This window comes from Staurois parvus, unplaced genomic scaffold, assembly GCF_062004578.1.
Source record: "Staurois parvus isolate SC_StPar_1 unplaced genomic scaffold, SC_StPar_1.0 ptg001090l, whole genome shotgun sequence".
NCBI classification, from domain to species: Eukaryota; Metazoa; Chordata; class Amphibia; order Anura; family Ranidae; genus Staurois; species Staurois parvus.
The window spans coordinates 5,145,427-5,433,784 of NW_028318886.1; the positions used below are offsets into that span (position 1 = coordinate 5,145,427).

Consider the following 288,358-nt stretch of genomic DNA (forward strand, 5'->3'; position numbering starts at 1 on the left):
TAATATGTCAACAAAAGTTAGATTTTATTTCCATCATTTACACTTTCAAAATAACAGAAAACAAAAAAATGGCGTCTGCAAAAGTTTGGGCACCCTGCAGAGTTAATATCTTGTACTGCCCCCTTTGGCAAGTATCACAGCTTGTAAACACTTTTTGTAGCCAGCCAAGAGTCTTTCAATTCTTGTTTGAGGTATCTTTGCCCATTCTTCCTTACAAAAGTCTGCCAGTTCTTTGAGATCTCTGGGCTGTCTGTCACGCACTGCTCTTTTAAGGTCTATCCATAAATTTTCAATTATGTTGAGGTCAGGAGATTGTGAAGGCCATGGCAAAACCTTCAGTTTACGCCTCTTGATGTAATCCCCCGTGGATTTCGAGGTGTGTTTAGGATCATTATCCATTTGTAGAAGCCATCCTCTCTTTAACTTCAGCTTTTTCACAGATGGCATCAAGTTACCATCCAAAATTTGCTGAAATTTTATTGAATCCATTTTTCCTTCTACTCATGAGATGTTCCCTGTGCCACTGGCTGCAACACAACCCCAAAGCATGATTGATCCAACCCCATGCTTAACAGTTGGACAGAGGTTCTTTTCATTAAATTCTGTGCCCCTTCTTCTCCAAACGTACCTTTGCTCATTCTGGCCAAAAAGTTCAATTTTAACCTCATCGGTCCACAGAACTTGTTTCCAAAATGCATCAGGCTTGTCTATATGTTCATTTGCAAAGTTCAAACGATGATTTTTGTGGTGAGGACGTAGAAGAGGTTTTCTTCTGATGACTCTTCCATGAAGACCATATTTGTACAAGTATCTCTTTATAGTGGAATAGTGTACCACAACTCCAGTGTCTGCCAGATCTTTCTGGAGAGATCGTACAGTCAAACGTGGGTTTTGAATTGTTTTTCTCCCAATCCTGCGAGCTGTTCTGTCTGATATTTTTCTTGGTCTTCCAGATCTTGCTTTAACTTCCACTGTTCCTGATGACTGCCATTTCTTAATTACATTCCGAACAGAGGATATTGACATCTGAAAACACTTTGCTATCTTCTTATAGCCCTCTCCAGCTTTGTGAGCGTCAACTATTTTCAGTTTCAGTTTTCTAGACAACTGCTTAGAAGAACCCATGGTGCTGATTGTTGGGGCAAGGTCAGATGAGTCTGGGCATTTAAAACCTTTGAGATTGACATCACCTGGTCTTCCCAGACGATGATTGAGAACAATCCATGACACTGGCAGGTCTCAGCTTTGCAAAGGGGGCAGTGCATTCTATAAATTCTGCAGGGTGCCCAAACTTTTGCAGACGCCATTTTTTTGTTTTCTGTTATTTTGAAAGTGTAAATGATGGAAATAAAATCTAACTTTTGTTGACATATTATAAGAATGTCTAATCTGTAATTTGATGCCTTTTGGAGATTTTTCCATCTTTCCTTGGCTTCTTTATGCACATTAATACAAATTTTTAGCTGGGGTGCCCAAACTTTCGATCCCCACTGTATATATATATATATATATATATAAAATGAGAAAAAAAATCCAGACAATCACATTGGCTGATTTGGAAAGAATTTATTTGCAAATTATGGTGGAAAATAAGTATTTGGTCGCCTACAAACAAGCAAGATTTCTGGCTCTCACAGACCTGTATCTTCTTCTTTAAGAGGCTCCTCTGTCCTGCACTCATTACTTGTATCAATGGCACCTGTTTTGAACTTGTTATCAGTAAAAAAGACACCTGTCCACAACCTCAAACAGTCACACTCCAAACTCCACTATGGTGAAGACCAAAGAGCTGTCGAAGGACACCAGAAACAAAATTGTAGACCTGCACCAGGCTGGGAAGACTGAATCTGCAATAGGCAAGCAGCTTGGTGTGAACAAATCAACTGTGTGAGCAATAATTAGAAAATGGAAGACATACAAGACCACTGATAATCTCCCTCGATCTGGGGCTCCACGCAAGATCTCACCCCGTGGGGTCAAAATGATCACAAGAACGGTGAGCAAAAATCCCAGGACCACACGGGGGGACCTAGTGAATGACCTGCAGAGAGCTGGGACCAACGTAACAAAGGCTACCATCAGTAACACACTACGCCGCCATGGACTCAGATCCAGTAGTGCCAGACATGTCTCCCTGCTTAAGCCAGTACATGTCCGGGCCCGTCTGAAGTTTGCTAGAGAACATTTGGATGATCCAGAAGAGGATTGGGAGAATGTCATATGGTAAAATGAAACCAAAATAGAACTGTTTGGTAGAAACACAACTCGTCGTGTTTGGAGGAGAGAGAATGCTGAGTTGCATCCAAAGAACACCATACCTACTCTGAAGCATGGGGGTGGGAACATCATGCTTTGGGGCTGTTTCTCCGCAAAGGGACCAGGACGACTGATCCATGTACAGGACAGAATGAATGGGGCCAAGTATCGTGAGATTTTGAGTGCAAACTTCCTTCCGTCAGCAAGGGCATTGAAGATGAAACGTGGCTGGGTCTTCCAACATGACAATGATCCCAAACATACCGCCCGGGCAATGGAGGAGTGGCTTTGTAAGAAGCATTTCAAGGTCATGGAGTGGCCTAGCCAGTCTCCAGATCTCAACCCCATAGAAAACCTTTGGAGGGAGTTGAAAGTCCGTGTTGCCCAGCGACAGCCCCAAAACATCACTGCTCTAGAGGAGATCTGCATGGAGGAATGGGCCAACATACCAGCAACGGTGTGTGCCAACCTTGTGAAGACTTACAGGAAACGTTTGACCTCTGTCATTACCAACAAAGGATATATAACAAAGTATTGAGATGAACTTTTGATATTAACCAAATACTTATTTTCCACCATAATTTGCAAATAAATTCTTTCCAAATCAGCCAATGTGATTGTCTGGATTTTTTTTCTCATTTTGTCTCTCATAGTTGAGGTCTACCTATGATGCCAATTACAGGCCTCTCTCATCTTTTTAAGTGAGAGAACTTGCAGAATTGGTGGCTGACTAAATACTTTTTTGCCCCACTGTATATATATAGGGTTTAGCGTCCAGGAACAACCCAGAAGTCATAGGGCTTGTTCCCACCAAAACAAGCACAAAAAAAACACATTAGAAAAACACGTGTCTCTCTGCATTTTACTGCACATTGAACTGAGTTTTGATTTTTTTCAGTACAGGCCACATCAAGGGTCAGAATTCAAACTCTTTATCAATGTTATGATAGGCACGTTATATTGACGACAATTGATTTTCAGTTATTGATTCTGTTATGATTTGGCCTTCACTGCAGGTTCACACCATGTTAATGCCCTCCACTATGTGCATTGTATTGCAGTGCCCCAGACACACACATACAGTACTGGTAAAATGCCTATCTTACATACCATGCGTCTTAATGCGCTGTGTTGGTAAAAATTCAGCAAGCACTTTTTGCCAAGTGTTAAAGTGCGCTGCCAGCCGATTCAAAAGAAGTGGGCTGACCCAGGGGTGGACTGACCATTTGGAAACTCGGGCTCTGCCTGAGGGCCCGGGGTCAGTAGGGGGCCTCATGAGATGCCCCTGGTACCTTTTTCATAGGCTTTTTTGAGTTTGGGCAAGGACACAGGGGCTCCATGATCCCCTATTGCCCGGGGGCCCCATGAGTTGTCAGTCCGCCCCTGGGCTGGCCTAAATGCAGTGTGACTCAATGCATTAAAATGTGGTTGATTACACACTGCGCTTTTTCAAGATTGGTGTAGGTCCTTACTGCAGACGACACACATCAGGGCTCCATTTCTTCCATTAGGGCTAGGTATATGCTTGTGGTTGGGGGTGTGGTAAAAAAAAATATCATGCAGTTGAGCCATGTTTTTACCACCCCCAACTGCTCCCCCTTAAGCTGCAAAGGCTGAGGCACAGGGGGTTTACACAAAAAATAGAATTCCATTGTGCTTAGTGGGCAGTACCTTTCAGCAGCTGCAATTCATTCAGCTGAATGGAACTGTGCCACAGCCACCCCACAGCACACAGTTGCAATGCTGTGGTTAATGTTGGCAGTAAGGAGGTGACAAAATGCCTCCTCACCACCTTTCAAACACTCTTTGAAAAGCAATACAACACAGAGAATTGTGTAGTAAAGTGTATCTAAAGCCAAAACATTTTCTTAGTTTTGGATGGAGGAGGGAATGGTTAAAACCCCATCAGTTTATTTACTGTCTGTGTTCCATTGGGTTGATGACCCTTCACCACCTGTCCTGACAACACAACATAAAGTCAGGGAGATCCTTTCTGAGACAGTTGTCACTGAAACTAATGCCTCTATTGGGAGATATGCCATCTATTCCTGTTCTAGTGACAACTGCAAAATGCTGAACTTCCCATCACTTTATGTCCCAGGTGTGGATTGCCACCTCACTCTCTGTTCTGCTACTTACTCAAAGGGTGACTCCGCTCCCTGAAGGCAGTGGTGGCTGTTACTATACGGTTTATTGTTTATTAATAAACCAAATTCCTTGAATACGTCTTATCTGTTTCCTTTAAATTACTGAAAACAAAAAAGGCCACAAATACTGCAACAAGGGCAAAACTCAGTCTCTTAAACCAGGAGTCTCCAAACTTTTCAAACAAAGGACCGGTTTACTGTCCTTTAGACTTTAGAGAGGCCGGATTGGATGGATGGATGGACGGATGGATCGGATTCATCCTGTGGGGATCGTCGGCTTGCTTTACAACTTACCTTTTTGTGGAGCAGGTCCAGTGTAACCCCTTGTGGTCGGTGTCACCCGGTCCGGACCGCACCCCCCGCACCTGCCTCGGGACGCCACTGGTAGAACCTATTCTTATCGGTTTTCGGGACAGTTTGTGGAAAGCTAGAGCTCTGGCATCATTTGACTGGACTGTAGTGGACTAAAAAAAATGTAAGTAGACAGATATTTTGTAATCTAGGGTAGTCAGGGAAAGCAAGTTTGTGTAGCACTCTCCTAGTATACACTACGCTGCTAGGAAAATTTAGCTTTGCTCCCCTGTAATCAGAGGAGCAGGGGTTGAATAGGGCTGCTCAGTGTTTCACAGGTTGCTTCTCTATGACATCCCCCTGTCTTCTAGAGCAGTCTTTTTCAACCAGGGTGCCTTTAGGTTTCTTCAGGGGTGTCCTGGAAAAATGCTTAAAAATTGCCCAAAATTGGTATACAAGCCAGCGGGTAGATCAAGCCTGCCTTTCAGTTCCACAAAGCCACAGGTTTTCATTCTGCACCATTACAACCTTTTAGCTGCTGGTGTCGTAACAACCATTGATGTCTTTGGTTGATAAGAAGAACTTCGGGTGCCTGCACAGCATCCTTATTTGCCCCTCTCCTGCCCCCTGTCAGCTCTGGGGTAACATTAGCAGAGTGAGGGAGAGAAACTTAGGGAGAAGAGAAACATTGGAATATTAGTATCAGAACACAAAGGTGTATTTGCTTTGTAAGAGTAAATACTCTCTAACATTGGGTGCCCTACATGTGTGGATGTTGCTGCATTATGTAAAACTATTAGTTTAGATTTTTTACATTCTAGAACAGAGTACCTTGAGATTGTGCAGGATTTTAAAGGGTGCTGTGAAAAAAAAATAGAAACACTGTTCTAGAGGATTCCAGAAACACAGTGGAAAGGAGAACAGAGTGGGCAGCCTGAATATGTATGGGACTCTAGCCAATCCCTTGGGAGGTGTGCCCAAAAGGTGGAGAGAGAGCCCATAAATAGTCTGATGCCTAGGCAGCAGGGTGCATTGCTCCTGGGTTCAGTCCTGCAAGAGGAGACCCCTGTACAGGGGCTCTGCTCCTGGTGCAGGATTTTCAGGAGAGCTTTGAGGAAGACACTGAGGTTCCAGCTAGACTTAGCTGGGGGAGGGGGGGGCTATTAACAGAACTGCACCCTTGCCTCCCTGTGCGCACCTACGTACCGGTATGTAAACAGTGGTTGCACCATACATGTGAGGTATCGCCACGAACATCAGATCGAGGGCAGTAATTCTAGCAATAAAACTCCTGTGTGAATATAAATTGGTAACCTGTAAAGGCTTTTAAAGCGTCACCTATCGATAATAAAAATGTATGTACTTTGTTGCCATTGCATGGGCATGCGCAATTTTAAAGCATGTCATGTTTGGTATCTATTTACAGTGTAACATCATCTTTTATATTTTATCAAACAATTAAGCAATATATTGTGCATTTGTGCTTTAAAATTCTAAAAAATTTATTTTTCCCAAAAGATTTGTGTTTGAATAATTGCTGTGCAAATACTGTGTGACGTAAAAAATTTCAACACCCACTTTTTTATTCTCTAGGGCCTCTGCTTTAAAAAAAATATATAATATTTGAGGGTTCAAAGTAATTTTCTAGCAAAAAAACTGTTTTTTCCTGTGAACGAAAAGTGTCAGAAAAGGCTTGGTCTTCAAGAGTGGGTGATGTGTGTCATAAGCTTCTAATGTTGGCCCTGAAATGCCAGGATAGTAGAAGCAACCCCGCCAAATGAACCCTTTTTGGAAAGTAGACACTCCAAGGTATTTGCTAAGAGGCATGGTGAGTATTTTGCAGATTTCATTTGTTGCCACATGTTTTTGGAAAATGAAGAAAGAAAACAAAAAATGTGATAGGTAGTGGGGAAGTGATATGAGGAAATATGCCCTTTGAAAGCTTGGAGGTGGTCATTGGATTTTGGGGGCCTGTATGTAGCTAGGCTGCCAAAAAGTCTCCCACATGTGAGACTTACTAAGTATCCCCTTACTTAGGAGAAGTAGAAGAATGTGTTTTGGGGTGTTATTCCACGTATACCCATGAGCAATATATCATTAAAGTGACAACTTTGTGTAAAAAAACAAACAAAAAAATTTGTGGCAAAAAAGAAAATGTTCCATGGACTCAACATGCCTCTCTGCAAAATCCTTGGGGTGTCTACTTTCCAAAAAGGGGTCACTTGGGGGGGGGGGGGGTTGTACTGCCCTGGCATTTTAGCACCTCAAGAAATAAAGTAAAAGCTTTGTAAATTCCAATATATATACCATAATTTGTAAACACTATAACTTTCACACAAACCAATTAATATACATGTATTGAGATTTTTTTACCAAAGACATATAGCAGAGTACATTTTAGCCTACATTTATGACTAACTTTGAGTTTATTGGATATATTTTATAACCAAAAGTGAAAAATATCTTTTTTTTTCAAAATTTTCGGTCTTTTTTTGTTTATAGCGCAAAAAAATAAAAACCTCAGAGGTGATCAGATACCACCAAAAGAAAGCTCCATTTATGTGAAAAAAGGACATAAATTTGTTTGGGTACAGCATTGCACGACCATGCAATTACCATTTGAAATAGTGCAGTGCCGAACAGCAAAAAATGGCCTGGTCAAGAAGAATCCTCAGGAGGGCAAGTGGTTAAAGTGGGTGTAAAGGCTCAAGGTTTTTTACCTTTATGCATTGTATGCATGAAGGTAAAAAACCTTCTGTGTGTAGCAGCTCCCCCGCCCAGCTCCCCCAACAGTCATCTGAGCCCCATCCTGATCCAGTGATGTCAACGGGAGCCTCGGTTCTCCAGGTACTCTTACTCCTGATTGGCAGAGGCAGCAGCGGGAGCCATTGGCAAGCTACTTGCTATGGGGGCACATGATAGGAGGGAGGGGCTAGGAGCTCAAGCAGGGGACCCGAGAAGAGGAGGATTCAGGCTGCTCTGTGCAAAACCCTTGCACAGAGCAGGTGAGTATAGACATGTGTTATTTAAAAAAAAACAAGACTTTAGTATCACTTTAATGTATGCCATGTGGGCACAGCCCCACTGCATGGGGAAAAATTTCCTGGAATTCTTCTTCTTCCACTTGTAGCCATATGAAATTTGTATAATTTTTTTGACACAAATAGAACTATCTTTTGGTGGTATTTATTCATCACTGGGGTTTTTATTTATTGCACTATAAATGAAAAAAGTGCAAACATTTTGAAAAAAAAAAGTTTTCTTTGTTTCTGTTATAACATTTTGCAAACAGGCAATTGTTCTCCTTCACTGATGTGCATTGATAAAGCTGCACTGATGGGCACTGATGGGCAGAACTGATGGGCACTGATAGGCTACATTGATGAGGTGGCATTGGTAAGCATTAATAAGAAGGTACTGATGATGCTGCACTGATATGCGGCACTGATGACCACTGATGGGATATCCCCCATGGCGAGAAAGAAAGACACTCACCTTCACAGCTCCGGTCATCCCCAAGAACAAGAGTCGGGCTGTGTATACACCGTCATGAAACCCACAGCATCTCTTGGAACCCACTAGGTCCTCATGCCGCTTGTGTCCCTTCTTCCATCCCTTTTTTCAAGGGGCAGTGCTGCCCCCTCTAAAAAATGCCGCCCTAGGCAAATGCCTTGTTTGCCTTGTGGTAAATACACCCCTGCCCTGCAGGAGTGGGTGTTCTAAGGCAGATTGCATTTCCATGCTCTAGGTAATACCCACATGTGATGCTGAGCCTTATAGAAAGAACTGAAATCCAATAAATGAAAAGAGCAGACCATGGACTGTCAGACGGGGGAGGTAAGTATGAGATGATGCTGGACACCTCCCAGCTTGGAAATAAGGCAGGCTCTGTCTTACTTGCTGCAGCTTCTAATGCAGTCTGTGAGAAGCTCACAGTGTGCAGTAAAATCAGAGAGGAGCCGGTACAACTGTGCAAGGTTAGCAGTAAGGCTGGAGTTCAGTATTAAGCTAATGATAAAACAGAGTTTAGTATTCCTTGTGACAGCAGAGTAAAGCATCCATAAAGTAACTCCCAGTGATTATGACTCTTGGAAAGCAACCAGAATTGATAGTGCTGGCCAAAAATGTTTCCAGTATGCTGAAAAATCTCTGTACGAATCAGTGAGGGAAATGATTTGAGCTGGGAATTGAGCGTAGCCTTGGCAGCTGATTATATGATGGACTTTGCTGTAGTTTAATACTATTTGAATGATGTTGTTAAATAAAGCCGTGCGTAGTATGAATACAATTATGGAGGACTTGCTGACAGAATCTCTTTAAACAAAAGGCTCACAGCTGTGTTATCACTAATGTGTGCCGTGGTGAAGTCACCAGTTCCTAATGAGTTGATACAAGCAATTCTCAGGAGCCTTGGCTCCGTCCAAAAATTTCTGCCTCCACCTCCAGAGCCTCAGTGATGTCATTGATAGTGGCTGTGTTCTGAGTACCGGTCCAGCCTGTAAAATCCACATCTCCTTAGAGTGTAAGGTGTACCTCAGATTTATTTTAAGGCTCATATTTATTTCTATTGACTGGGTAATGTATGGGTGAGTCTTCAAGATTTCGTCCTGAGCTTCCCTGCCAGTAAAGTCATTAAAATATCTAGAGTATGAGAGCAAAGCAAGATAAGCTGATCCCAATTTAAAGTGTATGTAAACTTTAAAAATACACTTTTCTTATTTGCTCATTGTTGGTTGGTAAATATATGACTGAAAGCATCTTGTACAGAGATGATCCTCCTGGGCTACCTCCCTACCCCCAATGACCCCCAAAACACAAAAACAAAGTGGCTGCAAGACACCTAACTATATTCCAAAATAGTGAAAAACAATTAAAGGCGTGAAAAGATGCAGCTACTTGGTGAATGGTCAGTGGAAACATAAATGACATAAACTGAATGTAAATATGTCCCTCATCCAAGTGTAAACATAACATATAGAAACATATGAATGGGTACGAAAAGATGCCAAGTGACAGTAACATCCGCAAAAAAGGCTATAAAGTGCTGGTGACACAGGCAGGGGCGGACTGACAACTCATGGGGCTCCCGGGCAATAGGGGATCATGGGGCCCCTGTGTCCTTGCCCAAACTCAAAAAAGCCTATGAAAAAGGTACCAGGGGCATCTCATGGGGCCCCCTACTGACCCCAGGCCGAGTTTTCAAATGGTCAGTCTGCCCCTGGACACAGGTGAATAAATCAATAATGCTGATGTATAATAAAAGGTGACTCAGTCCCAAAAATTCAATTAAAAAATAAGCGACTAAATCCCAACAAAAACAATAAATCAATATGTGACTCAGTCCCACGGAATATATATATATACACAGTGGTATATTTAAGTTTCGTACTGCCCTAGGCGCAACACAAAATTCAGCTTCCCCCCCACCCCGTGGAGAGACCCTTACACTGACCAACACCCCCCTCCCCCACGAAGAGAGCCTGACATTGACCAACAAAACCTCAGCTCTCCCACCCCACCCGAGAGAGCCTTCCACTACCACTGGCCCCCATACACTGGCAACCCCCTACCCCTGAGAGAGAGAAGACACTCACTTGCACAGCACTGGACATCCCCAGGAACAAGAGTCAGGTTCTGCATACACCATCAAGCAGCCCGCAGCCTCTCTCAGATCCCACCTGGTCCCCATGCTGTGTGTGTCCCTTCTTCCATCACTTATTTTGGGGGCTGCGCTGCCCCCTTGAAAAATGCTGCTTCCCCCATGAAAGATGCTGCTGCCCCCTGAAAAGTGCCACCCTAGGCAAATGCCTTGTTTGCCTTGTGGTAAATACACTCATATATATATATATATATATATATATATATATATATATATATATGACAGTCCCAAAAACTCAGGAAAAAACACAGTAAATCTTTAGTGCATGCCGTGAAACATCCAGTGCTGCAAACATATGCGAAAAAATCCTCCACCGGCACACCTTCAAAATGCGACCCATAAGGAGGCACAGAGCATAGAAAACCTCAAATGATGATTCCAAGAAATTGGTCCTTGATTCAATCAGAGAGCAAAAGGTCATCTCCAATGGCGCCGATAAACACTCACAAGCATGCTCCAGAAATGGCCGCAGACCTCTATTATCTCCAGTGCCTCACATAGAATATGCAAGCAAGAAGACTCCCATAGTGTAATATGTCACAAAGTTCATTTTGAATAACATCTAAAAACCACTACTCACATTTGAAATAGGTCCGCAGACCAAAACAGGCAAAATTCTTGCAGTAAAAAAACTGCAGGGAAGGTGTATGGGATTGGGAGTACCAAGATGCCGTATGTACTGGATATGACGTCACCCATCCTACGTGTTGGGTTACGTGACTTCCTCAGGGCTCGAGCATCTTGTAATATCTGTACCGTAATCCTGCCAACAGTCCAGTGAGTTTGCAAGTTCCTGTGTACTACTCAGTCTTCTAGAGATCTGCTAAGGATTTACAGAGGTCTGGCTGGGCTGATTTCTTGTTTGATGGCAATTTTAAAGATGAAGATAATGTAAGCACATAAATAAAGTATATTCTGTTTAAATTTTTACGGAATTACGCTATTGTGGTTTCAATTATGGTGGGCATCGTTTGGAGACTGATGTGAAGAGGAGTATAAAACTGCGGCTGTGAAGATCCCTCTGGAGCAGTGTTTCTCAACTCCAGTCCTCATGGACCCTCAACAGGTCATGTTTTCAGGATTTCCATTATTTTGCACAGGTGATTTGATCAGTTTCACTGCCTTAGTAATTACCACAGCTGTTTCATCTGAGGGAAATCCTGAAAACATGACCTGTTGGGGGTCCATGAGGACTGGAGTTGAGAAACACTGCTCTGGAGGAACGTATTATTATATATCAGTACCCTGCCTGGAAGATTACTAAGCTTGTGTTTATAATTTTTTTTTTTTTCAGAAATCCCTTTGGAGGCTGTCTTCACCTGGAGGTTGATTTTGAGATTTTGAATGACTTTGATATTTTGAAGGACTATTTTATTATTTTGGGACTTGTGTGGTTTTTGTTTTTGTTCAGAGCACCTTTTATATTTGTATTTATACTTGGGATACTAAGCATACTTTGGGGAAGTTTGTTAATAAGGGAAGGGTACACTGTATTTGATTGTCATTATTTTGCACTAGGGGGGTTTATTTGTATTTATATACTTGGGATACTAAGCATACTTCATAAGATTATCACACTTTTTGGGGTTTAAAGTGTTTATATGCGTTTTGGGGAAGTTTGTGAATAAGGGAAGGGAACACCGTATTTAATTGTCGTTACTACTCAGTCTTATCTTAAAGCGGTATTAAACTCCAAACCAAAAATGCCATATATTAAAACTTACCAATCATTAGATGTGGCGACTGCATTAGTTTCCTTTTTTTAGTCTTTTTTTCCCCTCTGTTTTCACCTGCTGATCTGGCCAATAACACATCTTCTGTATTACAGTGCTTACACTCTGGATGAAGGAGCACAGAGGGCACCTTTGGACAGCAGTATTGTCAGTCTGGGTGGAGTGTTAGCTGTACCAGAAGATTTAGATATACTAAGGCCCCTTTCACATGGGTGGTCCGTATGCCCATTTTTCATCTGTCCGTTTACAAATGAAAAACAGACACCCATGTATTTCTATGGACAAGCGGATGTAATCAGATGATCATCTGTTTACATCTGTTAATGTCTGCATCTGTTAACATCTGTTTTTTTGAACGGAAGAAAACCCTATTTTTCTTCCATTAAAAAAACTGAAACATATGAAAAACGGATGTAAATGGACGAAAACAGATGTAAACTGATGACAAGGGATGAAAAATGGATGAAAAACGGATTTAAACTGATGAAAAACAGATGTGAACTGCTGAAGAATGGATGTAAACTGATGTGAATGGATAAAAAACTGATGGGAACTAATGCAAACTGATGAAAAACTGATGTGAACTGATCCGTTTTTTCTTGGAAAAAATGTGACTCAACTGATGAAAAAAACGGTATGCCTGTGTGAAAGGACCCTAACAAATTGAAGCAAAACTCCAGCATTCACTTTATAAGCAGTTACAGCAAACAATTTTTTCCTTTTGAGATAAAGATTATACATGAATAAATAAAAGCTGATCATTGTAAGCACCCCTGTCAGTGTTAAATGGTTTATCTCATCCTTGTAAAATGATACATCTAGACAAGTGCTTGTTTTTTTTTTTTAAACAACAGACTTACTGGCAGGCTCACCAGATGAAATCAGAAGAAAGCCTAAAAAAAGAAAACTAATGCAGTCACCACATCTATGAACTGATAAGCTGCAATATAATAAATGTTTTTGAGAGCCAGTGGTTTTTAGTCCTTCTATTTCCCTGCATGGCCAGGCAACACGCTCTTTCCAACATCCAGAATCAGTAAACAGTCCATGGGCTTGTTTTTGTTGTTTTACATAGGGGTAAACAACTTGGATAGGGTCTGGAGGTAAATGGGATACTCAACTTGACCTAAAACATTAATTCAGTAATTCTGAGGACAACGTCCTAAATTCTGTACAAAAATTAAGGATTCTGAGTGGCTTCAGTCTCTTAACGGGTTAGTAACACAATCTTTGTGAGGAGCACCTGGTCCCTTTTAAGTGAAGCTCTTCAGACTTTAGTTAGAAACTGCCCATCCACCTTCTAGAATAGACTTGTAGCACTGTCCCATGGAGAAGTGGTTGGGTATAGCACCCAGCAGCCCTCTCTCCTGTAGGCCCTGGGGGTGTAGAGGTACTCCCACTGTCCTTGTGTCCTGTAGCTTTGAATAAACTGCTTTTAGGCTTTTTACTGGGCTGGTTTCCTTCCAGGCTAACAGGGTGTCCTTCCTCAGTGGACTGTAGGGCAGTGGAGCTACCTCTGTCAACAACCTACTCCCATCCTTCCCACCTCCAGCCTGGGCAGAACCCCCCCTCCTCCGGTTTTAAATTTTAAATTGTCATACAAACATATATGTGAAATCAAATATTTACTATTTGTTGTCAATAACATGGTGTGGACTGATTTCTTCCAGTCACAGGCTGTGTCAGGCCCCTCCAGCCTGTGTCTTGGAATAACAGGGAGGTGATTCTTCCATCTATCAAGATATAATATCCCACTGACATTGAGTTTAACTGGTCAGTGGGCATGGAGGAGAAGGGAGGGAGTGGCTATCATTTACTGCTGTGTATACACCCACATGTGTAACTCTATAGTCACATGAACTGCTCAGATGTGATAGGGAGGAAACGCTCAGCATAGAAATACACTGAAAACTGAGCGTGTGCAGTAGTTGCCAACACTGCTATGCAAAATCCCCAACTACAGTGGGGACATGGCCAGAAGGGAGAGATAGAAAAGAGCAGGATTAACCAGGTTTTTTACGCAGAATACAGAAAACGAATCCCATGGGGGGTTATTTACTAAAGCTGGAGAATGCAAAATCTAGTGAAATTCTTCATGTAAACCAATCAGCTTTCAGATTTTATTGCCAAACCAAATTGAACAAGCTGACCTTAGAAGCTGATTGGCTAATATGTACAGCTGTACCAGATTCCGGCTGCACCAGTTTTAGTAAATCTCCCCTTTAGTGAGTATGAACAGCATGTAATACAACGTTTATCGATAGTTTTTAATTATGTGGATTTAATGAAACTTTAAGTCCAACGCAGGACCAACAGCTGACCATTTTGGAAGGAGCAATCTATCAAGCTATTGTTATTAATAATGTTCCTTCCTGTCATAAGTGGTGTATCAGTGCCACTGCTTTCTTCCTCCCCTCTTTGTTTACTTTAACCACAAGTTGAAAATTCATGCTTAGGAGCAGCTCTCAGGAGTACTTTAGTTGGTGGACATCAGACTCTTTCAAATATGTGGGCAGTTTTGAATCTTTCTAATTCCAACCAGGGGCATATTTACCACAAGGCAAACAAGGCATTTGCCCTTGCCTTTTTCAGGGGGGCAGTGCCGCCCCCTGGAAGAAGGGCTGGAAGAAGGGACACACGCAGCATGGGGACCAGGTGGGATCCGAGAGAGGCTGAGGGCTGCTTCATGGTGTATGCAGAGCCCGACTTTTGTTCCCAGGGATGTCCTGAGCTGTGAAGGTGAGTGTCTTCTCTCTCTTGCCGGGGTGGGGGGGGGTGGCCAGTGTATGGGGGGGGTGGTAGTAGAAGGCTCTCTTGGGTGGGGTGTTGTTGGTCAATGTCAGGCTCTCTTCATGGGGGAGGGGTGGGTTGGTCAGTGTCAGGGTCTCTCCATGGGGGGGAGCGGATTTATGAGTTGCCTATGGCAGCACGAAACCTAAATACACCACTGGCTAGTGTATGGGGGCAGTGGTAGTTGAAGACTCTCTCGGGTGGGGGTGAGGGAAGGGCTGGGGTGTTGTTGGTCAATGTCAGGCTCTCTTCATGGGGGAGGGGTGGGTTGGTCGGTGTCAGGGTCTCTCCATGGGGGCGAGCGGATTTTTGAGTTGCCTATGGCAGCACGAAACCTAAATAAACCACTGGCTAGTGTATGGGGGCAGTGGTAGTGGAAGACTCTCTCGGGTGGGGGTGAGGGAGGGGCTGGGGTGTTGTTGGTCAATGTCAGGCTCTCTTCATGGGGGACGGGGTGTTGGGCGGTGTCAGGGTCTCTCTGTGGGGGGGAGCCAAATTTTGTGTTCCCTAGGGCAGCACGAAACCTAACTACACCACTGATTCCAACACATACACAATATGGCCCTCCAAGGTGCCCAGAGACAAAAGACTATCCTTGCCCTAAATGGCCAGTTACGTTAAGATAAGAAAATGATCATATGTTTGTGAGCATTTCTCATCCTCTCCACTCATCTCTTGTCTAGCACTTATAGAGAAGGAATTAATGGGCTAGGTTAGATGCCTGCGATGTGTTTCTGTAACACACCTTCCTCTACAGGCAAAAACAATCATGCTCAACTGACCTGTGCATGAAGGTTCATGGAAAAGAATCATTGGATCACCATGATCTAATATCTGTGTATATATCTGTTGAACTGTTATGTCCAAACATTGGGGCTGCATGAAGACCCATCTTGTGCAGTATAAAAATCTGAATTTTGACCCCTTGTCAGCTCAAAAAAGGTAATGTGGAGGAGAAAGAGGAAGCACCCATTAGCTCATAATATTTCCTACTGCATGCCCCTTTCTCCAGACTTTTAAATTTCAGATTATTAGCACAACTATCGTCCCCTCTCATTTTAGCCCTACATGCAATCCCTGTCCAAATCTTGCCGCCTTTACTTCTGTTATATTTCCAAAATATGCCCCTTCCTAACCAACAACATTACCAAGCTACTAATTCACTCCCTAGTTATCTCTCGCCTTGACTATTGCATCTCCCCCCTCCTCATTGGCGAACCTTTCTATAGGCTGGCATCCCTTCAATCCATCATGAATGCTGCTGCCAGACTCATCCACCTTACCAACCATTTAGTGCCTGCTACCCCTCTCTGCCAAGCTCTCTACTAGCTTCTACGTAACCAACAATTAAAATTCAAAACACTAACAACTTACAAAACCATTCACAACTAGGCCCCCAGCTACATCACTAACCTAGTCTAAAATTACCAACCAAATTGCTCAATTCCTTCCTCCCAAGACCTCCTGCTCGCTAGCTGCCTTGTCACCTCCTCCAACCTCAAAGACTTCCCCAGAACTTCTCTCATTCTCTGCAACTCTTTACGCCAATCTGTCTGCTATTGCGTAGTCTGTCTGTTTTTAGGTGATCCCAGAAAACTCACCTCTTCAGGCAAACCTATCCTGCTTCTAGCTAACAACTAAGTATAACTTTCTCAAACAACTCATCCCCACTCAGTGGGGATCCCCACACTTTTGTATTACTTGCCCTTCCCTTCAGCTCTCCTGAGTAGGGCCCTTCTAATCCTCTTGTCTTGAATTTTCTTGAAACTGTACTGTCTGCCTTTATTTTGTAAAGTGCTGTGCAAACTGTTGGTGCTATATAAATCCTATGCAGGCGTACCTAGGTTTATGAATGCCTTGGTTAACTTGTCCCTGTCCCTGTACAGTATTTATGCCTTTAAAGTGCACTTTATAAAGAGTTTTGAATTAATTGGTTTTCAATGCATTCCTATGGGAAATGCGTTTCGGTTTACAAATTTTTCGCAATATGAAACATCCTGCAGAATGCATTAAATTCGTAAAACAAGGTACGCCTGTATATTAATTATAATAATTGTGATACAGTGAGTGGAAAGACACAAACATTTTCAAGGCAACTTACATTTACTGCTCTCTCCTTGGAAGAGTGGTAATTATTATATTTAGTAACTTCAACAGCTCCTCGTTTTACAATATCCCGTTTTTTGGTTAGTATTTACTACTTAGTTGTTTTAGGTATCATGGTCACTTTAGGTAGTCTAGTTTTCTGTCTGTACTCTGCAATTTTTTCCTTACAGGAAAAGAACTTGAACAAGGTGCCAGCAATGAGAAGCTGTTTCTGAGCACAAGCCAAAAAGCGATAGTGTTTTGTAATATCACTAATTATGCAACAGAGTTAACAATGCCTTTGTGTTCAGGGTCAATTTATCAAACTCTGAAGTCAGCTGTGTAGGGTTTCTGCTGAGCTATATTCTCTAAAGAACCTTCTACCCTATGCTTATTTACCAATTAAAGGGTATAAACACTGTATACATTTCATATAAAAATTACGCAAAAATGTTACTATAATATGTAATATATTTACACAGGGTGAGCCAAACATATACTTAGGTCCATATATATTTGGACCAGGGGAGGACTGACAACTCATGGGGCCCTCAGGCAATAGGAGATCATGGGGCCCCTGTGTCCTCGCCCACACTCAAATCACACCCAAAAAAGCCTATGAAAGGTACCAGGGACATCTCATGGGGCCCCCTACTGACCCCGGGCCCTCGGGCAGTGCCCGAGTTCCCCAATGGTCAGTCCGCCCCTGATTTCGACACAGACACAATTTTAGTTTTTTTCAGGTATTTACCAAAACATATTCAAGCTATAGTTATATAATGATATGGGCTGAAAGTGCACACTCTCCGTTTAATTTGAGGGTATGTACATCCAAATTGGAAAAAGGGTTTAGGAATTACAGCTCTTAAGAGTAGCTATCCCCCTTTTTTCAAAGGACCAAAAGTAATTGGACGATTGAATCAAAAGCTGTGCACTTGCAGCCCATATCCATTATATAACTACAGGTATAGCTTGAATATGTTTTGGAAAAAACTAAAATTGTGCCTGTGTCCAAATATATATGGACCTACCTATAGGTATACATTAATTCTACAGTACACATTTTTGTACATTATGTACAACATCCCTCCTCATTTTGCTTTATTGATATGGAGGTACCTTGACAACACCTTCCCACAGCATTGCATCGGACTTTTTTTTTTTTTTGGAGCATAGTAAAGGATAAGGCTTTTGAGAGGAAGCCCCACACAGTGGACCAATCGTCATATAGTGGCATAGTGTTGGGGTTTAGGGTCTATTTCTGCTGCACCTCAGAGAATAAATACGGCCTGATCAGTACTCTATACCTACTTTTGGCTGTATCATTCTCAATACTGTAAATTTAAAGAAATATTGACCAAATGAGAATAAAAAGATAAATAAAAAACATTACTTCACGTTCGAACACTTTCACCCCCTTCCAGTCTAGTCCAATTTTCAACACTATCACACTTTGAGTGACAATTACTCAGTCATACAACACTGACATTTTTTATCCTTTTTTTGAGACAGATACAGCTTTCTTTTGGTAGTATTTGATCACCACTGGGTTTTTTATGCTATATAAATGAAAAAATACCGAAAATGTTGGAAAAAAGCATTTTTTTGCTTAGTTTTTGTTATAAAATTTTGCAAATAAATAATTTTTCTTCATACATTTAGACCAAAATGTATTCTGTTACATTTTGGGGGTAAAAAAATAAAACAAAACAGTGCATATTATTTAGCCTGTGTGAAAGCTATAGAGTCTACAAAATATGGGATATATACTTTTCAGAGGTCCGATATTGTTCTATGTACAATCCTTGTTTTATTGATTGCATGTAATATTCTAATTTTCTGAGATTGTGGATTTGGGGTTTTCATGAGCTGTAAGCCACAATCATCACAATTATGACAAATCACGGCTTGAACTATCTTGCTTTGCATGTAATGAGTCTATCTCATATATTAGTTTCACCTTTTAAGTTGCATTACTGAAATAAATGAACTTTTGCACGATATTCTAATTTTGCGAGTTTCACCTGTATGCTATGTCCCATAGGGGACACAAATAAAACGTAGGACAATAAAAATTTTTAACAATAGATCTTTAATCATTTTGGATATTAGGTAGACTCAGGGATTGCACAATAACCAATAATTAATTGTTTGTTGTGTATAGGGTGGGCATAGCAAGGATTAATGGATCACCTTAATCCTTGTTATGTCCAACCTTCACTCAGCAATTAACCCTAGGTTCACACCTTTGCAGGTTGCGTTTGAGCCATTTCTGCACTGTGTTTTGCATTTTTGCACTTGTGTTTTTGATGCGTTTTGCGGGTTTTTTTTTCTTTTTCTTGTTGCTAGGCAGATTTAAAATGCAAAACACATCAAAAATGCAATACATGCTTTTCTGCAGCTTTTCCATTGAAGTCTATAGAAACAAAAATGCAACTTTTTGCTTTAAAAAAAGTCCCTGACCTTTTACAAAAAATGCACGGGGTGAAAACGCACAGGTGTGAACATCTCCCATAGGAAATCATGTTAAATGGACTGTACTGCGTTTCTGCAAAATGCAAAACGCTGAACAAAAAAGTTAAGAACCTAGGGCTAAAGTGTATCTAAACCTAGGAACAAAAACTGATAGCATTGTAGCCTACTGGTCTTTAGATTTGGTGGCCTCATTAGTTTACTTTTTTCACACTCTTTTTTCCTTCATTTTACCTGGTAATTCTGCCACAAACATATTTCCTGTCCTGAAGTGACAACTGTACGGAGTAGCACTGTCACCCTAGGAAAGGGGGTGTGTTAGGAATACATAACATTGTGTTAGGACTAGGGGCGGACTGACAACTCATGGGGCCCCCGGGCAATAGGGGGTCATGGGGCCCCTGTGTCCTTGCCCAAACTCAAAAAAGCCCATGAAATGGGTACCAGGGGCATCTCATGGGGCCCCTACTGACCCCGGGCCTTCGGAAGCACCCGAGTTTCCAAATGGTCAGTCCACCCCTGCCAGGAGCATTTCATGGGGCCCCCTACTGACCCCGGGCCCTCGGGCAGTGCCTGAGTGCTCAAATAGTCAGTCTGCCCCTGGTTAGGACTATGTAATACCTATCTCTTTATACAAAAAATCACCAGTGGCAAAAAATATATTGTGAAATAATTCCCATATAAATGCTCCTGCTCACTTTATTAGTGACAACACTAATAAAATAACAAAAACACAAAAACCATCAAAACAGTGCAAATAAATAAACATACATTTTTTTTTTAAAATAATAAAAAAAATACAGAAAAATATATAATAATTAGATAATTAAATAGACCCACTCCAAAAAATGGAATATGGTGAGTAGAATGAAATTGAAAGTCCTTAATCCAAGACCCTTGACCAGTGTTCACACCTGTAAGATCACATACCGCACTCACCAGATATTGGTGAAAAGAACGCCTTATGTATGTGCAGTGCTCTCAGGGGCCATCTTGCTAGAGGGTGGATTCTACCATGCTGTCATCTATCACTGACTGGGAGATCTTTACCCTGGTGATGTGGCGTTTTGGCTCCAGATAATTAATAAATGCTGATTATATTCTTTTAAGATGTGAGTGGTTTGGTATTTGTATTCATCCTATTTGAGTCTTGCAGTATTACACTATATACAATTTTCTCTGTATTAATCATCTTCCTATGGCGAGTGATCTCTGGTGGTCCTGGAGGTTTGGAGGCTGATTAATACTACGGTTTGGAGTTCTGAGGCATATATCTTTACCTGCATTGGGGGATCTCCATCTTGACCTGGTGACTAGAGGCTGAGTTGAGGGGATCTAGGATTCCTGGGCCCATACATAAGGCGTTCTTTTCAACAATAGCTGGTGAGTGCGGTATATAATTTTAGCACAAATGGGTGTGAACACTGGTCAAGAGTCTTGGATTAAGAACTTTCAATTTCATTCTTCGCACAATATTCTATTTTTTGGAGTAGGACTATTTAATTATTATATTTTTTCTGTATTTTTTGTATTATTTAAAAAACTTTTTTTTTGCCTGTTTATTTATTTGCTCTGTTTTGATTTTTTTTGTGTTTTTGTTATTTTAATACCTTTCTCTTGTCTACATAATAGAGGGAAGTGTTTCTCTAGTCCATAGAGATAGCAGGGAACAATGGTAACTGGTAACAGTCCAGAGTAATGGTAAGTTCAGATCAAAAGCCTTCTGGTTGGATAAACAGCTTTTTTTTTTGGTTTGTTTTGCACTTGTTGAACAGATATAATAAAAAATGTAGAATTATATATTTAAAAGACCAAAAGGAAGCAAGTAAGAGAAAGCTATTGTTAGGGTTTGCATACACTTTAATTTCCCGGTCGCTTAAACCCTGAAGTACTTAAGCAAAATGTGATGGCTGTTCTGTTATTTTTGTAAACCAATATCATTATTAAAAGTTCTTGAACTCTCAAACCTTTTGTTTGGCACTCTCGTAGAGTCTGTACAAATTACATTTGCTCACATCTGCCAACATCTGTTCTTCAACTGGAAATGGAGTTTACTGTACTGTTCACCTTGATTCTAATGCATCAGGCTTCACATCCAATGTACATTTATTGCACATTCAATGGGCAGATTAATTTGGGCTGAATGTGCACACCATGACATTTTACATAAACATGCAATAATCCCACACAGGGCCAGGACAAGGTGTAGGCAGGAGAGGCGGCTGCCCTGGGTGCGGCGGTATCATGTGAGATGGGGGGGGGGCACTGCACAGAGAGTTTCTACCTACAAGCTGACAGGAGTAGTGATTCCAGCTTCACTACTCCTGTCAGCGTAGCACTGGAGAAGACAAGCCAGATCTGGAGAGGAGGAGAGAGCCAGGAGGAGGGAATGGTTGTGCTCTCTCTCCCCTCCAGCTCCTCCTTCTGCCACTGCAGCTCTCCTGTCAGGACTGCCGGATTGCCGCTGCGCAGTGTTTGTTTATCTTCCCCCATCTCCTTCCAGCAATGAACATGGGTAGCGGGCAGGTAAGCAAACACTGCAAAGTGGCAATCTGACAGCCAGTGGCATTTCTAGTGTGGGGCCCCGATGCAGTGATCCCTTAGCCCTCTATAGCCCCCTATAGTGATTGAATTTTTGGGGGGCAGGAGGAAGGAGGGTATTTTTGCTGACATATAATGCTCATACATTGGGGGAAGGCGCTATTTGGCATCTTCGCCCTGGGTGCTGGATGACCTTGTCCTGGCACTGATCCCATATAGAATTCTGCTGCATTTGGAGGGTTCATTTATTAATTAAGTAGAAGTTGAGCTTAATATTATCAAAGCTTAAACCTACTCCCACCCTCATTTTAAGCCCTTCTACTTAATTAACCAGTAAAGGAAAGATATCTATACTTACCTATTGTGAAGGCACTTCAGTCCGGTCACATGATCGTCTATTCAGCTGATTTCAGTGAAGAGGAGAGATTGCCGACAATGGCTGCAATGCTTTGCAGTGATGTCATCCATAGGCTTACTCTGGGGCATGCATTGTTGGCTGTTCCTACTATACACTGAAGCCTGCGCTGGGAGCAAATCATGTGACCAGAGCATAGCGACCTCAGAATAGGTAAGTACAAAAGAATAGGGTTTAGAATGGGCGTGGGATTAGATTTAAGCCTAGATAGTATTTGACTGGACTTCCACACTATTTCTCCATCTGCTTAAAAAAATGTTCTCCCCCTCCTGACCCAAACTAGATGTTGAATGTGCATCCTCCTGCTTTGATGGTACCAGCCTTTATACTCTTCAACATGGGGGGGGGGGGGTTTTGAAAAATATTGAACACTTCTTAGTGAATCGCTCCCCAGTAATTTGCCACAATACAAAAATCAATAAAATCGCCAGTAAGCAAATCTTAAAGGAGAAGTACAGCCAAAGCTCTTTTGGCTGTACTTCTGTGGATCACAGGAATGCAGTTTGTTCTGCACTCCTGTGACCCGTTTTCAGCTGATAGTCGGCCATCACTCAGCTGGCCCCTGCTGGGGAAAGATCTTGACTTTAAAGTCGGGACCCACCCCAGAGTCTGGAGCTGCACCTGGCTCAGCCAATCTGCTGAGAGTCTGAGCCAGCTGCTCCCTCCTGCTGCATTCACCTAAGTAATTATAATTTGGGGGAAAAAACCCATACTTTTGATGAAAGTTTTGGCAAATTGATTTAGGCTTGTATAAATCAGCCACTGGACTTCATAAGAACTCTATACAGTTTGGACCTGGATATAACAGATAATTATTGGTTGATTGTGCCTGTAGTAAACTCAGTGTTACATTGTAACGCTGTTTTAAAGCAATCTTTAGATCATATACAAATCCCGCCCCCATCCCCTCTCCTAGCACAAATCCCCCGAATCCCCTCTCCTCGCAGAACCACCCCAAATTCCCCCTCCTTACAGAAATCTCCCCTCCCAGCACCAATCCTCTTCCTTTAATCACCCCACCTAAGACAAATTTTCCGAAATCCCTCCTCTACCTAAAACCTCTTACCCAAATCTTCCCCCCCACACACACATTTCAGCACAAATTCCTCCCAATCCCCCCTTTCACCCAAACCTCCCTCTTACTCCTAGCACATATCCCCACATTCCATCTCCTGGCACAACTAGCCCCCACCCAGGGGCGGACTGACCATTTGGAAACTCGGGCTCTGCCCGAGGGCCCAGGGTCAGTAGGGGGCCCCATGAGATGCCCCTGGTACCTTTTTCATAGGCTTTTTTGAGTTTGGGCAAGGACACAGGGGCCCCATGATCCCCTATTGACTGGGGGCCCCATGAGTTGTCAGATACTTCAGACTGAACTGGAATCCAGACAATGCTGCCAGCCATCAATGTCCAGTAGCATTCAGCTTGTCCAAGAACAACAGGTAAGTCAAAGGATTATTTTCTGTTTTCACTACGAATGAAGTCTCATACAGATAATCTTTTAACATGTCTACTACTGCCCACTTCAGGGCAAGGAACTCCAGCTTGTGTACTGGATAATTCTTCTCAGATGGGGTAAAACTTCGACTCACATAGGCTGTGGGGCCAAGTGCACCATCCTGTTCCTGGTACAGAACTCGACCAACCCTTCTCGGCTGGCATCCATATGAAGCTTGTATGGCTTTGCTGTGTCTGCGTAGGCCAGTACCGGTGCTTCTGTAAGGCTTCTCTTGAGGTGGTGGAAGGCTCTCTCGCACTGAGGGGTCCATTGGTCTTGTAGAGACTCCTTCATCTTCTGAGCCCCCAATATCACTTGCTGTATCTTATAGTCTTCGTCCTCTACTTCATTCTTGAGCAGTTTATTAAGCGACCGACCTATGTTTGCAAAGTTCACCACGAATCTCCGTTAATAAGAGCAGAACCCTACTAAAGACCTGAATTCTATCACAGTTCTTGGTTGGGGTCAGGTGGTCACTGCTTCCAATTTCTTCAGATCTGTAGCAATGCCTTTGGTGGAAAGGACATGTCGTAGATCGGTGACAGAAGTTTGGTAAAATTGGCATTCCTCCATTGACAGCTTCAACCTCTCTTCATGCGGCCTCTCAAAGACTTTCTCGATCCTTGTTTCATGCTCCTCCAAAGTCCTTCCAAAGACAATGATGTCATCCAGATACATCAGTACCTCAGTCAGGTTCATGTCACCAACTATATGTTCCATCAGCCACTGGAACATAGCTGGAGCCCCCAACAGTCCTTGGGGCATCCTTTTGAACTCAAAGAACCGCAATGGGGAAATGAACACTGTCTTTTCCCTAACATCTGGATGCATGGGGATTTGGTAATTTCCGCTCTTCAGGTCCAACACGCTAAACCACTTCACCCCAGACAAACACTGAAAGGCATCTACGATACAAGGGGTGGTGTACTGGTCAAGAATAGTCCTCCTGTTCAAGGCTCTGTAGTCGATGCACATTCGCGGCATTCTGTTCTTCTTCCTTACTACCATTATAGGAGAGGCATAAGAACTTCTGGATTCTAGAATGACCCTCAGCAAGTTGTTCCCTGAAATCCTCCAGGTCACATACCCGCCTCGCTCTGTCTTGGAAAGGTTTGTCCTCCTGCAACCAAATCCGGTGCTGAGTACTTTTGACACAACCTACATCAAAGTTGTTCCTGGAGAACATCTTCTCCCACCTGGACAACTGATCTCGGACTCCATCCTGCCATTTAGGAGACAACAACTCAGATGAGAACAGGAGCTCCTCCTCCATTTACTCCTTGACCCCTTTCTCAGCCATTTCTGCCAGGGTCACCGGGGTGGCTGAACTCACTTGCCCAAACAGCATGCAAGCATTCAAAGTAATTGGATAATCCGTGACATTCCGAAGGCTGACTGGCATCTTCCCTTCATTTTAGGACAGAGCCTTGGTGGGTAGTATTGGTGGGCACTATTTCTGGTACCAGCTCCACCCCTGCTTCACTTGGTTGTGAGTCAGTTTTCAAGGCAGCAAATGGACCTGGCTGATTCCAGGTCAACTTGACAGTAGCCTTCATCCAGCTGCAGCACCTTTTCTCTTGCTCCCAGCCTCCATAGTCTCCCCACCCCTTTAGCTGGGGTGCTCTGTTCTTGGACCACTTCCTTAAAGGCTTGATGTAATTCAGGATGTATTCTCCAAAGCACAGAATCTTCCCTTTCAGCCAGTGGAGTCAGCAAGTTCCTCACCAGTCCCCCAAGACTTTCCTGTGTCAAACCTCTCCCTTAAAGTCTTGATGTCATGGGTCCAAAAGAACAGATCAACACAGTTTATAATAAATCAGTATGTAAGTATTGCAGTAAACTATTTCTGAACGAGAATTCCCCCTAATACACACAGAAGTGAAGCAAAGAGTCCTTTAAGTGAAAGTGGGAAGACGAGAGGAAAGTCTTGACAATGGAATGTGTCCAAAATCTTCTGCTAGCTCAATCAAGATCCAAAGGGATTGCTGTGCAATGGTAACCAGCAATAATGAATTGCATATGAAAGTCTTTCCTGTAAGAAGCCTTTTGGTCTAAGGAACTAAAGTAAAGGTGTCTGCATGCAGTGTCTTTAGGAAGAGTGTAGTCAGTGTGGGCTTCTGTCGCTCACCAATCCTGAAGATACCAACACTCAAGGGAAGGAGATGTCCCAGAACAGGCTCTTGAAGAATCCATGTCCAGTGAGAAGCGCCTGAACCGTGCACCTAGTGATGCAGGGTTTTACCTGGGCCTGTCACAGGGACAATGGGAATGACCCTGGACAGCTGAAAGCAGGTGGTCTGCCTGCAGGTATTAGGCTCACCCGCTGAAGATTTCCCATGCTGTCTAAGCCACAAGGTCTGCTCTACCTCTCCAGAGCGGCTGGGCCCCTCCTTTCAACCTCTGGCAGTGGTCCCAAGAGAGTGAGCTTTTCCCAGGCTGGACTATGTATGTCCTCTCCCAGAAAGAAAAAAAATGTTTTCTTTAATAAGACATTCGGGATCTAAAACACCCTGGATGTCTCTCCTGTGCTTCACTGAATGTAATGCAGTGAAGATCGTATTGCATTACATTCTTTCCCAACCTTGCTGGCCAGCTACACAGACAGGGGGACCTGAAAGTGATGTCAAACATGTCACTTCCCAGTCACCAACAAGAAGAGTGTCTTCTCAGCTCCCTCTCCCTACACAGCAGATCCCGCTTTGCCAGACCTGGGCTCGCAGGTGGGCAAGCAGAGACCGGGATACATGTCGGGGGTGCGTGAGTTGGGTGTCGCCATCGGCGGGGGTGTAGAAGCAAACCGACACCGCCAGATGCGCTGGACTGCTTTCATCTGACAGGCAGCAGTCTGCTTTTCTGATTTACACAGTGGGGTTTAATTGCTTGTCCAATTAAGCTTCAGCAATAAAACCTGGAAGCTGATTGGTTTCTATGCAGAAGTGAGCCTGATTTTGCACTCTCCAGCTTTAGTAAATAAACCCCAGTGTGTGTAAAACCCCTTGCTGTCAGGTCCATACGAACCTGGCAGCGAAAGGGTTAAAGCTGAACTCCATGCACAATTTTTATATATATATATATATATATATATATATATATATATATATTCCCCAATAGCCACACAAGATCTAAATCCACTTATTAAAATCTGCTTATTTTTAAGCTGCTAGCTGCTGCTTATGAGCGATTTTTGTTCTGCTCGTAGAAGCTAACTAGTGTTTTCCTATGTGTCCATGCACACTATTGTAGGCTAGAAGCGCTTTTCAAGCTTCAGCCTCTAGGAGCAGATTTTGGAAGTTATTTGCCAGCAGAAAAAAAAATGCTGAACACTCCTAAATGCCAGTTCCAGCATTTCTTTTTGTTCCTTTTTTTTTTTTAACTGTCACCGGGGTTTCCCGCTGACAGCTTAGTGTAAACAAAAAAAAATTGAGAAACAAAACAGTGTGTAATAACTTAGATTACAAAATCTTCCGTTTTACTCAAATTAGTTGATGCCAAAATGAATACATCCCAAAACAAAAACTACTCCATCTAGTATTTTGTATGACCTCCATGATTTGTAAGGACAGCACCAAGTCTTCTAGGCATGGAATGAACAGGTTGGTGACATATTGCAACATCTATCTTTTTCTATACTTCAAGAATGACCTCTTTTAGAGCTTGGATGCTGGATGGAGAGTGATGTTCAAAACACTCCAAAGACATGCTGGTAGGTTAATTGGCTCCTGTCTAAACTGGCCCTAGTATGTGTATGTATGAATGTAAGTTAGGGGCCTTAGATTATACGCCCCTTGAGGGTTAGGGAAAGATGTGAATGTACAATACATATGTAAAGTGCTGCGTAAATTGACGGTGCTATATAAGTACCTGTAATAAATAATAAATAAATGACTTGTCTCTTCAGAATTCCCCATAGGTGTTTGATTGGGTTCAGATCAGGGGACATACTTGGCCACTGGGTCACTTTCACCCTGTTCTTCTTCAGAAATGCAATAGTGGCCTTTTGTGTGTTTTGGATCATTGTCGTGTTGGAAAAGTGCACAACGAGAAAGGGCATGGAGTGATGGCAGCATCTTCTCCTTCAATATAGAGCAGTACATCTATGAATTCATGATAGGAAAAATACTTTTTTGTATGCGCAAATTAGCAAATGTTGTTTGCAACTGATTAGGAATATTTTGTAGTATAGTGTCCCATAGAAAATGTTTATTCTGATAGAAAAGTAAAGGTTTTCTGACAAATCTGTTGTGGTGTACTCATTTATTCTGATATATCTATATATATCTATATCTATCTATCTATCTATCTATCTATATATATATATATATATATATATATATATATACATTTTGTTATGATGCATCCACACCTATGCTGTGTGCCTCTTTACCCGTAATGCTGTTCTGCATGCATAAGCAGATATTGGTGTTCATGATTTTTTAATGTGCCCTTCCATGTCTTAGGGGCCCCCAACACATATCCACTCATCAGAAAATGCACAAATCTTACATCTCTTTTTTTTATGTCCATTGCATTTTTGCATAGTTGCATTGTGGTTCGAAGTATAAAATAAAAGGGTAACGTGTATTTTTTAATGCATAGATGAGCATTGATGTCCATAGGGAATGAATGGGTGCACATATATGTACAACATAGATAGTAGTATTTGCCACGTTCAGCTAGATTTGTTCTGTAATATTGAAGACATTTTGCAGTTTCTCCAAGTCACTTTTTCAATTTCTCAGTGGCTTGGAGAAGCTATGAAATGTTCTCAACAGATTATGTAAACCCAACATTTCATATTCCTGATATGTGCCTGCTGTACCATGTACTTGTATGGAAAAGTATTCTGTTCTCTTTGTATTGCTTCCTTTGTGTGAAATGAATGATGTTCCTGACAGTCCCTCTATTTTCCTATCAAAAACTGACCACACTAGGCATGAGAGCACAGCATGGTCAGTTCTCTAGCTGTGCTGGGAACTCAGTCTGCTCTCCTATTATGATCAGACTTGTCTTGCAACATCCCCCCTGTCCAGAATTCACTGGGAAGATCAGTGTACTGCTGTTTCTCCTCCACAGCTTAGAACAGTGATCACTTAATAAAAGGGGGAATATTTTATTTATAATTTTGTTTATATCTATACACAGCTGTTTTGCCTTTCATCTCTTGTTTAAACTTAATAGGTTGTTTTACAAGGTGAGGGTTTACAAGTCCAGTGGGAATGGGACTAACTACTACGAGATACACCATGACCTGGATAGATGAGAACCTTCACAGACACATGTACAATGTGTGTGAGTAAGGTGTGTTGAGAATGTGCAATTTAACATGCATTCCCACATGCAATCACACATTAAGAACAGAGCCTAATGTTTACACTAACATACTATAGAAGTCAGTACTAAAACAAGCCTGTCTCAGTAGTTAATTAAGTCAATACTAGAGGAGTTCACATTGCACATGACCTTTGTCAGCCCATGCTATAAGGGGACATTCTTTTATGCAGAGATTTTGTCATTTGTTTGCATTCCACTTCCACCCAAGTCCCTTGTCACTGTTAATAAGTGGGTCACTTTCTAAAGGATTAAGCTTTATTCTATCATAGCAAGACTGTTTTCAAAGCTACAATTTTTTTTTGTAATTATTTTAGCATCCTTACACTATACCAATATCATTATAAAATTATTTTGTATATCATTATACTTTATTATAATATAATTTAAATGGTCGCGTTTTGAAAATCAATAACACTAATATATTTGAATCCGGCAACATATTTAATAATAATTTAATTGATTCTGATAACATATTAAATGATAATATATTTGATTTTGACAATAATGAATAAAGATTCTTGCAATTCTTAGGCAGAATAGCCACATGCAGATTTGTCTAATCTTAGGAGATTTATGCAATTCATAAATCCAGGTAATTAGGATTAAAGTAGATGCAAATCCTGACCAGATGATGCTTAGTTTGCTTAACCCCTTCCCGCCGGCGCCTCCCGGCCCTTTAAGAGTTTCAGACGGCGGGAGGTGGGGCTGGTGGGGCGTGGTTTAGGGATCATGTGACCGTGAAAGGTCCCAATCGAAAGAGCGGAGCGGGACCTTTCCGTGAGTACCGCACATGTGTGCTGGGAGCGTGCTCTCAGCACATATGTTTTTTGTTACATGAATGCAAATGTGCAGCCGCTCGGCGTCTAGGCCCAGGCGCCGGGAGGCCGCACATTTGTGTGCGGCCGGCGTAAAGGGGTTAAGCACTATGTATCATAAACAATTATAACTTTCTGTCACTAAAAATTCTTTTTGTATTTCAGTGCTACATCAGCCTCTTTTATCTACTTCCTGTCTACATGCACATACTCCAGCAATATCTGCACATTGCTCTGGATCGGTATCCTGATAGTGACAAAGGTGGACCAGGCCTGCAAAATGTGTGTAAGCACAGCCACTTGTACTCTTGTACACTTGTGCATATGAAAGGGTGACAACACTGGTGCACAATTGAGGGGAAGTTGTCACGGCATAACGTGAAGTGCCTGAACGTGGACCTTAATGGCAGGATCACTATTAATATTTTAATTAATATTATTATTTGATCACTATTAATATTTGAATTACTATTATTATTAATTATTCATATTTGATCCCTATTAATATTTGAATTACTATTATTATTAATTATTATTATTTGATCACTATTATCATTTGAATTACTATTATTATTATTATTATTATTATTAATTATAATTATTATTTGAATTATTATTTGATCACTACTATTTTAATTATTTTTATCATTGCTATTATTTCAATGGAACCTAAATATTAAAAAAAAATCAATTTTGGAATTATAAGATTTGTACAAGAATTTAGTGATTGGTTTTCGATCTACTTTATAGAAGAACGGCAGCCAATTTTTGGCACTTCTTTTGCCACTGCCATTATGGCACGTGCGCAGATTTACCAAAGAGCTATGGCTTGCCGTTGGGTCCTGGCAGAGCCCTTTGGCACATTCAAGCACTAGAAGGATATTTCCTGCACATGTGGAAAGATGGCAAACTTTTGGGACTACTCATAATTGAACATATGCAGGGGGGAAGTACTGTGGGCACAGATTTGAGGGGGGGGGGGGGGGGGAATGGTGCCATAAATCTAAAAAAAATAAATAAATAACATTCTATATCCAATTGGAAGAGAGCGAGCGGGTAGGAGGCAGGGTAATATGAGATTAGGTTTAGGGAAATGGTCTGCCTTAAGAAATCGCATAATTCTATAGAAATTAGAATAATCTGTTTTCACATTCTCAGACATTTCAAAAATGTTACATTTGCCATGTTCACATATCACTTTATTCATCTGTAATCATAGCATGTAGTATGTGTGACTGTATACACCGTGTGGGCGATGACCTGTGTCCTAGTTATAAAGTCATTGTCATTTAGCATATGGTGTGTTTTATTATATAAGCGTAACATGATTGATCAAGTAATAGAACAACCAGAAGTATCCGATCATCCAAGCAAGATCCATCTTATATCATTAGTGTTTAATATAATCCTGCTTTCTTACTTCTTCCAAGACAATTTTTAAGTATTGAAAAATGAAATCAGCTGGAGAACAAGTGTCATATGTTATATGAATTTCTTGTTCATCTAGAACATATGTAATCATTTTTCTATAGTGTGATAACCAGATGCTTATTATTAATCCATTCCACTTATGCCCTTGATAAATGCTGCACAGTTTTTATTAGCAGGACAAGTTGAGCTGCAGACAATAGGCTCTATTTATCAATGTTGTTGGTTGTTAAATGGCCCAAATCACAACAGCAGATTTACACGGGATATCTCCGGAATTAATACATTCAGCAGTATTGTATGTTCTCCACTCATTTTGCAAATCAGGAAACTCTAATAACCATCCCTCTTGCCCTCTAAATTTAAGATTTGCCCCTTAGTGCTTAAGCCCCGAGGCACTGCAGGGTTGGGTTACGGACAGATTAACCCCTTTAAGGGGAGGGGGTATTGGGGGAAAGGTCTTCTCAAAGCAGGAATCCCCGTGTCACAAAGAGAAAAGATGTCACGAGGAGAGAATGGGTTAAAGGGGCCAGCTGATTCCACTAATGGCAGATGGTGTTTCAGAACAGATTTACATTAATTGTCTTCAAATCTGCTCTGAGGCTGAGGTTATAGATCTATACAAAGGGCTGCAAAAGAGAGAAGGCTTCTTAAGAGGCAGAGATAGACAGATAGACAGATAGATAGATAGATAGATAGATAGATAGATAGATAGATAGATAGATAGATAGATAGATAGATAGATAGAGAGATAGATAGATAGATCTATACCATCTATTAATGATAAATTAATAGCATTATAATTGATGTAATATACATTACCTATGGAAACCTAATACATATATATGCACATACATTGTAGATAAATAGTTTATAATTTGATATATTCTATATTCTTTACATTATTCTGTTCTAATATCCCTTACACTTATGCAATATATAACTGTAAAAAGTCTATATACAAATATTGAAGAAAGAAAGAAAGAAAGAAAGAAAGAAAGAAAGAATATTATTATAATAATAGCATTATACTTTATGTGATATATAATACATATGAAAATCTAATACACATATTTGCACACATGTTGTAGATAAATACAGTTTATATTTATTAATATATATACTTACAATAATATATTGCAATATTCCTATACACTTATGCTCTGAGGCTGAGGTTATAGATCTATACAAAGGGCTGTAAAAGAGAGAAGGCTTCTGAAGAATCAGAGATAGATAGATAGATAGATAGATAGATAGATAGATATAAATGTTTTGCCAGGCGTGTCCCATTTTATGTAGCTCATTCACACAGCACAGAGCCCTGCACAATGTGAAAAGCTTTTTCATTTTTCTTTTTGGACAAGAGTGGAGCTGCATGCAGGCAGCCTATATATGTGAATGGAGATGCATTGGCTATATGGACTTACCCACACAGCCAAGTCTGACAGGTATGCATGGACAGGCACCCAACTCATAGACTGTGCATACAGGAATGTGCACCTGTTCCTGCATACCTGTCAGACTGGGTTATGTAGGTGAGTTTATACAGCCACCACTTCTCTAGACTGCCTGCACACAGCTCCACACTAGAACTGCCTCTTCATGTGTGAATGAGCCCTAAGATCTGAGCAGGTCCCCACTGTAAGGATAAAAAAAGGGTGAGGGGGGTCAGATTCAGAGGTCCATTGGTCTTTTTATACAGTTTTACACTCTGCTATGTTCCTATTATTAGTATTGTGTACAGTTAATATTTGAACATTATCTTCATTATTGCATTTGGAAGATAAATAGATGAAAGATAGATAGATAGATAGATAGATAGATAGATAGATAGATAGATAGACAGACAGATAGATAGATAGATAGATAGATAGATAGATAGATAGATAGAAATAGAGATATAGATAGATTATTGATAGAGATGAAATAAACATGGAAAGAGGTAGCGCTATGAGCATTGGATAGATAGATAGATAGATAGATAGATAGATTCAATTATAGATAGATGGATGTCTATCTATTGTAATATATAATATATAGTACCTGTGAAAGTCTACTAACCCAACATAGACTTTCACAGAGATTCACTGGACATTTGAAATGACCGCAGATTTGTTATGACAATGTAAAAATGACTCCTTAGTCCCTTATTCACACATAGCATAAGCATAGCCAGGCAATATAGAGCCTTTTTGTTGCATGCTTATATGTGTGGCTTGTAGTACAGGAGTACAATCATGCCCCTTAGACATTTAAATAGGAGCTCCTGCAAAATGGATTTTTCAAGAGTTTTTTAGGTGCTCTCATTAAAGAGGTATTAAAGTGGAATTCTAGATCTTACGAAGCCTTAAACGGCTCCCACCCCCCCTCTAATCACCTATACTAACTAGCCTGTAGAAGGAAGATGCTTATACTTACCTATTGTCAAGGGGCTCTGGTCCAGTCATTTTCAGGGGATTGATGAGAGATCACTGACAACAGATGGAATGCCTTGATGGTGGTGTCACCCATAGGCTTACTATGGTGCATTCACTGTTGGGTGTCCCTCCTCTCCCCTGAAGCTGGCCACTGAGAGCTGATCATGTGACCGGACCAGAGTATCCTGAGAATAGGTAAGTATAAGCACCTTCCTTCTACAGGGTAGTTAGTATAGTAGGTGCTAGGAGGAGGGTTGGAGCCGTTATATAGTTGGTAAGGTTGAATAAAGACACCAGTTCATCCAGTTCAACCTGTTGGTGTGTGTGTGTTCATGTCAAAAACATTGCCTGTATCCCTGTATATTGTGTTCGTAAAGATACATGTGAAAACGTTTTTTAAAACTATCAATGCTTCCTGCTGACACTGCCAATTGTGGAAGTGAGTTCCATATCCTTACCGCCCTGATAGTGAAAAACCCCTTATGCAGTGTAAGGTTAAACTGTTTTTCTTCCAATCTCATTGAGTGACTCCGTGTCTTCTTACACTCCCTGAGACTGAATAGTTTATTCCCTATACTCGAATCATCATTAAGATACTTGTATATTGCTATCATCTCTTAAATTGTAAGCTTCAAGGAGCAGGGCCCTCCTAACCCTCTGTTATATTGTAAAGCGCTGAGCAACCTGTTGGCGCTATATACTGTACATCCAGTACAATAATAATAATAATCTCAAGCTTCTCTTCTCCATGGAGAATAAGTTCAGTGTTTCTAATCATTTCTCATAACTGAGGTCCAACAATCCCCATATTAACTTAGTTGCCCTTCTCTGGACTCTCTCCAGGTCCTGCACCTCCCTCCTGAGGATTGGTGACCAGAACTGGACAGCATACTCCAGATTGGTGACCAGAGTTTTATAAAGTGGCAGGATTATAGTTTTATCTCTTGAGTAAATTCCCTTTTTAATGCACGCTAATATTTTGTTAGCTTTGCTTGCTGCAGTTTGACATTGCATACGATTGGTGAGTCTGTCATCTACTAGGTCCCAAAGTTCTTTTTCCATCCTGGATTCCCTCAGAGGTCCTCCCCCTAGTGAGTAATTTGGTTTCATATTTTTAGCCCCCAAGTGGATTACTTTACATTTGTCAACATTAGACTTCATTTGTCATTTGTTTGCCTACCGTATTATTTTATTGAGGTCTTTTTGTAAAGTTTCTATATCGTGTTGTGAAATTATTGGTGAAGAAGGGAGTACGTCTCTCGAAACGCATCAGCCTACTTCATCAAGGGACTCCTGTCATTTGGGACCGTCACCACTGACTCTTTGTCTCTGTTTGATCTCCTTTTGGTTTGTGAGTATGCACTTATATGCATTCTAATAAACTCATGATTCACCACGGTAATGCACGAAGAGAGTGTGCCCTGTTTTTGCTTTTCTTCACCAGTACCAAGTTTTCCCGAATTTCCAAGGGCCGCGCCCCAGTGAATGACAATCACAGTACCCCTAGTTAGCATGAAGATTTGAGCGCTGGTTTCGTTTTTTGGATTGTGAAATTATTGCACTACTTAGCTTTGTATGATCAGCAAATACTGAGATTTGGCTCTTTATACCAACCTCTATATTATTTCTGAAAAAGTTAAACAGAATTAGCCCCAGGATGGAGCCTTGTGGTACCCCACTTACCACTTCAGTCCAAGTACTCGCTATTTATCACCACCTGTTGGACGAGTCTCTGTAACCAGTTTTCTATCCATGAACAAACCCTGTTGTCCATGCCTATAGATCCTAGTTTGTAAATTAAACATTTATGTGGAACTGTATTTAATGCTTTTGCAAAATCCAGGTACATCACATCCACCACCCTTCCTTTATCTGGATCAGACTTTTTCAACCAGGGTGCCCAGGCACCCTGGGGTGCCTTCTGTTTCTTCATGGTGCCTTGGCTAAATGCCTAAAAAGTGCCAGAAAATTGTATACAAGCCAACAGGTGGATCAAGCCTGCCTTTTAGTTACACAAAGTCACAGGTTTTCATTGTGCACCATTACCACCTTCCATTGGTTGATAAGGAGGATGTCAGGGGCCTGACAGCATACTTGTTTGCACCTCCTCTGCCCCTCTCCATTAGCACTGGGGTCACACTAGCTGAGTGAGGGAGAGAAACATTGCAATTGCTAGTCAGTACCAGTGAGTAAAGGTATATTTGCTTTGGAAGAATAAATTACGTTGGGTGCCCTATATGTCTTACTAAACTATCAGTTTAGTTTTTACATTTTATAATGGGGTGCCTCGAAATTGTGCAGAATTTTAAAGAGTGCCTTGACTGAAAAAAGGTTGAGAAACACTGATCTAGATGGCTGCTCACTTCCTCATAGAATGTTACCAGGTTGGTTTGGCAAGAACGACCTTTCGTAAATCCATGCTGATTACTACTAATTATATTGTTTTTTTCAGTGAATTCTTGGATATAGTCCCTTATCATCCCCTCAATTAGTTTACATATTATTGATGTTAGACTGACTGGTCTGTAGTTCCCAGGTATATGTCTCTGCCCTTTTTTGAATAGTAGTACCACGTTGGCCCTTCTCCAATCAGTCGGTACTATTCCGGTCAGTATGCTGTCCATAAAAATTGGGTATAGTGGTCTGGCTATAACCTGACTGAGCTCTTTTAGGATTTTTAGGTGTAAACCATCTGATCCTGGTGATTTATTTGTTTTAAAGCGGAGTTCCACTCAAAAGGGGAAGTTCCGCTTTAAAGATTGATCCCTTGATCCCTATTAAGGATTGGCACCTTTGAGGAGCGGGGGGGGGGAGGGGGAACGGGTACCCAAATTTGACAGGTACCTGCTCCCACTTCTGCTGCGATCGCCTAGGCGATCAGAAACGGAAGTTGTCCTCCTACCCTCCTTCCCCGACATCTTGTGGGACACGTGGTCCCAGAAGACAACGGGGCCATTCATGCGTAGTAGGCACCCGGCTGTGAAGTCACAAGCTGTCACAGCCGGATGCCCACACTGAAGATGCCGGCGCCTGGAATACAGGATGGCTGGTGAAACGGGCTGCGACAGGGGCAACGCGGGATTGTGGGACAGGTGAGTGGCTGTTTTTTAAAAGTCTAATAAATAATTTTACTTACTTCCTATGGTGCCTGTTCACATAATGTATGTCCTGTGCGCTGGCTGTGTGGATTCAGTACGGGATGGAAAAGAGTCCCGTCTGATTTCTGAGCAATACGGTCCAGCTCAGGTATGGATTACAGGCTATTGACTTCTATGGGAATCATTTCTAAACCCCATATCTGTGAACAGGATAAAATCCCTACCTGATCCTGTCCTGAACCTGATGTAAAATCAATATGAACCGCTGAACAACTACTATGTCAATTAGCTGTGAAACCTGAGCTTCAATCCGCACCGCACATGTGTTAATCGGCTCTAATTGAACAAGCTGAAGTTAGAAGCTGATTGGCCACCATGCACAGCTGCAACAGATTCTGAGTACTCCAGTTTTAGCAAATCTACCACTATAAGTACTTGTTAAGGCTGTTCAGACACTGCAAGTACTTGTTAGGGCTGTTTTGATGCTGTAAGTATTTGTTAGGACTGTTTTGCAACTTCAAGTACTTGTTAAGACTGTTTGGACCCTATGAGTACCTTTTAGGACTGTTTGGTCACTGAGAGTACTTGTTAAGACTGTTTTGATGCGGCAAGTACTTGTTAGGGCTGTTTGGTCACCAAGAGTACTTGTTAGGGCTGTTTTGATGCAGCAAGTACTTGTTAGGCCTGTTTGGTCACTATGAGTACTTGTCAGGTTTGTTTTCACACTGAAAAAACATGTGAGGACAGTTTGGAAACCGCAAGTACCAATTAGGATTGTTGGGACATTTTGAGTACTTTTTATAACTGTTTTCATGCTGCGAGTACTTGTTAGGACTGTTTGATCACTGAGAGTACTTGTTAGGACTGTTTTGATGCGGCAAGTACTTGTTAGGACTGTTTGGTCACTGGGAGTACCTGTTAGGACTGTTTTGATGCTACAAGTACTTGTTAGGACTGTTTGGTCACTGGGAGTACTTGATAGGACTGTTTTGACACTGCAAAAACATATGAGGACTGTTTGGACACCGCAAGTACCAATTAAGACTGTTGGGACATTTTGAGTACTTGTTAGAACTGTTTTGATGCTGCAAGTACTTGAAAGGACTGATTGATCACTAGGAGTACTTGTTAGGATGGTTTTGATGCGGCAATTACTTGTTATGACTATTTGGTCACTGGGAGTACCTGTTAGGACTGTTTTGATGCTACAAGTACTTGTTAGGACTGTTTGGTCACTGGGAGTACTTGTTAGGACTGTTTTGACACTGCAAAAACATATGAGGACTGTTTGGACACTGCAAGTACCAATTAGGACTGTTGGGACATTTTGAGTACTTGTTAGAACTGTTTTGATGCTGCAAGTACTCGAAAGGACTGATTGATCACTAGGAGTACTTGTTAGGATGGTTTTGATGCGGCAAGTACTTGTTATGACTATTTGGTCACTGGGAGTACCTGTTAGGATTGTTTTGTTGCTACAAGTATTTGTTAGGACTGTTTGATCACTGGGAGTATTTGTTAGGACTGTTTTGACACTGCAAAAACATATGAGGACTGTTTGGACACTGCAAGTACCAATTAGGACTGTTGGGACATTTTGAGTACTTGTTAGAACTGTTTTGATGCTGCAAGTACTCGAAAGGACTGATTGATCACTAGGAGTACTTGTTAGGATGGTTTTGATGCGGCAAGTACTTGTTATGACTATTTGGTCACTGGGAGTACCTGTTAGGATTGTTTTGTTGCTACAAGTATTTGTTAGGACTGTTTGATCACTGGGAGTATTTGTTAGGACTGTTTTGACAGTGCAAAAACATGTCAGGACTGTTTGGACACCACAAGTACCAATTAGGTTTGTTGGGACATTTTGAGTACTTGTTAGAACTATTTTGATTCTGCAAAAACTTGTTGTTTTGATGCTGGAAGTACTGCAAAAACATGTGAGGACAGTTTGAACGCTGTGAGTACCTTTTAGGACTGTTAGGACCCTACAAGTACTTGTTAGAACACAGGCCGTGATAAGCTGCCATGGATCTGATATGCCCACTACCTCTGCATTCCTGGCACACACAAGACATAAGGGTCCTCCGAAGCTGGCTCCTCCCATCCCTCTGTCAGATGACTCGGAGATCACCTGCTGTGCTCATTCTAGAGGTGTGATAAGTCCTTGTAACTCTGCAGATCAGAGCTCAGAAGTGAAAGTAATTCTCTTCAATCCGCCTGGCTGAATGATGCAAATCTGACATTCATCTGCTGTGGAGCTCACACTGGATTAACATTTCACCATTAGGGAGGGATGAGGAAACACTAATAGGAGCATCCTAGAAATGACTGCCAGATGAAGATAAATCAACCAGGCGGGACGAAGAGGGATCTGAGAATCAAAATTTAATTTGGTCAATAATGGGCCCATGTGAGGGTGGAACTGAAAACCTTCTGCACATGATGAAGATGTGGATGTGCGGCTTGTTCCTTGTCCTGCAAGGAGTTCACCTTTAGGAAAAAATAAAAAATACACATCATTTTGCAGGAAAAAATGTGCATTCATGTTTTTTTTTTCACAGGAGCCTGCAAATCATAGCACCTGTGGTCAGAGGATAGGGTGGGAGGGTGTGTAGCACTACCCCCTTAGGGATTGCTGGTGAATTTGGGTCCCGCTATAGTCCTGCACAGCCAGTCAGTTAGCATTTTCATCCACAGAGAGAAATCAGGCCTTGAAAGTTGGTTTTGTTGTTTTATTGAGGGGATTAAACTTGGATAGGGGTATAGGGATGTATAGGATGCCCAAGGGAACTGAAGTCTGAGGACAATTTCCTGAACTATACAAAGCTTTTTTTCTCTGACACAGTCTCTGTTGGAGAGCTAGCCAGCATCTCCAGTTGTACTACCCCAGTCTCTAGATGAACTCCTCTTCACCCAGCAATCTGAAGGTGTTCTTCCTGAGCAGGGGATCTGGCTCCTGTTCCCTTAAGTAAGGTGCTCAGTCACTAGCACAGGGCTAATCTGGTTTCCCACCCTATCCGCCCACAAGGTGCAGGTGTACTCACTCAGATCCTCTCCTGTACTGCTTGTGGAATGGCTGCTGCTACCAGGCCGATCAGCTGGACTGCTCCTTTCTTGCCACACAGTTGGTCCTTTCTCAGGGGATCAGTGAGTCCTGAGATTTCTTCCTTTCCAGCTCCAGGCTCACAAGCAAGCCCTATCTCAGCAGACCTCCTGGCAGCCTTCTTCCTCCAACCCCACATCTTCATGACTCACACTCCTCTCCTACCACCACACTCCAACTTCTGCTATTGACCAGACTCTAACACCTCTTAAGAGAGTCCAGCCCTTTGCCAAGCATCCTGTTGGGGATTGGCTGAGGTCCCTCAAAGGTGCAGCCAACCACTCCTCAGGTCCACCCACTACCTCCAAGGCCCTCCTCCGAAAGCCTCAGAGCAGGGGTAAATTCCACAAGAGCTGACTTGGAGAGTCTCTCAGCCCTGACCCGAATTTGATCCTTCTGGCGATTGCACCTGAGCTGCTATTCAGCTCCTGTCTAACCATTAGGGATCTAGCTCCACCTAGTGTAACTAGAAGGGTGCTACAGGTGGAGGGGGGTTTATTTGCACCGTGTTACACCCTAAATACAGGTGTAACATGTAACATGGTGCAAAAGATCAAATTCGCTTTTAAATTCCAGGGATGTTGGATTCCTATCATCCGATGCTCGGGACATGTAGTTCTGGGCGCCGGGCAGGTAGTTTCTTTCTACCTTTAGCCCTGCTGCGGGCAACCAGCAGGGCTCACCTGTCAGGTGAAGCAATCGGTGGCAGCGCTGCCCCTGCTTCACACAGTGCCAGCCTCTCCATGCCCCAGCGTGAGGTCTCCCGGGCTCCGCTTGCCCATCTGCGGACCCGGCTAGCTGTTGGCTAGAGGGGAGGGAGAAGAGCGGACAAGTCCGCTCCCCTTCTTGCGCTGACCTAGAAGTGACGTTACGATGTCACTTCCGGGTTCCCATTGAGAGATTGTAATACAAACCCCGGGAAAGAACGTAATATGGTGCGATGTGCACCACATTACAATCAGCGGAGCAGAGGGGAGACATGCAGGGTCTTTTAGACGTTGGATGTCTAAAAGAGAACTTGTCACCAAAAATCATTACATAGGGGACTTTGTCCCCTATGTGATGAAAACAAAAAGTAAAAAAAAAATGTTTTTTGTTTTTATTGTAAAAAATTAAAGTTACACCCAAGCACATACCATCATCCCCCCCCAAAAAAAATATTGAGGCCCCCACCCCCACATATACGCATGTACAAACGTAAAAGCACATGCTGGGGAGCCTACGCATGAAACCGTTGATTGCAATACATGTTACATATGGCCGTGCACGCCAGAATGAGAACAATAATTCTAGCACCAGACCTCCTCCCTAACACTAAACTGGTGACTTATAAGGAGTTTTAAAAGTGTCAACCTATAGAAGATATAGGGTACTGAAGTTCGTTGCCATTTCACGAGCGCGCACAAATTTAAGGTTTCACATGTTGGATATCTATTTACTCGATGCAACCTCATCTTTTATATTTTACAAAAAAAATAAGGCAATTTATTGCTTTTCTGTGCCCTGAAATTAACTTACTTGTGTTTTTACTGACATTTTGCTGTAATATAATGCGACATAAAAAATTGGAACTACCATTATTTTATTCTGTAGGGTCTCTGCTTTCAGAAAATATATAATATTTGGGGGTTTTATGTAATCTTCAGGCCTAAAATGATTTTTTAAACTTGTGCAAAAAATTCATAAACAGCTCTGGCAGCGAAAGGGATAAAGGATAAGCCCTGATCCAACCTTTCCTGACGAGCACCCAATCGGGGCTCATTGCACTGCAAGGTCTCTCCCCTCCCTGCCAGTCCCTGGGTGCTGTGCTGGAGAGAGGCAGGGAGGGGAGGAGAAGATAAACAGTGCAATGTTAAAAATATTACATACTTAAGTTGCCATAAAGACATTCCTAAAGTCACCTCTGATTTAAATACGGTTTTGGTAAAAAAAAAAAAAATTTTTATCTGGACATGTAGATTGTCATAAAGGACAAGTAGATTGGGGCCCCGATTTTGTCCCTGGACAAGTAGTTTTTGTTTTTAAATTTCCACACCCCTGAATTGGTTCTAAACGCTCAAGGTTTTTTACCTTAATGCATTAAAGTAAAAAACCTTTTGAGTGCAGCTCCCCCCCCCTTAAACTTACTTGAAGCCAGGGGCGGACTGACCATTTGGAAACTCGGGCACTGCCCAAGAGCCCGGGGTCAGTAGGGGGCCCCATGAGGTGCCCCTGGTACCTTTTTCATAGGCTTTTTTGAGTTTGGGAAGGACACAGGGGCCCCATGATCCCCTATTGCCCGGGGGCCCCATGAGTTGTCAGTCCGCCCCTGTTTGAAGCCCATCTCAATCCAGTGATGTGCATCAGAGCACCAGCTCTCCAGGGTCTCTCTCTCCTCACACAACTGCGCAAGAAATTGGCTCCTGCTGCTATCAATCACAGCCAGTGCAGAGAGCGGGGGGGGGCCAAGCCGTGATCCATGTGTGAATGGACACCAGAGTACAGCTCAGGAGCAAGCCTGTTTGAGTGCCCCCATAGCAAAAGGCTTGCTATTAGGAGCACTCAACGGGGTGGGGGGGACCCAAAAAGAAGAGGATCGGGGCTGCTCTGTGCAAAACCATTACACAGAGCAGGTAATTATAACATGTTGCAGGCGGGAGGAATCATTTCCTCAGTCTTCTCCCTTTCTGTCATCAGACTACAACATTGTAAAAGATCTTCCACACGGGCAGCGAGAGGTAATGAAAACAGGCAGCTGAGCCACAGTTTTACTGTCCCCCTTCCGTCCCCCCACTGCCCACCTAAAACTGTAACAACTCAACTGGACAGGGTTGTACACATGCCTTGGCCACAATGCTTTGTTTCGTGGGCGCTGCATTTTTTATTTCGACTGCAGGGTTTGACAGGCAGTACCTCCTGTCAAATTTTCCCATTGAGGTAAATGGGACTGCAGGCAAAACCCAAACGCCTGGCCCACAATAATGGTGTAGTCCCACAATGTGCTGTTCAGAAAATTAAAAAAACAAACAAACAAAAAGGTATTCAGTAGGCAGCAGTAGTATGTAACAGGGATGGAGAACTGGGTGAGGGGTTTAGTCCCAATAAGAAAAGCAGCCTAGGATAAAAAGGTTGCTGCTCCGTAGATATAGTACGTTGAGTGAGTGTTTTCATCCTCAAACAGGGAGTGTGTTACTGGCTGGATCACCAGATGAAAAATAAAGGTAAAAACCCTTCAAAAAAGAAAACTAAAGCTGGCTCTACACTAGTAGATTTTCAAATGAATGCTCATCTGAACATTTGTATGATAATTCTCAGTACATTTACCAGCTTGATGAATGTCAATTCCTTTTAACATTCAATTTTGTAACAAATGGGATTTACTGAATGAAAACCACATAAATTGTTACAATTTTGTGCATTTGAGAAAAAATGCTCATCTTGCTCTTTTGAATTTTCTTGTCACTGCAGTCAAAAACGAATGTCGATTTGACCCCACTAATCATTAAAAAAATCAAATGAACGTTTTTAAAGCTTAAAATTTCTAATTCAATTCTATTAGGTCTACGGGGACAGATTTTCATCACTAGAGCCTCTAGGCACACTAGCTTTAGCCTTCTCTTTTCCTTGGGTCTACTATGACTAATGGTAAATCTGGCCCTAGTCACCTAACCTCACATGGGACAAAAATCACTAAAAGCTGGAACTGAAAAAAAATTTCTTCTAAAAAAATGTTTAAAAGAAGTAGAGGTTTGCTGATATTAAATGCGTCTTAAGGGTAAACTATTGTGATTTGGGGTTAATTTAATATTTTTTGAAAAGACCCAGTCACCAGACCATTTATTTGAAGAAAAATATATATGCGTTTTTTTTGTTTTTTTTGCATTGTATGCATGTTGTTAACCTGTAAAAGCCTCCCTTGTGTAGACATCCAAATCCATGAGACTGCTGTTGGATGCCGCCATCTTGATTGTGATGTAATTAATTGTTATATAGGAGAGGTGAAGGGAGGGGTGAGTAGCTGGGCCAGCACAGATGGTAATTAGACACTACTAGCAGAGGAAAGGGCTAGGATGTTCAAGGAGAAAGTGGGCGGTGCTAGGGAATTGATTTGAGTTGTCAATTTTTCCAGCAAGTTCAGAGACAAGTAAATAAAAAATAATGTATGAAAAGGAAAAACAATGGCTTTAAAATACTTGATTTTTTTCTGCTTTTATCTGCAATGTTTTAAGTTGGTAACAGGTTCTCTTTAAGTTTATAAATGTTTAAATGTATATTTGTTGTTTGCTATTTCTGTAAAATCTTTGTTTTGCAAATGAACATTTGATACACAATGCACATATACTGTAAAATCCAGTTTGCAGAGCATTGTAAACTGTCTAAAGTGAGAGAACAACAGAGGTTGCTTGCTTTCAGATTAGATTGTCTTTCTTTGATAGAAATTTTGGATGAAGCCTTCAGAACTGGTAGAGAGATGTAGTGAGGGGGAGCCCACATGAAAGAAAAATATATTTGAAATATATTTTAAAAATATTCTTCCCTAATATATTGCCATTTATTTGAAATGCTACAATTTTGGCCATATTCAGTATATTTAAAAATATATTTCAATAAATATATATACTGCATGTTGAAATGCATTTTTATTACAAATATTTTGTAATAAAAACACATTTCAACATGCAATATATATATATATTGAAATATATTTTTAAATATATGACTAAAAGTGTAGCATTTTAAATATATGGCTATATATTTGGGAAGAATATTTTTAAAATATATTTCAAATATATTTTTCTTCCATATGGGAGGAGTTACATCATTGACTTATTTAGCATTCTGTGTAAATTTCTACTTGAACTATGGAGTTCTGTAAACAACATTTTTAAGCTAAGGATAAGCTACTTGGTGTGTGAAAAGAAGCCAAGAGCTCACCCGCTGGCTGGATATTAGAATACAATATAGGAACAAGTCAGAGAGAAATTAGTACAATTAAAAGAACAATTTTTGCATGGTGTGCTGATTCAGCAACAATACAGCAAAATTGTGAGTGTTTAAAGTAGAACTAAAGGCAAAACTGTTTTTCATGGAGTAAGGAAAGGTTATAAGCCCTGTGCCATCTGTGTCCCATCGGGGATTTCCCTTCACTTCCTGTCCTATTGCCAAACCAGGTGGTAAAAAGAGGGAATCCGTGGTTGTCCCCAGAACTGGTGTCCCCTTCTATTCTTGTTCTGGTGAAAATGCATAATGTGGAATTTTCTCCCACTTTCAGTGATGACAGTAACAAATAGAAAGGGTGAATATCCCTAACAGGGGCATAGACAGCAATACTTGAATGCATTCTAATAACCACAACAACAGTTGTTGTGCAAGGGATATAGTGTTCATTCATTCATCAAGTAGAGGCTTGACTCAAGGTTGCATATTCCCTGATGGCAACCTCAGCCTTGTCCCAGGTGAAAACTGCACAGAGTAAAGGTACCCCATTTGTGTGAAGTAGAGTGTTCCTGTCTCAGGTGCCTAGCGGAGCCCAGAAGAGCTCACTCCAGGGTAGGCCTCGCATGTGTTCCAGACTTGGCGCCCAAGGAGTTAATTGGGAAACAAGGAGGACATGACGACCACCAAGATATCTTGACCTCTACTACCATTTTGGGGTTGCCATGTTTGGGGTTCACTATGGTGAGAACCCTAACCCCCTGTGGCCAGAAAACACCTTGACAATGCTCACTAATAGGCAACTGCTCATGCCTAGCAGCAGCTAAAGTGGTTGCCAAATAAGTTTGACCATTTTGATCTTAGAGTAGCACCCTCCTAGTTAGCTACGGGGAGCTAGCTGATTATTTTTTAGTCAGAAGGGCTAAGTAGCAGCCTGGGCAATAGTCAGCTAGGTCAAATTGGGTCCGGGCTGAGAGGCTCTGCAGATCGGTTCCTTGATACCTTCTCCTGCTCTGGAATCTTGGGGAAGTTCTGCACACTCTGGGGACTCTGGCCAATCCTCAGGCAGGAGGCTTCACATGGGGCCATATCAGCCCTTAACCTCTTGCCGACCGCGCATAGCCAAAAGACGGCTTCACCGCGGCCGGCCAGTTCTGAGTGGACGTCATATGACGTCCTCCCAGAACGCGCTCTCCTGCGCGCCCCAGGGGGCGCGCACCCGGCGATCTCCGTGATCGCTGTGTCCTACGGACACAGCTGATCACGTGATGCGGTGAAAGGCCGATCCCACCGGCCTTTTACCATGTGATCAGCGGTGTCCAATGACACGCTGATCACAGGGAAATGCAAGTGCCGGTTCTCGGCTGCACTTTCCTCACGCTGTCAGATCGTGAGGAAAGTACTGCCGAGAACCGGCAGTTGTCAGAGTGGGGATCGGCACCGATCATCAGGGCACTGATGATCAGTGCCCTGATGATCGGTGCCCAGCAGTGACACCCGCAAGTTCCGCCCAGCAGTGCGCCCACTAGCCCCGCCCACCCATTCCCAGCAGTGCCCCCACCTGTGCCCAGCAGTGCCCCCACCTGTGCCCAGCAGTGCACCCACCTGTGCCACTCTGCAGTGCCACCTACCTGTGCCCAGAAGTGCCACCTACATGTGCCCAGCAGTGCCACCCACCTGTGCCCACCCACTTGTGCCCACCAGTGCCACCCACCTGTGCCCACCAGTGCCACCCACCTGTGCCCACCCACCAGTGCAGCCCAGCAGTGCTGCCAGTCAGTGCCACCAGTCAGTGCCCAGGGGTTGTGCCAGTCAGTGCCGCCAGTCAGTGCCCAGAAGTGATGCCAGTCAGTGCCGTCTATCAGTACCCATCATCAGTGTCACCTATCAGTGCCGCCTATCAGTGCTGCATATCAGTGCCGCCTATCCGTGACCCCTAATTAGTGCTGTCTATCAGTGCCGCCTATCCGTGCCACCTCATTAGTACTGCCTATCAGTGCCCTTTAGTGCTGCCTATCAGTGCCCATCAGTGCCGCCTATCAGTGCCCATCAGTGCCGCCTCATCAACGCAAATCAGTGAAGGAGAAAAAATACCTGTTTGAAAAATTTTATAAAAGAAACAAATAAACTTTTTTTTTTTTTTCAAATTTTTTGCACTTTTTTTAATTTATAGCGCAAAAAGTAAAGCGCCCAGTGGCAATTAAATACCACCAAAAGAAAGCTCTATTTGTGAGAAAAAAATGATCAAAATTTCATATGGGTACAATGTTGCATGACCGCGCAATTGTCAATCAAAGTGCGGCAGCGCTGAAAGCTGAAAATTGGCCTGGTAAGGAAGGGGGTATAAGTGCCTGGTAGGCAAGTGGTTAAATATGACTGAGCCTGCTCAGCAGCAGGAGAGTTCGGGTGGAAGATGTGAAGAAGCTGAGATGCCAGAGCCTGGGAGGGGGCCCAGTGGTAAGGGGCCTACCTACAGGCAGGAAGCTGGAAAGGAGGGTTGCTCATCCTCACCGGCCCCCAGAGTGAGGACCACCTGTAGAGCCAGCCACCTACCTAAATTAGCTTGCAGGACTGATACTGAGTGAGTAGTTCTACACCCCCTGTGCCAGTTAAGGGAAAAGAGCACTCTGGTGGGAAACCTGATTACCCAGGACTGTTCCATTTAAAGTGGCAGGCACTAGATGTCCTTGCCCAGGGATTCCCTCAGGCAGCTGGATAAGAAGGGGATTATCTGGGATCTGGGGTGGTACACCAGGAGAGACTGGAGAGCTCTCCAAGAAAAGTTTCTGGTGTGTAAAGACTTGTACATAGTTGCTAAGGAGTTTGCCCGCAGTTTGCAGTTCCAGTGAGAATCCCATACGCCCCTTACCCCATCCAAGTTCAACACCCCTTAATAAAACATAAAACCAAGCTCAAGGACTGTTTACTGACTCTGTGGAAAATGCGTGTTTCCTGGCTGTGCAAAACTATAGGGGGACCCAAATCTTCAGCAACTTGTACAAGGGTAGTGCTACGTTAGTGTAGGGAAGGGAGGTTCTAACCCTACCCTACCCTACCCTACCCTACCCATCAATAGGAAAGCTTCTGCTGTTTCAGAGAGAGTATTTATTTAAATATATTGAGGCAACACTGCTCATGAAGGGCTTTGGAAACATGCACACAAAAGGAGACATCATAAAAATGTTAGCAGCTTTACTGATTTCCTTTACAGACCTAAACATCCAACTGGAGAGAAAATCTCGGACAAAATTGAAAATGATTTGCCTTAGTAGTCTCATGTGGGGCAGTTCTTGTGAAAAAGGATTAGTAAAACAGCATAGCTAAATACTTAGCAACATGGGCTCTGTGCCAGTCAAGGAAGCAATCCTTACATTGTGGAAAAAGAAGGCAGAGCAAAGAAATCTTTTTACACAATTAGTAGAATAGTCATCTGTGTAGACAAAATGGCAGAGCCATTGCAGGGATTCAACGCAGCTTCTTGTGAGGCATTAGATACCCCTTTTAAGCTTTTTATTGCCAGGTCTTGTGCTTAACTTTTAAACTCAAGTGGTCAGGCCATTTTTGCAAATTTTTCCATTGCTTTTTTTATTTTTCCCTTACAGCTTGCAGAGTTTGTGAAAAACTCCCCAAACTATACATTTTCAGAAAGCATAGGACCAGTAGAATAAAAGGAAGGTGCTACTGAGTTTTTAGGCCCTGTAATATTGCCCAAATGTTTATCAAAACAATATTTTCGCTAAAAATACACTAAAATCATTATCAGTGGATACATACAGTACATGTACAATATTCCTGCTACATTCCTATTAAAAATAAAAGTTAAAACTGTATTGAGTTAATAAATAAAAATAAAAGTTAAAACTGTATTGAGTTAATAAATAACAAATATTTGTACATTTTAAATTCTGCCTTTTTGTGAAATGGTGAAAACGGAAGGTGCACAAAACAGTAAATAAAAACAATTTACTCTAAAAAAAACTGGAGGGTACCATTTTTCACTTACAGCTTTCATGATTTCTAAAAGACCCCCCAAACCATACATTTTCTGAAAGTACATGACCTGTAGAATAAAAGGAAGGTGCTACTGATTTTTTAGGCCCTGTAATTTTGTGCAAATGTTTATCAAAACAATATTTTCGCTAAAAATACACTAAAATCATTATCAGTGGATACATACAATACATTTACAATATTCCTACTACATTCCTACTAAAAATAAAAGTTAAAACTGTATTAAGTTAATAAATAACAAATCTTTGTACATTTTAAATTGCGGCTCTTTGGGAAATGGTGAAAACGGAAGGTACGCAAAACAGTAAATAAAAACAATTTACTCTAAAAAAAACTGGAGGGTACCATTTTTCACTTACAGCTTTCATGATTTATAAAAGACCCCCCAAACCATACATTTTCTGAAAGTACATGACCTGTAGAATAAAAAAAAGTGCTACTGATTTTTTAGGCCCCGCAATAGTTGCGCAAATGTTCATCAAATTGTTATTTTCACTAAAAATACACTAAAATTATTATTAGTGCACTCAAACACAACATAACTTACAAAATTCCTACTAAATTGCAACTAATGTCTCGTTCACATGGGGCATACTAAAGTGTATGCCCATGGAAGGCCGTGTTTACCTGCACAGGGATGCTCAGGTGTTCCATGAATCCCCATGTAGGCAGTCCTATTCATGTCCACTGGCATGCAATGACTGTACAGGCACAGCCGCTGCTCCCAATCTGATATCAGTGTGGGTGCACGACCCCGAAGGCAGACAGTGTGGGCTCAGGGACATGCACATGGACCCACATGGATGTCAACTGGAAGTAATGTTTTTGCAGTTGCTACATCCCAAATGACATCAATGGGACTGTCTGTACATGGATTCACTGAACACCTGTGCATCCCTGTACAGGTAAACACGGTCTTGCAGGGGCGTATGTTGTAGTAATCCCTGTGTGAACAAGACCTTACTACGTTTTTTCTTTTTAAATTTTTTTACAATTTAATTTTTAATGTTTTTTTTTAGGTTGGGCTGGCTAAACAGACCCCTGATGTCTCTTTTTGAGACAGAGAAAGGGATGGAAGACAGTCCCCTTCTCTGCAGCCTGAACTGCCCTGTACATGAATGAACAGGAACTACCATGAATTACTATTCTTCAGTGATGAATGGACACAAGAGAGATCAGTAATGATTGACCACTGTGCTCATTCAAGGAAAAGATGGAGGCTGATGAACAGATGCTGGCAGCTGCAGGGTAGCCACATGGGGTCTGGGTTGCAGGGGGGATCAGTGCGGAGGGGGGGAATTAGTCCTGGGAGGGGTGCATCGGCAGGGTAGGCAGCAAAAGAGTTGGGGGGGGGGAATAGAACAGCGGTGGGAGGTGGAGAGGCTGGAGAAACTGGGAAGCAGGCACCAGTTTGGGGGGTGTCATATTTTAGGTGAATAGCTCTGATCAGCAAATTGTCATCCGCTGATCAGAGCTATTGGTTTGTTCAGCAGAGTCTGCTGAACAGTCTTCTGTAAGTTAATGGTCACTGAAGTGAGCACAGGGCCCACTAGAGGACGCCTGTCTCCTGGGATCTCCTCCATGCTCTTGAGACTGTGCTGTGAGACACAGCAAACCTTCTGGTAATGGCATGTATCGATGTGCCATCCTGGAGGAGTTGGACTGGTATCGCCTCATGCTACCAGTAGTGACCAGGGGCGGACTGACCATTTGAAAACTCGGGCACTGCCCGAGGGCCCGGATTCAGTAGGGGACCCCATGAGATGCCCCTGGTACCTTTTTCATAGGCTTTTTTTGAGTTTGGGCAAGGACACAGGGACCCCATGATCCCCTATTGCCCAGGGGGCCCCATAAGTTGTCAGTCCGCCCCTGGTAGTGACAGTGACCTTAGCCAAATGCAAAATTAGTGAAAAACAGTCAGAAAAGATGATTAGGGAAAGAAAAATGTCAGTGGCCTCCACCTGTAAAACCATTCCTGTTATGGGGGTCATCTCATTGTTGCCCATCTAGTGCACATGTTGTTAATTTCATTAACACCAAAGCAGCTGAAACTGATTAACAACCCCCTCTGCTACTTAACTGATCAGATCCATATCCCAGGAGTTTCATTGACTTGATGCTATACTCTGATTAAAAAGTGTTTCTTTATTTTTTTGAGCAGCATATAATACATGTATGCACAACTCCCAAAATTAGACGTGCTATAGCATCTTCCAACCACTCCCAATGATTACAGCCAAATAACACAGTTATTGAGTATATAGCAGTTACTGAGTATATAGGAGAGATGCTAGTAACTGGCTGGATCCCTGCACAGGGGTAAAAATTACTCATTAAAGAAGAACTTACATTTTTTTAAGTCAAATAATGTAGCTGCTGACTTTTAAAAATTGGACACTTACAAGTGCCTGGGGACCAGCACTGTTTTCCCACAGCCAGTTCTTACTGCTGTGGGTCCTGGCCACTGCCATCTTAGATATGGGAGCTAGCCATGGTTTCCTGATGAACCACAGCTGGATCCCCCACAGCTCCCATGGCACTTTGTGAATGATTCTGCAGCCCCCCAAGAGGCTGTGGGAAGGTAGGTAAGGGGCAGGGCAAATGACACCATCCTTTCCTAAGCGAGGATTACAGCAGTGGGTGCAAGTACCAAAAACAATTGGTACTCAGTCCCCCCCCCACAAAAAAAAAACCCTGTAACTTAATTGCAAGCTGGGGAGGATGGAGTGAACCAGCGGGACTTCACTTTTTGAGTGAAGTTTTGCTTTAACCACTTGCCTACCAAGCACTTATACCCCCTAGTGTGCAGGCCAATTTTCAGCTTTCAGTGCTGTCACACTTTGAATGACAATTGCACAGACATGCAACACTGTACCCATATGAAATGTATATCATTTTTTTTCAAACAAATAGAGCTTTCTTTTGGTGGTATGTACTCACTGCTGGGTGTTTTATTTTTTGCGCTATAAGCAAAAAATAGCAAAAATTTGAAAAAAGAAATGTTTTTCTTTGTTTCTATTATAAAATTTAGCAAACAGGTAATTTTTCTCCTTCATTGATGTGCGTTGATGAGGCTGCACTGATGGGCACTGAAAGGCGGCACTTAAGAGATGGCACTGATAGGAAGCACTGATAGGCGGCACTGATGAGCTGGCACTGATGAGGCTGCACTGATGATGCTGCACTGATATGCAACAATGATAAGCACTGATAGGTGGCACTGATGGGCACTGACTGGCGGCACTGATAGGTGGCACTGCTGGGCAGCACTAATGGATGGCATTGGCGGGTGGCACTGCTGAGCACAGGTGGGTGGCTCTACTAGGCACTGATGGGCACAGGTGGGTGGCACTGATGGGCACAGGTGATTGGCACTGATGGGCACAGGTGGGCAACACTGGTGGGTGGCACTGCTGGGCTCTGATCATCAGTGCCCTGATGATCGGTGCTGATCAGTCCTCTGACAATTGCTGGTTATCTGCAGTACTTTCTTCGCGCTGTGACAGTGTAAGGAATGTGCAGCCGATAACCGGCAACTGCATTTACCGGTGATCTACTGTGTCATTGGACACTGCTAATCACGTGGTAAAAGGCTGCTGTGATTGGCCTTTTTACCACATCACGTGATCAGCTGTGTCCATAGGACACAGAGATCACGGAGATCGCCGGGGTGCACGCCCTCGGGGGCCGGCCATGGTGAAGCCGTCATTCGGTTATCTGCAGTCGGCAAGTAATTAAGGGTCATTCTCCCTGACAGCACTGCTGTGCATTTTGCACCATTTTTCTATTTTGGCAAAATAGGAACAAAATAGCAACTATTTCAATCACAACCTTTGTTCCAGTGCCACAGAAAGTCCAGTTCCCAGCATTTTTATGCCCCGTTAATAGCTGATTTACACATGTGCAGTGTGGACTGAAGCCATACCTCCCAACCTTTGGAGATGGGAAAGAGGGACACCTATTAGCAAACTTATGTAGGCATAGGACACGCCCCCTGCCACTCCCCCCTTAAAGGAGAATTCTACAAAAAAAAGTATAGTTAAACCCACAAGTGATTTTTTTTACCACTACTATTGCTTTATGCTGGCTTCTGACATTTACAAATGCAGCAATTTAGAAATTGGATGAAAGGTTTAGCACTGGGAAATACTTTTCGAAAGATAAAAAGTGCATTTTATATACAACTATAATGATCAGACCAAAATGAGGGATAAATGAGGAGGAAAGTGGGACATGGGGGACTTTGTTCCAAATCAGGTACAGTCCTTCGAAATCAGGGACGGTCCTTCGAAATCAGGGACAGTCCTTCGAAATCAGGGACAGTTGGAAGCTATGCTGAAGCTCAGGTTTCACAGTTAATTGGCACAGTAGTTGTTCAGCGGTTCAGATCAGGTTTACATCAGGTTCAGGACAGGATTAGGTCAGGATCTTATCCTGTTCACACATATGCTGTTTAGAAACGGTTCCGCAGAAGTCAATAGCCAGTGGTGCCCGTAGCGAAAAAGAAAAGAGAAGAATAGCAGAGGGCAGACATGACTAGGTGAAGAGGGGAAAGAAAGACAGGAAGGGGTTAAGTTAAAGGGGATGGTCTAAAACAGGAAGCTCCATGAGGACGTCAGGTGACATAACGCGTAGGGCGGAGCTTGTGGATGTGACGTCACAACATTCCATGATCTGTCGGTGTCTGTGGATGCCGGAGGAGGCTGTCTTTCATTGCTGAGAACTTGGTCTTGTGCTGGTGTCGGCTTAGACACCACTTATTGTGAGTGCGATGATATATTTTAAATAAAATATTCTTTTTAACGTTACTGCACTATGAGCTTCTCTTCTCTTACTTCCAGAGTACCATTCTGAATTTATGAAGAAGCGGGTGCCATACTGAAACATTCCATATATGCTGAAATTCTCCTGCAGAGTATTGCTCCCAGAGCACAAAGCGCTTATGCTGATTTATAATATGATCAGCATATTGCTCTGGTGAGTTCATTCAATTATTCAGTGGTGGATTGATGCACAGTGATTTTGCTTTTTGCACAGAAAAATAATTTTTGAATTGAAGATTGTTTATTGAACACAGAAAAAAAACTTTTTTTTGGTGTTGGACTTTTATTAATAGTTGGACACTATTAATAATTTACTGTGATAAGATTTATATAGTTATATATGTGATTATATTTGTAATAAGTTGGGTGAGATTATTAGCGCAAACCTGTTTTTTTCATTTATGCACACACCTTATAGGTTAGGTTTTGCAGCTTTATATAATTTTGTTTCACTACATTATTTTGTTGTTTTTTGTAGCACTGTCCATATTTTTGATTTAAAACAGGAAGGTTACCTGATTGGTGATGGTAGTACGGGGTTGGATCTTTGATGATTTTGGGGAGTGCTGGGGGGTCGGACAATCCAGTGCTGCTATAGCAGCTGAAGAGGAAACTTCCCTCCTGCTCTCCCCTGGGGTGTTTTTTTTTTTTCCATGCTTGCTTTGTTTCATTTTGGGGGCAGTTGTTGGTCTTTGGAGGTGACAAATTGTTTTAAGCAAAAGTTTATGGTTGGGAACCATCTGCAGTATGGTGTGCCCTGGTACATTCCGGTTAACCGAGGTTTAAGTGGAAGGTGGAGGTTCTACACTGCGGAAGGTGTGTCCTTGTCTCCGAGTCAGTGCGTTGCAGCTGGAGGCCTAGTATGACTTTTATGGTTAAGGTTCTGCAGGAGGATATCAATATTGTTTGGTGCCTTCGTAGATGTATGTTTCTATATGTTTTTTTTTAAATGTTTTTGTGATTTAATTTGAATTGTTTAATAAAAGGCCGTGATGGCCATTTTACTCCAACGGTGTTTGGTCTCCTTCAGGGGTGGACTGACAACTCATGGGGCCCCCGGGCAATAAGGGATCATGGGGCCCCTGTGTCCTTGCCCAAACTCATTAAAGCCTATGAAAAAGGTACCAGGGGCATCTCATGGTGCCCCCTACTGACCCTAGGCCCTCGGGCAGTGCCCGAGTTTCCAAATGGTCAGTCCGCCCCTGGTCTCCTTTATTGGTAGAGGGAGAGTTGGGGGGAAGGGGTATTTCGAGATAGTCGGGTTGGTATGGTTTTAGTTGCTTTGGTCTTAGCCAACACATCTCTTCTACACTAGTCATCTAATCCGCACCTGAACCGGACCGCATTGCTCAGAAATCGTATATGACCCATTTTAAAACCTCACTGAATCCACACCAGCAGTGCACCAGATATATGTGAACAGGCATCATAGGTAGCAATGTTATTTCACATGTCCTGAGGATTGGATGCGGTTGCATCCATTTCACACATATGTGAACCGGCACTAAAGAGTTACTTCACCTTTATCAAAAAGCTGCCTATGCAGATAAGGGGTGCCTGTTGATATACACAAACTGTGCAGCATTCACTAAAATTGCATAATACCCTTGCTATATGTGTAGGCCATTTACGTACCTCATGAAGCCTGACTGGAATACTCACAGGACATTGCTAAGTGAAGCCTAGTCATTACTCATACCTCCTTACTGTCCCTGATTTCAAGACACTGTCCCTGATTTGGAACAAAGTCCCTCTGTCCCTCTTTCCTCCTCATTTTTTCCTTCTTTTTGGTCTGATCTATATAAGTGTATATAAAATGCACTATTCATCTTTCAAAAAGTGTTTTACAGTGCTAAACCTTCAAAATTGCTAAAATTCTAAATTGTTGCATTTGTAAACTTCAAAAACTAGCATAAAAACATAGTAGTAGGAAAAAAAAGCACTTGTAGGTTTAACAACTTTTTTTGTCTGATTCACCTTAAAGAGGGCATGATGGGGGGAATGTCCTATGCCTGCATACATTTGCTGATAGGTGTCCCTTGTTCCCATCCAGGGGCGGACTGACAACATTTGGGGCCCCCGGGCAATAGGGGATCATGGGGCCCCTGTGTCCTTGCCCAAACTCAAAAAAGCCTAAGAAAAAGGTACCAGGGGCATCTCATGGGGCCCCCTACTGACCCCGGGCCCTCGGGCAGTGCTTGAGTTTCCAAATGGTCAGTCCGCCCGTGTTCCCATCTCAAAAAGTTGGGAGGTGTGTAATTACTGCTCACTTTAACCATCACAGGAGTCAGCTCTCAGATGCTGAGCTCATAGCTACTACATTGGGAGAGAGAAAGAGCATGTGAAGGGGTCTGAATCAGGGACAAAGCTCACTCCTGTGATGGAGGGGTGAGCAGTAATGACTAGGCATCACTTAGCAACATCCTAGCAACGTCCTGGGAGTATTCCAGTCGGGCTTCATGAGGTACGTAAATGGCCTACAACTATAGAAAGAGCATTATTCAACTTTAGTCGGAGACACACAGTTTGTTTTTAACCACAGAGGCCCCTTACCTGCATAGGCAGTTCTTTGGTGAAGGTGAACTTTCCCTTTCACCACTTGCCCTCCAGAGGATTTACTCCCCTTCCTGACCAGGCCATTTTATGTGATACGGCGCTGCGTTAGTTTAACTGACAATTACGCGGTCATGCAACGCTGTCCATAAATGAAATTTATGTTTTTTTCCCACAAGTAGAGCTTTCTTTCAGTGGTATTTGATCACCTCTGCGGTTTTTATTTTTTGCGATATAAACAGAAACTGACAATTTAAAAAAATATATATATTTTTGACTTTTTGCTATACAACATATCCAATAGGAGAAAAAAAATCAAATTTCTTCATACATTTAGGCCAAGATGTGTTCTGCTACATGTCTTTGCTAAAAAAAATCGCAATATGTGTAAATTAATTGGTTTACGTGAAAGTTATAGCGTCTACAAATGGTGGTATATATACTGGAATTTGTATTTTTATATACTAGTAATGGCGGCGATCAGCAACCTATAGTGAGACTGTAGGACTGCGGCGGGTATTCTGACACTGGGTGGGAACTAACTGCCATTGACATCCCCAGTGACACTAATACAGTGATCGGGGCTAATAAAAAGCACTGGCACTGTACTAATGACACTGGGCAAGAAGGGGTAAACATTTGGGACAATCAAAGGGTTAATCGTGTGTTGTGTGTGTTTTACTGTGTGCACTGTGTTGTGTTTTACTAGGGAGACATGCTGCTTTGTATTTCTCTGCTGTGCAATGAGATACAAGACAACATGTCCATGCTGACAGGAGAAAGACCTGTGTTGTTTATGCATATATACATGATTTTGTGCAGCCCTGCTGCCCTGTAGCAGCACTTCTGCTATAGGGCGGAGGGCAAGTGGTTAAAGTCAATATAAAAAAATGTACAATGGCAGGTTTGGACATGTCGCATGGTCTTACAACATATAAAAATGCTCACAATTAATATTTAAAAAGAAATATAGAAGGAGATGGAATGTTGCATGGTGCAAAAACATGCGCAATGCAACGCAACATAGAATACAGACCAACTCTATTGCACACCACTGCATTATGGTAAGACTTTGCCCATTAAATGTCCAACCATTAGGAACAGTGGACTGGAATGATTTACTTACTACGTAGGGTCAGCAACCTGGTGGATGGTTAAACATCTATCTGATATGTACGATTTTTTTTTTTTGTTACTTACGTTGGTTGCAATAAGCACAGATTCAGTGTATAAAGGAAAAACCAATATCCGCTCCTACGTACGGTGTTACCTAAGTACATGGTGGAGTGGAGTAAAGAAGAGTGAGTGTTCTTTTCTTCTTCAAGTCCCACTCCTGGAGTGTCTAATTTATTTATTGTTATTCTTCTAATGGCAGTGGAAACACACAATGCTCCACTGAAGTGATAAAATAAACACAGCTTCACAGCAATGCTGAGAGCCCTCCAGTAAGTGCTCAGCAAGCGCTAACACAATGCTCCCTGACCTATGGGGGACTCATGAATATACAATACTGGCAGATTGTTACCAAGAGATGCTAGATTTAGACTGTCACTCTATGGTATACATGTCTCCTTGTGTAGTTTATTTATACAGAGCCGCAATATAAAACAACGGAAAAGGGCCAGACTACACGGGCAATTTTTGATCACAGTATTACACAATAGAAAATTCCCATATTTAAAGACAAATCTAGTTGATGTGACTGATGCTGACACCTGAATGACTGCGTGGGATCCTGTGAGTCTCGTAGATTTTATTCTTGTTGGACTCCACCAATGATTAAGTCAATGTTTGGTCTATTTTTATGACTTTAAAGTAAATGATATCCTTTATTGAATGACAATTTGTTTGGCAAAGCATTATATAATGTAAATAGGGATGGGTGGGCTACCTGGATCCAATTTGTGGGTTCCAATCCTTTGAAAAATCTACAAAAAACAAATTAACATCAAACCTCATTGAAGTCCTGAAATTAAATTCTCCATATTCATTTTCAAGTCTAATAGGCAAGCTATGGTCAAAATTGGGGGCACGGGGAGCTGGGCACTGCCATGGGAGATATTTACCCCTTTCCACCAACCCCTGGCATCCCTTGAAGTTGGTATACATCCTCTAGGGGTTAAACATACGTTCAGATCACGTGACCACTGTGATTGGCTAACAGGGTGGTCACATGATCGAGAAACTATCCAGCTTGCGCCCAAAGAGAGCCTAAGACCTGTCTATGACATTTTGGTCACTGTGCTCAGGGCACGCCGTGAGCATGCTCTAAAACCTAGTCCATCCATGACTGCATATGTGGGCATTAAAGTCCACCCTTTTTGCTGCCTTACATGGGTGGCAAGATTTTAACAAAGCAGAAAATGTTTTTTTCCAAACCCTGTATTCGAGGGAGAGGATCCTTTTCATGGGACTTCAGGGGCTGTATGGGGAAAACACTAATGTTTTAAATAGCATGTTTTGGAGATGCCTTTAATATGTATGTCATGTTACTGAGCAGTACAATTTTCATGGACAGCGTCAGCAGCACTCTATTCTGGCATCAGATATTTTAAAGGTACCCACATGGAAGAAAAATATATTTGAAATATATTTTAAAAATATTCTTCCCAAATATATTGGCATATATTTGAAATGCTTCAATTTTGGCCATTTTCAATATATTTCAATATATATATATATATATATTATATAGTATTTATATAGTGCCAAAAGGTTTGCTCAGCACTGTACAAAATAGTGGGGGACAGTACATGAGACAATACAGTAACAAAACAATATACGAGGGGTTCGAGGGCCCTGCTCTTTCGAGCTTACAATCTAGGAGATATAGATAGATATATATATATATATATATATATATATATACTGCATGTTGAAATGTATTTTTATTACAAAATATATGAAATTTTTTTTTAAAAATACATTTCAAATATACTGTGTGTCTTTAAAAATACAAATCTACATTTTGGGAATGCATTTACAAATTTATGTAAAAGTATAAGATAAAATGACTTTTTTATATGATGAAAAATATCTGAAGAATATATTTAACAAAAATATATTTTTCAAAAACCTGCTGGAATAGCTGCGCCACATGTCAAAACCGCAACCCCACATTCCCCGAACCGCCTCCCATCCTTGCATCCCTAATTATTCCCAAGATATTTACTAAGTAGACTTCAGGTACGTGTTTGGTAGAAATTGATTAGCATAAAGACAGCACTAGGGCTAAGAGAAATCCATAGATTCCTATATCCACACTAAACAGCATGGATGAAATAATCTCCACTGCTGGTTATTGCATTCTGACCGCTGGCACTGTAGCTGTCAGAATACCCAAACAGTGATTGCATCTGAATAGATGCAATCACTGTTTGGCTGACAAGGTTCTCCCCCCAACAACTTTGACCAAAGGTAGCCTTCTATGGCCATCTTCCTGCACTGGCTGTCATCTTTCAAAAAGGGACCCACCCTTTTATGTGAGGAGATTGGCACGTAACAAAGTACCCTATACTGTCCAGGGGCGGACTGACCATCTGGAAACTCGGGCACTGCCCGAGGGCCCGGGGTCAGTAGGGGCCCCACGAGATGCCCCTGGTACCTTTTTCATAGGCTTTTTTGAGTTTGGACAAGGACACAGGGGCCCCTTGATCCCCTATTGCCCGGGGACCCCATGAGTTGTCAGTCCGCCCCTGTTACTGTCCTATCCAAGCCAATTGATCTAAGTTCAAAGATCATGCATTGCATTATGGATACAAAAAATTCATCCCTGTGATAATAACCATACATTCACCAGGACCTCACACCTATGACATGCAGGATTTGCCTTGAACCTATAGTGGCAGTGAACACGAACCTCGTCCCTAATTATAAACTATTGTCATCTTTTTTTTAATGAAATCTCTTTTTTCACTTTATTTGTCCTTTGACACATCTGCTGATATCCTTCTGTTCTTTGCAGACATTTTTTGTTTACATGCGCTCCAGCAATGGCTGCATAGTACTTCTCAGGTTTTTTGATGTTGACAAAAATGGACTATGCCTGAGCAATGTCTGTCAAAATAGCCGCTAGCAGTCTCCTTAAAGTGGGATTTCACTTTAAAAAATAAGATCCGCATTTCTATCTGGAGCTGCTGAGTCTTGATATTTAAAAAACTCTTTAACCCCTTAGTGTCGGCAAGGCCAGGAGGCAGGGTGGGGTTTAGGGTCATGTGACCACCATGATTGGCTGTCATGTTGGTCACATGATTAGAAAGTTCCCAACCAAATTAGCGATCGGGATCCTTCCGTGAGGAACTGGTAAATGTAGCGGGACCGCTCAGGGCGTGCACATCCATTGTTTACACTGGGTATGCAAATATGGGGCCCCTCGACGCCAAGGCCCAGCCTCCAAGAGGCCGCATATTTGCAAGCACTCAACACCAAGGAGTTAAGCTGGCCATAGATGGATGGATTTTTTTTGCATTCAGACAATGGGCTGACTTAAAAAAAAAAAATCTTCATCCATAGAAGGGAGGTGGATGGAGGAATCCCTCAGACTAGGACATTGTATTCTGACAGAGGGAGTCTCCACTGTCAGAATACACTGATCAGTGGCTGTAGCCTCTAACTGACAAAGGTTTCAAGCATGTCCATTCGACAGAAGTTGATATAACAATCGACTTCTTTCAAACAGGGGAAGCCCATACAGATCAAAATTCAGCTGGTCCATGGTGAACTGGTCAAATTTTGATCCATCTATGGAGCACATTTTAAAATACGTTTTTGAATTTACACTTGCATGTTAACCTCTTGCTGACACCTCCCATCAACTCCAACATTTTATATTTCTGATACTGTATGTTTTTGTTGTACCATGTACATATCTTAAAATAAGTATCCAGTTCTCTTTGTATTTGTTCCTTTGCCAGTCCCCCTACTTTCCTATTTCAATCTGAACACACTAGACATAGCAGCTAATCCTTCCTCGCACAGTCAGTTTTCTGGCTGTGCTGGGAGCACAGCCTGTCTGTCCTCCAATGTCCAAGACTTGTGCTGACACCAGGGGCGGACTGACAACTCATGGGGCCCCCGGGCAACAGGGGATCATGGGGCCCCTGTGTCCTTGCCCAAACTCAAAAAAGCCTATGAAAAAGGTACCAGGGGCATCTCATGGGGCCCCCTACTGACCCCGGGCCCTCGGGCAGTGCCCGAGTTTCTAAATGGTCAGTCCGCCCCTGGCTGACACACATGTAGGCACGTTGCCTACAGGTGTGAGTTCTGTGTTAGCTGAGCTAGCTAGTCTGCCCAGGCTAGGGAGGGGTAATACTAGCTCTGCTGTTTCCCAGGCTTTTGCTGGGCTCTGCCCCTTCCCTGTGCTCAAATAAAAAGTTGGAGGGTTCTGGCCACATGGGAATAGAAGCAAGAGGCTCACAGAAGAAGATGTAACCCTTTACAGTCAGCAGCCACCTGGGGGCTGCCCTGGGTCTGAGCGCTGAGATGTTGTGACACTGTTGGAGGCAGTGGACTGCTGGGCCCTGCAGGCACCAAGCTATGGACTTCCACCAGTTTTCACCTGTATAAGGTATGCATGGGCAGCCACAGAGTAGTTAGCCAGGGACTGTGAATTGCACCGAACAAGACTTTTAGTAAAGTTCATTAACTGTTTCCTGAGCCTGGTCTGAAGTTACTCACAAAGGGGTGCCTGAAGGTTAATGGTGCATAACTGAACTTGGATCAGTAAAGCACATATGATATATGAAGCAAGTCTGTTACAAAGGGATTAAGTTGGCATCAAGAGTGAAGAAGAGAGAGTAGTAGCCACGGGTAACCAAGGACTGGTGTAAAGTGAATAACAGCTTGTCGTAAGCATGATACCTGGGCAAGGTGAGGTGTCTTCTGGTAGCAAGGGGGTCAGTGATCGGATTTCCTCCTTAGGTTTCCCATAGCAACCAGGACTGCATCTGCATAACGAAGACATAGCTGCATGGTACACAAGAGAGAGCAAGGAGTTAAGTGAGAGCAAGTATGAGGTCTGTGCTAGGTGCTCAGCAGGTCCCCATTCTGTCACTGGGAGTGAGGTGGCAGAGGTACACTGGACAAGTGGAGAGGACATGGACTTAGCTGCGACCCTCCTAAATGCAACAGTACAGCGAGCAGTGCAATGACACCGTGCATGGCTCATCTTACAGCCAGGGGCTTGCAGTAAGCTATAGCAACCAATCAGCTATACGGTTACAGATGACATGAAAAAGATGATTACTGGTTGCTGTCGGGTACTACACCTTGTACAAACACTGCAGTCTGCTGTTATTAACCACAAGCCTACAGGGCACTTTCACCCCCTTCCTGCCCAGGCCAATTTCCAGCTTTCAGTGCTATCACACTTTGAATGACAATTGTGCGGTCATGCAACACTATACCCATATGAAGATTGTATCATTTTTTTGTGACAGATAGAGCTTTATTTTGGTGGTATTTAATCACCTCTGGGATTTTTATTTTTTCTTAAACAAACCAAACCACTGAAAATTTTGAAAAAATTTCTTAGTTTTTGTTATAAAATTTTGTAAATAAGTGATTTTTCTCCTTCACTGATGTGCGCTAATGAGGCTGCAGTGATGGGCACTGATAGGCTACACTGATGGACACTGATAGGTGGCCCTGATGGACATTGACAGGCATCACTGATATATGGCACTGATAGTCTGCACTGATGGACACTGATAGGTGCAGGACCCCACACACTAGCGGAGCTGCTCCTGCCTGTGTGATCTGAATGCCATTCACAGCAAGGATGCTGCGGCACCCCTGACAACCTCAGGTAGCGGCACCCTGGTTGAGAAAGGCAGATCTAATCGAATGGTTCTTCACAAAATTTAGACAATATGATGGAATCTATGAATTATCAAAAAGCCTGATGGATTACTGAGACGCTAAATTCTCTCCAGGTCTGCCGTGCTGTTGATTGACAGCACAGGGCAGGAGGCGACTTCAGAAGTCACTATTGGACTAATAAGCGGCAAGGATCCACCCACTGATGCTCGCTGTCAATCAACAGCAAGGCATCCAAACCGCGCATAGGACATTTGAGGAGCATTTTTAACTCTTGTAAAATGTTGGTCTAACACCCATGCTAAAGCTCATTAATCCATGTCTAACTTCCATACTAATGCTAGAGGAGCATTTGTTAAGAGTTAGAAATTTAAGAAGTGTGAACGAGCTGCTAGTTCCCCATCAGGCTCCGCCCCCTCCTACTACAAAATTCCCTACTGTGCATCTGTCAGCGTGACAGACCCAGAGGCCAGGGTGGGAATACACTGTTCAATATAGACATTCCTACCTTAGTGCCGGGCTCCAATAGATTCATGAATCAGCCGCAAGCACAGACAAATCCAGGGCTGCACCTTGATGGAACCCTAGAGGCTGTCTATGACACCCTTAATGAATTCCCCCACTGTGTCATAGATTGACTTTAAGCAAAACCAATCAATTTAATCGATTTCATACAACCATATACTACACAATCAGATTGTATAATTTGTTTCAAATCTACCATCAACTATGTAGTACAAGCCCCGTGGGCGGACTGACAACTCATGGGGCCCCCGGGCAATAGGGGATCATGGGGCCCCTGTGTCCTTGCCCAAACTCAATAAAGCCTATGAAAAAGGTACCAGGGGCATCTCATGGGGCCCCTACTGACCCCAGGCCCTTGGGCAGTGCCCGAGTTTCCAAATTGTCAGTCTGCCCCTGACAAGGCCCTACCCAGGGGTGGACTGACCATTGGGGAACTCGGGCACTGCCTGAGGGCCCGGGTCAGTAGGGGGCCCCATAAGATGTCCCTGGTACCTTTCATAGGCTTTTTTGGGTGTGATTTGAGTGTGGGCGAGGACACAGGTGCCCCATGATCCCCTATTGCCCGGGGCCCCATGAGTTGTCAGTCCGCCCTTGGCCCTACCTGATTTGATACAAATGCAATGAACTTTGAACAAATTAAGTTTGTCCTCAAATTACATACTTTTGGAAAGGCTAAAAGAGTTTGTACAGAGATTATACACTTAGATTGTATAGTCTATGGACAGCTTTAGACTGGCCATAGACGGAACAAATTTCATTCCTGCAACCACTGGTTTACAGGGGAATCCTTCCTGCAGAGCTATTGTGTTATCCCAGTGGAGGGGGCAGGGAGGAAGCTGTCACCCGCTATAACAGCCACTAGAAATAATCGCATGTAAAATTCGGCAGGCTGGTGGTACCCAAGTTGATTGATCGATCAATCAACTTGGGTACATTCAGTCTGCCCATACATGGTTCAAATATTGGCCAATATTCAAACTGTCTTTACTCTGATGGGTCTGGACAGAAAATCTTATTGTAAGAAAGTATTTAGATCAATATAATGTTTAAGTAAATATCCCGTTTCATATTTTAAAATTTTTTAAATTATCTTCCTATTTTTTTCTTGGACAGCAAAAAGATTGACAACACAATCACATATAAAATTGTTCATGTTTAGACTCCATTAGTATATACTAATATGTCTACTACAATAGATCTATACAGGAATGGGATCAGAGAATTGATTTACTATGTCTTCTATAAATCCATACAGGGGTGAGATCAAGGGGATGATTTACTATAAGAGTCATGTGTACTATAGATCTATACAGGAATGGGATAAAAGAGATGATTTTCAATAGGAGTAATGTCTACTATAGATCCATACAGGGATGGGATCAGAGAGTTGATTTGCTATAGTAGTCATATCTACTATAGATCTTTACAGGGATGAGAACAGAGAGCAGATTTATTATAGGACTCATGTCTACTATAGATATATAACGTACATGAATGTGATCAGAGAGCTGATTTACTATACGAGTGACTACTCCACTATAATTCAGACTGCATTCACTCCAACTAGCCAATCAGTTGCTGGAGATTTTCCCCCAAAATAGTATATTGTGAAAATGTCCTTTCAGACCTTACATCTCATAGGGGTTGATTTACTATAGAAGTCTTGTTTGCTATAGATCTATACAAAGATGGGATCAGAGGACCGATTTACTATAGGAGTCGTGTTTGCCACTATAAATCTATGAAGTGTTAGGATCAGGAGTTGATTTACTATAGGAGTCATGTCTACTATAGATCTACACAGGGATAGGATAAGGGGACTGGTTTAGTATAGGAGCCCTGCCTAATGTAGATCTATACAGGGATGGGATCAGGGGGCTTCTTTACTATAGGAGTTATGTCTGCTATAGATTTATATATGGATGGGATCGGGGGGGGGGGGGTGATTTGCTATAAGGGTTATGTCTGCTATAGATTTACATATGAATGGAACCAGGGAGTGATCTACTGTAGGAGTCATGTCTGCGATTATAGATCTATACAGTGATGGGATCAGTTAGTTGATTTACTATAGGAGTCAGGTCTATTATAGGTCATCACAGAGAAGGGATCAGAGGTCTGATTTACTATAGCAGTTAAGTCTGCTGTAGGTTTATACAGGGATGGGATCAGATCCCATACCTGTGAAGAATTATAATAGCACACATGACTCCTATAGTAGATGATCCCTGTATAGATCTATAGTAGCACACATGACTCCTATAGTAGATGATCACTGTAAATCTATAGTTGCAGACATGACTCCTGTAGGAGATCATCCCTATGTAGATCTATAGTAGCAGGCATTACTCCTACTGTAGATGATCCTTGTATAGAGCTATAGTAGTAGACATGACTCCAATAGTAGATGCTCTTTGCATTGATCTATAGTAGCATACATAACTCCTATAGTGGATGATCCCTGTATAGATCTATAGTAGCAGACATAACTCCTATAGTAGATGATCCTTGCATAGATCTATAGTAGCAGACATGACTCCTATAGTAGATGATCCTTTTATAGATCTATAGTAGCAGACATGACTCCTATAGTAGATGATCCCTATGTGGATCTATAGTAGCAGACATGACTCCTATAGTAGATGATCACTCTGTAAATCTATAGTAGCAGACATGACTCCTGTAGAAGATCATCCCTGTGTAGATCTATGGTAGCAGACCTCCTATAGTAGATGATCCTTGTATAGATCTATAGTAGCAGACATGACTCCTATAGTAGATGATCCTTAAATAGATCTATAGTAGCAGAGGATAGTAGCAGACATGACTCCTATAGCACATCATACCTGTGTAGATCTATAGTAGTAGACATGACTCCTATAATAGATGATCCTTGTACAGATCTATAGTATGAGACATTATTATTATTATTATTATTATTATACAGTGTTTACATAGCGCCAAAAAGTCTGCTCAGCGCTGTACATGACTCCTATAGTAGATGATCCCTGTATAGATCTATAGTAGCAGACATGATTCCTATAGTAGATGACCCCTGTATAGTAGTAGACATGACTCCTATAGTAGATAATCCTTGTAAAGATCTATAGTAGTAGACATGACTCCTATAGTAGATCATCACTGTATAGATCTATAGTAGTAGACATGACTCCTATAGTAGATGATCCTTGTATAGTAGCAGACATGACTCCTATAGTAGATGATCCCTGTATAGTAGTAGACATGACACCTATAGTAGATGACCCCTGTATAGTAGTAGACATGACTCCAACAGTAGATGATCCCTGTATAAATCTATAGTAGCACACATGACTCCTATAGCAGATCATGCCTGTGTAGATCTATAGAAGCAGACATGACTCCCATAGTAGATGATCACTGTGTAAATCTATAGTAGCACACATGACTCCTATAGCAGATCATCCCTGTGTAGATCTATAGTAGCAGACATGCCTCCTATAGCAGATCATCCCTGTGTAGATCTATAGTAGTAGAAATGATTCCTATAGTACCCCATGCCTGTATAAATCTATAGTAGTAGAGATGACTCCTATAGTAGATGATCCCTGTACAGATCTATAGTAGTAGGCATGACTCCTATAGTACCCCATGCCTGTATAGATCTATAGTAGTGGGCATGACTCCTATAGTACCCGATGCCTGTATAGATCTATAGTATTATTATTATTATTATACAGGATTTATATAGCTTATAACTTATAGGAGGAATAGAAGATTCCATTGTTAGCTGAGGGCAGGATAGGCTTCCCTGAAGAGATAGTTTTTCAGAGATTGCCTAAAAGTGATCAGAGAAGGTGATAGTCTGATAAATTGGGGTAGAGAGTTCCAGAGGATGGGGGAAGCTCTGGAGAAGTAATGTTTTGAATTTTAATGTTCAAAACATTAATGTTTTGAATTTTATCCGTTGGGCAATGGGAAGCCAGTGGAAGGATTGGCAGAGAGCGGTGGCAGATACGGAACGGTTAGTAAGGTGGAGGAGTGTGGCAGCAGCATTCATGATAGACTGAAGAGGGGGATAGCCTGCAATTAGGTAGGTCAATGAGTAGGGAGTTACAATAGTCAAGGAGAGAGATAACCGGGGAGTGAATAAGTTGCTTAGTGGTTTCAGAGGTTAAGAACGGGCATATCTTGGAGATGTTGTGGAGGTGAAGTCTACAAGATATGGACAGCGTTTGGATTTGGGACTGAAAGGACAGATGGGAGTCTAGGATTACACCTAGTGCCCTGGTATGAGGGGAGGGACTGATGGTCATATTATTGATCTAGATGGAGAAGTCAGGGGAGGGGGCACGGGCAGGAGGGAATAGTATGAGCTCAGTTTTAGAAAGATTGAGTTTGAGGAAGTGGAGTGAAATCCATGCTGATATGTCGCTTAGTATTTTGGTAATGCGAGAGGAGACTGAAGGGGTGAGGGGTAGAAAGATAGATTTGTGTGTCATCAGCATAGAGATGGTACTTAAAGCCATGAGAGTTTATCAAGTGACCAAGGGAGGAGGTGTAGATGGAGAAGAGAAGGGGTCCAAGGACAGAACCTTAAGGGACCCCTACAGAAAGAGGAAGTGGAGAGGAGGAGCCAGAGTTATAGGTAAAGCTGAAGGAGTGCTGCGATAGGTAGGAGGAGAACCAGGAGAGAGAAAAGTCTCGGAGGCCAAGAGAGTGGATTTTTTTGAGGAGGAGGGGGCTGGTCAACAGTAACAAAAGCCTCATAGAGGTCAAGTAGTAAGAGTATGGAGTAGTGGCCATTGGTTTTAGCAGTTAGTAAATCATTAGTGAGTTTTAGTAGGGAAATTTCAGTGGAGTGTAATGAGCGAAAGCCAGACTGTAAAGGATCAAGAAGGTTGTTGTCAGTGATTTAGGAACTCAGGCGATTGTAGACTAAGAGTTCTAAGAGTTTAGAGGTAAACGGGAGCAGGGAGATGGGTCTTAGGTTGTTGAGGTTGGTGGGGACAAACAACGGCTTTTTAAGTATGGGAGTGATGTGTGCATGCTTTAGAGGGGAGGGGTAGGCTCTGTTAGAGAGGGAGAGATTAAGGATGTGGGTGAAGGAGCATAGGATAGAAGAAGAGGGTGACCATAGTAGTTGTGAGGGGACAGGATTAAGGGGGCAGGTAGTGAGACAGGCTTCTGAGAAAACCTTAGTGACCTCTTCAGTAGTAGCAAGGTCAAAAGAGGAAAGTGTTGAGGGAGGTTTAGTATAAGGTATGCTAAGTGGGATAGATGTCTGTGCAGTGGAAATACCCCTACGAATTGCATCAATCTTGTTTTTGAAATAATTTGCAATCTAGTAATCAGTGAGTTAGGTACTGGGTGGAGGTGGAGAAAGTAGAGAGTTAAAAGTAGAGAAGAGACGATGAGGACTGGATGACAAGCTATTGATGAGAGTGACAAAGTAGGCTTGTTTAGTAGTAGTAGTAGACATGACTCCTATAGTAGATCATCCCTGTATAGATCTATAGTAGTGGGCATGACTCCTATAGTACCCCATGTCTGTATAGATCTATAGTAGTAGGAATGACTTCTATAGTACTCCATGTCTGTATAGATCTATAGTAGTAGACATGATTCCTATAGTACCCCATGCCTGTATAGATCTATAGTAGTAAACATGACTCCCATATTACCCTATGACTGTATAGATCTATAGTAGTAGGAATGACTCCTATAGCTCCCCATGCCTGTATAGATCTATAGTAGTAGGCATGACTCCTATAGTACCCCATGTCTGTATAGATCTATAGTAGTAGACATGATTCCTATAGTACCCTATGTCTGTATAAATCTATAGTAGTAGACATGACTCCTATAGTACCCCATGCCTGTATAGATCTATAGTAGTAGACATGACTCCTATAGTAGATGATCCCTGTATAGATCTATAGTAGTAGGCATGAATCTTATAGTACCCCATGCCTGTATAGATCTATAATAGTAGACATGACTCCTATAGTAAATGATCCCTGTATATATCTATAGTAGTAGACATGACTCCTATACTATCCCATGACTGTATAGATCTATAGTAGTAGACATGACTCCTATAGTACCCCATGCCTGTATAGATCTATAGTAGCAGACATGACACCTATAGTAGATTATCCCTGTATATATCTATAGTAGTAGACATGGCACCTAAAGTAGATCATCCCTGTATAGGCCTATAGTACTAGACATGACTCCTATAGTACCCCATGCTTGTATAGATCTATAGTAGCAGACAGGATACCTATAGTAGATTAATCTTGCATAGATCTATAGTAGTAGACATGGCACCTATAGTAGATCATCCCTGTATAGATTTATAGTAGTAGACATGACTCCTATTGCACCCCATGCCTATATATATCTATAGTAGTAGACATGAGTCCTATAGTAGATGATTCCTGTATAGATCTATAGTAGTAGACACGACTCCTACAATAGATGATCCCTGTATAGATCTATAGTAGTAGACATGACTCCTATAGTAGATTATCCCTGTATAGATCTATAGTAGTATGCATGACTCCTATAGTACCCCATGCCTGTATAGATCTACAGTAGTAGACATGAATCCTATAGTAGATGATTCCTGTATAGATCTATAGTAGTAGACATGACTCCTATAGTACTTGATGACTTTATAGATCTATAGTAGTAGGCATAACTCCTATAGTACCCCATGCCTGTATAGATCTATAGTAGTAGACATGACTCCTATAGTGGACGATCCCTGTATAGATCTATAGTAGTAGACATGACTCCTATAGTACCCCATGCCTGTATAGATCTACAGTAGTAGACATGACTCCTATAGTAGATGATCCCTGTATAGATCTATAGTAGTAGACATGACTCCTATAGTACCCCATGCCTGTATAGATCTATAGTAGTAGACATGACTCCTATAGTAGATGATCCCTGTATAGATCTATAGTAGTAGACATGACTCCTATAGTAGATGATCCCTGTATAGATCTATAGTAGTAGACATGACTCCTATAGTACCCCATGCCTGTATAGATCTATAGTAGCAGACATGACTCCTATAGTACCCCATGACTGTATAGATCTATAGTAGCAGACATGACTCCTATAGTAGATGACCCCTGTATAGATCTATAGTAGTAGACATGACTCCTATAGTAGATGACCCCTGTATAGATCTATAGTAGTAGACATGACTCCTATAGTAGATGATCCCTGTATAGATCTATAGTAGTAGACATGACACCTATAGCACCCCATGACTGTATAGATCTATAGTAGTAGACATGACTCCTATAGCACCCCATGCCTGTATAGATCTATAGTAGTAGACATGACACCTATAGCACCCCATGACTGTATAGATCTATAGTAGCAGACATGACTCCTATAATAGATGACCCCTGTATAGATCTATAGTAGTAGACATGACACCTATAGCATCCCATGACTGTATAGATCTATAGTAGCAGACATGACTCCTATAGCACCCCATGACTGTATAGATCTATAGTAGCAGACATGACTCCTATAGCACCCCATGACTGTATAGGGTATGTGGGTAGTACGTGTCCCCCCCTGACTGGTATCATCCTCATCTCTCCAGCTGCTCTCCGCTGTGTAAGTGATGCGAGTGGTGCTGAGACAGCTGGGAGAGGGTTAATTGCTCCGCCAGTGGGAAGTGTCCGGTGCAGGCAGGCGTCCAATGAGAGGAGAGATGTCGGGGAAGCCCCTCCCCTCCGGGGGACTCATTCATGCTGTGGGTTGATGCTGTCTCAGTGCATACAGAGGGTTAGAAGATCCAGGGTCACCCTAGTGCTGCTGCTGGTGTGGAGCAGGTGACAAGGGGGGGCAGGAGGCTGTATGTGGAGGACACTGGGACCTCCCCAACATCTGTGTGCCAGCTCTCCATGTTTGGGCTGCAGGACACTTTAGGAAGAGGAGGACCTGTCCTGAGAGACAAAGCCCTGGCAGCTGGCATGGATCCTGTCCGGTCCTGGGTGAGGAATGTCGGAGTTGTGGATGCCAAGGTGGCCGCTCAGAGGTAGGAGCACGGGGGAGCGCCGGGGGAGGGCAACGCAACTTTCTTACTCCGGGCAAGGGAAGGATGCTCAGGGTGGGAGTGAGGGCTTTCCCCGGGAATGGAGGGTGTAGCCTGGCATGGTACACAAAGGGCACTCCACAGCTGAACCCTGCGATGTGTCCCTGCTGCGACTTGTAGTTGTCATTGCTGGACTGCAGTTTCTGTATAGATTACAGAGGAACACATGTGCACCCAATGCACACATCAGTGCAATTACCAGGGACACTGCAACCCCTATCCCGACACACACACAACGATCGCCACCAACTTTATTCTAATCATCAGATCCAGTGTCAGGACTGGCCGACAAATATCGACACTCTCCAGTCTTATCACAGAACTGTCTAATCTAGGACAAGTCATCTCTATTAGGAATGTCGTATCTGTTCTGTATGGTGTAGATTAGAGGAGCGCAATCTGTATGGTATCTATTAGAGGAGTATGATCTCTATGATAGATATGATCTATGGCATGGTCTGTACGATCTCTATTAGAGATCTATGATCTGTATTAGAGGAGTAGGATCTATAATAGGGGAGTATGGTCTCTATTAGAGGAGTTTGATCTATAATATGGGAGTATGGTCCAGGGGCGGACTGACAACTCATGGGGCCCCCGGGCAATAGGGGATCATGGGGCCCCTGTGTCCTTGCCCAAACTCAAAAAAGCCTAAAAAAAAGGTACCAGGGGCATCTCATGGGGCCCCCTACTGACCCCGGGCCCTCGGGCAGTGCCCGAGTTTCCAAATGGTCAGTCCGCCCCATACTATGGTCTCTATTAGAGGTGTATGATCTAAAAGATATATACGGTCTATATATGGTCTATGGTAAGGTCTATACGACCTTTATTAGAGATCTATGATCTTTATTAGAGGAGAATGATCTATATGATCTATATTAGAGGCGTATGAACTATAAGAGGGGAGTATGGTCTATATTAGAGGAGTAGGATCTATAAGATCTATATTTGAAGAATATGATCTGTATTGGATGAATTTGATCTATATTAGAAGAGTATTAGCTAATTATCTATATGATCTACATTAGATGTGTGCGATCTATGTTACAGGAGTACAATCTATAAGATCTATATTAGAGGAGTGTGATTTATAAAATCTATATTAGAGAAGTGTGATCTATAAGATCTATATTAGAGAAGTGTGATCTATAAGATCTATATTAGAGGAGTGTGAGCAATAAGATCTGTATTAGAGGAGTGCAATCTATAAGATCTATATTTGAGAAGTGTGATCTATAAGATCTATATTAAAGGAGTGTGATCTATAAAATCTATATTAGAGAAGTGTGATCTATAAGATCTATATTAGAGGAGTGTGATCTATAAGATCTATATTGGAGAAGTGTGATCTGTAATATCTATATTAGAGGAGTGTGATCTATAAGATCTATATGGGAGAAGCGTGATCTGTAATATCTATATTAGAGGAGTGTGATCTATAAGATCTATATGGGAGAAGTGTGATCTGTAATATCTATATTAGAGGAGTGTGATCTATAAGATCTATATTGGAGAAGTGTGATCTGTAATATCTATATTAGAGGAGTGTGATCTATAAGATCTATATTAGAGGAGTGTAATCTATAAGATCTATATTAGAGGAGTGTGAGCTATAAGATCTATATTGGAGAAGTGTGATCTATAATATCTGTATTAGAGGAGTGTGATCTACAAGATCTATATTAGAGGAGTTTGATGTATAAAATCTTTTTTAGAGAAGTGTGACCTTCTCTAAAAGGAGTGTGATCGATAAGTTCTATAGTAAAGGTGAGGAGTGTAATCTATAAGATTTGTATTAGAGGAGTTTGAGGTATAAGATCTATATTAGGGGAGTGTGATCTTTAAGATCAGAGAAGCGTGATCTATACGATCTATATTAGAGCAATATGATCTATATATTAGAGAAGTACGATTTATATTACAGTTTCTGTCTAGAACTGTCAATGACATGAAAAGTTCGTTCTGTCTTCATACTTTACATCAGACAACACTGCGCACAGACAAGAGTTTATCCGCAAATGTCCCCTAACTTCATATTAGTCCAATTCTTTATGTAAAAATACAATAAAATCAATAGATGCGAGAGATTCGTTCCGACATTTATCTAATAAGCAACTGGACTTATGAGAAGTGTTTTAGAAAAAAATCTAAAACGAAAAAAGTTTAAAGTAATAAACAGGAAACAAAAACACGTTTTATTACCTACGTTGCAACTGCAGTATATATATATATATATATATATATATAATATATGTGTGTGTGTGTGTGTGTGTGTGTATGTTATATCTCCTCTACATATATATCTTCCTGTATAAATGTATCTATATCCCCCCCCCCCAAACACATAGTACATATTACACAAAGCAGTTCTTTTAGATAATCTGAAGTCCTACTCTCAGATTATTTTGTATGTACGGAAAGTAGTAACCCGGAGCTGTAATGTTTATACAAAGTATACCAGTCTCTACATGCAAGACACTTCGTTTTTAATAGCAGATTATTTTTTGTCATTAAAAGCCCGGAGTAATAAAAAAATGTCTTAAAATAATAATTTAGATAAAAGAAGTCGATGATAACAATGTGTCGGTAATTGGCGATAAGGAGGAGCGATAAGCGCACAACTTGTAGCAGTTATCAGTGCGCTATCTGTTCACATCACCGACTGGACTAATGTTCTAACATCGCGCCGTGTACCCATCATAGACCCTGTGCTACATGCACACTTTATATATTGTTATATATTTATATGGATGTACGTGTATATAAATATTTACATATTTTTTCATACAACACATAATCATTAACAGTTAATGTAAAGGAGGGAATGCTTAAAAGTTTGCCAAGCTTTAATAATACTATTATTTTGGCAGTTTCAGTAGTACTGGGTGTGGTTAAAGTAGCTGAATATATATATATATATATATATATATATATATATATACATATATATATATATATATATATTCCTGTTGGTGCATTCATTCTGTACCATTTTGCGAACAGATATATCTCCAGAAACCGTTTAAAAACCCTCTAAGACCATATTGAATTAAATCTATGTGCGAGGATAGAGTCTGAATGTAGGAAATTATTCTTCTATCACTTTAGTGAATGATCATAAATAAGAAGCGTGCTACTAAAGTTGATATGCTATGTTATAAAAATCCACTTTTATAGTCCTCATGAATGCAGTATGTGTACTTGTTCTGTAGTACATTGCACTCTGTAGGTACAAGTACTAGGGATCTGCTGTATGGCAGTGGACCGTCTGTAGAATAGGACCTCTCTCCATCCAGAACTGTATGATGATGTAAGGCAATCAGAGAATCCAGTCACCTTTTGCAATGTTGCAAAGATTGAACCCTATTATATGTTACCGACAGCAGTCAGCTACTTTTGTTTCTGTGTATGACACAATTCATGTGCTATCCTGGCAGTGTCGGTATCACTATTGATTTGCTATTTATATCATTACTCAGCTAAACCTTGCAGTGAGTGCCAGCGATCTAACACTGGCACAATCCTCAGAATAGTTCATGCATGGCAGGACATTGAATATGCATCAATGCTTTATATAGTGGTTTACAGTTCTTAAAAAAATAAAAATAAAACAAAATTACTCTTTTCATATAAAGTGTTGCAAAAAAAAAAAAAGATTATGGGAAGCTAGTGCAAGTTGTTTTTTAACTATTGTAAACTTAACATTGTCACTGTGCAGTGAGCTGGTGTAATATAGAGTTCCTGCCTATTATAAATTCCTGAATTATAGGACTGATTGCTCTTGCTCCTTGCAGTGTGTGGATTACCATGCCAGTTTTTATCCAGAGTGTCTGCAGACACATTGTACGATTGTCCTGCAAGCTGAGATTTCAGTGAGCCATTGAATATTTGAGTGACAACAACACCAGTCTGGTCACCATAAGCACTTCTAGAGCCCATCTGGGCTACTTTGAAAAACTGTTAGCTCTTTCTATTTTTAAAACTAGACAGAACATCTGTATTTATTTCATATTATACTTGTCAAAATGTACTATTTTTGGAGGACTTTTCAAAAATAATTTTGTTTTGGAACAGTGTAGGAATTTGCAATTTCATATTATTGGGGTAGTAATTGGTCAGCTTGCATGTCACATAATTACATAACTTGCTAATGGCCTTGTTTTTGTGCAGTGTTTATCTATCTATCTATCTATCTATCTATCTATCTATCTATCTATCTATCTATCTATCTATCTATCTATCTATCTATCTGTCTGTCTGTCTGTCTGTCTGTCTGTCTGTCTGTCTGTCTGTCTGTCTATCTATCTATCTCCATATATATATATATATATATATATATATATATATATTTATTTATTTTTCATAAAAATGCCATTAATACAACTGTGCATTGTGGCCTGGCATCTGACCTGCAACAGGGCTTATATAAGTGGGATGGCAGCAGACAAGTCTGCGGTATATATCATTCAACCTTCTTCTGTGTCCCTTACAGTGGGGTGGCAGTGTCCCGGGCACACTTTGAGAAACAACCACCATCCAACCTGCGGAAATCAAACTTCTTCCACTTTGTGTTGGCATTGTATGACCGACAAGGACAGCCCATAGAGATAGAGCGGACTGCGTTTGTGGACTTTGTTGAGAAGGACAAGGTAAGTTCTGGACATTTATTATTTGGGATGTACAGTGTACAATGTTCTGACAACCAGTGCCAATCAGTACATGGGCTTCCACTGATAAATCCTAATTACATTAGATCAAGCAGCATATGTAGTATGTACTTATCTTATATACAACGGTATACTGTCACAATATACAGTATATTGGTATATATGGTACACAGTAATGTCATGTGGTATAAAGAGCATGTATTTCTATTACTTTATAGTTGTATGTTTAACAAGTATGTACATTATATACAATGTTATGAGGATGCGTTTATATAATCATGTGTACATAGTAGACAGTAAACATCATATATCATAGAGTTGCTGTATTGTACAGAGAATGAGAATATCTGTTATACCTATTGTGTGTTGTACCGAGAGTTAAGTGGTGTATGATAAGATTCATATTTTTTTTATTAATTAAATTACTTTAGATTCTAGGCAAGATTCTAGTTCATGAATTGTACAATTCTCTGCAGATTGGGCAAGAACATTGGGCATTGCCCATGAAAATATGCAGGCACAACTGAAAATTTGCAGTCTACTGATTTGCTTTTTGTGAATTTTTTTAAGGTTAACTATATATTGAGTATTATATGTGGTATATAGAGAGAATATACCTTAGATAACATACAGCATTATAAATAGTGTACAACTGGATGATGAGTTAAAATTGTATGTTGAGTTGCATATGGTGTACATAGCAGGTATATGCTTTAGAATATTGATAGTGTTAGATGTGGTATACAGTCATATGATGCTTTACGCTGTATACTGTGCTATCTAGATTGTGCATAGCAGGAATTTACAATATGCAGTGCACTTGCACAGTGAGTTGATGTTACATACAATTTTTATTTGGTGCAGTCAGAGTTTTGATTATGTATGTTGTTGTGTGATGTACAAAGGATGAGTTTGTTATATCATTTACTGTTTTATCTGTCATTAAATGAGTGTTGGTTTACATCACTATAAACAATGTTGTATATAGAAACTTTAGGTTACAATCCTGTGGCAGTGGTAGTGTGACTTTACTTGTATATTGCAGTGTTTTGGTTTTCTTGGGTTATAAACATGCTAGATGTAAAAATGTGAATTTTACACATGTGTATAGGTATGATGCGTATGTATGTGTCCAGTTCTACAGCACTGTGCCTTGACTCCACTGCGTACAGAGTGTCCACACTGTTCCTGCTGAATTATGTCTTTTACTTGCCCCCCCCCCCCCCACCACACACACATATGTGGGCTCTTTTTTAAATTTGAAGTATTTCTTCATTAACAGTAATGAAAATATTATCTTTAAAGTGACCTATTCAATTGGAACAGTCATTGTACAGGGATACAGGCAATAGTTAAGCAATAACCCAATGTTACCATGGATGTATGGATTGACTATACATGGTCAAACTAATGTGCCCAATTCTAACATCATTTGTCAGGAGGTTAATAGCCAGCAGGGCTTCCCATGGGAACTCTAATGATCACTTCTGATCAAATATAGAGAAATGAGAATGAATATGTCATAGCGCATGCACCGCATTCTGCCCATGCCCCATCAATGGTTGGCCTTAAAAAAACTGTCCCTGTATCTTAGTTTCCAAAAAATTGTCCTGAAATGGGAGAATCCTTCTGAAACGGTTGATGAACTTTGCAAAGTTTGACTTGGTGATTTCATTGTAGCATAATATCATTGAAATATTATAATGGCCCCAATAAGCAGGCATAAGGAGTGGAAATCTAGTGGAAATAGGTATTATTTCACTTTGAAAAATGTGCACCCTTTGAATAATGTATTTATAGTGTACATGGTCACATTGAACCAACATCTAATTCTCCAGGCCTTATACCTCTCACTAAGCAGTGCCTCATTCAATCTATACAGTAATGCTGGGACTTGTAGTACTACAAGTGTTGGCAGGCCATAGTTATCGCCATACACTCAATTCTTTCCTCTATTAAGTGAAGATGTCTCACAGCCCTGGCTTCCTGTGACAGCTCCTTATACATCTGCCTATTATTGACCCTCATTTCTGTAGTGTCTTTTGTCCAGTGTCCAGTCTGATGGGATACATAAGCATATTGATTGTGAGTATGGTGTCCAGTATTCATTACCAAATAATGACTGGGTGGAAGGCACTAATTTGGTAGGAACTATTGATTACCATGTCCTCATTTCAAAGCAGGGATTAAAAATGATTAATGAGATAATTTTGCCAGTAACTGAGCACCAAGTGCTGTTTTATCATAAAATGGTATGTTCAACTGATTGACCGTGAAACATTGACTGGGGGAAATACTAGATTTATTACATTTGTGATCCTTTTAACTAGCGTGACTATAAAACAGTGTTTTATTTATACAATTTTATACTCTTATCTAACTAAACATTTACATGTATGTATATGGAGTAGATCTGTCTAAATATCCATATCTATATGCATATACACAGTGTATATATATATATATATATATATATATATATATATATATATATATATGTATACACACACACACATATATATATATATATATATATATATATGTATACACACACACACATATATATATATATATATATACATACTATATAAATATATTTTTTTGTAAATATTTATATAAATATATATATATATATATATATATATACACATATGCTGTATATATACATTTTTTGGGGTACATTTCTTAAAATAGGTTATTTTCCCTTCTATCAGCTACAATCCCACTTTAGGGAAAAATGGTCAGTAAGATTTAGGTATATTTGGGTATAAAAATATATATAAGTAGAGAAATATCATTTTATGTCATTTTAAGGATCTAATGCTTGTATGGATAAAAATGGAAGGCTTTTATATATTTATTATGCTTCATTTGTAACATAGGCTGAAAAAAACCCTGAAAATATAGTATAATTAGCCAACATAATTTTTTGTACACAAAATTAGCCTGGACTGTACAGTATATAATTTTAAGAATAAAATTTGTTTTTAGCTCAAAGCATTTTTTCTGTATAACTGTGTACAGTAATGGCATTCGTATTGTGTTTGAGTACCGTCCATGATACTTTTTTAATTTGCACTAAAACCCAAATTTTTGAGGACAACCTTTCGCGGTGTACCCCTTTCTTCAAGGTCTAAGCAGTACTGTGTTTTACCTTGAAGAATGGGGTACACCCTGAAAGGTTGTCCTGAAAATTTGGATGTTAGTACAAATTAAAAAAGTATCATGGACAGTGCTAGACTGTTTTTGTAGCACATCTACAATCACCTCAAGCATAGAACTGCTACCTAAGACAGTTGTCATCCTACAAATGATGCTTGTACAGTATATTAGATCTTTGAAGAGAGATATGGTTTGAGTTGATCACCATGAACAAATGATATAAATTCCATACATTCACTATAACATGACTTTTATCTCTAAGGAACTGAGCACTGAGAAGACCAATAATGGCACACACTACCGACTGCAGCTCCTCTACAGTAATGGTAAGCCCATTCAGATATACTGGATATTTGGATACTGTTTCGTGAATGGACCCTTGTGTATATGTGACAATAAGTAGTATTAACACGGATTTGATATTATATACCCCATGTGGCAGACTGAAAAGTATTAATTTCTTGATGTTGCAATGATGAAAAAAGCTGGTCGTCTTGTAGTGTGCAGAGTAGAGAGAGGTGCAATAGCAACAAATGAATGGCTGGCTGCATTAGAACTATAAGGCTCAGCATGCACTATACAGATCGAGACTTGTAGTGTAGCAACAGCTAGTTTTCTGAGACACAGAGTCAAGCTACATAGCTGAGTTATTAATTATGCTTGTATATGCCATTATACCTATGTATATAACAACTTTATTTTATCAGTGTCTTACATAAGAAGTGCCTGTTCTTCCACTACAACAGCCTATCAGATTCAATTTCTGGTATAGGTTTGAATCTGATTGGCTACTACGAATTGTTTTCATATTTTATAATACACTCAAGCATTGTGTTGTCTTTGGAAGTGGTCCTGGCGATTTTTCTTACCTGTCCTCTGCTATGTAAACTTGCACACATGTATAAAGTTTGTAGTATAAAATGGTTATATCTGGTTTGGAGCTGTATTCAACCAGGTACTTTATTCTGTACTAAATGAGGTTCATTTACTAAAAGCAAATGAGCATTTTAATATGCATGGAATTTTTTTTCTTAGCTTAGTGAAAATTCACTTTGCAAAGAATATCCAATCATGTGCAAGGTAAACATAAAGAGTATTTTTGCTTGCACATGATTGCGTGATGCAAGCCAGTAGAGCTGAGGGGCGGACTGACCATTTGGAAACTCGGGCACTGCCCAAGGGCCCTGGGTCAGTAGGGGGCCCCATGAGATGCCCCTGGAACATTTTTCATAGGCTTTTTTTAGTTTGGGAAAGGACACAGGGGCCCCATGATCCCCTATTTCCCGGGGGCCCCATGAGTTGTCAGTCCGCCCCTGGTAGAGCTCCTCTTCATTTAATAAACTGAAGGAAAGTGAACTCCTATTTGCCTTTGGTAAACCAACCCCGATCTCTCAACTGAAACCACACTCCCTATCTCACTGACTTTATGAATAAATGCATAATTAAATGCATATATAACAGCAGAGAAATTGCAAATGTGAGCTGATATTCAGTTATTTATTTTCTTTTATGTCTCTTATATAGAGGTCTGGGCCTAGGGTGGCAACTTACTTTCTACCCCAAAGAGAATATGCTGAACATTTTTTTCAATATGAATACAGAACTTTTCAGCCACAAACATCTTTGGTCAATAGGAGAGGACCAATAAAAGTTCTTTTTGGTCAATTGGGGAGGTACAATAAAAGTGTTTGTAGGGGTGGCACAACCAAAATCTGTCCATGATTTTTTAAGGGTTGCTTTCTTCTACATAATTTACCTAAAGGAAATTTTTTACTGGGCAGCTTCTTATGGATTTTGTTGAACAAAGATGGAAACGTAAAGAGAAATAAAAAATGGAGAAGATAATTGTAGGAAACACACTGGTCTGGAACAGCCTGTTGTGCCACCTGCAGATAATTGGAATAGGCAAGCAGTGAGGTATGTTAGGTGGATCCCTTTTTTTCGGTGTTGAGATTTTGCCCAAGTACAGGTACCAGGAGCTTTTGGTGCCAATGCTTTAAGCACACACAAGGTAACCTATCAATAGATTTAAGGTGGTGTTATGGTTAAGGTTAATGTTCAGATCGGCATTAAAGCATAAAGGTTAAGACTAAGGGTTAGGTTTATTATTAGGTTTATAATTTAGCAGGTTAGGTGTCTCGTTTTTAGGGTTTAGGGATAAGGGTAAATGCTAAGGGTTAGGTTAATGGTTAAGATTAGGGCAAGGTTATGAGTCAGGTGTTAGGGTCGGATTAAGTGTTCAGGTCTACATTTTAGAGTTAGGTTAAGGGTCAAGAGTTAGGGGTGGTTGAGTGTTACATTTAGAGGTTAAGTTATTATTATTATACAGGATTTATATAGCGCCAACAGTTTGCTCAGCACTTTACAATATAACGGGAGACAATACAGCAACAATACAGTTCAATACAAGAGGGTTAGGAAGGCCCTGCTCCTTGGAGCTTACAATCTAAGAGTTAAGTGAAGTTATAGAGCTTAGATGAGGGGAAGGTTAAGTATTAGGGCCAACCTAAGGTTAGGAGCAAGGGCATGCAAGGAGGTATTTTCTTTCTGTTTTTGGTTCTAAAATACTAGTGAAAGCCAAGATAATGAAAGTAGGTGTACTTCATAGATACTGAACAATGAAGTACTAGTTTTTATTTTCAGCAAAATATGTAAATTTGCCAGCTGTGTAGCAAATCATACAACAATGAGAGAAATAACATATAGACAAGCAAAACATTACTACAGATGTTAGAGTCAGATTGAAAAAAGTTTGCTGTTGTCAGGTGCTGTCTCTGGTGAATAGGTGTGTATGTACATACTCAATAGAAAACGTCTCGCTCAGTTAAAAGCAGTGCAGCAGGCATTGGCTATTCAAACCCATTATTTAAAAAACAAAAGTATTTCATTTTTGTTAGTTAACCATTGCATTCTACAAATTTATTTGATCAATTCAAGAATATCATTTCATAGTCACTGCAAAGGTTTATTTTGTATTAGTTCACAAATTTGTTTTTTTTGTAATTTTTATTTTACAAATGCTTTCAACATATTCTGAATATGCAAGAGAAGACAGGCTGAAAATTTCAAAATGAAATGCTAAATTGTTAGTTGTTTTCATCTTTTTTTTTATAAACGTCTGCATGAAATCTGCTTTATTTAAATTATCTGTTCAGTATTATTAATGTACCTTTAAAAATACTTCTATGTATAATTTGCAATGATATTGTTCCTAGGTCAGCCATATTTGTTCACTTTGCAATTTGAAAATCCTCTACTCTTTTAGTAAATAAACTCAAATTGGAGAGAGAAAAAAGAGATTAATTGCAGTGAGTCACCGAGAGATCCCTTAACTAATCTACAAATCATAAGTGCAATTAAATTCAAAATATTTTTGTAGTGAAGCTTCTTACCTGGAGATCCTGCCAGTGATAGCCCTTCCTGTGTTAAGTGTTGTATACAGTTTCGCATGTTTACAAACAATGCAATAAAAACAATATAATAGTATAACATAATGTTTGTGTGTAAATATATATATATAAAATATTCACTTACAGCATAGCAGGATAATGTAGGCTAAATGCCAGAGAATGTCCTCTGAGTATGGCTGTGTTCACCTATACAGGCATCTATGCATGGCAGCAGAGATGCCAGAGTAGCCAGATCTCAGCTTTGATAAATAGGCTTTTCTCACATTGTGTGAGTTTCCTCCAGGCATTCTAGTTTTCTCCCACAACCCAAAACATACTGGTAGGTCATCCAAATAAGCATATTAATGCATTAGAATCTTTAGTGCTCCTCGGGGGCAGGTCCTAGGTGAACTGATTTGACAGTGTTATATAAATTGATGAAATAAGTAAACATTACTTCATAATCCATCTTAGATTGTAAACTCTAACGAGCAGGGCCCTCTGATTCCTCTTGTACCAAATTGTATTGTAACTGTAATGTCTACCTTTATTTTGCAAAGTGCTGCACAAACTGTTATGGCTATATAAATCCTGTATAATAATATTAATCAATGTTTTTCTCATTTCAGGTGTCCGGACTGAACAAGATCTCTTTGTCAGGCTTATTGACTCTGTGACAAAACAAGTGAGTTTTACCCATGAATACATATTATAATTCATTGTAATGTTGTTCGAAGCTCCTGAAAAGATCTAAAGCTTACCTGTGAAAGGCAGTTAAACTTTTGTCTGAAGAGACACTGTATAACTCTTCCTACTGCACTGGCTGTACATTACAGCTATATACTGTAAGTTCATTCATGTTCCTCTGTTCAGATGTGTGCATATAGTTCAGTTTTATGGGATTACAAGGTACACCCAAGAACAGACGTGTAATCTCAAAGCATGTTCTATTTCCTGTAGATACAAAAGGCTTACTTTGGCAACATTTTCCAAGATGCATTAAACCCCAGATTATTGGCTAATTTAAAGTTGAACTAAAGTCAGCAATACTTTATTTCCATTTGTTACATGCCTATTAGGTCCTTCACTGGCATCTTCTCCCCGGCTTCTTCTATCTAGTTGCTGGTCTTTGGTTGTCTTGATTGGTCTTGGATGGATAACGTAATTCCCACACATGTGCAGGAATAGTCATTCTGGCACACAGATACCATGCCAAGAATCTAAATTGAGCTGCACATATGCAGTCCAGTATACATTTAAAAACAGAATGCTGGTAGGGAAGTAAGTACATTTTATTGCAGAAGAGACATTGCAATGTACAATAAAGAGCCTGCCTGCTCAAAATTGTAAATGTAAAATTTAGTTCCTTTACATTATTAAAGATGCAAGCTTTCAGGATAACTTAGATCCCTTATAGATTTTTATAGATGTGTGTAGATTTGTATAAAGCCTGAAGAAAGGATCTAAGTTATCCTGAAAGATTGCATCTTTAATAACTTAAGTTAGTCAACAATTGTTATCACTTAAGCTCCAAAAATCTGTAAAAATCAGTAGCTAACATGGTCCAATACAATACTCAACTACTGTTAGACCCTAGATTAGACACTTTAGATCAGTGTCATAGCTTGTACAAAGGGCTTTGAAACAAAGCAAAAGAAGCAAAAGAGGGGGGTGGGTGTCATGAAAGGTCTGTTTTTCTGTAACTTTACTTTTTTTTTGCAAAGCTGTAGAGGGTATAATTTGATGCGATGAGTCATGGTGAATTGATCTTTTTTCTTACAGCCAATAGCATATGAAGGACAGAATAAGAACCCAGAAATGTGTAGGGTCCTACTCACACATGAGGTCATGTGCAGGTAAGAATGGATCCCAGTGAATTTCTGCTACATTTTAGTGCCCATAAGATCTTACAAGTAGAAATGTCATAGAAGTGGAATAGTTTTTGTTGGCCATAGAAACCACTAAGGCCCTCTTGCTCATTTTCCTATATTATGTTGAAACCACAAAAAGGAGGCCCTGACTGTTTGCTATGAGTAGCTATGCCCGCTCTTACTTTGGCCACTTATTAGGAGTTGAAAACTAATGTTACTTGCTCCATCTTCAGTAAATTCACTACCAATACAGAAATTAAATATTATTCTGGTATGTATACTTTTAGTTTAACTGCCCATTTCTTGAGGTGTTTAGTTTTATACTTTCAGTTGGTGAGTTACTCAGAGTGGTAGCCATACAAATTTTGTAGTGAGTTAAGATGACATATTTTTGAATATGCTGGATGAGCCATATGGGCTGCTTTAAGTTGTGTGAAGGTGACACAGCCACTGTACATATACTAATGCCTTGGTTTTACTGTGATGTTTCCTGCAGACAATTAAAGTGAAATATGGGCATTGCCATTGCTGGACTTATCTTTATACTTGTTTCTGGGCATTGACTCAGGAAGCATTAAAGTCATTGCATCAGCATGAAAGCCAGGCAACTAGCATTTTCAGAAGGAATAGTCAGCAATGAAAGCCTACATGAATCTCTGATGACAGACTTCCTGTAATGATGTGTTTATTAGATTATTAAAAAGCTGGGGGTATGTCTTTGTTATTGATAGTATACGGTGTAGGTTGATCTGCGGCAGACTCTATCAGACTATACACAGTATACATATATATATATAATCAGTATATATAGATCGGTTTTCTATTACTGTAATTGGGAGGGGGGGCTAATCAATAGCTCAACATGTCAAACCTGTCTTTGCTTATGATCCCCTATCAAGTCACCAATTATTTGAATGTACAGTATCTCACATTTTTGTAAATATTTTATTATATCTTTTCATGTGACTACACTGAAGAAATGACATTTTGCTACAATGTAACGTAGTGAGTGTACAGCTTGTATAACAGTGTAAATTTGCTGTCCCCTTAAAATATCTCAACACACAGCCATTAATGTCTAAACCACTGGCAACAAAAGTGAATACACCCATGTGACTCGTTAGTGTTACAAGGTCTCAGGTGTGAATGGGGAGCAGGTGTGTTAAATTTGGTGTTATTGTTCTCACTCTCTCATACTGGTCACTGGAAGGTCAACATGGCACCTTATGGCAAAGAACTCTCTGAGGATCTGAAAAAAAAAGAATTATTGCTCTTCATAAAGATGGCCTAGGCCAGGGCTTGAAAAAGCCACTCGCCCGCTCGCCAAATGCGAGGAGAAATTCCTCTGTGGCGAGCGGCGAGCAGCGAGCACAGATGAAGCATGGAGCGACTGCACCTGCGCTCCAAGCCTCTTTGTGAAGCCGAGTTCCGGTTTACAACTTCCAGTTTCCGGCTTCTGCAGCACCGCCACTGAGGGGACTGGTGCAGGAGAGGTCCGCTCTCCTCCGCTGAGAGGAGACACCCTCTCCACCACCGCGGGGGACTCGGAGGGACTAGGAGTAAGTACTGTATACAACATGTCATATCACTATAATGGAGTACAGGGGAGCTGGGATATACATTACTGTATACATGTCATATCACTATAATGGAGTACAGGGGAGCTGGGATATACATTACTGTATACATGTCATATCACTATAATGGAGTACAGGGGAGCTGGGATATACATTACTGTATACATGTCATATCACTATAATGGAGTACAGGGGAGCTGGGATATACATTACTGTATACATGTCATATCACTATAATGGAGTACAGGGGAGCTGGGATATACATTACTGTATACATGTCATATCACTATAATGGAGTACAGGGGAGTTGGGATATACATTACTGTGTACAGTTTTATATTTTGGACTCTTTATTCTAAAGAAATATGTAATTTCATAAGCTTTAAGGGGGCGTGGTTGGGGCAGGGTTGGGGGCTGGCCGGGGGCTGGGTTTGGGGCGGGCTGGGGGTGGGGTTGGGGGCGGATCTGGGCAAGGTTGGGTGTGGAAACTGGTAGAGAGTAAGTTTTGTGACCGGCTAGTACTGTAGGTCTGGACTCGAAATTTTAACTCCTGGCCTAGGCTATAAGAAGATTGCCAAGACCCTGAAACTGAGCTGCAGCACAGTGGCCAAGACCATACAGCGGTTTAACAGGACAGGTTCCACTCAGAACAGGCCTCACCATGGTCGACCAAAGAAGTTGAGTGCACGTGCTCAGCATCATATCCAGAGGTTGTCTTTGAGAAATAGATGTATGAATGCTGCCAGCATTGCTGCAGAGGTTGAAGGGGTGGGGGTGTCAGCCTGTCAGTGCTCAGACCATACGCTGCACACTGCATCAAATTGGTCTGCATGGCTGTCGTCCCAGAAGGAAGCCTCTTCTAAAGATGATGCATAGGAAAGCCCACCAACAGGTTGCTAAAGACAAACAGACTAAGGACATGGATTACTGGAACAAATATAAACTTATTTGGTACAGATGGTGTCAAGCGTGTGTGGTGGCAACCAGGTGAGGAGTACAAAGACAAGTGTGTCTTGCCTACAGTCAAGCGTGGTGGTGGGAGTGGCATGTTCTGGGGCTGCATGAGTGCTGCCGGCACTGGGGAACCACAGTTCATTGAGGGAACCATGAATGCCAACATGTACTGTGAAGCAGAGCATGATCCCCTCCCTTCAGAGACTGGGCCGCAGGGCAGTATTCCAACATGATAACGACCCCAAACACACTTCTAAGATGACCACTGTCTTGCTAAAGAAGTTGAGGGTAAAGGTTATGGACTGGCCAAGCATGTCTCCAGACCGAACGCTATTGAGCATCTGTAGGGCATCCTCAAATGCAAGGTGGAGGAGCGCAAGGTCTCTAACATCTTTCAGCTCTGTGATGTTGTCATGGAAGTGGAAGAGGACTCCAGTGGCAACCTGCGAAGCTTTGGGGAACTCCATGCCCAAATGGATTAAGGCAGTGCTGGAAAATAATGGTGGCCACACAAAATATTGACACTTTGGGCCCAATTTGGACATTTTCACTTAGGGGTGTACTCACTTTTGTTGCCAGTGGTTTAGACATTAATGGCTGTGTGTTGAGTTATTTTGAGGAGACAGCTAATTTACACTGTTATACAAGCTGTACACTCACTACTTTACATTGTAGCAAAGTATCCTTTCTGCAGTGTTGTCACATGAAAAGATATAATAAAATATTTACAAAAATGTGAGATACTGTACATTCAAATAATTGGTGACTTGATAGGGGATCATAAGCAAAGACAGGTTTGACATGTTGAGCTTTTGATTACCCCCCCCCCCCCAATTACAGTAATAGAAAAGTGATCTATATATACTGATTTTATATATATATATATATATATATATATATATATATATATATATATATGAGATTAGTCTGATAGAGTCTGCAAATTTACAGTTACACAAGCTGTACACTCACTACTTTACATTGTAGCAAAGTATCATTTCTTCAGTGTTGTCACATGAAAAGATATAATAAAATATTTACAAAAATGTGAGCGGTGTACTCACTTCCGTGAGATACTGTACATAATAATAATTTGTATACCCTATAGCTGCCCTAAACATTTATACATCTGCTTTTTATTTTCAATACTCCTTGGAAACAAGATGGTCATATTTCCTTTTCCTAACAGGTATCTGTTAACTGTTACCCTTCTAGATAGATAAACTTCAAGGCTGGAGTTAATAACATCTCTATTTATATATCCTGTAGCCATTTAGTTCAGCCTTGACTCCTTACTGATTCAGTCCAGGAACAAAAGGCTAATTAGTAACTGCACCCAATTAGTGACTTGTGCCTCATCTTAGATCAGATAATTGTCATAGCTTTCATTAGAAACTTTACAAACTCTAATGTCACACCACAAAAAGGCTCTGCCACTGGAGACTGAATAAAGTGGAGCCACTAACTCTTTCTACTTGAAGCGGAAGTAGGGACAATGAAAGACAGGAGGAGGTATAATAGCAGACCTGGGAAGATATCATTGGATTTTAATGTAAAATGTCAGTTTAGGATAGCCAGTTTAGAACATTTGTATCAGAAGATAAATGTTGAGAGGTCGTTTAGTGTAGGACCTATGGCAACAGGATCACTTGGGAGGCACTAACTGTTCTATTGATGAATCTGTTCAAGAGTTGGGTCTCAGGTTTTACAATAACAGTGGCTGGTCAGCTAACTTCTACTTCTTAAAGTCAGCTGAGTAACAAAAAAGTATGGCTGATCCTCCAGCAAGTGGTAGGAACAATACCATACCAACCCTGACCCTGTGACTCTTTCACCCTTCTTTTAGCTACAAGAATCCTACAGTTAGGTGGACCTTGTAAACTATGCATACAGTTGGAGCTGTTTTTCTTGTATTTTAAGAATAAGCTAAAGGGAAAAAACCATCAATAACCAGCATTTTGTATCATATAATCTGTAACATAAGCCGGACATCTTATGTCAAACTGTTATTGCAGAAAAAGTGCCAGTTATGCCAATGAGCCTTTCATTAGGAAGGTGCTTCTGGTTCCAAATTAGTAAGCAAATGTCTAAAGAGTGTGCCAATGTCAGAATCTCTGCACTTGCATAGCCAGCTTTGGACAATAAAATTGCCCTTTGACTACAAAACAATTAAAACAGCACCTGGTGCTTGCAGCAGGTAGCAACTGAGAAGACGTGGTGGACCCTGTGGCACATTTGTATCTTGTGCAGTACGTTGTGTCTGTTCTGTTACAATGTAAAAGGACATTTTAATGTGTGGCAGACTGATGGGAGGCAGTGTAAAGACTACAGCTGCTTAATAAGAGAGACACTGACAGGCTGCAATGCTCACAGCTGGGACTCAGCACTGGGCTAGGCCGGCTGCTGGTCACCCTGTCCTCCTCAGACAGATGGTGGGAATTTATACACTTTTGTTATGCAATCAGCAGGAACAGAATGCAGCACAAAGGCTGACGGCAGACCTGCCCTGGTGCACAGTGTGTATGCAGAGCAATGTGTGGGTGAAGAGCTCAGTGTCTGGACAGTGTTTTCAGGTCAACTCAATGGCATGACCTGTTCTGTTGTTGTGACATTGGTATATATCTAAAACATTTTACTGTCCAGGGCCACTGTGCCACTCCATTGACCTTTCTTCCTTACGTACAATAACGTCTCCAAATGCCAGATTATCTTATGGTATCATGGACCACCAGCTGTAGCCTATAAAGAAATTCTCATTTACTCGATTAATCATCCCATCCAAAAAGCATATTGACTGAACCAATGGACTGAGCAAGCTCTCTGGCTTCATATATTTATTGGATTGTCCAACTGAAAAATCTCAGAGAAATCTCTGACTTGGTTCATGTCCACTTGGAAGTTCAGATGTTCCTGCCCACCTTTGTGCGTTCTAGCACATCCTATAGTATTTTCTATAATAGTGAATCCAAAATCCAAAATGGAGAGTGGGATGGCCACAGCAGGTGTGTAGAGTTAGCTGCCCAAGTGCACAATCTCACAAATGGATTCCCTGAGGGATGGAAAAGGTGGGGGTACAGAAATGGTCCACATTGTAAACTTGGTGCAGAGTTATTACTTTAAAGTCAAGTGTAAATACAAGTGAGCGCTCTTTATGCCTGGAGAAAAAAAAGGTTTAACCTCTGCATACAAAAAGGCTATGAAAATGTAGAATACATTTCTACGGGTGTTAGTTTCAGTCAACTTTGTAGATTGCTTCAGTAAAAGCTCCTTGAGTTTCTAAATGCACAAACTATAACTGGATAGTTACAAGAAATAATACTCGAGATTGCTAATCCAGAAAGCATCCAATTGCTTTAGGGGGTCAGGAAGTATTATTTCCCATTATAGCAAACTGGATCACTCTATAGGGTTTTTGCCTTCCTTTAGAGATCATTGAAGGAACCCTAGGCTTCTATGGAACCCTAATTGTGAAAGGCTGATCTACTGTATATAAATGAAATGTGAAATCAGTGTCAACAGCTGTAAACAAAATAAAAAAAAACAATTTCATGAACTGGAACCCAATACATTCCTATAGTATTTGGCTATTGCTTGGGATGCAAACAAATAATCTTTTATTATACCTGGCACCAGATCTGCCTCCTGTGAATATGGGCATATTAAAGTGTTCAGAGGTGAGCATCGTCTGTAACTGCCAATTTTGTACTATGACTGTTTTGGGATTCAGCGTGCTCTGGATGCTTTATAGCTTTGTGAATTATACTTACTTATTATGCCCTACTGGGGTTAATAAGCTATATAGGTCATGATTCCCTTAATATCTGTCACATTCATTTTAATTTTTATTATTTTGCATCTTAAATCTCATTAAGTCTCAGGCAATGGGAGGTTATAACAACATGGAGGAAACTTTCAGAGTCATATAAATGCTGGCTAAAAAGTCATATTGCTAAGAGCTGAAATATGGGGTTGCCATTGCTGAATTCATGTAAGATGCAAGCTGGTCCAGGTGAGTGATTCAATAGGTTGAGAAGCCTCTATCAGGAATCGATTGCTAGAGCCTTTCACTTTTATATCCAGGGCCAAGTGACAGTGTCTGTGAAACGCCTTCCTCATCTCTCTAATGATCCCCTGCTGCTTCTTCCTCTATTGCAACCTCAACAAAAATACCTGGTGTCTAAGCCAGGAAGGAGCATTGACATACCCTCCTTGTCAGGTAACATTTGTCCTATCAATTGATCCTAAGTCAACAATTGATTATGGGAGGTGATTACACACTTTCCTATACCTAGAAAAACCCAGTAATTTGCATTTGCTGTGATACAGGAAGTGGTCAGAAATCGCTGGAGAGACTGTCCAGGAAACAAAGGGGTGGGATGGCTTTACAAAGGCACTGTCATTTTATCCTGATAATGTCTCTTTAAATACCAGGTAGCAATGGAAGATCCCATGCTCTGTCCTCATTCTGTCTTGAATACACAACAGCTCACTAACTAAAGTAACCTGGCACATCTTCATATATTAGAACTCTATGGGGGTTTACCACCTTCTTCTGAGGCTGTTGGCCCTTAGAAGAAGGGGGTAGACCTCCAAAGAAAGTCCAAGGATTTTAAAAGAAGGAAGTAGACCTCCAAAGAGAATCCAAGGAGCTTAAAAGAAGAAGGTAGACCTCCAAAGAAAGTCCAAATACTTTAAAAGAAGGGCATAGACCTCCAAAGAGATCCCAAGGACCTTCAAAGAAGAAGGTAGACCTCCAAAGAGAATCCTTGGATCTTAGAAGAAGGAGGTACTGCAGATCTCAAAAGAGAGTCCAAAGTCTTTAGAAGGAGGTAGACCCTTGAAAGCTTGTCCTTAAAATCTGTAAAAAAAAATAATACAAACAGTACAGCTGTGTTATTGCAAGTTTATTAGTATGGTTACAATTATCTTAGAACTCTTTGGAGACACTAAAAAAATGTATTTAATTGTTTTTGCCTTCCTAAACTGTTTGGTGGTACAAGATTCCTGCACATCATTTTGTATGTTTTCTGTTATTATACTATTTTATGAAAATTGTAAAAGCTACAGTATACTTTTATGGAAACTAATAAGCATTTTTGATCTTCTCTAGTACTAGTCTCTCTTGGAATCCTTTAGTTACAAATTTGTTTGATATCTTTCCACAGTCGCTGTTGTGAGAAAAAAAGCTGCGGTAATCGTAATGAGACCCCATCTGACCCCGTCATCATTGACAGGTAGGAAACCAAAGAGCACATTGCCATTTATCAATACCTATCCAGTGCCTGACTGAATAGAGGAGCAGTCTTTGTGGGAGTTGTAATGCAGAGCCTTCTATATAAGATTTTAAATAAAAAAGTGAAGATGTGGTCTATAGCAGACAATGATATTCCAGCAATCTACCTTTTTTCTAAAGTTGAACTCCAGAATAAGTTAATTCTTTTTAAATACAAGACTGATGTGTATTTTTACTTAAATCTAGGCGTCCTTTATACATTTCCTACAGAAATGTTCCGTAATGCAGTGTGAAATGTTGCTTCTGTACAGAAGCTTCCTGTGTTAGGACCAGTAACTGTTGCTCTCTCACTTTGCGCATAGTTACTAGTCTTGTCTCTGCCCCTCCCATTGTTTCCTGCAGGCAGCCTGTAGTGGGTGGGGCTTGTTGGGTCCCGCCCACAGCTCTGCTCTCTGCACAGGCTATGCGCAGCACAGTGATGATGTCACCACTACTTTTATATGATAATATCTGGATTTGCAAAGGCATCTGGTGCACACAAAGTGGGTTTACATCCTCTGTGTCTGCTGAGCAATATATTTAAATGAAAGCTTTTGTCTCTGGAGAGCAACTTTAAGTGTTTGTTCACAGTTTTGAGACGGTGTGGTTACTGTGTTACATGTTTGTCTTGTAGTGACTGCACCAACTGCCTGGTTTGAAGCATGCTCTGGTTGGTGATAACCTGTCATAAGCACATATTCATGATGCAGACCACATCACATTTAGACACAATTAGATCTCATTTTTTTGGTGTAGTCTGTATTAAAGTGTTACTAAACCCACAACAGTAAAATCAGTCTGAATGTACAGTAAAGCATGCTTGTTATACTTACTGTGGAACCTAAGGGGTTAATCCTCTGCATTGTGTAAAAAGGCCGTTTGATCCTGTCTTCTCTGCTCCCCCTCTTGTTCAAATGTCCACGTCTTATCTGCTGATAAGACAGAATGAACTGTAGCCATTCTGCACATGCTCAGTTTAGTGTCTATTGCTAGAGAGGTTTTTTTTTTCTTGGGAGAGTGCATGTAATCAGCTTAAGGCCAATCAGCACTGTCCAAACAGGGGGTCAGAGGTTTTGCATCCTCCAAGAGCAGAAAGAAAATTCCTCCTACAAACTTTAACATGTGCTCGGCTGAACACTGATAGAAGACTGCTCTAACTGCTGATGAGAAAAGGTATTTAGCAGTTTATATTTACTAAAATAATTGCACTTCCATATTCTGTGTACTGTGGGAGACCAGACATAGTGAATGTAGGGTCCTGGGTTTAGTAACAATTTAAGGACCTCATAATTATTATGCACTCCTCATGTAAGGATTAAGAAATTGTTAATGTCTTACAGTACAGAAGTGTAAATATATGTGTACCCAAAAATATTTAATTTTAATATTACCCTGATATTTAACATACCTTAATATATAAAATGCTTACAGGACCCTTAGACCTCAGAGAAAAAAGGTGACATTACTTACAATACAGAACGTTTGTAAATTTGTACATAGTAGTCTCGTAATTCTGGATATTTCTTTCCAGTTGAACAAAAGGAACTGTAAATTGCAGAGAGGGACTAGTTGAGTCACTTCACTCCATTAAAGCGTACCTAGACCCAAGAGCAAACATTTTGTGTATTGCAGCTGACCCGTTCTTAGACATGGTGCCTGCATTAGTTTCCTTTTATAAGCTTTTTCCCCTTTATCTTCACCTGGTGATTTTGCCAGGAAGGCTCTTCCTATTCCAGGGTGACAACAGTCACAGCACTGTATCTATGGAGGAGCAGTGTTGTTATCCTAGGCTGGTCTTCTGATCTGGACTAAAGAACTCATCACCCTCTCCTTATCCCTATAATATGGGAGGGAGGTGTATTGTAGTTCACAGAAGATGCCTAGGAAAGCTGATAACAATGTTTGAGATTTCAGGTTAGTACACAGGAAGCTAGAAGGACACAGGGTTTCTAACAGAATCAACAGGAATGTCCCTATATCTGTAGAAAATTGACTTAGCTGGGCAAAAAGGAAACAAATGCAGCTAGCATGTTTAAGAACTGGTAAGCTGCAATATTTGTTCTTGGTTTTAGACATACTTTAACATGTGTGTGAAATGGAGATCCAGCTCTTAAACAGCAGTTTTTTTTTTTTTTTGCAACAAAACAGTCAAGGTTAGCGTGGTAAACGCATGAAAAGGGTAAATATGAAGTATTTCTGTAAAATATTTAGAGTAAATTAAAATATAGATATTTTCTTAAAATGTTACTCCTGAATTTTATAAGCAAATATCTATAATCCCGCAAAACATTACATAAAAATCTCTTCTATTTTAAAATATTTATTTATTAATTATACAGGCTTTCCTGCAATTTGTTAAATGTATATGATTTATTTACTGCAAAAAAGTACAGGAAATTCACTGCAGTATTACCAAATGGGTTTGTGATTGAGTGTTTTTTACACTGATGGCTATTACATGGTGTATTTTCCAAGCAGAAAAAATCTGCCTCCTCAGCCTTGATAAATATTCTGTGCTTTTCTCTTTTCCTGGGAGACCTTTCCCTGTCCACAGTTTGCTGTAGATTCCTGTGGCCATCTGCTTCCCTCATTTACACACACCATTGCTGAAGCCCAAGTGCCCACCACAATCAAGTTGACCTGTGCAATGCCCCAGCACACAGACCAGACCATGGATATATATACATGTGCAACATACAAAAACACATTAAAGATTAACTAGTCTGGTTACAGTGAGGGGGCCAAGAAAACAAAAATCCATCTAGAAGCATTCTGAAGTATAGTATGCATTCTAAAAACAAATATATAAGTAAATCATGACTAATCCAGCTCACCGGTATTAAAACGTATGGGCATTTATAGGGGTTAAAAAAGGGACACATTAAGACTCAAATATAATGATGACATGATGGGCCAGAAATTAAATATATATAAATCTATTGGAAATGAAAGCGGTATTAATCCCAAAACCAAAAATGTAATATATTGCAGCTTTCCAATCATTAAATGTGGTGGCTGCATTACTTTTAATTTTTTTAGGCTTTTCCCCCCTCTGTGTTCACCTAGTGATCTGACCAGTAATACACCTCCTATATTAGGCCTCTTGCACACAGTACTGATGTGTGAGCATCTGCTTTTTTTAACGTAATTTAAAGCGCATTTTGTGCATATTTGTGTGTATTTATGTGCATATTTGCGCACATTTGCAACCACAATATATTCTTAGCGAAAATTAATTAATATTTACGCTCATACGCACGTACTCATGCGCATTTGCACACAGGCGGCGTAAATTACTGACCAAAAATGCAGATTTTCCTCTGCATAGAAACCAATCAGCTTTCACGTTTTATTGTCAAAGCTTAAATGAACAAGCTGAAGTTAGAAGCTGATTGGCTACCTTGTGCAGCTGCACCAGATTTTACAGTCTCCAGTTTTAGTAAATCAACCCAGTATGTCCAAACAAGAACAGTTTTTTTTCTGTCTGTCAAACATTTCGATGGTTCATTGAAAAAACGTTGGACAGAAGAAACTCCTCTTGTTTGGACACATATTCTTGCTGAAGACCCGTGATCGCCACTTACTACTTTTTACACACACACGCACTATATATATATATATATATATATATATATATATATATATATATGTATATATATATAATATATGGCATATAGATATGATATATATATATATATATATATATATATAGATATATATAATGTGTATATATATATATATATATTATGTGCATGTATATATATATATGTATATATATATATATATATATATATATATATATGTATATACACATATATATATATAATGTGTATATATATATATACATGCACATAATATATATATACATACACATTATATATATATATATATATACATGTGTGTGTGTATATATATATATATATATATATATGTATAGTTACATAGTCTGGCTGAAAAAAGACATCCAGTTTAACCATAAAAAAGACAAAAAAACAAGTTATAATCCTACACCCACAGTTGATCCAGAGGAAGGCAAAATAAAATAGCAAAGCATGATCCAATTTCCCTGCGGGGGAAAAAATTCCTTCCTGTTCCTCCAAGAGACAATCAACTTTCAACTTTACCTATAAATAATAAATAAATATAAATAAATGTTAGTATCCAGTTTTATATATATATATATATATATATATATATATATACAGAGCACAAACATATGCAAGCCTCAGATACAGTAGCTGAACTTGACTTAAAACAAGTTTCCAATTTATAAAACTGAACTTGCTAGCATATATAAATGCAATGATTGCAGTTTTTGTATATCCACCATACTCCAATGTGCTTGGTGTATAGATAAAATACTCCCCAGTTACTCGCCGCTCAGTCTCAGTAATTAGAGCCTGGGAATCGGATGTGAATTTTACCTTACTATAGGCTTCCAGTCTCCTGCGTGTTACCGCTCAAGGCTATTACTATGTAGTCTAGGCCCCCTCCCTCTTACTACGCTGGGCTCATACATTCCCCAGGCGGCTAGTGAATCTGTGCTAGGAAGTCTGCTTCATCTCTGCTAGGCATGCATGAAGTCGTGCCAAAGCTTTCCCAGCGTGCCTTGTGTGACTTGCCATCATTCTCGGGACTCTGACATTTTTCATCTACCTTTTCTTACAAGTGGTTTTATGTTGTGGGGTTCTGGTGTGTAAGAGAAAAGTCTTATACAATGTATGTGTAATAAAAGAATGTATGATATCTGCTGGATGCAGGAGCATGTAATATTGTGAGAATAGATCTTTGTGGAACCTGCTCGAAGTAGTAAAGTGATTCTAAATGCATTTTTTTTTATAACAAACATGTTATACTTACTTGCTCTGTGCAATGATTTTGCACAGTGCAGCCCTGATCCTCCTCTTCTGGGGTCCCCTGCCAGCGCTTCTGGCTCCTCCCCCCTGCTGAGTGCGCCATAGCTAACCGCTTGCTCTGGGGCACTCATGCGTGCTTAATTCCAAGCTGTGGTCTGTGTGCCCATTGACACACAGAGTGCGGCTTGGCCTTAGCCCCCCACTTTCTCCTAACTGGCTGTGATTGACAGCAGCAATGGCTCCTGCTGCTGCCTCTCTATCCAGTGATGAGAGAGAGAGCCGAGAGATCCACTGCTGGATCAAGATTGGGCAACACACAAAAGGTTTTTTACCTGAATGCACAGAATGCAATAAGGTAAAAAAAAAAACCTTGTACCTTTAGAAACACTTTAAGTCTCTCATATTCCTGACTGCTGGCATGGGGTTCTCCATACTGTAGCCTTTCCATGGAATGCAGTAAGAAAATTTTGAGTTAGCAATTGTATGTAAACTGTGCATCGCCATTAACAAAACATCATTACCGTGTATTAAAGCGGAGCTCCACCCAAAAGGGGAAGTTCCACTTTACGTCTTTGTCCCCCGCTCTCCATTAAGGATTGGCACCTTTGGGGAGCAGGGGGGGAGCGTGTACCTGAATTTGACAGGTACCTACTTCCACTTCTGCTGCGATTGCCTAGGCGATTGGAAGCGAAAGTTGTCCTCCCCCCTCCCTCCCCATAGTCTTCTGGGACACATGACAGGTCCCAGAAGACTATGGTACCATTCACAAAGTGCAGCACTTCTCGCGCATGCGCAGTGCGCACCCAGCTGTGAAGCCGCAAACTGTCACAGCCGGGTGCCCACACTGAAGATGCCAGGGAGAGAAGACAGCTGGTGAAACCAGCCGTGGTGAGGACACCGCTGGACCGAGGGACAGGTAAGTGTCTGTATTTTAAAAGTCAGCAGCTTCAGTTTTTGTAGCTGCTGACGTTTATTTTTTTTTCCAGGTGGAACTCCAGGGATTTAGTGTGTCCTGTACACTGAGCAAGCATCTAGATTGGGAGTTCCAACTTGTGTCTGGGGGTCACTGACTCATTGGGATTCATTTACTAAAGGCAAATAGGCTGTTCACTTTACAAGGGAATTTGCCTGGAGCTTAATGAATGTGAAGAAGCTCTGCAACACAGGTGTCAAACACAAGGCCCGTGGGCCGAATCCGGCCCTCCAGGCCATTTCATGTGGCCCTTGCACCTCTCCTGCAGCTACCCCCTTCATCTCCACCTCCACTTTGTCTAAGCAATTGGCAGCAGAGAGGAGGACAGACCTCCTCCTCCAGATCTTGCACCTCCCATTGCAGCTGCAGCACCCCCTCATCTCCGCCTGCCCTGGTCTCAGCATTTAGCTGGTAACTGACTCCACTCCTCCTCTGGTCCTCCTCCAGACCCTGCACTTTCTGTTTCTCAGCTCTGCCCCCAAAGGGGATGCATGCTGATGTTAGGGAGGGTAGGATGCTCTAGTCTTAGTCTTGACATCTGATGTATAGGGGGTGGGGTGCTCTAGTATTATAGATACAACTGGCCTTTTGAAGGCAACCATAATGCTGATACAGCCCGCAATGAAATGGAGTTTGACACCCCTGCTCTGTAGACTTCCATCATCCAATCATTTGCAAGCAAAAATGCTGTTTGTTTTCTGTTTTATTTAATTATTTATTACAGGTACTTATATAGCGCCGTCAATTTACGTAGCACTTTACATATGTATTGTAGATTCACATCAGTCCCTAACCCTCAAGGGGTGTACAATCTAAGGTCCCTAACTTACATTCATACACATACTAGGGCCAATTTAGACAGGAGCCAATTAACCTACCAGCATGTCTTTGGAGTGTGGGAGGAAACTGAAGTACCCAGAGGAAACCCACACAGACACAAGGAGAGCATACAAACTCCAGGCAGGTAGTGCTGTGGTTGGGATTTGAACCAATGACCCTAGTGCTGCCAGGCGGAAGTGTGTCACTGTGCTAAGTGGTTATTTTCCTTGCATTTGATTGAGTATGCTTTTCAAAGTGAAATTTCACCGTATTCACTAAGCTCTAGGGCAGGGATTCCTTAGAATCCTAAGGTTCCTCCGGAGGCTGCTAGGGGTGCCTCTCAGATAAGTTCCCACTGATACCATTGATGCTTTTAGTTATCTGTAAAGGGGGCATTCTTCTCAGTGACCATCACACTAATGTACCATGATTTGTAGATATAGGAAGCTTTAGCAGGGGTTCCCTGAGACCAGAAGGTTATTTCAAAGGTTCCTCTATATTAAGAAGGTTGAGAAAGGCTTCTCTTGGGGGATCCCCTTGCAAAGTGAACAGCCTATTTGACTTTAACAAATCAACCCTAATGTGCTGATTTACTAAAAGGAGTTGAGAATCTTCACTCGAATATTCCCCTCAAGGATCGAATCATGTGACAAGCATCTGCACCCGATTGAGTATTTAAAGTGAACAGGAATTTTCTTTTATAATTGAAATGAACATTCACACAATTTGTGAGTGAGAATTCTTAACTCCTTTAGTAAATTAGACCCATAAAATAGAGAAGCATTGCACTATTTTAGCCATTGATAGTAGTAAAAATATAGATAGTACCTTTTGTACTGCTAACTGAATATAATTTGAGGGCATAAAATAAAGAAGCAAGGATGAGACTGACAGCCCTGGAACTTGTTCCTTTTAAAATAAGTCTGGAATGGCAAGTCCTGTATTTCTGTCTGTTTTAAAGAACTAAAGTTCTGATTCATTACTTGCTAGCAAAATGTTAATTTAAGTCAGACTTGGTTGAAAATCTCTGCAGGCTGCCATTGGTTACTTTTCTTCTGAAATTGTTGATTTCCTCATTTTCCTAACTTCAATACAGTACTTTGTGAGTCACAGATGTGGAACTGGTATGTTGCCAGTGAAGTGGCATTAAAGATAAAGCTTCTGATCTGCATGCTTTATTAATCCATTTATATGAAAAATGTAGGAGTTTGAGAACATAGATATACCACATGGTTTACATTTTTTAATAGATCCATATGCTTAGATAATCATAGAACTGCATACAAATTAAAGCAGAACTAAACTCTCTCAATTAACATGAAATATTTCTAATCCTTGTGCTGCTAGTCTTAGTAAATAGATAGGAAGGTTTATTATAGTTACTTTTCTAAACATTTTTTTTACATTTCTTCAGTTGCTTCCTGGTTTCCAGGACTAGGCCAATAATGTCATACATCTCAGGAGTCTTCAGGAGTGGAGGAGGGGTTTTCTCAGCTAAGCACACATTCTACAAGCCTGAGCTAAGGGCAGATGGATTCCAGGAAGTAGATGCTACATTAATCATCTGCCCTTACTCAAGATGGCCCAGGCCAGAAATGCTAAGGGGTATTTTTCAAAGTGGTTAACCTTTTTTTGACATTTGTCATACATTCCAAGAGTTTCCAGGAGGGGTATTCTCAGATAAGCACCACCTCCTGCCTGCATGCCTGAGCTAAGGGCAGATGGACTCCAGGGCGTAAATGCTACATGAATCATCTGCCCTTACTCAAGATGGTCATGGCCAGAAATGCTAGGTGGGAGGGGGGGTTCAAAGTGATTTCTCAACAAAATAAAGAATGGAAACATGTATAGATAGGCAAGTTTGCTTCAAACATTAAAAAGGAATTAAATGGCATTTTCAGTTTATGGTGCTTAAATACAGTTAAAGTGTTACTAAACCCGGAACCCTGCATTCACTATATCTGGTCTCCCACAGTACACACAACATGGAAGTGCAATTATTTTAGTAAATATAAACTGCTAAATTCCTTTCCTCATCAGAAGTTAGAGCAGTCTTGTGACTTCTATCAGTATCCAGCAGAGCACGGGTTAAGCTTGTAGGAGAAGTTTTCATTCTGCTCTAGGAGGATGCTGAACCCATGACCCTCTATCTGGACAGTACCAATTGGCCCTGTGCTGATCTCATACACTCTCCCAAGAATAAAAAAACCTCTCTAGCAATACACACCAAACGGAACATGTGCAGAGTGACTCCACACTATATGTCTTATCAGGAGATAAGAGGAAGACACTGGAAGAAGGGGAGGATCACAGAAGTCAGGATCAAACAGCCTTTTTACACAATGCGGAGGATTAACCCCTTAGGTTCCACAGTGAGTATAACAAGCAGCACAGTGGCTAAATGGTTAGCACTTCTATGTGGCAGTACTACGGTCATTGGTTCGAATCCCAACCACAGCACCACCTGGCTGGAGTTTGCATGTTCTCCCTGTGCCTACGTGGGTTTCCTCCGGGTACTCCAGTTTCCTCCCACACTCCAAAGATATGCTGGTAGGTGAACTGGCTCCTGTCTAAATTGACCCTAGTATGTGTATGTATGATGGGAGTTAGGGATGTTAGATTGTACGCCCCTTGAGGGTTAGGGACTGATGTGAATGTACAATATATATGTAAAGCGCTGCGTAAATTGGAGAGTGCTATATAAGTACCTGAAATAAATAAATATACAGACTGATTTTACTGTTGAGGGTTTAGTAACACTTTAAGTTCTACATTGACTGCATAGTGCTTTAGCACAATGATGACAAAAATTTAAGATCGTTGTATATGTTCAAAATTAACTGCATATGTATTTGTGGTCAATCCCACCAAGTCTGGCACCAGCTCATAATTCCAGAGAGTGTTGGAGTTTGGTTTAGCCCACACATACTTACTGAAGTGATTTAGAGACCTCATATGACCAAAAACTGGCCAGGGTTTTTGGCCACACCATCAGAGCTAGGTGGTGTCCAGATTGATACACGGATAGCTCTTGGAGTGTGCTGTTTCTATTCTCATATATTTAAAAAGAACAGAATCCTTCCTAAACAGGTCTGATTTTAAAGAATGAATAATCCAGGCTAATAGCCCCTTCCACTGCTAGATATTTCTCTTTAAAAGTAAAAAGTTCCTATAAAATTGCAGAAATTGACACAAACATTTTCTTCTAGGGATAAATATGGCGCAGTTTTTGTTTCAAACCATTTCATGCTGGAGAGAGACAGGGAAAGACAAGCTCCAGTGTGTTTCAATAGGATTAGCAGAGAGGAAAACACTGTTGTGAAATATATCTCCCCACATTATCGCTTTATCTCACATACCTCCAGTCACAATAAGCCCCTCATCCTTTAATTGTATTAGTGTTCTTTTCTGAGTTCATGGTAGAGGAAGAGATCGCTGTACTGACATCGCTTGTGTTAGTACAGCGACCTCGCAAGTTGTTTTCATTTAGCCCACTAGGTTGAATGAAAAAATACTAAATGTGTGAACCAGGCATTAGATGTACTGGCAAGGTTTTTATAATAAAATTACAAGACAAAAATCACCAACATACATAAAATAATGATGGTTTTCTAAAGGATTTTACTTAAAGTGAAACTTAACTCCTGGAATCCATATGCCCTTAGCTCAGGCATGTAAGGCCCTCCCCTCCTGTAGATGAAAGAAAAAAAATTGCCCATTCAGATTTCTGGGGTGTATAACATCATTTTGGGCTAGGCCAGAAACCAGGAAGCAACTGAGGAAATGTAAAAAAAAAAAAGTAAAAACTAGTAAATATAATACACCTTCCTGTCTATTTACTAATGGTAGCAGTTTAACTACTTCCAGTCCAGACACTTTCACCCCCTTCCTGTTTCAGCTTTCAGTGCAGGGGAAGACTGACCATTGGAGCACTCGGGCACTGCCCGAGGGCCCGGGGTCAGTAGGGGGCCTCATGAGATGTCCCTGGTACATTTCATAGGCTTTTTTGGGTGTGATTTGAGTGTGGGTGAGGACACAGGGGCCCCATGATCCCCTATTGCCCGGGGGCCCCATGAGTTGTCAGTCCGCCCCTGGTGCTATCACACTTTGAATGACAATTGCGCGGTCATGCAACACCATATGAATTTTTTAGCATTTTTTTCTATATAAATGAAAAAGTCCAAACATTTTAAAAAAAGTGTTTTTCTTATGCAATTTTGCAAATAAATAATCTTTCTTCTTTCTTGGTCAAAATTTATTCAGTTATCTTTTTAGTAAAAAAAATAAAATAACTGATATTGGTTTATAACCAAAAATTATAATTTTTCAAATTTTCTTTTACATTTTTCTTTTTTTTTTATATTAATATTATTTTTTTTCAACATACTGTCACCCTAGCAGTACAGTGTCACCATAGTGACACTGTACTACTTGTGGGGGGGTGATGAAGATTTTTTTTTTTTTGTACTCTGCTTTTACACCCATAAAGGCTGTAAAAGCAATCATTTCTCCTTCTCTCTGGCTGCATCCTTGCAGCCCTTGAGAAATACTGTGAGAGCTGTGATTGGCCACAGCTTGTCACATGGTACAAGGATGTTGTGAATAGCCTTGTACCATGTGACCTCTGTGATCATTCACAGATTTTACAAGTAGTAGGCAATGATGTCAGGAAGTAACATCTTGCTTACACCTATTCATGTGATCACTGATTGGCCAATCAGTGATCACATGAATTGGGACCTCACACAGAAGTCCCATACAGCTATCGGTGTTCCGCTTTGTCCTCCGGCCACAGCGGGCACCGGATCGCGGTGCCGCGCGCTCCCAAGGAGCATGCACAGGCTGTAAATGCAGGTACTGTTTATGAACAGCAACCCGCTCCTGCACTGCTCCCGTCAAGCCGTTTATGTACATGGGCCGGACGAGAAGTGGTTAAGGATTAACAATAGTTCATGTTGACTGAGAGAGTTCAATTCAGCTTTAAAGAAATTTAGAACCTTAGTCTTAGACCATGCATAACCCCTCATGGTCTACAAACAGGATCCTCAGTCATGTCATGTTCAAGGAATGGATTTTTACACATAATTCAAAAATAATTTTTTGTACAGTAGAAAAATGAAGACTTTCCTTACCCATGACTGGATAGTGAAAGCAGGATTAACCCCCAAAACAAAAATGTGTTATATTGCAGCTTACCAATAATTAGATGTGGTGGCTGCATCCTTTTTCTTTTCTTTGCCTTGTTTCCTTTTTCACCTGGTGATCTGGCCAGTAACACACCTCCTGTATTAAGAAACAACTCTGGAAGAATGAGCACAGGAGGTACAGCAGACAGCAGCATTGTCAGTCTAGGATACAGGTATCAAACACAATGCCCGAGGGAAATTTCATGTGGCCCTTGCACCTCTACTGCAGTTACCCCCTTGTCTCTGCCTCTATCCTGTCTCAACAGTCGGCAGCAGAGAGGAAAATAGAACTCCTCTGCCAAATCCTGCACCTCCCAGTGCAGCTGCAGCATCCCCTCATATCTGCCTTCCCTGGTCTCAGCATTCAGCAGACTCTGGTAACTGACTACACTCCTTCTCTGGTCCTCCTCCAGACCCTGCACTTTCTGCTTTCCAGCTCTGCCCCTAGAGGGGGTGCACATTGATGTTATGGAGGGTGGTGTGCTCTAGTCTTAGTCTTGACATCTGATGTATAGGGGGTGGGGTGCTCTAGTATTATAGATACAACCGACCCTTTGAGGGAAACCATAATGCTGATACAGCCCACAATGTAATGGAGTTTGACACCCTTGTTCTGCAGACTTCCATCATCCAATCATTTGCAAGCAAAAATGCTGTTTGCTTTCTATTTTCCTTGCATTTGGTTGGGTATGCTTTGCAAAGTGAAATTTCACCGTATATACTAAGCTCTAGGGCAGGGATTCTTTACATCTGATGTAATGGGGGGGGGGGGGGATTCTTGACATCTGATGTACTGGGGAGTGTGGCATTCTTGACATCTGATGTAATGGGGGGTGGGGTGCTCTGGACATCTAGTCTTACAGATACAACTGGCCCTTTGAGGGCAACCATAATGCTGATACGGCCCGCGATGAAATGGAGTTTGACACCCCTGGTCTAGGGGGTAGGATAGTGTTAGATGTATTAGCAGATTTAAATACACTAACAAGCCCCAGCTCACGCTTTAAAAATCAGTTGCAGCAATCATATTTTTTTACATGAATAAATAAAAGCTGATCATTTTAAGCACCCCTGCCAGTGTCAAGTGGATTGTCTCACCCATGTAAACTGATAAAATCTTCTGGAGAGCTTGTGCCTTTCTGGAAACAAACTTGCTGGCTGGATCATCAGATGAAAAGCATAGAAAGAAAGCCTAAAAAAGAAAACTAATGCAGCCATCACATCTAAGAATTGATGCGCTGCAGTGTAATAAATGTTTATTTTTGGGTTTAATACTGCTTGAAGTTAACAGATACATTAGGCTCCCTGATAACATAAATCTGTATCACGTCATCAGAAACCTTTATTAAGATATTTGGATATGCTGTTTGTAGTAGATCTATAGGAAGATTGTGTTTTAGGAGTAATTGACTAAAATGTTCACAAATCACACATCTTTATACAGAATGGTTGGGTAAATATCATTATAACCAGTTTATTATCAGATTTCTATTAAACTAGAAATAACTCATTAGGATCTTTTTTTTATGATGCTCTAAATTATGTCATCTGTAGAAATGTTTTTCACTTTCCTTAAATGCTATATTGTTACAATTGTGGAGAACACGTTCCAGAGCTATTTACACGAGTCCTGAGACATCTGTTACTTATTACTACAGTAAAAGCCTTTAGTGAAAGACAGTGATAGCTCACAGGGAGACACCAATAAAGACTCCATTATGTTTGTTTTCTTTAAAAAGCCATTCTAATTTACCATCCTTTACTAATGGGCTATACATGGCAAGCTGTGTCATATACACACTTTCCCTGAGTGGACAGGATGTGGACTACAGTTGTGACCAAAATTATTCAACCCCCAATGCTGTAAAGGGGTTTAGGGACTATAGTGTACATTTGGAATTGTATTCAGAATCAAATCCTACAAGGACGTTGTAACTACCCAAATGCAACTAAAATGACATCAATTGTTTATGTAATACAGTAGTAAATGGTTCTTATGTGGTTTCTTCATTGCCACAATTATTCAACCCCTTAAAGACTACCACTCTGAAGAACAGAGGTTCATACAGGTGCTTTCCATCAGGTATTGAAAACACCTGTGGATGTCACCGAGCAGCAATCAAGCATAATAAGCACCAATTAGGCAGCTTTAAAATGACTGTGATACTCAGCTCCTTCTAGACATTTACTGGTGTGGTTACAAACATGGTGAAGGCAAGAGAATGGTCCAGGAAGACAAGAGAAGAGGTGATTTCTCTTCACAGGAAGGGCAATGGCTATAAGAAGATTGCAAAGATGTTAAACATACCAAGAGACACCTTAGGAAGCATCATTCGCAAATTCAAGGCAAAGGGCACTGTTGAAACGCTACCTGGTCGTGGCAGAAAGAAGATGCTGACTTCGACTGCTGTGCGCTACCTGAAGCGTAGAGTGGAGAGAAGTCCCCGTGTGACTGCTGAGGAACTGAGAAAAGATTTGTCAGATGTGGGTACAGAAGTTTCAGCCCAGACAATAAGACGCACACTGCGTAATGAAGGCCTCCGTGCCAGAACTCCCAGGCGTACCCCCTTGCTGTCTCCAAAGAATAAGAAGAGTCGACTGCAGTATGCCAAAAGCCATGTGGACAAACCACAAAAGTTGTGGGATAGTGTTCTGTGGACTGATGAAACAAAATTAGAACTGTTTGGGCCCATGGATCAACGCTATGTTTGGAGGAGGAAGAACAAGGCCTATGATGAAAAGAACACCTTGCCTACTGTGAAGCATGGTGGAGGGTCAATCATGCTTTGGGGCTGTTTTGCTTCTGCAGGTACAGGGAAGCTTCAGCGTGTGCAAGGTACCATGAATTCTCTTCAGTACCAGGAGATATTGGATGGAAACGTGATGCAGTCCGTCACACACCTGAGGCTTGGGAGACGTTGGACCTTTCAACAGGACAATGATCCCAAGCATACCTCCAAGTCCACTAGAGCATGGTTGCAGAGGAAAGGCTGGAACATTTTGGAGTGGCCATCGCAGTCACCAGACTTAAATCCGATTGAGAACCTCTGGTGGGACTTAAAGAAAGCAGTTGCAGTGCGCAAGCCTAAGAATGTGACTGAACTGGAGGCCTTTGCCCATGAAGAATGGGCGAAGATACCCGTAGATCGCTGCAAGACACTTGTGTCAAGCTATGCTTCACGTTTAAAAGCTGTTATAACTGTAAAAGGATGCTGTACTAAGTACTAAGATTGAATGTCACTTGGGGGTTGAATAAAACTGATAATGCTGTGAGCACAGAAAAGACATTTGTGGTTATTTCATTATAACTGTTATGTTATATTTGTCTGACCTACAAGTGCCTCTTTAATGTAAATGTAAGCAAGATGACTGAATGATCAAAAGCAATGTCAAACTGGCCAAAACACTCAATTTCAGTGGGGGTTGAATAATTTTGGTCACAACTGTATATGTGTCCATGTAGGAGCTGGGATGCCCCTAGCCTCCGTTACATATATCCTTTCTAAACTCTGCACAGGAGGAATGACAGCTGGAGTAGGATGCTTGGGGCAGCACAGACACTTTGATAAATTGCCAGTTTATTAGACAGACTGTGAGGCTATCCTCTTATGTGTGTATGTGCTTTAATGTTCAGTGATTTCTTTAGTGTATGTGATCAGGACAAGATCACACAGTTCTTGGTTTATGTATAATACAGTAAGATCTAATGGTTTTAGATGGTCAGGATGGGATCACACAATTCCAGGTTATAACTAATGTTCAGTGATCTCCTTACCGTATATTATCAGGACAGGATCACACAGTGCTGGGTTATATCTAATGTCCGGTGATCTCCTTACCGTATATTATCAGGACAGGATTACACAGTGCTGGGTTATATCAAATGTCCGGTGATCTCCTTACCGTATATTATCAGGACAGGATCACACAGTGCTGGGTTATATCTAATGTCCAGTGATCTCGTGACTGTATATTATCAGGACAGGATCACACAGTGCTGGGTTATATCTAATGTCCGGTGATCTCATGAATGTATATTATCAGGGCAGGATCACACAGTTCTTGGTTTATATATAATACAGTATGATCTAATGGTTATAGATGGTCAGGAAAAGATCACACAATTCCAGGTTATATCTAATTTCTGGTGATCTCCTGACTGTATATTATCAGGACAGGATCACACAGTGCTGGGTATATCTAATTTCTGGTGATCTCCTGACTGTATATTATCAGGACAGGATCACATAGTGCTGGGTTATATCTAATGTCCGGTGATCTCCTGACTGTATTTTATCAGGACAGGATCACACAGTGCTGGGTTATATCTAATGTCCGGTGATCTCCTGACTGTGTTTTATCAGGACAGGATCACACAGTGCTGGGTTATATATAATGTCCGGTGATCTCCTCACTGTATTTTATCTGGACAAGATCACACAGTGCTGGGTTATATCTAATGTCCGGTGATCTCCTGACTGTATATTATCAGGACAGGATTATGCAGTGATTGGTTATGTTTAATGTCCGGTGATCTCCTGACTGTAATTTATCAGGACAGGATCACATAGTGTCGGGTTATATCTAATGTCCGGTGATCTCCTGACTGTATATTATCAGGACAGGATCACACAGTGCTGGGTTATATCTAATGTCCGGTGATCTCCTGACTGTATATTATCAGGACAGGATCACACAGTGCTGGGTTATATCTAATGTCCGGTGATCTCCTGACTGTATATTATCAGGACAGGATCACACAGTGCTGGGTTATATCGAATGTCCGGTGATCTCCTGACTGTATATTATCAGGACAGGATCACACAGTGCTGGGTTATATCTAATGTCCGGTGATCTCCTGACTGTATATTATCAGGACAGGATCACACAGTGCCGGGTTATATCTAATGTCCGGTGATCTCCTGACTGTATATTATCAGGACAGGATCATGCAGTGATTGGTTATGTTTAATGTCCGGTGATCTCCTGACTGTATATTATCAGGACAGGATCACACAGTGCTGGGTTATATCTAATGTCCGGTGATCTCCTGATTGTAGTTTATCAGGACAGGATCATGCAGTGATTGGTTATGTTTAATGTCCGGAGATCCCCTGACTGTATTTTATCAGGACAGGATCACACAGTGCCGTATTATGTCTAATAACCAGTGATCTCCTGACTGTAGCGCAGGATCACACAGCGTTGGGTCGTTCTCTGTGAATACACCTCAGGCGTACACAGCTTTATAAATAGAATAATGTGTGTACTTTGTATTTGGCTTGTTTTATGACATCAGCCATGCAGTAATAACTGAAGGAATCAATCACTTGTTCAGTACAGGTACAGCTGTTAATTACCCACTTGAATCGTATTGTGCTGTATGAGTAGCTTGAAATATTTCAGCGTTAACCTTTACACGACCAATAACAAATGAACTGCCATTATCTGTGCAGAAAATGAGCTGTAAACCTCTTCCATGCGACTACATTCATAAGCAGTGGAAAGGGAATTGCCGGCTCCGTGTCTATGGAACTCTTGGTGTGAACATAGTGTGGAATAAAGTCAATATATTAGTGTCTCAGAAACAAAATGGCAAAACATTTAAAGGGGATTTCCTTCATAAATAAAATTTGACAACAGTCTGTCATCTCTGTTGCTGCAGACATGGTGAGGTACGCTTCTCTTCCATATAGGAAAATCTCTCTGCTGTTTATACTACCACATGATCCGACACATGTCCATCCAGATATAGTGTGAGCACGATCTGCAGATGTGACTTTATTTCTGTCATTTATAATTGAGGATATCACTGCTGGCCAAATTTAGATTTTCACTACGTGATAATTGGCCAACTTCTTAAGATGAAAATGTAGCCATTTAACCGATTCTGCAGATTGCAAAAGCATTCCCCAAATTGTCGTTTGCATAAAAGCACACCTACTCCTCCTGACAGAGGTAAAATAAATGTAATCTTCTCGATTCGAAGTAAAACGTCAGCCAAAAATAAGGTAAAAATGAATAGCCCATTAAAAGATAAAACAACATAACCAGGTTTTGCTGCATTAAAGACCTTCTATCCAGAGGTGACCCCTGCAGCACTTTTTTTTGCTACTAGATGTCCTCAGATTGATGGCTCGAATTCTTCAGCCTGCTTCCTTTGAGCCTGGGCCAACCTGGACCTGCCACTGGCTTGTGAATGGACAGCAAAAGAAGAAGCAGCACAGTGATCAGCTCATCTCTCTGACACTCTCCCATCAGCAGGGGCAGACTGACCATTTGGAAACTCGGGCACTGCCCGAGGGCCTGGGGTCAGTAGGGGGCCCCATGAGATGCCCCTGGTACCTTTTTCATAGGCTTTTTTGAGTTTGGGCAAGGACACAGGGGCCCCATGATTCCCTATTGCCCGGGAGCCCCATGAGTTGTCAGTCCGCCCCTGCTCATCAGCATCCTTCTTGTCAACACAGGATTAGCTCGTTGTACTGCTTCTCCCTTTTACACTTCATCTCTGATATAGAGAAACTGCAAGAGATGGATGGCAGGTTCAAGTTAGGTAGTTACATTGCATTTAAAAAATAAATTTAAAGTGGTTCTAAAGGCAGAATGTTCTTTACCCTAATGCATTTTCTGCAAAAAAGTAAAAAAAAAACCTCCCCCCCCCTCCCCCCCCCCCCAGTCACCCATCATACTTATCTAAGCTGGATCTCGATCCACTGATGTGCATGACAGCAGCAGTTCTATCGGCTTTCTCCCTCCTGATTGGCTTAGAGTCAGCCATTGGCTCTCACTGCTGTCAATCACAGGCAGTAAGGAGGGAGTGGGGACGGTCCCTGCCCTGTTCTGTGTGTCAATGGACACAGAGAGCCAGTTTGGGAGCAAGCACACATGGGTGCTCCCATAGCAAGCACCTTGCTATGGGCTACTCAGCAGGGGCATGGGGGAGCCAGGAGCGCTGCCAGGGAACCTAAGGAGGATCAGGGTTGCTCTGTGCAAAACCTTTGCAGAGAAAGTAAATATAACATGTTAATTCTTTTTTAAAAAATGACTTTTATATCTGCCTGGAGTTCTTCTATAGTAAAAAAAAGTCATGAAGTATTTACAGTGATATTAACTGACCGCTAGCACTTTATGACGTGCTGTAATGCAGTTTTAGAATGGTTTTCCACATATGCCTGCTGCAGTTAGTGAGGCCTCCTATGCAGTGGAGAGATTCACTGTTAGTTATAAAGCTTCCATTAGTCACAGGTTAAGCCATCAATGCATAGCAATCCCTCCTCTACAACAAAATGTGTTTTCTAAGAGAATTTGAGGTTTAGTGAACACTTGCGTAATCCAGTTATATATATTATATTCCCTAGCCATTGCAATTGTCTCTGATTGGCTGCCAAGTAGAAGGAAGAGAATAGCGAGCTTTCCATCCCTGGACCGCGTAGCACACAGCATTTGGCACCCCAAAGCACCCCCCCATGCTTGATCACATCTTGTGCACAGAACATTTTCCATTTTCCCCGGTGCTAACCTGGCTTAGAATATTGTTTCAGGGTGAATAAGTGTGGCCAATATCAATACAAGGAAAAGTCAAGTTTTTGGCCTTCTGTGCCCAATGGTAAATCCAGCCCTTGTTTTATAATACTTGTAAAAGGTACATACCCAAAACCCATAGCTCCATTCAAGACTTGCTCCTTTCATCACACATGGACAACCAGGGTGGTGGCTGTCAGAGATCATCTCCACTCTCTGTCAAAAATGTAAAAAATGTAAGCTGTTCTTCAAAACGTAGCTATTCTTTCTGTATTTAATAATTGTCAAAAAAAGACTGCATACAATAATGTCTCCACCCGGACCAACCTTCCTTGGCACATTCCACCACTGCTGGCTTACTCACAAGGGTAGAGGACTTCCCTATCCTTGTTAAAGGTAGGTTGATCCAAAAACTGGAGTCCTGAAGTCCCTGGAGACTTCAAAATGCTGTTGGAGGACCAAATCCGTCATCTAGCACAAAAAAAGTAGAACATGTCAGTCCTGGTGGAGATAACCTTTAAGAATTACGACTTATTTTTAGCTAGTAAGCTATGTTGGAGCTTACAGTGTCATCAGCTACAAAATAGCATAGTTCACAGTGCCCCTGCACAGTAACCACACCAGCTAATCATCGTCTCCTTACTCTGCACTGATATAACCTGACTTCTAATTAGTTGGTCAGTCACCTTACTGTGTGTGTATATATATATATATATATATATATATATATATATATATTAGCACTTCCATCTGGTACTATTGTTATTATACAGGATTTATATAGCGCCAACAGTTTGCGCAGCGCTTTACAATATAAGGGAGACAGTACAATTACAATACATTTCAGTACAGAAGGAATAGGAGGGCCCTGCTTGTGGAGCTTACAATCTAAAGTACCAGTGCCAGTACTAGGGTTGTTGGCTCGAATCCCAGCCAGGGCACCACCTGCCTGGAGTTTGCATGTTCTGCCTGTGCCTGCGTGGGTTTCCTCCGAGTACTGCAGTTTCCTCCCACACTCCAAAGACATGCTGGTAGGTTAATTGGCTCCTGTCTAAATTGTCCCTAGTATGTGTATGTATGAATGTGAGTTAGGGACCTTAGATTGTACACTCCTTGAGGGTTAGGGACTGATGTGAATGTACAATATATATGTACAGCACTGCATAAATTGATAGCATTATATAAGTACCTGAAATAAATATATATAAATATATATATATATATATCTATGTCAAAAGCAAGCTACAACTATATCCACAGTGGGTCTTGTGGGTGCGACTAAATGAGTCAACAGAATTTGGTAAATCATTTTACTTTAAACGTATGCACAGTTTTGATTTCCACAAAGGCAGTTTGTTTGCTACAAAGGTTTTTACTTAAAGCGGAGTTCCACCCAAAAGGGGAAGTTCTGCTTTAATGCTTTATCCCCCGCTCCCCATTAAGGATTGGCACCTTTGGGGAGCGGGTACCCAAATTTGACAGGTGTCCTTGCTTCATAAGCCAGTTATAGATTTGGGCGGGTGGCCACTTTTATGCATGTTTGATTTTTTGGTACGTGGGTGCACTAGGACCCTGGTTGCCATTGTGCTACATGCTGGGGTCCAGTGCACTCCTTTGCCTTTAAGAGGGGTGGCTCCCTCAGGTCCACCTGCCCTTGATCTATCCATTAAATGCATGTGCCTCTACTATGGGGACTCACAAATTTTAGAGTTAGGACCACAGATGATCAGGGTGCCGTGTCGTGGCTCTGTGGCTTACGTATGTATTTGCAAATGTGTGCTAACTAAACCCCTGTTATAAACGCATACTGTTAGACAGGTTAATTCGGTTGTTAGCAAGCTGGCTGGCAAGTTGTCCAAGAACATTGTTCTCTCCCCCTTTTTTTCACTATGTGATGCCTGTTTATGTGTCCTTGCTTCATAAGCCAGTTATAGACTTGGGCGGGTGGCCACTTTTATGCACCCAAATTTGACAGGTACCCGCTCCCACTTCCGCTGTTATCACCTAGGTGACCAGAAGTGGAAGTTGTCCCCCCCCCTCTCCATCCCCATAGTCTTCTGGGACATGTGACAGGTCCCAGAAGACTATGGGGCCATTCACAAAGCGCAGCGCTTCTTGCGCATGGGCAGTGGGCACCCGGCTGTGAAGCCACAAGCTGTCACAGCCGTGTGCCGACACTAAAGATGCCGGCACCAGGGAGAGAACATGGCTGGTGAAACCAGCGGTGGTGAGGACAGCGCTGGACAGGTAAGTGGCTGTATTCTAAAAGTCAGCAGCTACAGTTTTTGTAGCTGCTGACATTTTTCTTTTTTCAGCTGGAACTCTGCTTTAAGGAATTAAGATGTTTGGAGAACCCTGGTTTAGATGACTGAATATGACATACAAAGATCATCAATTAACTGATCCGCAAATTCTTTGTACATTGAATTCCAAGTCATACTGAATTCAATGTCTTTAGTAATGTATTTAGTAAATATGGTTATTTACTAAAGGCAAATAGACTGAGCACTTTGTAAGTGCCCGCTTCTGTCTCAGCCAATGAGAAGAGGGAGTCATGGGATAGCGAGACTCCAGTGCACATCATCCAGTGCACATCGCTGAATCGAGAGTGGGCTTAGGTGAGTATTAGGAGGGGTGGGATGCTGCACACAGAAGGAGCCTTTAGAACCACTTTAACAAGACTGTAAAGGCAGATTATTTTTTTTAAACTAACAAACATGGTGTACTTACCTAAACCACTGCACAGAGCAGCCCCAAACCACCTCTTCTTGGGTCCCCCTCACTGGCGCTCCTGTCCCCTCCCTTCTGCTGAGTACCACCAAAGCAAGCAGCTTGCTATGGGGGCACCTAAGCAGACTCGATCGCGAGCAGCTGGTCTGTGTGCCCATTCACACACAGACATGGCTTGGATCCACCCTTGCTCTCTTCTCCTTGGCTTACTGGCTGTGATTGACAGTAGCAGGAGCCAATAATGGCTCCCGCTGCTGTCTCAGACAATGAGGAGGGAAATACCTAGGACAGCTGAGGCTCTCGCACACAACGCTGGATCAAGATGGGGCTCAGGCAAGTATTAGGGGGGGAGGGGGCTGCTGGACACAGAAGGTTTTTTTTACCTTTATGCATAGAATGTATGAAGATAAAAAACCTTGAGCCATAAAGACCCTGCCATGTACAGCTTTACCTTTGGGAACTAACCTTTTTTCAGCAACCAATCAGAATTCATCATTGATTGTTTCAAAGTGAAGAAAACTGAAATCTTATTGATAATTGGCACATTGTTGCTCTTTGAAATATATCTTTGAATAAACCATTTAACACTGATGCTAATGTGGTGGTATTCACTGTTAAGATCAGTGCTTGTTTTAATACTGCTGTTTGTTTGTGAAGTCTCAGCATATGTTACAAGTCTGAAGAGGGGCGTTATGGATGGCTAGGGAATAATTCAGACGAGTCTTTCACGTTACTGGAAAGGCAGGAGATAGTAGCTCGGCGATTCTCAGTGAAAGCAGCGGTGTAATAATGGATCAGCTTCATGTTTGATGAGAATGTTGTGTTATTCCATTTACTAATGAGGCACAGAGGATCTCCAGTATTGCACACTGACGTACACAGACAAGCAGGCTCTCCTACGTTGGCTGGTACTGTAATAAAATATCATTGTACACAGAGAACACCTCATTACCCAGACCAGTAACCTAACACAGCCGGCCGTCTTATTAAGCAATAAGGAATATCCAGGGACCCCCACACTGCATTTCTGCAATCTGATACCTTCAGTATGACTTGGAATTCAATGTCTTCCTCTCTCGTACTGACATTCCTAGACAATATTCAGCTCCTTACAGTACAAAGAATTTGTGGATCAGTTAATTGATGATCTTTGTATGTCATATTCAGTCATCTAAACCAGCGTTCTCCAAACATTCTTAACAAAGGGCCAGTATACTATCCTTCAGACTTTAAAAGGGCCAGACTGTGACCAGTGGGAGTAGAAAATGTCCTGGCATCAGTAATAATATCCTGTCATTGGTGTTAGTGGGAAGAATAGTGCTCCATCCTTGGTGTTGGTTGGAGGAATAGCACCCCATCATTGGTGTCGGTGGGAAGAATAATGCCCCATCCTTGGTGTTGGTGGGAGGGATAGTGCCCCATCTTTGGTGTTGTTGGGAGGAATAGCGCTCATCCTTGGTGTCGGTGGGAGGAATAGTGCCCCATCCTGGTTGTCAATAGGAGGAATCTTGCTCCATCCTTGGTATCAGTGGCAGGAATGGTGCCCCCTCGTTGGTTTGGTGGGAGGAATAGTGCCCCATCCTTGGTGTCAGTGGGAGGAATAGTGCCCCATTGTTGTTATGATTGGCAGGAACAGTACCCCATTCTTGGTGTCAGTGGAAGGAATAATGCCCCACTGTTAATGCCAGTGGGAGGATAATTCCCCAAGGGCCAGATAAAGGCAAGCAAAGGGTCCCATCTGACCCCAGGGCCACAGTTTGGAGACTTCTGATCTAAACCACACTGCTTAACCAATTCAATACCGGGCATTTTACCCCCTTCCTGCCCAGGCCATTTTTCAGGTTTCAGCTCTCTCACACTTTGAATGACAATTGCGTGGTCACACAACATTGTACCCAAACTAAAATTTTATCATTTTCTTCACACAACTAGAGCTTTCTTTTGGTGGTATTTAATCACTGCTGGGGTTTTATTGTTTGCTAAATTAACAAAAAAAGACTGAAAATTTTGAAAAAAAAACACATTTTTCTTTGTTTCTGTTATAAAAGTTTACAAATAAATAATTGTACTTCATAAATTTAGGCCGAGATGTATTCTGCTACATGTCTTTGATGAAAATAACCCAAATTAGGATGTATTTTTTAGTTTGTAGGTAAGTTATAGAGTTCACAAACTATGGTATAGATCTGAATATTGATCAATCCTGAAGTACTGACAGCCAATCTAATTTCTTGAGGTCCAAGAATGTCAGAACAGTACAGATATCCCCAAATGACCCCTTTTTGCAAAGTAGACAGTCCGACATACTTCATAAGAGGCATGGCGAGCTTTTTGAAGTTGTATTTTATTTGTCATAATTTTTCGGAAAATGAAAAAATAAAAAAAAATATTTTTACAATTTTTTTTTTACATACTGTCACCAGTGCAGTACAGCGTCATCATATAACTGGCATGGCGGTGATCAGGGACACTGACTGGGGACAGTATGAAAAAAAAAATATATATATATATATTTTTTTTTAATTTTTTAATGTCCAAAGTAGTACAATGTTACCATAGTAACATTGTACTACTTTGGGGAAGTGATCAGTATTTTTTTTTTTACACAATTTGCTTATAGCAAAGAATTACTTTGCTATAAGCAAGCATTTATCGGAATGACATCGATTCATTCAGGGTTTTTTTTTTTTTTTTTTTTTTTTAGTGCTTAGCTGTGATTTGGCCACAGCTAATCACATGACATGTGATTAGCTGTGACCATTCACAGCTAGACACTAGTATACAATGGATGGCATGAATGAAGCCATCTATTGTATACAACTGTCATGTGACCTGCTGTGATTGGTCACAGCAGGTCACATGGTACCGGCAACGGGGCCGATACTCAGATCTGTCATCGGCCGTGTCCGAGGTACACGGCCGGTGACCATTTTCACCGCTGCGCAGCTCTGCAAGTGCACGAACTGTGCATGTGCGGGAGTACGCCATATGGCGGCCTCCCGGAAAGCTAGTGTATTTTTCTGGACGCCATAGGGCTATTGGCCGGGCGTCAAATGGTTAAAGTATATGTGGTTCCAATTAGTAAAATCTCATATAAACTTGAACAAGTTAAAGCAGGACATCACTCTCTCAATCAACATTGACTATGTTCAATCTTTATGCTGGTAGCATTAGTAAATAGATAAGAAGGTATATTATATTTACTTGTTTTAAACTTTTTTTTTTTACATTTCTTCAGTTGCTTCCTGGTTTCCAGGACTAGGCCAATAATGTCTTACATCCCAGGAGTCTTCAGGAGTGGAGGAGGGGTTTTCTCAGCTAAGCACACATTCTACATGCCTGAGCTAAGGGCAGATGGATTCCAGGAAGTAGATGCTACATGAATCAAATGCCCATACTCAAGATGGCCCAGGCCAGAAATGCTAGGGGGTATTTTTCAAATTGGTTTCTCAAAAAAAAAAAAAGTACAGAGAAATGAATAGATAGGTGAGTTGTTTTTAACAGAAAACATGGACGGGTGAGTTTACTTTGCATATTAAAAAGGAATTAAATAAAGTTTTTGGTTTGTGGTGCTCAGATGCAGTGTTGTTTCGTTTTAAGGACTCGTTCACGCCATGGTGCAGAGACGTCAGTTTTTCTGCATGCGTTTTGCAAGGGCACAACAAAATCAATTGTTCTCTATGTGCCCTGTTCACACCACTAGTATCAATCTGTAATGTTTATAAAACTCATTAGGGCGTGCATGAAAACGGATGTAAACTGATGTCTCTGCAAGTGAAATCTGTGCATCAGTTTCCATCAGTTTTCATGCACGTATGGTGTGAACGAACCCTAAGTCACCTCCCCTTGGTCTCTCGCCAGCGCCAACATTTTCTGCTGACTTCCATTATCCAATCATGTGCAAGCAAAAAAGCTGTTTTTTTATTTTCCGTGCATGTGATTGGGTATTCTTGGCAAAAGGAAGCTTTATCTCATTTACTAAGCTCTGAAGCAACGGCACTTGCAGAATGCAACTGCACTTTGCAAAGTGCAAGGTCTATTTGCCTTCAGTAAATCCCTATGACTTTATAAATGTGGATATATTAACAACATATCTGTTAAAATGCAGAAATGAGCAGAATAGATGGTATTTTTGTTTTTTATCTGCCATACTTATGCCATATATTGCTATACCCATAGGAGGCTTTTGTTACATTGTATTTAATGTTAGTTGGATGCAGCTTATCTCATCCATCTTTTCACTGTCTTATTGGCATATTTATGTAGTTCAAACTAACATTATTTTCTAGTAGGTAGATAATGGTTTTGATTAATGGAAGTGCTCCTGTGGTCCATGGTCTCTAGCTGAGAATTCCAAGCTCTTGTGCAATGGACATTAGGAAAATCTTGAGTATGTCCCTAGGGAAGGACCTCCAAGACCTCTAAGACCTTGGCCTTTTTCCAAGGGAGGGGCGGAGGTGTCATCTGCTGAGAAGGTGTTGGGGGTCGATGGAATGGGGTGGAAGCTTGAAGGATCGGGAGTGTGGTGGTCTTGAAGCTGACCCCATTGACCTGGTTCTTTGTTGGCTATTCCCAGGAGTGGCCATTGTGGCGGTTCGGAGAGGTGTTTAACTTGATGTTTATGATCTGTGCCCCTAAGACTGCGAAAATCAATGGAAGCAGGTCATTGTAGAGAAATAAATAAAACACCTGGAATAATGTGCAGGTCGGATCTTTTGCTTATGACTTTTGAAGTTGAGAAATCAATTTAGCAAAAGCAAAAGACGAAAACTGTTTTCAGTCCTCAGTGACCCCACTAGAAAAAAAAAGATTGATTTTACATTAGAAAAATTATGTTGAAAGTAAAGACTAGTCTCACTATTTTATATACAGAATTCCAAAGATATGATGATAAACTAAAGGAATATTAAGCAGTATTCAACTCAAAAGCAAACATTTATTATATTGTAGCTTACCAATTCTTAGATGTGATGGCTGCATTGGTTTTCTTTTTTAGGCTTTCTTTCATTTATTTTCACCTGGTTCAATGGTTCACAAACCATTTACCACTGACAGGGGTGGTTACGGTGGTAAGCTTTATTATTTATTTATTACGGGTACTTATATAGCGTCATCAATTTACGCAGCACTTTACATATATATATTGTACATTCACATCAGTCCCTAACCCTCAAGGGGGGTTAGGGACTGATGGGGTTTCATTTATTTTCACCTGGTTCAATGATCCACAAACCATTGGTTTTCTTTTTTAGGCTTTCTTTCATTTATTTTCACCTGGTTCAATGGTTCACAAACCATTTACCACTGACAGGGGTGCTTATGGTGGTCAGCTTTATTATTTATTTATTACAGGTACTTATATAGCGTCATCAATTTACGCAACGCTTTCCATATATATATTGTATATTCACATCAGTCCCTAACCCTCAAGGGGGGTTAGGGACTGATGGGGTTTCATTTATTTTCACCTAATTCAATGGTCCACAAACCATTTACCACTGACAGGGGTGCTTACGGTGGTCAGCTTTATTATTTATTTATTACAGGTACTTATATAGCGTCATCAATTCACGCAGCACTTTACATATATATATTGTACATTCACATCAGTCCCTAACCCTCAAGGGGCATATAATCTAAAGTGCGGGTGTCAAACTGGCGGACCTCCAGCTGTTGCCAAACTACAAGTCCCATGAGGCATTGCAATATTGACAGTTACAAACATGAGTCCCAAAGGCAGAAGCATGATGGGACTTGTAGTTTCGCAACAGCTGGAGGGCCACCAGTTTGACACCCCTGATCTAAAGCATTAATTTATTATGTAAAATGTTTATCCCAAAGGGAACAAAACCATGGCTATAACTGATTATAAAGTGTTAGCTGGAGTTTGACTTCAATTTGTTAGTGTATCTAAATCTGCTAATCCATCTAACACTCTCCTTCCCATAAACTGACAATGCTGCTGTGGTGCCCCCTCCCGTGCTCCTTCATCCAGAGTGGAGGCACTCTAATACAGGAGATTTACGTGTTACCCGCCAGATCACTAGGTGAAAACGGGGAAAAAGAAAAAAAGAAGAAAATGAATGCACCACCAAATTTAATGATTGGTAAGCTGCAATATATTCCATTTTGCAGCTTTGCATTTAATATTGTTTTTCTGAAAATATTTTAAAGTGACCATATCATAAAAATTCATACTTCACACAACTGAGTGAGACACATATCAACATCATTAAATGACACTTTTAATATGAGTAAAAAAAAAAAAAAAAGAATCCCTCTAGTAATGAATACAGTCTTGCTGTCCCCCATCTCCTAGCCTAGGCATCCTAAATCACATGGTCCTCTGCTGCCACACATTATTCTGTCTATTATGTTCAATCAGCTGCAAGATTAGAGGATGAAAATGGCTGCCCCCCATGTACCTCGATAAGTCCACATATGCACCTTTTCACTCCATATAGTACGAGGCATAGTTCATTGAGTGTTTTGTCCTCCAGGGGGTGTACCAACATCCCATATACTTATTTAATTTACATTTGTATAGTTCAGAATGATGTAAAGAAATAAATCGTTAAGATTGTTCACATTATATTAGATCTATTTCACATGTATATATAAAAAATAGACCTCCTTTAAATGAACTTACTTACAAGAGGTGCATCATTCTTAAACTGTAGCTTTTACAAAATTTAGGGCTCATGCACTTTAGCTTTGTTTGCATCCGAGCTGCATTTCTTCCCTAAGGCCCGGTTCACACCTACGCAGTTTGCGTTTGATCCGTTTCTGCAGTGCATTTTGCGGTGTGTTTTGGGTTTTTGTACATGTGTTTTTTACATGTTTTTGACACGTATTTGATGAGTGTTTAAAATTTTTTTTTTACTTGTTGCTGGGCAGATTAAAACACAAAACGCATCAAAAACATGTAAAAAAACGCATAAAAAACACACTGCATGCTTTTCTGCAGCATCTCTATTGAAGTCTATAGAACCAAAAACGCAATGTTTTGCGTTTATATATAGTCCCTGACCCTTTCCAAAAAACCACACCGGGTGAACCTGCCCCATAGGAAAACATGTTAAATGGACTGCTGTGCATTTCAGCATAGGTGTGAACCTAGACTCACCCTAGGTTCACATCTAAGCGTTTTCCGCATTGTTTTGCAGAAACGCAGTTCAGTCCATTTAACATGATTTCCTATGGGACATGTTCACATCTTCGCGTTTTCACCCGGTGCGTTTTTTGGAAAGGGTCGGGGACTTTTCTGAACGCAAAAAATTGCGTTTTTGGTTCTATTTCAATGCAAACTGCAGAAAAGCATGTAGTGCGTGTTTGCTGCATTTTTGCTGCATTTTTTATGTGTTTTGCATTTTAAATTTGCCTAGCAACAAGAACAATTTTTTAAAATGTACCAAAAATGTGGCAAAAACATGTAAAAAACATAGGTGCAAAAACATAATGCAAAACGCAATTATTATTATTACAGGTACTTCTATAGCGCCGTCAATTTACGCAGCGCTTTACATATATATTGTACATTCACATCAGTCCCTAACCCTCAAGGGGCGCACAATCTAAGGTCCCTAACTCACATTTATACATAGACATAATAGGGACAATTTAGACAGGATCCAATTAACCTACCAGCATGTCTTTGGAGTGTGGGAAGAAACCGGAGTACCTGGAGGAAACTCACACAGGCACAGGGAGAACATGCAAACTCCAAGCAGGTGGTGCTGTGGTTGGGATTTGAACCAACGATGTAGAAAAGGCTCAAACACAACATGCATAGGTGTGAACCTAGCCTTAAGAAGTCTATACAAATGTAAAAGCAACTTGAAGCAGCTGTACTGGAACGTGGTAAGATGCATCAAAAACACACCAGAATGCAGCTAAACGCACCAAAAATGCGCAGGAATATGCATGTCCTTTTTAAGGCAAAGAAAAAAGAGGGTAAAATGCACCAAAACGTATTAAAAACACATCAAATACGCATCGGAATACGTCAAAACTGCACATGCAGAAATGCATCCGGAATGCATCAGGACTGTGTTTCTATGGTATGAACCATCCATAAAGGAATAGCTCTTTGTTAGAGTGTGTCTTCTACAGAACTGATTTTGAATGGGAGTCACTTGTTCATTATTAACCATTTGCCGCCCGGCCTATAGCCGTTTGGCGGCCGCACAAATGCATTACCTTTCCAGGGTGTACGCCATTTGGCGTCCTCCCGCACATGCGCAGTTCGCGCGGTTGCAGAGCCGCGCAGCGGTGCGATCTGTCACTGGCCGTGTACCTCGGACACGGCCGATGACAGATCTGAGTACCGGCCCCTGTTGCCGGTACCATATGACCTGACGTGACCAATCACAGCAGGTCACATGACAGTTGTATACAATGGATGGCTTCATTCATGCCATCCATTGTATACTAGTGTCTAGCTGTGAATGGTCACAGCAGGTTACATGCACATGTCATGTGATTAGCTGTGGCCAAATCACAGCTAAGCACAAAAAAAAAAAAACCTGAATGAATCGATGTCATTCAGGTAAATGCTTGCTATATTATTTATTATTTAGTAATTATTTGCTATAAGCAAATTGTGTAAAAAAAAAAAAAAAGAAAAAAACTGATCACTTCCCGAAAGTAGTACAATGTTACTATGGTAACATTGTACTACTTTGGTCATAGTAAAATATGAAAAAAAATTGGTTAATCAGCTGATGCACTTGCAGGGCTCTAATGAGGAGAGAGGTAGGGTCTGCATCCCTTTAGGTGCTTCTCACCCAAAATAAAATTTAAGTTGCAGAGGATGCCTAAAATCTGACTTGTATTTTAGTGCAGACTTATGGGAAATTCAGTGAGCCAATCACACAAGCAGGAAAGAACACCTCTGGGGGTGTTCTGTACATTGTCTGTGTACAGAACGCCTTCAGGTTGCCATATTGCATTGAATTTTGCAGAAAACTACAGCACTGCAAATTGAAAAGGAAATCCAATCTTTAATTACAATATGGCTTGTGTCGCAGTTGTATATGCTATATTATTTTTTATTTGCAATATTTTGAAAGTGGAGGTGCGGTACCCTTTAATGAAAATGATTTTGTATTTGGCTAGGTTTTGATTCTGCAGCTTGTCTACACAAACTCTTAAAGCTGAAGTTTAATCTTTTTAGGATTATTTTCTCCCTGTCCCCATCCTCCTTTTAACTTGCTTATGAAATGTTTAACCTTTTTATTTTCATTAGATACCTTATTTAAGACACAGTGATATGATCACTGAGTCTCTGTGCTTCTCTATGCAATGCAGACAAATTATGGCAGGTAGGAGGTGCTACCAGGGGGCTGTGCATAACATCCTGAAAACATCACAGTGCCCTTCTTCAGTACTTCTCTCAAGAGGTCTCAGCTCTGCTGAAAGCACTGTGATGAAAGGAGGAGTATATCAAGATACCTTGAAGGCCAGGGACAGAAAAAGAAAGGGCTAAGTGATCCAGACAAGAAATTAGGCAGAGTCTATCTGACTTACTGCAGCTTCTAATGCACACTGTGAGAAGCTCATGGTGTGCAGTGAAATAATAGTAAACAATTTCAGTCCAGGAGAGGAGCCTCTACAACTGTGCAAGCCTGCAAATGAGTTTGGAGTTTTACTTTAAAGTGTTACTAAACCCATGACTTTGCATCCACTATATCCGTTCCCCCACAGTACACAGAACATGGATGCGCAATTATTTTAGAAAATAAACTGCTAAATACCTTTTCTCATCAGCAGTTAGAGCAGTCTTGTGACTTCTATCAGTGTCCAGCAGAGCACTAGTTAAGCCTGGGTGCACACTGATGCGGTGCAGAATTTGCACCGTTTTCTGTGCGAATTCCGCACCGCATCACAATCGCACCCCGTTCATGCAAACAGCTGCGGGTGTGTATGTTAACAATACCCTGAAACCGGTCCGCAAAACGCAGTGCTATGTGCAGAATCGGATTGCATATGTGTGAATACCCAAGTACATACAAGTACATGGTACGAAAGACACATATCAGGAATATACCATGTTGGTTGGTGTATAAACATACACTTTAATTTTTATAAATGAAATGTTTGGATATGTTATCCACTGGCAAACACACAAACAATTAAGTGAAGTGACACAATTTGTTGACCAATTCTAAAATGTTACTAAACCCACAAAAGTAAAATCAGTCTGTGTGTGTGCAAAAAAGCATGCTTGTTATACTCACTGTGAAACCTAAAGGGTTAATCCTCCACGTGTAAAAAGGCCATTTGATCCTGGTTTCTCTGTACCTCCTCTTGTTCAAATGTCCATGTCTTATCTCCTGATGGAACCTAAGGGGTTAATCCTCTGCACTGTGTAAAAAGATTGCTTGATCCTGTCTTCTCTGATCCTCCCCTTCTTCTAGTGTCCCCAATTCATCTGCTGATAGTACAGAGCCCTAGGAGACACTCTGCACATGCTCAGTTTGGTGTGTATTACTAGAGAGTTTTTTATTTCTTGGGAGAGTGCCTGTGATCAGCACAGGGCCAATCAGCACTATCCAGGCAGAGGGCCTTGCAGCCTCCTTGGACAATTAGGAGAGAATGAAAGCTCCTCCTACCAGCTTTAACTAGTGCTCTGCTGGATACTGATAGAAGTCACAAGACTGCTGAAGAAAAAATGTATTTAGCAGTTTATATTTACTACAATAATTGCACTTCCATATTGTGTGTACTATGGGATACCAGATATAGTGAATGCAGGGCCCTGGGTTTAGTAACACTTTAAGTGAAGTGACACCATTTATTGGCCAATCCTAATTTTGTGCCTGGTTCAGAGAACCGCTGTAATGCATCTGCTTTGGTTTTCTGTTCTGGGGAAAAAAGAGAGCCTGTCTTGGATAAATACCTTGTATACTTCCCAACTGTCCTTTTTTTTAGCTGTGGCTGTCTGTATGACCAAAGACTCCAAGCAGTTGGTCTACAACTGCTTCTAGTCCCCAGGCTGCTGGCAGAGGCCACAGATGGGTAATAGTTGCCCCCCCCACTGCAAAATAGAATGGACCCTATGCAGTATACTGTTTGGATGGAATATGTTTCCAGTGCAGTATATTTGTTTATCCATCACTAGTTTCTGTGTGCTTTTATCCATATTCTTGATGATATTAGATGAAGAAATACTAGATACTAGAATAAAGAAGGGTATTATTTTCGGAAGGAAGACTGGTGCTGGGATGAGCAGTGCTGCCTGTATGTAATGTATAGAGTGGGCTTAGAGACGGGAGTATATTAGAGCAGCGAGCAGGGCGATAAGTGCTGGGGAGAGTTGTTAGCTGTGGAAAGTGGTCTCCACGTGTCCTGCGGGGATCTCTCTCTGCATTGACCCGCTGACCCCAGCTCTGCTGAGTGTGGTAAATGGGGAATCCCTGAGGACCTCAAAATAAGCAAAGAACTTCCCAGAAAGCAATGTGGAGTAACTCTCTCCTCCCCAGCCTGCTGCTTATGTTTCCAAATGATGGAGCTCCTGTAAAATTAGCCATAACAATTTAAAAAGGAATAACATATACAAACATTTTGTACATAATTTGGGTATGTACATCGCTCACAGATAATCAGATGCTACTTGGATTGATGGACTTTGTACCATAAATGACAAAAAATCTTCCCCTTTGTTGGAATTTTTTGTCTTTCAAATAATGGACTTGGCCACTGAAATTATTTACTGCACAGAAATCACTAAGAATACATTGGCCATTGTTTAAAAAAAAACAGATTTTCCTAAAAAAAGAATAAGTTGGCCATCAAGTGACCCAAAATCAATGGATTTGATTTGGGGTCTGATGAAAAGATTTTCTAGAATTCTTAAAAACAAAAGCAACATTTTTTTTTATTGTTCTGTTTTTCTAGACGCATGTGCTAAATGTAATGTTGCAGTTAGCCAGCAATAAGATTAGGTTCATATGGACATTTAAAGAAAAGCTTTAAATACTTGTGAAATGTCTTTAGCAACTTTACTCAACCAGGTTTCTTCTAGTCTAGAGGTTTCCTGGGCAATTAAAAATTTCTGCCTCTCAAATAAGTTACCACTGACACCAAAGATTTTTTTAAGGACTTGTTCACACTAGCGGTTGGAGGCTAGTAAAATCCTGTGGTTGAGATGCAAGCAGATTAACTATGTAACTATGTAAAGGGAGAGAGGTTGGGGGGGGGTGGTAAAAATTTACCATCCCTAACTTCTCTCCCTTTACATAGTTACATAGTTAATCTACTTGAAAAAAAGACCATCCAGTTCAAACAATAAAAAAAAAAAAAAAAAAAATCCAACACACAAATAGAAAACCTCCATATACACTATCCATTATCCACAGTTGATACAGACGAAGGAAAAAAAAAAAAACAGGAGGGGAAAAATAATCCTTCCTTTTCACCCAAGAGGCAATCGGATATTCCCTGGATTAACTTTACCTATAAATATTAATGTCCAGTAATATTATGTGCATTAAGGAAAGAATCCAGGCCTTTGTTAAGGTAATCTTCTGAGCTGGCCAGAACCAACTCTTGAGGGAGTCTATTATACATTTTCATGGCTCTTACTGTAAAGAAACCTTTCCATATTGTGAGATTAAATCTTTTTTCCTCCAGCCATAAAGATTGCCCCCTTGTCCTCTATGATGACCTTTAAGTGAATAACTCTAAACCAAAATCGCTATATGGACCACCTATGTATTTATACATGGTGATCACATCAACCCTCAATCTCCTGCAGAGGCAGCAGCTGGGGAGGAAGGGGGTTTACACACCTGCTATGGCAGGAATTATACCCCTTCAAATGAATGGGGCTACTCTACAAACGCCCCACAACCTCATGCAATGCACACAGTTGTGGTGTGCTAGTGTGGGGTACAAAGGGTTAAAGCAGGCAATGATGAGTTCATACATCCCTTCCTCACCGCATGTTAAATGCTCTCTAAAGAGCAATCCAAACTTGGATCTGGATCACTCTTCAGAGACCAAGGCAAGTGCTGCGCTAATCAAAATAAATCAGTACCAGAAATATATTCATTTCAAACCATTATTAACTGCTTCCTGTCCACCCTATAGCAGAAGTACTGCTACAGGGTGGCACGGGTGTGCAAAATCATGTATATATACGTGATTTCGCATTTCCGGGCACTGTGGCTGTTAATCACAGCCCGGTGATTGCTGAGCATCTCCGAGGGGAGGGGGGAGAGCCATACAAAGCAGTGAGCTTACAGTGAAGCACACACACAGCCCAGTGGGCAAAACAGCACACAGTTAACCCTTTGATTGCCCCACATGTTAACCCCTTCCTGCCCAATGCCATTAGTACAGTATCAGTGCTTTTATTAGCACTGATCACTGTATTGGTGTCACTGGGGATGTCAGTGACACCAAGTCAGTTCCCCCCAGTGTCAGAATGCCCTCCACAGTCCTGCTATAAGTCGCTGATCACCACCATTACTAGCAAAATAAAAAAATGTTTTAAAAATCCCAGTATATATACCGCCATTTGTAAACGCTATAACCTTCACGCAAACCAATTAATTTACACGTATTGGGATTTTTTTTTTTTAGCAAAGACATGTAGCACAATACATTTTTGCCTAAATTTATGACAAAATTAGATTTTTAAAAAATGTTTACTGGATGTGTTTTATAGCAAAAAGTCAAAAACATTGTCTTTTTCTCAAAATTGCCGGTCTTTTTTATAGTGCAAAAAATAATAAGCACAGGCGATCAAATACCACCAAAAGAAAGCTCAATTCATGAGAAAAAAAGGATGTAAATTTAATTTGGGTGCAGCGTTGCATGACAGCGCAATTGTCAGTCAAAGTAACTCAAAAAATTGCCTGCTCAGGAATGGGAGTAAATCCTCTGGAGGGCAAGTGGTTAAGTGACCAAGAGAATCATCAAAAAAATATATAAAGAAAATAAAAATAATAAATAGTTCAGCACACATGAGCTGCTGTGAATTCATCAAAGTTCGAGCACTCCCATGAATACATTTCCCCAGAGTCCATACAGCGCAAAAAGTGGGGGAGAAGACCTCTTCTCATATGTGCTCCACTCCCAAATTCCACTCCGCCACCATTCTTATGCAAAGAGGCTTACCAGAGAGACAGAGAAGTCAAGTTGCACATGATGGTAACAAATATAGCAGGTAGTGTCCACCACTTAAAACTCCCCCTCTGAACAACATGTATATGCCAAAAGAGACAAACGTTCCCAATAGTGTAAATCCGGGAGCAATGTATATTACAAATAGAATAAAACCACTCACTATATAAAAATCTAACAGTGCTGTACAGGATTGCCTGGTCCAGGTGCTTCTGTAGACATGGTGACCTCACAGCATTCAGCTCCTTCTTACGCATTTTGTGATAAATGATGTCATCGGGGGCTTGTGTAAATATGAACGAGCCCTTAGTGATCTGTAAGGGGAGATTCTTTCCAATGACCACAAATATAGGGAACATTCTTCCCAGTAACCATCATACTTCATATCATGATCTGCAGATATAGTAATAATTAGTGGGGTTCCTTGAGACCGCAAAGTTATTTCAAACTTTCTACATGTTAAAAAGGTTAAGGAAGGCATCAGGCATTTGTCAAACATAGTCTTAAAGGAGATGTATGGGGTAGACAAAAAAACAAACACTCATGATCACTCACGATCACATGACCACTGATTGCTCAGCTCTTGGTCTTCTCAGAGCAGAGAGCAGTGACTGCCAGTCACCGCACTCCACTTTGCCCCTCCAGTGCTCACTGGAGCACCAACCTAGAGAAGGGACGGGCTCAGCTGGCTTCAGCTCTCAGCTGTGCACTGAGAGGAGGAGCCAGCTGTCAATCAAGACGTTTGGTGGCCATATGGTTGGGATCCTTCCAGAGCCTGGAGCAGCTCTGCCGCATCACCTGATCAGCTGATTCTGAATCACATGAGAGCTAAAGATAGAGCACTCCTTTGACCCACAAGTGTCAAGCTTTGGCCATACTTCTCTCTTAAGCTTTCAGAGTTCCTTGTGATATGTTTTGTTTTTTTTTAAGAGAAAAAAATGTATTAAAAGTCAGAGCAGCTTCTCAAACACCTTACAAATGTTTACAGTGTATTTGAGGCACACTGTCATTGACTTGAAATGAGGTGTTTGACAAGCTTTGCAAGTTGTCAATGCCTGCCAAACATTTCTGGTGAGATAAAAAACAACACAAAGCAATAGAATCACATTGAAGTTTTCGTGGGTGCACACTTACGTATGTTAAAGAATAGATATTAACGATGCAAAGCATTTGGAAAGTTTCAACAATTAAAAGCAAATATTTATTCTTTATGCCTGTGTGAATGAGGCCTAACAGTCATAGAACAGTAAACCCTAGTGAGATTGTTGCTAGGATATGTAATCTAGTCATTCACCCCACCTCATCATATGTGGTACATATACTGGATATAACCATCCATAAAGACTGGGACACAACTGTCTTTTAAGAAAGTGTAGTGAGAGTCATTCTTCATGATGCTTGTATTGTACTTCTGGTCTATAAAAATCCAAGTGTTGGACAAGAATCACTTGCTCATTTCCTGGTGGACACCAAGACATACAGAATGCTTTTTCCCATTTCCCTTGAAGCCTTTTAAAATGTAAGGGGGTATTTGTTGTTGTGTGTATATTATGGCTCATGAGAGATCTCAGGGTACAACAAAGGCTGATCTATCTATCTATCTATCTATCTATCTATCTATCTATCTATCTATCTAGTAGTTCAATGGGAGGGATCTTGTTCTAGCACAGGGCCCCTTGGTGACTTTGACCTCCAGTCGTTATATTTCTGTTTTCTTCAGTTCTGGTTGGTAAACTGTTACTGAAGGAGAATTCCACCCATAAATGATATTTTAGTAACAGATTGACCCAACAGCGTGAAGCACCTGTTCCTTGGAACTCAAATAATGAGTTTTTTTTTTCTTGCTGTAGTGCCTTGCTCCCACCCCACCGATCCCCAATATGACCTTAGTTAGCTTTAGACCAAGGAGAGCAGTTATCCCTTTTTCCTGCCCAACCAAGAAATGCTTCTGCTTATCTTCTCCTTGCCTCTGTATGGTTTACATCTTATTGCATCTGTTTACCTTCTAGTATCTCCATAAGTGGCCTACCAGGATTTTGTTAGGCCATTTTTTCCTCAGTCTACTTTCATTTATTGTTTTTCTAGGAGAAATGTTACAAGTAAAGAGTGTAAGTTTTACAAATGTGGACCACCTCATTTTGCCTAACTTCGCTGTGTTTCTCCTTGTCATTCTTTTCCATTTTCCCCCCTCCCCCTTCTTTTTATTCCCCCCCCCCACCTCACCAGCCCCCCACTAATTATTACAGTGGGAGATGCAGTTAATGGCTGCCAGCACTCCAGAGGTTTGGCCAGCAGCCTCAGATAGGATGCTAGAAGTAAACATTATTAATTACAAACAATTGCCTAAATTAGAATTTTCTGTGCACCTGCTTCTTTCTTAATTAGCTGAGGGCTCGACGGAGTCTGTGAAAAGTCTTTCTTAAACACTCTGGAGCTGTGATAACATTTATGCTGTACAATTAGAAACAGCAAATAAGATCTTTGGCTTCTTTCATGTTCAGAGTGGCCCTGTTTGTATCAGTGTGTATTTAAATTTCCCTCAAGTCTTAGGACTTGCCACTAATTAGGGGACGCTTGCCTACTGATCCGCCATCCCTGATGACAGAGAAGACTTCATATCTTTGCTCTGGATGAATATAATTCTGGTGGCTTTCATGTTGGGAGCTAAAACCACACCCGGCCTAGTTCTCTGTCATCTTTGAAGGCCTTTTGGGTTAATGTCTAGAACTGCGGGGTAAGAGAAGACAGCACCAAACAGATTTACAATTTAAGTTTACCTTTTTCTTTTATATTTGCTTTATTTAACCAACTGTTGTTACAGAGAATGGCTGACAAGGTGGGAAAGGAGGCCTTTGGCCACTTTTGTTTTCATAACTCGGGTTCACTAATGACAGGAACCCTTCAGTGTTTTACATACTGGGGAAATTCATTTTACCAGCAAAGGTGAAAGGGATTATCAAAGCAATCCAGCTACACCCCTCCCAACCCTATAAATGAGGAAGATCATGGTGGACTGATGGCCCTGACACACACTTCTCCTAGAAGCTGGTGAACATTTTACTGTGGATGAATATCATTCTGGCAGCTTTCATGCTGGGAGCTAAAATCACACCTCGGCCTAGTTTTCTGTCTTTTTGAAGGATTTGTGGGTTAATATCAAGGACTGAGTATTAGGAGATGACAGCACCAAGCAGATTTACAATATGTTTACTTTTTTCCTTTATATTTGCCTCATTTAGCTAACTGTTGTCACAGAGAATGGCTGATAAGGTGGGCAAGGGGGCCTTTGGGCACTTTCGTATTGACAACTAGGCTCCACTATTGACAGGAACCCTTCAGTGTTTTACATACTTCGGCAATACATTATACCACCAAAGGTGAAAGTGATTAAATATACAATTCCAGCTCCACCTCTCCCTCTCCTGTACATGAAGAATATTCTGGTGGACTAGTGGCCCTGAAGCACATTTCTTCTAAAAGCTGGTGAACACTTTACTGTAGCCAAATTAATGAGACACACTGGAGGAGAAAATTCATGACTCAATATTCTTATAGCTGAGTTTCACAGCCGATGGCCTTTGACACGTAGGTGCTCCCTGATGTACAAAGTCCAGCATAAACTAGTTTCCCATCATATTGTTTGTTCTTAAGCCTATGGGATACAAACCTATTGCTGAGCAGGGTTAAGATTCCTAAATAGAACCTTGCAAGGCATGCAGCCCATGCAAAATACAGTACTCTTTACCTCTTGCTTCCTTCCAGGGCTGTAGACAATTTTCAAATGGTCTTTATCCATTGTCATCAACCGATAAACCCATGAGTTCCCATTCACATAACTTTCCTGCTGCCAAAATTCCCCTTTTCTATACCCTCATCCCCACACCCTACTGCAAACTCTCACATGTGACTGTGATGAAACTTATAAAAAATAAATAGGTTCCTCAACTTCATAACATATAGTAGTGAATGGTCCCATATCACCAATAGAACTCTTTAATTGGTACTTTTAAAGCAGGCAGCATGCTGCTTCTGATGGCTCACCGTAATTGTAATTTTAATTAGGTGTAATAGTTATATAATAAAATGGGTGGGGTTAGAATGGAAATATTCATTCTCATGGGCCCAGAACAAGATGATATCTAAATAGAGTTCTGGACATTCCTTTCTCACTGGGACTTACAGTTGTGTTATCTTTTGATATCACAAGTCACGCCTGCACTAAACCACTCTTTTTATGTAGAATATTTTCTACTATAACAATAACTGTCCCTGGTTAACCTCATTTAAGTTCAGTTGTTTTGCATTGCTATTAAACAAAATTGTTAAAAATGAGGGTCAAACAACCCTATGGCTAAGATCTACAGTGCATAATGGTAAAATCTGTGGGTGATTATTTCTGGCCTTTACCAATATGGCAATCAGAGGAAGTATTGGCTAGACAGATGGGAAAACATGAGTGGATTCTATAAACAGTAAGGTTCTTTTCGCCCAAGGGGGGTTATTTACTAAAACCCGGAGAGTACAAAATCTGGTGCAACTCTGCATAGACACCAATCAGCTTCCAGGTTTTATTTTCAAAGCTTAATTGAACAAGCTGAACTTAGAAGCTGATTGGCAACCATGCACAGCTGCAACAGCATCTGAGTACAGCAGTTTTACTAAATCTCCCTTATAGTGTCTGCACTGAATGCCATTGATAATTTTTTTTTTTTGCTTTTTGTTCCACGATGGTTATTCAGATTTATAGCCTGTTTTTCATCCTTAACAAAGATAGTAAAGATAGAATCTTTTCTTAGTAAATAAAAACTATAGACATTAGATGGCAGTTGGCTGAACTAGACATTTTTCATGTTTATGATGTACCCACAGGAACATCTGACCAACATTTTAAAATTTCAGGCAAATTAGAAAACCTAACAAAATAACAAAAAACATTGCAAATAAATAAACACTCAAAAGAATATATAGCAAATAATAGAAAAATTTAATTAAATAGTCCCACTCCAAAAAATAGAATATAGTGAGTCGAATGAAATTGAAAGTCCTTATTCCAAGACCCTTGACCAGTGTTCACACCTGTGCGTGCTAAGATTACATACCGCACTCACCAGATATTGGTGAAAAAAAACGCCTTATTTATGGGCTCAGGAATCCTAGACCCCATCTTCTCAGCCTCCAATCACCAGGTTTAGGTGGAAAGCCCCCAATGCAGGTAAAGCTATATGCCTCAGAACTCCAAACCGTAGTTAAAATCAGCCTTCAACCTCCAGGACAACCAGAGATCACTTGCCATAGGAAGATGATTGGCACAGAGAAAAAAATTTATATAGTGTAATACTGCAAGACTCAAACAGGATGAATGCAAATACCAAACCACTCACATCTTAAAAGAATATAATCAGCATTTATTGTTTATCTGGAGCCCAAATGCCACATCACCAGGGTAAAGATCTCCCAGTCAGCAATAGATGACAGCATGTAAGAATCCACCCTCTAGCAAGATGGCCCCTGAGAGCGCCGCACGCCTGCGTGTGCTCCACTCACCGGAAGTGATGTGGTTTGTTGGACGCCGAAGCCGGAAATGCGTCAACGTGTTTTACCCCTCCTCCAGGGCGTTTTGTATAAATTAGAAAACCTGTACAGTCATTCTGGTTTCCTGAGATAAACCAGTGCTGGATGTGCCTTCCTCCAGTCGCTTGCTCAGGTAAACCAAGCATGCATGTTTATGTGACAGCTACATGTTGCTATAGCCTAAGGGTTTTCAGATTGTGGCCTGGATTTCCAAATATCCTCTTTTGTCCAAGGCAGGCCATAGATGATGTGATTTTCTATTCTGCAACCAAGGAAAGAAAATCGCTCAATTTCCACTTCAACACAGTCAGTGTTGATAGGGGAACCCCTCAAACAGGGCTAATGTGTTCTCCTGGAAGGTGGGTGTAGGGAACTGTCCCTGCTGGGAGAACCCAGTGATTATTGGCAGCAGCTATAGCTGCTGGCAATATTTTCATGCTAGAAATCCGACATGATACTGGTACCCAAATCGACTGATGGATCGACTAGGGTACAATCAGCCTGCTCATACGTTGATTGAATCTCAGCCGGTCCCTGCTGAACTAGCCAAAATTTGAACCATCTACGGTCAGGTTAAGTGTCCCTCAACTGCTGTGATCAGTTACAGGATACTTCACATACAAAATATATAGTTTCTAGTGAATGTCTGTTAACAGAATACAGTCTATAGGCTTGCATTGAGATAAAAGGTACAGTAAAGTGCCATATTTTCTATGCAGGGATCACAACTTGTATATGTAATATCCAAATATAAAAAGAAACAGTGAAGTAAAAATGCTAGCTCACCTTAGGCATATGCAAGTATTTATGGTTTTCTTTGATACAGTAGGGCTTAAAGTGATATTATTATTATACAGGATTTATACAGCGCCAACAGTTTGCTCAGCGCTTTACAATATAACGGGAGACAATACAGCAACAATATAGTTCAATATAAGAGAGATAGGAGGGCCCTGCTCCTTGGAGCTTACAATCTAGGAGATTATATCGAACCCCAAACCAAAAATGTAAAACATTGCAGCTTATTGATCATTAGATGGGGTGGCTGAATTAGTTTTCTTTTTTTTAGGCTTTTTCCCTTTGTTTTCACCTGCTTATCTGGCCAGTAACACACTTCATGTATTAGAGTGCCTACACTCTGGATAAAGGAGGAACAGAGACACCTTTGGATATCAGCATTGTCAGTCTGTGAGGAGGGTAGTATTAGATGGACTAACGGATTTAGATACACTAAACAAATTGAAGCCAAACTCCAGATCATACTTTATAAGCAATTACAGCAACAGTTTTGTTCCTTTTGGGATAAAGGGTTTACAATAATAAATAAATGCTGATCATTGTAAGCACCCCTGCCAGTGGTAAATGGTTTGTCTTGTCCCTCTAAATGCTACATCTGCAGGACAGCTTGTTCTATTGAAAAGCAACAGACTTACTGGCAGGATCACGAGGTGAAAATAAAAGAAAGAAAAAAAGAAAGACTATAAAAGGAAACGAATGCAGCCACCACATCTAAGAATTGGTAAGCTGCATTATAATAAATATTTGCTTTTATGTTTAGTCCCACTTTAATATGAGCCGCATGACTTGTGGACAGAATCAGATGAGAGTCATTCAAGCATCCATCTTGTCTTGTACACGTGTTGGCTCAGTGAATTCACAGATCACTCACAGTAGCCAGTTCAGTGTATAGCATGTAGGAAGGTAAAGTGGGAAAAGGGGAATTTGGAAGAATTCATGATATACATACATATAAAGTGTAATATATATATATATATATATATATATATATATATATGCCCTCCTATCCCTCTTGTATTGAACTGTATTGTTGCTGTATTGTCTCCCGTTATATTGTAAAGCGCTGAGCAAACTGTTGGCGCTATATAAATCCTGTATAATATAATAATATTTTATATATATATATATATATATATATATATATATATATATATATATATATGTAGCTTTGTCCTATGAGTCTTTAGCCTGTCTTGGTCTTGGAGAAATGATCTGTTCACACAATCTCTTGGCTGGATTCCTCTCTGAATTGTAGCCTTTCCAGCAATCAGGGCTGGAAGAACATCTGTTTTGTGACACACTGCCTGTGACATTCGGATGTAAGATCATCGCTTAGCAAAGACTTCGGAACAGCTTGGAAAGACTTCAGTTTTGAAATCCTTCACCTCACATGTGCTGGCTGCGGGAGAACGCCTCTGACCTTCCGCTTCTCCAAAGCAGTTTCATTTCATTTCACTTTCACTGCCAAACAGTCAGGATTGGGGGGGGGGGGACATTTTCATGGCAGGCCTCTGTAGGATAACTTTCTCATGGAACATTCAACAGTTCTCAGTAAACATAGGAAGCAGCCAAACACATGTATATCCCTGACATATATATATAAAAAAAAGTGTGGGACCCCTGGAAAAAACACACTCTGGATGTGGGTGCTTTTTTGCAATTTGTAAAGGACAAATAATCAAAGATCTGCATAACCGGCAATTCACCTGATCAGTTTTCCTGTTTTGATCTGTCATTTTCACATGTGCATACAGTATCTGCAGGTATTTAAGACTAATATCTTTATTTTAGTTTTTTTGTTCTTAAAAAAATAATTCAAAATAAGATATGAACCCAACCACCGCAAGACATCAAGCTAGCACATTTAAGCATACAGGGAGGTATCTGCAAAAGCTGGAGCCCGCTTATGACCCCAGGTAATATTTTATTCATACAATTGTAAGCAATCTTGGGCATCCATGTGAGCAAACACGACCTTTCTAGTTCGCGTTGATTCTCAAGTTTGCTTGCTATTTATTGAATTAAGTATTACCATTGGATCATAAAAGTACTCTAGCTTTTGCATTTATATATACGATTTGGACGTGTACTGAAACCAAACTGTTTGAGACTGGCATCCCTAGAGTGTATTTTGAAATGGATGTAGAGTCACGTTTTGTGGTAGTTTGGATACAGGGAGGCAACCAAACCACAGGGAGGTATTTTGTGCCCTTCAGTACTGGTTAGATGTTTCCAGGGGAGGCTGAAAATGGTGCTCATGGGCACCTGTCTGTTTTTGCAAAACAGTTTCAATAACTTATGTGAAACAGGTATATATCTTATGTGGAACAGTTACATTGTTACTTCTACTGTTGAACTGTTAAAGGGATCAACAGACCACAAAACTATATGCCAGGAAATGATGGGCCTCATAGGCCCTCAGCTACAAATCTTCAAGAAAAGCATAACATTTACTGCAGACGTCATATCCCTATAAATGATGAGGACCTTTGCACAGAAATGATCCCTCTTTTTCACCAACCATATTACATGAGATAAAAAAAACAAATAACGCAACTACATCCAGAACACGATGTTGGAGGCAGAAAGGAGTCTATTGTATGTGCTAAGCTGCCACTGGACTGTACAGCCTACCAATCAAGACCCTGCTGAGAAAGAAAACAAGATGGTTGCATGTTAGTTGAGCTAAAGAGTGTGCTGCGGATGCTCTCAATAGCCTCTTTCTCCTTCGTTTCTGCTGCTGGATTTCCCCACAAGTGTCTAGAGAAAGCAAACATGAAAGGTAAAACATGAACACTTACTTTGCTTCTCTAAGCACTGTCCCATAAGTATTATAATATATATAATATATATATATATATATATATATATATATATATATTGCTCTGAAAGTAGTGAAAGCTTTTACTACTTAGTAGAGATGGTAGCACAGTAGATTAGTGGTTAGATCAACCTTTTTGCAAGTAGGATTCTATGGAATCCAGAGGTTCCTCCAAGGGTTGCTAGGGGTTCCCTGAGCAAAGAACACTTTATGCCTCTCAGATAAATAACCAGTCCAATAACTCCAATGATCTCTTTAGCTGTCTGTAACAAGGGACCATTTATGTAAGAAGCATTCTTTTTTTGACCATTACACTAATGTACTGTGTGTTGAAGATTTAGTAAATATTATCAGGGGTTCCCTTAGACTTGACAGTTATGTCAAGGGTTCCTCCAGGTTAAAAAGATGGACAAAGGCTGGGTTAGATCTTCAGATTAGTTTGTAGCAGTAGGATCTTCAGGCTGAGATCAACCACTAAAGTGAAAATATATGTAATCTTGTAAGATATTTTGGTGTTTTCAGGTAATAATGATAATACAGGAATGAGAAACACATATTTTAAGCATTAGGTGGGACATAAGAAGAGGTGCAGATGGTATATTTGTTGCATTGCTAAAGAACAAGAGCAGAAGAAGTGCCTGCTTAGAAGGATTGGGTCTAATGGCAGGAAGTGGATGCTTGGTATTCGCTAACCATTTGGGCTGATTAGTGTCAGTGATAAGAACTGATCATGTTACTGTGCAGCTGGGGCATGGGGAGATCCTGATACTTAGCTTAAAAAATAATGAGAGTTGCAAATGTCCAGACAGCAAAATGCCTTTATGGTATCAACCAAAGAAAACATTCACATTCTACGTGGATAAAGCTACTTAATGGAAATGAAAACTGCTTTGTTAATGCTCAGGTCCAGAAAACAGTTGGTAAATGTAGATACAGTTCAGACATCAAAGCTAACATTGACCAGCTTGCTTTCTTCTGAATCATTACTCCAGATAAAAACATGGACTCTGTAATATTGGCACAAATTATAGAAAACAATTGCATATAAATGAAGACTGGAGACCATGCACCACTAAAATCTATTAGCCGGAGAGAAGATCATAACAGGACTTGGTGGTGCAATGATGTGTTTGAGGTTGGCAGATGTCGTGCTCTGCATCATTCCCAGTGAGACATCTGTCCTCTATAACCAGCCTAACTCATTATGTAAGGCTATCTCCAGTGAATGGGTTGATTGATCAAATTAAGACTATCTTCCAGTGAACAATACAGACTTACTGTGTGAATAAGGATGTCTTCCTGTGAATGATTCTGATCTATCAGATGATTAAAGCTATCTTCCACTAACTGGTTCTGGCTCCTCATATCAGTGAGGCTATGTCCCGGTAAATAAATCCAGCTGTAAAGCTGGTTGCAAATATAGCAATTTGATCAAGTTTTCGATTTCTTTTTTGCTGAAATTGCAAAGACCTAAAATTGTTTCAACTAAGCGCAAGGAGATTAAATCAAAATTACCCTGAACTAATAAGTTTGCTATTTTTTATCATGTTGCCAGTTTTCTAAAATCACCAAAGAGTTATAAAATTTTTGCCAGGTAAAGATTTAGATATAAATGGTACTTAGCAGTGTACTTCTGTAATGAGGCATAAATGTTTGGCTGATAAGGTGAACTCAACTACAGCTAAAAACAACCTATGCACTACCCTAGAATAATCTTTCACAAAGTGAAACAGATCCAACCTTTCTTTATTAGTACATAATAAAAGACAGGTCAGGTCTTGTATTGTCACTTCATGTCCCGTAGATGTACCAAGAAGAAAGAGGAATGATCTCCAAAGTGAAGGAAATCCTCTTAGACAGTTGTCACTAGAGATGAGCTTGGGTTCGATACGTACCCAAGTTCGCTCAAACTCAGAAGTAAGCTGTCATTTCAAGCCTAATCAGCTGTACCTGGTCTATTCCCCACCCTGCAGCTACAGGTATACAAAGTGATGGGGATACTCACTACATCATTGACTCAGTATGGCCACATGACCATACTAAGTCAATGAGAGCTTACTTCCGGATGGAGCCGAACCTAGGTTCTGCCCAAACCTAAGCTAATTCCTAGTTCTCACAAGAACAAGTGTCTCCAGTGGAATATTGGAATATCTCTCCTGTTCCTGTTCTGATGGCAACTAAAAATGTTGGATTTTCCATCATTTTCAGTCCCTCTTTCTGTAGTCATCAGAACAAATAGAGAGGATTAATCTACCAATAGGCACAAAGACAACAATAAAAACCAGACAGGGACTCTATCATTATCCTACTGTGTCCAAAACAGACAAAAGATTTTTGTCTTTAAGGTCATAAAATTATGGTTCTCTTCCAAAAATATCAGTAGGACTACATTCCAGTGACTTATTACAATATTCTCCTTAATAAAGCAATCTTCCAAGGAATGATTATGACTTGTCTTTTGGACCTTAGAGTTCTTCCTACTTATTACATGTTAGTAAGGCATTTTGGATATTCTAATCAGTTGCTCGGAATATCACTTTTGGGGAATAATGGCCCAGTGATAAAATTCCTTCACATTTATAGGACATTATTAATAACAGGACCTGACACCTCTTCTATCAGACTTGCCTCCCTGGGTGAAATGCTTTTCTGTGGAGGACATTGTCCTATGAATGAGCATGCTCTTCCACAATTTACCCAGACCACGGGCTAACAGCTCAGTTTAGTGTTCCCAGAAGACCAAATACATGACACACTAAATCTGACAACTACAAACAAATGCCGTTCTCCCATAGAATCCAAGCCAAAGCGTTTTCTTTCTTATTCCCAGAACTGAACGGGTTAATGGCAAGAAACAATACCAAATGTGTCAGAAAGCACAAGATTTCTACATCTTGCTTTTTATCCTCGCCAAAGGAAAAGAAAAATCCACAGGAAAAAAATTGCATTTTGTTTTTAATGATTCCTAGTGCAATCCATTATTTAAAGCCCCCCTGTGCATTCTGGTATCAGAAACACACTTTGGTGAGGCATTGTGGGTAATTTCTAAACGAGTCTCTGCTGGATTGGTCTGTAGCTGGCTGCCTCTCACATGGGACAATTGGGGCCTGCTCGCCTCCCTCCCCTCCCTCCAGCCTGCACATTAATATATTAATTGGCATGTTTTACACTATTTTATTTAATGAGGTGCACTGGTGTGTTGGAAAGCTCAGTGCTGATGACTGTACAGTGTAAATGAAACAAAATATCATTCTGGAGAGAGGAAGTGCAGGAGGGAGAGTTATATGGGATTGTGTGTGAGTTCTACTCTGCAAAGGCTTCTTGTTACACTTCCCTTCACAAGCTAGAGACCCCCAAATAAAGGGGCACAGTGACTCCCTGCTTTATATAAAACCCCAGATGGTGATCGCATAATCAGGGGCAGTATCCACACATCTCTACAACAAAATTCCCATACTATATACAATATTGAGATATTTTACACTGTGATAAACTGGTAGCTCAGATACATCAAGGGCCCCTTTGCATCTTTTGTGGTGCATTACCATACATTGGGTTTAGGCAGGCCATTTAAATTCAATGAGCTGCCAATGCACTCTAACATGCTTAAAGTGTTAGTTCACCCTTACAGAAAAAATGTAAAGGTGAACTAATATAATATGTCTTCCCAACCCCACTCCCAGTCCCTGCTGTACTTACTTTCAGGGAAGGTGGAGCTGTCAGTGTCCATGCAGCCAGTCCAGAAATTTGAAATCCCCGCTGGTCTCTGTGCAGCAATTCCAGGACAGACCAGAGCTATTCTGATTGCTCAGGGCCGTCAAAGTGACTTACTCAGATCCATCCCAGAAGAGCTGCACAGAGCACAGGGATAAAAATGGGGATTTGAAGATCTCAGATCACTAGATCGACTGTGTGGGCACTGACAGCTCAGCATGCCCAGAGGTAAGTACATCAGGGAGGTAAGGAGGTCATATGGTGTTCACCTTTACATTTTTTTAATATATATATAAATGAAATCCCCTTGCAAAGTGCCCCCCACATGTTGAGGGCATGTGGTCCTGGTATGGGGCTCCCCCACTTTCCTGACCTGGTGGGCTGCATGCTCGGATAAGGGCCTAGTATGGATTTTGAAGCGGATCCCATGCCATTTTTTTGGTGTGGGGTTCCCCTTAACACACATACTGGACCGAAGGGCCTTATATGGATTTTGGGTGGGCCCCCAAACATTTTTTTGTTTTTTTGGTATCGGGTCCCCTTCAAAATCCATACCAGACCCAGCAGCCTGGTATGGAGTGGTGAAGGAACTCTCCACACTGTTTTTTTTTTTCTTAATGCGGGCTCGTTTGTTTTTCTTTTTCGTTTTTTTGAAAATCTGTTTTATTTTTCTGTATTGGACAGTACAATGGACATACAAATTGTGCAGACAATCACAATCAGCCCACGCAGGGGCACTGCCATGTAGCATCAAAAAGGCACAAATAAGTATTATGCATATCTTGTACCTCATAAACCAGAGAAAAAAATTGTACAAATAGTACTGTACCAAAAGAAGTATAAAAACAAAAAACAACTACCAGTGGTGCAATGCTCCAGCACACAGTAAATTATATAGAGAAATCTATGCCCATCTAGAATCCCACAACACCGTAAAGAGGAAGCTCCACTCCAATGGGGAGTTCTTCTAGGCTTCATCCCGCACTCCTCGTTAAGGATTGGATAATGTGACAGGTACCTGCTTCCATTTCCATTGCAATCGCCTAAGTGATCGGAAGTGGAAGTTGTCCCCCCACCCCTTCTCTGTAGTCTTCTGGGACACATGACAGGTCCCAGGAGACTATGGAACCATTCACAAAGCGCAGCACTACTCATGCATGCCTAGTGGGAAGCTGCAAGCTGTCACAGCCGGATGTCCACACTGACGTTTCTGGCGCTGGGGACACAGAACCTGTGTGAGGACATCACGGGATCGAGGAACAGGTCAGTGTTTGTTTTATAAAAAATCAGCAGCTACAGTTTTTGTAACTGCTGACTTTTATTTTTTTTAATTTTGAGTGGACCTCCGCTTTAAGCATAGCCTTGGAAATATTCCCTTAAGAGTCCATTGAAGTGGCTGTGGAGGAATTATCAATCCAGCATGACTATACCTTATTAAACTTAGTAGGACAACCTCTATTACAGTAAGTATCTTGATACATGGGTAATATAGAGTTAACATGTTTCATCCAGCAGCAAACAAAGGGAGGATTGCACGTCTTCCAATGAAGGGTAATGGATTTCTGGCTTAAAAAAGCAGTAGGCTTACTAGAATTCTCAAAGATACCTTAAGAGCCAATTCCTTGACTAGGCCTAGTAAACAGTGTCTAGGTGATAAAACCATAGGAATATGCATTACAGAGATAATAACATAAAGAACCTGTTACTAGTATGTGACTATTACAGGGCATGTCCAAAATATACTGTATGTATGAAATCTCCCACCAGGTGTGAACATCTCCAGCAAGACAGGGAGGTGTTGGGATCTAACTTGTGGCACTTGTGTGGGGTAAAGTAGGCTCTATGAGCAATTTTGAACTGAATTAATTTATTCCTGGTGGACACCAAATGAGTAAAGGAGAATTCCCACAACTCTGACCAATCTTCATCATCCATCTCAAGGATATCAGTTCTCCACTTTTGCCTAAGTGAAGACAACGCAGGTACAGCTTCTACTATAAGGTAATGGTAAAGCTCCGAGGTAGGTTTCTTCAAGTCAGGTACTCACAGCAAAGACTCCAGTTCTGAGTAAGAGAGGTCAAGCTGTCGGCCAGGAAATTGAGCGTTGACGACGTGATCAAGGTGTGAGAAGGAAAGGTTAACAATTTATGGTTGCCAACAATATGCTCTAACATCTTAGTCTTGTATTTGGCCCAAGCCTATGGATCAGGAAGAGTGTCGAAATGTGACAGTGAAGGGTTGAACCATAGAGGAGTATGAGGGGATAATGAATTTTGGTGGGATAGATTCACAGCAGAGTCCCAATTTCCAGGCCTTCAAGGTAGTAGTGGGCTCTTTTGTTTACATTCTGCTGTTAAGTGGCGGCGGGTGTCGGTTCCTTAACAACCAATGACTCATCCCTGTTGTTGACAGCAGGGATTAGTCATTGGTTGTTAGGATGCTGACAGGTGCTGCCTCCTAACAACCACCAGAAATTGCAGGCAAAAATGCATTTCAGTGCGTATTTGGTGCATTTTGCTGCGTTCCAGCACAGGTCAGTGCAGAAAAAATGCAGCATGTTCTAATTTTTTTAACTGCGCTGGAACACACTGCACTGGTGTGAGCTATGCCATTGAAACCCATATAAGCTACTGTCCCATGTGATTTTGATACAGAAAAAAATGCACTGGATTGCATCTGGTGTGACTCAGCCCTGACACATTAAAATAGCACTTGGCCCTTTTTTGTAATGCAAAACACTCCTGTGCATTGCCATGCATTGCATGCTTGCGAATAATGCAGGAGCATTGTCTTAATGCATGGGGATGCCATTGAAGATGAATGACACAGTAACACATATTATGTACAATACCGCTTGTTGCAGTAACGTGTAAGTGGTAATCAGGCCCTAAGGAAAACTCTCCTTAGCTCCCATCTTATATAACCTCTTGGCTTCACAATAAAATGACCTTATATATACATTTATGGTCACTTTTCAAGCTTCATATACTTTTTATGGTGTACTGTAGGTCATATTAGTCAGCCTTTTTTAGCACTCATTTGTTCCAGTTAAGTCGACATGTTTTGCTGCATTTTCAGGAAGTAGTAAAATGAAAGAGAAAATGTATTTGTCCCAGTGTTCCTATTAATGCATTGCAGAGCATTAAAAAAGCTCCATTTGTGGTGCATTTTTTCACACCGTCAAAAAGCAGGGCCTGCACGTGATACCGCATTGTGGAAGTGTGGATCTGTCCTTCAGGAAAACTCTTCTTCGATCCTTTCTTACATAACCTCTCCACTTCACCACTAAAATGCTTTATATATACATTTGTGGGAATTTGTATTTGTGGTATATGGTAGATCGTGCTGCTTTAGCCATGTTAGAGCTCATTTCCTCCAAGTAGGTTGTCATGTTTTTGCTGCATTTTCAAAAAGGAGCATTATGAATGAGAAAATAATTTTTTTCCAGTAGGGTATGTTTGTATTAATGCATTGCAGGTCATTAAAAAAGGTCTTTTTGCAGTGCATATTTCATACAGTCAGTAAACAGAACCCTTTAAAAACGCATGAATGAAAATCTACAGGAATGTGTGTAGCTTCAAGTGCTTCTCTACCTGAAACTGGCCACACAAATTACAATCCGATTGTACAAACTCTCAGTGCAATCCCCTCAATGATGCCCACACGCATATCAATATGATATTATTCAAACGATCATTCAGTGCAATAAATACATTGAATGGAATGAAAATATACAAACCATGGACACTCCATTTGATCGCTTGATTGATTTTTAGCCTCCAAAGTCAATTGGCCATGTTGAAATTTTGTCATTCGCTTCTGTTCAATCAAACAGAAAGCTGATCATAATACTGATTGATTCAATGATCATTATCAATAGACATTTTCTAACAGATTGTCTGTTTGATTGATAATTTCAGTTCACAGTGTGTTGAACAATGCTGCAACTGTTGCATCATTTCATAACTTCATGATTGGTGAATTGCTTATTTGCAATTACTCCTACATAGATTAATCACAAATCGCAATGTGTATGGCCAGACACCATAAGATTACTTAAAACCAAAATACGTGGACCAAGCTACAGAAGCAATTTCATGTTATATACAATAAGAGAACCAGGGCAGGCAAATAAGCAATGTAAATGCCAGCTTTGTCTCACGAGTCTCACGCCGCTGTCAGTCAAATCCTGTGACAAGGGAATGGAGGCGGGGCCAAGCCACGCTGTCTGTGTCTATGGCTATAGGCAGCACAGCTTGGGATCGAGTTCGCAGGTGTGCCACATTAGGAAGCGGCTTTCTATGATGGCACACAGAGAAGAGAAGGAGCTTTGAGCGATGGCAAGGGACCCAATAAGAAGAGGCTCTGTGCAATTCCATGTTTGTTATTAAAAAAAAATTGTTGACTTAAGCTCTTAAAAGTGTATGCATTGCCCTTTTTTTTAACAGATAGAATAGGAAAGGGTTAAAACTCTTACTTTTTGCTGCTTGTACCCCATTGGAGGGATTTCAGTTAAAGCAGAGTTCCACCCAAAAGAGGAAGTTCCGCTTTAAAGATAGGTCCCCCGCTCCCCATTAAGGATTGGCACCTTTGGGGTGCGGGGGGGGGGATAGGTACCCAAATTTGACAGGTACCCGCTCCCAATTTCGCTGCGATCACTAAGGCCAGGGGTGGGCAACCTGCGGCTCCCCAGCTGTTGTGAAACTACATTTCTCATGAGGCATTGCAAAGACCGGTAGTTACAAGCATGATTCTACAGGTCCCATGAAACATTGCAAAACTGACAGTTATAGCTATGAATTGCAGAGGCATGATGGAACTTGTAGTTCTGCAACAGCTGGAGAGTCACAGGTTGCCCACCCCTGATCTAGGCGATCGAAAGCGGAAGTTGTCCTCCTAACCTCCCTTCCTGAAGTCTTGTGAGACACGTGACAGGTCCCAGAAGACGACGGGGTCATTCAGGAAGCACAGCACTACTCGCGCATGTGCAGTGGGCACCCAGCTGTGAAGCCGCAAGCTGTCACAGCCGGGTGCCCACACTGCAGATGCGGGGCGGGGGCAACGCGGGATCGTGGGACAGGTGAGTGGCTGTTTTTTAAAAGTCAGCAGCTACACTTTTTGTATCTGCTGACTTTTATTTTCTTACAGAGTGAGTGGAACTCCTTTTTAATCTCTACAAACTGAGGGGAATTACATTTTTAGGCTAGGTTCACATCTATGTGTGTGCGGTAGATGCAGTTTTTATGCATTTTTGCAGCGCATTTTTGATGCATTTTCATGCTTCTGCATTTTTTGTAGAAGGAGGAGACTGATTGTTAAGCACAAAATCCTACCAAAACACACACCAAAAACGTATGTACATGCTTTTTTGATGTGGTTACATTGAAGCTTATGGAGCCAAGAACACAGTGTGCTGCGTAAAGTATAAAGTCCCTGCATATTTTCCAAAAATGCACTGTAGCAAATTGCATAGATGTGAGTGGGACCCATAGGAAATAATGTTAAATAGATTGTGGTGCATTTCTGCAGATTTGCAAACACATTAAAAAACACATATGTGAATCTAGCCTATAACAGTTATCACTGGAACAGGTGTCCCCAGTTATCTTCACCTCCTGTTCTAGTGAAAACTAAAAAAATGGATCTCAAATTTCTTTCAGTCCTGATGGTAATGGTCACCGGGTCAAAGAGAAGGTGAATCTACCTAGCCAGTCATAAGTACATACCTGACAGGGGTTAAAATCCTTCCCTACTCTTTCCAAAATTGCAAAAAAAAGGTTTTACCTATACACATAACACTAACTGAAAATAAAGATTTACATGAAGTTGATAACTTACCAATAATATATGTCTAAAGTGCTGTAAAAAAGAATATAGTTTGCTGATTAGGCTCAAGTCAACATCAACCATCACTACTTTTACTTGGAGCCACCACAGTCCTATGAAAATAAACATTTTAACAAGTTTAGGATGTCTGGTTACAAGACCATTCTGGGAAGCCCACAGGACAATGTAAAGTATGACGAGCACTAAGGACAAAACACATCTTGATACCAGGATCATCTCATATAAACAATTTGTTTTATACTGCACCAAGAGTCTACATGTCCACAACTCATTAAAAGGGACAGACAAGGGAATAAGTGTTGATTGGAAGGGTGAAGGTTCCTTGTTAATAGAATGAGAAGATGAGTAGCGTGCTTCAGAGTACTAAATGAAGAAATTAGGAGGCTGGCTGATATATTACATGTAATTGAATAAACCCAACACAAACTACAGTGCTATCAAAGCTGGATTTCTAAATTTGTCCCAATGCCCCAAGCATCCTGAGCCAAGACAACTGAACTTAAGAAACATGTTGGTTTACTGCTTAAAGTAACCCTACAGTGAAAACAGAAAACAAAAATGGTCAAGTTATTGAGTTCACCTTCAACATCTGTACAGACAGTGTTAATATTCTCACTCTATGCTATTACTTTTCCATGTTATATGTATTTACTCTGATAGCCTCCAATCTGCCTATTGATATGTATCTGCACTGCCCTAGACTTGTTTAGCAAATTATACCAGTCTAGACTAGTCTTTTCCTTATTACTTTTCATTGTAGGCTGATCTGAAAGTTCAACTAGTTTGTAAGGGTGATGGGCTAAGTAGTTGGGACTTTTTCCTTGCAATGGTGGGGTCGGTCCTTGACTTAAAGCCTTTATCAACTCTTTTAACATGGAGGAACCCTTAAAATAACTTCCAGGTCTTAAGAAAGCCCTGCTGATAATTAGTATATACAGTATACAGCTCAAGGTTGCATGGGCATAGACCAACAAGTAAAGTGTAAGAATAAGTAAAATGAATAAAGAATGTGGCCTACTTAGTGTACTTAAAATTCCAGGGATTTATACAACAACTTTAGTCTTTTCTTAAGGATAATGAAAGAAAACAGCATCCAGAAAAGAAAGGCATACTGTAAAAATTCTGTTTTCTCACATTGGTGGTCCATGGAAAAGTACCCCCTTATTTTAGTGGTCAGTGAAATGCTCAAATACATTGGTGGTCAGTAGAAAAGGGCTTGCTTAGATCAGTGGTCAGTGGCGTAAGTATCATTTTACATTCATGATCATTGGCAGATGATCCCACTAACACTGATGACCAAAGGGAAGAATGTTGCTTACATTGATGAGCAGTGGGAAGAATACTCTGTACGTTGGTGGTCAGTGGTTACAATGGCCAACTTACAGATCGTTGAACTCATCATTGCAATCTATTGTTAATTATGTGAAAAGCAGAAATTTTTGAGTGCTCAAGTAATCCTTGGCAAGTTCTGGAGCTTGTTAAGAATCACTGGTTTAAAGTATATCTACTTTTTAGTTTTAGTTTTGAAAGTAGTGAGGGGTGAAAACCCCTCATTTTTTCTTCTGTGTGCCATCATAACGTAAGAGGAAATCTCTTGGAAGTGAGGGAATCCCCTCTTTGACAGTTGTCACAGCAACAAGTATCAGAAGACAATTCTTACTAGGACAAATAGAGAGGGTAAATCTACCCAGTGGGGACACAGACGTCAACAGAACAAAAACATTTCTTACCCTTCCCTGCTCTATCCATCAGTAAACAGAACAAAAAAAGTTTTGCCTTTAGATACACTTTATTTAACCACTTCCCCTCTGGCCCATGTACATCAACGGCCGGACGGGAGCAGTACCGAAGCGAGTGGCCGTTTATAAACGGCCCCCACATTCACTGCCTGTGCATGCTGCCTGAGAGCACTTCCTGACATCATTGCTTACTACTTGTGAAATCTGTGAATGATCACAGAGGTCACATGGTACAAGGCTATTCACAACAGCCTTGTACCATGTGACAAGCTGTGACCAATCACAGCTCTCACAGTATTTCTCAATGGCTGCAAGAATGCAGGCAGAGAGGTGAAATGATTGCTTTTACAGCCTTTATAGGTGTAAAAGCAAACAATGTAAAAAAAAGAAAAAAAAGTCTTCATCACCCCCCACAAGTGGTACAGTGTCACTATGGTGACACTGTGCTGCTAGGGTGATGGTATGTTAAAAAAACATAAATAATAATATAAAAAATAAAATAAAAATGTAAAACATTTTTTGAAAAATTATAATTTTTGGTTATAAACTAATTTGTTTTTTTTTTTTTTTTTTTTACTAAAAAGATAGCTGAATACATTATGGCCAAGATTTATGAAGAAAGATTATTTATTTGCACGATTTTATAAGAAAAACACTTTTTTTTTCAAAATGTTTGGACTTTTTCATTTATATAGAAAAAAAATAAAAATCACAGTGGTGAATAAATACCACCAAAATAAAGTTTTATCTGTCTAAAAAAAAATGCTAAAAAATTCATATGGGTACAGTGTTGCATGACTGTACAATTGTCATTCAAAGTGTGATAGCGCTGAAAGCTGAAAACTGGCCTGAATAGGAAGGGGGTGAAAGTGTCCGGACTTGAAATGGTTAAAGTTGAACTCAAGGGAAATTAAAAAAAACGACTAAATGCTAGTATTGGTCGTCTGTCTTACCTTATCCCTCGCACATCTGGCAGACAGTATGCTCCTCTTCCCATTGATATTTGTGGCCTAGTCTTCAGCGTCCTTACTTAAAAGTCCGACTATTGGCCCTGCATTGTATGTGATGACGTCAGAGTGCAACCAAAGGATGGAGCACTGAAAAGTAGAAGCCTTGGGGGCCTGTTGCTTGGAGAGGAGCAAGCCTGTAGGAGCAAAGGATAAAGTGAGTAAAAATGCTTTTACGAAACAAAAATGAGCATTTAATCCTTGCAGTGCGGGGGAGCCCCACTGCAGGGAAGTTTTTAAATTTCCCTGGAGTTCAGATGTAAGTTCTACCAAGGACACTATTAGCATATTTCCTCTGGTTTCCTTCCACAGTCCCAAAACATACTGGCAAGCTAATTGGCTTCTAACAAAGATGGGCCCTAGGGCGAGTATGAATGTGGACATTAGATCATAAACTCTGCAAGCACTAGTATGTATATTTGCATGCTCTCGGCAGAGTGCTATTATATACATTATATAAATTGACTTTTGCCTTTTTTTTTCAAGTTGCTTTGTACAGTGTTATATCCCCCTGCATTTGTATATACATTACAACAGTTTTCACTGACATGTGTCATGACATATTTTTTCTTATTTTGCTCCTTTTTTATGTATTGCTGGCTATGCTTTCTTTTAATGTTTCTATCAATAAATTGTTTGTGTTTTGTGTAGATAGGTTTCTTTTGCAGCTTTCATAGTTATAATATTAAGTACACTAGGATGTTTGTTTAGAAAGACTATCCAATTTTATTTATATTTCTCTGAATGATGGTAGCCACATAATTTGTTTGTTTCCTGGATGGAAATTTCTCTTTTAATATATTTTTAGATATAGTTAGAAATAGTGTTCCTGGCTGAATGTGGATTCCTTGCACCTGTAATCCCCTCCTTTGTTTGTCTATGCCAGCCATAGTGTCCATCCACAAGACTGCTAGATAGGAAGTTCATTTTCTGAAATAAAATAGCACTCTCCAAAATTACAGGTTTTATGTCCTATATCTTAATTTTGTCTTTAGTCCTGTACCTTCCTCAAAATATTATTATTATAAATAATAAACCACTATAATACCAATATAAATTAATAAACCACTTTATTGAATAAGGCAGATTAAAACATAAAGATATTGTGCAGAATGCAGTATCCAATAGCAACCAATCAATTTTTCCTTTGATCAATTAACACAAGAATATTAAGGGGTGATTGTTGACTGGATGCTGTGTGCTATTGTACTTTACGCATCTCACTTTATTTTTATTTAAGCACTAGATATTATTGTTTATGTGATTTCTGGCTCTGGAATGGGATTGAATATTTGTTTATTTGTGTTATTTGAATATCTGCATAAAACCTTATGTTCCACCATCTTACTAAACACACGTGCAACACCCTCTGCGGTTAATAAAGTGCTCTCTCCGCTAAATATCCCTCATATTTCAGAGAAACACATTGAGAAACAGGGGAATTCTGCAAGTGAAGCGCAGGGCAAGAAGGAAATGAATATTTAAGACAAGCTGCGTTTTTCCATCTGCCTGAGCCCATCCAGAGGAAGCTTTATCTGTCCATCACCTGTCAGACAGCTCTATGTGATGTCCCAAGTGACGCAGAAAGACCCTTACGCATGACAGAGAGCTGTATACACCAGCCCAATGGGATACTTCTCCCTCTGCTGCAACTGAACAGTGTCTATACTCTCCAGTAGTTGTGGATACAGGGAAAGGCCTCCCAGTGGATCTGGAAACTACACATCAAAGCTAATCACAATTCATTTTAAATGAAGGCATAATAAGAGAATGTTAATTTCTAAAAAGAAAATTTAGCTGTGCTAAAAAACTGGATTTCAGTAATACTTATATTTTTATGTAACATATACCAAGTGTGTTTTATTGTTGCATGGCATTGACTGTGGAGTTAAAAAATGCAAAGGGTAGAGAAAGAGTGAATTTTGTATGCAATATGTGTGCGCATAATTAGGTGCCCCCTTTATTAATTTCATGGCATTAATAGTCAATTTTCCTAGAACAGGAGCAAACTTTCTATAGAAAGGGCCAGTTTACTGTCCTTTAGACTTTAGGGGAGCCGGACTGTGGCCATTGGAAGTATAAAAGGTCCTGACATCAGCGGGAATAGACAATGGTGGCAGTGGGAGGAATAGTGCCCCATCATTGGTATCGGTGGGTGAAATCCGGCCTCATGATTGCTATTAATGGGAGGAATTGTGCCCCATCATTGGTGTCATTGGGAGGAATTGTGCCTCATCAATAGTGTCACTGGGTGGAATTATGCCCCATTGTTGGTATCAGTGGATGAAATAGTGCCCCAAGGGCTGGGTAAAAACAAGCAAAGGGCCTCAGTTGGGAAGCCCACTGGCTTAGAGAACCCAACATATCCTTTAGACTTTTGCCCAGAATTAGACCTCCTCTGAAGTCTGTTGGATCATACACATTCTGATTGTTGGAAGACTCTTTTTAAAATTGTCAGGATCATATACTATTTATTTATTTATGGCCACAATTACCATTAGGCTCACTAGGCCTATGTCTATAGACAGCAAAAGTAAATAGGCAACTTTTTACTGTATAGATATCTGCCACACATTTTTCCTGCGCTTATTTACACACAATATTCTGTAAGAGCTAAAAAAAAAGAAAAAATTCTGTCTGGTTGAGACAATTCTCGAAGAGAAGGCACAGGTCCTAAATATATTTATGGTCACTTGCAGGAACTTGGAGATGGCTTAAAGTTGTTCTCTATCTTCATACCTTCTATACTTATGTTCCTAGTCCAGACTAAATTAGCAAAGATTGATTGAATACTTCTTTGAAAAGAAAAACACTCAGGAATCTCAAAACAGCTATAAACTTTACATATACCTCCCAACGTTCTAAGATATGGAAGAGGGACACCTTTTATTTAAAAAAAAGAATGTAGGTAAAGAACAACCCCTGCCATGCCCTCAGTTACATGGAACTTGAAGAATGAATTTTCTGTTTTGCTTACAGGTGCTTTTGTTCACTACTTCTTTTCCATTATGCAGGCGCTTAAAAGTAATACAGGTACGGTGTAGTTTAACATTTTTATATGTTAAATGGTACATTCTTAAAGAGGTCTGTACATCAGACCACAAAATAAGACAACTGAAGCGAAAACAGGGACAAGGAGATTTGGTTCCAAATGAGAAATATTTGGAAGCTATGCATCAAATTGTGCTTTGATGTGCCTTATAAACAACCTACTAGATGACTATTTTTATAACAAAATCTATTGCCCATATAGTGGAGGAGAGTGACCAGATAACACTAGTGCTGGTCTCGTCGAAACAATAGGGAAGGGTCAGCTTGCCACCATTATGCAGTTCTAAGCTTTCTAAGCTGAAGGAGGAAGTATGGTTATTTAGAAATGCATGACCCTTTCCCTCTGTGTTTTTCTGCACCATTATGGCATCCATGTACTGTAGATATGTTTAAACCTTACTGCACATATGTACTAAAAATAGAGTGCACCATAGAGTGTGTAGATCCATAAATTAAAGATCCTGCAGGTGGTAGGGGTAATGTAAGGCTTGGGTCAAGTAGGTGACATAACCAGTGACTGTTTTACCCTGTTGAGGACAGGGAGAAGCATTCACTATCCCACATAGAAAACTGCTGACACCCGTTCTCCGCCCTCTGACAAGGGGACAAAGAACTGGACAATGGGTGTGACAGCCCCACGCGCAGATCTATGTTCATCATTATTGTTCCAACTCTTCCAAACCTTAGCTCCTCTCCCTCCCCCCCACAACAGTCAGTGGCGTCTTCCCCTCCCTAGACATCTGCTCAGCTTGTTTCTTCAGGTCCTGGGGGATGCCAATGTAAACAGGGGGGTCTCCTGGGAAGTACAGGAGGAGGCTAGAGTGACCTTCCCCCTGCAGGATGTTTACATTGGGTGACTACAGAAAATATTTCTCTTACTGTCACACTAGGTAAGCATCTTCTGCTGTGCAGAGCACCATGTAGGTACAACTGTCTATTCCTCATCATTTTACAGGAACAATATTGAACAGGTTTCATATTTATTTCTAACTCTTGTGTAGGACAATAATTGTTTAGGTGACCATTGTAATACAGTTTCAGTGACCTCAAGCTCTTGAATGACAGAAAATTTCCAATGTGTTGGGTTGTTTAAAACTAGCGTAGATTTTACTTTAGGACATTTTTGGTTGTAATTGTAAGGAATTTAGCTAATTCAGCTGAAAAATCATCTCGTTGTTGACCAACATAAGGTTCAAACCTTAGGTCACTAAACTCCAGTCCCTTCGGGGCTTTTTGCAGTTTATATCTATAGAGAGATAGATAGATAGATAGATAGATAGATAGATAGATAGATAGATAGATAGATAGATAGATATACATGATAGATAGATAGATAGATAGATAGATAGATAGATAGATAGATAGATAGATAGATAGATAGATAGATAGATAGGCATGATAGACAAGATAGATAGATAGATAGATAGATAGATAGATAGATAGATAGATAGATAGATAGACATGATAGACATGATAGACAAGATAGATAGATAGATAGATAGATAGATAGATAGATAGATAGAGAGATAGATAGATAGATAGATAGATAGATAGATAGATAGATAGATAGATAGATAGATAGATAGATAGATAGATAGATAGACATGATAGATAGATAGATAGATAGATAGATAGATAGATAGATAGATAGATAGATAGATAGATAGATAGACATGATAGACAAGATAGATAGATAGATAGATAGATAGATAGATAGATAGATAGATAGATAGAGAGATAGATAGATAGATAGATAGATAGATAGATAGATAGATAGATAGATAGGTTTTGAAAGCTAAACATTGACATACATCTCTCCTATTAAGAAAGAAAAGTTGTAGAGAAAGAGAAAGATGGACAAGCAGGTAGATAAATAGAAAGATAATCGGTATACATATAACTTTTGGGTTTTAAAAACTGTAAAGGAAAATCAAAGATCGATAGATCGATAGATAGATAGATAGATAGACAAACAGACAAACAGTATATATAACATTTTGTCTTTTTAAACTATAAAGGAAAATCAGAAATTGATAGACAGATAAATAAATAGATAGATAGAAAGAAAGAAAGAAAGAAAGAAAGAAAGATAGGCAACACAACTTTTTGAATTATTAAACTAACAAGAGATCGATAGATAGAAAGATAGACTACTGACGGGGGTAGCACAGTGGCTAAATGGTTAGCATTTCCATAGGCTCATTGGTTCAAATCCCAACCATGGTACCACCTCCCTGGAGTTTTGCATGTTTCTCCCTGTGTGTTTTTCCTCCCACATGTCAAAGACATGCTGGTAGGTTAACTGGATTCTGTCTAGATTGGCCCTAGTATGTTTATGTATGAATGTAAGTTAGGGATATTATTACAGGCACTTATATAGTGCCATCAATTTACACAGCCCTTTACATACATATTGTACATTCACATCAGTCCCTAACCCTCAAGGGGTATACAATCTAAGGTCCCTAACTCACATTCATACATACTAGGGTCAATTTAGACAGGAGGCAATTAACCTACCAGCATGTCTTTGGAGTGTGGGAGGAAACCGGAGAACCCGGAGTAAACTCACGCAGGCACAGGGAGAACATGCAAACTCCAGGCAGGTGGTGCCATGATTGGGATTAGAACCAATGACCCTAGTACTGCCAGGTGGAAGTGCTAACCACTTAGCCACTGTGCTGCCCTTTAGATTGTATGCCCCTTGAGGGTTAAGGACTGATGTGTACAGTATATATATAAAGTGCTGCATAAATAGATGGCTCTATATAAGTACCTGTAATAAAAAAAAAACAGATAAATAAATATTCAACATATAGAAATATATTTTTAGATCGATAGATAGACAATCAATATATGTATAACTTTTTTGAATTTTTAAAGTATAAAGGAAATTAAAAATCAACAGATAGATAGATAGACATGATAGACAAGATAGATAGATAGATAGATAGATAGATAGATAGATAGATAGATAGATGGATAAATAGATAGATAGATAGATAGATAGATAGATAAACACTGCACAAAAACAAGGCCATTAGCAAGTTATGTAATTATGTTATTATAGATAGGCAAGACAGTGAAATATATTTTTTAGATAGATAGATAAACAATCGGTATATATAACTTTTAAAATTATTAATTTAACAAGAGATAGATAGATAGATAGATAGATAGATAGAAAGGTAGATATGTAACACAGAGAAATACATTTTTTAGATATACTGAATAAATAAATAGATAGATAGATAGATAGATAGATAGATAGATAGATAGATAGACAAATAGATAAACAATCGGTATATATAACTTTTTGAATTTTAATTGAACAAGAGATCGATGGGTAGGTAGATAGATAGATAGACAGACAGATAGATAAATAGATAGATAGATAGATAGATAAACAATCGGTATATATAACTTTTAAAACTATTAATTTAACAAGAAATTGATAGATAGATAGATAGATAGATAGATAGATAGATAGATAGATAGATAGAAAGGTAGATATGTAACACAGAGAAATACATTTTTTAGATATACTGAATAAATAGATAGATAGATAGATAGATAGATAGATAGATAGACAATCGGTATATATAACTTTTTGAATTTTAATTTAACAAGAGATCGATGGGTAGGTAGATAGATAGACAGATAGATAGATAGATAGATAGATAGATAGATAGATAGATAGATATGCAAGACAGAGAAATATATTTTGTAGATATACGGGATAGATAGATAGATAGATAGATAGATAGATAGATAGATACATAGATAGATAGATAGATAGATAGATAGATAGATAGATAGATAGATGGATAGATATAGAAATCACTTTTTTTATGTAAACCAAAAAAAGAATACTACTTTGGAAATACAAGTTTTTTTCCCCGGGAACCTTTCTTGCACAGAGTGCCCTACTATTACATGGATGACCCTAGGAAAAACACAGCCATTTTACCTGTATCCACTGACTTGAGGCCTAGCTCCAGGCCTCATATAGTTGGATGATTCCTTACTATGTAAGTCCGGTACCGGGTCTTACACCTGGCACCTTGGAAAAGAAGAAAAAAAGACAAAACAGAATTAAAAATCAGTGCATTGATTTTTGGAAAAGCAAATCTATGTCTATAAACTGATGGGAAGTTGTATGTTTGTGTTGCCCAGAAGGGGGGGAGGGAGGACGCTATGAATTAAAGATGGCAGACTCCCCCTGAGACACGCATGTCAGTAAGGGAGGCATGAAGTGAGATTTCCCTCTGGCTGCTCAGCGCGGCTGGTAACACGAGCGAAGAGAACATATTTCGCTTCACCATCCATCACTGCTTATTAAGTGCTACTCGCTGGCGTCAGACTCTATTGAGCTTCTTTAAATTGGAAGCAACGACTTTGCGCAGTTAGGCCGCAGACAAATTTGATTTGTTTTTTTTCTTTTTTTTTCTTTTTCCCCTCTTGTTCGCAAGGCGTTGAGCGAGTGATTTATTTATCACCATCTCCAGTGTTTTGGCTTGAGTCAGGTTGGGTGGGAGAGTCGATATTTCATGGAAATACGAGCTGGATGCCTCTAATTACCGTGATAAAATCATACATTTACCTTGGAAATATTGAGATTTAAACAGATACTTGGATTTGTTTCATTACATTACATTTCCCATATAGGACATTTAACAAATCGAACATTAACTTGGAGGGGAATATTTGTATTTCCATTAAATTTGACCGACCCGTTTTGTTTTATAAAGTAGAGGATGAAAATTTTCTTTAACTAAACAACCTGAGCCAGCAACCAAAATCATTCAAAATAAGCTTTACCTTGCATTAGATAATATTGCTTCTTTTTGATTTAGTTGGTTGTAACTGGTGCTGTTCCAACAGGTAGCACAGGGCAGTTTTGGAGCATTACTATAAATGACTTCATGGTAAAGTCATCCTTCCTAAATCTTAATTTTTACACTGTAAGCATAAATTCATCCTGCAGCCAAACATTAAGCTCTGCAATACTCACCTCCTCTCCAATGCTGTCCCCAGGAGTTATTTTTTATGGCTACAAGATGTCCTCAGTCAGTCTTCTGGGTTGAATGACACTCAGAGGGTTATTTACTATAACTGGAGAGTGCAAAATCTGGTGCAACTCTGCATAGAAACCAATCTGCTTCCAGCTTTTATTGCCAAAGCTTAATTGAACAAGCAGAAGTCAGAAACTGATTGGCTACCATGCATAGCTGCACCAGATTCTGAGTGCACCAGTTTTAGTAAATCTCCCCCTCAGTGTCAAGCAGCCCGAAACTCTGAGGTCATACCTTGAGTTCAGGGTGTCACATGACCAATCTGAAGATATGAGCTATTGAGGATATACTGCTGGAAGGAACTTTAGGTTAGAGAGGGGGCCATTTTGGAATAAGTGTAGGTTGAGGGGAGTGGGGAGTCTGCCACTGGACCCCAGAGTTGATATTTACTCATGTAATTTCATCCCTTTTGGTAACAAAGTGGACTTCTAATTCAACAAAACTTTGGTAAATTACATTTTAATTTCATGGATCAAACCATCTGGCTCTATCTATAAGTAAACTATTTTTTATGGGTGATTTGTGATTAAACATCATAATTAGGCACATAAAAAATATCAAAGTACTCATCCACCTAAAACTGAATTTTCAATCATAGAGCAACCATATGATCAATCTATCCATTTGTTATTTCTGCGTGTGGAGTTTTTCAGTCATACTTTGTGACTCTATTCTTGGCCATCTTGAAGGGTGCAGGCCATTTGTATCATGCATTTAACATTTACAGTATCTAAAGGCAAAGATTGTGTAGTTTAGGATAGAGTTGTGAGTGGTGTGGGCCTCTCCCAGGTTCTTATTGTGTTCCCATTAGGACAGGTGATCATTAACACTGGGACTGTAAAAAAGAAAATCCAAAACATTTTGGTTGTCACTGGAACAAGAATAAAGGGCAGTTTAACCATGGGGAAACTTGTCACAGTGACAACTGTTTCAAAGGGAATTTTCTTCTAGTGTCTGTTTTGTGTGTACAGAAAGTGAAGAAAAATCAGCTTTTATTGGGATCCTGATGGCAAAAAACTGACCCGGGTTTTTACCCATTGAAAAGAGGGCATTCTTTACAGAGCTCCGTAGCTCAAGCAGAAATTTACACACACTGAATAAATAAGTCAGAGCAACGACTTTGGACCCCTCTTTCCCTCCCCTAGTGCTGTTTTTCAGAAAGCTTTGTAGGAATTCTCATTTAGGCAGGAAATTAAATGCAGCTAGCCTTGTTCTCTCTATAGAAAACCCATAGTGCGTTGCAAATCCTTTGTCATGGGTGCACTGTGGAAATATGCAATATTAACACATATTGATTATTGCTATAGTTACATAAACTGATCTCCCTTACATGGTTTTCTGATAAATATTGTAAAGATCGCATCCACTTTAACTCTCCAGCATGGACTAGCAGCTAGAATATGAGTTTTGGGTGGACTAAAGATTGGCACACACAGGAATTTTTTTTTGTTCAACTCAGTGGGCTGAACGAAAAAAAAAAAAAACCCGACAGATCGCTGTACTTTTTTTTTGTTATTAATATCTTTTATTCACTTTTCTTTTAATACAAATTCAAACAATACATACATTATCAAACATAAACAACATTAACTTTCCTTTTCCTATACCCCCACCCCTTCTCAACCCCTCCCCCTTATCCCCATAACTCCCCCTATCCATCTATATTCTCCCTATCCCTTTCTAACCCTTTCTACTAAAAACCTATAGTCAGTCTACATGATTGCCACTCCACAGTTCAGTTTAAAGAGAGATCACTGTACTAACACAAGCGATGTACAGTAAGTGCAGCGATCTCCCATGCTGTGCTACTGTATTCTGACTGGGGGACTACTCCCCCTGTTAGAACACACTGATCAGCACTCACTGCCATTGGCTGAGAGTGCCGATCAGATGGTGATCGGATGCTGATTTTCCAGCATGCCTGTTCAACAGAAGCCGGACGTGAAACTGGCTTCTGTTGGACAGGCAGCTGTACACACGGACCGATAGTTGTCTGGTTTATTCTGAACCGACTGATTTAGGCCAATATTCGGCCTGAGTGTACCCGGCGTAAGGCTAAACTACAGTTGCAAGAAAAAGTATGTGAACCCCTTGGGATTACGTGGAGTTTTGCATGAATTGGACATAAAATGTGCTCTAAGTCACGACAATAGAAGAACACAGTCTGCTGAACATAATACTACACAAACATTAAATGTTGCCATGGTTTAATTGCACATAACATGTAAACATTCACAGTGCAGGGAGGAAAAAGTATGTGAACCTTTGGACTTAATAACTGGTTGATCCTCCTTTGGCAGCAATAACCTCAACCAAACGTTTCCTGTAGTTGCAGATCAGACCTGCACAATGATCTGGAGTAATTTTGGACCACTCCTCTTCACAAAACTGTTTCAGTGTAGCAATATTCTTGGGATGTCTGGTGTGAATCGCTCTCTTAAGGTCATGCTACAGCATTTCAATCGGGTTGAGGTCAGGACTCTGACTGGGCCACTCCATTTCTTCCTAGCGGACTTGTAATGACATGTGAGCACCTTTCTTGTAGCAGTACTGTGAGCCTAGGCAAGTGTAATGGCATGCCCCAAGGGGTGTGTCCATGACACCCTACACTCACATGATATGGGTTGAATGATACTTGGCATCATTCCGTTGGGCCTCAGAGCAGAGAGTCTGTGGGAACGGCACCAGTGAGGAGGGGAGTATTGTGAAAAATGCATTTTTAATGTAACATGCTGGGCAACGTACTTTTGAATTTTAACCAAATGTTGAAGTTGGGCTTTAAATAATCTTTAACCAAAAGTTGGTGATGGTTTTCCAATAATCTGAAGTAGTATTAAAATTAAGAATAAATATATGCTGAAGAGCTCCTAGTGATGCTTGCTGCACAGAAGACTCATTCCCAGTAATCTCACTGAAGTGGAGCATGATAAGAAAACAAAAGCTTGTATTGATGTCTATAGCATATGTACAGTACAAGTCATGGTAAACATCTGGAATTTGTCAAGATATTAGACCTTTTTCAAGTACAAGTGTAAAAGTTATTTTAGTTTTTCCTATATTCTAGGCAGCATGTATAAGAAAACCAATCATTCTTTTTTCTATTTTATTTTTCCTAAAGGATTTTTACATCTTTTTTGCTATACTTTGGTTTATTACTGATATTATTGTTACTTTTATTAGAGGTCATTATTTTTTTTAGATTTCTACATGATTTTAACAACACATTCTGCTTTATTTTATTAAAACTTGTGCTGAAATGTATCTATAAATGTTATTCTTACCCATTGTCATCCATTTACGCAGGCACATTTATTCAGTGATATTAAGATAGCAATACAGCTGTGCACACACACAACTGGATAATTAAAAAAGCTATATGATACTAAGGGATATAGAACAGCTGGAGAGAGGTGAAATCACACTGTATAGAAGAGACCAGCGCAAGGGAATTTATGTACGGCAAGAGCACCTGTCCCTACTGCACTGTATCTGCTGCTTTGTACAGGTTCCAGCCAAATTACAAGGAAAAGTTGACGAATGGCGCTATTCCTTACATGCCGTCAGTGACAATAAATCCATAATATGAGATCTATACATACTATGCTTAGACATGCCAGTTTTACCACAGGATGGCACTGTTCTATGGATATTGTCAGCAACCTTAGCAACATAAGGCTTGAAGTTATGTTTCTTAGCTATTAAAAGGATGACCTTATATTTATTTTATTGATTATTTGATTCTCAAAGGTACCTCACTCTGTAGTTGTAAATGCATGACCATAGAATTACCCCACCAGCTACACAACCCTACCAACTACCCTACCCTACCAACTGCTGTAGCAATATAGGCAGTGAATCTCATTACCTACGCCAGGCTTTCTCAACCTGGGTTCCATGAAATCCTAGGGTTCCTTTGGAGATTGCTAGGGGTTCCTGAAGCTATGAGCAATGAATGTCTTTCAGATAAGCTATCACTGACATCAATGGTCTTTTCAGGTATTTATTAAGTCAACCAGAGATGATGGGATGTTGCACCATTCCCACATCAACACAGAACTGTTGTGTTCTCCCGAGGTGGCACAGGGGGGTGATGGGGGGAGCCATCCCTGTCAGGAAAACACAGCCACTGATTCTTATTCTTTCCTTTTTCTTTTAACTAGAACTTACCGGTCACACTAATGTCTCGTGAGCTGTAGGTATATTATTTGTTAGCAGGGGTTTGCTAAGACCTGATATTTCATGGGTTCCTTCATGGTAAAAGGGTAGAGAAAGACTGAGCAATATGTCTCACGTTATTTCATCATGACCTCTTGTTGGCCTTTATGCATGCTGAAGTACCTGATGAAGAGCAAACTTTAAATTCAACTATAGGAATGCGCTCAAAACACAAAAACTCAAAAAAACTGTGCATACGTCAATATAAAATCAAACAAAACATTTCAAAAATGAATGAATAAATCAAGTGTTCAAATTAATATGTAAAAAGTCCAAAGTCCCAAAAATTTAAATTTGAAACCACCAAGTGCAATCCACCACCAAATAAAATTGGGTGACTCACCAGAGCTATATGCTGATCAATTCACAGACCAGCAACAACGCTATTGCTCTGGGAGCGATGAGTCTTCAAAAATCCAAATATAAGGTGCAATGTTCTGCAGTATTGACTTTTTTTAGGATGGAAATAACCGCCACTTTATATTACAGATTGGTTCCAGATAATCCTGAAATAGCTCTCCACACCTCTTTCTCCTAGACCGCTATACGATTCTCCATAGACATTTGGGAAAAGGCAGAAAAGAAGGAATAATAGTGCAGCGAGTTTTTAAAACCAAGACATAGTTTAATTTGAAAACGCACTTACAAACAGGGTGTCTAAGCCAACACCACCATCACACGCATAGGTATGGTATTACTTGTACCGCTCATCGCGGATCATCTCCAACAGACATAGGAGAAGTGTCACAACGTCTGCATTCAGCTGGCCACCCCCTACGCGTTTCGTCACCACGGCATCCTGAAACGTTGTTTAGTGTTGAATCCACGATAACAGAACATATGGGATAATCCAGGCATGAATGTAAAGTACTCCTAGTTTTTGATATTATGGAACTGTGCACAGGTTAGAACCCCTTAGTACCGGGTGAGCTGCCATAAACAAAATACATTGTAAGTTCATTCAAGTGTCCAAAATGATACAAAGTATCCAATTGGCACTTGAATGAAGTTACAATTTGTTTTGTGTTTTAGTTAGACTAGGTTCACACTTCAATATACACACATCTATACACTCCCTACTCCAATAATCACTGGAACACCCCAAAAGAAGAGTAAACCTTTCACCCTTGAAAGTATGTAAATTATATATCAACTTTTCTAAATAATCCCAATATACTCAAATAATATATATATATGACCCAAACACATAAATACATTAAATTAACTTGAATATAAATAATTAATTAAATAGAATAAAACGTCCCAAAACGTATATCTGTCCCAAAAAAATTATATCCCAAATGTCTCTGTGTAAATATTTCCAAAATGACTTGTAGATAATCCAGTGTAGACTTTTCAAAATCCTCGTGGACCTCAAAAACAAAAACTTATGATAGTGTATTACCCTTTAACTTCATACAAAATAAAACTGTGACAACAGGTGTATCATGCGAACGCCATAACGTGCACACTTCACACATGAAAATATAGAGAAAAAAAATATATATTCTAATTTAATAAAATTATTAATATAGTGACCATAGCAATACTCAAAATAAACGATAAGCATACGTGATCACCTCCATGTACTGAGGGCTGATAGTGAACACTTCAAACATATCACAGTGACATATCAAGTGATCTCCTCCAACTAGTGAAAAATGGATAATTACCCTTATGCAAAAATGACAGGATTTATACAAATAGATAGTGGCACTCCCCAAACTTTCTACTCCTCCTCTTGTTTCCACTCTTCCATATCCTCTTAGAGTAAAGGGGAGATATTCAGCGGTATGTAGTAAACATATAAACTTTTAATAAGATTTCTTACATTAAAATAGACGAAATTCAGCTTCCAATCCTCAGAGCAGTACAGATGTAGTTCCTGTAGGTTCACACTTATGCCGGTGGCTGCGGGTGATGAAATCGCACCTGCTTCCGCACTCACAACCTCCCGCAGCCAAAATGCACTGCTCTTAACAGACGTGTGGGGATGCCATTTATTCTTAATGGCACCCCTCGCATCTAAAAACACAGCACATTTGTGGGTGTGGGAAATTTCAAAAGCAGCATGCGATTTCCCTGCCGCTACTTTTTTAACAGTTGCAGGAACTTTTTTCCTGCATGAAACACAGACACAGCAGCCAATTCAAATTAATGAGCTGCCATGCCCGTGCAAACATGGCTCACGAAGCCGCAAAGGTGTGAACCAAGCTCAGACACTCAGAGCTGGACTCAATAAGGCAAGCATTTATGCTCACGATTTGCTAGTTTGTTGGGAGTCATTTAAGCACAGCTGCAGAGTTTTCTATCTATACACTACTCATATACTGTATATATATATATAAAATTTTAAAACACATTGAGTGTTCACAGGTTTCAAATAAAATAGCGCGGAGAGGGGATATTATTTATTTAAAGTGTTACTAAACCCCCAACAGTAAAATCAGTCTGTATGTGCAGTAAAACATGCTTGTTATACTCACTGTGGAACCTAAGGGGTTAATCCTCTGCATTGTGTAAAAACACTGTTTGATGCTAACTTCACTGATCTTCTCCTTCTTCCAGTGTCCCCCTTTTATCTCCGGATATGACATATCATGTGGAGACACTATGCACATGCTCAGTTTGGTGTGTATTGCTAGAGAGTTTTTTCTTTTTCTTGGGAGAGTGCATGTGATCAGCACATGGTCAATCAGCACTGTTCAGACAGAGGTCAGGTGTTCTGCATTCTCCTAGAGGAGAATGAAAATTCCTTATACAAACTTTAACCAGTGCTCTGCTGAACACTGATAGAAGTCACAAAACTGCTCTAACTGCTGATAAGAAAAGGTATTAAGCAGTTTATATTTACTAGAATAATTGCATTTTCATGTTCTGTGTACTGTGGGAGACCAGATATAGTGAATGCAGGGTCCTGGTTTCAGTAACACTTTAATATTTATATATTATAACTGTATAATTTTCATACATACAACTGACAAGTGCAATTTAAGGCAACTCATAATTGCATATCACATAACTGTATTAAAGCTCTCTGAGATAAGCAAATATACAGACGGCATTTACTGAATATTCTTACCTGAATCTTAGTGTGCTTTCTGTATTTCTTTCAGATCTGTGCAGCAATCCAGTGTAAAACTAAGGTTCTGCCCAGGAGTTTCTATAATAGAGACCAGTCAGTGCTGCTCTCTCTCCTTGTGCAGGATGACTAGTCTTGTATCCACCCCTTCCTGTAGTATTCTGAAGACAGCTTGTAGTGGGAGGACCAGATGGGTCCCTCCCACACAGGGGTGGACTGACCATTTGGGAACTTGAGCACTGCTCAAGGGCCTTGGGTCAGAAGGGGGCCCCATGAGATGCCCCTGGTACGTTTTTCATAGGCTTTTTTGGGTGTGGTTTGAGTGTGGGCAAGGACACAGGGGCAACCATGGTCCCCTATTGCCCGGGGGCCCCATGAGTTATCAGTCCACCCAGGGGCGGAGTGACAACTCATGGGGCCCCCGGGAAATAGGGTATCATGGGGTCCCTGTGTCCTTGCCCATACTCAAAAAAGCCTATGAAAAAGGTACCAGGGGCATCTCATGGGGCCCCCTACTGACCCCAGGCCCTCGGGCAGTGCCCGAGTTTTCAAATGGTCAGTCTGCCCCTGAGTCCGCCCCTGCTTCCACAGCTATGTGCAGCACAGTGATAATGTCACTATTAATTTTACAAGGTACTATCTGGGTTTGTCAAATCATTTGGTGCACATGAAGTAGGTTTACATCCTTTGTGGCTAATGAGTAATATATTTCTATGAAAGCTTTTGTGCTCAAGGTTTAGCTTTAGGAGCATGCCTTTTGCTTTTGACCAGTTTCATAATGATATACTAACATTGGTTACTAACATTTATAGTTAAAGTTGATCTAGGGAATATCCGTTTGCCTCTCGGGGGATCAGAAAGGAATTTTTTTCCCTGCAGGAGCAAATTTTATCATGCTTTGCTGTTTTTTTTGCTTTTCTCTGTATCAACTTTGGGCAGGGGCGGACTGACCATTTGGGCACTCAGGCACTGCCCAAGGACTCAGGGTCAGTAGGGGGCCCCATGAGATGCCCCTGGTACCTTTCATAAGCTTTTTTGGGCGTGGTTTGAGTGTGGGCGAGGACACAGGGACCCCCTGATCCCCTATTGTCCGGGGGCCCCATGGGTTGTCAATATGGGCAGCACAGTGGCTAAATGGTTAGCACATCCACCTGGCAGTACTAGGGTCGTTGGTTCGAATCCCAGTCAGGGCACCTCTTGCCTGGAGTTTGCATGTTCTCCCTGTGCCTGCATGGGTTTTATATGGGTACTCCGGTTTCCTCCCACACTCCAAAGACATGCTGGCAGGTAAATTGGATCCTGTCTAAATTGGCCCTAGTATGTGTATGTATGAATGTAAGTTAGGGACCTTAGATTGTACACCCCTTGAGGGTTAGGGACTGATGTGAATGTACAATATATATGTAAAGCACTGCATAAATTGACAGTGCTATATAAGTACCTGAAATTAAAAAAAATAAATCCGGCACTGACTGTGGGTATCAGGGGCGGAATGACAACTCATGGGGCCCCCGGGCAATAGGGGATCATGGGGCCCCTGTGTCCTTGCCCAAACTCAAAAAAGCCTATGAAAAAGGTACCAGGGGCATCTCATGGGGCCACTTACTGACCCTGGGCCCTCGGGCAGTGCCCGAGTTTCCAAATGGTCAGTCCGCCCCTGGTGGGTATAGGATTATAACTTTTTTTTGTTTTAATGGTTGAACTGGATGGACTTTTGTCTTTTTTCAACCAGACTAACTATGTAATGGGCAATAGCAACCTATGCAAAACTTTCCTGAAGCTTCACTTTCCTTTATTTTTTGCTGGTGTTACCAGAAGCCTTCACAGGCACAACATCAATGTGTGCACCCAATCTCTCACAGTGATTGGCAGTAGTCAGCCTGGAAGTGAATCCTGTGTAACTGTTAGCATTCTATTTATAAAAACATTGAATGTGTAATATGTTTATTTCCAATTATAATGAGTTCCATCTACTGGCCATAACGTGGTATTTTCTTGTATTTAAGGAAAATAGCATTTTGTAGCCACAGGATAGAGCTGACACTCATAGGGAATAAACATATTAGGCAAATTACAGGGATTATTTATGATGGCTGTGTGAATGCTGAGACATGGTGAATTGTTTTATAATTAGACCCCATAGCTTTATCATGAAATTTACTTAAATAAGCAGAAGTTCTTCACATCTGCAACTATCTTTCGTCTGAGCTTTGTATTTCCACCAGCACCACTAGGTCTGTTCCTGCCCTAAGGCAAAGTGAGAGGCATCTCTTAGGTGGCGCCCTCTAGGGGCTGTATGAAACAATATTCTCACTTCCTCCTCTGCCTTCTCTGCTGTTACCTGGCCCCATGGACTGTGGGAAAGCAGTGCAAGGACTGCAAAATCCAAGGCTCCATGGCAACAAAAACAACCACAGTGCTAAGGGAACTTGGTGCCAGGGTTCACTGCCAGCATTTTATTGCTGCCTTAGGTAGCACAAAGGAATGGGGCACTCCTGCAGTGAGGAAAATCATTATTAGCCGTCTTTGAGATAATACATTGATATATATTACCGAGCATATTCATTCAGTCATGAAGTGGCGAGAATTCTCTGTGTGTACACCAACAGACTGTAGCAGTGCCAACCACATCCTCTCAGTGTATTTTTGGCTTCAAGCACTGGCTATTTGCAATGCCCTGGCTCCATCGCTGAGTGGCTTCAGCACTAATGGAGCTTAATCGTTTCACTGGATCACTCAGCTGCTGCTGGCACCTGGGATGAAAATGACTCCATTCACCATCGAGCACACTAGCGAGCTCCAGGCTTGTACACCAGGCTTTGATATAGCCCCTGACTTTAATAGAATTACACGTACTAATGCAACATACGGCTCACTAATCCTTTGCAGGCACTTCCTACAAACCCTGTACTACACGGTGAATTATACCTTTCTGTGCCGCCTGCTCCGTGTCCTTTGTACATTCACACCCTGATGCCCTAACAGGCGCACACACAAGTGCCTCCTTGCCAAAGACCCCCCAGTCCTTGTCTACCCACCCCTCTTCATCGTGTTTATTTACTGCTTTTTCCAACACTTATTTAGCAGTTTATAGAAAGCCGTGCCGAGTCGTACAGCACCTCAAACACATTAAAAAAGAAGTCTGCGCTTATTAATTATGCAGGATTAGTCTAATTATAATTCAGCAAATTAATTAGCGACAGAAGGTGTTCTGAAACATTGGAGTACATTTGCATGTTAAATGGAGAGGGTATGCTGTAATATATGTAAATATATGCATGGTTTCATAGTTTAATTTAAAAATTTGCAGCTGCATATGGTATGGGAGCAGGTGAAAAGTCAGTTTTAGTTTAATGATCCTAACAAACATTGGATGGTTATGAAAAATAAAAAGGTTTTGGGTATTCCTGTCTGACGGGTGGAAAAATGTGGGATTGAGCTGCAGATCAGGAGAACACAGCTCACTGGAATTAAGCTTTTTAACTACTTGGTTCAGTGTGATAGGTTTTATAGTTAAAGGGTCAGTCCACGCAGAACTGATTTTCATTGCTTGATAGCTGCTGGAGAATTCAACCACCTGACATTTTCTTACCCAGATGGTGAGATATTTACGCTTGAGTTACTGGGACGGCACACCTGATGTAGTCATTATGAGAAGGTACTACACTTCCTTTCAGATTCTTTTATTCTATATTTTGAGGAATGCAACAGGAGTTGCTGGAACACACAATGGTGGATGGATTAAGCCAAAACCCTCAGAAGAACAGAGTTGGGAATAACGGCAGGTGGACCTCTCTCTTGGATTATCCAAGACAAATAAGAAGCCAAGGGTTGATTCAGCCCATCAGGTACCATCTTTAACTAAAATATCACTTTTAGGTGGGCTGGCCATGTGGGCTGGTTATGACTGTTTTAATAAAAAAACATGAAGAGCATTGGACATGTCCACCAAGGTAGGATGGCCAACAAAAGGCAAAATCCCAGGGAGAAGAGCACAGTTAGATTTGCAGCTAAACTTACCAGAGGACCCAGTAGTCAACCCTGAGCATAAATGGTCCAGATATTTAAACTGGAGTTACTGGATCTACACAGCTGATGTGGTCATTATGGGAAGGTACCACACTTCCTTTCAGGTTGTTTTATTTTATATTATGAGGAATGCAACAGGAGGTGCTGGAAGATATAATGATGGATGGCTAAAGCCAAAACCTTCAGGTGGAGAAGAACAGAGTTGTGACTAATGGCAGATAAGATGAACCTCTCTCTTGAATTATCCATGACAAATAGGAAGCCAGGGGTTGATTCAGCCCTTCAGGCACCATCTTTAACTAAAATATCACTTTTAGGTGGGTTGGCCATGTGGGCTGGTTATGACTGTTTTAATAAAAATACATGAAGAGCACTGGCCATGTCCAACAAGATAGGGTGGCCAACAAAAGTCAAAATCCCAGGGAGAAGAGCACAGTTAGACTTACCAGAAGACCCAGTAGTCAACCCTGAGCATAAATGGTCCAGATATTTAAACTGGAGTTACTGGGTCTGCACAGCTAATGTGGTCATTATGGGAAGGCAATAGACTTGTTTACTTTATATTATGGGGAGTGTAACAGGAGGTGCTGGGACACAAAAAGGTTGGTGGAAACACTCAAAAGTGGCAGGTGAACCTCTCTGTTGGATTATCAAAGACAAATAAGAAGCCAGGGGTTGATTCAGCCCATCAGTCACCATCTATAGCTAAAATATCACTTTTAGGTGGGCTGGCCATGTGGCCTGGTCCTGACTTTTTTTTAATCAAAATTCATGAATAGCATTGACCTATGTCCATCAAGGTCAGGTAGCCAACTAATGGCAAAAGCCCAGGGAACAGAGTGCAATTAGATTTGCAGTTAGACTTACCAGAGGACCTAGTAGTCAACCCTAACCACAAATGGGCCAGGGCAACACATTTAATATGAATAATTGATTGTATTCTCTTATTAGATAATAAGACTATTATAGACATTTAATCCACAATTTTACTAACTCATATTTTCAGACATGCCAAACTATCTATATTGCAAAAAATATTTTTAGCCTTGGGATGGTCAGCTGAATCGTGCTGGGTTCTGCATATCTCCATCCATGGATGACCCTTGTTTGTAAATGCAGTCATAGGTTTTCCTGGTATGTGTCTCATGGAAAAGTGCCAAGTTAGATGGAGATCAGGATGTCAATCAGATTCAAAGGCTTGGTAGACAGCCCTGTCCAAATGATATTGAAGCACAGAGGCCATCCATTGGTAATGTCTGCATTTCACATTGACATACCTGTATGATAATGCTATGGTTAATTTACTAAATATTTAGTAAGGGGGAGCTATCTTCACTCTGAATACCCTATCGTGCAATGGAAATTACAAAGCCAGAATTTTACTTGTATGTGATTGGATGATCAAAGTTAATGCAGCTTCACCTCTTTTGTTAAGTTTAATGAGTTTTAACTTTGCAAAGAGAAAATTCTTTACTATTTATTAATAAAAGTCAGGGGAAATAAACTATACAGAGCAAATGACCCATTAGTCTATGGATACAGAAAAACATTGTTTCCAACTTGAAACCGTGTAAAATGTATATGTGTAAATACTTCTACAATGCAATAAAATGATCTGAAATGAAAAATATAAAGCAACAAATATTAATCATTTGCTCAATGCTAGCTTCCTTGGCACAACTATAGGATAATTCTAATTTATCATAAATCCAAGTAGAGCTTTGATATGTTTCCATATTTTAAAAAAAGTTCTATGTTCCTGAAATGCTGTTTTTTAAGATTCCGTTATGAGAATTGTGCTGCAGGGCATCTGTTCCCTTTTGCAGAAAAGTATTCAGTAGGCCCCGCTTATAAAGTAAAGTAAGAAATTTGGGTTGATTTAGAAAACACTTTGCATAGTGAACGGTCACTTAGTCAATGAGATGATGGTCACTTCAAACTTCCAAACTTGTTTGAGAAAAAGCACAGTTTTTTTTTTCCTTTGCACTTGCTTGGACATTTACAGCAGTGCCATATTGATTAGGCTAAATAAACACCATCTACTGCCTTACTAGATAGACTTTAATGTCTTTGTTCCTGATTGTAGCAAGTTAGTAATCTAGTTTTAAATTCCTTTATCTTGAGTACTGTGATCCTTGCTTACCAGTCTAACTAAAGGTTATAATATCAAAGGTACACTCTTATTGGCCACTGTGTGCAGCACAGGCAGTTCTACTTTTTAAAATGTAAAAAACATAAAAAATATGTAAGAACTTGAAATGTTAATTAATATATATATATATATATATATATATATATATATATATATATCAGGACAGTGGCTAAAAGGTTAGCACTTCCACCTGGCAGTACTAGGGTCATTGGTTCGAATCCTAACCATGGCACCACCTGCCTGGAGTTTGCATGTTCTTCATGTTCCTGCATGGGTTTCCTCTGGGTACTCTGGTTTCCTCCCACACTCCAAAGACATGCTGGTAGGTTAATTGGATCCTGTCCAAATTGGCCCTAGTATGTATATGTATGAATGTAAGTTAAGGACGTTAGATTGTACACCCCTTGAGGGTTAGGGACTGATTTGGATGCATAATATATATGTAAATTGACAGCGCTATATAAGTACCTAAAATAAATATATATACATTTATAAAATTTGGTTGTTGTGGTTTACTTTACATTGTACATAAATGTCTGTTATACATTTTTATTTTTTTTTTCTATAGAAATATTATCAAGCAATATTTGAAAGATTATGCAACAATTGGAGTTGTAATGCACATCGTTATACAGATAATTTAATGTACTACTAAAACATTTTAAGGCAGTAAAGATAAGTAAAAGTAATATTTACAGAAGGAATGATTTACTAAAAGTAATTTTTTTTCCTCTGAATCTGACAATATAGCATTGCTAGGGTAGTGCAAACATGGAGCCTGTCCAGATAAACGTGATAGCCTAAAGTAGCCCATATATTAATCATTTGGCCGGATTCCCCCATACACATACTTGATGTGGATGAGGGAATCACTGTTGCTGAGCTATTGTGTTCTGACATTCCCTGCTGGTAGAACACACTGATCAGTGTTGCAGGCTATAGCCGGAGGCATTGAACGTCTGGAAAAAAAACAACAGGCTGATTGTACTGAAGCTGATGGATAGATCGACCTCTGAACAACCAGCTTCTCCATCCATGGATTGAAATTTGGCCGGTCCCTGCTGAATGGGCCAAATTTCGATCCATGTATGGCTGCCTTATTTGTAAGTGGAATCTGGTGGGCTGAGTCATCCAATGGCCTTTTATACTTTTATTTTAGCTGTGAGATCTCAGTGTGGCAGTTCTTGAATCTTTTCCAACCCACCTTTGAACTTGGGCTGCCTATCCTCTCTGGGGTGTTCCGTTCCTCATGTTGTAGTCTCTATAACGTAAAATATATTAAAAATTAAAAAAAGAGAAATTGAAAGTCTCTTAACAAAAAAAACAAAACAAACAAAAACGCATTGAGCAGATCTCTTACCGCTAGAGTCCCTGAGAGATATAAGAAATTATTAGGGAGTTTAACTGTCTGGCATCTACCAAGAGCCTATGAGTTTTGAGTGGAGTGACTCTTTGAGGAAATCCTCCCCATAGAAAACAAATCTATTTTAAAGCATGCCGTTATTTGTGGAATAGTTGGCATGTATAAATATTTTTATGAATTAGTTCACACAGAATATGTAAAGCATATGATCATTACCCTGCAAATTATATATATTGTGTAGACCTGTATTTTTGTAGCCGTATGTGCCTGTGAGATGTAGCTGTCTGCATATGTATGTTTGTTTGCATTGCATAGAATTGTGTGTCTTTGCCTTTAATTCTGGCCTGTATGTGTGCGCTGTGTTGGGATTTTGGGACTGCAGTAAATGTGGTTGTCATAGTAACACAAGGAACCGACCGACTCATCTGGGACCCAAACTTACTGCAGGAACATACAGCTATGACCCACACAATCTCCCGCTCTGCTCCCCCACCATCTTCCCACATACTCTAACTGCGTGTGAATGTATATTTAATATATGTATACAGAACATCTTAAAGTCTGAATGTATATTCTTTGCATATTTGTATATAGCCCCAACATATTCAACTGAGCTTTACAGAAAATATTAAGCTATACACTCCAATGCCTGCCCCCAAGTAAAAAAAATAAAAATAAAAAAGCATATACAGTATGTTGTATATATCTGTGTGCATCTGTGCATGGTAGGCACTAAGAATTACAGGCTCCTTTGGGGAAGGTATTAGGCGCTCTGTAAAGATCTATGAAAAACAATGATAGGCATAAAGAAGAATTAAATCTATAGCTGCATTGCAAACTTATTAGTAGTACCCATAGTAATGCTTTGAAAATTAGATAATAAAATTGAAACATAAAACAAGCATTCCTAATGCAATGTGACTTGGTAGTGTTCATCATTTTTATATAGTATATATTTTTATATATAAAATATTTATATAATATATAATTTTATATTACTACATAACTGCTTAATGTCATTATTGCACTTTAAATAGTGGCAAGAATATATGATAATACCCACACCCTTTGATTGATGGAATAGTTGCTTAAACTCGACTATATCCTATTGGGGTTTCCAGTTTATTGTTCACTACATTATTGGTCGATATATTATTATGTAACTATATATTCCATGACTTTGATTGTTTTGCTACAACTCCTCATGTGGGTGGGTTATGTTTTCTATAGTTCTGCATACTGTTTCTACAGATTTTCAATAAAAATATTGACATATAAATAGTGGCAAGAGAATTGGCAGTACGGTCAATGGGTGAGAGGTGCATTCCAAGGTTTTTGTACAAAAACCTCTAAGAAAATTTCCATTGCGATTAATACTTTGAGCACAACCACAAACTCTGAAATGTATAAGAAATAATTTAGATTAGGCATGTTGGCCATGACTGCTAAGATCCAAAAAAAATTTAGGGACTTTTAGTTGCTAAGGTGATATATCAAACTATATCCTAGTTTAGGCAACATTGTTACAGAAGATCTTAAAATAATCCTAATCAAATAATCTAAAAATGTTATGGAGGTTTTGCATTTTTTTTCTTTATTTACATATATTATATATATTTATATATAATATATATATATATATATATTTTTTTTTTGTATTTTATATATATATATATATATATAATATATATATTTTTTCTTAATCACATTTTGATGCAATATTACAATGTATTTTTTTGTATTTTAATATATTAACAGCATATATTAGATATCTTCCAGGGGCTCCCTGGCTCTGTAGTCCACAGAGCTCAATAGCTCAATTTGAAATTTACACCCAAGAAAATAGGTCAGAGCAGTGAGGCCTCTGTCTTCAGTCAGCCATCATAATTTTTAATCTTAGAAGTCAGACCTGAAAGGTAACAACTTCTGCTCATAGTACTCTGAGAATACTTTGTCATGGTTGTACTTTGTTGCGCTATAAACAAAAAAATCCTGACAGTTTTGAGAAAAAAACAATATTTTTGACTTTTTGCTATTAAACATGTCCAGTAAAAAAATTTAAAAAATCAAATTTTGTCATAAATTTAGGCCAAAATGTATTCTGCTACATGTCTTTGCTAACAAAAAATCCCAATATGTGTAAATTAACCGCTTCCCCACCGCCCTATAGCAGATATACTGATTTTGCACTTCCAAGTAGGGGGTTTGCGCGAGCCGCGCGAGCCGCACACGCCCTTCCCGCACTGCCTGTCAATCACCGGATCCCGGCCGGCGCCCGGTGATTACCGAGCATCTCTGACGGGGAGGAAGACTGTTTTGTTTACAAACAGTCTACCTCCCTGTTGGCTCGAGCACACTGCTCTGGATGGCTGTGCCATCCAGTGCAGTGTGCTTACAGTGAGCACCAACACACTGCCCCCTAGTAAAACACTCCCAGCACAAAGTTAACCCTTTGATTGCCCCTCATATTAACCCCTTCCTGTCCAGTGCCATTAGTACAGTGTCAGTGCTTTTTTTTGGTGTCACTGGAGATGCCAGTAACACCAAGTCAGTCCCCCCAGTGTCAGAATGTCCACCCCAGTCCCGCTAAAATTCACTGATCGCTGCCATTACTAGTAGAAGAAAAAATCCCAGTATCCATACCGCCATTTGTAAATGCTATAACTTTCACATAAACCAATTAATTTACACATATTGGGATTTTTTTTTTAGCAAAGACATGTTGAAGAATACATTTTGGCCTAAATTTATGACGAAATTTGATTTTTTACATTTTTTTACTGGACATGTTTAACAGCAAAAAGTCCAAAATATAGTTTTTTTCTGAAAATTTTTATAAAGCAAAAAATAAAAAATGCACAGGCAATCAAATACCACTGAAAGAAAGCTTAATTAGTGGGAAAAAAGGACGTAAATTTAATTTTGGTGCAGTATTGCATGACTGCGCAATTGTCAGTTAAAGTAATGCAACACCGTAACGCAAAAAATGGGCTGGTCAGGAAGGGGGATACATCCTCAGGAGGATAAGTGGTTAATTGGTTTATGTGAAAGTTATAGTGTTTACAAATGGCGGTATAGATACTGGAATTTTTTTTTTTTAATAGTAATATCGGCGATCAGCGACTTATAGTAGGACTGCGACGGGCATCCTGACACTGGGGGGAACTGACTTAGTGTCACTGACATCCCCAGTGACATCAATACAGTGATCAGTGCTATAAAAAAAACACTGACACTGTACTAATGGCACTGGGCAGAAAGGGGTTAACATCAGCAGCGATCAAAGGGTTAACTGTGTGCTGTGTCACTGTGTGCTGTGTGTGTTTTGGGCAGAAATTGGACAGAGAATTATAAGAAAATTGTATAGTCACAGTGGTTTAGTGGTTAGCACTTCCGCCTGGCAGTACTAGAGTCGTTGGTTTGCATCCCAACCATGGCACAACCTGCCTGGAGTTTGCATGTTCTCCCTGTGCCTGTGTGGGTTTCCTCCAGGTACTCCAGTTTCCTCCTAAACTCCAAAGACATGCAGGTAGGTTAATTGGATCCTGTATAAATTGTGCATGTATGAATGTGAGTTAGGGACCTTGGATTGTACACCCCTTGAGGGTTAGGGACTGATGTGTATGTACAATATATATATATATATATATATGTAAAGCGCTGCATACATTGATGGCGCTATATAAGTACCTGAAATAAATAAAAGTAGTGTATGGCCAGCCTTTAGCTATACTTTAAGCTAATATGTGACTGTTACATTTCTATATGTTACCACTGGCGTGTTATTAGTATCATTATTAAAGATGTGTAGCTTGACCAATAGAGGGAGCTTTTTATTTGACTTAGCTTCATTCAAACATACTGCTTAACAAATGCTGAGAAAAGGCAGCAGCCTGAAGGGACTGTACTGTTTTCACAGTCAGAAGAACCAATGGCTTGTAAAAATTTGCTGCAATGTAAAAACAGTTTTTACAAACCACATACATATCGATAAGATTACTTGCATCAAGTTCATTTCTTTTTTTTTCAATATAACAAAAAAAATGCAAATGCTGGCCCATATATATATATATATATATATATATATATATATATATATATATATATATGAAATAAAAATGTAAAAAATATTTTGGACTTTTACAAAACCAGATATAAAGCAACAAAAAAAACCTTACAAAAAATACAGTTAACAATATGCAATAATTTCAATACTATTTTCATATATTAAGTAGATATGTACAGTATATGGGAACAGTTATATTTGTTTGTTATATTCGCATGCTCTGCTTCCTGCTAAGAAATATAACACAGTGGCTGTGTCTTATTGGTAATCTCTTTTAACCACTTGCTTACTGGGCACTTTTACCCCCTTCCTGCCCAGGCCAATTTTCAGCTGTCGCACTTTGAATGACAATTACGCGGTCATGCAACACTGAAACAAAAATTTTATCATCATTTTTTTGAGACAGATAGAGCTTTTTTTCTGTGGTATTTAATCACCACTGGGATTTTTATTTGTTTGCTAAACAAACTAAAAAATAAAATTCTGAAAAAAAAAAAGTTTTTTCTTAGTTTCTGTTAGGCGGCGCTGATGAGGAGGCACTGATAGGCGGCACTGATGTGTACTGACAAGCATCCTTGATGGACACTAAAAGGCAGTACTGATGGGCACTGATATGTGGCACTGATATGTGGCATTGATCGGCACTGATAGATGGCACTGACTGGCAATGATAGGTGGCACTGATGAGGAGGCACTGATAGGCGACACTGAAAGGCAGCACTCATATATGGCATTAATGAGCATTGATAGGCGGCACTGCCTGGCACTGATAGGTGGCACTGACTGGCTCTGATAGGCGGCACTGAAGGGCACTGATAGGCAGCACTGATGGGCACTGATAGGCGACACTGACTGGCACTGATAGGCGGCACTGACTGATACTGATAGGCAGCCCTGACTGGCACTGATAGGTGGCACTGATGAGCACTGATAGGCAGCACTGATAAGCCGGAACTGACTGGAACTGATAGTTGGCACTGAAAGGCTGCTCTGATGGGCACTGGTATGTGGCATTGATGGGCACTGACAGGCGGCAATTATTGGCACTGATGAGGCTGCACTGATGATCAGTGCCCTGATTATCAGTGTAGTTGTCCCCTCGGAGAAATGCTGCTTACCAGCTCTCCTCTCCTGACTCGCTGTCAGCTGCACCATCGATCACCACACCGCGCGCCCCCAGGGGGGCACATGCGCAGCTAGATGGGAGGACGTCATATGATGTCTGGGCAGCAGAGTGGCTAAATGCTTAGCACTTCCGCATGGCAGTACTGGGGTCGTTGGTTTGAATCCCAGCCATGGCACCACCTGCCTGGAGTTTGCATGTTCTCCCTGTGCCTGCGTGGGTTTTCTCCGCGTACTCCAGTTTCCTCCCACACTCCAAAGACATGCTGGGAGGTTAATTGGATCCTGTCTAAATTGTCCCTAGTACATGTGTATGGATGAATGTAAGTTAGGGACCTTAGATTGTACACCCCTTGAGGGTTAGGGACTGATGTGAATGTTCAATATATATGTAAAGCGCTGCATAAATTAACAGCACTATATAAGTACCTGAAATAAATAAATAATGTCCTCACAGAATGAGAGAGCCACCGCTCCGTCATTTCTTTATATGGTGGATGGGAGGCAGTTAAACATGTTAAATAATTAGGGATAGCCTTATTAGTGTGTTGTTACAGTCCAGTAAGGCCAATACAGGACCTGGACCTACTGTGTAGTCTGCAGAGAGATCCAGACCTAGACATGCTGTCTGGCAGGAGTGCCTGTATCAAAGAAATGGCTGAACACAATTACAAATCCTTGTTTTCTTGGCGTTAAAGTGGGTGTAAAAGCTCAAGGTTTTCTACCTTCATGCACTCTATGCATTAAGGTGAAAAACCTTTTTTGTGCAGCAGCCTCCCAGCCCCCCTAAGGCTAGGTTCACACATATGCAGTTTGCGTTTCATCCGTTTCTACAGTGCTTTTTGCTGTGCGTTTTTGACGCGTATTTGCAGCATTTTTTATGCCTTTTGCTTTTTTTCCAACTTGTTGCTGAGCAGATTAAAACACAAAACGCATCAAAAACACATCAAAAACCCACCACATGCTTTTCTGCAGCATCTCCATTGAAGTCTACAGAACCAAAAACGCAACGTTTTGCATTTAAAAAAGTCCCTGACCCTTTCCAAAAAATGCACCAGGTTAAAACGTGGGGACGTGAACCTGTCCCATAGAAAATCATGTTAAATTGACTGCTGTGCGTTTCTGCAAAACACAACGGAAAACACATAGGTGTGAGCCTAGACTTATACCTACCTGAGCCCCATCGTGATTTAGGGATGTGCACAAGAACCTTGGCTCTCCGGGGACTCTTCTTCCTCATTGGCTGAGACAGCAGCAGGAGCCATTGGCTCTTGCTGCTGTCAATCTCAGGCAGTGATCCAATGAGGAGAGAGAGGAGGCGGCTCTGTGTGTGAATGAACATGCAGAGCAGTGGCGCAGGAGCGAGCCCACTTGGGTGCCCCCAGAGCAAGCAGCTTGCTCTGGGGGCGCTAGGCAGGAGGGAGGGGCCAGAAGCACTGGCAAGAGACCCAAAAGAGGAGGATTGTGCCTACTCTGTGAAAAACTGCTGCAGAGAGCAGGTAAGTATAACATGACTGTTTTTTTTTTTTTTACTTGCCTTTAATATCACTTTAAACTTAAGGGTGGCATTAACTATAAACAATAAAACAAAAAACTGGAATATTTCATTGAACAAAAGCTTTAGAAAATAGGTCATGGCACTGGATGTCTGACATCTGATATGAACAGTTTTGGAAGGGTTTAGGCAACAATTCAAAAGTCTATAGACAATTGCAATAATCACCCCTGGCTATCACATACAGGCAAAAGGAGTAATTTCCTAGAAGTTATGTATTCCTCTGTGTTCACTTCAGATTTATAGTAACGCTGAATGGATAGTTAGAAAGCAACACAATTTAGGCTTTCAATCACTAATTGGCCAAATGAACTTAAAAAAGTCACCTGATTGGGTTTAGAATATTTGTCCGTAAGCTAGTAATGTACAAATGTATGTATAAGTTTGGTGAAAAAAGAAGTATTTTAATGGAATCACTTTTTCCCAACCAGTTCAATGTAATTGGAGCCATCAGCTGATGAGATTGGACAAATCTTGGCTTGGTTTAGATTTCCCAGATCATAAATGGAACAGCCATTTACGAGACCACTGACAGTCATGGCTAGTTAACTTGTGCAATTAACAGGCAATATGTTATTTGTAACCTATACTGTACACCCTCTGCCACCATTCTACTCTATCCAGTGTTTTTAGAACCAAAAGACATAAAAAAACCTAACTTTATCTGAAAGGACAACTTAAAACATTCAGGAGAATATGGTTTATTTTCAAAGGGATAATTTGGATAATTTTAAAAAGTAGGGATCTGAACCTTTTTTTTTTTTCAAGTGAATACAGGTAATTGTAAAAAAAAAATATATGTTCTACATAAACAGAAAATCAGAAGCAAATTAATATAATTTAATGCAAAGTCTGTTGCTGTAGCTGTCTCTTCTGTATAAAGGAAGCTGAAAAATAACCACTTATGGTGCATGAGATTACAGGTCAGACAGTCAATTGTGTTCAGGAAAATAACACTTTGCACTCAAACTTCTTCTGTCCTTCCCAATAAGCTGCTGAAACTTTTACATATCTGTGCCTGTAAGTTATTAAACTCTGTATTACCTAAACCCTATTTAGAGTCAAGAATAAGCAAAAAAAAAAAATCAAGATTCCCAAGATTTAAAGCTGAACTGTAGGCACGGAGTAATGTAGCTCTGTAATAATTGAAACATTATTAACCACTTCCAGTCCGGACACTTTTACCCCTTTCCTGTCCAGGCCAATTTTCAGCTTTCAGTGCTATCACACTTTGAATGACAATTGCACGGTCATGCAACACTGTACCCATATGAATTTTTTAGCATTTTTTGAGACAGATAAAGCTTTATTTTGGTAGTATTTATTCACCACCGGGATTTTTATTTTTTTTGCTATGTAAATTAAAAAGTCCAAACATTTTGAAAAAAAAGTGTTTTTCTAATAAAATTTTGCAAATAAATAATATTTCATCATAAATCTTGGCAAAAATTTATTCTGTTATATTTTTAGTAAAAAAAAAATAACCCAAGTTAGTTTATAACCAAAAATTATCATTTTTAAACATTTTTTTTTTACATTTATTTAAATTTTTTTTTATATTTTTTTTTATTTTTTTTATTTTTTTTTTTACATACTGTCACCCTAGCAGTACAATATCACCATAGTGACACTGTACTACTTGTGGGGGGTGATGAAGATTTTTTTTTTTTTTTTACACTGATTGCTTTTACACCTATACAGGATGTAAACGCAATCATTTCTCCTCTCTAGCTGCATTCTTGCAGCTATTGAGAACTACTGAGTGAGCTGTGATTGGTCACAGCTTGCCACATGGTACAAGGCTGTTGTGAATAGCCTTGTACCATGTGACCTCTATGATCATTCACAGATTTCACACGTAGTAAGCAATGATCTCACAAGTGACATCTTACTTACTACTCTGCATGTGATCACTGATTGGCCAATCAGTGATCACATGATTGGGACCTCGTACATCCGACGATCCGTGTTCCACTGTCTCCGAAAGACACAACGGGCACCGTATCGCGGTGCTGCGTGCTCCCAGGGAGCGCGCACAAGCAGGGTGCAGGGAGGCCATTTATAAACGGCCACCCAATCCTGCGCTGCCACCATCTGGCCATTTATATACAATGGCCGGAAGGGAGGTGGTTAACTGGAAGTACCTCAATTTGACCTGGTATTAGCATTTTGCAGCCCCGGTGGTACAGAAAGAATGGAGTATGAGAGATGAGCTCATCACTGTGCTACTTCTACTTTCACTGTCCAGTCAATGGCTGCGGCATGTCCAGAACAACCTGAAGTCAGAGAAATTATTAATGAAGACATCTAGTGGCAGAAAAAAAATACTGTGATGTGGGGGAGGAGGAATAACTGCACTAAAGCAGTATACTACAGTAACAGCTGTGTTTTTGTTTTTTTTATCATTTTAATAACCTGTTCATTTTTATCTTGCTATTTTTGGCTGGATTTCTGATTTCTCTTTGAGTTTTTTTGCAAACACATTGCAATCTATAGAGTTTACTTGGAGTGCAATTATTTTTTTCTCAACAAACTTGATTACACATCAAGCATATATTTTTAAAGCAGTGAATGTAAGATTCACCAAACATTCATTGCAAGTGCGTTTTACTGGTGCATGCAGTTTAATGTACAGTAATTGCTTCCCTCCAGAGAATGTTTGGTGAATTCACTGCTTTCTAAATCTGTCTCTTTAAGTTGGCTTCCTGCTGACTCCTCTGGGCTGAGCGAAGAGATTTTAGCAAATGTACTAAAAAAATTGATTTGACTCTCGGCAAAACATTTGCAATAGTTGAAATTCTTAGTTTTGCTCATTGAGCTGCTTAGGCCAAATTTACTTGAAAATATATCTACTCTTTTTCTTGACTTTGTTTAAAATGTGTTTTTTTAGGGATAGGATAGTATCCTTTATTTTATTTAGTGTTCTTTTCACTTTTTTTTCCCTGTCCTAATTTTCCATAATGTGAAAAGAACGTAAAATAATGTTAGTGAAGGGTCATGATTTTTGTGTACAAGAATAGGTCCAGCGTATTTGGAAGGAGATTTTGCAACCCTCAGGAGCCATATAAAGCCTACTACACCCTTAAAAATGACCAAAAAAATAAAATTTTGCCTTGCCAATTCACCCAAATGTATTTTCACAAAATGGTGACATTTTGCCAAAATCTCCAGATTTTTGCTGAAAATGTGGGGAAATAAAAACCTCTTAATTTTACTCATTCTTACTCCGAGCAAATATTCAATGTCATGTGTGTGGGCAGAGTGGGACTTTATGCATGGCTACGTGTATGCTGCTCATATGCTTATAGTTAAACTGGGTTTTAATGCATGTACATAAAATACGTAAAACATATTGGTGACTTGTGGAAACCAAAGTGTATCTATGGCCAAAATGTTTTAGTTTTGGATAGAGTGGTGAAGGATTAAAACTCATGTCAGGTTTTACTACTGTTGGAGGCTTCGTTGGAGTGATTCCCTCACTTCCTGGCTGGTAATAAAATTATCCCTAGGACAGGAAGTAAGGGGACATCTCTCTAATAGCAAAAAAGAAAAGTTTTATTTTGTTAAAGTGATACTATAGGTAAAATTTGCATTAAAAAGAGAAAAAAACAAACATAACATACTTACCTGCTCTGTGCAATGGTTTTGCACAGAGCAGCCCCGATCCTTCTCCTTTCGAGTCCCCCTTCGGCACTCCCGGCCACTGCCTCCTGCTGAGTGCCCCCATAGCAAGCCATGTGCTATGAGGGCAGTTGTGTGTCCTCGCTCCCAAGCCATCTCTGTGTGCCCATAGACTCACAAGGAGCAACTAATCCCCCTTCCTCCGCTTTCTCCTTACTGGCTGTGATTGACAGCATCAAGAGACAATGGCTCCAACTGCTGCCTCTCTGTACAATACGGAGAGAGACGAAAGAGCTGCTACTCTTGTGCACATCGCTGGATTGAGTTCAGGCTCAGGTAAGTATAACAGGGGTCTGGGGGTTAATTTACTAAAACTGGACAGTGCAAAATCTGGTGCAGCTCTGCATAGAAACCAACTAGCTCCAAGGTCTTTTTGTCAGATTTTAATTGAACAAGCTGAAGTTAGAAACTGATTGGGTACCATGCACAGATGTACCAGACTTTGCACTCTCCACTTGAGGACATCCACTTGAGGACCAGCGACGTACCTGCACGTCGCTGAACTTTGAGTGGTTATGTCTGAATGATGTCTGCAGCTGGAGGCATCATCCCTGTATTTCTTTTTCATCTAACAGTTGGCTTTCTTGTAAAAGCAATCATAGTGGCTAATTAGCTACTGGATTGTTTTTACAAGCAGTGGAGGGACCCCCCCCCCCTCCATTTATCGCAGGTCTCCCAGGCTCTCCCATTTACTGGGAGACCCAAGTGTTCAGCTAGTGGTTCCGCCGGCTGACAATAGAGCTGATTGGAGACCCGGAAAGGCTCTGAACATCTCTATGGTCTAAGAAACTGGAAAGCGATTTTATCACTTTAGGTTGCAAACAAACCCTCAGTGATTTGAAAGAAGCATTGGATCATACTGGTAGTCTAATAGACAACAGATTTATCAGTAAAGAGGACCTGTCATTGCCTATTGTTATCGTTGTGACAATAAAAGTGATACAAAAAAAATGAAAGGGGTAGTCTAAAAATAAATAAAATAACTAAAATAAAAAAAATTAAAAATTGTAAAGTGCCCCATCCCCCCGTGCTAACACACAAAGGCTAATGCGCGTGTTAGTCCCTCATTGGTACGTAAACAGCGATCACACCACACATGTGAGGTATCACTGTGAATGTCAGATCTAGGGGCAGTAATTCTAGCAGCATACCTAGCAGCATACCTGCTATGTAAATCTAAAGTGGTAACCTGTAAAAGCTTTTAAAGTATTGCCTATGGATATTAAAATTTACGTAATTTGTCTCCTTTGCACGGGCGTGCGCAGTTTTAAAGCGTGACATATTTGGTATCTATTTACCTAAAAATCTTTTAGATTTTACCTAATAATTGGGTATTATATTGTGTTTTTGTGCACTAAAATTTAAAAAATTGCATTTGAAAAACTGCAGTGCAAATATCACTGCTTCAACAAAATATATGTTTTGGGTTCTAAGTAATTTGCTAGCAAAAATACAGATTTTTACATCTAAACAAAACGTGTCAGAAAAGGCTTGGTCTTCACGTGAATTTACATTTAACCACTTGCCAACCAGTACGCACCCATTCATTGCTAGACTTGAGTGGCCAGGCATCTTCCTGGTAATGTTTTGTAGAGCTGGTGGTCGGCTCTCATGTAAAAACAATCTTAGTGGCTAACTAGCTGCTGGATTGCTTTTGCAAGCAGCAGGAGGGGACTCCCCCCTCCTGTTGCCTTCCGTGGTTTTACCAGGATTTCAAGTCCCACCAGGAGTCCCGATCAACCAGCTGGCACTTCCACTGACTGATCATAGGGGCGATCAAAGATTGGAAAGTCTTCGATCTCTTCTATGATATAGGAACCTGGAAGCAATGAGCTTACATCACTTTCGGTTTCCCCAAAAGTAAACTGCGCCATTTTCAAAAATGGAAAGCATTTGATCCCACCGATCTTGGTGTGATCAAAAGCATTTAAGGGCAGAGGAGGTTGTTGTCTATAAGACTCCAGATCTCTCCATAAAGAGTACCTGTCACATGCTTATTGCTTTCACAAATGATGTTTACATTCCTTGTCACAGCAATAAAAGTGCTAAAAAAATTAAAGCAACATTGTAAAAATAAAAATAAACAAATGCTTTAAAAAAATGTAAAGTGCCCCCATGCTCACATGCAAAGGCGAACGCATGTGCCGGTCCCTGATGCATGCAAACAGCAATCATCCCACACATGTAAGGTATCACCATGAATGTAAGATCATGGGCAGATCTGGCACCAGACCTCCTGCGTAAATCTAAAGTGGTAGCCTGCAAAGGCTTTTAATGTGTCACTTTGGATAGTAATATTTACACCATTTGTCGCCCTTGCCTGGGGGTGCACGATTTTAAACCATTACATGTTTGGTATCTATTTACTCGATGTAACATCATCTTTTATATTTTACCTAAAATTGGTTTATGTATTGTGTTTTTTTGCATTAAAGTTCAAAAATGTGTATTTGTTCCCCCAAAAGATTGTGTTTGAAAAAACGCTGCGCAAATACTGTGTAACATAAAAAATAGCAACACCCACCAATGTATTCTCTATGGCCTCTGCTTTAAAAATATATCATGGTTGGAGTTTCTAAGAAATTTTCTAGCAAAAAATACAGATTTTTACAAGTAAACAAGCAGTGTCAGAAAAGACTTGGTCTTCAAGTGGATATACAACACATATATGGTAATATGCTGTTCATGATGGCTTTCTTTAATACATGTCAGTATGTTTACATCTATGGCATGATGCTGATGTATGTGTTGTGTGTACATAGCACTGGCATACATTATGTAAGTAGCAGCCCATTATAAAACATTATCTTTCTCAGCTTCAAGCAGGTGATAAAAAGAAGAGATAATTATATATACATATATATATGCATTACTTTACACATCACAATCGTGAATTAGCTATCATCAGGCTGTAAATGTCTCTCAAGAACACATGTTCTTTTCAGGAATTAATACCATCCTAGTGTGATATATGTGTCTTTTAGATCAAGTGCAGCAATCTTAATGACTTATGTTTGGCTAGTATCTATTTAGGCTGATCTGATATTGCAGAATTTACAGAAGATACAATATTTGCATATTGACAATATGTGACAACATTTCATTGACTGCCCACCCACCTGTTTGTCATCAAGTTATAAAAGCACTTTTTCATTATATGTTGAAGGTGAGGTAACCAAAGAAAAGTCCTAACCATCAGCCTGTGCTGTTAAGATATGTCACCAATTGACACTTTGAATGTTAACAAACTTGGCAGAATTGTTTATTATTTATAGGTAACCTAAAAGTTTTGATGACCATCCAATATATATCCCATGCTCGTCTCCAGGACTTCTCCAGAGCTTCCCCCATCCTCTGGAACTCTCTACCCCAATTTATCAGAGTATCGCCTACTCTGCTCACTTTTAGGCGATCTCTGAAAACCCATCATCTTCAGGGAAGCCTATCCTGCCCTCAGCTAATACTGGAATCTTCTACTCTTCCAACCAGTCCATCCCCCACAGTTACTACCTTTTGTACCACTAGCCCCTCCATCTTAGATTGTAAGCTCCAAGGAGCAGGGCCCTCCTAACCCTCTTGTATTGAACTGTATTGTTGCTGTATTGTCTCCAGTTATATTGTAAAGCGCTGAGCAAACTGTTGGCGCTATATAAATCCTGTATAATAATAATATAATCTTGTAGGAAAATTAAATACTGTGATTTGAAATAAACAACAACGCACATAAACTTAGGTCTATGACGATGCCATGATCTTAAATTAATCTGTCACATCGCATTGCCTTCTCCAGGTTTTTCCTCAAATTCTTTTTGAAATGCAACCAGAATTGTTTGAAGACTGCAGGGAACCCCCGAGACATGAGACGATTCCAGGTATGTATTCTTTACTTTATATTTAAAAGAAATTTATCAAATGGAAGACCACATTATTGTAAAGCAGGCTTTAAGAAAGCAAAAAAAGAAATATTACTATATAGAAAGAGAGAAAGAGAGAGAGAGAGAGAGAGAGAGAGAGAGAGAGGTGGAACCATATTAATCTAAATTCTTTTTTTTGTTGTTTACAAATGTTTTTATTGAGAGATAGACTACAAAAATTGCACAACTTCATGAGGTATGACATACATCAAGAAAAAGGCACATAGGTAATGAACAGTAATATAAAACACAATCATAGAAAAATAAAGATCAAGTACATGAAAGAGGTAGGCAGTAAGATAGGCAGAACAACCACATAACCAACAAAGATTCAATACAAATCAGTCTATGATAGACCATCAATCGAACAGTAAGTGTCGATGTATTTTCCAACCATACCATTTTCCATTGAATAAATGCATCCTATCCAACAATGTATACTGAATACGTTCCATGAGCATGATCATATAAATTCTTAAATATTTAATAAGCATGATATATATTTAACATAGAATTGGCTTTATTTCCTCACCCCCGTATTACTCTGCCAATGTATTCTAGCTTTACTATTCTGGTGGTGTTGTGTTCCCATGCCAGGTTCTTGTCACATCTTAGGGACACACTGACACCTCTAGCACAGGGAAACATGGAAGCAGTTAAGGTGGCAGAGTGGCCCTCTGACCTCGATCTGTTTAGATAAGATGTTAAGATTTCCCAAGGTCAGCAGGTCTCTTGTGTAGTGTTTCTGGGCCTGGCTTTGTCTGACCTTCAGACCCTAGAGGCTCAATACCCGAGCCGGAATGGCAGCATAATGAAACAAGGCTTAATACGTTTATTTATTTTTACAGTTATTAACTATTTACTATATACACAAAGTAACAAAAGAATGTGAGTTTGAGAATGTGGTTATGACAAATTGGTGCTATTTTTCTGTTATACTCTTTTGCTGGAAAATTATAACTAGCTATAGTAGCACTGACAGCCGGTTTTATCATTTTACTGTACCCTTAGTAGACTTACTTTCTAAGCTTTCGAAGCAAATGCTTCTTTAAATAGTAAATGTGTGTGTGTGTGTGGGGGCAGAGGTACATTTTCTTTTTGTAGATTTTTAGTTAATAAAAAAAGATTTTTTGTTTAGCAAAACGATTGTTATATTGAAATGTTGTAGTTACGTGTATGGTCTGCATTTGGTGTATTTCTACTGTATACTGTGATGTTGTAGTTACGTGTATGGTCAGCATTTGCTATATTTCTACTGTATACTGTGATGTTGTAGTTACGTGTATGGTCAGTATTTGGTGTATTTCTACTGTATACTGTGATGTTGTAGTTACGTGTATGGTCAGTATTTGGTGTATTTCTACTGTATACTGTGATGTTGTAGTTACGTGTATGGTCAGCATTTGTTGTATTTCTACTGTATACTGTGATGTTGTAGTTACGTGTATGGTCTGCATTTGGTATATTTCTACTGTATACTCTGATGTTGTAGTTATGTGTATGGTCAGCATTTGTTGTATTTCTACTGTATACTGTGATGTTGTAGTTACGTGTATGGTCTGCATTTGGTATATTTCTACTGTATACTATGATGTTGTAGTTACGTGTATGGTCAGCATTTGGTATATTTCTACTGTACACTGTGATGTTGTAGTTACGTGTATGGTCAGATTTGGTATATTTCTCCTGTGTCACTTATTTTGTTGCCTACACACAAAATATATATTAACTAGAGGAACTGAAAAAGAGAAAAGATAACAATTTTAATAAAAATAATAAAATAAAATATATTTAAAAACTGTTAGGAAAGTATACAACCAAACTTTTTTTTATATTTTAACATTGCTTTACCAATAAGTTATATATATATATATATATATATATATATATATATAATTTACAACACTCTGCTAATATTGCTGGAAAGAATGACAAGGCAACACAACGGATAAATGGTCAGTACTTCTGTCCATCAGCACTAGGGTCGTTGGTTCAAATCCCAACTACGGCACTACCTGCCTGGAGTTTGCATGTTCTCCCTTGACCTGCATGGGTTTTCTCCCACACGTCAAAAACATGCTGGTAGGTTAATTGGCTCCTGTCTAAATTAGCCCTAATATGTGTAGGTATGGATGTGATTTAGGGATCTTAGATTGTACACTCCTTGAGAGTTAGGGACTGATGTGAATGTGCAATATATATATATATATATATATATATATATAAAGTGCTGCATAAATTGACAGCGCTATATAAGTACCTGTAATATTATTAGATTGTGAGCTCTTATGAGGGGGCCCCCCCTGACCGTCTTGTAACTGTATTGTCTCACTTTATAGTGTAAAGTGCTGCACAAACTGTTGGCGCTATATACATTAAATTCTGTATAATTTAATAATTTTAACAAGTTGTAAATAGTTATTATAGTTTTTATATAGTTTTATATATATAGTTTTTACTGTTTTTATCTCTAGCCCTCAAGTACTTCCACCAGACCAACCCAGAGCATATATGTGGACTCTCTGCGAGTGGGCTTTAATGCTGAGAGGCCACATTATTATTATTATACAGTATTTATTAAGCGCCAATAGTTCGCTCAGCGCTGTACATTACAAAGGGGGACAGAACATGTGACAGAACAATACCAATACAATGCAAAACATGAGGGAATTGAGGGCCCTGCTCTTTCGAGCTTACAATCTAGGAGGGAGGGGAACATATCTTCATCTATTTACTGTGCTGAGAGTGTGTTCACTGCACACTCTCAGCACAGCAACTAACATGTAACGGAAAGCTCCCGATGCATACTTGCGATCGGGAGCTTTCCGATCATGTGACCACTGTGACAGCCAATCACAGCGGACACATACTCGGAATGCCTGCCACTTAATTCGCCCAGAGGCAGGGATGTAATGGGCTAATTTTGCACAGATAATTAGCATCACCATTCCAGCTAAAGGAACAACACTTTGGGGGATAAACACTGCTTTTTAGAGATCTGATGGTCTGCCTGGTTCAACTAACAAGATGATGGCCTGTGAGATGTCATGCCTGCCAGATCTCTTAATACTGTCAAATAAAAAAAATCTAAATTTCCTCCAGTTTAAAAAAAAACTTAGATGATTTAATTAATTATTATTACAGATACATGTATTATTATTATTATTATTATACAGGATTTATATAGCGCCAACAGTTTGCTCAGCACTTTACAATATAAAGGGAGACAATACAGCAACAATACAGTTCAATACAAGAGGGTTAGGAGAGCCCTGCTCCTTGGAGCTTACAATCTAGCATTTAACTTCATTTATTAACATGTACATTTTAGAAAGTATGAGGGAAAAGTGGAGTGGATCATTATCTTATCTTATAATACAGTCTGCTTCATGTCTAACATTTCTCTGTCCACAGGTTGTCCTCTCCACCACGGTGAATGTAGATGGACATGTCCTGGCCGTGTCAGACAACATGTTTGTTCATAACAACTCAAAACATGGGAGGCGAGCAAGACGGCTAGACCCTACGGAAGGTACGGACGCTTGTCTGGAGTACGGTACGGCCTTCTCGTTCTTTATCTGCATCCAGAGATTGCACTGCAACTCAATTCACATATATTTATTGAGGGATGTGGAAAGTGGAGGTGTTTCTGCAGCAACCGGTTACTTGCTGGCTTTTGTTTTTTAACCAGCAATAGTAAAATTACAAGGATTGTTATCGGTTGGTGTGGACAGTACAGACATTTACCACTTTCTCCATTTTTACAGACTATACCTTTAGATTTCAAACTACCCACAAGACATAACTATTCACAGTATATTTTTTAGTACATATAGTACTTAAATATAATATTACACTTATATCTATTACAAATTGCAGGGTTTTACAAAATACCTTGTGGTTGACTTACTAAATCTGTAGAGTGCAAAATCTGGTGCAGCTGCGCATGGCAGCCAAATAGCTTCTATGTTCAGCGTATTCGCACAAGCTTTAACAAAAAAAACCTGGAAGATGATTGATTTCTATGCAGAGCTGCACCAGATTTTGCACTTTCTAGTGTTATAAAATCAACCACATTGCTCATTGGTGTTAAACAGGCAAATATGTACATATGGTTATTAATTTTAAAAAATTCAACAGCACATTTAAAATTAGACTGAATTGATTTTTATTCCCACATCAAGATCTCAAATTAGAACGTACCTTTATTTTATATTGTTTATTACTATGTTCTTACTCTGATGTAGACAAACACACCCTTGTGAAACTAGTTTTATGCTTTTTAGAAATGTGTTCCTCAAAACTGCATACAGTACCAAGATAACTTGCCTTTTACATGACACAACAACCCTCATCCTTAGATGGGACAACAAAACACACATATTAACCATTTTATAGTGACTGTGCCTAAAGTAAGGACACTTTTTTTCATTTTAAATAGAATGGAGAGGGATTAAAACACCTCTCAGGTTTTAATGTTGTCCTAACAGGATTCATAGATTCACCCTCTCTATTTTTCCTATTGACTATTATCACTGAAAGAAAATCCCAACTTTTGAGTGGTGATGAGAACAGAACTCTTCCAGTGAGGACACTAGTTCTGATGACTACTAGGTATTTCCTTCAGTTTGGGATGATTTCCTCTGACTTCCTAGAAATCTCTCCAATGGGAAACTGACAGGAGCTAGGACCCTCCCTTAGTCTTTCCAAAATGAAAAAAAAGTTTTGCCCCTAGGTCTTCTTTGTGTGTGTCTTTTCATGTTTCCATTGTTTAAAAATATCATATCAAACTGGTTGTCCTCAAACAACGGAGCCTTAGGCATGTGCCTGCTTTGCCAGAAAACAAAATAATACACCTCGTATGCACTAACTAACTATATATAAACACTAATGACTTTGTCCCATATTTACTGCTAATATATTTCATTAAATGATATAGTGCTGACCCTAAAATAGCACCTCCGGAGACTTTATAAATAGAAACACAAAGCTGTAGCATCGTAGCTTTTCCAGTTAGAGAGAATTATTAACACCGAAATATTATTCTTAATATTATCTCTTTACGGCTGCTCCTGTTGCTCTTTCTCTACATGTCCTGTGTTACCCATGTGAAGAATTAATGAACTAGAAGAGAATGATTGAATCAGTAAGGAATTTAGTGTGGTGTTAATTTTCCCCCAGCGGGCGGTCAAACGGTGGAAATAAATCCCAGAGTGCTTTGCTAGAATGGAGTCCAGCTTTGGTTAAACTGATTGGACTTGATTGACTGGCTGCTCGTTTCTGGAAGCTCGCCAGAGATCTGAGGCACCTTTGACCCTGTCAGTGGTGGAAACCGAGTGATAGATTGAGCCTGGTTATGGCTCCTGATGGAACTTGGAGTTGTGAGGCCTACCCATATGGAAGGGGAAGAAGCCATAAAAACAAAAAATAAGAGATGCTGATAATACTTACCCAACAAGGACTCTTTCCGTACCTGCTGAGAATCTCAGTAGTTGATCTGTAGCTCTGTTGAAGATCATACTGAGTTGAGTGTGTTTCTTTAGCTAGGTAATACAAGCAGCAACAGTTACTTACAGAGTGTAGTGACCCATGAAATCTAACCACACTTTAATTTATTGCAGTCAAATCAGTGAAATATAAATTTGATTGGGTTAATGTCATTAGCAGTTTAATATTTGCTTTTTGAATAAGCCTGAAGGTTTCATGCATTTTTTTGTGAAATATTAAATGGAAACAAACTGTCATGTTTGTTATCAATATTAAGTTTCTTTACAATTATTTTTTTCCCCAAAGACCCCTTTAAAAATGCAAAAATTCATACCTACAAATGGTTAGTTAATCACTGCATTTGAAGAGTGACAACATTACCTCACTCTATCTATGGCACATTTAGACACCGGGTTCTCACCTAAGGAGTCTCCACAATTGTTCTTGTGTGCAAAGAGGCCTCATCAAGCACAGGAATAAATGTTTTTTGGTCCCAGAATTCCAAACTTCAGTTTAAAGTAGAACTGTGGTAAAGCTGTGGACATTAAAATGTTCTGAAGAGTAAATAAGCTTCAAAATACACTGTGGAGTAATTAATCCTAACGTTTCAAAATAGAAGCAGGAAAGTCCTTAAAAACAAGTCTCATCACACTGTTCTCTCCCTCTTCCTGTACATGTTCTCTATTTTTATATTAGGGATTAGAAGGCTGGTAGATTGCCAAGTCACTACTCAGAGGGGAAGCAGGGTAAACTGAGCGCTGAAATTAAACTGTAAGTGAGAAGGACTTTCTCCACAATGTATATGGCTATGGAGGTCACCCTATGCATAATTTTCTTTTACACTGAGCGCCTTCTCACTATCTTTATCAGCTGCACAAAAATGTTGAAAAACAGGTTAGCCAATATTCTTGCCTGCCCCCTGGCTTCCATAGTGCAGGGAGCGATATCACCATCCTTCCGACAAGATCCTGGACAATGCTGAGCACCCCAAATATCACAGAGCAGTAGCCCCATCTCTCGAGATTATCGCTAGTTGCCATTATCTGGTATCTTATCTGATAGATGGTGACATCATGCTTGCCTAGATGCGGCAAGTGCAAGGTAGTTATATTAATTACCCTTTCTTCCCACACAAGGGATTATTAATATTTTTTTGTGCAGCAAACTAAGATTGGGGAGGGGGCCATGCTATTTAGGCACAGGGTTTGCTTTAATATGTAAACATTTGAATGCCCAGCCACAGTTCCACTTTTTTTTGGGGGGGGGGGTGTAGGTTATTGTATACCTTCCAATGTTTTTAGATGGGATCCCCAGGAAAACCATACATTTCTTGCTATTCAAAGGGAGAGGGGTCCTTATTTTAGCAACCTTACCATCACAACACAATAATTACATTTTAACTGTGAGCATCTGCAAACTGACCATAAAATTATAGGTTTATGGGGCAGCCACTCTTGCAAGCACAATTCAACCACTTTCAGTGAAAACTGACTACAGGTTTTGCACAGAGTAGCAGGCCCTACTGATTTTGAGCTTTCATGGAGCAGGATGGTAAGAAAAGCCACTAGCTGGGGTCCGTGGCTGCCATATCTAGTGTAACATGTTTGGGATAGGATTTCTACCATGTGTTCACTCAGACAGTATGTTAGGGGCCTCCAGTAGACATGTCATGTCACGTTAATGGATAGCTTTACTATATGGAGGGATCCCAGTAAAAAGGCTGTTTTTATATTTTTCTTGGAAATTCCTTTATAACCTATTGGGAGAGATAAACAAGACACAAGTGGTTTTATCCAAATAATGGATATTTTCAAAAGGGCTTCAGTGAATTAAACAGCTGGGACAAGCTTATGTTTTATGTGTAAATAAAATTTTGGAAGGTGTAGAACTTCCTGGAGTTTGTTTTTCCCCTGTACACTCTTACAAGTTACTGGGGTGTCAGTGGTATTGCTATCTATTCTTAACAAATAGTGTTCTAACCCCTTAACAAACAGGCCTCAAGGGAGACAACAAGCTTCCTGTCACCTGTGTAGACTCCACTAAGTGATACAAGTGATACAAGTGTTACAGTGAAGTTTTCTGTTACCAGTGGCCTGTCTTCACTATAAAATCTGTGTTTTTTGGCCTTTTATATGATGATTTTTTTCCATTATCTGACAGACTGTTAAGTATTTTTAAGTCTGGTTATAATCCACAATTCTGCAATGAAATCAAAACTTTAGCCAGAACACGCCCTTAAAAAGAATGCGAAAAGGAAACTTAAAATGAAGTTATGAAATATAAAATTACACTTCCCAAAGATAAACACAGAAGGGACCCCAGTGCAGATGTGAATTCTCCCAGTAATTGACAGCTCATCTTAAGGGGGGAAACATGGAGCTGGTGAGTAAACTCTTCAGATTAGTGATTTTTGTATGCTTAGTGTTGATTTTAGCCATGCCACCCTTCCCACCACACACTAGACATGTATGGAGTGACGCTACTGATCTTCAGAAATAACCAGATTCAGGGAAGATCAACCTGTCAGAGCCCTAAAAAACTCATGAAGCATTATCAAATATACAACAGTCCACCAACAGTAGAAATCGGTTTTAGATGGAGTTAAAGTGCATGTAAACCCAAGCACAATGATGCAGTTAATTGCAGATTACCCATCCTTGGATGTAGTGGTTGCATTCATTTTCTTTTTGCAGGTTTCTTTCCCCTTTATTTTCACTTCGTGATCCTACCAGTAACACACTTCCTATCCTAAGGTTACAACTCTCTGTAATTTTTCAATGGAGGAGCAGAACTTTTACACTGGGGCAGGACATGGTCCCCTTTTCTTCATCTTCATAAAGTAGATAGTAGGTGTTCTGAGGTTAACAAAGGTGAACTACATATGGCTGATGACAGAAGCAGAGTCATCAGCTCACTGTGGGAATTTAGGAGCTCATTGGATTCTGACAGGATCAATAGGAGTTTTTGGACTTACTGATAACCCAAAATGATTTCAATATTGTACTTAATAGACCAAACAGGAGCACATAAGAGATGTTTGGTACTGTTTATATATACTTTATTTGAAAGAGTTCACATTACATTCACATTTGCTGAAAGGCTATGCTTCTATTTTCTGCTCTTAGCCAATATCGGGCTGAAGAAAGGGTAACTGTTGTTTCTTCTATTGTGTCAGTTGTATCCAGGAAATCATTTTCCTTACATTGACAGCTTTATATCCTCTGTTCTAAGCTCCTAAACACAGACATATGTATAAATATACACACATGCATATCTTCGTAAAAACGTATGTTTTCTTGATGATATATTAGGGATATGGTAAACGGTGCTGGGTAGGAGTGATATGACATGACATGTTTATATATCTACAGCCACACCTTGCATCAAGGCTATAAGCCCAAGTGAAGGTTGGACTACAGGAGGTGCTATGGTCATCATCATTGGAGACAATTTCTTTGATGGTCTTCAAGTGGTGTTTGGGACGATGCTGGTTTGGAGTGAGGTAAGTGGATAGGTATGTCCTTGATAGGTTGTACTATAACAAAATCTGCTTGGTTGTCATCATTTATAGGGGAGATGCTGCTTATAATAGTTTGAAAGAGAGTCACAGCATAGCATTCCCCATTCTTAATTATAAATGAATAAATACTCTTCCAAAAGAAAGGTTTGTTGGCCTTTTTGCTCATTAGTTGGTAAGGATAACATTACTATTTTTGATTTGTCAAGTATAGGAATGGTGATTATTATTTAGCTGGTATTTTCAGCAAGTTGGACAAATTACCTATATCACCCAAATTTTTTAAAGTTAACCATGGGCATGTGCCTGCTAATAGGTGGATTCAATGAGCCTAATAAAGACAGGCTGGCAGCTGATAAGGGATCATATGATGTAGTCCATTACCTAGTGCTCTTGCACATCTTTAAGTTGCTGCAGTTCAGCAGTTGATAGTGGAGATATAAAAAAAATAGCATCACATAATGACATAAGTGCTCTATACATATTGAAAAATAATTACCAAGGAATCCAGTAATGGAAAAACAGCACGTAAAAAGAGGAATAACTAAAATTCCTTAAAATAACCATTGATTTTTTTTATATCAAATTTCCTTGCAGTAGTTCAGCAGCTAATATGCATAATACGTAATGCACTGAAAAATATTTGTGTCTCCCCCACCCCCTCTGCTGACTGCACTGCTTACATAGATCAGAATGGGGAACCTTCTTCATTATGGGAGCTGACCTTTGTCTATCTGGTTCAGACAAAACAAACTTATAGCAAGCTTAGAATCAGAAGCAGCCACATAATAAGTCCTATAAAAAGTCCTGTATTTTGAAAATTTTGTCACGAGTGCCAATGTCCCGATGACTCAATAAGCAATGAGGACTTTTTTTCACTGAATGGACTGTGGACTTATATATAATTTGTATGTTTGAACTTTTTCGTTGCAACTAGTGCTCAGTGTATCTATGTGTAAAGGGGGCCCACTATAAAGCCATTAAAGTGTATGTCAAGTCAAAAACTTTTTGTTTGGATTTGGATAGCATGGGAAAGGTTTTTACCACTATCCTGGGCTCTATTAGAGATATTTACCTTCCCTTCATCTCCTGTTGTCAATGGTTTAAGCAAAGAAGAAGTGGCGGAAATCTGCAACAGTGGCACAGACAGGGTCCTGGGTTGCCGAAAAATCTGACAAGGGTTCTAACCTTTCTCCATTTTATCCAAAGCTAAGAAAAAAGGTTGCTGGTTCCCATAGTAGTCACATGATGTTCTTTGGTTATATCCATATCCTTGAACTGTAACCTATTTTAAGGTCTGCAGTTATGGAACAGATTTTTACATTATAAACTAGATTCTGAGCATAGTCAATGGAAACAGATTTGGTATGTGCTGTCACTCATTGCATTGTGGTCTAAAAATGAAACAGATCATCCAATATAGAAAATAACATGACATCTCAAGGTGAATTGCAAGGTCTGACCTATATCAAGGATGCAGCTGTGGCAAAAAACTGAGCTCTGGAAAACCTGGCTGGAAACCAGAAAATTAAAGATGAACTCATCAATTATTTCCAGATGTCTAGTATATATATATATATATATATATATATATATATATATATATATATATATGTATATTTAGTCAATTCTAGCATTAAAAATGTACTATTTTGATTTTACGGCAAAATGTATTTCCTGTTTCTCACATATATCAGCCATTTTCCCTGCCAAAGAGTCATCTGCATAGATATAAGGCATCGATGGTATGTGCAATCCATGCACTGTGACTTGGATTCCAGCTGTCATTTTTGTAGCACAGGTTAGAAAATTCAATCAAGAATCAGTCTATGGCCAGGAACTCCAGCTCTGCTACCTAAGGGTTACATTGAGCCAATAGTTGAAAAGCAGATACTACATTCCTTAATGCAATGGAATTAACCTAAATTGCCAATATGTGTTCATTCCAGAAAATGTGATAATCACACACCCTCTAAAAGTTCTACATTTAAATCTGAAAACATTTAATCTCAGTCAATCCTAGCCTATATCCTCACAAATATAACTGTGTTTATATTAAACCATACCACTTGCTGCATGCCTAATTTTTTTTGGCATCTTAAAATATGGGAAAAATAGTACATAAAAAAACAGAAATTTGGAACATGCCACACAGTTTGAATTCTAAAAACCTTTGGCAACACTGACCCTGAAAAACCATGTAGGCAGTGAAGTATTAAAAGTCTGAACTTCTCTCTTCCATTCCCGTTCCAGGCTACTAGTATGGCAGTGCCTAAAGTGCATGTAAAGACAAAACTTTTTTTTTTAGTTTTAGATAAAATGGTAGGGTGTTAGAAACTATGTTGTTTTTTTGCTGTCTGTTTCCCCGATTAGGAAATTTTGCTCTCTCTGTATGCCTTGGTGACCATTATTAATGGGACTGAAAGTGGAGGAAAGTCTAAAATTAGGAGTTGTCACTAGACAGGGGAAGGTTTCTAGTGGTAACACATGTTCTGAAACAAGTGTCTTAGAGGGGTTTGGGCTTTGGATATATTTTGAGAGATGCTTGTTGCAAACTCACTGCAGTTGCTCAATTATTTTGGCCTTTTTTTTCTCACAGCTGATCACTCCACATGCTATCCGGGTACAGACACCACCGCGACACATTCCAGGAGTCGTAGAAGTGACTCTATCCTACAAATCCAAACAGTTCTGCAAAGGAGCCCCTGGAAGGTTTATTTACACAGGTAAATGTGACTGCTTATCAGAGAGAATCTCCACTGTCCTTATCCCAAGGGGTAACCATAATCACAACAGTCCATGTTTCTGCTATCAGATGTTGGAGCATAGGAGTACCTCCAAGAATATGCCTCTAAGAACACACCTCACAGGATACTTTTGTCTGTATTTTAAACCTTGTGTTTTAGAGTGTTAATAAAACAATTTGTATTATATAGGCTCAGTGGTACGATTAAAGTAGACCTATCTAAAAACTTTACACTTTGCATGAGTCAGCAAAATGAATAAATCACATTATTGTTTGAAATTAATGCATTTTTTTAAAATGAAAAAATCAGCAGTGAGCCAGACACACAAGCAGGAAATTAGTATACCGGGGTTTTCAGGTTTCCATATTACAAGAAGAAGTATTTAAAATGTTCATTAAAAGAAAAAAGTTGTACATGTAGGTATACCTGGGAGAAGTGATACACACACACATATGTATATTTTTTTATTACCGTGTACAGTAGCTTTTTTTTAATTTTTTTTATAACATAGTAGAGACCAGCAGTGTGCTATAACCTGCTCTCTTCTGAAGATCCAACACAAGCTATTAAATCATGATGCAGATAACATTGCTAGAACAGAAAATGTTCTGTAATCTAAATTTAAAACCATAAATAATGAATCACACTTTGCAAGCATCACCTAGTGTAAATAGCAGACAATTCACACCTTACTTTAGTGACAAATTATAAACATTGCTGCCCATTATGAGTGAGAACACTGGGCTCCCAAAGGGTTCACTATATTCTATAAAGAAAAACAATTATTCTAAAATCCATTTTACATCCATTTGCAAGGTGCAATAGGTGTCAGTAAATAGAGCTGGGACATAATGTACTATAGAGCCTCTTCCATATTACCTCTATCCCGGGACTATACCAAATCACATCCAGCCTAATTCATTTGGGGTTTGCGATTCAGTGGCAGCTGAAAGTGTATTATTAAACTGCTTAAACATACCCACTGGGATAGGGGAAAGTCTAAGTTTAGCCAACGTTACATTTTTTTTCCTTCAAGTCTTAGATTTTCTATTAAATTCCCTCTTGTCTGGCTCCTGTTATATTAAAATTCATGTTCCTTCTAATTACTTAATAAAAAGTAAATAGAAATGCAGTTTCTGTGGGGATGTGACCTTCTCTGTTCATTTAATTTGAGGATGTTTTTCTTAGATAAACAAGGAGCGGAGGTTACAGTATGTTCTGATACTGATTTGCTAAGGAAATTAGTGGCAGCAGTCAGGGGTAAAATGGATTGATCTAAAACAGGTGACAACCTGCAAAGCTTGCAATTTAAAAAGTTTTATAAATGTAAACAGTGGCAAAGCTCAAAAGACAATGTCCAGACAATGAAGATATAAAGAGTATAATTTATACATATACAATAAATCACAGATTTGGGCAATTCAAATGAAGCATATTGTGAAAAAGGTATAAAACATCTGTGAAAATGATCAATAGCTATGGACAGGTTAATGTGTTGGCACATCTCAAATGTTCCTGTAAAGGATCAACACTGAGCCACCCTATTGATGGATAGGCTATTCAACTCAGTAAAGCCGAACTCTCAGCACAAAAAAAACAATTTTGCGTGCACCAAATGCCTATAGAATTGTTGATATTATCTTGTAAAAGAAGCAGTAAAATCAAAACTGTTGTCCACCAACTACAGGCAGATACAAGACCAGTCACCCTGCACTAGGAGAAAATGCAGTAGGGACCCTGGCAGGGAGCTTCTCTTTCTTAGCTACATGGCAAGCAAGCTGATCACACAAGAGTTTCAGTAGGAATAAACTGAGTATCCACCTGGAGCTGTATTTAAACATTTTGTAGCTGAATCAACTTGCTAGTTTATTAGAAACCACTTAAAAGACTGAGGCTTCAAATGCTGACCACTGAACTGGTAGGCTTGAAACTGTTACAATCAACATAGCTACAATCTCCAGTCTATTATATGGTCACACAAAAGCACATCTCATGGATATGCTTTCCCCGCTGGGCACTACTAATCAGATGTTCTCCCATTCAGCATTAAATGAACCCACCATTGACTATGGCTTCCAGAGGTTACAGAAGGTGATCCCCAGACATCCTGGTGACCCTGAAAGGCTGGCAAAGGTAAGATCAGCAAATATGAACCACTGTAACTTTTTACTTTGTACTTCCCTAGATACAATGTGAATACAAATGGCCTTCTTTAGTAAAGCAATATCAAGAGCAATGATATTTACAAAGTAAAACAAGCGATCACATTTCAGATTACTTAGGTTTTCATAGTCTATTTTATTTTGCATATTTCGTCATCTTCATTGAATAAGCCAGAACTGTAAATCTTTTATCTGTGGTTTCTTGACAACCAGGAATAGCTAGCAATATAAAGTCCAGGGGACGTTATGCCATCTACATTTACTTAAAATGGAGGTCATATACACAGATCTCAGCCTTTGTAAAATGAAACCTGCAGAAAAAAAAAGTGTTCAGCTGACGTACACAAGTAATATTCAGTACTTTAGGGACAACCCTCTCACTACAGTCTATGATACAGTAATGAGGAAAACACAAAGTTATTTCTATTCAATAATTTCTGTTTTGCAGAATTCAATAATTACAACCAGTGGGATTTTTTTGCAGTGTAATCCATTGTTACATTGTGCTCAAATTATTGCACAATTAATACAACAGTGTTAATATAATACAACAATTTTGGCCCACAAATGGCTAGTTTTACATAGGAGGGTATAGGAAGTATGTACTGATTTTAATTCCAGGGAGCCTTTTAGCTTACATTTTTCTGTTTGTTGTGTTTTCAAGGAAATGTTACTTAAAAGAGCAGCAGATTTGGTGGAGGCGTTATATGGAACCCCCCATAATAACCAGGTAATTCTTCAATATCTGATCTTCACAAAACTCTAGGTGCATGTTTTCTATATTTTGCTCTCCTATTACAACTCTTTATTCTTTTGAAAGGACATCATTTTGAAGAGGGCTGCAGACATTGCTGAGGCTCTGTACAGTGTCCCCCGAAACCACAATCAGCTTCCTGCCTTGTCCAGCTCCCCTGCTCATGGTGGCATGATGGGAATTAACTCCTATGGGGGGCAGCTTGGAGTCACAATTTCAGATTCACAGGCCAATAACCAGGGTGAGTAATGCATTATGTAACACCTGTCTTTGTCACATGTGCCAGGGCTCCATGAGGCCTTTTCTTTTCCTCTCAGCAAAGGCCTTTTTCTCATTTATTTATTAAAGGAAATATAGTTACCTACCAAAACCACCCCGTTTCAAGGTTTACTGCAGTTCCGCATAAAATATTGCAACCTAATTAAGAACCAGGGAATAGTATACCTGCTTGGTGCCTCAAACTGTTATCTTAGCTTTAGCTATCTATACTTGGCCCAGTATGTGGATTTCTATAATTATTGCTAACTGCACCCCCCCTTCCTCCCCCCACACACACTTTAAGACTCTCAACTAAGCCCAACATAGAAAGACAGGAAAGCATACTAGGTACACCCATTGTCATTTTGCTTTTTCTTCTTGAACCACCTAACATTTTATGGACACCTTTTAGCCCTTTTTCAACACCACTGCAGCCTTCTGCAAGTATTGCCTTCATAGGAAAGCTGTATACCCAGATTCACTAAAAGCCTGCTCCACTTGGCTGAAGAGTGTTCTGTAAAACTTGAATTAAATGGAAACTGTAATGGTTATAGATAATGTTTTAATTTTTTTTTTTAATGTTTCCAAACCTTGGTCTATTGTATCCAGGATATATTCGGAATACAAGCAGCATCTCCCCACGTGGCTATTCCACCAGTTCCACTCCCCAGCAGTCTAACTACAGCACTCCAAGCAACAGCATGAATGGTTACAGTAACGTTCCCATGTCAAACTTGGGGGTTCCGGGTTCTCCAGGATTCATCAACGGCTCTCCCACTACATCACCCTATGGCAGTGAGTATCTTCCTTGTCAAGCTTCACAGTGTATTTTGAAATGATAAGAGGTGTGTACACGATTTCCAGTCTAATTTGGGCTTATTTATGAAAACTAGTGAAAGGGACACTGGACGTATTGCCCACATCAACCAGTCAGGTTCAGCAACATATAGTGCATGTTTAAGCTTTCTTTGCTCCAGTTTTCATACATTGGCCCCACTGCTTAATAAGAGCAACATTTAGAACATACAGTAACTTGATGAAACAAGGAGGGCAATATTTTCTATTAAACATCATTAAAGTGTATATTGTTACTGGCTAGTATGGGAAATACAGACACTTTCAAAATTTTTAAGAAATCTGTCTTCAACTGTATATGTGAGACCTAGAACTTAAACTTTGTACCTACCTAGACTTTTCCATGCACTTAAATCTATGTCTAGACATCTGTTTAGAGACAGAATTTTGTGCCCAAAGCTCTGATTAGACCTTTGCATGTATGTCTAGGTTTTTTTTCCTAGATTTGAGATTAGACCCCTACCTCAAACTCGATTTATGAGTCTTGATGTCTGCATATGCTGTGACCTATGTGCTACATCTCTGCCTACAAACAAAACTATGTATATAAACCTCTGTCTATACTGATCTGCAATGACCTCTGCCTAGACCTTGTTAAAGCTTAAAACATATCTGGCTAGACATGTAGCAGATTTAGTCTTTTATGCATGGACCTAGACCTACACTGTTGTGTCTGGGCCCTCACCTATTTGATTCAACCTAGGCCTAAAGGCCTAGACCACCAGCAAGACCAGTGGTCTAATAAGAACACAGTCTAGATTTCAGTGTTGACTTATTCTCAATCTGACTGTGCCCATACTTGCATTGCAGTTATGCCCTCCAGCCCACCCGTGGGAACATCTGGAAGTTCATCCATACTGCCTTTCTCCTCCTCCGTCTTCCCCTCCATGAAACAGAAGAGTGCCTTTGCTCCAGTCATTCGACCACAGGGTTCCCCATCTCCAGCCTGTTCCAGTGGAAATGGTAATGGTTTTAGAGGTGAGGGCACATGGGATGTTGCAATGCACATCCACAAATCTGAAACATTGTGGTACATGTTGTTTTTGGTAAACATATGAAAACCTTTCAGTTAAACAAGCTATTTACTATGTATATTTTCAGTAGGGGGCTTATATATGAAAATTTGTGAAAAATTAAAGTGGAGGAGTTGCCTGCAATGCCTACCTTTTTAATGTTGACAATAAAAGTAAAGCTATCATGTGATTATAGTAACACATCTAGTGTTTATGTAATCAATTAGTATTGGTAAATAAATCCTATTAAGATGTTAAAGTGCATGTTTGTGCCAATGGAGATGGGAAAAGGGAGCACTGCAAGCTATGGCTTGTCCCCAGTATGGAGCAGTCTACCAAATTTTCCTCTTGAGAAAGCTCAGCCACGGGATATCAGGGAAGGCCTAAAGGCATACCATAAACTAGTAGTCAAACCTATCTGATGTACTAATCTGACAGAGGTTGTAACCCTTTCCCACTCCAGTTTTTATTGCTGTAGGTTCCCCCATTGGAGAGTTGTTTTCTAACTTTCTTTAATGCTAAGATTTATAAGACACAGAAATATATTTAAAGTAGTAAGTAGATAGGTGAACAATTTCTAATTGGATTACCTATTTGATCATCAGAAGTTTGTTTGGTAAGGCAGAAATAGTGTGATGGAGCTTGCAATTTTTTTATAATACCAAAACCTTATCTCCAATTTTCATATAACTAGCAAAATATTACGTAACACCATACAGAGTGCTTGATCTGCATTCATACCACTTCCTACTCTAGCATGGCTTATACTATAAGATCTGTCTTTCTCTCCACCTGCCATACTATAGAATCAATTTGCAGTGAACAAGAGTAACCTACAAATATGTTGAATAGAGTAGAAGAATTGGTAGAGATGATCAAACAAATTTTGCACGTTAGAACATATGACAAGTTAGACCAGTTTACTACAAGCTTACATTCATGTGGAATGGCACCAATCTATACTTCATGTGAATATGAAAAGACTGTTGGCCAGTTCTGCCCAGACACTGCAAAGTGCGCAGTGTTCTCACAAAGCAGGAATAGCGGGGAACCATAAACCAGAACACCATTAATACCAGGGGACACAGATCTGGAAACCACAGGGAACCACAGTCCAAGATGAAGAAGTGATAGAAAAGGCTACACGGAATATCTAAATATAGAAAGGGAGACTGCTCAGCAAAAACAGTCTCAACCCGTTAAACGGTTTGACTGGTACCATATCCTTTATTAATGACACTGAAATATATTGATTACCTAACAAAGAAAAACAAACTGGATTTTTAACGTACAACACTATGTATGAAAAGAACTTTCCAAATAATTATTGTACAAAATCATTAAAATTGCAAAATAGACAACACTGAGATATTGATAAAAACAACACAGTCTATTATGTGCCAGCCATTATCATTTTACAACTCGTAGTAGTCGTGGGAAAAAAAAGAGAGGTTTTCTAAGCAGTCATCTCTGACACATTTCGCAGGACATGCTAGCTTCTTCAGGGAGAGCTGGCATTTATTTTTCTGTTGCAAACTCATACAGCTTACGAACAATTCCCAAATAAAGAGAGCCACACATATCATACAGGTTTAGGGACCTGGGTTATTGAGAAGTGTAATAAAGTTCAGGCTTATAAGGCATTCATGAGTAGGTCAACACCCCCATAGCAATTGCCAGCACCATAAAGATCAGCAGGGTAATGATCCCAATGTTGTCCATCCGCAGAAAGATGTGCTCCTTAATCAGTCTCCCAATAAATCCTGTACTCGTGGATTTCAGTGGTTCTCTGGGGTGGGTCAGGTGGGTTAGGCCATATATAATATAATATAAAATATAATATGGAATAGGGATAGGGAATGATAGGGAATCAATATATTTCAAAAAAGGCTACAATTTGGCTGAGTGGGGCCCCAGCAAACTCCATTGGGTGCATGTTAGATTTGCCCTGTGTATTAGGTAACTGGTAAAAAAGTGTTTCAAAGGTGGACTGAATTTTTTATTACCTATTATCTCTTATGTTATCTAGCATACAAGGTAGAAACAGATAAGGTCCCTGGTGGCCCCTGGTTTGAACCCAGCAATGCAACCCTGTACATCTAGGTATACCACTTGAATTGTACTTTTTATTATAATATGATTCTTATTGTCATAATAGAATTAGTTTTGGATAGGATGTAGGAATTGCATTATGGATAGTGAATTTAGTGGTTGTACTCATACACAGTATGTCTTTCTGGGAGCAGTCCCGAGTGTTTTACAGCCCCCACTAGTTATGACGGAGCTCTGAAGTCCCTCTTCCACTGGGACTTAGGCCTGTCAGAACACAGAGTACAAAGACTGCTGGGAAATCTCTGCAGGGTTCACAGCATGGAGCTGCAGTGTTCTGCTTGACTGGAGTGGAGAAGCAGACAGGACCAGTCATAAAATTACATATACAGCTTGTGCAATGCAGCACTATCACATATAGGCACAATGTGACTATTCTTCTCCCCTGCATCCTTTTCCATAAAAGGATTTGTAGAAATACGTTGACTTATATCACATCAAGTAGTGCTAACATGAATGACATCTAATAACCCCAAGCAACCAGATTTTACCTTTCGTGAAATAAGAGAACTATATACAATGTGGGATGATTTCTGATTGGTGGCTATAGGTTATTGCTTATAGGTTATTATATTCCAATTCCTGTTTGGGCCAAATACAAACAATTGATCACCCAAATGCAAAAAATTGCTTTGGCTTCAATATCCACCCTAGTTTTCACTTACATGGTAGGCACTCTGCTCCAAGCCAACCCTCCCAGTCTTATATTCACCTATCCCTGATTCATCAAGAAATTGCAGAATAGATTTCCCAGCCTTTCTTCAAAAATTTGCAAAGGTGCAGTTACATGTTAAATCACTGGGGCTACTTTATGAGCATGGCTACAAATATAGTACATCTGGGCATGAAACTAAAGCTGTTTCCTATAGTAATCAATCAGATTTATTTATTTTTTAAATCTTTGGTTAAGCTAAAAACAGCTATATTTTTTCCAATTTCCTTAGCACTGTAAACCAAACGTTAGTCAGAAAACACATTGGTGCCTACAGAATCAAAATAAATCCTTTGCTTTATTTTCCCAAACATAGGTCAGAAAGTGAAAGATCAGACCTATTTGGATTTAGTTGGAAAAGATACTGTTTAATGTTAGCGTTTGGAAAACAGACTTAAACGCCTCCATATGACAGATAAATATCTTTCCCAAAAAGTCGCAAAGGCGCTAATCAAAAGATCCTATATGTAGCTCAATACAAATTGTTATGAAAGATAGACAACAGAAGGATTCAAAATTGGAGAATTTGGCATAAAGCATTGTCTCCCCAAATTGCATTGTTGTTTTCCAAAGTGTGTGTTATTTATAATACCTAAATCTGAATTTTCTACTATTTTATATAATAGCTAGTTAGTAAAATATTATATTTTTAACAGAAGATGCACAATTTTCAGCTTGCCCTAGCTTTATAATAATGCTTCATATTTTTCTTTCATAAAGTAGAAAGGCCTTAGGTATATACTTGAATATATATGCGTTCTAGCAGTTAAACAGTTAAATGTTATGATGGTAACTTGATCACTGCAGGGGTTGGGGAATACCCAAGGATCTTGTTTCACTCCCAGGCCCAGTCTGTCAGCACTGGCCTCGGAAAGGTCTCCCTCACACCCCAGGGATGTCCCCTCATCCCTGCACTGGCAGCCATTCAGCCAACACACTGTAGGGCAGAGGAGAGCTGAGGAGCCAGGCAGGAAACCGGCCTGTATTACACCTCTGATGCAGCAAGGCCTGTGTGAATACATGTTGCTATGACTGCCATTTCTGTGACTTGTCAGTGACAGTGAGGCTCAAGCAGAGATCTGAAAAGGGCAACGCAACATTTTCTGTGATAAATGTATGCATTTGTGATCACTGGCATGCTGTAAAAGCTTGTTGTAAACAATGCACACTCTGGAGACCAGTTACCTACATGACCAGACTGGCGTGTGATTGAAATGTTCCCCATGTACATCTTTCATACATGCAGGGATTAGAGAGATGGAGGCTAAAGGAGTGTACACTAGAATACTAAGACAGCCTTTCTAAACCAGGTTGCTCGGGCTTCCTTGAGCTATGAGCTTCCTGTCTCTCAGATGAGAGACATTTACACTCAGTGGCCACTTTATTAGGTACACCTGTTCAATTGCTTGATAACACAAATTGCTAATCAGCCAATCACATGGCAGCAACTCAATGCATTTAGGCATCTAGACGTGGTGAAGGCAACTTGCTGACGTTCACAAACCGAGCATCAGAATGGGGAAGAAAGGGGATTTAAGTGACTTTGAATGTGGCATACTAGTTGGTGCCAGATGGGCTAGTCTGAGTATTTCAAAAACTGCTGATCTACTGGGATTTTCCTGCATAACCATCTCTAGGGTTTACAGAGAATGGTCTAAAAAAGAGAAAATATCCAGTTAGTGGTAGTTGTGTGGCCGTAAATGCCTTGTTGATGTCAGAGGTCAGAGGAGAATAGGCAGACTGGTTGGAGATGATAGAAAGGCAACAGTAACTCATGTCAATATGGACCAAAATCTGAGAAATGTTTCCAACACCTTGTTGATTCTATGCCATGAAGAATTAAGTCAGGTCTGAAGGTAAAGGGGGGTCCAACCTGGTACTAGCAAGGTGTATCTAATAAAGTGGCCGGTGAGTGAAAGTAAGTGCTCTTTTGAGCTATCTGTAAGGGGGGATTCTACCCAATGACCACAAATATAAGGGGCATTCTTCCTACTGATCATCGTACTAATGTATCATTAGCTGTAGATATAGTAATTATTGAAAGGAGTTTCCTTAGACTGGAAAGTTAATTCAAGGGTTCCCAAATGTTAAAAAGGTTGAGAAAGGCTGCTCTAGGGCTGTAATAACACTCGTGGATTTTGCTGTGGCTCACAATGCCATCTAGGACTGATGAGTGCCCATGGCATGAATCAGAAGACCCTGTCACATGATGTGGTACTAGTTTGGTTGGGTGTCGATTCCCTGAGGTACCGTCTCAATTTTTTATCCCCTACTATTTGTACTCATGTCTACTTTCCATGCTGTGCTCCTCAGTTCTCTGAAAACATTTGATGTTGGTTCTCAGAAATTCCCCCATCACCCCATGAAAATGATGACAACCTAGAGATAGTTATCAAAAAAACTCTGCCTAGAGCCATCAGTGCAGAAATACAGCCGCATGGTAGAAGGAACTTTAAGCAATGTTACTGCTACTCACTTATGTCTGCTAGGTATTTTTTAATATATTTAACATGTAATAGACCTTGGCCTTTGCAAACGTGCAACCAGCAAACGATCTTTGCACAAATTGATTAAAATGCATGAGATATAAACCGTCTATGGTTTCTAATTACTGAACAAAACCTAAACTACAAGGAAATGGGGACCGCTTTAACTTCCCATTTGGTAGTGCCAGCAGCAGAATATAATCCAGACTATAGAAATGGAACTCCAATCAAAGGATAGAGTGGGAAAGGAGTATGTCCTTTGTAATTTTTTTGCTATCTGTTTCTCTGTTGGGGAAATTAATCTAGTGACCATTTTAATTGGGTAAGAAAGGAATTGGAAGAGTAAAATATTATAGAGGCCACCAAAACTGAAGCAGAAGAGATATCCTTTAATGGGAACACTAGATCTGGAGACAACTATCAAAGATGTGTTTTCCCTTTACTTTTGGGGAATTTCCACTTACTTCCTGCCAGGTACAGAAAGTATGTAGAAATGTTCTCCCCGATGAAGGAATAGACAATATAATAAGAAGCCCATCCAAACTCTATCCACAACTTTGAAATGTTGGGTACAGTTCAGCTTTAAAAAAAAACAAAGTTGGAAGACATGGACTTTTAAAAATCACAATTAATTAATGCCCATTAGTTGACTGTGTTTCTTTACTGCATTCAAAACTGTATGATATTCAGAGCAGAAAAAAGACTGGCAATGTTATATTGTTCTCCATGCCTCCCTTTACAACCCCCCATTCTTTAAACTGCCATCTATTGTTTTGGTGACACAGGACAGGGAATGTTTTCAAATCTTCCTACTAATGTCACAGACAGAAACAAAAATCTTCATTGTCAAAATTATGGCTGGAGTTAGTTTTAAAAAATAGAAGAGTGAAATGATACACAACACAACCATCTGTTTTATGCACATTACCGGAGATTATGGTAATGTTCACAAAACTGATTTTCCAACTGATTATTTTTTTTTTAATATTTTCTGTTTCCATTATACATTTAATGCCTGACTCTTTTTTTTATTGTTCTTTTTGTCTTTAGCTATGACGGGGTTGGTAGTCCCTCCTATGTGAAACAGACTGAACTGTTTGTATATGTATCAGAAGTGAAAAAAACAAGACATTGTGTGTGATGGCAGGGTCCATCTCTGGAATTGGATCTACAAAGCCAGGATCTTGGTTGTATCTATAGAGATCCACCACCAACATACCAAGGAGAGGAGGCCTCTGGGAAAATATGCTTCTTATGTCCTATTGGTGGCAAACACACTAAACTGAATCCTGTACAGAGCTGGGATTTCATCAGACAACTACATGGAATATTTTGGATACTTTTTTTTTCTTCTTTGTAGGGAAAAAAACAATTTCTATTTTCAGCCAACTTTTTCTGATACCGATTTTATGTTTGCGCCTTGGGACGATCATAAGAAAAAAAAATTACGAAAGGAACTGAACAGGGTATCGGCAGGGAGGACTCTGCATCCTTTATCTTCAAGGATAATCTGCTTCCTTTGCTGTATGTGTCTGCTTAAATGCTTACATTTTTTAATGTTTAATATGTTTTACATTATTTAATTGAATAAACTTGTAACTTATTGTATTTAGAATTAGGATGAAAGATCAACATAATAATAAATGCTAAAATGGGTGATGGGAGACATGGTCTCACAGATAATACACATTGAGGACCTTGCATGCGTCTAGGTCCAATTCTGATCAATGCTGGGCTTGGCTACTCATATTGCTACCTTGTCATAGGTTACAGCCTATAAATATACAAATGTCATTTGAAATGTTCATCTGCTTAGACCTCCTCCAGTGGGTGATGGATGGTCACACACAGTGGTGGATTACAACAGAAGCAGTAGCCCTAGGCATGGATCTCTAAAAAGGGGACCCAGATGTTCAATGTTCTACACCAGTGGTCAAGCATTACAAGGTTGAGGCACAAGAATAGGAGTAATTTCCAGTATATTTATAAAGATGCTCTTTATTTTATTGTCTTAACAGGGTTATATTATCAATATTGTTAGGCAATCATACAAATAACGTACATAGTCAGGGCCCATGATTTAAATGTTTTAATTTGGCAGTGGTCACGCAGAACTGTAAGACAGTTTCACACGGAACTAACTAACTATTGAACGTTTACTTAATTATATCAGCCTACCTCCCAATAATTTTAATGTTTCCTAAAAGGTCAGTTCTCATCCCCACTTTAAACTTCACTCCTAGGAAGCAAATTATTAAAAAGTATGAAAACATGGTCAAATACAAGTAGCTTGTTGACATTAAAAAACAGCAGCACACTGTTGAAGTCATCCCTCTGCTCACTGTCAGCACATGTGCATGAAGCAGCACCTGATTGGTTCAAATTGCTGACTTCCTCCCTCTTCCAGTATGAGTTTTTTTTTATTTAAATACCCAGAGTTTTTTGTTTTAAACTCAGCTACAAAGTTATACACATGGCACAAGTTATTGGCATGCATTCAAATCTAAGAACTGGAACTACCTTGCCCAGTTGGACAGTTGTGGAGGCATATACAAGCAACTGACCAGATGACGTTATAATTTGAAACATCCACAATGGGAAACAGAAACTAATCTAATTATCTACTTCATTTACCTAACATGTAGTAGCCACACCTGCTTTTGTTGCGATAACTAAACCTATTTTGTATGCCAATGTGCTGTCAATTTATGTTTAAGGGTGTTCCATTTGCTATGTCTAACTCATGGATGTCGATTCTTCATACATTGCCTTTATAGCACTACTATAAAAAATGCAACAAATTGCTCAAAGATAATAAAAAATGAACTCGGTTGTAATACATCCAGCTTTTCATGGTTTGCAATACAAGTATATATCTATGTTTACTTAAAGTACATCCAAGCCCTAACTGGATTGAAAGCACTGGGAAGTGACAACAATTGCCATGTTTTTAATAAAATACCATTTATTGTTTCTCAGTGCTGCCAATCTCCTTCAGCCTAGTTCAGTCACTTCTTGTCTACATGCGATATTAGGGTTCGTGCACATGCCCAGTTCTGGCCATATAGCGTATATTTCAGTGTATTTCCTTGCCAGGAAATCCACAGGCGTTGCGTACATCTGCTCATAAAAGTCAATGCCTTTTGTGCTTATATGCTTACACCCGCATATGGGTGTACAAATATGGATAATAAAATGTGTAAACCTGTATGCATATGTGTGTTTATGTACTTGCATATACAGTATACCCGTATACAGCGATTGACTTCTATAGGTGACTGTGGGCTACCTGGGTGGTCCCTGGTGGTCTTGCTGGGAATACTCAGGAATGTACGCTATATGGCCAGATACGGCTCATGTGAATGAACCCTTATGCATTTTTAAAAAGACTAAAACAGCTTTTGGAATTACATTATCTTGTTAAATCCAAGTGATTTTAGTGATTGGATTTACATTTACTTTCAGAAAACATTATCAAGAATTAAACACAGTATCATTCCTAAATCAAGAGGTGGCTTGGTCATCACCTATACCTTTAGGTTTAGCTCATTAAACAAATTATTATTGCTTTAATAATTTATTTTCAGCCATGTGGCTATTGTTTTCAGCTCTCATTGCTGAAAATATCCACTATAGAATATAAGGATCATTATAGCTTAGCCAATAAAGACTTATGGCACCATCCAAGTCTTGACCTGTCTGTATCTCAAGGCAATGCTACTATGAATAATAGTGAAAATCTGATCTCAGGCCTGGCCCCGGGCATAATGTTCCATATTTCATAACCACACATCAGAGCCATAACTAGATTTGATAGGGCTCCATAGCAAAACCATGAGGTGGCTTTTGTCTCTTCAAACTACAACTCAGCTAATCCTCTAATAATAAAGAATACTAATTGTTTTTAAAGCAATTGTATAGCAGTCCTCGACCTTTATATACATTAATTTTAGCCAAAACAGTATTGCTACCTACATACTGTAAATCATTCTGGAGCCAGACAGCTCCGGGCCCCATAGCAGTTGCATGTTCAGCTATGGCTAGAGTTACTCCGTTGCCCCAGATCAAGTACAAGCTGCCACTTTTCCCCAGTGACTCCTACGGTGGAGTAACTCGCCAGCATTTTGTATAATTAATACCACTTGCTAAAGGTTAGCATTGGCAAACTGAACTAGATATACTGTGTAGACAACAGCGAAGTGTCACAAACATTACTAAAGATATATAGTATAATGAAATGAAATAGCTCTAGACAGACAGTTAAATACACAGATTGTATATGAGAGCTATTTTACTAGCTAAAGGATTGTTATTTCTGTCCATCCATTTCTGAGATTTACACAGCTTTGTTAAACAAATCAACCTTGTCTGGAAGGGTAGGGGACCTGATTTTTCTCAACTGCAGTTAAAGTGGGTCTACCCCTTACATATACTCAGTGAAGTGACTGGCCTCCAGTGATACACAGAGATGAAACAAATCCTCCTACATAAGTTGTACCTGTTTATCTACAGCTCTCTCTCTCCTTCACAGCCTTCTAAAACACACAGATCAAAGGCTATTTCTCACTTCAAGCAGGTAAGGGGCATGGATCTGATGTCACATACTGCACAGACTAGAGAGGAGAGATCGGTCTAACCTGAGACATGAGTGGAGGGAAAGGACAACTTCCCTTCTACACAGAATTCTAGGGAAACATGCACTGCAGAGGCTGTCAATCACCTACTGTGTGCTGGAGGATGGTGGGTTGTCACCCAGGATTCTGTGGTGTCATTTAGACTGTCATAAGTAAGTAATGCAAATAGTAGAGAGAGGAGAGATCAGAGCGGAACCATACTAGGTGCTTTGGTGAGGCTAGTACACAACCTAGTGGGATATGTATTGTTCATTTTTGTTATAAAGGTTTACAACCACTTTAAGTAACACTTGCAGTTCTTGTCCCTTTCCTGACCAGGACAGACAAGAGACTGATGAGCTCATCTCATTCTGCTCTCTCCTCCTAGCTGCATATCCCTTATTAGCACATAAGTACTACAGAGCAACTGATTGGTTTCTTGTGCTGCTTCTCTTTTTCCTAGTCTGAGTTGTGCTGTACAAGGACTACAAGAGGTTGGTATCAATCCTGATTGCATTTGAAAATGTTATAATAAATAGATGAGATGCATTTAGGTGTGTCTTTTAGATCTTCCCGGAGTTCAGCTTTAAATCATGAAACACATCAGGCCATGTCCACGATTCTCCCAACTCTCTGCAAAAAAATCTCCTCCATATATCTCTAGTATATCTGTATGAAGCTACACCTTAATGGATTCAGGTTGGATTCAGGGAGATCCAGGACTGTTAGTGAACAGGTAGATCCCCAGCACCAGTTCTTGAACCTGTAATTTACAATTAGCACTTTGCAATGCATGACCCTGAAGCAATGCATATTTTGGTAATGACACTAAAAATGTTACATAATAATTCTTTTTGGAAGAAATAGCATAGTTCAGTACATTCACTAATTGTTTTTTCTTTCCAACATTTGTGTTTGTACACCTATGAATGTATTATCATTTGATCTTCGGTTTACAATCATTTTCTTTCCATGCAAAATTTGTGATTCTAGCCCAGTATAATAGTAACTTATCTGATGTAGCCAGGCAGAAGGTATGGAATACAAATGAAATGACAGATCCGAACTGCACAACCCACATTTCTACTGGTTTTTACAAAGCTGCTTTCATGATATCTGCTTTGTTAGAATTAATATTGTCATTTTTTTGTGTTATTTTGAGATGTCAATCCAGATTAAATCTCATAATATGGGATTTTGTACAACACCAGTTTTTGCTTTCTTTTGTAACATATACAAATATGCACTGTATTTATTATTATTATTATTATTATACAGGATTTATATAGTGCCAACAGTTTGTGCAGCACTTTACAATATAAGGGAGACAGTACAATTACAATACATTTCAGTACAGAAGGAATATGAGGGCCCTGCTCGTGGAGGTTACAATCTAAAGGAAGGGGGAGGTGATACAAAAGGTGATAGCTGCGGGGGATGATCTGGCGGAGGTGATTTAAGTACAGTTCTTAGGTGGAGGTGGGGTAGGCTTCCCTGAAGAAGTGAGTTTTCAAAGATCGCCTAAAGGCAGACAGGGTGGGGGCTGACCGGACATGCTGTGGTAGGAAGTTCCAGAAGATGGGAGAGGCTCTGGAGAAGTCCTGGAGTCGAGCGTGGGAGGAGGTGATGAGGGAACTAGAGAGGAGGATATCATGGGAGGAGCGGAGTGGGCGATTTGGGCGGTATCTGTGAATGAGGTTGGTGATGTAGCTAGGCTAGATTTACAAACCTGTATCATAACATCAGTTAAAGCGGTATTAAAACCAATACCAAAAATGTAATATATTGTAGCTTTCCAATCATTAGATGTGGCGACTGCATTATCTTTCTTTTATTAGGGTTTACCCCGCTATTTTCACCTGGTGATCTGGCCGGTAACACTCTTCCTGTATAGGAGGTAACACTCTTCCTGTATTCTGGATGAAGGAGCACAGAGACACCTTTGGACAGCAGCATTGTGGGGGGGGGAGTGGAGTGTTAGATGTACTAGCAGATATAAATACACTAACAAATTGAAGCCAACCTCCAGCTAACACTTTAAAAGCAGTTACAGCAAACATTTTTTCTTCTTTGGGATAAAGGTTTTACAAAAATGAAAAAAAAAAATCCTGACCACTGTAAGCACCCCATCAGTGTTAAATGGTTTCTCTCAACCCTCTAAATGCTACATCTGCAGGACAGCTTGTTAAGTTGAAAAAAAAAACAGACTTACTGGCCAGATCACCAAATGCAAATAAAAATAAAGAAAGCCTTAACAAAGAAAACTAATGCAGCCATCACATCTAAGAATTGGTAAGCTGCAATATAATAAACGTTTGCTTTTGGATGTAATACCTCTTTAAGAAATCAATGAACAATGCATAAACAGCACTGGCTTTTTCCTGTCTTGATAATCCAGGGGTATATTAAATATAAACCCACAGCCTTTCAGTATGAGAACCATCCTGAGCTAGCTGTCATCATGACACCATTACATTTTGGCATGCTCCACCAGCCTTGCACAAAATACTAAAGTCGGCCATACACAGCTCAAATTTCAACCTGGTCCCTGCTAAATCAGCTGAAATCTGAGCTGTGTGAAAAAAAATCTAAGGAGCTGGGTGGAAAATTGTCACCTGAACAGTAACTGCATGCTTCCAGATGCAGCCACTGTTCAGGTATTCAGACAGCCGCGGGAACAGCACCTGTCAAAATGCAAAGGTAGCAGGGGAGATTTCAGTATCGCGAGATTCACCTTGCACTAAATGTAAATGTGTATGGTGAGCCTGAAACATATAACTACTGGTGTGCTCAGACTGCAATGAGTACATAACTACCGAATTCATGATCATAATACATGATTCAAAGCTCCTATAATCTCAAGACCTAAATTACTGACCGCTCAAGAAATTGCTAAAACTACACGATTCATCATAAATTTTACATGCTAAATTTTCAGCACGCAGTTTTCTGTGCAAGTTCAGGCAAATGTGAGTTTAGTCACCAAAAATCTCTCTTAAGCTGACAATACATTGCAATCTGGTTGTACAGTCTCTTTCTCCTAATGGGATCAAAATTGCATGAATTGTTTAGCTAGGCTCTCATATTTCATATTATTAGTAAATCTAAATCAGATTTGACTGAAATTGTAAAATCTGATTGTATAGTATATGGCCAGCTTTGCAACTGAAACATTGGTGCTCTGACTTAATGCTCACAGCAGTCTTATCCCTGCTAATTAGACACAAAGTTGGACAGATTTTGACAAAATATTGCCTTATAGACTGAATGCATTGGAGCCAATGAACTAGGTGAAAGTGCCCTTTCTAATGGTTTAGGGCAGGGCTTTTTTTTTCAGAGAATATGTGCAGGAACTCCCCACTTTTGAGTCACCATTTGTCTCCATCCCCTACCCACCTACGAGCACCATCCTTTGGTTCCACTGTCTACCCAGCTACGAGCACCATCCTTTGGTTCCACTGTCTACCCACCTACAAGCACCATCCTTTGGTTCCACTGTCTACCCACCTACGAGCACCATCCTTTGGTTCCACTGTCTACCCACCTACGAGCACCATCCTTTGGTTCCACTGTCTACCCACCTACGAGCACCATCCTTTGGTTCCACTGTCTACCCACCTACGAGCACCATCCTTTGGTTCCAATGTCTACCCACCTACGAGCACCATCCTTTGGTTCCACTGTCTACCCACCTACGAGCACCATCCTTTGGTTCCACTGTCTACCCACCTACGAGCACCATCCTTTGGTTCCACTGTCTACCCACCTACAAGCACTATCCTTTTAGTGAATACAGAACCAAGTATAGTTTTGTAGTTTTAAGTAATTTGTATGAAATTTACTAAAGCTAACTTAAAAGCAGTAAAATAGATCCCCTGCTGCCAGCAACAAAAGCACCCCCAGCAACAATAGACCCACTCCAGCCACAATAGACCCCCATAAGCAGCAACAGATCTCCCAACAGCCAGCAACAACAGGCCCCTCTCTCAACAGTAGATCCCTCCCAGCAACAATATAACCCTCCTCCATCAAGAGATTCCCCTCCCAACAACAATAGATCCCCCAGCAGCCAGCATCAATAGAGCTTCCAGCACACCCCAGCACCCCTGGCCATTTCACCCACCTACGAGCACCATCCTTTGGTTCCACTGTCTACCCACCTACGTGCACCATCCTTTGGTTCCATTGTCTACCCACCTACATGCACCATCCTTTGGTTCCATTGTCTACCCACCTACATGCACCATCCTTTGGTTCCACTGTCTACCCACCTACGTGCACCATCCTTTGGTTCCACTGTCTACCCACCTACAAGCACTATCCTTTTAGTGAATACAGAACCAAGTATAGTTTTGTAGTGTTAAGTAATTTGTATGGAATTTACTAAAGCTAACTTAAAAGCACTAAAATAGATCCCCTGCTGCCAGCAACAAAAGCACCCCCAACAACAATAGACCCACTCCAGCCACAATAGACCCCCATAAGCAGAAACAGATCTCCCAACAGCCAGCAACAACAGGCCCCTCTCTCAACAGTAGATCCCTCCCAGCAACAATAGAATCCTCCTTCATCAAGAAATTCCCCACCTAGCAACAATAGATCCCCCAGCAGCCAGCATTAACCACTTGCCTACCAGGCACTTATACCCCCTTCCTTACCAGGCCAATTTTCAGCTTTCAGCACTGCCGCACTTTGATTGACAATTGCGCGGTCATGCAACATTGTACCCATATGAAATTTTGATCATTTTTTTCTCACAAATAGAGCTTTCTTTTGGTGGTATTTAATCGCCACTGGGCGCTTTACTTTTTGCGCTATAAATTAAAAAAAGTGCAAAAAATTTGAAAAAAAAAAAAAAGTTTATTTGTTTCTTTTATAAAATTTTTCAAACAGGTATTTTTTCTCCTTCACTGATTTGCGTTGATGAGGCGGCACTGATGGGCACTGATAGGCGGCACTGATGGGCACTGATAGGCAGCACTAAAGGGCACTGATAGGCAGTACTAATGAGGTGGCACGGATAGGCGGCACTGATAGACAGCACTAATTAGGGGTCACGGATAGGCGGCACTGATATGCAGCACTGATAGGCGGCACTGATAGGTGACACTGATGATGGGTACTGATAGACGGCACTGACTGGCATCACTTCTGGGCACTGACTGGCGGCACTGACTGGCACAACCCCTGGGCACTGACTGGTGGCACTGACTGGCAGCACTGGTGGGTGGCACTGGTGGGTGGCACTGGTGGACAGCACTGGTGGGTGGGCACAGGTGGGTGGCACTGGTGGGCACAGGTGGGTGGCGCTGGTGGGCACAGGTGGGTGGGCACAGGTGGGTGGCACTGCTGGGCACATGTAGGTGGCACTGCTGGGCACAGGTAGGTGGCACTGCAGAGTGGCACAGGTGGGGGCACTGCTGGGCACAGGTGGGGGCACTGCTGGGCACAGGTGGGGGCACCGCTGGGAATGGGTGGGCGGGGCTAGTGGGCGCACAGCTGATCGGAACTTGCGGGGGTCACTGCTGGGCACCGATCATCAGGGCACTGATCATCAGTGCCCTGATGATCGGTGCCGATCCCCGCTCTGACAACTGCCGGTTCTCGGCAGTACTTTCCTCACGATCTGACAGCGTGAGGAAAGTGCAGCCGAGAACCGGCACTTGCATTTTCCTGTGATCAGCGTGTCATTGGACACCGCTGATCACGTGATAAAAGGCCGGTGGGATCGGCCTTTCACCACATCTCGTGATCAGCTGTGTCCGTAGGACACAGCGATCACGGAGATCGCCGGGTGCGCGCCCCCTGGGGCGCGCAGGAGAGCGCGTTCTGGGAGGACGTCATATGACGTCCACTCAGAACTGGCCGGCCGCGGTGAAGCCGTCATTCGGCTATGCGCGGTCGGCAAGTGGTTAATAGACCTTCCAGCACACCCCAGCACCCCTGGCCATTTCATACATTCAATGCTGGAGGTGCCAGAACTGTGTTCCCCTGCGTTCCCACTAAAAAAGCCCTGGTGTAGCCTATTTACATACGCCATGATGCCTGACTGGAGTACTTCTAAGACATCGTTAAAGAGCGTTGCTAAGAAAAGCCAAGTGTTATTGCTCACCTTCGCCATCACAGGAGTGAGTTGCCCTCCGAAAGATTTACCCCCCTTCATGACCAGGCTATTTTCTGCTGTTCGGCATTGCACTGTTTCAACTGGTAATTGCGCAGCCATGAAATGCTGTACCCAAACAAAAGTTATATCCTATTTTTCACACAAATAGAGATTATTTTTGGTGGTATTTGATCTCATCTGCGGCTTTTACTTTTTGCACTATAAACAAAACAAGACTGAAAATTTTGGGGGAAAAAAATCGATATTTTCACTTGGTTATAAAAAATATCCAATAAACTCAAAGTTAGTCATACATTTAGGCCAAAATGTATTCTGCTATATGTCTTTGGTAAAAAAAAAATCCCCATACATGTATATTAATTGGTTTGTGTGAAAGTTATAGCGTCTACAAAGTATGGTATACAGTCAGGTCCACAAATATTGGGACATCGACACAATTCTAACATTTTTGGCTCTATACACCACCACAATGGATTTGAAATGAAACAAACAAGATGTGCTTTAACTGCAGACTGTCAGCTTTAATTTGAGGGTATTTACATCCAAATCAGGTGAACGGTGTAGGAATTACAACAGTTTGCATATGTGCCTCCCACTTGTTAAGGGACCAAAAGTAATGGGACAGAATAATATTCATAAATCAAACTTTCACTTTTTAATACTTGGTTGCAAATCCTTTGCAGTCAATTACAGCCTGAAGTGTGGACGCATAGACATCACCAGACGCTGGATTTCATCCCTGGTGATGCTCTGCCAGGCCTCTACTGCAACTGTCTTCAGTTCCTGCTTGTTCTTGGGGCATTTTCCCTTCAGTTTTGTCTTCAGCAAGTGAAATGCATGCTCAATCGAATTCAGGTCAGGTGATTGACTTGGCCATTGCATAACATTCCACTTCTTTCCCTTAAAAAACTCTTTGGTTGTTTTTGCAGTATGCTTTGGGTTATTGTCCATCTGCACTGTGAAGCGGAGTCCAATGAGTTCTGAAGCATTTGGCTGAATATGAGCAGATAATATTGCCCGAAACACTTCAGAATTCATCCTGCTGCTTTTGTCAGCAGTCACATCATCAATAAATACAAGAGAACCAGTTCCATTGGCAGCCATACATGCCCACGCCATGACACTACCACCACCATGCTTCACTGATGAGGTGGTATGCTTAGGATCATGAGCAGTTCCTTTCCTTCTCCATACTCTTCTCTTCCCATCACTCTGGTACAAGTTGATCTTGGTCTCATCTGTCCATAGGATGTTGTTCCAGAACTGTGAAGGCTTTTTTAGATGTCGTTTGGCAAACTCTAATCTGGCCTTCCTGTTTTTGAGGCTCACCAATGGTTTACATCTTGTGGTGAACCCTCTGTATTCACTCTGGTGAAGTCTTCTCTTGATTGTTGACTTTGACACACATACACCTACCTCCTGGAGAGTGTTCTTGTTCTGGCCAACTGTTGTGAAGGGTGTTTTCTTCACCAGGGAAAGAATTCTTCAGTCATCCACCACAGTTGTGGTCTTCCGGGTCTTTTGGTGTTGCTGAGCTCACCGATGCGTTCCTTCTTTTTAAGAATGTTCCAAACAGTTGCTTTGGCCACGCCTAATGTTTTTGCTATCTCTCTGATGGATTTGTTTTGTTTTTTCAGCCTAATGATGGCTTGCTTCACTGATAGTGACAGCTCTTTGGATCTCATCTTGAGAGTTGACAGCAACAGATTCCAAATGCAAATAGCACACTTGAAATGAACTCTGGACCTTTTATCTGCTCATTGTAATTGGGATAATGAGGGAATAACACACACCTGGCCATGGAACAGCTGAGAAGTAATTGTCCCATTTCTTTTGGTCCCTTAACAAGTGGGAGGCACAAATGCAAACTGTTGTAATTCCTACACCGTTCACCTGATATGGATGTAAATACCCTCAAATTAAAGCTGACAGTCTGCAGTTAAAGCACATCTTGTTTGTTTCATTTCAAATCCATTGTGGTGGTGTATAGAGCCAAAAATGTTAGAATTTTGTCGATGTCCCCATATTTATGGACCTGACTGTATACAGGATATTGGAATTTACACAGCTTTTGCTTTCTGACTGCCTATCACATTTATTGAGGTGCTAAAATGCCAGGGCAGTACAACTCCCCCCCCCCCAAATGACCCCTTTTTGGAAAGATGACACCACAAGGATTTTGCAGAGAGGCATGTTGGAACATTTTATTTCTTGCCACAAATTTTTCAAAAATTACACTTTTTGTTTTACACAAAGTTGTCACTTAAATGATATATTGCTCATGCATGCCATGGGTATATGTGGAATAACACCCCAAAACACATTCTTCTACTTCTCCTGAGTATGGGGATACCACATGTGAGAGACTTTTTGGCAGCCTAGCTACATACAGGCCCCCAAAATCCAATGACCACCTCAAGACTTTCAAAGGGCATATTTCCTCATATCACTTTCCCACTACCTATCACAGTTTCAGAGGCCCTAAAATACCAGGATAGTACAAACATCCCCCAAATGACCCCTTTTTAGAAAGTAGGCACCCCAAGGAATTTGATAAGAGGCATGATGAGTATTTTACAAATATCATTTTGTCACAGGGTTTTGAAAAGGAAAAAAAGAAAAGAAAAAATACATTTTTGTTTTCTTTCTTAATTTTCTAAAAATGTGGCAACACATGAGATCTGCAAAGTACTCACCGTGCCTCTTAACAAATACCTTAGGGTGTCTACTTTTCAAAAAGGGGTAATTTGGGGGGGGGGGGTTGTACTATCCTGGTATTTTAGGGCCTGTCTACTTTCCAAAAAGGGGTCATTTGGAGGGGTTGCTTCTACTATCCTGGCATTTCAGGGCCAACATTAGAAGCTTATGGCACACATCACCCACTCTTGAAGACCAAGCCTTTTCTGACACTTTTTGTTCACATGAAAAAAAAATTTTTTTGCTATAAAATCACTTTGAACCCCCAAACATTATATATTTTTTAAAAGCAGAGGCCCTGGAGAATATACCGGTGGGTGTTGAAATTTTTTACGTCATACGGTATTTGTGCAGCAATTTTTCAAATGCAAATCTTTTGGTAAAAATACACTTTTTAGAATTGTAATGCACGAAAACACAATATATTGCCCGATTGATAAAATAAAAAAGATGTTACACCGAGTAAATGAATACCAAACATGACATGCCTTAAAATTGTGCATGCCCGTGCAATGGCAACAAAGTGCATACATTGTTAATATTGATAGGCAGTACTTTAAAAACCTTTACAGGTCACCAATTTATATTTACAAGGGAGGTCTAGTGCTAGATCGGTGTGATCAGATGCTTTACCGATTTACAAATGGCGCTGTTAAAGTCCAGCAAAACGGAAATGATGAAATTCTTGTAGCTTCCGGTCTCTTAGACCATAAAGATGATTGGGGCTATTCTGGTCTCTGATCAGCTCTATAGTCAGCCAGCAGATCTGTCGGCTGCATTCTCGGATTCCCCTGTGGGACAGGAGAGCCCAAGACAACTGTGGCAAAGAGGTTGATGTATCTCCAGTGCCTATGTGCAAGAGTGCCCTAGGAACTGTGGTGTCATGTGACGTGAGGGGGAGGGGGGTGCCACAAGGAGATTGGGGGGAGGGCATTTGCCTTGGTAGGAGGAATTTGGGGTACGGAAGTAAGAATTTTTTTAGGAGGTGAACTTTGGAAGGGGGTTCTAGGAATGGTGATTTGGGGGGGTTTGTGTTTGGAGGGGGATGGGGGAAGATGGTTTGTGCTAGATGGAGGGGGGATGGGGGAATAGGATTTGTGCTAGATGGAGGGAGCATGGGGGAAGAGGATTTGTGCTGGATGGAGGAGGGATGGGGGAAGAAGATTTGTGCTAGATGGAGGGGGCATGGGGGAAGAGGATTTGTGCTGGATGTAGGGGGAGGATTTGGGGTGTTTGAGCTAGAAGAGGTCATATGGAAGAGGGAGGAGGGGATTTGTGCTAGAAGGGGATTTTTTTTGGGGGGGGATTTGTGCTAATAGGGATGATTGGGGGGGATTTGTACTAGGAGGGGAAATTTGAGGGGTAGAGGATTTTGCTAGTAGTGGTGATTGGGGGTAGGGGGGATCAAAGATTTCTGCTGGGAGAGGGGATTTCAGCAGGGGGTGGATTTGTACTGGGAGGAGGAGAAATTATGCTTAGGGGGCAGGCATACAGATTAGTGCTCGATTTTTTCTTGGGGGGGGATTTTTTCTGACACATACATCTTATACATCTTGGGGGTGCACAGTTTGACATGTTCACCCTGGGCGCTAAATAACCTGGTCCTGGAACTGGTGACATCATCAGTGGATCCACCACTGAAAGAAGACCAGGAAAAGATGTCAGCAGTGGAGATGGAGTGAGGAAGGGGAGGGCAGACGTGTAAGAGCCCACCTACTCTAAAAGTTGCAAAGTTCCTGTTTAACCGCTTTTGCGCTGCGCTATAACAGAAATACTGCTACAAGGCGGCACAGGTGCGCAAAATCACGTATATATACATGATCTTGCAGTTCCCACCCACGCCTTCATTCGCGGCCTCAGCTGTCAATCACCAGGTCCCGGCCGGAGATTCCCCACCGGCACCCAGCGATCTCCGAGGATTTCCGATGGGGGAGAGCTGTATATAAACAATAAGATCTTTCCCCTGTCAGCTCCTGCACACTGCTTTGTATGGCTCTTCATAGCAGAACCATACAAAGCAGTGTGCTTACAGTGAAACAGCACACAGTTAACCCTTTGATCACCCCACATGTTAACCATTTTCTGCCCAGTGCCATTAGTACAGTGTCAGTTCTTTTTATTAGCACTGATCACTGTATTAGTGTCAGTGCTACAGTCCCGCTATAAGTCGCTGATCGCCGCCATTACTAGTAAAAAGAAAATAAAATTTAAAAAATTTCAGTATATATACCGCCATTTGTAAACTCTATAACTTTCATGTAAACCAATTAATTTACACGTATTGGGATTTTTTTTTTTAGCAAAGACATGTAGCAGAATAAATTTTGACCTAAATGTATGATGAAATTAGATTTTTTTAATTTTTTTACTGGACATATTTAATAGCAAAAAGTAAAAAATATAGGTTTTTTTTTTTCAAAATTGTCGGTCTTTTTTTGTTTATAGCGCAAAAAATAAAAACGCACAGGAGATCAAATACCACCAAAAAAAGCTCTATTTGTGGGGGGAAAAAAGTACATAAATTTAATTTGGGTGCAGCATTGCATGACAGTGCAATTATCAGTTAAAGTAATGCAGCGCAGTATCGCAAAAAATGGCCTGGTCATGAAATTAAATTTATGTAAATCCTCTGGAAGGCAAGTGTTTAAAGAAATGGGGGGCAAAGGATGTTTATAACACACATCACTGTCTTAAAAAATAACTAAAGGGATGGATTAGAACAGTTTTTATTGCTGTCTGTGCTCCTGTTAGAGAGAGTCACCCTCTCTATTTGTCCTGTTTACCATTTTCATTGAAAATGAAAGTAAAAGAAAATACCAGATTTTGGGTTGTCCCCAGAAAAGTAATAGAGGGGAAATCTTCCAATGGGGACACTAGTTCTGGTGACCTGCAGGTTCCCAAAGGATTCCCTTAATTTGAAAAGATTTGGCTATGGGACAGGAAGTGAAGGGAAATCTCCGCAATGGGACACAGACAGTGAAAGAAATCTGACAGGGTTTATAACCCTCCCTTACTCTCTCCAAATAAAAACAAAAATATTTTGCCTATAGTTCTACTTTAACCACTTGACCTTCAGAGGATTTACCCCCCTTAATGACCAGGCCTCTTTTTGCTACTCGGCGCTGCACTAATTCAACTGATAATTGCGCGGTCATGCAATGCTGCACCCAAATTAAATTTACCTCCTTTTTTTCACACAAATAGAGCTTTCTTTCGGTGTAATTTGATCACCTGTGCGCTTTTTATTTTTCACGCTATAAACAAAAAAAGGCCAAAAATTTTGAAGAAAAACTATATTTTTTACTTTCAGCTATAAAAAAAATGTATAGTAAACTCAGTTAGTTATAAATTTAGACCAAAATGTATTCTGCTACATGTTTTTGGTAAAAAAAATCCAAATAAGTGTATATTGATTGCTTTGTGTGAAAGTTATAGCGTCTACAAACTATGGTATAAATACTGCAATTTACGCCATTTTTTTCCTATACAGCGCTGCACTAGTTTAACGGACAATTGCGCGGTCATGCAAAACGCTACATAAATGAAATTTACATCCTTTTTTTTCCCACAAATTGAGCTTTCTTTCGGTGGTATTTGATCGCCTGTGCGGTTTTTATTTTTTGCACTATAAAAAAAAAGGCTGACAATTTTGAGGAAAAAAAACTATATTTTGGACTTTTTGCTATAAAACATGTCCAGTAAAAAAAAATTTAAAAATCAAATTTAGTCATAAATTTCTGCCAAAATGCATTCTGCGACATGTCTTTGCTAAAAAAAACCCCAATACGTGTAAATTAATTGGTTTACGTGAAAGTTATAGCGTTTACAAATGGCGGGAAAAATACTGGGATTTTTAGTTTTTCTTTATACTAATAATGGTGGCAATCAGCGACTTATGGCTGCGATCTGTGACTTATGGCGGCGATCAGCGACTTATGGCGGGACTGCGGCGGACATTCTGACATTGAGGGGTACTGACTTGGGGTCACTGACATCCCCAGTGACACCAATACAGTGATCAGTGCAAAAAAAAAACTCTGACACTGTACTAATGGCACTGGGGAGGAAGGGGTTAACTTTATTATTCAAGGAAAGGGTTAACTGTGTGAGGGGAGTGTTTTACTAGGGGGCAGGGGTGTGTTCTGCAGGGAACACCGCTGATCGGGAGAGAGAAACTCTTCTGTCCTGATCAGTGACCAGTGACACCAATCCCCAGTGACACCAATACAGTGATCAGTGCAAAAAAAAAACTCTGACACTGTACTAATGGCACTGGGGAGGAAGGGGTTAACTTTATTATTCAAGGAAAGGGTTAACTGTGTGAGGGGAGTGTTTTACTAGGGGGCAGGGGTGTGTTCTGCAGGGAACACCGCTGATCGGGAGAGAGAAACTCTTCTGTCCTGATCAGCGTGTCCTGGAGCTGTCAGGGAACTGACAGAAAGCGCAGCTACTGCAGCTGTGCTCTCTGTCAGCGATTGCCGCCGATCGCCGGTACATAGCCGGTAACGACTGGCTGTGGCCCGGCGACTGACATCCGCGGCTGTGATCAGCCACGGAGGCGCGCCGCTGCCCTACCTGTTTTAAAAACACATTTTTTAAAACGTGGTTTTGCCCAGCCGTGCCGCCCTGCCGCCGTATTTCTACAGTGGCTCGGCGGCATGTGGTTAAGATGGTCTTAGATGGATCAAAATTCATCTGGTCAGTGGGCACTGGCAGAATTTCAATCAATGTATGGCCATTCTCACTTTCAGAGGTTGAACTGAAGCCTGGTACACACAGACCTACAATTTAGCAGAATACAAAATCAGCTATTTCACTGCAAATTCAAGTTTGACAAAATTCAAGCTCATCCTAATGATGAATCTTGTAGCTCCATTGCTCCCAACACAAGTTATGTTATGTACGAGGTGCCTTTAGTCAAACTTGAATTACAGATATGAAGTGGTATCAAAAAGTTTAGACACTAGTTTTATAAAATGCCAACAGATGGCAGCACAAGGCTGCATGCACAGTCACAGGGAGCACAGACCTATATACGTCAGTGTGCCAAAAGACATCGTCCTGTGTACATCGGGAGCTGTGCAACAGGTGCTATTTGGATCACAGGTGTTACCACATCTGCTATTTCATCATGGTCAGCAAGTTAGAAAAAAGAGCAAACGTGAAATTCTGCGTGAATATCTACAACAGAGATGTTTGACAATGAGGCGTTCAGCATATTTTGAGTGAGGAGAGGAAGTGGCAGCACACAGCGGGGAAGTTCATTCACACTCTGTGTTCACCAAGACTTTGAAAGGCTCTCTGTGAGCCTATCTACCCACAGAGCTATATTAAGGAGGAGGATAGAGGTGCTGCGGCCCACGGATGATCCAGAGGGGGAGTCCAGACCAGGTTGTGCATACCCTTAAGAGGATCTGGCTGACCTGCTGAGATATTTGTGTTTTCAAATGCGTGATGTTATTGCGCATCTGTTGAGTGTGCAATTCTTCTATTACCTGACACACCACCATATGATTGGAGATAGGAAGTGGATCACCATACCCTGAGATCTCTTTATTGGATCTTCACGTTTATTATTGATTTTGGACTTTGTCACTTTATTAGCACCCATAACCACCTTGAGTGGCATTACCTTTATTTCAGATCACTTTGTCACCTTATGGACTGATATATGTCATTATCTATGGTCACTTATAAGCACTATTATCACTTTACAAATAACCTCGGAATAGTAATATTATTATTTATTTATTTCTGCTGGTTTATGATTGACTTTGCAGTTTGTTGGATTTATTGCACTTTATTGTATTTTTGTTATTTTGATCTCAGCGCTGCAACTTCTTTACACATTACTGATTTGGGAAGGTTTTTTGGTACCTTTTTTGGTGTCACAGCAGCTTGCCTATAGCGCTCACTTTGTCTTTTATGCTCTTATCTGGTTTTTTACTTTACACAATATCATTGCTTATAATAGTGAATTTTACTGTTATAAGCAAGCATTTTTACTGAATGAAATTAATTCACTCGGTGTTTACTATTGTGGTTAGCTGTGACTGGCTGCAGCTAATCACATGGTACAGATGGGCTGTGATTGGCCCTGTCTGTACATGTGATCACTGTGACCAATCCTAGAGATCAACACAATAGTACACAATGGATGGCATGAATGAACGCCATCCATTGTGTATAATAGTCATGTGATCTGCTGTGATTGGTCACAGCGACCACATGGTATTGGCAGCGGCTGGTACACTGATTAGTCATCCACTGTGCACAAAGGGAGGCGTGAGGCGCATTCTGGAGAGGAGGTCATATGATGTCTATCTGAAACGGTGCATGTCTTGCCTGGCCGTAATTTGTCTGTAGGCAGTAACCGGTTAAACTGCATAACCAATGGCCTAGCTAGCCAGCTCATACCAATATAAACAAAACACACCAAAAAACCCTACAAAAAAGACTCATTTATCCACCAAGCATATGGCTAGATGACAATTCCACCATATAACAACCTGTGACATAGCTAAGCCTGAGCTAAACTAAGGACAGGTAAGCATGTGGAGATGTGAGAATTGAAGGTCATTGGTTATAGGTTGAGTCCACATAACTTGGAGAAGTTTCTAGGCAGAACTGTAAAAAAACACAAACAATTAAATGGGCCCACTGTACCCTCTGATGAGGTCCCTCTCTGATGCAGTTCCATGACATACACATATATTAACCCAGTAATTTCATTAAGATGCCAGATTGTCTATTGCTCTACCTGTCATAATATTAAAGTGTTGTGAGAGAACAATGCAGTTACTGGTAGAGGATGGAATACAAAATACAAAAAACAAACCTCACAACCAAAGTTCTGAAAAGACTATACTAGGCTTGTATGTAGAGCATAGTTGGAACAACGACAGCAATTTCTGCAAAGAAGACCCCCAGTGCTCAGGCTCTAGCAATGTCCCAGTCACATTTGTTATGATAATACTTTTTTGGCTACTGGAATGTATAGTCTGTTCAATGCATTAACATCTAATTCCAGCTTGGGCAAAAAAAAAAAAAAGATTCAGTCCCCAAAATCTGCTTTACTCACCTCCACGCTTCATCACCCAGCATCGTTCACCCTATTAACTATGAGACCAGAGGAATCAAGAACATATTCTTCTCCTTGGACGTACAGGAGAATGCTGCAGGTGGGTAAAAAGATTTTTTTCACTTTTTCAAATCAGTAAAGGTTCATTCATTTCAGAAACATGCAAAAAAAAGGGGAGCAAGAGTGTGTATCACCTGTATCTGATGCAGCCAGGCATCTTCCCTACCGCCCTATAGCAGAACTAATGCTACAGGGAGGCAGGGCTGCACAAAATCACATATATATATATATACAGTGGGGCAAAAAAGTATTTAGTCAGCCACCAATTGTGCAAGTTCTCCCGCTTAAAAAGATGAGAGAGGCCTGTAATTGGCATCATAGGTAGACCTCAACTATGAGAGACAAAATGAGAAAAAAAATCCAGACAATCACATTGGCTGATTTGGAAAGAATTTATTTGCAAATTATGGTGGAAAATAAGTATTTGGTCAATATCAAAAGTTCATCTCAATACTTTGTTATATATCCTTTGTTGGCAATGACAGAGGTCAAACGTTTCCTGTAAGTCTTCACAAGGTTGGCACACACTGTTGCTGGTATGTTGGCCCATTCCTCCATGCAGATCTCCTCTAGATCAGTGATGTTTTGGGGCTGTCGCTGGGCAACATGGACTTTCAACTCCCTCCAAAGGTTTTCTATGGGGTTGAAATCTGGAGACTGTCTAGGCCACTCCAGGACCTTGACATGCTTCTTATGAAGCCGCTCCTTCGTTGCCCGGGCGGTATGTTTGGGATCATTGGCATGTTGGAAAACCCAGCCACGTTTCATCTTCAGTGCCCTTGCTGATGGACGGAGGTTTGCACTCAAAATCTCACGATACATGGCCCCATTCATTCTGTCCTGTACATGGATCAGTCGTCTTGGTCCCTTTGCGGAGAAACGGCCCCAAAGCATGATGTTGCCACCCCCATGCTTCACAGTAGGTATGGTGTTCTTTGGATGCAACTCAGCATTCTCTCTCCTCCAAACACGACGAGTTGTGTTTCTACCAAACAGTTCTATTTTGTTTTCATCTGATCATATGACATTCTCCCAATCCTCTTCTGGATCATCCAAATACTCTCTAGCAAACTTCAGACGGGCCCGGACATGTACTGGCTTAAGCAGGGGGACACGTCTGGCACTGCAGGATCTGAGTCCCTGGTGGCGTAGTGTGTTTCTGATGGTAGCCTTTGTTACGTTGGTCCCAGCTCTCTGCAGGTCATTCACTAGGTCCCCCCGTGTGGTCCTGGGATTTTTGCTCACCGTTCTTGTGATCATTTTGACCCCACGGGGTGAGATCTTGCGTGGAGCCCCAGATCGAGAGAGATTATCAGTGGTCTTGTATGTCTTCCATTTTCTAATTATTGCTCCCACAGTTGATTTGTTCACACCAAGCTGCTTGCTTATTGCAGATTCAGTCTTCCCAGCCTGGTGCAGGTCTACAATTTTGTTTCTGGTGTCCTTCGACAGCTCTTTGGTCTTCACCATAGTGGAGTTTGGAGTGTGACTGTTTGAGGTTGTGGACAGGTGTCTTTTATACTGATAACAAGTTCAAACAGGTGCCATTGATACAGGTAATGAGTGCAGGACAGAGGAGCCTCTTAAAGAAGAAGGTACAGGTCTGTGAGAGCCAGAAATCTTGCTTGTTTGTAGGTGACCAAATACTTATTTTCCACCATAATTTGCAAATAAATTCTTTCCAAATCAGCCAATGTGATTGTCTGGATTTTTTTCTCTCATTTTGTCTCTCATAGTTGAGGTCTACCTATGATGCCAATTACAGGCCTCTCTCATCTTTTTAAGCGGGAGAACTTGCACAATTGGTGGCTGACTAAATACTTTTTTGCCCCACTGTATATATATATATATATATGATTTTGCATTTCCAGGTAGGGGGTGCACAGATAGGGGGCACATATTGGTGGATACAGATGTCGATCACCAGGCTACAGCCGGAGATTCCCCGCCGGCACCCAATGCTTGCCAAGTATTACTGACAGAGGGGGGAGACCTGTGTGTAAACAACACAGGTCTCTCTCCTGCCAGCAATAGCATGCTACAGTAAAACACACACACAGCACACTTAGTAAAACAGCACACAGTTAACCCTTTGATTGCCCCAGATGTTAACCCCTTCCTGCCCAGTGTCATTAGTACAGTGTCAGTGCTTTTTATTAGCACTGATCACTGTATTAGTGTCATTGGGATGTCAGTTGCAGTTCCCACCCAGTGTCAGAATGCCCACCGCAGTCTTGCAGTCCCACTATGAGTCGCTGATCACCGCCATTACTAGTATAGGAAAAATAATAATTCCAATATATATACCGCTATTTGTAGACGCTATATTTTTCACGTAAACCATTTAATTTACATGTACTGGGATTTTCTTTAGCAAAGACATGTAGCAGAATACATTTTGGTCTAAATTTATGAAGAAATTTGATTTTTAAATTTTTTTTACTGAATATGTTTTATAGCAAAAAGTCAAAAATATTGTTTTCTTCATTGTAAGTCTTTTTTTGTTTATAGTGCAAAAAATAAAAGCCGCAGAGGTGATCAAATACCAGCAAAAGAAAGCTCTATTTGTGGGAAAATTTCACGTATGTACAGTGTTGTATGACCGCGCAATTGTCAGTTAAAGTAATGCAGCACCGTATCGCAAAAAATGGCCTGGTCAGGAAAGTGGGTATATCCTCTGGAGGGTAAGTGGTTAAAAGAAGAACGAAGGCCAAAAAGAAAAATATCTGATTGGGTTTAACCAGTACAACTTCTAGGTCACCAAAGGGTACTTTATGTCATGTGGTAGCAGACTTATTTAACAATTTTTTTTAAAGGGTCGACAATGCTTCAATTGGGAGGCGGGGACCAAACATGGAGAGATACTGAGACCAGAGTTGGATTTTAATGTACTTGTCATATTGTCCCTTGTATCACCAGTTGCATTCAGACTTTCAGGGCAGCTTCAACTTTTTTCCTTCCAAGAAATGTGTTAGTGCTTACACTTTTTTAAATTATTCTGTATATGATATAAAGCAACAAGCATGCTTTGGATGTGATTAAGAATACTTCAACATCAGAAACAAGATTCTCAGATCATTAGATTTTTCAAAAGAAAGCGGGATGGACACTACATTGCAACCTAGGCAGGGAAAAAAAAAATTTGTGTAATACATTAGGTTGGGTTGAGAAGGACACACATTGGCACATCAACTTTTTCACAGGTTTGTGATCTCTAAATATTTGATTGACACTGACCATTTGATGCTCTTGCAGTTAACCAAAATGTCATCCCAATTATCCAAATGTTGCAACCTGGGGGGAAATATTTGTATTTCTTAATAAGAGATTAAATATTAAATTTTATATTATATGTCAATTTTTATTATATGTCATTCATAATGTCACGTTCTTTTCAATGTCAACACAATCAAGAAACATTGAGGGGAATTTATCAAAACTTGAGCAGCTGTGCATGGCAACCAATCAGCTTCTATCCTTCATTTTCACAGCTTAACTAAACAAGCTGAAGACAGAAGCTGCCATGCACAATTGCTCCAGATTCTGTCTGCTCCAGGTTCGATGAAGTCCCCCCATTGTCTTTACTGTACAGTGATATGTTTGAAAACAGGATATACAGTATTTGGTTACCAGTTTTTCAGAAACTGTTTCATATATATATCTTTTTTTTTAAATGGAGTTCTTTTTTGATGTTACAAACTTAATTGATTTTTTTCTATTTGTGATAAAGTTTGGATAGATTTTTTCCAGATGGTGAGATTTCCCCTCACTTCATGTCCCAGAGACACAACAGGAAGTGAGAGAGATTCTCTCCAAAATTAAAAGAAATCTGCTTTTAGACAGCTTTCACTTGAACATTAAGAGATTTATTTTCTGTTCTTGTTCTAGTGACAACTGTAACGTTTTGGATTTCCCATCGCTTCTAACCTTGTGACAATGGTCACCAGGACAAATAGTGAGGCTTAATCTCCCCAGTGGGGACACACACAGCAAAAAAAAAAACTGACAGAGTAACTTCTCACTACCCTATCCAAAACTTAAAAACATTTTGGCAATACATGCACTCAGGGCTGTAGATAATTTTTTTTTGTGAGGGGGGGGTTCAGCTCGCAGCTGAGCTGCACTTTTACCGCTCCCCCCCACCAACTTCTCCCCCTTGAATGAAGGAAGGAAGGGAGGGGTGGAAGGAAGGAAGGGAGGGGTGGCAGGAAGGAAGGAAGGAAGGAAGGAAGAAGGAAAGAAGGAAGGGGTGGATGGAAGGAAGGGATGGGTGGGTGGAAATAAGGAAGGAAGGAAGGAAGAAAGAAGGAAAGAAGGAAGGGGTGGATGGAAGGAAAGGATGGGTGGGTGGAAGGAAGGAAGGAAGGAAGGAAGGAAGAAAGAAGGAAAGAAGGAAGGGGTGGATGGAAGGAAGGGATGGGTGGATGAAAGGAAGGAAGGAAGCAAGAAAGAAAGGAAGGAAGGAAGGAAGAAAGGAAGGGAGTGGTGGGTGGGTAGAAGGAAGGGGTGGGTGGAAGGAGGGAAGGAAGGGGTGGGTGGAAGGAAGAAAAGAAGGAAGGAAGGGGTGGGTGGAAGGAAGAAAAGAAGGAAGGAAGGGGTGGAGGGAAGGAAGGAAGGAAGGAAGGAAGGAAGGAAGGAAGGAAGGAAGGAAGGAAGGAAGGAAGGAAGAGGTGGATGGAAAGAAGGAAGGGAGGGGTGGGTGGAGGGAAGGAAGGTAGTGGTGGGTGGAAGGAAGGAAGGAAGGGGTGGATGGAAAGAAGAAATGGAGGGGTGGGTGGAAGGAAGGGAGGGAGGGGTGGGTGGATGGAAGGGAGGGGTGGGTGAAAGGAAGGGAGGCATGGGTGGAAGGAGAGGAGGAAGGGAGGGGTGCATGGAAGGAATGGAGGGGTGGAGGGAAGGAAGGGAGGGGTGGGTGGGTGGAAGAAAGGAAGGGAGGGGTGGGTGGAAGGAAAGGAGGAAGGGAGGGGTGGGTGGAAGGAAGAAAGGGGTGGATGGAAGGAAGAAAGGGGTGGGTGGAAGGAAGGGATGGGTGGGTGGATGGAAGGAAGGAAGGAAGGAAAGAAGGGGTGTGTAGAAGGGAGGGAGGGTGTGTGGGAGTAATGGAGGAATGAAGTAAGGGGTGGGTGGAAGAAAGGACTCACCATGACTCATTCAGATGCATCAGAGCTGTGCTGTCAGCTGCTATGTTCATTTTCCCGCACACACATCCTCTGAAGCTGCCACACTGGAGTGTGGGCAGGCACAGTGGGAGGCAGAGCAGATCCAGCCTCTCTCCCCTCTTCTCCTATTGGTACAGAGGATGGAGGGAAGGGCTGGGCAGTGAGAAGAAAACAGCAGCAGTGGGAGGGAGAGGGGGGGCCAGAAAGAAAACTGAACTGTCAGGTATGTTCTGTGCAGAAGTGGGGGCAGTGACAAGCAGCGATCTCCTGTATGGCTTTCAATAAAGCAGCTGGAAGCCGCTTCTCTTCCTCTCCATCCTGTGGCTTCCAGCTGCTTAATTGAAGGCCATACAGGAGACCGCTGCTTGTCACTGCCCCCACTGCCATCCCTCCCATGTACCCCTAGTCCCAGCACTGCTCGCCACCCCCACCTTATTTCCACTCATGGTTGAGTGGAAATTTCAAGGGCTGCAGGGATGGTTGGCAACTCTCCCCTGGGAGGGGGGGGTTCAGACCCCCCTGACTCCCCCCTTATCTATGCCCCTGCATGCACTATACAGGTTATGTCACATTTAGGCCTTATTTTAAGATTGATTTAAAGAGTAACTCCACTTTTTTGACAATCCCCTCTTGGTGATCAATGTACATTCCAAATATTTTAACAAACTCTGTAGCAGATTCCTACCTTTTGGTGCTGTGAAGATTTAGCTCTTGGTTTCACCAGACTGATCCTGTACTTATTCTGAATGGAAGGGAACGGTTCATTATTATTCAGTTGATGTACTTTCTGTGTTCTAATGAGAAAAGCTGTGGTGTGTGCATCCCTTTAAAAGTGATGAACCCTTGGGGAGCATCTCACTAAAACGTACATGCCTATTGCAGGGGATGCCTAAAATCTGACTTTTATTTTAGTGCAGTCTTCAGGGAGCCAATCACACAAGCAGGAAATTAAATTTTTGAATATCTGCTGTTCACTGTGTATAGAATGTCTTTAGGTTGTCATATTGCATGGAATTTTACAGAAAATTACAGAGCTGCAGATTGAAAAGGAAAGGTAATTTTTAAGTAACACCAAATGTCAACATGCTTTTTGTAGCAATTGTATATGATATATTTGTATATGATATATTATTATTTTTTATTTGTTATATATTTTCCAAAAAAGTGGATTTACCCTTTAAGGAAACATGTCTTCCTTCAGAATATGCAGCTGCCTGCTGATCCACTGGTTTCAGTCATTTCTGAGTCACTGACCCATAATGTACTAAAGCTATACAAGACAATGGCTTGAAAGAACTAGCATCTGGTAGTTGCAGACTTCATACTTCCTTGGTACCGGTTTCCTTTAAGATTCTGGTGAATGCTTGTAAGTGACAACATATGTTCTTGAAAGGACTCTAAAATAGTCTATCTGTCTGCTATAAACACATTACCTGCACCTTGCAGATTAACCCCATAAATACTAAGAACACCTAGGTGTTAATTTACAGATTTATGTAAATGGCGCTGGATTAATATGCAGGAAATGCAAATTCTCAAAGAGAGAGAGCGAAATCTCTACAGAGCAATATATATCCATATGCATGTACCTGCATTATAGCTAACACCTATATTTATAGACTCGGGTATGCTATACTTAGTGCAGTGTATGTTTATGCATGCTGGGTCCTTTATATCTGCTCATCTGCAGAGGGAGGATGAAGGTCACCTGCTTCCAAACACAGTAATACAGTTGTAGACCTGTAATTCACAAAGCATAGCTTAGGTACCATTGGAGTATACTTCTTTCTTTCGGGTGGTGCATCCCTGAGTAGGGGTATCTCAAAAGAAGACATGGTTATATTGCTGAATGAGTCTTCTTTTTTTAGGATCAGGTAGCAATCGGAGAGAGTCTTAAAGTGTATGTATACCCCAAACCAGGGGCGGACTGACCATTCGAGCACTCGGGCGGTGCCCGAGGGTCCGGGGTCAGTAGGGAGCCCCATGAAATGCCCCTTGTACCTTTTATAGGCTTTTAGGGTGTGCTTTGAGTGTGGGCAAGGACGCAGGGGCCCCATGATCCCCTATTGCCCAGGGCCCCATGAGTTGTCAGTCCGCCCCTGCCCCAAACATTTTTTTAAACTTTGGATAGAGAAGGGCAGAAAAAGAAGCCCCTTCAAGAATTTATTGCTGCTTATGTCCCCGCTAGGTATTTTCACCCTCTGTATTTGCTGTGGCAACCATACAGAGACAGAAAGTGATGGGTAATCAAAGATTTGACAGTTGTCACGAAAACAAAAACTGAGGGTAAATTTTCCATTGTGGACATCTGTTTCAGTGATAATTGTCTAAGAGGTATTGCAAAGATTTCTTTTCACTTCCTGTTACTTCCCTGGGAAAGGAAGTGAATAGAAATCATCTCTGCAGCACAGGCAGAAAAAAAAGTTGATAGAAGTTTTAACTTTTCTCTGTTGAACCCAAGACAGAAAAAAGTTTTGGTTAAAAGAGAAATATGGGAATCAAAACTAAAAAAACAATCATACTCACCTAGATGGCTGCAGAATCGATCCCAGCTTCATCTATCCCTCGGCGGCTCTAAACTGAGAACTGAGCAATCAGAGAGAGATGACTGCTCAGTTCTCGGTCGTCAGTGAGCAGAGAGTGGTGACTGTCAGTCACCTGCTCAGTATTCTGCCCCTCTAGAGCTCACTGAAGCACCGGTTTGTGCAAGAGGAGGGAGCAGCTGGCTCGAGCTCTCAGCAGCACACTGAGAGGCTGAGCTAGCTGCTGGTTGGGATCTTTCCAGAGCATGGACTGGCTGAGTGACATCAGCTGACAGGGGAATTTAGCCTGCTGTCGGCTGAAAACATGTTACAGGAGTGCAGAGTGAAGTGCACTCCTGTAATCTACTTAAGTAGGGGCAAAAGAGTTTTAGCTCTGTTTTCTCCTTTAAACATATTTAATAATAAAATAGCTTTTTCAGAAGGTATGTAGGCATAGAAAGAAGGGAAATGTACGACAAGTTAGCCAACAAGCAAAAAAAGAGATTAAAAAACAGGATATTTAACGTCCCCAGTAAAATTCCTTTCTTGGGGTTTATCACAGGACACAAACAAAATTTTGTCCAAAATTCAAATCGAATCGAATTCAAAACAAATCCAAAATCTAATTTGAACTATAAACATATTGCTGACTATTGCTGATTTCCTTTAAAGACTGTGTGCATTAGTGTTAGAATATAGCCATCTTCTGAAATCCGAATTTCGAAAAGAATGGAATAGAAAATAAAAGAATAGAACAGAAAAAAAGAAATAGAAAATAATAGAATATAAAATAAAAGAATGGATTAGAAAAGAAAATAATATAACAGAAAAAAAAAATTAGATTAGATTAGAACAGAATATAAAAATTATAGACGTCTTCCAAAATTCAAATTTCAAAATTCGAATTTTGAATAGAATGAAATAGAAAGAAAATAAAAAAGAATAGAACAGAAAATAAAAGACTAGAAAAGAATAAAGTAGAAAATAAAAGAATAGAATAAAACAGAATGGATTAACACAGAATAGAATAAAATAGAAAGAATATAGTCATCTTACAAGATTCGAATTTTGAAAAGAATAGAATAAAATAGAAGATAAAAGAATAGAATAAAACTGAATAGAATAGAAAATAAAAGAATAGAACAGAAAAGAATAGAATAGAAAAAAATAGAATAGAACAGAATGGACTAAAATAGAAAGAATATAGCCGTCTTCCAAAATTCAAATTTCGAAATAGAATAGAACCACCTATTCATCACAATGAATTTCGATCAATTCAATACTTTTGATTGGAATTCGATTCAAATACTTCAATTCCACTAGGAAAAAATCAAATCTGATTAAAAATTAATAAACTAAACTAATTTAGTTAGGAATTAAATGAAATGAGTTACTTAATGAACCGATACAAAACAGATTTTTTGTTCTGCACATGTCTACAAGAGAGTTAGTTCTTAGACCATTCAGTTATGTTCCCCTTCCAGATGATTGGGCAAATAGCAAAGTTTGACCCATAACTCCTCCCATTCCCAGCAGTCCTTCAGTTTTTTCCACTCTCTGTGATCTAGCCTTTGGAGACTTAAGAAGTCCACTTGCCATATTTCCACACTGGGAATGTGTACTGTAGCCAGGTCCGGAACTCAAAGTCAGGATGAGTTTCTTCTATGAAAGTGGAATGACTCTTGATACTGTTTGGTAATTTGTGTAAGCCACTGCAGTGGCATTATCTGATTTAACCCAGGTAGTCCTTGAAGTAGGAGGTTCAGTGCTGGAGGGTAAACCAAACTGCCCTGAGCTCCAAATTGCCTGAACTGACAGGAAGTCCAGGACCCCTCCCCAGCCTGACAAGTTGGTGTCCATCATTATCCAGTGCCATCCTATAGGCCTTCTTCTTACTGGAGTGGGGGTAAAGTCCCTCCTTGAAAAGTAATCCATCGGGACTGATTTGAATTTTGGAATTACTGCCTCTGCTATAGAACACAGGCTCAGCAGGCAAACACAGTTGATTTAGAAGATTTTTCAGTAGAAGACGCTTTCAGCAGAGAGAAAAAAGTTGATAATTCTAGCAAAGATCTGAAGCATTGCTGGGAGTTGTAGGGGATATGCTGGGAGAAGCTTTGCCATTTGCCAGTGTGAAGTCACCTGGAGGTAAAGCATAACACAATGGTCTAATAATGAAGTCTCCTGTGTCCTGCGATGTATGATTAAGACAATTCTAATGCCATCTGAATAATGTATAAATATAATCATCAGAGGTCATAATGGGAATTTTTGCACATCAAGCTCAAGGCTTCCCCTCAAATGTTTTGGGTGACTCCTTGATACCAAAATTTTACTTTTTTTATAATTTACATTTTTATTAATGGAAGAAAGCTGTATGAATGTTAGATATACTATTAATATTATAAAGATATTACAAAACAAATACTGTAGCTGTCCCCAGTAAATATTCCTTCCGTTTTTGACATACAACAGTCTCTAAGTTGATAATATGAATCATCAAACCAGCTCAATGATTGCAAGGAGTAGGGGCGGACTGACCATTTGGAAACTCGGGTCAGTAGGGGGCCCCATGAGATGCCCCTGGTACCTTTTTCATAGGCTTTTTTGAGTTTGGGCAAGGACACAGGAGCCCCATGATCCCCTATTGCCCGGGGGCCCCATGAGTTGTCAGTCCGCCCCTGGCAAGGAGTAAGTATTTTCGATATACAACAAATGACCGGTTGGAAATTCTAAATTCAGGATGTAGCATAGGGTCCTATCTAAAGCGGTAGATCCTTGTATTAGGTTCTATCCCTCTAGAACCCTGTATTAGTTTTAAATATGCCAGCCAAGCTTGATAGGAACATTATATTACACAAAAAAAGCCTTGTTCAATTGCATACAGCCATAAGCGCAGGCTTTGCCAGCTTTTTAAAAGGTGACCTCCACTTTCAATCATTTTTTTTCAGTAATAAGTGCAATATAAGTATACCATGTTCTTCATCTGTATAATAATTTTTCTGATTTTTGTCCTTTTCTCCTGTATCTCATGAATGTCTTTCCCTGTAGCTTCCCTGTAAAAAAAAACACATTTTAGTCTATCATTTTTTTCAATAAGCAGCAAAGAAATATCTTATATAGTTAGAAAAAAAATGCGACTGACCCTTTTTTTCTCTCTCTGGTGTGACAAGGCTTGCCTGATGTGCAATTTCCTTTAAATTATTTATTAAAAAATTGTAAGCAGATTCTGGTCTGCAGCTATTTGTACTAAAGGTTGACATATTTGAAAACTTCATATTGATGAATTTATTGATGGTAGCCACAAACGTTACATCTGACTTGGATATGACACGCACTCTCCCTGGATCAGAATCCACTAACTCTGGCTGGGAAGTAGGACTAAGGGCATTGTGGTGGATAGAGAGATGTTTGGTGGTCACACAGTACTACAACAATCACTTCCTCACCCCCTGCCTGGTGTTAGATCAAGATAGGATGTACTGTAGCTTAGGGTTCTATCTAAAGAGGTAGATCCTTGTATTAGGGTCTATCCCTCTAGAACCCTGTATTAGTTTTAACTATGCCAGCCAAGCTTGATATGAACATTATATTACACAAAAAAGCCTTGTTTAATTGCATTCAGCCATAAGCACAGGCTTTGCCAGCATTTTAAAAGGTGCCCCCCACTTTCGATTATTGTGCTGGATAGAGAGATGTTTGGTGCTCACACAGTACTACAGCAATCACTTCATCCCACGGCACCAATGGATGATGGCACTCCAGACAGAAGCTGATTTTTATTGGTAGTAATCCATAAGGCAGCCTACAGAAGGTAGACAGACACCTTCTATATATTTCACACTAACAAAAGCTTAGTCTTAGGACTCTTCAAATGAGAGGTATGTGTCTACCTGCACCCAGTGTTTGTGCAGACTAGAATAGACCAGCCTGCAGAGGTATAATTTTGTGCTTGAGTAGCAAGATGGTCTTCCTTGGGACTGGTGCCCAAGGATAAGAACATGTACTGAGAAAAATATGCAATACCCTCTTGCTGAGATTATCTCTTCTTTTTAAATTGTTCAAGTTTTTATTGCTAGCTATGACCTAATTGGCATCTAGAAGGACTAGGAAACGCAAAAATAATAATAACCTTGATTTTACTGGCGTTTTCTCTACTTATATCAATCAATACACCTTAGTCACCTCCCTTCCCCCAGCATGTCATTGGACATGGAAAGAACAGTAGGCTGATGAGTTCAGCTCTCTTCTCCCTCCTCCTGTTTATGGATGACCTGAACATACCAGGGTTTGTGTTGGATACTCCATAAAAATCCATATACAGATTCTGAAAAGCCAACTGCTTGCATAAAGTGGGGAAAAAAGTTAGACTCTCTGTCAAGTATTTCCCATTGGGGGGATTCACCCTTCTGTTTGTACTGATGACCACTGTCATTAAAACAGAGAGGGAGGAGAAATCCAAAATTTTAGAGCTGTCGTAAGAGAGGCAAGGGGATATCTTCCAATGAGGTTCAAGGAAGAACTGTCTAAGAGGGGGAATTCTCTTCACTTTGGGAGATTTTCTCTACCTTCCTGTTGCATCTCTGGGACAAGATGCAAATGGAAATTCTCCCAGTAGTACACAGACAGCATGAGAATAGCCTGGCAGGAGTTTTAACCCTTCCCTAATCTATCCAGAATGGACTTTGATTGTATGTTATATAGAATGAGAGAACTGGGTGGTTTGATTGATTTGGTGTTTTTAATTTGGCATAGCTATATATGTTTTATTTATAAGCATGCTGATTTTGACCACCAGGTACTGGGCAGTTTCTCTGCAGCCCTAGACAGTATTTGCAGACACATCCTATTACCAAGTATGACAGTATGTTCATTGACACCGTGTCTCTGGGAGCTGGCAGAGTTCTGTATTTCCCATCACTTTATGTAGTGAGTGGTTTCAGAGATGAATGGGGAGAGTATAGTGCACTATAATATTGATTTTAGTCATTACCAAATTCCTCAACATAAAAAGTTACATTCTTATTTTTCCACATTAGGGGGGGGGCATACAGATCCCAACAGCTATAAGTAATACAACATTTTCAAGTATTATTTATGATAATTAGGAAACCTGGGGTTAACTTTGGGGCAAGAATGAGCACTTATGGGTGGTGGAAGTGTGCATTATTGCACAGAGGCTTTACAAAATTATAGAAATTATAAGTGTCTGTGAGATTAGACATTTATTGGAAGACTGCATCCAGAGGCAGAGATGTCTGCAGAAGACTTGAACATGAGCATAGCCTCGCTTGTGTAGACATCCATGAGCCTGAGACTGCTATTGGATGCTACAAGCTTGGATGGAATGTCAGCAGCCCCAGAAGACTCAAGTGATACTATATAGTATTCCTCTTCTCTCCTCCTCTAGCTACTACATAAATGGTTATTTAGGGAGGTGAGGCTTAGAAGAGATTAGTCAGCACAGACAGTAATTAGTCACACCCAGGAGAGGAGAGGGCTATGATGTGCAAGGAGGGAGGACTGTGCTAGGAAATTGACTCTTTTTAAAGTAGTCAAATTTTCAGGAAAGTTCAAAGGAACAATGCAGGTGATTAAAAACACTCCAAGTATGCATTTTAAATACTTGGTTTCTCTGTGCTTGTACCCAGGGCTGGTGCTAGACTATTTTGCACCCTAGGCAAAGCCAGCTACTTGCACCCCCCCCCAAAAAAAATAAATATTAAAATTTTGTAAAAACAATAGAAAATATTAAATCAACAAAATATGAAACTGCTAAATTTCTTTTAATTTGCAAAAAATAAGTGCCATAAGATGCCACCAGCATCAATTTTAAGACAAAGTCAGTGTTACGGACAGACAGTATCTGTGACTGGCAGTGGCAGGGTGACTGTTGCAGTGAGTGGAAGATGATGGATCCACACTCTGACAGATCCCAGGCTGGAATTCCCCAGACAATGGGGGAGATAAAACACTGTGACAGCAGGTAGCTGAACTGAGAAATCCCATAGAGTGACAGATCCGACACAACACACCACCACTAACACTGACACAGATCAGCAGGCCCAGTAGGCACTGGAAGAGCAGGCTGTGGGAACGTAATGATGTCATCACTCACTGACACATTGCACGTGTGATGGATGTCCAGCCAATCGTGTCACACTCACACAGAAACGAGACATCAGAGTCAGACATTACCTTCCTCCGCAGGCGTAGCTCTTCCTCCACTGATGAATGGGAAGATAAAGGCTGGAACTCCACAGTGGTCAGCAGCGGCCAGCTGGCTTGCAGTAAGGGACTGAGTCTGAGAGGAATACTGGAAGGAGCAGCAGTCCTGCCACTACACTGGTCCCAGACACCCGGCATCTTCTTCTGTCCTTTCTTCCTCCCCTCTGCTGCCCCTCCTCTCAGCTGAAGGGTCATTTATGATGTAGCGGTGTCACACACAGAGAGTGCTGGCCTGTGCTGCACCCAAGTGCTCCTAGGTTGCAGTGCACCCTAGGCGACCACCTAGTTTGCTTAGTTGAAGCACCACCCCTGCTTGTACCTGGTATTCTTTAACAACAGACGAAAAAAACCAACACCATTTATGCAATTGGATATTCAATAAAGATATTGAATGTATTAATTGCAAGTAGTGTAAATAGCTAATTTTGTCTTGATACCAGTCTCATGTACATTAGAATTCAAAATTGCAAGAGTGACAGTACTCTGAGCAAATCAGGCTCTTCTGCAGGAACATGGGCTGACAAGGATCACACTGACAGGAGTAGGAATAAGTTCAAGGTTTGGAGCAAACTTTGGCTGTTCAGGCATTTGGCCAAACACTGGACTTTTAGCTCATTTGTTGGGAGCCAAACATCATATTTATTAGGGGTATTTCTACCACTACTGTGCGACAGCTTCCTATCTGTCAGTGGTTGCTAAGAAAGAAGCCAGTGTTTACCCTCGCTGTGTCTTTAGCAACCAGTGGCGTCACCTAGTTCCATTAATTTTCTAACATAGAAACCCTAGCTATGTATACAAAGGGATGGGGATAGTGTGACACCACTGACCAAATATGGCCACATGGCCATATTTTGGCAATGACATTGACAAAATATGGCTGTAGCCATACTTGGTCAATGCTGTCAGTCAGGAGACCCCGCCCCTTTCCTTACCTTTAGTAGTCGTACCCAGGAGATGTCATTTGGTGCTAGTCAGCAACAGGATCAGATGTTTCCATTGCTCAGTCTCCAGTAGGCCTCAAGCATCGTACGTCAAGATTGATGTGGATTATCATTGCTGAACGAGATCACTGATGATTGATGTACATTGTTCAGCATTTGTTTGAGCTTTATATTTTTTTTATTAAAGAATTCAAAAAGTGCAGTGTCATTTTTTACTGTTTACATTTTTTTGTGAATGAGTAGGGGTAGAATGTAGCCCTTACCAATTTGCATGGGAGGCAGTATTTGGTATTATTAAAGGGCTTTCAGATTCCAATAAGTCCCCTGCCTTCAGACTCCCACAACCACCAGGCCAGGGTTGTCGGGTAGAGGTCCTTGCCTTCATCAACATTGGGACAAGGTGCTTTGCCAGGGCACCAACACCCCCCGGCATGGTACCCCCCATATAGAGGGCATGTGGCCTGGTATGGTTCTCAAAGGGGGTGTCAGCATGCTGTCCTCACCTCTTTCCTGGCCAGCCAGGCTGCATGCTTGAATAAGGGTCTGGTATGGATATTTAGGGGGGTTCCTCACACAAATCCAGGTATGATTGGCTCATCTCTAGACAGGAGAAGAGAACAGAGAGAAGACCTCCGCCTGGTGCTATTCCTTCCAATATCCAATCACATTTTCAAGTCACCACTTCCTGGGCTGTGTAAATCTCAGGACTGGCTGGACAAAATCCTTTGGGAGATAAAACAGCTTCCATGTATGTATTTCTTCTGTGCATTTTGATTTTTACCTGAGGTTCAGCTTGAAGTCATGACCCTTTTACAGAGTTGTGCAGCAGTTATACAATATGTTCCATTGGCTTTCCTATATCCGTGATTACCTTTACATTTGCCCTCATAGACCAGAACCCATGGGCCTAATTTATTGAGCCTGAAATAGTAACTTTCTGGATTGTCCCATGGCAACCAATCAGATTCATACTTTCAAATACCAGCTGTCATCTTCTAGTGCAGCCTCTGCTGGCCATGAGGCAGTGCACATATTTCTTAGGAGTCATGTTGATAATTAGGCCATATGATGTGGCCTTTCCACAAGTCCAACCTTTTGATAAATGTCACCAGGCACAGTGGACCACACAGCTCCCGCCTTGGCAGTTAACATCACCGGTCTGTAAAACAGTAGGACGTTTTATTGCACTTTTGGTACCATGGAGAAAAATCAGCTCGTTAAATGTTCTGCCAAGAAATGGCACAGGTTTAATTAGCAGTTGGATAGTGCAAATTCCTAACTCAGAATAAAAAGACTAGTGCTATTCCCGCCATCATTGCCAAACCAGGACAAATAATTCTGGGCGAGAATTCTGATACGTTTTTATGTATGAGTGTTTAATTACTTCTGGGGCTGCAGGTGATATCCTATTCTCAAGAACTGTAAATTGCAATGCACCCAGAGAGAGAAATTTCCATAAAGAGACCAAAACTTGACTTGTAATGAGTATGCAGGGTCAGACTCTGAGTGTTAATGTCACGATGCAAATGCTCAGGGCTAAACCATGGTGTAAAGTGAGCATTTTCCTCAGCTCTGATATATACACTAGCACACAGTATTTTTGTAATAACAGCGATACATCCCACTAGGTGGTCTCCGATACTTAAAGTATATCTAAACCTCAAAACAAAATTGTAATTGAATGCAATTTATTGCAGTTTACCAGTCGTTAAATGCAATGGCTGCATTAATTTACTTTTTTTCAGACTAAGAAAAATATCTGTGGATTCCTTGCAACTAAACTGCGAGAACTGAAATATTAAAAGTGGTTACTGACCTTCTCAGCTATCTGAGTAAATCTGTGAAATAAAATGTAACACCCATCTATGTAACAGAGAACAGGACAAGGGGAGGTGTTTGTAATCCATATCAGGACTAGAGTGATGTAATGCCTATGAAATGTGTTGGCCTTGGACCCTTTCTTTCTTGGGTAATTTTTACAATAAAGCATTGTTGCGCAAATGCCAGGGGCATGAGAGGTGACTTGATGTCATTTCTTTAGCCAAAGGAACAGAGTCACAAGCAGGGGCAGACTGACAACTCATGGGGCTCCCGGGCAATAGGGGCACATGGGGCCCCTGTGTCCTTGCCCAAACTCAAAAAAGCCTATGAAAAAGGTATCAGGGGCATCTCATGGGGCCCCTTACTGACCCCGGGCCCTTGGGCAGTGCCCAAGTTTCCAATTGGTCAGTCCGCCCCTGGTCACAAGATATTCTGCTGAGAGCAAGATAAAACCTTGTTTATGGAATGAACCGTGTTTATGACATCTAGTAACCTCACATTAGGGGATAAAAACCTGTTTAAGGACATCTAAGTTAGAAATCCTTAAGTCTGGGGGAGATGAGTAGACATTTAGGGTAGATAAGAAGCAAAAGTGTGACTTTTCAGATAACGAATATTGTGGTTGAACATGACTTATCCTCGCAGAACCCTTCTGCTAGCCCCTCCCGTAGTGGGTGTGGCACCACCCACTATTGGACTGCTTCCAGAAAAAGGGTTTATAAGGCGAAGGTCCGGGTAAGACCAGTGGAAGCTCCCCTAGTGGCCAGAGGATGCTCTGACGCTGGGATTTTTGCCAAGGCTATATGGGCTCATCAACTGGTCGCGTCCATGGCTTCTCCGTGACCCCCTGGGCAGTTTGGTTCCAATAGGATTTGTTCCTCCCAGCTTCCACAAAGCTTCGGTAATGTATTAATTCTATGCTATGACGCTGTCAAATGATGTGTCTATTTCATGCTGTAATGCTCACATTATTATTGGTGTGTGTTATTATGCAGATTGTGATGACTATAAGATATATCTTCCTGTGTGTCATGTGATAATAAAAGTGGAGGTTTTGACAGTGCAAGAATATTGCACTTGGATTCTGTTATTTCTTGGAGTGCCGGGTGAATGCTATGATGTGCCAGGGCAGGTATTCATTGGGTAGTTGGTCTTTCACAATGCATAGAACATGTAATGGTTTAAATGCTGATTAAAAGTACCTGCATGACTGCATGTTGATTGTGTGCATGTATATGACTTGTTTTTAGTAATTGCACCCAGCATCACTATTACAAGTGATAACGCTGCTCCTCCATAGATACAGTGCAGTGAGAGTTGTCACCCTAGGACAGAAAGTATTACTGGTTAAATCACCAGATAAAAATAATGGGAAAAGGGAAAACTAATGTAGCCACCAAATCTAAGGACTGGTAGGCTGCAACAAAAAATGTTTCTGCTTTTGGATTTTGATATGCTTTCAAATGGAACTGAACTCAAAAGTGAAAATTTGTTATGTTATAGGAAGCTTTACCTTTTGACTGCAATTCCTTCTAAAAAATAGCAAAGCAATTCTTGGTATCTGGGTATGCCTAGACACTCTTGTGCCTAAAGCCACATAGCTGTATATTTGCAGTGCAAGATCTAAGGCACTGTTGCCTGTGACTGCTTGTCATGGGAAATTTGGTGATGGCCCTGCAGTGCTTTCTTGTTGGAGGGTCTGACATGAGAAACAAGGCCCTTCCTCTACCAAGATGGTAAGCCAGTAATACATTAGCTCCTGACCAAATAATTTTTTGTTTTAACAGTTGTCGGTTGCTAAGTAGCACCTGACTATTTTAATGAAATTTATTTTAGGTAAGCTTGCACAAACTGCTAATTTTATATCTTGTGTGCAGAAATGTAATGGAATTCCTTTTTGTTTTTTTAGTTATTGTGCTGAGATTTATGTGTGTCTTGTGGCAAAATAATTCAAGAAAATGTTGTGAGTACAAAGACCATGGGATATGTGTGCTATGCATTCAGCAAGTAGGTTTAGGCTCTATTTAACCATGTATATTTAATCTTTTTCTACTTTTCGCACAATTTGACCATGCTCACCGTTTGGCATAGCATCATATGCGCCTCACCACTATAGTTCTTAGGATGCCCCCAGTCTTTCACAATCCTAGCAATGCCCTTGCAATGAACCATCACAGCAGTGAATCATCCCTTTTCAGATGGCTTCTGTATGTGGTTACAATTAGGCAAAGATTGCTGCAAAGCAGTTAGCATTTGCTGTGCTTTCTCTGATAACTCATAGTGCTCTGGGAATTCTTTGCCTGCAAAGCTCCCCCATCCCTACTTATAGGCACAAACAGGCGAGGTTCTTGTTTCCATGTTTTTTTGTTTAACAAGTTTCTTTACTGGATGGCATTATATTTAGGGGAAAAAATGTCACTAGGAACTAAATACATTAATTGCAATGAGGATATCTACAGCCAGATAAAAGCATCACCTTGATTAAGCCTCTGGGATCAGCCATAAGTAAACATTCTACATTATACGATTTCACCAACAGGGGCTCCTCTCTACTGTTCAATCACTTTATTTCACACAGGACATCTGTGGAATATGATGGCAGTCTGTACTTATATTGTGATGGCAATTACTAATAAATACAATGGATATAGCTGAGCAGATCCAAGGCCAAAGGGTGACAGTACAGTTCTCTAAACGTTTAAGTTCTCCATTATATGCCAAGGGAGCAGGCTCATATAGAGGACTCAGGAGAGCCTGTGTATTAAATCACCTGAATAAGGACCAGCCAGACAGATCAATACAGGGTGAGAGGCTGCATCGATTTCAGAGCCTGTGATGAAATATTCATGGCAAGACGAGAGTGTGCGTGTGTATGTGTGTGTGTCAGTGTTAGCAGGGTTCCTATAGAGCTGCCTTTGTAGAACCTACAAATCACAAGTGGCAAACCAGTAAATATTACCAAACGTTATAACAAACAATAACTTCAATGCCCAATAACACGTCCTGATATATCGTGGCATGTCCATGTTTACTATTTAAAATGTATAAAGGCTATTATCAAGATATTTAAGAAGATACATTCATTGCAAGTGTAAAATAAAATAAAAATTATGGAGATCTATAGTGTAGCATATAACCTGGCTAATGAACGTAAACTGTACTTGTCATTTTTTATGAGATTGTACCGCTATTGATGATGAGACCCAATAATCTCAAAGGAATATTAATCTTTTTTGCTGACCAGTAGCTACAGTGCATCCAGAATGTATTCACAGTGCTTAACTTTTGCCACATTTTGTTATGTTACAGCCTTATTCCAAAATGGATTAAATTAATCTTTTTCCTCAACATTCTCGAAACAATACCCCATAATGACAATGTGAAAGAAGTTAGTTTTGAAATCTTGGAATTTATTAAAAATAAAAAACGAAAAAAAAACACATGTACATGCTGTAAGTATTCACAGCCTTTACTCAATACTTTGCTGAAGCACCTTTAGCACCAATTACAGCCTCAAGTCATTTTGAGTATAATGCTACAAGCTTGGCACACCTATTTTTGGGCAATTTCTCCCATTCTTCTTTGCAGTACCTCTCAAGCTCCATCAGGTTGGATGGGGAGCGTTGGTGCACAGTCATTTCCAGATCTCTCCAGAAATGTTTAATCGAGTTCAAGTCTGGGCTCTGGCTGGTCCACTCCAGGACATTCACAGAGTTGGCCTGTAGCCACTTCTTTGTTATGTGTGCTTTGTGCTTAGGGTCGTTGTCCTGTTGAAAGATGAACTGTCGCCCCAATCCAAGGTCCAGAGCGCTCTGGAACAGGTTTTCGTTAGGGAGGTCTCTGTACATGGCTGCATTCATCTTTCCTTTGATCCTGGCTAATCACCCAGCTCCTGCCGCTGAAAAACATCCCCACAGCATGATGCTGCCACCACCATGCTTCACTGTAGGGATGGTATTTGCCAGGTGGTGAGCGGTGCCTGGTTTCCTCCAGACCTAATGCTTGGCATTCAGGCCAAAGAGTTCATTCTGTGTTTCATCAGATGAGAGAGTTTTGTTTCTCATGGTCTGAGAGTCCCTCAAGTGCCTTTTGGCAAACTCTAGGTGGGCTGCCATTTGCCTTTTACTGAGGAGTGGCTTCCGTCTGGCCACTCTACCATACAGGCCTGATTGGTTGAGTGCTGCAGTGATGGTTGTTCTTCTGGAAGGTTCTCCTCTCTCCACAGAGAAATGCTGGAGCTCTTTCAGAGTAACCATCGGGTGCTTGTTACCTCCCTGGCTAAGGCCTTTCTCCCTTGATCATTCTTTTTGGCTGGGCAGCCCACTCTAGGAAGATTTCTGGTGGTTTCAAACTTCTTCCATTTATGGATGATGGAGGCCACTGTGCTCATTGGGACCTTCAATGCTGCAGAAATGTTTCTGTATCCTTCCCCAAATCTGTGCCTTGATACAATCCTGTATTGGAGGTCTACGAACAATTCTTTGGACTTCATGGCTTGGTTTCTGCTCTGACATGCACTGTTATCTGTGGGACCCTATATAGACAGGTTTATGCCTTTCTTAATCATGTCCAATCAACTGAATTTCCCACAGGTGGACTCCAATCAAGGGCTCAATTTTGAGTGTCATGGCGAAGGCTGTGAATATTTACTGTATGTACAGTACATGTGGGTTTTTTTTTTAATTTTCGTTTTTTAATTTTTAAGACATTGCAAAGTTTTAAAAACAAACTTCTTTCACATTGTCATTATAGGGTATTGTTTCTAGAATGTTGAGGAAAAAAAATAATTTAATCCATTTTGGAATAAGGCTGTATCATAACAAAATGTGGCAAAAGTTTAGCACTGTGAATACTTTCTGGATGCACTGTATATTAACAATTTCACAGGCGCACTTACTTACAGTAAAGTCCCAGAAATGTTAATCTCAGAATGAAGGGTGTCAGTCAGAGTTTAAAATAGCAAATCAGTATATTTCACATGGCAGTATGGGAAGGAGGGTGAAGTCTGGATCAGGATTTTTACAAAGTACACTGGATCTCAAACTTTAGACTAGGTCATAATCTCTTCTAAATGTATCGCCCTCTAGTGTATATATATTTTTTGTGTATAGTTAGAGGCCTGCTAGAAGCCTGGGAGCGAGTCAGCCTGGTTGTGAGTCATCAAGGTTATTTCAGGTTAGGGCTGGAGGGCTCTACAGTTAAGTCCTCTGGTACCTCCCCCTACTCTAGAGACATGGAGAAGTTTTTAGAAGCAGTGGGCAGGGGTAAGGAGGGGCTGATCTAATGGGAGTCTGGTCAATCCCAGGCAGGAGGCCTGGCAGTGAGGGAGATCAGCCCATAAATGTGACAGAGCCTGGCCAGCAAGGGGGAGAAGATGGAGTTAGGATGTGCTGCTGATTTGGAGCCTGGGAGGGGGCCCCAAAGAAGGGGGGGTCTACCTACAGGCTGGGAGCTTGAAAGAGGGACCTCCACTTTTCCACAGTCTACAGGGAAGGGCAGCCTGTTAGCAGGGGAAGAAGTCAGCTCAGTGTAATGCCTGAAAGCAGCTTCACCTTTAGAGCTACAGGAACAGAACAGAGTGAGTACCTCTACACCCCTTGGGCCTACAAGGGAGAGGGCAGTCAAGTGCCATACCCAACTAGTTCTCCCTGGGATAGCATTCTTTATTTGTCTCGAAATTCCTTTTCCTTGGATAATTTTCATGACAGCCAGGTGGATGAGATTTTCATCTGTGGTCTAAAGAGATTCACTTAGGGGGACCTAGTAAGGACTGTGTGCTGATCTGTTAAGAGACAAGAGCCACTCCAAGGGGAGTAGGTTCCCCAGGCCAATTTATCAGCAAGGCTATCAAACACCCATAACATAAAATAATGCTTCCCTAGCAAACTCTGCTGGAGCACGCTCATAGAACATGTAGCAGATAAATAATACTCCTGCGTAGATACAGTTTATGGTGTAGTGTGGTGCAACATACTGTGCTGTGTAAAAATGCAGCATGTCCTAACTTTCAACACACATCACTGCTGCACAGTAGTGTGAACTGAACTCACAGATTGCCTCGTCTATACATCAAGACTGCATTGAGCAAGCATGCATATCACGTGAATGAGCCCTAACCTCCCTGTAACCATCACACTAACCTTCCCTGTAACCCTCACACTAACTCTACCTATAACTCTCACACTAATCCTAACACTAACCTTTCCAGAAACCTTAACATGAACTGCCCCTATAGAGCACTTGTAGCACTACCCCCATAGGGAATGCTGAGTTATTTTTGAGCTCCCTGTTGTTCTGGACCCCTCTCTGAAAGCCCAACCCCTGCTCACACCACAGTACTATTTTGGCCAGTGTAAATTACCACCAGAAAATAGTCTCTCACACAATAGAGGAAACTGGTATGATGTTTATATTAGGCTTCAGTGTAAGCTTGGTTAAACAGTACAAAGTAGCATAGGTGAGTGTAATAGTAATTGTTGCTCTTAGCAACTTTAAGCAAAGAAACAACACATACAACTGAATTTAATTCAGTGCTAGCAGGCCTGCTTTGCAGAAGTTAACCTAATACCTCCAATCTGAGATATTTCTAGTCCCCAGTGAGCAAGTAAATTAACAAAGATTGAGCTAGCTCACTTTGGGCCCTCAGAATCTGATGGCAAGATTTAAATCTCTTTGACCAGGGTAGATAATGTCCTTTGAAATGCAGTGAGGAATCTTCTGCACGCTCGTTGGGGCCCAGTTGATGCACAGGTAGGGAGGGATAAAGGTGACAGTACCGCAAAAAAATAATGCAAGAAAAGGAAGAAAGAAGGACAAGTACTTTCTATTTAAGTGGCACTTGACTTGAGTGTTGTCCTCTTTAATGCAGTGGTGAAAAGGGAAGCTTTAAGCAATCAGGGTGTCGAACTCGCAATAGTGCTTGTTGGCAAAAGGCAACTCCTTTCTGGGCTGCAGTAACCAATGACAATGGTGGTAGACGTTCCTTTAGGAGGGTAGGCCAATGATAAAGAGAGCACTGGTGTGATCAGGCCTGCAAAAGGTGTGCACTGCAGTCAGCTCTGATGATTGGACTGTGTTGCATATGTGTTCAACAGTAGCGGCTGTGGGAACTAGGCCGCAACACATGTTAACTGAATACAGTGAATAGTGAATAATTAGCATATACAAAAACAAACAAAAACTGCGCTTAAATTAATATGCCAACAAATACAATTAATGCTCAAATCATTGCTGCCACTTCTAATAAATCAATGTACAAAAAAAACAACTTAATGTGGTTCAGTAGCGCAAGATATCATATAGTAAATAAAAACGATAAAAACTAGATATCCAAATGTGATTTTTGATGTGAAAAAGTCATAAATAAAGTCCCACAAAAATCTTCACATTCTCCAAACGAATTCACCACATGTAGAAAATAAATCTCCCCCCTTTCGGGTGTACACTCACCAAATTAATTTGCCTCCCACTTTCATGGTTGGCCAAATCGCTTTAAAGAAAACAATCACCATCTCCCATACACCAAGATGTCACTCCCTTCAGGATGCACAAGTATCATTCCATGGATTGGTTGGTAATGGATATACAGGCATAGAATATGGTCTCAGCCACCCTTCTTCCTCCTCTGTAATCACCTCCCTAATGGTCATGTAAGGGAAAGAACACAAAAGAGAAACCCAAATGAGGCAGTACAAAATTGTCTTCTTTATTGGCCCAAATAGATAGCCACTTACAATAATAAAAAGAATAACAAGCTCAAAAATGCTGCTGAGTGAAACTGAACCATGTGAAGCCCAGCAATGCTTCCACCACCGCCGAGTGACACAAAATGGCGCCAATCACTTCACTTCCGGTGCCGCTTTTATGACTTCATCACTTCCAGTTGCCGCACAGTCCTGTCTGACGAAAGCGGTAAAAATTATATAAATTTCGTTTGGGTACAGTGTTGCATGACCAAACAATTACAGTTAATGTAGTGTATTGCTGAATAGGAAAAAAATGGCCTGGTCATTAAGAGGGTAAAACCTACTGGAGCTCAAGTGGATATATAACGTTTGGGGGGTTTTATGAAGTCTTAAGACCTAAAATTATATTTTAATCATGTATCTTAAAAAAAAAAAAAAAAAAAAGCAAAAAATAGCCCTGGCACTAAAAGGGTTAAAGGATAACCATAGTTTTCTTAATTATCCTTAACATTACATTACCCCCCTCCACCCTTTGGCGTCCACCAAGTTTTTATAAACACCTTAGGGTTGCTACCTCATCCCTTTAAAACCGAACACATATTAATTACACAGGTTCTGTGGCTGATTAAGGTGGCAAATAAACTCACTTAGTGCCTTATCTGCATTAAATTAGCTTCAGAACCTGTGTAATTTATATGTGTTCGGGTTTAAAGGGATGAGGTGGCAACCCTAACTCACCTATCCATGATCCTGCCCATAGGGAACAGCACGGCCACCTCTGTAAACCCTTTAGCCAGTCCTTCACTTCTAATGGGTTTGCATGGAAATGTCCCCATGATTCCTATAGATGTCCCATCTCTCATTAGGATCCATAATAAACAGCCTCTTCTAAGGAATAAATAGCAATTTCTATGTAAAAAAGCTCCAAGGCACCAGCTGGACAGTTTGTAGCGGTGGCTGTGTGGCTCCCCATGGATCTGGTAGGTGCATGGACAGGTGAGTATAGCATTTTGAACGGCAAAAGGATGAGCGGGTTTGTGCGGTAAGTTAATAGATAACTTTATGGAGGTACAGGTGAAACTCGAAATATTAGAATATCGTGCAAAAGTTCATTTATTTCAGTAATGCAACTTAAAAGGTGAAACTAATATATGAGATAGACTCATTATATGCAAAGCAAGATAGTTCAAGCCGTGATTTGTCATAATTGTGATGATTATGGCTTACAGCTCATGAAAACCTCAAATCCACAATCTCAGAAAATTAGAATATTACATGCAATCAATAAAACAAGGATTGTACATAGAACAATATCGGACCTCTGAAAAATATAAGCATGCATATGTACTCAGTACTTGGTTTGGGGCCCTTTTGCAGCAATTACTGCCTCAATGCGGCATGGCATGGAGGCTATCAGCCTTTGGCACTGCTGAGGTGTTATGGAAGACCAGGATGCTTCAATAGCGGCCTTCAGCTCTTCTGCATTGTTTGGTCTCATGTCTCTCATCTTTCTCTTGGCAATGCCCCATAGATTCTCAATGGGGTTCAGGTCAGGCGAGTTTGCCGGCCAATCAAGCACAGTAATCCCACGGTCATTGAACCAGGTTTTGGTGCTTTTGGCAGTGTGGGCAGGTGTCAAGTCCTGCTGGAAAATGAAGTCAGCATCCCCATAAAGCTCGTCTGCGGAAGGAAGCATGAAGTGCTCCAAAATCTCCTGGTAGACGGCTGCGTTGACCCTGGACTTAATGAAGCACAATGGACCAACACCAGCAGATGACATGGCTCCCCAAATCAACACAGACTGTGGAAACTTCACACTGGACTTCAAGCATCTTGCAGTGTGTGCTGTTCCATGCTTCCTCCATACTCTGGGTCCTTGGTTTCCAAATGAGATGCAAAAGTTGCTCTCATCAGAAAAGAGGACTTTGGACCACTGAGCAACAGACCAGGTCTGTTTTTCTTTAGCCCTGGTAAGACGCTTCTGACGTTGTTTGTTGTTCAGGAGCGGCTTGACAAGAGGAATACGACATTTGAAGCCCATGTCCAGGATCCATCTGTGTGTGGTGGCTCTTGATGCACTGACTCCAGCCTCAGTCCACTCCTTGTGAAAGTCCCCAGCACTTTTGAATGACCTTTCCTGACAATCCTCTCCAGGCTGCAGTCATCCCTGCTGCTTGTGCACCTTTTTCTTCCACACTTTTCCCTTCCACATAACTTTCTATTAACGTGCTTTGATACAGCACTTTGGGAACATCCAACTTCTTTTGCATTTACCTTTTGAGGCTTTCCCTCCTTATGGAGGGTGTCAATTATGGTTTTCTGCACAACTGTCAGGTCAGCAGTCTTTCCCATGATTGTGATTCCTACTGAACCAGACTAAGAGACCATTTAAAGGCTAAGGAACCCTTTGCAGGTGTTATGGCTTAATTAGCTGATTAGAGTGGGACACTTTGAGCCTAGAATATTGCACCTCTTCATAATATTCAAATTTTCTGAGATTGTGGATTTGGGGTTTTCATGAGCTGTAAGCCATAATCATCACAATTATGACAAATCACTGCTTGAACTATCTTGATTTGCATGTAATGAGTCTATTTCATATATTAGTTTCACCTTATAAGTTGCATTACTGAAATAAATGAACTTTTGCACAATATTCTAATTTTTCGAGTTTCACCTGTATAGTCATCCTTTATCTCTTCAATAGCTTTTTTAGATTTTATTGCCCATGTAGGCCTCGCCTAACAGACCAGCTTTCAAGTACAGCTTAGTACAGATTGGCCTCTATGCGGCATATGACAACCAGCACCAATTCGAGATTGGTTAATGGAGTACCCTACTCCAGGAGAAGTTACAGGAATAATGCAGCTTCAGGGGACCATCAAACAGGACCCCCGGGAAGCACTTTACCTCCGCTGATTAGTTTTCGCCAAACTGTTTTGAAAGACACTGGAGATGTGATACAATTAGAGCGGGCTCCTCTGGGGAGCTGCTTGTTCACAAACACACCAGCTTCTCACACAAGAAGCTTTGATGTCCCGCTGAGTGTTTGTCACTTAGGAGTCACATTACCAAAACTCCCAGCCAGCCGCGCACTTAGAGAGGATGGATGGGGGAGAAATATTATTGCACATTTCGGAGATGGAAAAGACTCACGCTGCTAATACATTTGGGTTTTAATAGTTTAATCACAACGATTAGCAGCAGGGTGACGAATGTGAGACAACTCAAGACAGCTGTATAAGGTAGCAGTTTTACAGGAGCTGTGTAGTGAAGGAGAATGGTTTAAGAAGGACCATTTATGGTGCAAGTTATTATACTGATATATATATATCTGTAATGGTGCACAACATTTTGTAGCTAAATAATAATACAACTGTTGTTAAAAGCTGGACATACACTGAGTGAAGTTCAGGCACTTTCTAATGTGACGTCACCACGCTGGTTGCCGATCGGAAGGAGCGTTTTTGTGTATCCTGCAGTTTTGGAGACATCAAGGTCCATTTCTTTTTAACATATGTGAGTGCAATAATGCTGTTTTAACAAATTTTATTTAGAATATACTGCACTATGAGGTTTTATATTTTATATGTTTGCGAACTTGGGAGTAGAGGCTGAGTGGAGTCCAAGGTTGGAATGGCATTCCATCATCAGCCAAAGATTAGTTTGGGGCTATTCCCTAAAGTGCTATTGGCTTTTTCTTTAATTTGAAAGCCAACTGATTCTGGTAAGCATCCACTTCACCTTTACTACCATCGGACCTCTGAGGTGTTTTTTCCTTCAATGGTATTGGATTGGTGGGCACTTCTTCTTCCTTTTGGATCTTTTGGAAGCACTATTTTACACATATTTTGGACTTTTGTTATAGGAGTACTATTTTGTTTGACTGTCACTTTCGATTGATCAGAGCTGCACTTTTTGACTTGTATGTTTTTACATTTGCAGCTCTGGGAGTTTTATTCTTAAAGCAGTATTAAAGCCAAAATCAAACATTTATTATATTGCAGCTTAGCAATTCTTAGATGGGATGACTGCATTAGTTTTCTTTTTTAGGCTTGCTTTCTTCTATTTTCACCTGGTGATCCTGCCAGAAAGTCTGTTGTTTTTCAATAGCACGAGCTCTCTTCCGGATGTACAGTATCAGTTTACAGGGATGAGACAAACCATTTAGTACTGACAGGGGTACTTATAATGATTAGCTTTTATTTATTCATTTATAACCTTTATCGTAAACATAACAAAAAAAACTGTTCGCTGTAACTGCTTATAACTTGTGAGCTAGAGTTTGTTTTACATTTGTTAGTGTCTAAAATCCATCTAACACTCCCTTTCCTCCAGACCAATGGTCTCCAAACTGTGGCCCAGGTGCCAGACATCGCCCTTTGCTTGCCTTTATCCGGCCCTTGGGGCACACTTCCTCTTACTGACACCAACATTGGGACATAATTCCTGTCACTGATATCAACAGTTGAGCACTATTCTTACCACTGACCCCATATATGGGGCACTATACTTCCCACTCACACCAATGATGGGGCACTATACTTCCCACTCACACCAATGATGGGGCACTATTCCTCCCACTGACACCATTGATGGGGCACTATTCCTCCCACTGACACCAATGATGGGGCACTATTCTTCCCACTGACACCAATGATGGGGGCACTATTCCTCCTACTAATACCAATGATGGGGCACTATTCCTCCCAATGACACCAATGATGTGGCACTATTCCTCCCAATGACACCAATGATGTGGCACTATTCCTCTCACTGATACCAATGATGGGTCACTATTCCTCCCACTGACAGCAATGATGGGGTACTATTCCTCCCAATGACACCAATGATGGGGCACTATTCCTCCCACTGATACCAATGATGTGACACTATTCTTCTCACTGATACCAATGATGGGGCACTATTCCTCCCACTGATACCAATGATGGGGCACTATTCCTTTCATTTGGCCCACTGGGTTGAACAGAGAAAAAAACTGAATGTCTGTACCAGGTATTAGAGTGCCCCCACTCTGGGAAAAGGGGCACAGGGGACACCTTTGGACAGCAGCATTGCCAGTCAGGGGGAGGGAAGTGATAAATGGACTAGCAGATTTAGAGTGGTTCTAAAGGCAGAGGGTTTTTTACCTTAATGCTTTCTATGTATTAAGGTAAAAAACCTTCTAGGTGCAGCTCCCCCTTATATTTACCTGAGCCCCATCTCGATCCAGCAAAGTGCATGGGAGCAGCGGCTCTCCTGGGTCTCTCTCTCCTCATTGGCTCACAACCAGTGAGTCAATGAAGAGAGAGCAGGGGTTGGGCTGAGCCATGCTCTGTGTTTGAATGAGCACTGCTCAGGAGCAAGCCTGCTTGATTGCCCCCATAGCAAGGGGCTTGCTATTGAGGGAGCTCGGTAGGTGGGAGGAGCCAGGACCTCTGGCGGGGGACTTAAAAAGAAGAAGATCGGGGCTACTCTGTACAAAAACATTGCACAAAGCAGGTAACCATAACATGTTTGTTTGTTTGTTTGTTTTTAAATTACAACCTTTAGAAAAGCTTTAAATACACTAACAAACTGCAGCCAAACTGAATCTAACACTTTATGCCAAAAGGCTGTAACTGATTAAAAAGTGTTAAATATATTAGCAGATTTGAATACAGTAACAAACTGAAACCAAACTCCAGCTCACACTTTATGATCAGTTACAGCAAATGTTTTTTCATTTTTGCATGAAGGCTTTACATAAATAAATAAAAGCTGATCATAGTAGGCACTCCTGTCAGTATTAAATGGTTTGTCTCATCCCTCTAACTGCTACATCTGCAAGAGAGCTTGTTCTGTTGAAAAATTGAAATATTTACTAACCAGATCACCAAGTGAAAATAAAGGAAAGAAAGCCTAAAAAAGAAAACTAATGCAGCTGCAACACTTAAGAATTGGTATGCTGCAATATAGGCTGTATTGGATTTAATACCACCTAAATCAAGACATACCTATACCTGTACAGCTTGTGAAATATTTGGAATGTTCTGTGAAGAAAGAACCTTGATAAATCATTTTTTTAATGGGATTAATGAATACATGGTTCCCCAATACACTTCCATCAATTTCAATACATTTTTTCTCATAAACTTTTAAAGCTCCTCCATATTCATCTCTGAATATGATCCAATGTATTTGACATAATCCAGCCTTATGTTTAGTACCCCTTTAAAAATGATTTATCTACAGGGAAATCAAGCTCTACCTCTAATAAGCTGCTAATGAATCCATTCACAGAGATGGATTCTATTCTTTAACCCCAAGCGTGCCTTATTAACCCCCCCAGCCCTCTGTGGCTCCCTCGTTAGTGGCACCATTCAATCAGATCCTGCTGAGCTGACGAGTGAAAGGACAGGAGGTGCCAGGGGAGTCTGAGCTCTCAGACCAGGAAATGGGACTGATTCAGATCAAACAGCATGTGTATGGAGCCTATAAACAAGAGCGCCGGGTGACAGCTTCTCTCACCACCTCCCTTTGATGTCCCACACTTTGGGGTCCCAACTTAACCCTAAATGCCCTTCAGATACCACACTTTGATTGGGATCTGACTGGTGGCCGAAAAACTCAGACAGAAGCAAAGACAAGTGAATACTTACAAATGGAGTGCGAAATAATTGGGCCATTTTGCTTAAAGAGGAAGTACACTCCAAAATATCAAATCTTGTAGCTGCTGACTATTGAGATACAGACACTCAACAGTCCAGGGATCCAGCACTGTCTTCACACTGGTCAGTTCTTTGCCTGTCTTCGGATCCCTGGCACCACCATCTTGGCTGTGGGAATCCAGCAGGAAGCTGTCTCCCCACTGCGCATGCGCGATACTGCCCTATGCTTTCAGACTTGTCCTGCTCTCCTGGGTGGCTGGTAGGAAGGGAAGGGGCAGCCCCAACTTCTATATTTCTGTAAGAGAGAAATACTGAAGTGGGAGGGGGTACCTGTCAGAAAAAGGTACCCACTCCCAGGAAAAAAAAATAGCAAAAATGTTTCAGGGGATGAGCAGAACTTTCACTTTTAAGTGAAATTCCACTTTAACCACTTCACAACCACGCTATAGACGAAAGATGGCTACAGCGTGGTTGTCCAGTTCTGCGAGGGCCTCATATGAAACCCAGCAGTGCCACTCATCAGTGCCACACATTAGTGCCGCCCAGCAGTGCCGCCAATCAGTGCCGCCAGTCAGTGCTGTCAGGCAGTGCTGCCAGTCAGCGCCCATTAGTGCCGCCTATCAGTGCCCATCAGTGCCACTCATCAGTACCCATCAGTGCCACCCATCAGTGCTGGCCAGTCAGTGCTGCCAGTCAGCACCCATTAGTGCCCATCAGTGCCACCTATCTGTGCCCATCAGTGCTGCCTATCAGTGCAGCCTCTTCAACACACATCAGTGAAGGAGAAACATTACCTGTTTGCAAAACAAACACCCAGTGGTGAATACCATCAAAATAAAACTCTATTAATGTGAACAAAAAGTGATACAAATTTCATATGTGCACAATGTTGTATGACCACACAATTGTCCTTCAAAGTGTGACAGCGCTGAAAGCTGAAAATTGACCTTGGCAGGAAGGGGGCAAAAGTGCCCAGTAGGCACGTGGTTAAGAGCCAGTTCACACCATAGAATCGCAGTCCAGATGCATTCTGGATGTGTTTCTGCATGCACGGTTTTGATGCGTTCTGCTACATTTTTGATGTGTTCTGGTGCATTTGTCCCTTTTCTTTTCTTCACCCTAAATAATGACGTGTACATTCATGTGCATTTTTGGTGCATTTAGGTGTGTTTTTGATGCATTTTACCACGTTCCAGTACAGTTCAGTGCAGAAAAATGCAACATATTCTACTTTTTTTCTGGAACTGGAATACACTGGTGTGAACTATGCCAATGGAAACCATATAATCATATAACCCACCACCCATGCGTTTTTGATGGAGAAAACAAAGGAAACTGGACTGCATGGGGGTTTGATCCAGAGGTATTAAACTAAAAGCAGACATTTATTATAGTGCAGCTTACCGATTCTTAGATGTGATGGCTGCATTAGTTTTCTTTCTATTTTCATCTACTGATCCAGCCAGAAACTTTGTAGTTTTGTAAAAGCACAAGCTCTCCAACAGAACGTAACAGTTTACATAGATGAGACAAACCATTTACCACTGTCAGGGGTGTTTAAAATAATCAGGTTTTATTTATTTATGTAAAAACTTTATCCCAAAAGAAAAAAACATTTGCTGTAACTGATCATAAAGTGTGAGCTGGAGTTTGGTTTCAATTTGTTACTGTATTCAAATCTGCTAATTCATTTAACACTACCCCCCTCCCCCAGATTGACAATGTTGCCTCCTGTGTTCCTTCATCCAGAGTTGTGTCTCACTAAGCCCTCACACACACTGAATGTTTTTACAGTGGCTGTTTTTGGCTTTTGGTGTTTTTTTCTACAGCCAGTAAGCTCCCTAGCAGGTTATCCTATGTGTCCATGCACACGTAGGCTTTAATCAGCATTTTTTGGCAGAGGAGTTTTTTGGCTGGAAGAAACCCCCAAGAACTGGTGGGTTTCTAAAGGAAAAATGTGGTAAAACGTGACAAACCGGCGTTTTGGGGAATTTTGTTTAGCCAAAGTTTTATTTAATAATATTTATTTTTAAATATTTTTTTTGTGTAAAAACCGCTCAAAACCGCAAACGTGGCTAAATGCCAATGCAAAAACGCTCAAAAAAAGTGAAAAACTCACAGTTTGTAACATGACTTTATACAGCTAATGCTACCAGCGTTACTAAAACGCCCCGTGTGCATGGAGCCTAATACAGAAGATGTACTACTGTCCACATCTCCGAGTGAAAACAGAGGGAAAAGTCAAAGAAAAGAAAACTAATGCAGCCACCACATCTAATGATTGGTAAGCTGCAAGGTAATACACAGGGGCGGACTGACAACTCATGGGGCCCCCGGGCAATAGGGTATCTAGGGGCCCCTGTGTCCTTGCCCAAACTCAAAAAAGCCTATGAAAAAGGTAGGTGGGTTTAATTCCACTTTAACTTGCATATATTTATATATAGGCAGATTTTGTGCAAGTATTTGAATGTTGAATGATGTCGTCCTCCCCCCTCCCTCCCCGTAGTCTTCTGGGACACATGACAGGTCCCAGAAGACTACGGGACCATTCACAAAGCACAACATACTCGCGCATGCGCAGTGGGCACCCGGCTGTGAAGCCGCAAGCTGTCACAGCCGGGTGCCCACAATGAAGATGCCGGTGCCAGGTACAGTTTTTGTAGCTGCTGACTTTTATTTTTTTTTTTCAGCTGGAACTCCGCTTTAAGGCCTCATGCACAAAGGGCATTTTGAAAACGCTCCTAGTAGCTTTTTCTTCTGGCAGCAGCATTTTTGCAGAAAAAACGCCTGACACTTGTGACTTATTCTGGCCATTGAAATTAATTAACATTCAGGAGCTAAACATGCGTAACATTAATGTGCGTTTGGACGCATTTACAAGCGTTATATGTTTTTTCTGCCAATACACTGCTGCTCCTGGACGCACTGGCGGTGGGGTTTTTTCCTGCCTCTAAACTCTCCTGCTACTAAACGCTGCTAAAAGTCAATGTGTGCAAGGACACATAGACTAACATGGAGGGGCATCTGGAAGCAGGAAAAAAAAAACACCAGATGCCCTTAAAGCAGCAGTAAAAATATCCTGTGCACATGAGGCCTTAGGAGTAGATGAGTGCTCTCTTACTGACCCTGATAATTATAAATTGCCACCAGTGACAGGATCACTAGTAAGACATGACCATTACAATTTTGCTTTACTATGCAGTTTAATTTGCCTTGTCTGGCCACCTTTGGACATACACTCACCGGCCACTTTATTAGGTACACTTGTTCAATTGCTTAGTAACACAAATTTCTAATCAGCCAATCACATGCCAGCAACTCAATGCATTTAGGCATCTAGACATGGTGAAGACAACTTGCTAAAGTTCAAATCAAGCATCAGAATGGGGAAGAAAGGGGATTTAAGTGACTTTGAACGTGACATGGTTGTTGTTGTTAGACGGGCTGGTCTGAGTATTTTAAAAACTGCTGATCTACTGGGATTTTCATTCACAACAATCTCTACGGTTTACAGAGAATGGTCCAAAAAAGAAGAAATATCCAGTGAGTGACAGTTGTGTGGATGAAAATGCCTTGTTCATGTCAGAGGAGAATGTGCAGACTGCTTTGAGATGATAGAAAGGCAACAGTAACATAAATAACCACTTCTTACAACCAAGGTATGCAGAATACCATCTCTGAATGCACAACACAACGAACCTTGAAGCAGATGGGCTACAGCAGCAGAAGACCACACTAGGTGCCACTCCTGTCAGCTAAGAATAGGAAATGGAGGCTACAATTTGCACAGGCTCACCAAAATTGGACAACAGAAGATTGGAAAAACATTGCCTGGTCTGCTCAGTCTCAGTTTCCCTAGAGATGGTTGTGCCTGAAAATCCCAGCAGATCAGCAGTTTTGGAAAGACTCAGACCAGCCTGTCTGGCACCAACAACCATGCCATGTTCAAAGTCACTTTAATCCCCTTTCATCCCCATTCTGATGCTCAATTTGAACTTCAGCCAGTCATCTTCACCACACATAGATGTTGATGTCATGTGATTGGCTGATTAGCAATTTGAATAGGTGTACCTAATGAAGTGGCCGGTGAGTGTACATGAACAACCATCCATGGCACGGTTTAGATACAACATGTAGTTTAGAGGCCTGCAAAGCCTCTTCTCTGTAGTACAGACCCATAAACTACATGTCATACCCAAGATCAGTGGATCACACCTGACCTGCTTACCCTAAGCCCACAGCTAATTCTTTATCTGAATACGTCTTCTGTATCATGGCATGAATGGCAGCTGGGCAACTAGCATTTTCAGAAGGAGAGGTCAGCAATGCCGTATTTCTCCCATGATAGTATTCCTTTGAACCCAATATTGTTGCATTTCTTGAAGTATATAGAAGGTGTGTTTTGTACCTTTTCCCTTGTCATACCAGGTCAGTGGCGACTGAGTCCAGAAAGGGGTTAAGCAGACTGTGAGCAGAAGGTTAGGAACTATCGATCTGGGCTCTGGCTGAGGTTCAGCTTATTGCACTGGTGCCTAGCCGCAAAGCCTTCATACTCTGTTCGTCTCTAAGGAGAGTACTGTGTTTATTGTGCTTCTTACACAGCGGCCGGAGGACGCTCCAGCGCTCAGGTCTAATTATCCGAACAGTGTGTGTGTAATTACACAGCCGCTCGCAGGGCCTCCAGGCCACAATGCTTTAAATGATACAATAATGTGAAGAGGGTCTTGTTATTGCCCCTTTACATCTTGGCACACAGCGAGCTCTGGACGGGGGGCACTGCCTCTCTGTCACTGCTGAGGAATTCACATTGTCAGGTCAAGCTACACACAGGCTACTTATAAGTCCCACATGTCCTCTAGTTGGGCCCAAATCCTTCTGGGCTCTTTGCTCCTCAACTGGGCTGCTGTTACATAAATGTATCATGTTTAGATATCGCTATACTGTATGTTACAAGTCACCTATTTTGCCCTGTTTCATTCCAAAAACTTGCTGTGATGTTCTTCATAGCAGCTAGTCATATGCTTGCTTTACTTTTCAAACTCCAGAAATATGTCTATAGCACTACTCCCTTAGGATTTGCTGAGTATTGGGTTCCCTATAGTCCTGAACAGCCAGGAAATACGCATTTTCTTCAGACCTTACACACAGGAGACAATAAACAGTCCTTGAGCTTGTTTTTTGGGTTTTATTAAGCGGTATTAAACTTGGATGGGGTTGAGAAGTGTATGATATGCCCAAGGAAACTGTAAACTGAGGACAAGTCCATTAGACAGCAAAGTCTCCTTGTTGGAAGAGCTCTCCAGCCCTCCAGGTGTACCACCTCAGACCCCAGATGAATTCTCCTCGGCCTGAGGGAATCCCTGGAAAAGGGGACCCCGAATCTGCCACTTTTAAATCAGCAGTTCCAGATGGGGGCTAGTCAGGTTTCCCACCAGAATGCCTTCTCCCCTTATCTGGCCCAAGAGTTGTGAAATTACTCACTCAGTCCTCTCCTGAAAGCTTGTGGGTTGGTGGCTGCCTTCAGACCTTATGCTGGGCTGGCTCCTTCCCTGCTTCCCAGGCTGTCCTCTCAGGGGATGGTTGATGCTGAGAGTTCCTCCCTTCCAGCTCCTGCCTGCAGGTGGGCCACTCCCTGGGCCCCCTCCCAGGCTCCACACTCCAGCCTTCTCACATCATCTTCAACTCAACACTCTCCACTTCCTGATCAGACTCCCTCATAATTAAGGGCTGTGCTAACCCCATGCCAAACCTCCTGCTTGGGGATTGGTCAGCGCCCCTTGAGCATGCAAATCAGCCCCTCCTCACCTCCGCCCACCACCTTCTAGAAACTTCCCAAGTCTCTAGAGCAGGGGCAGGTATCAGGGAGCTGACCTGCAGAGCACCTCAGCCCTGACCTAAAATTACCTGCCTGACTCATACCCAGGCTGATTCATCCAGGCTGATATCCAACCTCTATCCCAAAACCTAGTCTAGCTCCCCCTGGCTAACAAGAGGGGTGCTACATGAGGAATATGGACAGTATAAATCAGCCTTTTTCAACTTATTGAAGAAACCCTCAAAATAATTTTGAGGTCTCAAGGAACTTCTGCTAAAAATTATTATATCTGTATTTCACGGTACTAACAGCATGATCAGTAAGTTGTTCAAATATTTGACAGCCTCAGCAGATACAACACTTCCTTGCTCCATACCAGTGGTCTCCAAACTGTGGCCCGCAGGCCAGATGTGGCCCTTTGCTTCCCTTTACCTGACCTTTGTGGTGCTATTAATCTCACCAATATGTGGCACTATTCACTCCACTGACACCAATGATGAGGCACTACTGACATCAACCCAACAGTGGGGCATAATTCCTCCCACTTACACCTGGAATGGGACATGATTCCTCCTACTAATACCAATGATAGGGTACTATTCCTCCCAGTGACACCAATGATGGGGCACCACTTGTCCCACCAATACTAACTATGGGACACTATTTTTCCTCCTACTGGCCACAGTCTATATAATTTTTTACTCCCACTGACCACCAAAGCTGAGGCATTATTTATATTGATGCTGGGGCATTTTCTACTGCCAATGGCCACAGTCCAGCCCCCCTTATGTCTGAAGGATAGTAAACTGGCTTTTTGCTTAGAAAGTTTGAGACCCCTGCTCTATACTATAAAAATAATAATAAAATAAAATGAATGGTAATGGCCAGAAAAGGAAAAGGCTGTGAAATCTGGTGTGCTCCTCTATACTATTCATCAGTAGAAAAGTTTCCCCTTGCATTGGAGCTTAGTTGATAAATGCTTCCTTACATTGGTGGTCAGTGGAGAAATTCTACCTTGCATTGGTGGTCAGTGGATAAAAAACCCTTTACATTGGTGAACAGGGGAGAAATATCCCCTTACACTTGTGCTCAGTGACAAAAATGCCTCCTTACATTGGTGGTCAGTAGAAAAAAAACACTTTCACTGATCAGTGACATAAATCACCCCTGACATTTGGTACTTTTGCACTCCTGTGACCCACAAGAGAAGAATGACATAAAAAGCTTTGATCACACTCCACCCCCTCCCCCCCATCACGGCGTTCTCGGGCTTTACCATCCCACTGGGAGACTTGAGCAACCATCCAGTGCTTCCTCCAGCTGACCATAGAAGTAATCAGAGACCAGAATGGCTCTGATCACCTCTATGGTATAGAAAAACGGTAGCAGTGAGCATTCATCACTTCTGATTTCGTATGTAAACAGCACCATTTTTAAATAGGGAAAGTATCTGATCACACTGATCTTGGTGGGATCAGATGCTTTAAACAGCAGAGGAGACATCTGGGGTCTAATAGCCCCCCAGATCTCTCCATAAAAAGTACCTGTCCCACACAGGTGAGGTATCATTGCGAACGGCAGATCAAGGGCAGTCATTCTAGAGCCAGACCTCCTTTTTAAATCTAAAGTGGTAACATGTAAAGGCTTTTAAAACATCACCTATGGATAGTAAAATGCATGTCGTTTATAGCCGGTGCACAGGCGTGTACAATTTTAAAGCATGACATCTTTGGTATCTATTTACTCAGCATAACATCATCTTTTAAATTTTACCAAACAATTGGGTATTAACCACTTCCTGTCCGGCCCATGTATATAAGTGGCATGATGGGAGCAGCGCAGGAGCAGGTGGTGCCAATCAGTGAATACATGATTACATGAATAGTAGTAAGCAAGATGTCACTTCTGACATCATTGCTTACTACTAGTGAAATCTGTGAATGATCACAGAGGTCACATGGTACAAGGCTATTCACAACAGACTTGAACCATGTGACAAGCTGTGACGAATCACAGCTCACACAGTATTTCTCAATGGCTGCATGAATGCAGCCAGAGAGAAGGACAAATTATTGCTTTTACAGCCTTTATGAGTGTAAAAGCAATCAGTGTAATTAAAAAAAAAAAATCTTCATCACCCCCCACAAGTAGTACGGTGTCACTGTACTGATAGGGTGACAGTATTTTAAAAAAAAAAACATAAATATAATATAAAAAAAAAAAATGTAAAAAAAAATTTTTGTAATGATCATTTTTTGTTATAAACTAATTTGGGTATTTTTTTTTACTAATAAGATAGCTGAATACATTTTGGCGAAGATTTATGAAGAAATATTATTTATTTGAAAAATGTTATAAGAAAAACACTTTTTTTTCAAAATGTTTGGACTTTTTCATATATATAGCAAAAAAATAGAAATCCCAGTGGTGAATAAATACCACCAAAATAAAGTTTTATCTGTCTCAAAAAAATGCTAAAACATTCATATGGGTGCAGTGCTGCATGACTGCGCAATTGTCATTCAAAATGTGATGGCACCGAAAGCTGAAAATTGGCCTCGACAGGAAGGGGGTGAAAGTGTCCGGACTTGAAGTGGTTAAAATAAATAAATAAATATTTTTTCTCCAAAATTATTGCGTTTGAAAAACCACTGCACAAATACAGTGCGGGTTATTTACTAAAACTGGAGAGTGAAAAATCTGAAGCAGCTCTACACAGAAAATCAGCTTGCAATACTCACCAATTTATTCTCTAGAGCCTGGGGGTTCTAACAAATTTTCTAGCAAAAAATACTAATTTTTACAAGTAAACAACAAGTGGAAGCAAACCTGCAGCTGGAAGTCATTCGTTTAGTGGTGGTATTACCAAGAACACTGAAAACCAACTTTATACTGTGCAGACTGTGAGCATCTTTGGTATGGTTGTTAATTTGGTCTGGTATAGATTTTGAAGGGGGCTCATGCTATTTTTTTTATGTTTATTTTTTTGTATGGGACCCCACTTAAACATCTGTTCTGTATATTTAGGAGTAATTTTTTTTTGTTTTATGAAACTTTTTTTTCATGGGTTTCCTGTTACAGTTTATAACAGACATCTAGGATAAGGGTCTGTATTGTTAAAAGTTGAACGTTGTTTACAAACAGAACAAAGTGGCGAGGAATTGTCATTTAGTGGCAATTAAAAAAACGATGTAAATGGTATTTTTTTCCTTTGCAAATGTCCCTTTTGCTTGTGTACATCCTACAGGTGCACTAATTCACAGGCAGGCTGAAGGCATTCCCAGGGGCGGACTGAAAACTCATGGGGCCTCCGGGCAATAGGGGATCATGGGGCCCCTGTGTCCTTGCCCAAACTCCAAAAAGCCTATGAAAAAGGTATCAGGGGCATCTCATGGGGCCCCCTACTGACCCGGGCCCTCCGTCAGTGCCCGAGTTTCCCAATGGTCAGAGCTGCTCCCCATTGAACTGTATTTTATACATTTTTCTTTTGCATTGGTTTCTAACTTAACAGTGCCCAACTCCCCATGCCCCATTTAGCAGTCCCTTGCCTATTAGCTCTGAAAATGGAGAGAACTGACTTTTAAGATTCTCCTCTCATTGACGTCAATGGGATTTGCATTCAAGTTTGCAGTTTGTGGATTTTTGGACGCTTGCCAAAAACAGCTTCTCAGATAAAACCCAAGAAAATTTGCAAATCACTATTCACTACTAAAGAAAAAAACTGAAAAATATGCATGCAATAGCACCAGAAAAAAATGTAAGCAGTTCCTCCAGGTACAGGAAATTCACATTAGTACTATCATTTATTTAGTAAAAAAGGAAAAATAGGCACGAGAAAAGATTGTGTCTGCTGAAAAATTGCGAGAAAATTCAAATTGGACAGATTGATTTTTTTCTGGCAACTTTTACAAGGATTGATTTTCTAAAATAAAAACAATCTTAAGATTCTTATGGGTAGCCTAAAGGCTTAGGTACGAGGATGATTTTATTCTGTTACTATTGAGAGATTTAACTTTTGATTGCAGTTACCTCATTTTAAACAAATGGAAATCAACAAACTGCAAATATGGTGATTGGCAACAAGCAGGCAAATTGCTCAGTAGCATGAGTCCTAACTCCTCATTATATTTCAGCATCTGCCCCATGTCCATTATATCTTCCTATTCCTCCTTAGAACCAATTGCTATCAAATGTATCAGTGACCCCCGCTCTGCACTTTGACCCTTGTGGTTTAGAATGTCTTTATACTGAATGAGAACCTACTGGTTCTGTTTTTCTTTCAGTGAGCCTAATTAGACTGTTAGCTCTATGGGGCAAGAGCTTTCTTTTACTAATTCTTCTATGTTACTGATATAAATTATCCTTGATTTGAGAACAGATAGAAATATAGTATTATTGATCTGATCATCCTCTGTTTTACTTCTTACATTTATTACGTTATCAGTTTTCTGTCATGTATCCATAGCAAAGCAGTTTTATGTAAGATCCTTGTTAATACTAAAATACAGCTTCCTATATTCCAAAAATATTTCAGTTTAGGCACCATGTGAAAATGGTTAGGTGGAAAAATCATTTTACCTCCCCCAAATGTTCCCCAAATTCTGAAACCATGCCACGGCCTGAAAAAGGTAACGTTGGTCTAATTTCTCCCACCATGGCTAGATAAAAGAGGTCCTGTCCTCTCATTGGTATTTGTTGCTGTCCAAAAGATGAAGGATGTCTGTTGCTGCTTATTCCAGGTTATTCTGCTGAAGATAGGAACAGCAGCTGGCTTGAGTTAGGGATGAGCTTGAAAGGTAGTCGAAACTTGATCAAGACATGAAACTGTTAATTTGCATTCATCGAAACTTTGGGCAAATTGTCCTTTAATTTGAAGAGCTTCAAGGGGAAATTTAAAAAAAAGGAACAAAAAAAGAATTTTGTTTTATGAATTAACAAAAAAACCAAAGTACAGAGAAAAAATGGGCACAAAAAACATAAGGAAGTGGACCTAAAAAGCACATTTTCTGGATTTTTCTGGTCTACATTTATTTGTTATTTTTTGGGTTTTTAATAAACTATTTTTGATTAAAAAAACAAACAAACAGTAAAATACAAATTGCAGCCTGAGTGCATAACAAGCAAAAAATGTGAGACTTTAGCTGGGCTTTACGCCATCTTCATTTCCCTATTGGCTAACTACACTGCACTGCAAATTTGCAAATATTGACTCTGAATTTACTGAAATTCCAGCAATGCAAAATTGCTCAGTTTTGCTTAATCTCGATCTTTGTTGAGAAGTAAACAAACCACATGGCTCAAGAATTTTGAGAAAGATCCAATGGGCATTGCTATAGTCTACAATGTTACAAAGCTTTTGAAAAGTAATATTTTTTTGTTGTTTTATTATGGAAAGCTACACTAGTGCCTGTGAAGGGAATATTACTTCAATGACTAAAACTTGTCACTAGTCACCAAATTGCACTGGGTTCCGTGTGGGTGGGGCTCGGTGAACATCAAACATGTTCAAATGCTGAACTCAAAACCCCACTGAAATCAATGGAAGCCAAATCTGTCAAAATCAAAATGCCCATTATCTGAATTAATAGGCAAGGGGTTTTAAAAAACAGCATTGATAAATAGCATGGGGGTGGGCATTGTCCTGGGGAACATGGATCAATGCAAAAAAGTGTTAAAGTGTTTTTTAAAGATTCCATTCATCCAAGAGCATGACTTTTTAAATTCTCAAAGTGAAACATTACAAATGCCAGATTGTTTTAAATAACATGCCTAGGGGGGTGCTCTAATCCTGCAAAAGAATTTGAAATGAAATGGCATACAGGCACCCAGACCTCTCCTTCCTAGTGGCTGTGGGTAGAATCTGGAAGTCCCCTTTAAAAATAAGGGGACCCCCAGATACTGGTTTCCATCCTATGTGAATAAGTAAGGCAAACAGTACCCCTACTCATTCACCCAAAAAAATGTAACCAGGAAATAAAGACACTCAAGCATTTGACAAATCACTAAAGATCCATAAAAAATGTATTTCGTAAATGAATCATTGATCACAATGCCTACTAACTCTCTGAAAGAAAAAAGACAAACTCTGTGCTCACAAATGAGCTGACACTATATCTATACAATATCTATGTAAGGGAAGAGGCAAGGATAATGGTGACATCAAAGACCAAATATGGCCATGGTCGCATAGCAGTGATGCCACTGCTATTCCTGTCCTTTTGTTTATGTGGCCAGGAATTTCTAGCTATGCAAGCCATCATCAGTGACACCAGCAATTTCCAGGAACGTGGTGGGTGCCAGCTCCCACCCCTTCCTTAGTAACCATTGCTGTCATATACTATAGACAGATATACAGTATATGATGTTCAGCTAGTACAGATGTTTTTGCCCTTATTTATCAAAGCTTTTGTCTATCAGAACTGTAAGGCTGGCAATGAAGTCATGGATTGCAATCAACTCATTGATCAGCACATTTTTTGGATAGTATATTTTGATCTATTATCTGTGATTGTGTACTACATTAATATAGACATGGATAATTTGCTTTACATAAATACATTATTGTATAGAAAGATTCAAATATTTTGATAAGGGAATTGAAGTTCTTCCTGTATGTATGGACTTTGAGTGCTTATCCCCAAAGTTCAACATTGCTGCAAATGCTTTGTCTGTCCAGATGAACATGATCACTTTAACTGCTTCCCGTCCGCCCACAACCTATAGACAGCGGACGGAAAGCAGCCCCTAACCAGGCTAATGTACCTGTACATCAACCTGCATCAGTAGCTCCTGCGTGGCTCACAGAGCCCGCCCCCAGGAGCTCGGTGATCCATGTGTCACCCGAACATTGAGGATCACATTACTGCTGTGTCCCGATGGCCACATGGTATTTTACCATGTGATTGCTGTGTCCAATCACAGCAATCACATAGTAAACAATACCAAGTGAAAGTAAAGATCAGTTCTCTCCGCTCTCAGAGTGATTTTTTTCAGCAGAAAATAAAAAACCCAGTGGTGATACCACCAAAAGAAAGCTCTCTAAGAAAGCTTGTGGTTTTTGCTAAATATATAGCAACTATATAGTAAATTTATAGTGACTGAGTTGCAGAGAGGGGAAACAGAGTTCTATTAGAGGAGACTGAGCTAAGGATCAAACCTTACTAACGAACCTATTCCACTTCAACAAAACCCATAGAAGACAACTTTGGTTTGAGTTCTGATGGTAACTTCCTAAAAAATCATTATATATACTGCAAATTATGGACAGTTTCTTGTGGGTTCCTGCATCTGAGCTTTATTAGTACTTTGACATGTCCATTAAAAACTTTTGTTGCTGGGGATACTCTGCCAGTAGCCTGGTTCAGAGGTCAGTCTTCCAGCTCAAGGCACAGGGAAGTCTCCAGCTCTGCACTTATCAGACCTCATTGATTTCTGTCATGTTCCCGCCTTCCATTCTTTACATTTACAAGATTTTGTTAGTGCATGCAAAGATGAATGGTGGAGGAGAAGATCAATGAAACAGTCACACCATGAGTGATACCTGATTGGAACATGCAGTTTAAAAATGAGCAAATTCATCTTCATTAATTCCACAATTTTGTACGAATTGGATTCATCCTAATATCCAGCTTTATCCCATTAATGTAAGCTTGAAAGAGCAGGGCCCTCGATCCCCTCATGTTTTGCATTGTATTGGTATTGTTCTGTCACATGTTCTGTCCCCCTTTATAATGTACAGCGCTGAGCGAACTATTGGCGCTTTATAAATACTGTATAATAATAATAATAATAATAATTAAGAGTTAAAGCAGGGTTCGTGTCCAAAGCTCTCCATAAATGCCCTTATCACAAAATTATTGTACGCTTACATTCAGGGGTTTCATGGGCTGTGTTAATGTATCTCCAAGCAAAACACATTTCAATGTAAAGCAAATAGCTATATGCCTACATACTTACCATATCACTAACACCCTTTTTTTAAATGCACTGTTCTTTTGGGCATATGGGAGGAAACTAAGGCTGGTTGCCGATTGTGTGGATTCTGATTAAAAAACTAGCTACACAAACAATTCAATTCTGTCCAAAATGAGCCCTCCTAATCAGGAAATGGAAAATTGCCCTCATCTACATAGCACTTTTCATTAATTATCAGCTTTCAGTGCAGGCATTGTTATAGACTAAAGACAATAGCAAAACAGCACATACATTATCCGATTATATTATTATTTATGGATAATTATTTATCATTGCTGGATCTCACCTCTACATTTCTTGTAAATAAAGCATATAACAATTGTGAGTATAAGGTAGGTTACCAGTAAACCAAACCCAACCTAACAAAGCTGAGAATGAAAAACTGGGCAGGAAAATATCCAACACTCTAAATACTTTATATGACCTATCTTATTTTCCTTAAACTGAACCTCTCCAAAACTGAGTTTCTTGTCTTCCCCCCAGCCCGGACACCACCCCCCATTGACTTCTCCATCACATCCAACAACGCCACCATCAAACCCGTCCGCAGGCCAGAGTACTTGGTGTCATTCTGGACTCCAACCTATCCTTCCAGCCCCAAGTCCAATCTTTAACAAACTCATGCAGACTCCACCTCAGCAACATCGCCAAAATCCGCACGTTCCTAACCCCAGAAAACGCTAAACAGCTCATCCACTCCCTCATTATATCACAACTCGATTACTGTAACTCCCTCCTCACTGGCCTGCCTCGCCACAGGCTATCCCCGCTTCAGTTGATCCTGAATATGGCTGCCAGACTCATTTACCTTTCCAACTGCTCCATTTCCGCCACCCCCCTCTGCCAATCCCTCCACTGGCTTCCGATTGCGCAACGGATCAAATTCAAAATCCTAACACTGACATACAAAGCCGTCCACCACACTGCCCCAAACTACATCACTGACCTAATATCCAAGTACCGCCCAGCACGCACACTCCTCACAAGACCTCTTTCTCTCTAGTTCCCTGGTCTCCTCCTCCCATGCCCGCCTCCAGGACTTCTCCAGGGTGTCACCCATCCTCTGGAACTCCCTGCCCCAACCCATCAGATTATCACCTACTCTCCTCTCCTTTAGGCGCACCCTGAAAACCCATCTCTTCAGGGAAGCCTACCCCACCCCCTGCTAACTTGCCGACCTCCTCCACTCTTCCTACCACTCCGTCCCCCACAGCTATCTCCTCCTGTGCCACCATCCCCTCCCTCCTAGATTGTAAGCTCGAAAGAGCAGGGCCCTCGATCCCCTCATGTTTTGCATTGTATTGTTATTGTTCTGTCACATGTTCTGTCTCCCTTTGTAATGTAGAGCGCTGAGCAAACTTTTGGCGCTTTATAAATACTGTATAATAATAATAATAAATGACTGCACAGATCCTTCAGGGCCCATTCACGCCTACTGTATGTGTTTTGGTAAAGTGTAGCAATATGTAACTTTAATGTGTACGGTGCACTGCAATGCCATTTATTTTGAAGTGTAAAGAGACTTGGGTCAGAAGCTCAAATACATTTGTAAGCTAGCATTCATTATTTTTATCATTGTTATACAAGATTTATCATGCTGGAGAGCTAAACATTGTAGGTTCCAGTTTAGAGCTATTGGTGCCAAAGTGAAATATGATTGTCACAAATATGATAACTGTAGCGCTTCCCCCCACATGGCCACTGGAAATAACCCAGGTCTCCCTTACGAGTTCAGAAGCTACCAGGTTCAAAGAACAGCTCCATGCACACTGACACACGCAGGCTCAGTCTGGGTGGATGTCTTTTTGCAGATTTATTGCAGTAATCAACACGAAGGGAGGATGATAGTGGAGTACAGAACAGGAGAATAATCTCTTAAAAATGAACCCTTTAGCAGCAGCCTTTGTTGGAGGTAAAAGGGGATAGCAGGTTATTCTGAGATTTTTTATGAGCAGTCCCAATCCTTGCAGCAACTTCTAGCATTCGACCCCAAAAGCACATGCACACCTACAGTCTTAAGCAATGGTCCTACTCACAATGCCCACAGATAGCTATCGACCACCAGCTTCCATTCAAAAATCTTCTGTGACAAAAAGATCTCTCTTTAGGGCAGCTTCCACAGGTGAACTCCAGTAAACATCTTTCAGCACAGTGGGTAAATGGTTAGCACTTCCGCCTGGCAGTACTTGGGTCGTTGGTTTGAAACGCAGCCACGGCACATCCTGCCTGGAGTTTGCATGTTCTCCCTGTGCCTGCGAGGGTTTCCTCTGGGTACTCAGGGTTCCTCCCACACTCCAAAGACATGCTGGTAGGTTAATTGGTTCCTGTCTAAATTGGCCCTAGTATGTGTATGAATGTAAGTTAGGGACCTTAGATTGTATGCCCCTTGAGGGTTAGGGACTGATGTGAGTGTACAATATATATGTAAAAACGCTACGTAAATTGACGGCGCTATATAAGTACCTGAAATAATAATAATAAAAATCCAGATAACTTTAGGCCCTCAGCCAGCACATGCTGTGGCCTAACATCAGCTCTTCAATACATAGGCTGTGTGACGGGAGTGACCTTTGGGGGTGGGGGGACCTCTGTATCATCTTCCCAAATTCCCATTATGTTTAAGGCACCCTGTGCCTGTTAAGGGGTACAGGGTGTGTATGTGAATGTCTTGTGTATAGTGTGTGTTCCTTTGTTCTCGGCCACATGGCTGTCCATTGTCTGTTTGCCATGTGCTACCCCCCATTGTGTTGTGTCTTCCTGTCCAGCCAACTATTATGGGATGTAATGTTTGTGTATTGGTGTGGGGGTTGGTCAATGTCCTTTGCCATGTGTTTCATCCCATTGTTCTGTGTCTTGGTGGGATGGGGAGGGGTGATGATGTATTTCCTGTTCTTGGTTGGTTTGCCCGCCCTCTGTATATATCCTGTGTTTTGTGTTAAAAAAAAAAAGAGTTGGCTTTCTGTCTTAAGAAGAGCTGGGTGCTGTCTATTTCCTGAGGGATTTCAAGGGTGTGGTCCGTGGATGGTGTTCGGACAGGGAAGCTGTGGAATAACGGAAAAACTCAGAGCGGTCTGGGTTCCGGTTCCGTTACAGGCTGCATCCCATGGGCAGCAGCCCCAGGACAAAAGACACTTTGAGCAAGCCTCCCAAAAATTTCTCATCTTCCTCAGTCACCTTCTGGTCCCCCCAAGGAGTTGACTGAGAGCAGATAAATATTCATAACTTCAGTGACTGACACTCCGACTCTATTCTATGGAAGCTCTTTCCTGAGGCAGGCAGGAGTAATCAGCCACCAAACTTAGGGAACCCTGAATAGACCTAGGATCAGTGTCTCACTGGGAATAAAAGTAAGGGCAATCCAACATTTTCAGATGCCGCCAGAACAGAATAGAAGGGAAATCTTTTAGCGGGGACATTTATTACAGTGGCAACTTCCTGTTGAATCTACAAGACAGTGAAGGAAAATTTCCCTAATGTGACACAGATGGCAAAAAAGACTTATAGCCGTTTTAACTCTTCCCTTCTCTATCCAACATTAAAAAAGTTTTGGCTTTAGATATACTTGACAGTAGAAATTTAAATGATTTTTTTTTTCAAAGTGAAAGCTACTAATACAGTGATAGCAGAAGCCTTCCAGGTCCAGTGCCGAGCGAGTGCCCTCATGAATGGTTACTACAAAGGGATGTTCGTTTTCTCCGCACTGCCGCCATTCAAAGTAAGCCTTGTATTTGTTATTCAATGAATACAAGGCATTGTCTGGTTGGATGAGGTAGAGAAGCAGGGCACTGACATTACTATAATAGCAGCAACTACTAAAGTACACTGATTTGAAGCTCATGTATGAGCTATGCACACTTACTTAGGTCCAGGCTAAAAATTCTAAAATCCTTTCTATTGTCAGCTCCCCCCACCCCAAAATACTAACCTGAGTTCTATCTCTATCCAGCTCTGTACTTGAGAACCACAGTGTTGTGCTCTCTCTCTTTACAGGACTCACAGACACCTGCAGAAGCCACTGGCCCCTGCTGCTGTTAATCAAATGATGGGGGAGCAGGGAGCGGGGCCTATAGACACACACAGTGCAGCTCAGGATAGTGTCTGCATGTGTGCCCCCATAGGAAGCAGCTTCTTATAGTGGCACACGGAGAAAAGGAGGAGCCAAGAGCACTGGCGGGAGTACCCCAAAATAGAAGAATCAGGGCTGCTCTGCAAAACCATTGCACAGAGCAGGTAAGTATAACATGTTTAATACTGTATAGCGCACAAAATACTACACACATTTAAATGCTTGCGGTAAGGCACCATAAGTAAACAAGCAGACAGGTTAGAAGGAGGCCTTGATGTTTAATATTCTGCCTAATAATAATTAAATCCTAAAGACTGTATGGATATTTACCTTATCGGTGGCTATTAATCCTCCACTGAAATCTACTGGTTGCTCATGTTCCACTGCTAATATAAGGAGATCATACAAACTTATGAAGACTGAATACAGGACCCCAGCACTGCAAGGTCACAGCATTAACCGCTAAGTCACTGCATTGCCCATCTACAACATCATGAGCTCACCATTGCCTTCTTTATTCCTTTTACTTTGACTTTATCCTTTCGCAGTCCTGTCCCCCAATTTTGCCATCTCCTAACCTGCCTGCTCTGTATGTGCTACTGGCTCGTGTATAATTAGCTGAGAGTGCTGAACCCAGAGAGGTGGTGTGAGGTGCTGTATGAGCCTGGACTGGCCATAAATCATGCTGAGGGGTGACAGTGTGTGCTAAAATATTGTGTTCAATAAAGAGATGAGCCTAACCCTCTGATGCCACCTGACCCTCACTAATTGACCTCGGCCTGGGACTGCGATAAATCATTGTGACACCGGAGGTGGGAGAGGGGCCGAGGAAAACCTAGAGTACAATGTAAAATAAAATATAAATCTCTATGATTGCTATGTACACAATGATAACAGAAAATTGTAGAATAGCAGAAATTGCAAACCTACGCAAATCAAAAAAATCACTAATAAACATGTATTCAAGGTCGTTGACTTTCTATGTCAAGCAAACTGTATCCACAATCTACTACTCAAGACAGGTACATTCTAACTGTATGCAGATACTGTAGTTTTAAGCAAATGAAGGATTAAAATTACATAGGTTACAGATTTGCAGGAGCCTCAATTCCTTAATGCTAACTTGTATCTAGACTTCAGATACCCCATGTCTTTATTTCAAGGTTAAAAATAAGTGTCAAAAACTAGAAACATTGTGGAAACGTTTGAATTATTCTATTTCTGATCTATTCTCCTTCATCCATGGCCTTTATTTGAATCTGGAACACAAATATCCATAACTCTGCAGGTACCTGTAGGTGCCAGCCGTGATGCACTGACAAGAGGGAGACCTCATCTCCTATCCACCATCTGCCCCAACCTGACCAGTTTGCACTTGAGTTGTCTCCTTAGGATTCTGTCACTTGACAATATAAAGTCAGGAGATGGCTTAACATAAGATATAACCCAGCACTGTGTGATCCTGTCCTGATAATATACAGTCAGGAGATCACCGGACATTAGATATAACCCAGCACTGTGTGATCCTGTCCTGATAATATACAGTCAGGAGATCACCGGACATTAGATATAACCCAGCACTGTGTGATCCTGTCCTGATAACATACAGTCAGGAGATCACCGGACATTATATATAACCCAGCACTGTGTGATCCTGTCCTGATAATATACAGTCAGGAGATCACCGGACATTAGATATAACCCAGCACTGTGTGATCCTGTCCTGATAATATACGGTAAGGAGATCACCGGACATTAGATATAACCCAGCACTGTGTGATCCTGTCCTGATAATATACAGTCAGGGGATCACCGGACATTATATATAACCCAGCACTGTGTGATCCTGTCCTGATAATATACAGTCAGGGGATCACCGGACATTCGATATAACTCAGCACTGTGTGATCCTGTCCTGATAATATACAGTCAGGGGATCACCGGACATTAGATATAACCCAGCACTGTGTGATCCTGTCCTGATGATATACAAACAGTGATCACCGGACATTAGATATAACCCAGCACTGTGTGATCCTGTCCTGATAATATACAGTCTGGAGATCACCAGACATTAGATATAACCCAGCACTGTGTGATCCTGTCCTGATAATATACAGTCAGGAGATCACCAGACATTAGATATAACCCAGCAGTGAGTGATCTTGACCTGATAATATACAGTCTGGAGATCACCGTAAATTAGATATAACCCGGCACTGTGTGATCCTGTCCTGATAATATACAGTCAGGAGATCTCTGGACATTAGATATAACCCAGCACTGTGTGATCCTGTCCTGATAATATACAGTCAGGAGATCACCAGACATTAGATATAACCCAGCACTGTGTGATCCTGTCCTGATAATATACAGTCAGGGTATCACCGGACATTAGATATACCATGGCACTGGGTGATCCTGTCCGGATAATATACAGTCAGGAGATTATTATTATTATACAGGATTTATATAGCGCCAACAGTTTGCTCAGCGCTTTACAATATAACGGGAGACAATACAGCAACAATACAGTTTAATACAAGAGGGAAAGGAGGGCCCTGCTCCTTGGAGCTTACAATCTAGGGATCACAGGACATTAGATATAACCCAGCACTGTGTGATCCTGTCTTGATAATATACATTCAGGGAATTAATGGACACCTCTTAGATTGTAAGCTCCAAGGAGCAGGGCCCTCCTAACCCTCTTGTATTGAACTGTATCATTGCTGTATTGTCTCCCTTTATTTTGTAAAGCGCCGAGCAAACTGTTGGCACCATATAAATCCTGTATTAGAATAATAATAATAGATATACCCCAGCACTGTGTGATCCTCTCTTGATAATATACAAACAGGGATCACCGGACATTAGATATAACCCAGCACTGTGTGATCCTGTCCTGATAATATACAGTCAGGGGGATCACCGGACAATAGATATTACCCAGCACTGTGTGTTCCTGTCCTGATAATATACAGTCAGGAGATCACCGGACATTATATATAACCCAGCACTGTGTGATCCTGTCCTGATAATATACAGTCAGGGGATCACCGGACATTAGATATAACCCAGCACTGTGTGATCCTGTCCTGATAATATACAGTCAGGGGATCACCGGACATTAGATAGAAATCAGCACTGTGTGATCCTGTCCTGATAATATACAGTCAGGAGATCACCGGACATTAGATATAACCCAGCACTGTGTGATCCTGTCCTGATAATATACAGTCATGGGATCAGTGGACATTAGATATAACCCAGCACTGTGTGATCCTGTCCTGATAATATACAGTCATGGGATCAGTGGACATTAGATATAACCCGGCACTGTGTGATCCTGTCCTGATAATATACAGTCATGGGATCAGTGGACATTAGATATAACCCAGTACTGTGTGATCCTGTCCTGATAATATACAGTCATGGGATCCGTGGACATTAGATATAACCCAGCACTGTGTGATCCTCTCCTGATAATATACAGTCAGGGGATCAGTGGACATTAGATATAACCCAGCACTGTGTGATCCTGTCCTGATAATATACAGGCAGGAGATCACCGGACATTAGATATAACCCAGCACTGTGTGATCCTGTCCTGATAATATACAGTCAGGAGATCACCGGACATTAGATATAACCCAGTACTGTGTGATCCTGTCCTGATAATATACAGTCATGGGATCCGTGGACATTAGATATAACCCAGCACTGTGTGATCCTGTCCTGATAATATACAGTCAGGGGATCACTGGACATTAGATTAACCCAGCACTGTGTGATCCTGTCCTGATAATATACAAACAGTGATCACCGGACATTAGATATAACCCAGCACTGTGTGATCCTGTCCTGATAATATACAGTCAGGAGATCACCGGACATTAGATATAACCCAGCACTGTGTGATCCTGTCCTGATAATATACAGTCATGGGATCAGTGGACATTAGATATAACCCAGCACTGTGTGATCCTGTCCTGATAATATACAGTCAGGAGATCACCGGACATTAGATATAACCCAGCACTGTGTGATCCTGTCCTGATAATATACAGTCAGGAGATCACCGGACATTAGATATAACCCAGTACTGTGTGATCCTGTCCTGATAATATACAGTCATGGGATCAGTGGACATTAGATATAACCCAGCACTGTTTGGTTTGCATTAAGGAAATGATAATATACAAAGTAAGAGATCTATTAGCACACGGTGGAATGAGTAGTAAGTGGGTGTGTGTATACTATATGTGGTGTTTTGGGGCAGATGTCCCTTGCCCCCTGGGACTTTCCTCCTCTACACACACTCCAGGTGTGTTGTGCCTGCCATCTGTCCACATTTATCACAACGCACTTTCTAGCACAGAAAGAAAAATCACTGCCGCTCCGACATTAGGATATTGTGGGGTAGCTGCAGCTTGTCATCTCACATAAGGACAACAGAGAGTGGGGCTCAGCGTGCATGTCATTGTATATACTACATCTTATTTATCCGTGTGAAACATCAGCCTCTGTGTAACAGGAGAACAGCTGGCTAAGTTAAAAATATGACAAATACATATGTATCATCAGTGAATAAGTACTACGTAGAGTAGAGTAGGCATCCTAGAAAAATTGAGTGTTATATGGACCGAAGACTATTTTTTACATAGAAGTGACTTGATAATGTCGTAGCCTCAGTCATCTGATCTGGATATTGTGCACATACTATCAGACAACACATATGGACAACTAGGAAATGAGGACTCCAATCAAATTAAGAATTTCTACTTACTTCACAACGAAATACAAATATGAGAAAAATGCTGAGTTTTGCAGTTTATTATTAAAATTTCCACAGTCTCGTTTGTGAATAGTTTTATTTGTAAGGAATTAAAATGCACTGCTCTTCCCAGAGTAAGAGTGGCGTAAGGGCCTATTCACACTAGGAACCTCATGTGAACTGTACAGGAACATGCTGCGTGTTCTTGTGGGATTCACATACAGTTCTGTGCATTAATATATCAGCCCATTCATTTTGAATAGGCTGAAATCGCAAGGCACCGCATTTGAAAGTAGTGCATGAACTATTTTTGGAAATGCACTGCATCCGGATCACATTATTATTATTCAGGATTTATATAGTGCCAACAGTTTGCTCAGCGCTTTACAATATAACGGGAGACAATACAGCAACAATACAGTTCAATACAAGCTCCTTGGAGCTTACAATCTAAGAGATCACATAGTACTTTTGGGCTTTCAGATGCCCTGGGTTTGAGACTTGCATTTGGTGTGTCCTTAACTTCTTAAATAGAATGAGAAAAAAAAGATAAATAAAAACCAAAAGAAAGAAAAATAATTTATGCAACTGAAGGAAAAGCTTAAACTTCTTAAAATGTATGTCTACTTTTTTTTTTTTTTGGGGGGGGGGGGTCTGGATAAAATACATTTGGATTAGAACCCTGGTCATTTTTTTCTCTCTATTTTTCTGGCTGATCATTTTCATCAAGACAAAAAATGACGGGGAACGCAAAAATTTAGCATTGTCTCCAAAATAGAAGGTGATAGTAAAGCTTCTATTGGGGACCTCTGTTCCAGTGACAACTGTCTAAGGCAGACCATATATCCACGGGTTGAAGGAAAACAAAATTGCTTGATTCCCCTGTAGCACCCTCCTAGTCAGGTAGGGGGAGCTAGACCTCAATTGTTAGCTAGGCAGGCTGAGTAGCAGCCTGAGTGTGACAGCTAGCAGGGGTCAAACTTTGGTCATAGTTGAGAGGCCCTGCAGAACAGCCCTCTGGAATTTCCCCATTCTAGAACTTTGGAGAAAGGTCTAGAAGCAGTGGGTGAATCTGAGAAGTGGATTATCTGCACTTTTGAGGGAGCCTGGCCAAGCCCCAGCAGGAGACTTGGCAAGGGGCCAGGACAACCCTTACAATTGATTGGGCCTGCTCAGCTACAGGAGAGTTCGGGTGGAAGACAGAGAGAGGATGTGAGGCTGGAGACAGGGGCCTGGGAGGGTGCCCCGATGGTGAGGAGCTCACCTACAGGCAGTAGAGCTGTAAAGGATGAAACTCAGACCCTCACAGGCCCCCAGAGAGAGGACCACCTGTCCAGCAGGGAAGGAGCAGCCCAGATAGAAGGCCTGGCAGCAGCCACCAACCTACCAGCTGCACAGGAGAAGGACTGAGTGAGTAGACCTGCACTCCTTGGGCCTGATAGGGAAAAAATAGATTTGCCACCTGCTGGGGCTGTCTAATTTCTTAAAGTGACAGGGACCAGATCCCCTGTTCAAAGATACCTCAGGCAGCTGGGTAAAGAAGAGGAGTTTATCTGGGGTCTGGGGTGGTACTACAGGAGATGTTTACTAGCTCTTCAAAAGAGACTGTATTACAGCAGAGACTTGTAAATAGTTGCAGGAAGTTGTCCTCCCTACCCCATCCAAGTTGAAATCCCCCTAAGAAAACAGCAAAAAAACAAGGTGATTACTGACTCCCGGATGCAAGTCTGTGGAAAATGCGTGTTGCTTGGCTGTGCAGGACTATAGGGGGACCCAAATACTCAGCAACTCCTAAGAGGGTTGTGCTACACCCCAATCAACACAGTCAGTGTTGATGGGGGAATCCCTCCATCTGCACTATTGTATTCGGACAGCGAGAGGTTTCCCAGCCTTCAGAATACAATACAATGAGCACTGCCAGTGGCTATAGCCGCCGTTAGTGATTGAAGTAAAAAAAAACAACAGGTTGTTTATACTGAAGTTGACCAATCAACTTCAGTACAACTAGCCTCCCCATAGATGGATTAAAATTCAACCGGTACCTGTTGAACTAGCTGAATTTCTAACCACCTGGGGCCGGCTGAAAATGGGTATTACCCTCCTTTTGTACAGAGATTTCTTCTTACTTCCGCATGTATCTCCAGAACACTAAGGGGTCTATTTAATTGGATAGCCTTGGATAGCCATTTGTCCAGCAAATCTGCATGTACATTCCAACTAATGTTCTTTTATTATGGGCACTAGTAAAATACAACATTTAGGCCACTAGATGGTGCTAAGGAGCATAGGAAATACTGTACATACAGTTGTGTTCAAAATATTAGCAGTGTGTTGAAAAAAGTGAATAAAGCTCAAAATCCTTCTAATAGCTTTTATTTCCATACACACAAATGCATTGGGAACACTACACATTCTATTCAAAATCAAAACATGAAGAAAAATATATCAAATTTATGTTGTTCCTCTAAAAAAATTGAAGAAAAGTGAATATTAGACAAAAAAATAGCAGTGTTTGTATTCTTCTTTACAAACTCAAACATTCACTATATAAACTGAAAAATGTTTGAAGATTTTGCTTTCCTTTGAATCACTTAATTAATATTTAGTTGTATAAGCACTGTTTCTGAGAACTGCTGTACATCTGTGTTGCATGGAGACAACCAACTTCTGGCACCTGTGAACAGGTATTCCAGCCCAGGATGATTGGACTACATTCCACAGTTCTTCTCTATTTCTTGGTTTTGCCTCAGAAACTGCATTTTTGATGTCACTCCACAAGTTTTCTATTGGATTAAGATCCGGGGATTGGAGTGGCCTCTCCATAACGTCAATCATGTTGGTCTGGAACCAAGATGTTGCACGTTTACTGGTGTGTTTGAGGTCATTGTCTTGTTGGAACACCCATTTCAAGGGCATTTCCTCTTCAGCATAAGGCAGCATGACCTCTTCAAGTATTCTGATGTATTCAAACTGATCCATGATCCCTGGTATGCGATAAATAGGCCCAACACCGTAGTATGAGAAACATCCCCATATCATGATGCTTGCACAACCATGCTTCACTGTCTTCACAGTGTACTGTGGCTTGAATTCAGTGTTTGGGGGTCGTCTGGCAAACTGTCTCCGGCCACTAGACCCAAAAAGAACAATCTTACTTTCATCAGTCCACAAAATGTTGCGCCATTTCTCTTTAGGCCAGTCAATGTGCTCTTTGGCAAATTGTAACCTCTTCAGCACATGTCTTTTTTTCAACAGTGGGACTTTGCGGGGGCTTCTTGCAGATAGCTTGGCTTCACATAGGCGTCTTCTAATTGTAACAGTACTCACAGGTAACTTTAGACCTTCTTTGATCTTCCTGGAGCTGATTGTTGGCTGAGTCCTTGCCATTTTGGCTATTCTTCTATCCATTCGAATGGTAGTTTTTCGCTTTCTTCCACGTCTTTCAGGTTTTGGTTGCCATTTTAAAGCATTTGCGATCATTTTAGCTGAGCAGCCTATCATTTTCTGCACTTCTTTATATATTTTCCCTTCTCCAGTCAACTTTTTAATCAAGGTACGCTGTTCTTCTGAACAATGTCTGGAACAACCCATTTTCCTCAGAATTTCAGAGAGAAATACACTGTAACCAGCATGTACAACATTTGCTGCCTTCCTTCCTTAAATAAGGGCAATAATTGCCATCTGTTTTTCAAAGAATGAATGACCTCACTAATAGAACTCCACACTGCTATTATTTGAAACATGTCCCTTTCAATTAGTGATTCAATTACACAGAATCAGCAGCATGCATGTCATGACTGTTGGATCTGTTGGATTTCTATTACTCTGCTACACCTGCTAGTAAATTATTTGCCATGTAGAAATATAATTTCTACCAAAACAGTGACTGATCAGGTTAGTGATGTCTGACTGCTACTATTTTGAACACAACTGTATGTCTTTGGCTGGTCACGTAGCAAGCAGGGTCCCTCCCTATTAATTAGAGACTGTTTTTAAGAAGGCAAATTAAAAATAATTTGTGATTGGTCAATATATATTGCCACAAGTTACTGCTCGGTACACTATAATTTTAAATAAAAACTTTTAATCTTTGATTAAGTATTTAATGCTGGTTACACACTCTGAGATAAATAGCGTTATTCCTGGAATTTTGAAAGAAAACAGGTTACTATAAAAAAGCAACTCTTCTTTCCCACAAGCTTGGAGCACTAGTCTTTGAGTCCCTTAAGGGAATGATGGTCACAGAGGAAATGCAACTATTTTCAGGCACTCATCCCTTCCATTAAGCATGCTGTCAGCTCTGCTCTG

At 40.6% G+C, this 288,358-nt stretch overlaps 1 protein-coding gene across 6 annotated transcripts; it reads left to right on the forward strand.

The window, feature by feature from the left end:
• Positions 1 to 71,498: 71,498 nt before the first annotated feature.
• EBF2 (EBF transcription factor 2) lies at positions 71,499 to 215,660 on the forward strand. Of its 6 annotated transcripts, none has more exons than XM_089658737.1 (17): positions 71,499 to 71,774; positions 76,324 to 76,480; positions 79,923 to 79,986; positions 83,679 to 83,734; positions 84,832 to 84,905; positions 92,617 to 92,685; positions 187,617 to 187,698; positions 191,155 to 191,296; positions 196,599 to 196,729; positions 199,344 to 199,470; positions 201,536 to 201,624; positions 202,318 to 202,383; positions 202,474 to 202,648; positions 203,275 to 203,460; positions 204,331 to 204,498; positions 206,563 to 206,636; positions 210,891 to 215,660. In XM_089658737.1, exons 1-16 carry the CDS (start codon positions 71,641 to 71,643, stop codon positions 206,634 to 206,636), a joined length of 1,794 nt encoding a protein of 597 aa, XP_089514863.1. In that variant the 5' UTR covers positions 71,499 to 71,640; the 3' UTR covers positions 210,891 to 215,660. The 6 variants fall into 6 exon arrangements, with proteins under 6 accessions (XP_089514863.1, XP_089514864.1, XP_089514865.1 ...); XM_089658738.1 differs by having other exon boundaries at positions 204,331 to 204,483; XM_089658739.1 differs by having other exon boundaries at positions 191,155 to 191,272.
• The last annotated feature ends 72,698 nt before the right edge of the window (positions 215,661 to 288,358 follow it).

Excerpts from the sequence above, each read along its gene's own strand:
- EBF2 (XM_089658737.1), top strand. The coding sequence starts at position 71,641 with ATGTTTGGGCTGCAGGACACTTTAGGAAGAGGAGGACCTGTCCTGAGA. Across the intron at positions 79,987-83,678 it reads GCAGCTCCTCTACAGTAATG|GTGTCCGGACTGAACAAGAT; the intron begins GTAAGCCCATTC and ends TTCTCATTTCAG. Across the intron at positions 196,730-199,343 it reads CGATGCTGGTTTGGAGTGAG|CTGATCACTCCACATGCTAT; the intron begins GTAAGTGGATAG and ends TTTTTCTCACAG.